This window comes from Microtus oregoni, unplaced genomic scaffold (genome assembly GCF_018167655.1).
Source record: "Microtus oregoni isolate MIOR12 unplaced genomic scaffold, Mior012 000048F_ref0000485, whole genome shotgun sequence".
NCBI lineage: Eukaryota > Metazoa > Chordata > Mammalia > Rodentia > Cricetidae > Microtus > Microtus oregoni.
In genome coordinates, this window is record NW_024543222.1 from 696,419 (window position 1) to 978,452 (window position 282,034).

A 282,034-nucleotide genomic window follows, 5' to 3' on the forward strand; every position below is an offset into this window, starting at 1 on the left:
CAAAGGTGTCCCCTCTTCCTTTCCTCTAAAGGTTACAGAGAGGTGGTCTCCTCAGTGAGCTGTGCCCGGGCGCAAGTGCGGACCTGATGCAGAGGAACCGCGGCCAGAGTGCGGCCAACGCTGGCCTGGAGGCCGGAGGCGCGGAGAGCGCAGCGAGCATGCGAGCGGCGACCACGGTAGGTACAGCGGCCTGAGGCGCCTCGACGGCCGGCGCTGCGGGGACAGCGGCCTGAGGGGCCCCGACGGCCAGAGCTGCGGGGACAGCGGCCTGAGGCGCCCCGACGGCCAGAGCTGCGGGGACAGCGGCCTGAGGCGCCCCGACGGCCGGCGCTGCGGGAACAGCGGCCTGAGGCGCCTCGACGGCCGGCGCTGCGGGGACAGCGGCCCCTAGCGGCGGCCACCACAGCTGACGCGACAAACGCGGCGACTAACCGGTCCGTGCGGGGCGCTCCGGAAGTGACGTCACGAAAGGCGATAGGGCCCAACCATGGCGCTAGAGGCCGCAGCACGGCCACCGGAGGAAACCCTGTTGCTCTGGGAACGGTAATGGGGTCGGGGTCCGCACGGGGGTGGCTTCTCCAATGACTTTCCGGCCTCACAGCCCCTGTGCAGCTGTAAAACCGAACACCCGGCTGCAACGCAGCGCCACGCTGCCGGAAGTTGCCGCCTGCCTTTGTGGGCGCGGCCTGCGTTTCCGGTCCGCACGTCGGGTCGTGGAGCGCTTTCCTCCTTCATCCTGGCTTGATGGGCAGAAAGGAGATTGGGGTGGACTGGAGGGCGGCCGCCCCGAGGGTCGGGCTGTCCCGAGGGCCCTGAGCCCGTTTCGATGTTTGTGCCCCGCTAGGGAACAAGCCCGGCTGAAGACGCGCGTGGTGGCCCGGGACACGGAGGCCTGGCAGCGGGACCCCACTTTCTCGGGACTGCAGAGGGTCGGGGGCCTGGACGTGTCCTTCGTAAACGGGGAGAGCTCCCGGGCCTGCGCTTCCCTGGTGGTGCTGAGCTACCCAGAGCTCGAGGTAACCGCTCTGGTAGGCTGCGCACCCAAGGGGACTGGATCCCGAGACAGCGATCAGAGCCTGGGTGCAGTTGTGAAAAAGTTTTCTTCTCTTCTCCACCCCCGCGCTCTGTGGTTTCTAGATTTTTTTTTTCTTTTTTGATGCTAAAAAGCCTACCCAGGACCTTGAACATGTCACGAGATTTGATACACTTTCACTTCATTTGTAGAATTTAATGTGTAGGTTGGAATGGATTTCTAAAAAGCAGAAGCTCAGGAAATAGGGTAACTGAAGAGTCAATGTACAAACGGTTGGTGAGATGGTCAGTGGCTAAGAGCGAATATTGTTCCATTTTAAATTTGTGTTTATTATATATTCAGTGTTTAGTCTGCATATGCCTTCAGGCCTGAAGAGGGCATCAGATCTTATAGGTGGTTGTGAGCCACCATATAGTTGCTGGGACTTGAACTCAGGACCCCTGAAAGGTCAGTCAGTGCTGTTAACCTCTGAGCCATCTCTCCAGTCCCCTTGAACACTGTTCTTGGGGAGGATCCAGGTTCAGTTTCCACTCTCACATTCTGCTGCCCCCAAACTCCAGCTCCAGAAGACCTGAACAGACTTCTGGCTCCTGTGGCTCCAGCGGGTTTGTGCTGCACACAAATTCCCACCAGTCCATGCACAGTTACACAAAAAACAAAAATTAAAGGTTCACACCTTTAAACCCAGGGTCTCTTGAGTTCAAGGCCAGGCTGTCCTGGAGCTAGTTCCAGTACAGCCAGAACCACACCGAGAAACTGTGTCTTGAAAAACAAACAAAAACCCCCAAGAAACTATTTCTTAAATTATCAACAGTCCTGTGTACAACAGTCAATTCTAAGTCAGGGTGTCCTGGGTTGCTCATCTCGGGCCCACAGCACGCACTACAGGTTGCCCAATCAGGGTGCCCAGCCTTCCTAGGCCTCCTTTTGATCTTGTCTCACACTAGCTCCATTTTTTTAAAATTATTTTTGAGTTTTTGAGCTGAAACAAATGTTTTCCATTGTTTTTTATCATACAGGCTTTTCATTTTGCTTGGTTCATATTCTCCCCTACACAGTACTCCCCATCTTCCCTCCCATTTCCGTGTTAAGTGTTGCTGGAATCCGTCCCCTTGTTTGCCTCCCCTCTGTCTTTTGCATGCACATACAACATCGTCCTTCCTGTAGGATACTGATATGTGTGTCCATTGGCTCCCTCCCTCAAGTGTTGTTCCTTGGTCTCCGTGGATAAGAGAGCATTATTCGTAAGAAGCAGGTGCCATCCAATCACAGACCTTTGTAAAACTTCCTGGTGGGCATGATGGTGTACACACCTGTAATCCTGGCACTCAGGAGGCTGAGGCAGGAGGAGCAAAAGCTCAGGGCCAACCTGGGCTGCTGAAGAAGCCGTCAAAACAACTGCAGAGAGCTTCAGTTCCACACCCATGATCTGACTAATAAAGTTCACATTGCTAATGGGGCCTCGAGGCCTGTTTTGCGCTGTTCCCTGCTTGATGTGACCCTGTTGGTTCACCATCCACCACTGTCTTCGGCAGCCAGAGCCACCACGAGGTCACCATGTCCTACCCCATGCGCTCGGTACACCACCAGAACTTCCGCCTCATTCACAACCTCAGCTTCAAGATGCCATTTCCCATCGACCAAGATTTCTATGTCTCGCCGACCTTCCAGGACCTCTTGAACCGAACCACAGCTGGCCAGCCCACAGGCTGGTACAAGGATCTACACCATTACTACTACCGGGAACGCTGGGAACTCTACGATGTCAGCCAGGACCCTCGAGAGACACAGAACCTGGCCGCTGACCCACACTTCTCTCAAGTGCTGGAGATGCTGAAAGCCCAGCTGACTAAGTGGCAGTGGGAGACGCATGACCCCTGGGTGTGTGCCCCTGACGGGATCCTGGAGGAAAAGCTCACACCGCAGTGCCGACCTCTTCACAATGAGCTCTGACGGTCCCTGGGGCAGCTGCCAGCCTGCCTCTACTCAGATGGGAAGGGAGGGACAATGGAGTCAGTGCTAACAGCCCCCCCCCACACACCCATCTGAGGACGGGCCCCTGTAATGTGGGATGCCACTCCTGCCTCTACTCAGACGGGAAGGGAGGGACAATGGAGTCAGTGCTAACAGCCCCCCCCTACACACCCATCTGAGGAGGGGCCCCTGTAATGTGGGATGCCACTCCTGCCTCCTGGAGAGGAGCTCAGGCATGCACTCCCCATGTTGTCACCACATCAGGACACTGCTGTCCTCACGTCTGCGTGGACTGACCCAGGAGTTCTAGGGCTAACTTGGGTGGGCAGAATCCCAAGTTTGACCTGCAGATAAAGGGGTAAGGTCTCGGGTTTCAAAGCCCTCTGGTTTCTGGAACCCATAGATGTTTTCAAGTCCTTCATTCTAATAGGAGCACAGGGCTTCTGTGTGCCCTGTGGTCAGTGGGTGAACCACACTGACTGCTGCAACCAGCGTTGGTGTAGAGGAAGCCTTAGGAGGCCCTGGGCTTGCTTTTGCCTCATTCTGCCCTCTTCAAGTACAAGCTTGGTCAGAAATCTCACTGGTTCTCAGAAGTGATGAGTTTGATCCTGTGGTCTTTCTGGGCTCAGCTTGTCCTTTCTGAGGGTGACTGAGGACAAGGTGTGACAGTGGTCCCTCTCTTGCCCTTCATTCATACAAAGCCCCAGACTTTCCCTTCCTGCACTTGCCAAGGGTCAGAAGCACAGCCTGCAAACCTAGAAGGACAGGGTCTGTCCCCACCATCCCTCTATTGGGTCTGCCCTCACTGCCCCATCAACTCCATTCTGGGAGATGGGGAGAGCCATGGGCCCTTGCATTGAGAAAGCTTTGTACAATAGTACAATAGTTCACAGAACTTTATAATAGCACATTAGATCTTAGACACTGAGACTCAAATATCCTGTCAAAATGACGCATTTATAGCTGGGTGGCAGCTTCACCCAAGCTGGTCATAATGCACTCCAAGAAGGATCAGAGGGTAATGTCAGTTTGAGATTCAGTTCTTCACTCAGGAAGAGTCCACTGGCTCTGTCCCGGACATCTACCAAAGCAACCTGGTGTTTTGGGTGGGCAGGAGGTCATGAGTCAAAGAGCCACTCAGGTCATCTGCCATGGCAACTTGGTTTGCACGTGTCTGTGGCAGTGTTTGTCTGTTAGCAGTTCTGATGGGCCAGCCATGTCCTCAGTGCTCCGGAGTCTGTGCCCTGCCCTGGGCAGGGATGACTGCTCCAGAGAGCTTGCAGGATCCTTTGACATCGGAAATGTAAAAGGAGGGGACAGTCCCCACAAAGCTATCCTCATCGTCACAGGAGGTTGGGGCACTGTCCCTGAGCAGGTCTCGGGAAGGACCCCACACAGCAGAATGATCTTAAGTCCTCCATCAGCCCAGGCCGTGCTGTGTGACTGTGGCTGCAGAATGATCTGAAGCCCTCCATCAGCCCAGGCCGTGCTGTGTGACGGCGGCTGCAGAATGATCTGAAGCCCTCCATCAGCCCAGGCCGTGCTGTGTAACGGTGGCTGCAGAATGATCTTAAGTCCTCCATCAGCTCAGGCCGTGCTGTGTGACGGTGGCTGCAGAATGATCTTAAGTCCTCCATCAGCCCAGGCCGTGCTGTGTGATGGCGGCTGCATCATTGTTAAGTCCTCCATCAGCCCAGGCCATGCTGTGTGACAGCGGCTGCATCATTTATCCTCTGACAGCTGTGAGCTCGTGAGGTCAGACCCCGACCAGAGAAGGAAGTGGGGTTGTTTGCTGACAGCGCCGACAGACACATGGAGGCCACCACAGTCCCAAGCCAGGTCCAGGCTTCAGCAGGGGCTCTGCTCTGTCCACACCACTCTCTTCTGCTCATCTGCAATGGCCAGGCGCACACAGCCGAGCAGACTGTCCGGGTCACTCCAGCTGTCAGGGGCCAGGCTGCTGTACAGACAGGGCACTCTGTCCAGTTCCCCCTCCTCCTGCCGGGCCGCCTCGAGGAACTGCTCCTCCGAGGTGCCAAGCCGCTGCAGGCCCTTCCTGAAAAGCACAGGTGGTCAGCATGAGGACAGCAAGGTAGCCAGCAAAGTGCACAATGAGACTTTTCAGTACAGAGCACTGCCAGGGTCCAGGACAGAGTCTGTTGAGAACTCAGTGTGCATCAAAATGCCATTGGGCATAAGCATGGAGTCCTACCCAGGGAAGCTCATAAAGATGTCGGGACTTGGCTGCAAGTGACATCCACCAATGGGTGTGTAGAGCACATCACACTTCCTGAGCAAATGGGCAGCAGGATTTGTTTGTCCCCATCAGATACCAAGTGATGAGGGGGCAGGGGGATCCAGGCACTGAGCAGCTTCAGTCTAGCTGGGCAGGGGATACACAGGTTCTGAAGCTGGACCTCTGGCCAGAGGCTGTGGGAACACAACTATGGGCTGGGATTGATAGAGCTCTACTATGTTCCAGAGGCACATGCCAAGTTTTTCCAGAGCTTGGGTGTCTGCTGAGACCCTGCTGCCCAGCACCACTGACCAGCCCTCAGCAAGCACCCACCTGAGTTTCTTTGCCATCTTCTCATTGACAGAAACATGGATGATGATGGGGAAAATGTCCATCTTGTGCAGGACATGGACACTGTCCAGCCGGACATCCAGCAGGGCATGGGTGCTCTTTGGGAGGGCATAGAAAAGCAAGTTCAGCTCATGGGCCTTGGGTCTGGGAGAAAGCGGGAGTAACCTCATGCCGTAGGACACAGAGCTGTGTAGAAGAGACCTGAATAGAGGAGATGAGCTTGGCACCCATCAGGGCACCTGCTGTAGATCTTAAAGGTGATGTCTTTTTTACTTGACCCTGGGAAGATCTGGAATTGCAAGCTTTTGGCACTTAAATAGATTTTGGATGGTGTGCAAACCTTAAGAATTAGACAGTGTGCGGGCTGGGGAGATGGTTCAGCAGTTAAGAGCACTGGCTAATTTTCCAAAGGTCCTGAGTTCAATTCCCAGCACCCACACGGTGGCTCACACCTGCCTATGACTCTAATTCCGGGGATCTGACATCCTCACATAGATACATATACAAAACACCAATGCACATAAAAAATATCAGACAATGCCAGCTGTCACCCTCCATGGTGTGTGTGTGTCTCTGTGTGTGTGGGTGTGTGTGTGTTGTGCTTCCTGTTCCTTGTGTAAGTATGAACTTGACAGTTCATTGTGAGCTGTGAAATGTGACAGTCTTATTCCATTATTAACAAACATCTATTAAACATTCCAAATAAGGGAAGTGAGGCAAAGGCCCACCCAGTGGTGGTCCAGCATCATCAATGGATGATGAAAACAGGGTTGGGTCTTTCCGTGTCCCTCCTATAGAGCATGAAGCTGGGTATCTAGGGCCCCACAAGTGAATCCCCAAATTCCTCCCAAGTCTTGGAAGCCTGCCACCCCCAGAGTAGCTTCTTAACCCTTCCCCTACCGTATTCATGAGGGACTCCACAGCATGACGGGTGACCCAATGGTGGTCCCCTATTGACTCTCCCTCCTGGATGATATCCCCTCTCTGGGTCCAGGTGACATACTCCTCCTGGCTCAAGTACTCTGGTGGTGACATTAGATGGGGTGATCATACACTGGGGTCCTGAGGGAGCCCTGCTGAGCCCCACACTGGAGGTCCCCCACCACATTCAGAAAAAGCTTCCCATAGCGGCCATGTAGAAACCTACCCTGCCTCCTACCAGAAGTCCTGAGCCAGAAGCATGGAATGTATGAACTCTGGGGCAGGTGAGGTTTGGGGGAAGGATAGATGGAGGTAGGCAGACAGACAGATGGACAATGCTCAGCATCACTTCGTAAGCTCCAAATTTATAGATGGATCTAACTCCTAACACTGAGGATTCCCACCAGCCCCTTAAATCACTTTTTCCACCCAGCGTGGGGTCCTGGTCCCAGGGATACTGGGCAGTATTTGGGGCAATTTTTCATTGTGTGTGTGTGTGTGTTGTGTCAGTGGTATTGTCAAGCACCCTAGAGTGCCGAGGACAGCTACACAGTAGAGAATTCCAGGCAGCCTCAGATGGCCTCTTCTGAGGTGAAGAACCCAATCTGGACCTCCTGGGCAGCTCTCACGGCCCTGCCCTCTTCCTAGCCTATGTCTATCTGTTCAGGCACCCCAGCTATACACATCTCGAGAGACCCCACCACCACCACTGCAACAGCTGGGAATCCTGGGTCCCCACGGTCCAGGAGCTGAGGCCATCCCCAAACCCTGGCCAAGACTTCAGGACTTTCAAGAAAGGTGTCCAAAGATAAAGCCTCAGTGAGGCTCCCTCTTTAAAAATGGTCAGGGTTTTTATAGAACTGGACATCTGGCCTCCATGCCCCTTGGCCACTGGAGCAGTGACTCCAGCCCAGTGTCCTCTGTGCTCCGGGCCTTTGCACATGCTGGCTGGCCAGCTGGACCACCTCGCTGCCTCTAGCTCCTGCCTCCCTTTCTTCATCCCCTGCTGGCTGGTTCTTCATCAACCCTGCTATGTACATCCTGTTTTCAGTGTGACTGTGTTGAAGGGAGAACTAATGACCCACCCCACGAATATCCACCAGAACCCAGAACGCACCGACTTTCTTTGGAAATAGGGTTCTACGTGAGACAATGCTGGGTGACAATGAACCCTAAGAAGGCCATGTGTAGACACAGACACATAGAAGGAAAAAGACCAGCAATGACCAAAACCAACATGGGAGTGAGGACCTCCTGCACCCCTAAGGTCCTGGAAGAGCCAGGAAAGACCCACACCTGCAGCCCCCCAGAGACAGCAAGGCTCTGCTGAGACCCTGAGGGCATACATCCAGGGATCTGTGAGACAATCATCACCTCTCAGTGTTCCAGCTTCTGGCCCTCTGTTCTGATAGCATGGAACCCGCTCACTGCTACCCCAGGACCGACAGCTTCTGGCCACTTGACCAAGGAGCACGTACCTGCCAGACACTGCTTAAAGCCTTGGAGGAGGCAGAGCTTTTTGCTCAGGATCTTTCCAACTACTCTGGGCACGAAGATCACAGGCCGGGGCCGGGCAGGTCTGCGGGGGTGCACCAGGGTGTATGGGGCCAGGGTGAAGCAGCTCTCTGCCCAGAAGCACACGCTGGAGTCACCTATGGAGGAGAGGATATGAGCACCGCCCACCTGTGTCTTTGCCCCTCTCCCCGGGGAGGAATTGATACAGGACATTCCCTGCTTCAGTGTCGCTAATGCTAACTGTGCACACTGGCACAGCCGGCCACATGCCAGCACAGCCGCCAGGCTACAGAGCTCGCAGCTCTTCAGGATGAGCCTCTGGGGTAGCAGGAGCCTGGTTCCTCCTGAAGGAAGGCTGTAGCGGGGCCCTGTCTCTCACCCTCCCTCTGCTCACATCCTTTTCTCCCTTTCCCCACCGAATCGTCCTGCCTTCCACTCAGCCCTGCTCCTTGGCCACAGGGTTCTCAGCCTCCTCCCCTCTGGACCCTCAGCTTCTCTCCTGGATTAGTTATGTTGCTCCTGTCTTCAACATCTGTCTTATGTTTTGCTTTTATTTTATGTGTATGTGTGTTTTACCTGTATGTATGCTGGTAGCTTTTGTATAGTTTCACTGGGTCAGGTCTCAGAGGGGGGCATGGGTATTTAAAGGACATCAAATATGGTTCTTAGTTGCTGTCTAAAAAGGCATGTAGACATCATGATTCATAAAAAACAGCCCGGGGTGGGGCAGATGTTGGAGAGATGGTTCAGTTGTTAGGAGCATTGGTTGACTCAAGGCCACTCAAGTCCCAAGGGAATCTGATGCCCTCTTCTGGCCTCCAGAGGTACTACATGACATAGTGCATATAAATACTTGCAGGCCAAACATCCATGGGGCTGGGGGGGGGGGGGGGACTTAATTGGGGGAGGTAGATGGAAATGGGAGGCGGTGGCGGGAAGAGACAGAAATCTTTAATGAATAAATAAATTTAAAAAAATAAAAAAATTCTCAAAAAAAAAAAAGAATAAATAAATAAACAGTGGTGGTGCACGCCTTTAATCCCAGCACTCAGGAGGCAAAAGCAGGCCTGTGAGTTCACAAGATCTCTGTGAGTTCGAGACCAGCCTGCTCTACAAAAGCTACAGAGAAACCCCTGGCATGAGAGACACCACCTTGATTGTACTGCCCAGGATTGACCCCCATGCCCACATGGTCCCTATGCCAATCGGCCAGGTCTCACCTTCCTCCCTGCCTGAAGCAGGCTGGCCTTGGTCACAGGTCGGAGACAGAAGACTGACTCTGGCTTTGTCCACACTGACAATTCTTACTAACTTCTGCGGTCCTCTGGAAGGCTGTCACAGGAAGAACGGGGAGATAGGAGAGGCACAAGGCTCAGCCATCAACACTGGGCTTGGGGCCTGGCATCCCCTCCCTATCTTGGCAGCCTGCCCCATAAGCAAATCCAGAACAGCTTCTGAACAACCAGGCTGTGCCATGGAGAAACCAGGCTTCCCAAGCCCCACACCAGGGGGTGGGAAGCAGGGGAGGGGCCTCACGCAACAGGGCTCTGCAGGAAGGGGTGCAAGGGGCAGAGAGAAGAGCAGGCCCCCTCCCGACTTAGCATGGCCGTACTCCAGGCAGGAATGTCCAAGCACCTTGCTCAGGGACAGGTGGGTGCTCAGAGAGAAAGGTGCTCTGTGTCCCAAGAGGACAAGGTGCCCGACCTCAGAGGAAACAAGAACGGGGAGGTGAGTCGGTGACAAGGGACCAGGAGAGTGAGGAAGAGCAGGAGCTGCTTTGAGAGTGGAGACGGGTGTGTTCACATGGCCTCTGAGGGCTTGGTGGTTACCCAGGGTCCAGATACTGCCCTGCACACCCACATAGGATTCCACGGCATCCACGTCCATCCAGCCCATCCGGGGGCGGGGGCATACTCTTCCACCGGAGCCTCACCTTGCGGGGAGCTGTGCACCGTTGAGTCATGTCCTGGATAAGGGCCAGGAGCTGCTGCTGAGCCCTGGGCAGATGGAGGAAAAGAAGCTCTGGCAGCCTGACTGAGCAGGCCAAGAGTGATCGGTACACAGGCTGGGGACAGGAGTGCTGCACCCCAGGGCTCAGAGACCGGGCCTTTGAAAATGACATGCTAATTTAATTGTCCCACACTGGTCCCTCTTCATGGGAGCTAATGAGCAAACAGGGCACATAACAGAGAGGGTACCCGCCACCTGGAGACCCCCACGTTTACATGTTAACCTTTCCTCCACTCTATTCTCGGGTAGATGCTCTGCTATAGAGCAGGGAAAATTCTGGGAGGTCTATGCTTCCTCCTGGGCAGGAGGGACCTCAGCGTGGAGCTGGGACAAGCAGGTGCTGTCCTTGGAACGTCTGTGGGGACATGGAGAGCCAGTGGCAGCTACTCACTGTGAATAGTTGGGGATGGTGCCAGGCTCCATGTCTTTCATGGTGTAGGGGTTCACGTGATGGGCATGCCAGCAGCTTTGGCCTTGAAACATGGTGTCAGTGACATGCAGGATATCATTGCAGTGTGCGTGTAGCGTTCCCCCTCCCTTCCTCTGCATGGCCAGGTTGACCCGGATGTAGAAAGAATCCCCAGAGGTCACCACTTTGGCATCTAGGTCCTGAATTAGGTTCTTATAACCTGATAAAAGACATCCATGACTGATGATCCTACACCAGGGAACTTACACGAGGAAGGTTCTAGAACGTGAAAGTGGGAGGAAAAGTCATGAAAGCCACTTTGGTGCTGGGCCCAGCGGGATGGAGAGAAGTTTCCCATTCACTGGAGCCTGGGGGAGTTAGGGGGAGCCTGGCTGAACTGTCTTGGCTCTTGGTAGCTATGGGCTCTGGAGGTGCAAACAGTCACAGGGCTTGGGGTCACAGGAGGGGCCCAGAGAGCTGAGCGAGTGTGGGGCGGTGCCTGTACCTTCAGTGTTGATCTTCACAGTCAGGTAGCAGGAACCGTTCACCCTCCTGAGAAGCCCCACAGCCTGCTCCAGAGTCGTGTTTTCCAGAGTGGCTCTCAGTGATGGCTCCGTCGGCTTATAATCCACCTGAGGGCAAAGCACGACGGTGGACTTCTCACCAAGACAGTGTGGCAGCTGAGATGGGGTGGGAGTGGAGCCACCCCTCCTCCTTGGCCTGTCATGGCCTATCAGAATCCCTTGTCACGAGCTGTGTGGGGGGATAGTGTTATTACAGCATCGGGCTGCACACGAGTGCATCATTGTCCATCGACAACTTTTTCACCGTTGAGGATAGTCTCTTTGTCATAACCCCTTTCTGTTGTCAAAAATAGATCTCAGGACGTTCCAGAACATTCTGGATCATTCTAGATCAGGCTTCTGTATGTTTGGGGCCCAACTCTTCTGTGTCATGGGGCTGTTAGGTGGCATCACGATCCTCACCCATTCAGTGCCAGAGTGCCCCACCCGTACCTCCCCGTCTGTGAAGCCCTGCCTGGTGGGGCTTCCGTGATGCCTCCCTCGTTCATATGGTTAAGTCTAGGGGGATATGTGTTTCTGTGTTACTGTGTGTGTATATTATGACACGTCTTAGGACTGTCATCCAGAGTTGCCCCAGGATGATATGACTGTCTCTCAAATGCCACAGAGGACGTCCGCAGCGTGAATGCCTCCTCAACAGCTGTCCATCTCAGCACTATGCTATCATTGACAGGGGGCAGGAGACGACCTTGTGTGAGGGGCTCTTCAGGAACGGGGGGCTTTTGCTTCACTGTGGACACCCTGTTCTAAAGGGAAACGCACACTCCCACCTTCTCTCATTGGGGCCAACAGGTGAGCCCAGCGATGGGGTCAAACCCACCTGGCACGTTTGTTGATATTTTTAAAATGCTTAAAGATGGGGGTTGGAAATTTGGCTCAGTGGTTAAGAGCACCTGTTGGTTCTACAGAGGACCCAGGCTCAGTTCCCAGGACCCACATGGCAATTCACAACTGTCTGTGACTCCAGCTCCAGAGGATCTAATGTCCAGTTGTAGCCCCTGCGGGCACCTGTAGTCATGTGCACATTCCTCTCTCACAAGTAATTCATAATTCATACAAGTAATTAAAAGCAGGGGCTGGAGAGACGGCTCAGTGGTTAAGAGCACTGGCTGCTCTTCCAAAGGACGAGGTTCAGTGCCAGCACCCACATGGTAGCTCACAACTGTCTGCAACTCCAGTTTCAGGGCATCCAGTGCCCTCTTCTGCTCCCATGGGTATCAGACATACACGTGATACATTGTCATACATGCCAGCAAAACGCCCACACACATAATAAAAAATAATGTAAAAAATTATTTAAAAGGCTTAAAGTTGAACACTTCGGCTTCAGGGCTGAGGAGACAACTCGATGGGTAAAGACATTTGCTGTGCACGCCTGACAGCTGAGTTCAACCCTGGGAATCTGTGCAAGCCTGGTGGTAATTTGCAATGTCAACACTCTTACAATGCGATGTGAGGTGGGGGAAAAGGAAGGACCCAGGAGCTTAGAGACTCTTGCACCGGAGAGCCTGGAGCAGGTGCTGCAAGAGGCAGACATAGGATAGAAGATCCAGGTAAGGTGGTGGCGCACGCCTTTAATTCCAGCACGTGCAGGCAGATCTCTGTGAGTTTGAGGCCAATCTGGTCTACATAGTGAGTTCCAGGACAGCCAGGGCTACACAGTGAGACCCCGTCTCAAAAACTAACCAACACACACACACATACCATAGACCCTAGAAAGAGGAGGAGAAGAAAGACCCTAGGCATGGCCCTCATGAAGCTACCCATCACCAAAGACTGAAAACCCAAATTCAGTCCCTGGTACCCACATGGTGGAAGGAAAGAACCAATTCTAACAAGCTGCCCTTTGACCTCCACATGTTCTATGACACAGAGACAAATAAATAAATAAATAAATAAATAAATATGTCTTGTTTGTTTGAGACAGAGTCTCAGTTTGTAGACCAGGCTAGCCTCCCATTCACAGAGATCCACCTGCCTTTGTCCTCCAAGTACTGTGATTAAAGGTGAGAGCCACCACACCTAGCTAAATAAATGTCCCTGGGAAAAGAGAGGGGCTGTGTCAAAGCAAGGTGGAAGAAGAGACCGTGACCCCCAAAGTTGTCCTCTGACCTCCACATGTGGTCCGTGCATCTGTGCACTCACACTCATACACACATCACTTACACATATCATACACGCACACATGCGTGCACAAAGCACACACATAATTGAAGAAAATCGTGCTGTTAGACCACATCAAAATCACCCTCCCCGACCCATGTGTTCGTTTAATAAGAATAATTTATGTTTTACATTTAGATGTATATTTGTGCTCTGTCCAGATTTGGACATTTTGCAATGAAGCTCAGTAGTTAAAATGGTGAATTTTATATCATGTACTTATACAAAGTGACAATGAGATCATCACAGTTAAAGAGAGACCACAGTCCAAACCCTACCCCACTGGAGAGGCTTCCTCAAGCCTGGCCAATGTTGGGGTGCAGCTCAGGGCTAGATCACTTGTGTGACAGCCACAAAGCCCCCGAATTTTACCTCCAGGACAACACCAAGGTTCCTGGTCAGAGTCGACGCAGTCCGGTGGCCTTCTCTAAGTTTCCAGGCTCTGCAGGACCTGAACTGCCAGGCTTGGGAAGGGGGCTGGGTTTCCCTTCCATGACCCTCATCAATAGATGTGGGCAACACTTTCTGTCAGCCCAGAACAGAACCGAGACCCTGTTAGAGCCAGAACATGTCTCCCGCCAATCACCCTTACCCAGGCCTGGAAGCCTGGCAGTGGCACAGCCTCCCACTCTGGCTCACCATCATGATCTGGGTGCCGGGACGCAAGGCCATCTCATCAGCTGCAGAGCCTGGGGTGACTCGGTGAATGAAGATACCGGTGAGGTTCCCGCCAATGACACCTATTTGTTCCAGCAAGGCATCCCCTTTGAATGCCAGCACTGTGACCTGGCTCAGGATCTTGCGAGCTGGTCTCCGCCTCACGGGGACACTGCTGTGGGCAGACAGACACAACCTGAGCACAGGGGTCAGAAAATCCCTGGGTTCTGGGAGTCTCTGCTCTGGCCCAACCTCTTGGAAGTGCTATGACCTTCCCATGGTGAGAGGGTGCGGTCACAGTCAGCTCTGTCACAGCCAGGCTCTGTTTCTCCAGTCAGTGGGGTTCCCCAACTAGTAGCTCACCTCTCTGAAACATTTAGACTCCGTAAAGACTCCTGCAGGCTGTCCTCTGTCTGGGAGAGATCTGGAAGGAGATAGGAGGCTTGGCTGCCAGCACCTAAGGTCAACAGCTCCTCACCTCTCCCCATGCTGCAGCCTTAGCCCTCCTGGGGCCTCAGTTACCACCCCCAGCCTAGTTCAGTCCCCTGCTGTGGCCCCTCCTTTGTGCTTTTTGATTTCATCTTCCTAACAGCAGAGTAACTGGTGAGAGCTGCAAGCATCTTCTGCAATCCCTGAACAAGTTGCCAACATTTTAGGATGAGAAGGTTTCTAACATCTAGATTTCTGAATTCAATGAAGGATCAAATCTAAGGGTTGGAGAGACGGCTCAGCAGTTAAGAGCACTGACTGCTCTTCCAGACGACTCCAATTCAATTCCTACCACCACCATGGCAGCTCACAAATCCAGTTCTAGGGGATATGACCCCCTTAAACAGAAATACATACAGGCAAAATACCAATGCACATAAAACAAAAATAAATAAAAAATTTTAAAATGTAATTAATTTGAAACAGGGTCTCATTATATAGCCCTTGAATTCTCAACCCTCCAAATTTCTGGGACTACATTGTGTGTATCTATATCCAGAATGTTCTCTCTGTCTCTCTGTCTCTGTCTTTGTCTCTGTCTCTCTCTCTCTCTCTCTCTCTCTCTCTCTCTCTCTCTCTCTCTGGGTGTGTGTGTGTGTGTGTGTGTGTGTGTATGTGTGTAAGCCAGCGGTCAGCTTCAGTTGTATTCCTCCATCACTTTCCATCTTATTTTGTGAGGCAGGGTCTCTCACTGAACCTGGAGCTCTTCATTTCATTTCAGCCCCACTGGTCAGAGAACTCCCAGATCCCCAGCCTGGGCAGATGGAAGCATGCTGCCATGCCTGGCTTTTACATGGATTCTGGTGATCAGGCCCTCATGCACACACAGTGAACACACTTCACCCTCTGAGCCATTTTCCCAGCTCAGACACAGCATGCCGATTTGAAGTCTGTGACCTTGGACTAGGGGATCCTTATTCTGATCTCAGTAGCGACTGGAGACTAACAGGTGTCACCTATTGAGGACCTTAGCCCAGATCACAAGCAAAAAACTATCTGATTATCTTAAAAACCAAATTAAACTAAGGAAACAACCCAGGTGTGCTGGAGTTTGATCCGGCAACAATGAGACAGCAGCCAGCAAGGGGTCAGATTTCAAGTCACTTGGCCCACTGTGCTGAATGCGGGGTACTCGCGCCCTCTGGTGGCTGTGGCGTGAGTTCTGGGTAGGAGTCAAACACCTTTGTGAGAGCCAGGTGTGCCCCCAGGTGTGAGGTGGAAAAGTGAGAACGCCATCAGTGAAAGGCTCATGGACTTCAGGACAAAGGACCAGCTCAGTCACAAACATGGGGAAATAAGGAGAGCTGAGAGCCTTGGGGACAGCACCCAGGAGAAGGGATGCTCCCATCAGATACAGACAGCCTGTGCTGGACATCTCTGCACTGTGCCTGCTGTTCACAGGGAGGGCAGGGGACAGTGGAGGCAAACACCTATGTCTGTGGCTATCTGAACACATGTAAGAGGTCACCCTCCTGACCTCTACATGAAAAATAAGAAGATAACCGCAAAAAAGGCACAGCTGGGCTGTGGAAGCTGACTAACATAGAGGCCAAGGCCAGAGATAAAGTTCTGGTTTCTCTACCATCCCTGGAGAGAGATCCTGGCTCTCCCTTGCCCCTATACAGTTCCGTAGCCCAGGAAAAGAGCAGTGGTAGAGATCCTAGTGTGTGGTGGTGCTCACCTGCTCCATCCAGTATCTCATACTCCAGGTCTGTGTCTGTGTCATCCCCTGTAGTCCCCGGAAGGCGCACCTCCAGGACTTCTGAGAAGCTGCCAGAAAGCACAGGGAGCTGGCGCACACCCAGGCAGTACGGCCTGCTCCAGCTGAGCCACTCTTCCAAAGCCCAGATAGTGCTTGTCTGTCTAGCACCCCCTCCAAGCTACACCCTAAACCTGTACAGTGTTCTACCTTAGAGACTCAGGGTCGTCCAGGAAGTCCTCTGCCACCCGCTTGTACAGGGACTGCTGGCTGGGAGGCATGGGGCTGCTGGAGCGGAAGCTGTCCATCTGCTCACGACTGGATGTGGAAGTCAGGTCCCACCACAGCCGGGACTGGTGGACAGTGGGCAGAGAGGGACAGCACAGAGAAGAAAAGAGAGGGGGACAGTAAGTCATGCTTGTCGCGTGTCTGCTGTAGATATGCTAGATTGTGGTGGCCATTGTGCATATAAAGCAATGAGACCCAGGGTGGGGGAGTGACGGACTGGCGAGGGGAGAAGCTGAGGCACTGGGTCAGGGTCAGTTCTGAGCAGGCACTGAAAACGGATCCTGACCTTTGCTGAGGAAAGGCACCATGCCCAGGGTGTGTGTGTGTGTATTTATGTATGTAGGACAGATGGAAACACAGGTCAGTGAGCAAGTACTCCATACCAGCGTGTGGCAGACTTCCTGGAGGGAGTGAAAAAGAAGACCAGTAGAGGAGGGCATGGCATGGTCAACATCAGAGCCTGATCTAGGAGCCTGGAGCAGTGGGAGCGGAGTGAAAATGGCCACATTCTAGAGAGGGGGGAAAGCTCGACAGGAGAGCTGATCCCACTCAGGTATTTAAGAGAGGCCATACGAGCGTGAGGGGGGCAAATTAGGAGTTATTACTGAGCCCCGGGGTTCTCATCTTGACCACAACCCCAAGGGAAGCACTGCTCTTGGTCTCTGGCAGCGAAGATGAGGAGGAGCTGAGAGTGTGATTTTGACTGGTCCCTGGGGTTCTAGTTGGAATGTGGAAGCTCCCTCCCTGTCCCCAGTTTTCCAAGAAGCCAGAGAGCATGTGCATACAGTCTGCAGATGCAGGGACCATGGAGGACTCTGCTGGGGTCATACAGGAAGGAAGCCTGAAACCTGCCCCAGGCAAGTGGCAAGAGGACTCCAGGCTGATCTGCCTCTCATTCCCCCTGGCAACCCACACCAGTGGCACTTCCATGGTACCCTGGGCATCCTGAACTTGAGTGGCCACCGTGAAGAGACCACGTCATCACTTTGCCAAAGGTCAAAAGCAGAACCACAGGTCTCACACTGCAGGGACCAACTGAGCTGGGTGGAATAATGTCTCGTGAAATTCAGGTCCCCTACAACTTATAAATGTGAACTGATTTGAAAGTAGGATCCGCGGCTGGAGAGATGGCTCAGAGGTTAAGAACATTGACTGCTCTTCCAGAGGTCTTGAGGTCAATTCCATGGTGGCTCACATGGTGGCTCACAACCATCTATGAGATCTGGTGCCCTCTTCTGGCATAAAGGTGTACATGAAGGCAGAACACTGTACATAATAAATAAATAAATCCAGAAGGAGGAGGAGAAGAGAAAGAGGAAGAAGAAGAAGAAGAAGAAGAGGAAGAGGAAAAAGGAGAAGGAGGAGGAGGAGGAGGAGGAGGAGAAGAAGAAGAAGAAGAAGAAGAAGAAGAAGAAGAAATAATGTAGGATCTTCACAGGTGGAATCAAGCTAAGAAGAAGCCAGAGTGGGCTGCAAATCCACCAGTGTCTTTGTTGTGGTTTTAATTTTTTTAAATATTTATTTATTTATTGTGTATACAATATTCTGTCTGTGTGCATGTCTGCAGGCCAGAAGAGGGCACCAGACCTCTTTAAAGATGGTTGTGAGCCACCATGTGGTTGCTGGGAATTGAACTCAGGACCTTTGGAAGAGCAGGCAATGCTCTTAACCACTGAGCCATCTCTAATTTTTGAGTGCTCCCCAAAGACTATGTGTTGAAGGCTTGACTGCCAACTTGTGGTGCTATTGGGGAGTTGTTACTTTAGGAGGAGGAGGCCCTACAGAAGGAAGTCAGTTAGTCTTTGGGGGTGTGCCCTTTCAGGAGACATTTCGGGTTCTCTGTCTCTGTGTCTACATCTGTGTCTCTGTCTCTGTCTCTGTATCTGTCTCTCTCTCTCTCTCTCTCTCTATCTATCTATCTCTATCTCTATCTGTTTTCCTAGCTGCTGTGAGGTCTCCCCCACCCCATGCTGTGCGGGGAGGTTCTGCCTCATCACAGGCCTGAAGTGATGGGGCTGAGCCACCATGGTTGAAACTTCTGAACAAACTTTTTCTCTTAAGTTGACACTCTCCTCTCAGGAAAACTGTCTGACACACCCTCTAAGGCAGTGGCTCTCAGACGCTGAGTCGCAACCCCTTTGATAAACCTCCATCTCCAAAAATTACAGTTATGAATTAGAAACAAAAATAATTTAATGGCTGGGGGTCACCACAGCATGAGGAACCACAGCAAGGAAATCTGGAGACATCCACACGATGGTGGTGGAGGTTGGGTGGTTTCCAGCCAGGGATTGTTGAGAAAGCAAAGGTGGAGAGATAGAAAAGGCCATCTGCCAAAACCACACGAGCGTGCTGAGCCTTCTCTGTGGGAATGGGGTTCTTAGTCCCTATGATGTGTCCGGCTGAATGCAGCAGAGGGCGGGGTGGGGGCAGGGGCAGAGGCAGGGGCCAGGGGCGGGGCCAGGGGCGGGGCCAGGGGCGGGGCCAGGGGCGGGGCAGGTACCTCAGTGGAGCTGAGGAGGCTGCAGTCGCTGTCATCGGGTGGGCACATGGCATGCATCCTCACAAGCCGCTGCTTCCCCCGGAGGCAGAGTTCCCTGCTTCCAGCTTCCTGCTTAGGCTTCCAAAGAGGCCAGATGGTTCCTTAGACCAGGGAACTTTCCCCTTAATTCCACCCCCAGGCAGGTTCCCATCTCAGCTTGTGGGGGACACGCTGGTGCCCCTGTACTTCCAGTAGTTACCCGCCAAGGAGATGAGATCCGCCTGGCTTGGGAAAAGAGCAATGCAGCCTTTCTAGAGAATCTAGAGCATGTACCTTGTGTGCTGTTGTTTGCTAGTTTTAAAAACAATATACTGTATGTATATTGTATGTATATGTATGTATATATCCATATAAATGTGTATGTCTACATGCCACAGAGACATGCTGTGTAATGTGCATATATATCCATACAAAGGTATATATTACATGCTACAGAGACATACTGTGTGATGTCTGCCTATATCCATATAAATGTATATATTACATGTATGTATTACGTGCTACAAAGAAAATGAGGGTGGATGAAGAAGCAACTAGAGAAGAGAAGAGAATAAAGTTGAATGCCATCCCTAACTCAAAATGCGCAGTTACAGTTTGGAGAGTCGCTCAGTGGTTGGTTAAGAGCACTTGCTGCCCTTGCAGAGGACCCGGGTTCTAGTCTTAGCACCCATACAGCAGCTCACAGCCATCTGTAACTTCAGTTCCAGGGCATTTGGTGCCCTCTTGTGGCCTCCACAGGCTGCTGACTGCACATGGAGCGTATCCACATGCTTAGGCATACACACGTGTCCATAAAAATGAATGACTTACATACACACACATGCCTATAAAAATAAAATAAATTTTATATATAGATAGATATAGATATACAGTTAGCATTTTGGCATCTATCCTTCCAGTCTTTTTACATTGTGTGGACTCACACACACATGCATAAAACAAGTATATGTTCACAAATATATGCATATATAGACATACATATGTGTAGATTATATTTACTGTATGTGTGTGCGTGTGTATATGCAGCTGAGTGAACACCTCCTGTGCATCACTGTGACCCTTGTAGCCCACCACCCAGCCTCCCGCCACCACCCAGCCTCCCACTCTGGGGGTAGGGCACTCACTCCTCCTGGGGGCTCTGCCTGCAGCCTGCGCAGCTGAGTGCGCAGCTCGCAGACCTGTTCCGTCAGCTCGAACACTCTCCTTCGCAGGGCATCCTTCTCCACCAGGCGCTGAGAAATCTCCATCTGGGCCCCATCCCTTGCTGTGTATGCCTGTAGCCCAGACAGACATGTGGGAACAGTTAGGTTGGGGGATGAGTGATCACAAGCCATCTGATCTGCAAGAGGTGCCCCATACTGAGGGTGCTTACTGTTAACTCATCCAGTGTGCACTCACCAGGGCTCACACTGATTATACAAACCTACTATGTTTTAATAAAACCCATATCTGCGATGGATAGGAACAGGTGTGGGGGGGGGGGGATGACAGAGAGCTGGTGTCAGTGCCTTACAGGGGAGTGAAGGACCTCCCACGGACCTAGGGAAGAAACCTGGAAGTGTGAGTCGTCTCCCCTGTGCCAGCAGCTCTTGGCCTCACAAACACCCCGGTAGGGGTAAGTGAAGGTGGTGGAGTTTGGGCCTCACCTATACCCCGGGAGGGAGGAGACAGTGAAGATGGTGTTTTGCTGAACCTGATGCCAGCAAGGGAGGATACCTGCATCCCCCCACTGAGGGGGAATTCCCCCCAGTGCTTAGGATACCTGGTCACGTTCCTTCTGCAGCTCGGCCACCTGGCCCTGCAGTGTGGTCATCTTTTCTCGGTACAGCTCACAGTCCACCTGGGTCTTCCGGAACTGGAGTAGGGTTTGTTCCTTCTCCTCCCAGTACTGTATGGGGACATATTCATGGCGTTCATTGGCCCTGAGGCCTTAGGTGGAAAGGGGTGGATGGGGATGTGGGAGAAAGGGAGACGGGCTTGGAGGGGAAGTGAGATGTATTCACTTTTTCTGCAGGAACAGGTTTAGAGTTCTGTCCACAGAGCGGCAGAGCCAATCATGCTGGATTTAGTCAGCAGTTGTGCGTGCAGGGTGTGTGCAGAGTTGCATGCGGTTTAATGGCCCCAAATACAGAAGGGATTTCCCCTTGCTCACTCTCTCCTACTGCTGCCTTCTTTTCTCTCCATTGTCTAAGTCCTGGGCTCTTGTGGTCCTTAAACCTTTGACAGGGTCTTGGGGTTCCTCCATTGCTTGCCTGACCATGAGGATTGGGCTATGGTTAGCATTCAGTAAGGACCTGATGGAGGAACAGGTGGGTGTACCAACAAATTATCTAAGCCAAGTGAGTTCAACTGTATGGGTGACTGAATAAACCAGTTTCCCCACAATGCGCCTGCCCAAGATGGAGGGCATTGTGATGTTACCTGCTTCTGCTGCCTCTCTGCAGCCACTGCTCGCTCCCGCAGTGAGTGGATGCGGTCCACCAGCTCTTGCTTGCTCTCCCGGGCCTCATCTAGGCTCTGTTCCAGAATGTCCTTCTCCACCTGGTGCAGAATGAGATCAGCCAACTTCCCAAGAGCCCTACTGATGGGTAATTGGAGCCCTCAGGGCTCTGTGTATGTTAGATAGTGTGGCCTTATTTATATAGGTTGTTGTTGGAGGCTAGCTTAGGCTATAGAATGAGTTTAAGGCCCATTAGGTAATATAGTCGCTGGTCCAAAATAAAAAATGAAATGAGGGTTGTGGATACATTTTGGAGTGTGTGTAGGACTCTTGGGCTAATCCCCAGAAACACACACACACACACACCAGTCATAAGGGAGAACATAGGCATTTGGCTGTAACTGGTCAAGGAGACAGAACCCCTCAAGGGATAATTCTAAACAATCTTTCAACCTTCTCCTTCAGCAGTTCTACCAGCCCAACTTCCAGACAAAGGACAGACCTTTTCACACTGCACCCTCCAGAGGGGCCTGTGAGTGACACACAGTCCAGCTCAAGCTGCAGTGAGCCATGCCCCATCCCCAAGGGGTATATGTTTAAGGAGTTTGTCTATGACTGTTTGCCTACAAGCATGTATGTGTACCATGTGAGTACAACACCTGCAGAGGCCAGAAGGGGGCATTAGAATACTTGGAACTGGAATTCCAGATGGCTATAAGTGCCATGTGGGTATTGGGAAGTGAACCTAAGTCATCTGCAAGAACAGCAAGTACTCTTAATTGCTAGCCGTCTTTCCAGTAACCCCCTCCCAGTAATTTTGTTTGTTGGTTTGTGTTTCGAGACAGGGTTTCTCTGTGTAGCCCTAGCTGTCCTGGAACTCGCTCTGTAGACCAGGTTGCCCTTGAACTCACAGAGCTGCCTGCTGAATGCTGGGATTAAAGGCGTGTGCCACCACCACCCGGCTCATTCCAGGCTTTCATTACTTTATTTTATTTTAATAAGGTATCACCTGCCTCCTAAGTGCTGGGATTGCAGGCATGCACCCCCACGCCTAGCAGAATCTATCTTTTATAAGTGGCCTTTTCTATTGCAAAACAATGTGACCACAGTAAATTAACCCATAGGGTAAGCTAATATAGGGACAATGTTTCTAATGCTGTCACCATCTGGGTGGTTGGCAAGAGGGAGGCAAGAAGAAATGAGCAGGGGGTGGCATAACCTGACCCAGGGGGGCAGACTTATGGTGGGTACTGAGGCAGGAGGCTCATGAGTTCAAGGCCTGCCTATGATATAGAGAAGGGTTTGGCAGGAGCCACTGAGCCTCACTTTGGTGAAACCACCTGCAGGAAGTCGCATAGTCCACAGCCCCCACTGACACTAAGGACCTAGCCTTCCCAGATGGGCAGGATGCACTGGCCTCCTGAGTGAGGGACTGAGCCTTACCAGGCTGAAGGTCATCGAGCGAAGTTTCTCGTTCTCCTCCTTAAGACGGTTCAGTTCCTCTCCCTCGCACTCCAGGTCGCTGGCCATCCGCAGGGACCTCTCTCGAGATTCCCGTTCACATGAGGACACAAGGCTTGCCCGCTGTAGCTCCTGTTTCACCAGGTAGAGCTGTGTGGGAGGAAGCAGGGGGAGGGGCATGGGGAAGGCTTCTCTATTAAGCATTGACCAGCTGCAGCTTGCCCCCTCCCTGCTGCTGGTCGCAAGTGAAAAGCCTCAGCCCCAAGCTTCGAAAGCACCATTCGTGGGTTTACCTCCTGAGCAACCCCAGACCCTCGAAGGAAGAAGGGACATTTAAAAATATAAATATTTGAAGTACACACATGAGTGCGTGCCTGTGTGCAGGCGTGTGCACAGGAGTGGAGCTGCCAAAGGCGTCAGAGTTACACACTGCCCAGTGTGGACCAAAGTGGTTGGGTTCTCTGGGAAAACAGTGTGCACTCTTAAGCTCTGTGATGGTTTTAGTGACAATGTCCTCTGTTGACTCAGGCATTTGAACCCTTGGTCCCCAGGTGGAGGTCAGGAGGAAGGATGTCACTATGGGCAGACTTTGAGAGTATAGCGCCTTCTCCTACTCAGTTTCCTCTTGGCTTCAATCTGTAGTAGAAGCGATGCTATCTTAGCTTCTTGCTCTGGTCATCTTGCCTCCTGCTGACATCCCTCCCTGCCATGGCAGACTCTTAACCCTCTGGAGCCAGGAGCCCAGGCAAACCCGCCCTTCTATAAGCTGCTTTGGCCGCAGTGTTTTATCACAGCAACAACTGTAACGGATACAGCCACCCAGCCAGTTTAGCTTTATTTTACTACAGATGAGATACAATGTTTAAACTAGTGGCTTGAGCAGACCAAGGGGGCCTGGTGCCAGCTCCCCTCCCTACAGTTAGACTGATGGGCACCAGTGCCTCTGGTGTCACTGCCCTCTTGTATTCTGCGAATCCCTCTGATGGAGAGAACATGGACCCATAGAGATGAGTGGCCACACCACCATAAGAAGAAGGTCAAACCAGCAAGGGCTTGGGACATTGAGGGCCTCAGGAACTGGACCCTTCAGCCAGACAAAGTTTCCTAAGATAACTTACAGGGTCCAGGGGTCTGTGTGTGCCAAGGGCCTGAACTCCCAAACTACTCAGCAAGATCAAGCTGGCTTCCTTCTTTTGGTCAGAAGACCAAGAGAAATGTGGATCTCCAAGATCTCCCCCTGTGTTGGTCTGGCATCCCTGGAGGGAAGCACCCTATAAGGCAAACCCAGGAGGTCTGCAAGTCGGGGTGGAAGCTGGTTCCCAGGTGGGATCAAGAGAAAGAGGGGTCCTGCTTGGAATCCCCCCACACCTGGCTGGGTACCTCCTCCTGCAGGCTGTGACAGCGTGTGGCAGCCAGCTCCTTCTCCCGAAGTGCATTGCTGTAGTGCAGGGACAGGCTCAGCATCTCATCCTTCAGTTTCAGGACCTCATGGAAGTGGGCGCTGACTTCACGCTTCATGCGGCTGTGGTCAAGCTCCAGCTGGCGCAGGCCCTCTGCACGGGCCTCAGCCGAGGCCAGGCGCTCCTTCAGCTGCTGGCATCTCCGAAGCAGCACCTCCTTTTGCGCCTTCTCCTGGGCCAGCTCATCCTGCAGACTGCCGATGGCCCCAGCCAGGCACTCGGTCAGCTTGGATGTCTCCATGAGACCTGCAGATGGGCGGTCACTCTCTCTGTCATGCTGCCCTTCCTACTCAGCCCATAGAGTCTTGTCCCCTTAGCCAGACCCTCGCAACCCTACAGGCCTACTTTATTGGTGTCTCTGAAAGCCTCCTGCTTTTTTGGATTCCTTATTTTTCTTTTTGTCTTCATTTCAACTGCGCATCTAGGCTTTCCCACAAGACCTTGCCATTCTCATGGAGCTCCCCTTACGAGCTGTTTGCACTCAAGGCTAGCTATGTCCGTGGGACTCCAAGAAAAACACCGCAGAGACATAGATCTGCCTGATGAACTCACGAATACGTCTGTCACACCAAACTAGAACACATGATTTGTTAGTTGAGTTTCCTGAGAGGCCTGTTCTTTTAACACCCAAATCTTTCAACAGGAAAGGCTAGAATCCATCAGCTCCTAAACGGGACCACATGTCCCACCATGTAGGCTAAGCCTTTACTGCATGACTGTGCCCACCGACAGAAGCCAAGGGAGACACTAGGCTTCCCCGTAAGCAGCAGAAAGGTCAGCCTTTTACTCCTGACGTGTACAGCTGCCCTCCAGAGTCTCCTCATAGGACAAGGTCACTAAAGATAGGCCTCAAAGCCCCCAAAGCCTAGGGGCTTCTTCTTCCCCACCCTATCCCAGTGCTGTGGGCTGCGAGAGTGCCAGGACCCCAGACTGGAGGGACGTGCTGTGTGGCAGCCTCATCTGCTCCCTCTCTCACCACTAAAGGTGCTGAAGTCGATGTCAGGCTGCAGCCCGGTGACCAGGGTGTACACATCAGGGTTGTGGAACTTCAGGCTTTCCAGAAAGGCGATGGCCCCATTCTTCCCTCGGGCCTTCAGCAGATCTAGCAAGTGCCCTTGAGAGAGAGAGAGAGAGAGCCAGCCTGAGCCACCAAAAGGTGTGGACAGCTTTGTCTGTCTGGGGATTGGGGTTCTGTGGGATCCCTGGTGGAGAGGTGTGCGGGCCTTCAATGTTCTCAAGGGCTCTGTGCACTAACTCCCTTTACTCATGATCATCAACTCGAAGAAGCAAGATCCATTTTAGTTGGACTCCTACTAGGGACAAGAAAATTCTCTGCTATGAGCTGGGCATAAAGGGACATGTGCAGACACACAGTCTTACCATGCTGAGGGATCCCCCCACCCCAGCTCTGGTGTGTGTGTGTGTGTGTGTGTGTGTGTGTGTGTGTGTGTGTTTAGAAAACTTTTGGAGTTCCCAGGAGTGGCTGCAGGGAGCTCTAGAGCGTCTCAAACACAGGACTTAGACCCTGTTTTTCCTAGCTGGAGTTAGTAACTCGGATCAATCTCTCCTATACTTGGGATCCTTGGACATACATTATGACATGGGTAACCGCCACCTGCCACCTGGCTTCTAGGGTCTGCTTTTGTAGTGAACATTTTGTCAACAGTAGCGCTTCATCCAACAACTTTCAGCGGGGCAGACACAGGTGAGCAGATGCTTAGCAGAACAAATTCCAAGGCAACTGCAGTGGAATGTCTGGTGCCCCCAAAAGGTATGCCATCCCCCAAAACGACCCATGCAACAAACTAGAGTCAGAGTGGAAGAGGGAACCCCCTTTGAGGGACTGTCCCCATCAGATTGGCCTGTATGCAAGGCTGTGGGACATTTTCTTGATTAATGATGGGTGTAGAAGGACCCAGGGCATTGCCGAGGGTGCCTCCTCTGGGCGGGTGGTCCTGGGGTATAAGAAAGAGCTCTGAGCAAACCATGAGGAGGAAGCCAGTGAGTACCACTCCTCCATGGCCTCTGCTGAGTTCCTGCCCCAACTTCCTCAATTGTGGGAGCCCACGTGTGACTCAGTTTCCATCTGGAGTCATTTCTACTTAAAGAAGTCATTCGAGATTAAGCTTACCTGCTCTGCTTCTTCCAGTAACTTTGAGGGCTGTGACTGACATCTGTGTTAGCCCATAGAAAGAGCATTTTTGCCCAGTTGAAAGAGCACATTTTTCTATTAAGATTTGGGCTGGTGTGTGCCAGCCAGAGGCACTCCTCGTTAGAGATGAGAAGCTGCTTAGCTGAACCAGGTAATGCACCTGCTTGAGCTTCCTCCCAAGGTCAGTGCAGGGAGGTGGTCAGCTGACCGTGCTGCTCTTTGTGCTGCCTTTTGCCTGTGGTATATATCCTGCGTGAGAAGGAAACTCGGGGCTGTTTGGTATTGACCTTCAGTCATCCGGTCTATCCTATGTTTCTGACTTTATTTCTTTTAAAGTAACATTTCCTAAGCCTCAGCGCCCCCCACCAATGAACCCCAGCTGATTTCTGCCAGAGCGGTGCCAAGTGTGGGGCCGGCCACAGGGGACAAAGTGATGGTTACCTCAGGATGAAAGAGTGCCTCAGTAAAAGGGAGATCCGTGGCGACCTTTACCGGGAGTGGAGCGATGTAAATACAAAGGTAAGTAAATGAACGGGTGTGCATACAAGAAAAAAAGATGTTTTGCTGTGCAGCATAAAAAAAAATTTAGAAGTAACTCAAGGGCTGGAGAGATAGCTCAGAGGTTTAGAACACTGGCTGTTCTTCCAGAGGTCCTGAGTTCAATTCCCAGCAACCACATGATGGCTTACAACCATCTGTAATGAGATCTGGTTCCCTCTTCTGGCCTACAGACATATATACAGACAGAACACTGTATACATAATAAACAAATATTTTTTAAAAAGAAGTATATAAGTGTAAACTAAAAAAGTAACTTGAGAAAGAAGTAACTTGATCAGAAGTGTAAAAAGTAACTATGTACCAAAGAAGCAGCGAACATCTGTACATTTACTACGAGATATTTTTAAAGCCGGAGGTGCTAAGGCAGGGCGTCAACAACTGTGTAAATTTCTAGAGTTTGTACATTTACTTACAGATATTTTAAAGGTTAGGGGTACTAAGGAAAGACAACAGCAATTGCTTCAATTTTTAAAATGAATAAAACATGTGTGTCCCTGGTTCCCTGAGGAAGGGACTGTGAGTCTAGAAATTTAACAAGGTGTGAGTGAATGGATGAGCATTCTTTGTCTTGGTCTGTGTTTTGACTGTTACTATGTTACTGTTCTGTTTTATGTTTTCGAGTCTTTGAAAAGTTTAAGTGGTACTGGTACCTGTTTGTGTGTCTTTATTGTCTGTTTTTGTCTATTGACCTTCTCTGTTGTTCTGGAGGAGATGAGGCAGGCAGCCTCTGCCTCTAGCCTCCTGTGGATCAGTTCCAGGACTTTGGGTCCTGAAAGAAAAACTTCTCAAAAGGAGAGGTAACCATGGTAAATGCCACCTCCCTCCCTTGTTCTCTGGTCCACAGTCAGCCAGGGGCAGGGGTGAGCATGCTCAGGTGGGCAGAGAGGACTACAGGGAAACCTGCTCACCACGAAGAGTGTGGCAGGGAATTGACAGCTTGCAGTTAAAAAACTGCATGAATGTGAAACAGAGAATCTTTGATTGTAGCCGGAGAAGTTAACAAAAAAAAATTTTTTTTTAGGAACACTGGCAGACAAGGATGTTCTCCGCCACCAGTGCTGCGCCTCCTCTTTCTTTCCTAAGCCAAGTTCTTCTCCACTGTCAAGGTCTCCTCTGCTGACCAACAGTTTCCCATCTTAACCCTTGGCTGTCCTGATACTGCTTGAAAAAATGTTGAGTTATACCAACCTGTATACTTAGGGAAGCAATGATTTTAAATAAAAGTCAAAGATGCATTATGTTTGAGGAAAATTAAGCTTTCATTTCCACAGGAAAAGAAAAAAAATATGGGATTTAGTCTTTTAGATCCGATGAGTTACAATGCTTATCATCTTTTAAGGAAATTGGGTATAAATTATTATTGATTAAGATAAATAAAACTGCTGCTAGTTTCAAAAGTTTCACATTGATACAGGTTTTTTATATGTGAATGTAAATTTAGTTATTCTTATTGTGATACATGTATATTGGCTCTTGTCTGAAATGCATGCAATGTTTCGGTCTGCTGGAAGAAGTCACGAGAGGAGACGCTGATAGAGAGTTGCGTGTTGTCTGAAGGACTAGGGGACAAACAAGGGACTGTAATGATATAGGAAAAGGAATTTGTCTATGGGATCATGTTCTCTAAAGGAGAAAGGAGGGCTGAGGTCCTACATACGAGTTAATAACTAATCATCATGTTGCAGCTCTCTGAGCTATATGATCGGCCTCCTGTGAAGTGACAAGGCTGAAGCTCTTAGCTATTCCAACTTTTATAGAGAAGTTCAACCATGTTTATTAAAAGCTTCTACGTCACATCGATGGTCGGTGAATGAAAACTGCAGTCCAGCTGCTCCCACGATGGCCAATAACAGGACAAAATGCTCATATCATGAGTCTATATAAATTCTGAGGGTCTAAGATTATAAAGGCCTGAGGACATCGATATGGGTTTTAAGGATCTGAAGGCATAAAAGCCTGGTTATATGGGTCTGAGAGGATATTCTGAAATATATAGATACAATTTATAAGAAATAATGGTTTAAGATGTATATAGAAAACATTACAGGATTTCTTTCCCTTTTCATAATATTATTATGCTAGGATTTCAAAAGTTCAGAGTTTAGCATTAATAGAGTTCTGACAACCTAATAAAGCAATGGTTGCTTACTGTTTGGGTCACAAGTTCAAGATTTTAAATTTCTTTTGGTTGTCTTCTGAATATAGGCTTATATGCTGTTTAACCCAAATCTATAGTTTTTGCTAGGACTCAAGGATGTGAATCTACTCCTGCTCTTTTATGGATTCCTGTTACCTGCTATTTCCACAATACGGATTTCAGTACAGACTGATAATGCTAATATATCTAAAACTTTTATTTTTGTTAAATAGATATTCATACAAATTTCAAGAAATTGAGAGAATTATACAACTTGGATCCACTGCTCACAATTAAAAAGATTATGGTATTTTTCTGTCTCCTGGCCTCGGGACTCTGTCCCTTAATTATTGAGACTATGAGTTTACGAGTTTCAAATGAGTTCACATATTTAACTTCTGTTCCTAGTTTGTACCTGTCTTGACAGGTTTCCACTTGGCTGACAAACATGTCCAAGCATCAGCTGCTGATAACAACCTGCTCCAATGACTACGAGTCCTGAACTTGCTTAAAACTGATGTGGACCAGTCCAGCCATGTAAATGCTGTCTTCTTTTTTTTTTTTTTTTTTTTTTTTTTTTTTTTTTTGGTTTTTCGAGACAGGGTTTCTCTGTGGCTTTGGAGCCTGTCCTGGAACTCGCTCTGTAGATCAGGTTGGTCTCGAACTCACAGAGATCCGCCTGCCTCTGCCTCCCGAGTGCTGGGATTAAAGGCATGCGCCACCACCGCCCGGCGTAAATGCTGTTTTTTCAGATTGTCAATGAACCAACTGCTTCTGAATTCCCTCATTGCCTTTGACTAACATTCTAGCCTTCCAGAGCCCTGAGAACAACATCATAAGGTCAGCAGAAAATAATTACAAAAATGAATATGTCATCCGTTTTCCCTCCCTGGAATGCTAGATAAAAAGGGAATTTCTCTGTCAGCCATCCCAGGGATTCTGGTCCTTAATGCCTTGAATAAATGAGAATTACTCTCTGGGTGCCATTAAGCTAACGATGCTGAAACCCCATTATAGACTCTGGAATAAACTCATCTCAAGGATTTGAGATGATGTACTATGCAGGGGCAAGGAATTTTGAAAGGGCACGTGGGAGTCTTAAGACTCAATTAAAAATACAATAAAAAGGGTGAGTTAGGGTTATACTCACAGTCACCATATATATGTTTTATTTCAAAATTTAAAATTTTTAAAATGTGGATTTCTGAGAGCAATCTGCCATGAATGGATTTTGGCATGAGAGCACCACCACATAATTCGCTCAGGTCTACAGAAAGACCCAGCTACTGGTTTATGAAAGGGTCCCGGCACTGTTTTGGTATGGAGAGAGGGCATGTTTGTGTTTTTTCACAGGATGAAGATCAATTGGTTCGGTGTTTGGGAAAGAAAGATGCTGATCTTGATGTCGCTGCTGATAGTCCAGAAAAGCCAGAGTGAGAGCCATTGGGCCTAAGTTCTTGATCCTCCTGTTTTACATCCTGCCGTTTGGGAAGGAAAGGAGATTGTGGCTACAGTCAACCAGACACGTCTTTCAGATTGACCTGCTGCACAACAGCTTTTGATTGCTTGAAAATCTTCTCATGTTGGGTATGGCAAAGGAATTCCTGTATGTTTAGCAGAGAATATTTGCCTTAGAGGGATGTCTTGGAGTGTTCCGAGAATTAATTATGAAACATGATAAACAATGACTTATTGTACAAAGTTATTGCTTCCTCGGGTAACTGGGTAATTGATACTCCGCCCGCCCCCCCCCCCCCAGAACACTGCTGTGGAGACGATGCACTGGCGTTATCCCACTGAAGTACAACATCACAGGGAAGCCACAGCACAATCTGGACTGGTCTGGGAATCAAGACGATTATAGTGACTCTTATCCTTTGTCTATAGCAGAATCTCGGGGCCAAGGACTGTCAGCTGGAATTCGGTATTCCAGTAGGAAATTTCCACAGACTTATGTTTGGAAAGTTGCTGCTGCCTTGGGAACAGTGGCAGGACAATCCAGTTCTTCCAAACCTGTTTGCCCCTGAAAGGAACCATGTGGGCTTGTATGGATGTTTTATGCTCTTTTGGTGGGAGAGATAAAAGTCTCCACAAATGGTGTTTAATGTGTCATGCCCTGATTGTACTTTAACTAATTGTATTTCTCAAGTGAAGGATCACACTTGTGTATTAGTGTTGGAACAACAAGTGTTGTCTGTGCAGGGAAATGATCCATGGTTTATCGACAATGGGTTGCAAGAAAATGCAGAAATTAAAAAAGCTTTAAGTAGACAGAATGCGTTGCTGGATTAGCTGTGGCGGGAATGTCTGCTCTTGTTGTTATCCTGACTACTACTGTGGTTGCTTCAGTGGCCTTGTCTCAGTCTGTTTACAACGCTGGGTTTGTTAACCAATTATCTAAGAACGTTTCTATGAGATTGGAGACTCAAGAAGAGACAGATGTGAGAATGGAAGATAAATTGAACCCCTCGTATGATGTGGTACAATCTCTGGGAGATGAGCTCTAGAGCCTAAAAACAGAGTCCAGTTGAGATGTCATGCTGATTATGAATGGGTCTGTGTTACATCTGTATGTAATGAAAGTGGTATTGGTTGAGAGAGAGATACATCACATCTTGAGGGAATCTGGCATAATTCTAATGAATCTTTAGATTTGGCTAAATTACATCAAGAGATTTTGGAAATGAAAAAGGCTAAATTAGATTTTGATGCAGCAAAAGCAGCTGAAGGTATTCTGGAACAATTTTAAAAAGTTGTTCCAGCATGGTCAGCTTTTACTTCACTTCTTAGTAGTACTGCAGCTGTTGCAGCTCATGTTTTCGGGGCGTAATTTGTTTACCTATCGTTTGCAAGCCGATCATGAACTCACTATGGACAGTGGGCTTGGAACTTCACGGAGTAAAGCTCCACGCGCTTCCCTAAACTTATGTTACCAGAGACGGGTGAGTTGTCTTTGCCTCCTTTCGACCTAAGACAGGAGATGGACCTCTAGGATCCATTTTCCCATGACAGGTAAGGCTAGAGTGCATAAGGAACCCCCAAGGCAGACGCGGTCTTCTGAGGAGCTCTGAGGGGTCCTTAAAATATGATAAAAAGGGTGGATGTGTGGGAGCCCACATGTGACTCGGTTTCCATCTGGAGTCATTTCTGACTTAAAGAAGTCATTTGAGTTTAAGCTTGCTCCTCTGCTTCTTCCAGTAACTTTGAGGGCTCTGAGTGACATCTGTGTTAGCCCATAGAAAGAGCATTTTTGCCCAGTTGAAAGAGCACATTTTTCTATTAAGATTTGGGCTGGTGTGTGCCAGCCAGAGGCACTCCTCGTTAGAGATGAGAAGCTGCTTAGCTGAACCAGGTAATGCACCTGCTTGAGCTTCCTCCCAAGGTCAGTGCAGGGAGGTGGTCAGCTGACTGTGCTGCTCTTTGTGCTGCCTTGTGCCTGTGGTATATATCCTGCGTGAGAAGGAAACTCGGGGCTGTTTGGTATTGACCTTCAGTCCTCCGGTCTATCCTATGCTTCTGTCTTCATTTATTTTAATGTAACATTTCCTCAGCCTCAGCGCCCCCTCCCAGGGAACCCCAGCTGTTGCTGATCAGACACTCAATGATAGATTGCGGTTGGGAAGTGTAAGCCAAACAAACCCTTTCCTTCCCAAGCTGCTTTTGTTGTGTTTATCACAGCAACAGAAAACCACTAAGATGGTACCTGTGTGTGTTTTTTCCTTTGGACCAAGGATCTTTGTGGATATAATGAAGTGGAAGGTCTCAAGGCAAGGCTGTCCCCGGGGTTGGGGTGCAGCTCAGTTGGTAGTGTGTTTGCACAGCATGAGGGCTGGGACACCCCCCTCCTGCTAGTAGAGATAGATGAATTGAAAATTCAAAGTCATCCCGGCTACATAGCAAACTTAAGGATACATGAGACAGTAGCTCAATCAAAAAATGAAATTTAGCCAGGCGGTGGTGCACGCCTTTAATCCCAGCACTTGGGAGGCAGAGGAAGGAGGATCTCTGTGAGTTCGAGACCAGCCTGGTCTACAAGAGCTAGTTCCAGGACAGGCTCCAAAACCACAGAGAACCCCTGTCTCGAAAAACCAAAAAAAAAAAAATGAAATTTAGCCGGGCAATGGTGACACACACCTTTAATCCCAGCACACGGGAGGCAGAGACAGGCAGATCTCTGTGAGTCCGAGGCCAGCCTAGTCTACATGAACTAGTCCCAGAGAAGTTCTGTCTTGAAAAGCCAAATAAATAAATAAATTTAAAAATTAAGAGAAAATGAAGATAAAGTGTGCCATATTCCAAATATAAGCATGCTTACAGGAGGGAGAAGAGGAAAGCACAGGAGAGGCCGTGTGAAAGGAGGCAGAGCTGGAGAAATGGCACCGCACGCCTAGAGTTCCTGGAGCCCCTAGAGCGGATGGTACCTCATGCCCAGAGATTCCTGGAGCCCCTAGAGCGGATGGTACCTCACACCCAGAGATTCCTGGAGCCCCTAGAGCGGATGGTACCTCATGCCCAGAGATTCCTGGAGCCCCTAGAGCGGATGGTACCTCACGCCCAGAGATTCCTGGAGCCCTAGAGCGGATGGTACCTCACGCCCAGAGATTCCTGGAGCCCCTAGAGCGGATGGTACCACACGCCCAGAGATTCCTGGAGCCCTAGAGCAGAAAGGCAAAGAAGAGTCTCCACACAGCCTACAGCGGGATCATGGCCCTGTCCATACAACATTCGAGTTTCTGGGCTGCAGAACTGAGAGAATGTGTCCCTGTGGGGCTTCTTCCCCTGGGCAGTAGGGGTGGAGGTCAGGGCTTTGTCCGTGTGAAATATCCCAACACTGTCCTTTGAAACAACTCTGTCTTAGCTTTCAGCTGGGACTTTGCTAGGGGACTAACACAGTGTCCCAAAAGTTCGGAACCTTGGTCCCCCTGATGCTTTTATTGTGGAGGTTGTTTTGAGAGCGGACCTCACTTAGCCTACACTGCCTAGGACTTGTTGATCTAGAATTGAAGGCGGCCTTAAATTTCTGACCCTCCTGCTTCCAGCGGGTGCACACCACAATGCTTGGTTTATGTAGTACTGGGATCTAGCCAGTCCTTGGTGTACGCTGGCAAAGTTTCTACCAACAGATCTACATCCCCCTCCTTTTTGATAGGGTTTCACATGATAGTCCGGACTGGCCTTGAACTTGTAGCAATCCCCCTGCCTCAGTCACTTGAAATGTTGAGGTGACAGGCATGAGCCAGCCCTGGTATTGAGGTCCTCCCCTTCCCACCATTGCTATAGCATCAACCTTGTTGAACTGCTGGGCAGGAAGCCCTCGAGTGTAATCCAGGCAATTCAGGGTGAGGCTAAGGGCTACGGACTCACCGACTCTCATGGCACTGTTGGTGAAGCGGGCGCTGTGGAGGACCTCCTCCTCGTCCAGCTGGCCCAGCACCTTGGCCTGGCGCAGGTAGGGGGTCAGGCGGCTGGGGCAGATGCTCTGCACGATCTTGCAGCGGTGACTCTCCAGCATGTCCCAGAGCATCTCCTCGTCCAGAGCGGTCAGCGTGGAATCCGTACGGCACAGTTCTGCCATACCTGGACTCTGAGAGAGCAGGATGAGGTGCAATCATGGACTCTGAGAGAGCGGGATAGGGGTGCAATCGTGGACGCTGAGAGGGCGGGATGGGGTGCAAACATGGACTCTTAGAGAGCGCAATAGGGGTGCAATCGTGGACTCTGAGAGGGCGGGATAGGGGTGCAATCGTGGACTCTGAGAGGGCGGGATAGGGGTGCAATCGTGGACGCTGAGAGGGCGGGATAGGGGTGCATTCACAGACAGGTGTCAGTAAACTAACATTTGCCATTTGCTGTTCATGGCCCAGGGACTTCATTAACCCAAGAAGATGGTAATGAAAATCAGGTTTGGGCTGCGTGCATAGTTCAGTGCTATAGTTACTCAGCATTGCTGAGGTTCTGGGTGCTAGGTTCCATCCTCAGTACCACACACACACACACACACACGTACACACCACACACACATACACACACACCTACACACACCACACACACACACACACACACACACACACACACACTGGGGGGGAAGAAAGTAAGGCTGAGGAACTGTCCTGGAGTAAAATTTAGATCTTGGATGCTGTCTAGCAGCTGGCATTGTTGCTGCTCTTCTAAGGGCAGAAAGGGTAAGGTGGGGAACAGGGCTGGGGAGAGCACCCAGCCAGGACAGAATTGCAGGTCAGGAGTCAGGGTGTCAAGAGTTCAAGGTGGCTGCATAAAAGACAGCCTGATCTGATTAAACAAAGCCCACTGACTTTCAGACTGACCAGGGGAGCTGGAAAGGGCTCCCCACTACATAGCTCCCCAATCTTGAGTCGGTTTACAAAGGCTGCTACTGTGTCTGCTTCTGTGGAAGATCAAGTCACATAGCCCCGTCCACTTGAAGCAGCCGCTCGGGTGATGTGCCTGTGGGTGGACACCGGGCCACTCTAGGCTTTCACATCACACACAGCACTGCAACATCCTTGTGCATCTCTGAGCACCGATGGGAGCCATCGCGGGACCACAAATCCCCGCGGCTTGATTATTTTCATTTGTCTAAATGATCTGGACCAGCTGGTGTTGAGTAGGAAGAGGTTTGAGTTCTGAAGATGCCCAGAAACCACGGCAAGCCAGCCCTTGTGTTTATAAAAAACATAAAGCAATGGCTGGGCCACTCTGTCCCCACGAGCAGCACCCAGTCCACTTGGGATAGCTAATCTTGATCATTGACTTGTCTGTATTTTGATCCATCTAAACACAGTCCTCTTGCATGGCTGTACAAGTGTCTCCAGACAAGTCTGACTAAGGAGTGAAGACTGACCCTGAACATGGGTGTCACCATGCCTGAGGACTGAGATCCCAGACCGAAGGGAGAGGAGAAAGACAGCCCAACAGCAGCAGGCAGCTCTCTGCTTCCTCTCTGTGGACAGTGTGAGCAGCTCTTGCTCCTGTTGACACGCCTTCCACACCCTGACAGACTGTTCCCCAGATCACGAACCCAAATAACCTATTTCTTCACAGCAACAAGAGGAACAGATAAACAAAGCCATGTCAGGACCTCAGGCTCCAGGAAGTTACTCACCAGAGGTGCCCAGAGTCACTTCTGCAGGGCCTCCTTGCAACTGGCTGAAATCTCCCTCCCTGGTTGGTGAGCTGCCAACGGCTCTTTCTCCACAGGTTATAGTGGGGCTGGGCCAGGCAGGAAGGGCTGTGAAGTTACTTCAGACCATGTGACCTGCTCCAAGACTCAAAGTCTGAGCACCAAAGCCTAAAAGGCAAGTGGGAAGAGAAACAATAAAAGATTGAGTTCATTCCAGAAATTGCTGCAGATGCCTCTGACCCGTGACTTTCTCAGTTCCTTAGAGGAGGCAGGATTTGGATGGAATCTGACTCGGAACTCCAGGATGGCACTAGAGGGAGTTAGCAGGTGTCTTTGCCACCCAGTGTTCACAGACCAGTCAGAGAAGAGCCTCCATGAATACCCTTCTTCAGAACTTCCTCATGCAGAGAGAACTCTGGAGAGCAGGTGGGCAGGCCAGCGCCATCACAAGGAAGAGGGTCACACGGGAATGAGCAGAGAGCACTCAGGAGAGCCACCAGCTCACTCCCGGTTTCCTGCTGACAGCTGACCCTAAGGTGTTCCAAAGGACCTGGGAATATGAGCTTGGTGGAAGCTGGTTTTCACAGATGGAGTTGGTGAGCTTACTAGAGTCATTGGTGTCCTTTCAAGATGGGGGGAGGTGGGGACTTGGGATGCTAAGCCAAACTGCCAGGGATAGTTCTAGCAATACAGAGATTTGGGGTGGTACAGGGAAGACATTCTTGGAGCAGCCCTAGACGTGACATCTGTCGTTTGGAGCCACTGCCTGCACCGTACTAGACACACAGGGCTAGGAGGTTTGGAAATGCCCAGGCCTGGGGTTCCTGGCCCTGTGTCAGCATGCCACTCATGGACACATCTCAAGGGGCTCTTACGGACCCAACATTTGCCTAGTGTTTACCTCCACGTCAGAACAGGACCATCTGTAAACTGCAGAGTCTGGTGGAGAGTGAAAATAAAGCCAGGTTTGGTGGCACCTTTAATACCTGCACTTAGGAGGCAGAGACAGATAGATAGATCTCTGTGAGTTCAAGACCCTGCTGGCCTACATAGCATGTTCCAGGTCAGTCATGAGTGACATAGTGAGACCATGTCAAAAAAAAAAGTGAAAATACATTACATTAAAAAGAGGGAGGGAGGGAGGGAGGAATCCGAGCGGGGGATGCACCTCAGCTGCAGAGCACTGGCTTACTGTGCACTCATGTACTAAGCCCTGGGTTCAGTTTCCAACATAACCCAGGTGCGGTGGTACTTCCCTTGATCCCAGCACCCGGGTGGTATAAGAGATGAATAACGTGTTTAAAGTCATTAGCTACGTTGCAAGTTCAAGGCCAACTTGGGCTACATGAGACCCTGTCCCAGCTTTAGTTAAAATTTTAATTAAAAAAGAAAATGAGAATTTGTAGACGGTGGGAGCTGAGCAACAAGCCAGGACAGGGCTGGGAAACACACAGCCCAGTAGCCAGCCCCGACCTGGTCAGCTGGAGGAGTCTCCGGGACGCCGTATCACACCCATGTGCCGTGGGTGTGGAAATTGACTGTGGGGTGTATGCATGTGTTTGTGAAGACACAAAGGCCTCTAAATTTCACATCAGGATGGGCAAATTATGAGGCATGTGAACGATGGTCAGCAAAGCTGCTAATTAAAAAGAAAGGAGCCATGGCGCACGCCTTTAATCCCAGCACTCGGAAGCAGAGGCAGGAGGATCTCTGTGAGTTCGAGGTCAGCCTGGTCTACAGAGCAAGTTCGGGACAGTCAGGGATGTTACACAGAGAAATCCTGTGTAAGAAGAGAAAGAAGAAGAAAAGAAGAAAAAGAAGAGGAGGAGGAGGGAAGGAAGAAAAGATAGAGATAGATAGGTGGATGGATGGATGGATGGATGGAAGGATGATAGAAAGATCTCAGATCCATATTGATCCTGCTCTGGTCTCAAGCCCCTGACATGTTCAAGGAAGAGGGTGTGGCTTGAGGAGCCCCCCTGCCATGATCTGGCCTGTCCCACCAATCTGAAGCTAGAGGATACTGTCTTCAGTGTAGGGACACTGCCCCATTTCTGTTTCCCGTATTCTCCTCCTGCCCTCTTGTCCTCCCCTTCCCTCTCCCCCTTCCCTGCCTCTCTCTTCCTCCACACCCTTCCCCTTCTTTCCCTTCATCAGTCTGTCACTTGACTGTTCGGAGCCCCACCCAAGCCTGGTTCCTCTTGTGCCAGTCCCTGATCTCTGTGTGTCAGCCACTCAGATCCCTTCACTGGATGCCACCTCCCAGGACTACCAGCACCGTGTCTGGGGGTTCCCCTACCCGTTCTTAGATGCCAGGAGCATGGGTGGGCACAGCTACCTCACGTGTCGCTGACACATACAACATGTGAAACAAGGACAAATGGTGACAGAGACCTGGAAGCCCTCTACCAGGGTCTTGCCGGAACAAACCCCTGATAATTCCGAAACTTTTATGGGGTGGGAGCCAATTCAGACGGCTCAGCAGGTAAAGTCATTTGCCACTGAGGCCGACGACCTGAGTTCAATCCCTGGGACCCACAAGGTGGAAGGAGAGAACCAGCTCCAGGCTGTGCTCCTGTCTCCACACCAGTGTGCTGCCCCCGATAATAAGTAAATAGATAAACAAGAAAGAAATTAAGTGTAAAAAGAAGAAAAATCAGGAAAAGGGAACCAACATGGGGAGTAGCCGGCAGCCCTGAAACCAGTCCAGAATGCCCCAGTGCCAGCCCAGAGCGCCCAAGTGCCAGCTCAGAGCGCCCCAGTGCCAGCCTAGAGTGCCCCTGTACCAGCCCAGAGCGCCCCTGTACCAGCCCAGAGCATCCCAGTGACAGCCCAGAGGCCCCAGTGCCAGCCCAGAACACCCCAGAGCGGCCCAGTGCCAGCCTAGAGCGCCCCTGTGCCAGCCCAGAATGCCCCAGTGCCAGCCCAGAGCACCCCAGTGCCAACCCAGAACGTCCCTGGAGAGGGTTGGGTTGCCACGCTCCTGCTCTATATCCACCCAAAGAGGAGCACGGTGGGTCGCATCTACAGAGCACACCCCACGCCTCCCCGCACCTTCTGCAGAGTCACTGCCCAGAGAGACATTGCCTTCTTAGATTTCTGTCTCAGCTCTAAGAGAAGGGGCTCTCCTAACGTGTGCTGGTGTTGCAGAGGAGGGAAGCGTGCCAGGGAACAACAGATGTTGGTTCCAGTGGAGGAGGTTCCAGAAAAGTCACGAGAAAGGAGATGGCCGTCTAGAACTGCCTCGGTCAGGAAGATGTCATTGTCAGGACAGGATTCTTCCCCTCCCACACAATACAGAGGTGTAGAGTGTGCTTCCCCAGGTCCAGAGATATCCACCTAAGCAAACACGGAGCTTGACCCTGCACCTCAGCTGCAGAGGCAGACATTGTAGGCGCTCCTGAATTGTGACCCTTTCCCTGACAGGATCAACAGCCCTGCAGTTAAATTGGTACCAAATGACCCCCAAATAAGGGCTCATGGAATATTAACTTATTTGTAGCAAACCACGCTGCGCCATTCGCCCATGCATCATTACATCAGGACTCAGGATGCGAGCAGATCCAACAGCCACACTCCAGCCTGCAGCCGAAACTCGGGTCTGCAGGAGGCTCTGGGGTCCATGGCTGGGGAAAACGGGGTGCTGATGTGTTAGGATTTCTGGAGCCTTCCAGGACTGAGTCCTAGTGGTCACAGGGGCTCTGGGAGCATTAGCTAATCTGATTGTACATGCCTCTTTTTTTCCTGATAGGTGATCTACCCTTGAACTGCCCCTGCCACTGTCAGGGCAACTTAGAAAGAAAGTCAGGGCCCTCGAAAGTCTAGTTCTGTCCCAGGCCTCTCAAGCCCCAAAACTGGTCCAGGATAAAGGTATAAGTGGATTTAACCAAGCAGTCCCTCAAGGCCACTCTGGGTGGCCTGCTATTGATCAGCATATAGTAATTCAAAGAGCCAGAGAATGAGACAGTTTGCCAGGCAGGGGGCATGGCTGCAACCCAGAACTTGAGAGGTAGAAGCTAAAGGAATAGGAATTCTAGGCCAGCCTGGGCTACACAGCAAGTTTATGCCAACCTGGTTACATGAAACCCTGTCACAAAACAAAAATGAAAATGAAACACACACTCAAAAAAAAAAAAAACCCAAATCGGGAAATCATTGCTTGGGTCTGGGGTGCAGTTCAGTGGGAGAGCACTTACTGAGCGTGGGTGAGGCCGATGGTCAGACACACACACACACACACACACACACACACACACACACAGTGGATGAGCTGGGTGTGGTCCCAGATCCTTGGGAAGCCCCATGAGCTTGAGCGTTGGAGACCAGCCTGGGCAGCAGAGCAAGTCTTGATCTCAGAAAACAAACAGAAAGTGGGGCTGTGTTTATAATTCGGTTCCAGGTTAGAGAGTGGTGAGTCCTACTGAGAAAGAAAACCCACCCCAGATCTGGTACCCTCTCAGGAGCCTGAGCCCAACACTAGAGCAGCCTCCTGCGTCCTCCTCCGAGACCCTTCCTTGTCTGCCTTCTCAGACCCCAGGCCTCAGCCTCCTGTTCCATCTGGTAGGAGAAAACTTCCCCTTCTCTGACACACACTCTCTCTCACACACACACAACACAGCAAACACACAAACACACACATTATCATTCACACCCCCACATGATCTCTCTCACACGTACACAAGCACAAGTCAAGTGTGCACACACACACAAACTCAAGCATACACACACACTCATGTGCACATACACACCACACACACATGAACACACACACTCACGCACACCCCCACATGATCGCTCACACGTACACAAGCACAAGTGTACACACACACACTCAAGTATACATACACATATACTACTCTCTCTCTCTCATGTACACATACACACACTCTTTTTCTCATGATCACATACATGCACACTCATATACTCTCTTACACATGAGCACACCACAAACACATAGATACACATACACACCACACTCATATACTCTCTTACACATGAGCACAACACAAACACATAGATACACATACACACCACACACATACACACTCTTACACATGAGCACAACACAAACACAGACAGACATACACACACACACTCTTCACACACACAAACTACACACACACACACACACACACACACACACACACACACACCAGCCTGGATAGGAGGTTAGAACAGGTTGCTGACGGATGTGGTAACCCCCTCCAAGCACAAAAGGGAGGATGGCCCTTTGTGTCCTTCTGCTCCAATCCAATCTCTCGGTCCCAGGAACATCCGAGGTATCCCCCATTCCCACTGATGACAGGCCTAACTCACTGTACCCCTGCCTCCAGACACCTGCTTTCCGCTTCATCCAACCCCAGTAACCCAGGAGGCATGACTATAAATCCCAGACTCCTTTCACCTGTCCGGACCCTGTGGCTCTGTGATAGAACTCAGCAACTAGAGAATATTCCAGCTCCTTAACCAAGCACAGTGAGACAGGCTAACCAAGCACGGTGAGACAGGCTATTCCCTTCATTTCCCCACAAACCAGGTGCCACCTCCACTCCTACTGAGGAAGATGATGTCCCTTCTTGCCTCAGAACAGCCAGGGTCCTGACCTGACCTGTCCATTGTCCTGACCCGTCCACGGTCCCTCTGGGATGCTGACTGGATCTGGTTGGACGGACTTCGTATTAGCCGTTCTTTCCTGTGGCAGCGATGGTCGGAGGCTCAGTCTTAGGCTGGGTTAGGCTGAACAGCAACTGGGAGCAGGTTTGACAGGCACAGTCATCTGGGCTCAGCCCTCAGAAGCAGGGCCTTATATACCCGGCTTACATACACACACACACAAGTGAAGTACCGGCTCATTCCCTCTTCATGCGTCTGATTGGCTGATGTGAGAGTCACCGTCGCCTGTTGAGAAATGCCAGGCATCTGGTCCCCCCACCTAAAGCAGTGACCGAGGGTGTGGTGGGGGCCAGGAGAATCCTCCCTCCTCTGTGTGCAGTCAGCCCAGTCCATCAGTCTCTACTCTTGGAAAGAACCTGGGAAGGTTAAGATGACTGGGGGCCTTCCTGGTCCCATGACCAAATACAGGGATCACACAGTGACCCCAACAGGCCCATCAAGGGCCAACACTTCCGAAGTAGACTTAGGCCGTGGCAAAAGCCTTGGGCATCTCTTCCTAGAGTCTGATAACTTTAGCCATGTGGTATTCCTAGATCTACATCCACATCCTTCTCTACTGCACAGCGGCTCCCAGGCCCCACTGCCAGCATTCACACAGCAGGCAGGGACACCCAGTGGGAGCCTTAACTGGGATCCGAGCATGCCCTTTGGTGTGCAGGCTCTCGGGTCCACAGTGCCCAGTCTCCAGCTGCTGACGGCACATACCTCCCGCCTTCTCTGGGTGTGCAGGCTCCTTCCGAGTCTCTGACTCCAGGCTCACTCCCACGCCAACCAGCTTTGGCACCTGCTGCTCCTGCTGCCAAGAACTTCCTCCCCTCAGCTCCTTCGGATGCCACCTAAGGCCCAGCTTCCCACAAAAAGGCCCTTCCAGGCCTTTCGATTTTAACCTGCGGACTTCTCATCTGGGCCCTCCCTTCCCCTAGGCCTGTTTCATTTCTCTCTGTTGGACTCATCCGCCCCATCTATTTTGCAGTCTGGTTTTCTGCCTCCCCCATGGCATGTGACAATTCTTGTCTTTCTTGTTCTCTGTGCAGCCCCACCCCTAGGACGGTTGCATAAATATTGCCCGAGCAAATGAGTAAACCGTGTCAGGCTCCCGGGTTCTGACCAGGGTGGAAGGCTGTTCTCGGTCCCTTGTCTGGGTGGGAGAACCCTAGGAATTTTCATCTGGACAGATGAAAACTGGCCTCCCTGGTCACAGGCTAGTAGCCCTGCTGAGGAGAAGGCCACAGCCACTCTGCCAGGGTCACAGGCTCAAACAGAGTTAAGAGCATCACCACCTCTTGGGCAGGTTGCTGAGCACCCTGGCCCCGGGCTTCTCACATCTCCCCCTAAAATGTCCCTGCCCTGTGGCAGGAAGGCTCATCCCACCAAGGCCCATGCATAGAAACCTCTAGATAGTTCTAGGTCGTGCAAAGAAACTCTACAATGCCAAGTGAAGGAAGGAGCCCCTGAGATTCTGCCCTCAAACACAGAGGCCGGGAGTGATGGCGTATATCTGTAGTTCCAACACTCAGGAGGCTGTGTCAGGAGGAACGTGAGTTCCAGACCAACCTGGGCTGCGGATTGGGGCGGCGTGGGGGGGGGGGCTCTCCTGCGTGCACAGAAAGCATGCCTAGCATGATGGTGCAGCCTGTAATCCTGGTCCTCAGGAGACAGAGGCAGGAGGCCTTTCTAAGTCAAAGGCCATTCTCAGCTTCCTTCTGAGTTCTAGGCCAGCCAGACATACACAAAGTCCTATCTCAAAATAACAGCAGTGATAGTCTGAAAGAAAGAAAAGAAAACATTAAAAGAAACACAACCTCTTTAGACCCACAGGGCGCTCCGCAGATAAAGCAGTATGAGCGCAGGATTCTGTTGTCTTCTCCACAGCGCCCTCTGCTGCTTAGCCAGCATCCTCGGGATTGCAACAGGGTGTCTGTCACTCCAGGGACAGCCACCCTCGAGGTGGGTGGGGCTGGCTGAGGGCAGCTGGCGCCTTGACTACATGGCCTATAGTGAGTGCTGCGATCAGTAAGGACACGGGACAGAAACTGGCCCCAGGACAGCCAGAGGGCAACTCGGAGCAACACTGCATTTATCAGCAGTTACCAGTGATGTTCTGGAGGTCAGGGAGGTTCTGGTAGGCTTTGGAGTAACATTAGCAAGAGTGGAGATGGAGGAACTGGACAAGTGGAAGGTCCTGGGAGAGGAAAGATTAGACACGTCAGGACGTGCAGACCAGCGGGGCAGGCAGAAGAGCATCCAGGCAGAGTGACACCGAGGACTGGCGTGTCATGCGCACTGAGAGTCACGCCTCTTCTTGCTCACCACTCATGGGCAAGAGGATTCCAGGATTCCTTCCAACACATTATAAACAGTTTCCCAACACTCAGCTGGAGGCCTGAGCAGACAGGGTGCAGTGGCACCGGACTCCTTGCCCCTCACTAGCTGCCAACACAGGGAGTGTGCTACGGCAGGGCAGGGCAGGAAGCCATTGTTTCCACAGAGCAGGCAGAACAGGTCACTCTCTGCTGTGCCTCTGCACTGCCACCCGAGCTCCACGTGGTGCTTGAGAACCGTCCACCCAATCAGCCAGCTCACATCTACTGATGGGAATTTTCTTCCTTAAAACTGGTGAAATTCACTGGGCAGTGGTGACGCACGCCTTTAATCTCAGCACTCAGGAGGCAGAGGCAGAGTGACTTTCAGGACAGCCTTGGCTTTTACACAGAGAAACCCTGTTTTGAAAAAAAACAAAACAAACAAACAAAAACGGGTGAAATTCACAGCACACGAAAGGAGTGGATTAGGGTGGAGGGCTCAGTGGGATCTACAGTGTCCAGATCAGAATTAGATCAGAAAAGTCGGTACTCTGGGTCACGCCACCATGCTAGGCATGCTTTCTGTGCACGCAGGAGAGCTCCCCCCCCCCCCCCCCCGCCATGCCGCCCCAATCCGCAGCCCAGGTTGGTCTGGAACTCACGTTCCTCCTGACACAGCCTCCTGAATGCTGGGACTACAGACACACGCCATCACTCCCGGCCTCTGTGTTTGAGGGCAGAATCTCAGGGGCTCCTTCCTTCACTTGGCATTGTAGAGTTTCTTTGCACAACCTAGAACTATCTAGAGGTTTCTATGCATGGGCCTTGGTGGGATGAGCCTTCCTGCCACAGGGCAGGGACATTTTAGGGGGAGATGTGAGAAGCCCGGGGCCAGGGTGCTCAGCAACCTGCCCAAGAGGTGGTGACGCTCTTACCTGTGCTTGAGCCTGCGACCCTGGCAGAGTGGCTGTGGCCTTCTCCTCAGCAGGGGGACTAGCCTGTGACCCGGACACCAGATTTCATCTATACAGATGAAAATTCCTGAGGTCGGAGGCTAGAGTGATGTCTTAGAGGTTAAGAGCACTGGTTGCTCTTCCAGGGGTCCTGAGTTCAATTCTCAGGAATCACATGGTGGCTCACAACCATCTGGGATGAGATCTGGTGCCCTCTTCTGGCCTGTAGGCATACATGCAGACAAAACACTGTATACATAATAAATAAATCTTAAAAAAAGAAAGAAAGAAAGAATGCCTGGCGTGGTGGTGCATGCCTTTAATCCCAGCACTCGGGAGGCAGAGGCAGGCGGATCTCTGTGAGTTCGAGGCCAGCCTGGTCTACAGAGCAAGTTCCAGGATAGGCTCCAAAGCTACTGGGAAACCCTGTCTCGAAAATAAATAAATAAAATGAAGAAAGAAAAGAAAGACAATTCCTAAGGTCCTCCCACCCAGAGAGGGGACTGAGAAAAGCCTTCCACTGTGATTAGCATCTCCATCAGTGGGAACCAGGAGCCCAAGGAAGCCTTCTTGTCCTTCCGGACGACATTCACACGGTTCACATGGCTGTTCTGAGCTGGTTCCACAGCATTTTCCTCACCCTCCACCACAAAGGGAAACCCCACGCCACAGCTCTTGCTGCAACCCTTACTTATTCCTAGCACAAGGCCCCGGGAGTCTCCTATCTCATGACCCAGAAATCTTTGTAACCCTGACAGCCCCACCTAGCCCTGCCAACTATCGGCTCTGTAAACTTCCACCTACAATTTCCACGGTGTCAGACAGCTGCCGCCCCCTCTCTTCAGATCTTCAGCATCTCCTTCGCCTCTCCCTATGCAGCCAAGCCACCTTTCCAGCTCATGTGTCAGAACTCATCCCTGCCCAGACCCGCCCCATCCGGAAGGGGCTCTGTGGCAGTCACAGTCTGCGAGACCCTGCTAGCTGTGGCCCTTCTCCCTTCCCTCCAGCTCACTCTGCCTATGCTCCTTCTTTCTGTCCCTTCCCTGGCTGTAACTATGAACACCTCAAGTCAGGTGACATTTTCCTCCAGTTACCAAGTGAAACCAGAAACTCAGTAGCTTTTTCTACTTTGTTCTATTTTATTTATAACATACCATTATCTTATTTGTTTGTGGGTTTCGTGGGCCTTGCCCTTCTCTGGAATAAACACTCAATGAAGGCAAGTGAGCCCCAGTCCAGGACTGGGAATGGCTCCTGTCCTGCTTGGGTGGAGCAGCTTGCTGTACACCTGCGCCTCTACTGGGTGGTGGTGGGGGAACACTAGCAGGAAGCAATCCTTTGTGACAACTCTATGGGTTTCCTTTGGTCTAGTATGTCAACCTCTGCAGTGACAACAGCTGAGGATGGGGCTGCCTGAGCTTCCCCCACCCCTGGGCAGGAGGAGACTCCCACCTTATCCTTGACTCCAGGAGCTCGAGGGGGTGCCGATGGGCTCCTGTCTCGTTTCCCCCATTGCTCCCAGAGGTGTTTGCTGTGCTCCCGCTCAGCTGGACCGTGTCTGTGTTCTGCCTTCTTTCCCTGGGTGTGAGGAGTGAGCAAGCTGGCAACTGTTTACCTACGTTAAGGAAACCGGGAAGCTAAGTAGATATACCCCTGCCCTCCTTAAATTAAACACAACCCCCAACATGGTGGGTAGGCAATGTGGGGCTAATGAGAAAGTGCGCTAAGGGCAAGAGTGACCAGCCTGACCATCTTTGTCACCTGGAAGCTTCTTCCCTTGAGAGGCCAAGGTGTCCAGGGCTCCAGAGTGCAGGATAAAGCCACTGTAATGGAAACTGAGCTTGGCCGGTCTCTCCCTTGCTGTAAACGTAGACGGAGCGTAGTTCTCCCAGCAGTAGCATAGGTGAGACATTTGCCGGCACCCTCTGCTTGTCATGGTGGCAGAGATGGATGAGAACCACATTAATCCCTCAGCTTAAACACTGAAACCATAGATTGTCAATCGGGCTGTCAGTTATTATTTTAATTAACTAAGCAATTTATTATTTGCGCGCGCATGCCAGTGTGTGTGTGTGTGTGTGTGTGTGTGTGTGTGTGTGTACATGCATGCAGGTCTTTTCAGAGGCCAGAAGAGGGCCCTGGGTCCCCTAGAACTGACTGTGAGCTGCCTGACACGGGTGCTGAGAACTGAACCTGGTCCTCTGGATGAGCAGCCAGTGCTCTTAACCACTGAGCCATCTCTCCAGCCCTTACTTAGTAGTTTATTTTTATAAAGACAGTCTCTTCACCTAGTCCAGTCTGGCTTCAAACTCTGGATGCTCCTGCCTGCACCAAATATTGGGGTCATAAGTATAAGCTACTACCCTAAACTAAACCATTGCTTTTAAGTAGGTAGGTACATATAAAATACAATGTAACCACAGTGATTAGATACAATAACAAGGCAAGTGACAAAGGCATGCTTGACCAGATTGTAGCTGCCTACAACTGTTAAAAGCAAAATGAGGGTCTTCAAATTGTTTGGGTACTATAAGAAACGATAAAGCAGGCTGGGAAGCTGGCTCATGGGCTAAGAGAGCTTGCTGTGCAAGCTTGATGACCTGGGTTTGATCCTAGAACTCACATAAAAGGAAAGAAAAACTACAAAGTTGTCCCCTGACCTCCATGCCTACAACGTGGTATGGGCATCCCACTTACATCCAAGAACACACACAAACACACACAGATACAGTAAATTTTTTAAAAAGATATATGAGCAGAGTGGCCCAATAAGGATACAATAATTTTTTTCTAGTCATTACATTTGATGAAGTAAAAGAAACGGGTGAGATTAAACAGCTTCTTAAACAGTATCCCTAAGCTATTATTAGACTCATTTCACCAGGCAGTATGAATGCAACTTTACATTCTTCTCTTACAATGTCATTAAAATGCATGTGTATTTTACATCAGAGATTGCACAACAACCCCTAGAATCAGGCTTGCAAAAGGGCATGAGAGCATGGAATAAAACCATGAGCTCACATTTTACTTAGTCTCAGATGGGTGGCCAGCTCTGTCCTTAATGTTCTGATATGATATTATTACATATATTATATCGGTTATCTGGTGTACACAAATCCTGACACCAGAGCAGGAGCCAAGCTCTCAAGGCGGCAATAACTTGTTTTAACGTGGATATATTGCGACTCACAACTTCTTCAGACTAAACTTACCTAAATGAGTTCCCTTTTAATAGTAGCTTTTAAAGACGTGTGTGTGTGTGTGTGTGTGTGTGTGTACATGAGAGTGGCCTTCACCTAAGCCAGGATTGGATCCCCCAGGAGCTGGAGATGCCAGCGGGTATGAGTCACATGGCCTGAGTGCTGGAAAGAACTCTGGCTCTCTGGAAAAGGAGTAACTGCTCTTAACAGTTTTGCCATCTTTCTTCAAAAGCAGAAAAAAAGAAGCCAAGCGCAAATGTTTCCTAGGACTAGGGCTATGGCTCAAATATGGACAGATCCTGGGATCCACCCTCAAAAACAAACAAAACAGAGAAGCCCGGTTGCAAACCAGGACCCTGCAGAATGCTGGGCGTCACGATGCCGGGTCAGAGGCACTGAAGAATTCTCCGATGTCCTGTTTCGAAAAATCAAAAAAAAAAAAAAAAAGAATTCTCCAATGGGATGGCGGCTTAAGCGATTCCTGCTCTCCCAGGCAAAAACAACTGTCCGGTCTGAACCCACCTATCTTTTCCCACATCACTGGCAAGGCAGCGAAAGCCAGATTCAGGGCGTCTCGTTGCTGGTGCCATGGCAACATAGACGGCGCTGGGGAATAAGGGCAGAGCGGACGGGGTTGTGCCATCTTTTTTTATTCCGTGCCCTCAGGGACACCGTAGTGTCCCTCTGCACCTCCCCAGGTCCCCATGTCCCTATCCCGCCAAAGCAGGAGAAACTCAAAAAGCCCTGTTTACATACACCCCGAGCAGCGCCATGCATAGTAGCGAATCAAGCCCCGCCTCTCGCCAAATATCGCGAGAATAGGAGCGGCTCCTGCGGCGGCCCCCACGCTCTCCACTTCCGCCCGACGAGGCTCCTCCACCGCGCTGTGGTGGCGTCACTTCCTCCCGACCGGGCCGGCAGCGCGAGCCTTGCTTCCGGTTCCCGCCGCTGCCGCTCGCGCTCCTCACCTCTCGGTGGACTCGGGATTATGGCGGCCACGGCCACGATGGCGACGTCGGGCTCCGCGCGGAAGCGGCTGCTCAAAGAGGAGGACATGACCAAAGTGGAGTTCGAGACCAGCGAGGAGGTGGACGTGACCCCCACGTTCGACACCATGGGCCTGCGGGAGGACCTACTGCGCGGCATCTACGCCTACGGTGGGTCGCGGGCCTGGCGGCGCGGGGAAGCCAGGGGACGGGGAGGCTGCGCCGGGCGGAGAGTGCGAGCCCGCGGCTCCGGGGCCCAGGGCCGGCTTTTCCCCGTCGCTGCAGTAGCGGGTGACCGTGTGTGTCCCTGTGAGCGCCCCGAGGCTCTGATGGGAGGATGGGGACTACGGATCCGCTAGGTCCGTGCCTCGCGGAGTTTGTAAACTCTGTTAGGGAAGCGGAAAGTGCGAAGCCAAGGTGCTTCAAGCGGTGGGAGTTGGTGGGGAAAAGCGACGCGGTAGAGGGATAGATTGGTAGGGGCAGTTAAAAGGGAGCTACCGGAGACGCACAGGGTCCCCAGGGCTGCGAGGGCAGCTGTTCCCGGCTCCTGGATGCCGTTGGCCCCTGTGGGCCAGGAACAGAAGGAAACCCCTTGTCATGAGATGATTCGTTCCTAAATACAGCGGGAAGCCACTGCAGTCAAGAGCAAAAGCTCCAGGGTCGGGCTTACAGTTTGAAAGTTTCTTTTGGTGTCTGGATTTGGAATGGAGCGAGTAGTGGAGGCGGGGTGAGGTCCGGACCTGGGAAGAGCGGTGCGCTAAGATCTGCTGGTGGCTTTCCAGTGATGTCGCTGGTATCTGCTTAGGTAGGAGCATTTGAGAGAGGCTGAGCGCTGTCATTTTCCTAGTTTTTCAAAGTTTTTTTGTTTGTTTGTTTTTGTTTTGTTTTTCGAGACAGGGTTTCTCTGTAGCTTTTGGAGCCTTTCCTGGAACTAGCTCTTGTAGACCAGGCTGGCCTCAAACTCAGAGATCTGCCTGCCTCTGCCTCCGGAGTGCTGGAAGCTGGGATTAAAAGTATGTGACACCAAGCTTGGCTTGCTTTTTTTTTTTTTTTTGCTTAGCCCTAGCTGAACTGGGGCTCACTTTGTAGACTAGGGAAGGTGGGTCTTTCCGCTTTGAGTGGTGCCCACTTTGGTTTTTAGTTGATTCCAGATACAGTCAAATTGACAACCAAGAATAACAATCACAAATCCTTTGCTGAGCTGTGAATCTGTACTAGCTATATCTTTTAAAAGTATAAAAATGAAGTACAGCTTTTCTGCGTAAGTTCTGTGTTTACTTGGAAAACATTTATTTTTTTTCTTTTTTGGTGTTTGTTGTTTTGTTTTGGCGGTGGGGGGGATTTCCTGACAGGGTTTCTCTGTGTAGCCCTGGCTGTCCTTTAACTTGCTTTGTACACCAGGCTGGTCTCTAACTCAGAGATCTGCCTGCCTCTGCCTTCTGAGTGCTGGGAAAGGCATGCTCTACCACAGCCCGACTGTCTCCTTTTTTTGTTTTGTTTTGAGCTATGTCTCTACATAGCTCTGGCTGTCCTGGGACTGACAATGTAGAAAGTTGGCCTGGAATTAACAGATCCTCCTGCCTCTGCCTCCGGAGTACTGGGATTAAGGAAGTGCATGACCATCCCCAGTCTATCTAGGGTGGTGCCTAGATAATGGGCTATATCCAGGTGAGAGAGCAGTGTGGGTATTCCCACATCATGCCTGTGCAGGTCCAGTGCCCTGAGATGACAAGCAGCAAGTGGGTTTGAGTGCTTGCTGGTAGGAAGGGCAGCAACTACAATGCTTCTGTTTAGTTCTCTTTTTTCTGAGACAGGGTTTCTCTGTGTAGCCCTAGCTGTTCTGGAACTTGCTCTGTAGACCAGGTTTGTCTTGAACTCAAAGAAATCTGCCTGCCTCTGCCTCCCGAGTGCTGGGATTAGGGTGTGTGCTACCATGGATTTATGGTTTTATTGCAAAGAGGGTTTCATGTGTTTTAGGCTGGCCTTGAACTCCTGATGTTATTCCAAGTGTTGGTATTGTAGATACTGTCTTCATAGGTAATCTCCCAGGCTAGTCTGTAAAGATGTGGGTTCTCCTGGGAGCCTGGAGTTGGCAGTAAGAATCACATGTGTATCCCGGGAGCTTGTGCTATGTGGCATTGGCGCTGTCCCAGTGTGGGAACTAAGTCTTTCCCCTTTGTGTTCACAGGTTTTGAGAAGCCTTCAGCAATCCAGCAGCGCGCTATCAAGCAGATAATTAAGGGGAGAGATGTCATAGCACAGTAAGTGGGTGCCGAGAGCCAGCTGGTGTTGATGGAGAGAGGTCCCTTTGTTCCTGCCGCCCGGCTAGCTTATACCTGAAATAATCACACAGAACTGTATTAATTAAAACACTGCTTGGCCTTTAGCTCTAGCCTCCTATTGGCTAACTCTCACATCTTGATTTAATCCATTTCTATTAATCTGTGTTCACCACGAGGTCATGGCTTACCAGGAAAGATTTAGCATGTCTGACCTGGCGTCTTCATGGCTGTTCTCTCTCTGTTTTCTTCCTCCCAGAATTCAGTTCAGTCTCCCCACCTACCTAAGTTCTGCCCTATCACCAGGCCCAAAGCAGTTTCTTTATTAACCAATGAAAGCAACACAAATAACAGAAGGACCTCCTACACCAAGCTGGGGTCAGTGACACTGGTGAGGGCTGAGGGAAGCTGAGTCTGCTTCGGCACCTCTGCACTCTGCACAAACCCACCTCCGACTCGGCATTTACTCTTTTTCCTCATCTAGAAAAGGGTTCCTCCGGGCAGTGGTGGCGCACTCCTTTAATCCCAGCACTCGGGAGACAGAGGCAGATCTCTGAGTTCAAGGCCAGCCTGGTCTGCAGAGCAAGGTCCAGTGTAGCCAGAGCTGTTACACAGAGAAACACTGTCTTGAAAAACCAAACAAGAAAAAGATTCCTTTAAGTCAAATTGCTGTCATGTGTATTTTGGGGAGGTGCTTGGTACTGTGGGTCATATCCAGGTCATTGTACACAGCACACAACAGCGCCACTACCGATGCATATATAAAGCCCTGAATGTAGATTTATGTAAGATACTCTTTTAATAGCTTTATTTTTTATTTCCCTCCCCTCCACATGCTGGGTACTGAATCCAGGGCCTTCTTTATTACTGAACTATGCTCTAAACTGTTATTTGCCTTAATTTTCAAAAGACAAAAAATGTTTTAAGTTATACTCCAAAATGTTAGGTGCCGTTTGCACTAAGGGAAGAGACCTTTTCTGCCCTCTGAAGTTCTTCCGTCCCCGGTGCACAAGCCATGTCACTATTTTCATCTGTAGCAGTTTAACATCGTATCTCGGTGATGGCTTGCTCAGTTCCCACGTTTGCTTCTTAGTACCCACACTGACACAGACGTGACATGCCTGTGACTCCAGCGTCAGGGGACCCAGCACCCTCTTCTGGGCTCTGAAAGCACCCTCACCCATGTGGCATTCAGTCACACGGAAATATAAATAAAAATTAAAAGTTGTGTCCTTGTACTTGGGTCTTATCTTTGTAGTTATAATGCTGCGGTTAAAGGTGGGGACATCTAGAAAGAAGCTGCCCCAGTGTACAGCCAGGGCTTTGGAACACTGCTGAGGAGAGGTCGCCAGAGCAAGGACAGGGTCGTTGGTGCCCTTTTCGTCTGATAACTGCTCTGTGCTTTCTCACACAGGTCTCAGTCTGGCACCGGTAAGACGGCCACCTTCAGCATTTCCGTCCTCCAGTGTTTGGATATCCAGGTGAGCTGCCGCTCACAGCAGACTCTCCTTAATCCCAGGAGATGTCTCTGCTCTGCCAATGCTGTGTGTGTACAGAATACTGTTTTTAGGTAGGGTGTGGTTGTATTTCTTTAATCCCAGCAGATAGGAGGCGCTCTGAGTTTAAGGCCAGCTCTTAATAGCAAATTTCAGGCCAGCCAAGGATACAAAGTAAGATCCTGACTCAAAAAGAGGACATTCTGATCTGCATAGGAGAGCCCTGGTGTGTGGCGCTCTTGCTGGACATTGCAATTTAGTGTCTCCTCAAACCTATCAGGAAAGAGCAGCAAGGCTAATGGGAGCTGGTGTCCTTAGCCCAAGTGCTTGTTAGCAAGGAGTATGAACAATACTGAGACCGGAAATCCCGGCTTAGTGTGATAAACTGGACTTGGACAAAAACCAGATTCTCATATGCGAAATCTAGAGTTTCTGTTTAAAAGGTGAGCATGAAAGCAGAGCGGGGACTATTTGTAAGAGACCGGAGGGGAGGGGCAGGAGAACCCACTCTTCTGTCCAGTCTCATGGTTTTCTTCTTCTTTTATTCATCAGGTTCGAGAAACCCAGGCTTTGATCTTGGCTCCAACAAGAGAGTTAGCGGTACAGATTCAGAAGGTGAGGCATTAAAGATGGTGGTGTCGGGCTGGGAGGGGGCTCTCCTGGCGTATGCAAGGCCACATAGCAGAAAGATCAGTCTTGTGTTTGCAGGTGTCTGAGAACGGACTGTTGCCCTGATGCTTGTTTTCTCTTCCCATGTTTGCCCGGGCCCCCAAGACGGCAGAGTGGGTGTAGGAGCGCGCTGCTCATGCCTGAGTTTGACCCCCAGAATCATGTTGCCCTCCAACCTGCAGACTGTTTGATAATAGTGCTTTCCTTCTTCCCTGTTGGTTTTCTCGGCACCAAAAGATGGAACCCAGAGTTCTGTGCTTGCTAGGCAGCCTACAGTTCTTTGTATGAATCTGGTGGTTTTTATCATTGCTTCTGTTCGTTTGGTGTGTTCGTGATCTTAGAAGTGGTCTGGAAATGTACCGTGGTGGTGGTGAACTCACCTATAACCATAAGGCCCTGGAGTCAGTCCCCAGCACTAGGGTGGGGAGACAGTTTTCCCACAGGAAAATGAATTCCATTTCAATCAAATGATGATTTTTTTTTTTATCTTGAGGGGTATATAGTGCAATGTTAGTATGATGGGATTATGAACTGTAACGTTTCCTGTATTTGGTGTACACCACTTCAGTAATAAGAAACCATCAAAATGAATCTCCTTTTGGCAGAGAAAAGAAATCTTGTAGTTTTATCATTATGAATAAATTATAGTTGGTTATTTCAAATTAGAGTGGAAATGACAGTTTAGATGTATCTGACCTTGTGCCTTGCGTGCAAACCTGTTTTGCTTCAGGGTTTGCTGGCTCTGGGGGACTACATGAATGTACAGTGCCACGCCTGCATTGGGGGCACCAATGTTGGGGAGGACATCCGGAAGCTGGACTATGGACAGCATGTTGTGGCAGGCACCCCGGGACGTGTCTTTGGTGAGCACCTCTGTTGAGAACGGGCTGTGGGTGGGATCTGTGCAGTGTGCTCAAGGTCATGGCGGTTCATTCGTGTGCGCCCGGTGGTGTGTACAGGGACCAGTGCAAATAGCTCCTTTCTTAGAGCCAAGTGTGATTCTTTCAAAATCTAATTACACAGATATGATTCGCCGTAGAAGTTTAAGGACACGGGCCATCAAGATGTTGGTTTTGGATGAGGCTGATGAAATGTTGAACAAAGGTAATTTTCTACTGACATATTGTCGAGTCTTACGTCTTCACAGTGAGGTCTCTGTTTCCTAGAGATGTGACAGTCCTTGCTTTCTGGAGAAGCGGTGTGTCTTGGGAGGTTTGGGACCTGAAGTTCCTGTTGTAATGTTTTTGTGGTTAAGGTCTATGGTTAAAGTCTTCTTATCTCCTCTTGACTGCACACTGCCTGCTTCAGCACACATTGCCATGTGGCTTTGAGGTGCAGCTTATTGGTCAAGTTAGGGTATTCGCCTTTGAACTTGCTCTGACCAGTGACAGCTGTAAAGCCATAGCTGAGCTCATCTTTGTCCCAGGTTTCAAGGAGCAGATCTACGATGTGTACAGGTACCTGCCGCCAGCCACACAGGTGGTTCTCATCAGTGCCACATTGCCTCATGAGATCCTGGAGATGACCAACAAGTTTATGACCGACCCTATCCGCATCTTGGTGAAGCGGTAAGGGCGCATGCCCTCATTCCCTTTTCCATTTCTAAGTCTGAGCTCAGTGGGTGTTCTCTATTCTGAGGAATGGGAAAGGTTCAGGCAAGTTCAGGATCCAGCCCTTTGTGGTAGGGGAGATAAGGGCTGGGTGCTCTTAGGTGGCCTTGTCCCTCAGGTCCTGGTTTGAAGAGTGACATGAGTATTTGTCTGTCCGCCAGTGATGAATTGACTCTGGAAGGCATCAAGCAGTTCTTCGTGGCGGTGGAAAGAGAGGAGTGGAAGTTTGACACTCTGTGTGACCTCTACGACACGCTGACCATCACCCAGGCTGTCATCTTCTGCAACACCAAGAGGAAGGTGTGCCACCTCACTCTGTAGGGACCGCAGGCTGGATCTGCCAACAGCAGCAGGGTGTGCTCAACTCTGGATTCTTATGCTAATGCAGCTATAGACAGTATGATAAGACAGAAACCGTGAGACTAGGCCAAGTGCGAGGGCTGCTGGGGAAGCTGAGGCAGGAAAATTTCCGGAGTCCAGGAACCATAACAAGACCCATCTTTTAAGGTGTAAAAAATAGGTACAGAAAAATTGTGTTTTTCTGTAATAATTTTGATGTCTTTGGTTTAAGCTCAGGTTTAGGCTCAGTAGGTTGAAGCGATGGCCTGTGGGTAGTCCATGGTAGTGTTCCCCTAAAGAATTCTCAGGCGTGCCCATCCCTGCGGAGGGTGGGCGAGCTCCCTGTGCAGCTGTCTGTGCGTGTCTGCTGCTGAGGGCTGCCATTTTGTAGGTGGATCTCAGCTGGGTGAATGAGCACATTCTTGTCTGATTGTAGGTTGACTGGCTGACAGAGAAGATGAGAGAAGCGAACTTCACTGTGTCGTCCATGCACGGGGACATGCCCCAGAAGGAGCGTGAGTCCATCATGAAGGAGTTCCGGTCGGGTGCCAGGTAGGCCTTTGGCAGCTTTGGCTCCTGTGGAAGGACAGATGGGAATGTCCTCGGGGCTTTCATGTTGTTTCCCGCTCCAGGTGTGGGAAATGATGGTGTTCTCTGAGTGGATGCTGCCCTGTGGGGGCTGTTGGCTTAGTGGGGGACCTGCAGGAACCCTTGTGTTGTTCTCTGTTCTCTGGTGACCAGGTGTTGGGTCTGTCAGTGCTCAGAGAGCAGACCTGTGAGTGAGCTTGTGCCTTTGATTCAGGGCTGCTTTGTGATCCTTTGGGTCATGTCTGCAGCTGTGTGTGTGTCTTGGAGCAGGATATTCCAGCTAGACTTGAGCTGCTGATAGTCCCCAGCTGGTCAGCAGCCTTCCCTCTGGCATTCAGTTCTCTCTGTCATCCTTTGTGTTCTTTTTTATTACTGTTCATTGTCCCTGTGTGTGTAGGGTAGCGTGTGTTGTTAAAGTGTGTACAGAGGTCAGGAACTAATTTGTGGAAGTCAGTTTTCTCTTTCCACCATGTCAGTTCCAAGGATTGAACTCAGGTTGTTGGGCTTCGCAGCAAGCTCCTTTACTAACTAAATAAATTACTGAGCACTGGAGGCATTGGCATCTGTCCTCGGCTCATATAGGGATGTACGAGTCCCGCTTTGGGATCCTGAAGCCTGTGCCGGCCTTTCCCTCAGCATTTCTGGAGTGGACCTTTTATCTTGTTTTTGTATTTCTTGTTTCTTTGAAACAAGTTGGGGTTGGGTTTGGTTTTGGTTTGTCACTAGTGTGACAATTGTTGCCTCCCCTCTCTGGTGTTTGTTTGGTTTTCAGATTTTGTGACAGGCTCTGTGTTGACAGAGGTTTTCTGTCCTGCCCGGTCCCGCAGCTCTTCAGTCCCAACGAAACACACAGAGGTCTTACATAATCATAAACTGGTTGGCCTATTAGCTCAGGCTTCTTATTAACTCTTTCTTACATCTTAAATTAGCCCATAATTCTTGCCCTTGTTAGCCATGTGGCTTGGTACGTTTATCAGTGAGGTGTTCTCATCTTGCTTCCTCTGCATCTGGGTGACAACTGCAGACTGAGCTTTCCTGTTCCCAAAATTCTCCTGTTCTTGTCGCCCCTCCTATACTTCCTGCCTGGCTACTGGTCAATCATCGTTTTATTAAAACAATACACTCTGAATGACAAGGTATAGACCATTGTCCCACAGCAGCTCTGTCTGCAGTTCAGGCTGGCATTGAACTTGGGACCCCTGCTTCATTTCTTGAGTATAGGACTTCAGCCAGTCACTGTTTGAAGTTGGCCATTTAGAGTATACTCGTCTAAATTAATCAGTCAGCTTGTAAGTGAATTTTCCCTCTTGTTCCTTTTTTCTTTTTTAATTTTTTTGAACTTTTCTTTCTCTTTGAAGGTTGTATTTTTTCTTTTCTCTCTCTTTTTTTTTTTAAAGTTATGTCATTTAGTAGCTACCTTGGAGATGATACCATACTTTTGTTTGTTTGCTTGTGGGTTTTTTTGTTGTTTTTCGAGACAGGGTTTCTCTGTGTAACAGTCCCGGCTGTCCTGAAACTAGTTCTGTATACCAGGCTGGTTTCGAACATGCAGACATCTACCTGCCTCTGCTTCCCAAGTGCTGGGATTAAAGGTGTGCCCCGCCACTGCCCGATGACCATCTCTATTTATTTATTTATTTGTTTATTTATTTATTTTGTATACAATATTCTGTCTGTGTGTACATCTGCAGGCCAGAAGAGGGCACCAGATCTCATTATAGATGGTTGTGAGCCACCATGTGGTTGCTGGGAATTGAACTCAGGACCTTTGGAAGAGCAGGCAATGCTCTTAACCACTGAGCCATCTCTCCAGCCCCCATCTCTATTCTAATATCTGTTATTGATAGCTACTTTCCCTGTCTTTCCAGACAGTACACTAGCATTCATGCATGTTAAAACATGTTAAAACATGTGCTTGTGTGTACATATGTGCACACACACAACACATGGAATTCTGTGGTTTTAGCTGAGAGATTAATGTACCTTTTAATCCACAGTGGCATTTTGCTTTATATGATAGATTTGTTTGTTTGTTTGTTTTTTTCGAGACGGGGTTTCTCTGTAGCTTTTTGGAGCCTGTACTAGAACTCACTCTGTAGACTAAGCTAGAGCCTCTGCCTCCCGAGTGCCTGGCAGGATACAATTTATTTAGATTTAGACGTATTGTCATCTCTTTCCTCACCTCTGTCCTGTTGTCATCTGTAGACTATCTAGTCTCTGGTCTGCTTGCCTCACATGCTTCTCTGGCCTTTCCCTTCCTCCTGGCTCAGTTGTGGTGCAGCTCAAGGCAGTGAAGCCACACCCACCTGCTCTGGAGCTTTCCCTTACTGTGCAGTGGAAACAGGAGTCCATCTTCTTTCTAGTAACCCTGTCAGTAGGTGAGGGATCAGTGGGTTCTTTTTTTTTTTTTTTTTTTTTTTTCGAGACAGGGTTTCTCTGTGGTTTTGGAGCCTGTCCTGGAACTAGCTCTGTAGACCAGGCTGGTCTCGAACGCCTCCCGAGTACTGGGATTAAAGGCGTGCGCCACCATCACCTGACGATCAGTGGGTTCTTATTAACAGTCCGTTAGTATGGCGCTGCCTCAGTAATGTGGTCTTTATGTAAGTGTTTGTGTCCTTGCACACCTATCATGTCGGTTAGGATCAAACATGTTTCAGGTGCGCTAGCATGTATCCCTGGCCTCTGGGGGGCAGGCGGCACCACTTGGGCAGAGTAGCCGCTGTGGTATGGGTTGAGCTTAAGATTTAAAAATGTCATCAGTAGGTTCCTGTTCATAATAGAATTTTTGCTAAGCAAAAGTCATATTTTCCTGGAGGGGCTGGACCCACGTTTTAAGTAATTGTAGCAAGTTTTCCGGTGACCTGTGGGTGACGTGATTGCTCAGGGCCCTTGGCCAGAGCTTAAAACTGCCAGAGGCCACCCCGCTCTCACCTTTCTGACTTTTCTCTGTGCAGCCGAGTGCTCATTTCTACAGATGTCTGGGCTCGGGGCCTGGATGTCCCTCAGGTGTCCCTCATCATTAACTACGACCTGCCCAACAACAGAGAACTGTACATTCACAGGTGTGTGCTCCTTCCTTTGCTCAAGACTGTTGGCCTTCATCCATGTGGCTGTTTACTAATACCTATTTTATTCTAAAGAATCGGGAGATCGGGGCGATACGGCCGCAAAGGTGTGGCCATCAATTTTGTGAAGAATGATGACATCCGCATCCTCAGGGACATAGAACAGTACTACTCCACCCAGATAGACGAGATGCCCATGAATGGCAAGTTGCTGGTTCTTCTGGGGGCTGTGGGAGGGGCTTTCTTACTAGGAATCGGGAGGTGCCGTGTGGCATTGCTAACGCACCTTTCTTCTCCTTCAGTGGCTGACCTGATCTGAAGCTGGTGCTCGTGCGTCAAGGGCCTGGATATGGCTCCTGTTGTGAGCTCCTCCTTGGAAATGGGAAGCCTCTATTTAATGGGGTTTAAATGAACTGTCTTCTCACAGCCCCGCAGGAAGACCCTTGGGCGCTGCCATCTTTTCTAACCCACATGTAAATAATCCAATGCTTTGAGCCTTTTACATTAAACATGGAAATTTTCCCATGAACCTGAGTGTGGATTTCTTGTGGTGTCACCAGCTTTCCTGGTCTGGCCATTTCTCTCCTTAACTTCACATTATGTACAGAATCCACCTTGAGACGTCTAAGAGTCAGACGAGAAAACCCATAGTAGAAGCGAAAGGGAAATAGTGACTTCAGATTTGCAAACGTTTCTTTAAGATGATAGCAAAAGATCTGGCACGGACTTGTTGGGGTGGACCTCTTCAGATGGTACCAGCATAGAAGAGTGAAGCCCAGGCTGGGAGGCAGCGGGAGGCGTGGCCTCTTGGAGCTCCTGGTGGTGTAGTAATAGGGGCGGCAGGGCTGCGTTCTCAGCACCCCCGGCTGCCTGCCCGGCTAGCTTATGCCCAAAATAATTACACAGACACTGTATTCTTTTAATCACTGCTTGGCCCTTTAGCCCTACCCCTTACTGGCTAATCCTGTTATCCCGATCAACCCATCTCTAATAATCTGTGAGAACCGGTCTTACCGGGAAGATTCTAGCCTAGTCCATCCTGGGTCGGAGCTTCATCCTGGGAGCGGGGATGGCGTCTCTCTCAGGCGTCTGCTCCCGAGAGAGCTGTGGAGTCTCTCCCTGAGCTCACTTCCTCTTCCTCCCAGCATTTTGTTCTGTTTACTCCTCCCACCTATCCTCTAACCAATAAAATGGGCCAGGGCAGTGCCTTTATTAGCCAATGACCTTCCTCCATCATTTCCCCTTTTTCGGTTTAAACAAAAAAAAAAAAGGCTTTAACATAGCAAAATTACATATAACAAAACAGTTATCAAGTAAAAGTTACAATAATCTTTATCATAACTAAGGAAAACTATAACTAACTATTCTTAACTCCATCAAAGACTCCAGAAAGATATATTACCTAAGTAAACAAGAACTAAGAAACTTCAAACTCTAGAAATGACAAAGACATCTCGCTGCCTGGACAGTCACCCAAAGTTCTTTTGTACCGTTGGGGCATCCATCTTCAGCCTTCAGGCCCACGGTATCCAGCAGACATTTCCATAAAGCAGGAAAATTCAAAGTCAGTTCAGTCACTATCTGTTGTGTCCTGCAGAATGTCTCGCAGACTCTTTCAAAATGAATCAGGAACCCCGAAAGATCATCTCACCTTAGGCAAGTTCAGTAGTCCTCTCTCTGCGGGTTCTCTGTGTCCAGTTTATGCAATAGTCCAGGCAAGAGCAGTTTCTTGTCCAAATGGCTATCAAAACTCCATAACGAGCCTCTTCGATGCCCATCTTCCTCTTGAAATAGATTGGTGCTGCCAGGAGCAGAGTGTCTCATTGTCATGAAAAGTCCTCAGTTATTAAAACATTAAATGTCCTATTCTGTAATCTTTGAAAGACATGAAGAATGTCTATCTAAAATATATCTCTATATATCTAGAAAATCTAACTAACATGACTACAAACTTGACTATTATGATTATCTATTAACTACCTATATACATTACATTTTTAAATGAACTACACAATCACAATACCTTAATATCAGAAATACATATACATTTAACAAAATTGACCTTAAATCGCTATCAATAAAGCAAAATCTATACTAATGTAAATTATTCATATCTATATCATATCCCCCTTTAAATGTAAAAGAACATTTATAAACATTTTTTGGGAATTTGGGCGCAGTTATTTCTCTCCAAACTGCTTCCTGCTGAATGGGGGCGTCGTTAATTTGGTCTTTCATGGTATAACCTGTGTGCTAGTTTCATCTCAGTTGGCAGTTGAGCGAAGCAATGTTTTGAAGGCGTGCACAGGAACCATTCAGGAGGACGTGGTCCATCATACCAAATCGGAATAGAAGAAATGAACAACGTCTCATCCTCTGTGAAAACAAAATAAGAAACTCTTTTCCAAAGTATTATATCCTTAGATCCAAATTCAAGATATTTATGTTGGATTAGTTCAGCAGTATTTATAAATAAATATCTTTTAGTAGCTTTTGCTCTTTCCTCAGCATTCAAACAATTCAAAGAGAGCATAATAGCATACAGTATCAAAATTCTCTGTGTATTTTCCATCTTTGTGCAGCTTTGTTTTAATCTCTATTTTGTTTATTTTTACTTTTAACTCTTTGCTTTTTGAGATAGGTTCTCTGTATCTTTGACCTGAAGTAACTCTGTAGACCAGGCTGTCTTTGAACTCTCAGAGATCCGCCTGTCTCTGCCTCCCAGGCATTCGGGATTAAAGGTGTATGCTACTACACCTTGAACTCACAGAGATCTGTTTGTCTCTGCCTTCTAGGCACTGGGATTAAAGGCGTGTGTTACCACACACAACAACTCTCTTCCTCTTTTTTTTTTTTGTTTTTTACTTTAAGAACTTCAACTTTTAGTCTGCAGATATTTTTAACACACTTTAAACCATTCAGAAATTTTCTCTGCCTTTGAATCTCTCTTTACTGTATATCTCTCTTTTTCTGACCACATGAATCTTTAATTTACCAAGCAATATCAGTAGGATTAAAGGCGTGGCTTTGCCAGCTAGATCCAGTCCATTCCTTAGCTTTCCAGCCTCGTGACGGATATACAGGCTGTAGCCATGTTTAATGCAACAACTGTATGGCATTTCAAGGTCCCTGCCAGCAAGTGAGCTACAACAGACAACACTCAAGTCCTCTCTCAGTAGCCGGCCCTCCTGCCTCAAACAGTCAGAGTTTGCCCTGGCAGGACAGCCCAGAAAGCCGGCATTTTTAAAGGCGCAGCTTTTTTCCTGCTACGGCTGAAAACCGAAAAGCATGTGTTCAGCTTTTCGTCAACACCGTTTAAGTGTTTCGTGGCAGGACCTCTTAATGAGCTGCAGGCTTTGCAGCTAAAGCTGAGTCAGGAAGCCTCTCTTAGATGAGGTGCTTGCTTGCCTCTAGCAAGCAGAGTAGAACCGAGAAATTGCTGCTACCAAGAAACCAGGCACAATGCTTTCATTTTGTTCTAGAATTACTTCCCAAGCTGTCTCAGGCTTTATGTGGAAGCAGTTGTCCACGTGGGCGCCATATGAAGTAATAAGAGCGGCGGGGCTGCGTCCCCAGCATCCCGGCTGCCTGCTCAGCTAGCTTATGCCCCGAAATAACAACACACAAACTGTATTCATTTAAACACTGCCTGGCCCATTCTCTTCTAGGTTAATTCTCACATATTAATTTAGCCCATTTATAATCATCTGTGTGTAGCACCCCAAGGTGCGCTTACCAGGGAGATTCTAGCCTAGTCCATCCTGGGTCGGAGCTTCATCCTGGGAGCGGGGATGGCATCTCTCTCAGGCGTCTGCTCCCGAGAGAGCTGTGGAGTCTCTCCCTGAGCTCACTTCCTCTTCCTCCCAGCATTTTGTTCTGTTTACTCCTCCCACCTATCCTCTAACCAATAAAATGGGCCAGGGCAGTGCCTTTATTAGCCAATGACCTTCCTCCATCATGGTGGTTAAGTTGTGGATGCTAGAGTAGTCACATGACCCGGTGAACTGGACCCTGCTGATGTGTCTTCGCTCAGCCAGGTCACCCTGTGGTTACCTACCCTCTCACATGACTGCATGTACTCAAGACAGCCCCGGCTAACAGCAGGGTCTGAGGAGACCGAGACCACAGCGGCCTTGGAGCCTTGAAGATGAGGGGTGACTGCAGATGATGGGACAACTCCCTTAAATTGTAGCCGAGTCTGCCAGCAGCCCATATCTGTACGTGGCAATCTTGATTTGTGCTATTTGAAACCACCTGCACCATGTTGTGCTGGTTGCAGAAATGCACGTTGTATAAGGTTAGACTGGCCAGCTCGAAAGCAGGGGAAGATTGCTGGAGAAGACATGGGTGAGAATCACGGTGGGTCCCGCCACACGCTCTCCACACTTGCTAAAGTCAGGCTGTTGTGAGTGCGTCGGGTTGGTGCTGGGTTGTTGGGGCTGATGCTGGCTAGGCGTGTGTCGTTCCCTTCCTCCCTCCCTAGTCCATGTGCTTCCTGTCCTGAAACTGCAGGTGCGATTGATGAGGGCTAAAGGGAACTGCTCTGTGTGGGATCTGCCGACAAGCCCCTCTCTGCTGCTAGGACAGGGAGCACCACAGCAAAAACCATTCCTCCCACATCGCCCTCTGGGTTTGTCCACCACGTGGACTGGAATAGTTGTGTCAGACTTCACAGTACTATGTCCCGGTGCTGTGTGAGCAAACCCCGCCCCCACAAAGCAGCAGTGATAGACAGCTCCACCAAGTCTAGCTCTGCGCAGCAGCAAGTTTATTGGGGTTACTGACAGAAGACTTGAAGGCAGCTGCATTACATAGAAGCCACCCAGCATGCAGAGAGCGATATCCCTGGACTACAGACTGGAAGCCAACTCAGCAGCTTGGACGGTTTCCTATCTGCTACACAGCTTTTGGGGAGGCCCTGTGAACCTTGTGTTTCAGGAATTTCTGGAACCTTAATGAACTTCCCTCTAGGAAGTAATGTTGGAATGAGACGATAGGAAACCACACAACAGTCAAGGACAGACCACACCACATGGATGGGTCAGATGCTGAATGACAGACGAACTCATACAACGTTCTAGAAGATATATAAACTCCACCTTTTGACCGCTTTGCTGACAGGTTAAGATTTATCGCTCGTCTCAAGCTGCCCCTCTGTAGCCAAGGAAAAGGGGCCACTGACATTAACTCATACAGCAGCTGGGAGGGGAAAGGAGGCCGTGCAGAGGCCCCTGGCTGCCTTCTCCATCAGAAAGGGCCAGGTGGCAGAGGCCCAGGCTTTGTACATCTCTGTCTTAGAAGGATTGCTGAAGCTACCTTAGCCAAGCACTGCCCATGTCTCGCTGTGAATATACAGTGTGGGTCACTGAGCAGACCTCAGGTCTCAGCCAATGGGACTAGCCCCACTTGTCACCTCTACCCTGTCCCTCCAAGAAAAGCTCATCCAGGACGCAGGACAGGCTAAGTAGCCACGGTGTGCTAAAAAGGGCCGACAGCCACTTGGGTGAGGGCTGGCAGGAATCCAGGGGCAACATGGCTGTGCATTTGGGTTGCAAGAGCTGCCTGGTGGGAGGCACTGGTTCCCTTTGCTGCGCTCCCCTGCTTTCTACACTTGGGGACCCTGCCTTCGCCTGTCAGCCCCTCCATGTGGTAGAAAAAACACATTCCAATCATAGGCAGAGAGGCTCACCGCCACCAGAGTCCATCAGGTGCCTCTGCTTTCTAGAACCCCAAGGCAGAGAGGAGGGATGGGGCAGAATCTGTGGCAATTACTGCCCTTCTCTCCCATCCCCTGCTGGGAGCCAAGTGCCTAGAGGCTCCCAGCTGGCAGTGACCCAGCTAGAAGAGACTCCAGAGTCCCCACACTTTTGGTTCTTGTATTTCTGGAGACAAATTTGGCACAAGTGTCACATATGAGTTCATGACAGACAAACCTTTCCTTTGTTCCAGGCTTGTTAGGGAGCCTGGGCCTGAATTTCTGGGGACAGGTCTGTGCCTGGGCTAAGATCTTAGGCCCCTGTCTCCACCGCCACCTCGCTGACCAGCCAGCCTTGCTCACTCAGGCAGGAGTGCTAGGATGGCAGACAGGCAAACCTGAGGTAATGGGATGGAGGGTGGTTGGGATGTGGAGACATGAGGGTCACATGATGACATGAGGTGATGTGAGGGCTGGTTCCAAATGTCCCTTTTTATTTAAATAAGTGCACTTCACAGTAAGTTTCTCAAGCTCTTTGAGCCCAATGACATCACCAACTCTGTCTCTCGGTAGGGTGCCAGTTACAGTGGCCGCATGGCCTGATGTTGGTGTAGGTAAAACATCCCCATGCTGTACTTCACATTATCTAGTGCCAGGAACGGACAGCTGGGACAGACAGGTTAGCAAGCCTCACTCCTTTCCTAACACGGTACCTCACAGGCAGCAGCAGCAACACGGCGGGAAAAACACACAGGACTCAGATCCTCAGTAAACACAGGTGTGGTCTCCTAGGACCAATTAATCTGAAACTGTTCTCCCATGAGCAGCGAGACGGGGATAGCCAGGGTCTGGAAGACAGAAAAGAGGTTGAGCTCCAAGTGGTTCCCACCCACAGCCATGCCCCCCTCTCCACCACGGAGAGGGACCAGCGCCTCAGAATTAGCACATGATTCCACTGGGAACAAGCTTTTGTCTAGCAGCCCAGCCTCCATCACCTCCTCACTCCAAGGCAGAAATGGCGAGGGGTCTCCCAAAAGCGTGTCTCAGGATAGCTGAACCACAAGAGTCCCTGGGGTCCTTAGCACCCCTTCTCCCATGCCCACCAGGGCATAGAAACCCCAGCCTCCAGCCTGCGCTCTTACCTTGCTGTCAGGGCTGTAGGTGAAATTAGAGACAGGGACACCATTGGAAAGGACTTGTGTAGGGGCTGTGGTCACTCCCAAGATGGCCACCTCCTTCAGCTGTAGGTCAGTCCCCGCCTTGGTCATGTGCACTAACTCATTCACAATGGTATTCTGGTAATGGGGAGAGAAAACAATGTGTCAGACTGTGAGAGTGAGCCCACCACCAGAACAGGAACTCACAGGCCAGCCTCCTGTGTGCCGACATGAGGGACATGCTGACCCAGGGATGGTGGCCACTGGGTTCTCTGGCCCAGACCCTCCCTCCACCAGATCAGGACAACCCACCCCCATGTTTCTACCTGTCAGCCATTACTCACATTCTTGGCCAAGAAGGTGATCAGTGCATAGGCCCCCTGCTCCAGAACCCCAAGGCTCTCCCCATCGTCCCAGTACAGCTCTCCACGGGCCTCGCCGCTTGCTGTTAAAGCCACAACCAGGGCCATGGGCTGCTTTCGGGATTCCGTAGTTGTGAGGCTGGGACCCTGGGAAGAGGGTGTGCAAATGTCACACCTTGAACCCTGGGGACTCCCAGGACATCTATGATGACTACCTTGGCCAGGTGTTGAACCCAGGATGTCAGGCGACTACCCTGGCCAAGTCCTCCATAAAGCTTTATATACTGCCAGGGCTTTATACTGTGCCCTGTGCCTGCTCCCTGCCTCGCTCCTGAAGTAAGAGTCCATCCCAGTCCTGCCCAAGGCCCTGGGGCTGCTGGATCTGGGTACCTGCAGCGGTAGGATGTATCCTGCCCTCAGGTGCACATTGATGGTATCCAGTGGGGCTTCGAGCTTCAACCACTGCCCCTTGCTGTGGACAGCAGATCTGGGGGGTGACGGAGGAGATGGTGGAGGAGATGGGAGGCTGCCGAGAACCTCCACTGGCACCTGGAAGAAGGGGTCACATCAGAAGGGTGCGGGGCAGCACCCAAGCTACCACGCTGGTTCTTGGATCCATGTTCTCCTGTCCCCTAAGGCTATGTGTGGTGGTCCAAAGGTCCCCGTTGAGACAAACTGGTTGTGACCTCAGGGGTGGACTCTGTAGGACTGAGCAGGGAATGCCTGGCTTAGCTCGGCTTCGATGCTGTGGGGCCCTGGAAGCTACCCCTTCAGCCTGCACTTCCTCATCTAGAAGTGGGGGTTACGGCAAAGAGCTGATACATGGCACCCAGGGATGGACCAGCACGCAGCTCCCTTTACTGTAACTGACAGGCCAGCAAGGCATGGCCACCCTGTGATGACCCATCACTTCTGTGGATGAGGGACCTCAGGACTCACCATCTGCAGGTTGTACCACACGCCCTCAGGGAAGTAGCCAGTCACTTCAGTTTTCCCAGGCTCAAGCACAGGTGTGATGAGCAGAGCTGACCCCCACAAGAGCTGGCGGTCCACAGACCAAGTGCTGGGATCCTCAGGGAACCTTCACAGAAGAGACAGGCATGAGGGCCTGGAGACTGGGCTCTGGCACCAGCTGTCTGGCTGCAGGAACAATCAGAAACCCAGTCCCCGAGAAACTTCGAAACTTCAGGAGCCAGAGTTGTGTCTGTGCCGGAGTCCAGAACAATTCTTTTTCTTTCTTTTTTTCTTCCTTCCTTTCATTTATTTATTTTTGGTTTTTCAAGATTTTCAAGACAGGGTTTCTCTGTGCAGCCCTGGCTATCCTCTCCTGAACGCTGGGATTAAGGGGGTGTACCACCAGACTGCACACCACATGCCCAGCTTTTTAAACATGAACACTGGGGATGAAACCTGAATCCTCGTGTTTGTAAAACAAGCACTTTCCCAGTTGAACCAATCCCCAGCCTAACCAGTTGTGTGTAGTCACCTAGTCCCTCCGGAACGTATCTGTGTGCGGTAAGGAAGAGGCTGACTCCTCTAGAGCAAGCCACTTGCCTTTCTACCCAAGAACCTTCTGCTATCTGCCCACTGGAGAGGTCACAGTCATGCCTATTGAGCAGAGTCCAGTCTGGGGACATAGATGGGGCATCTCTGGCTTGTCCTCCTCCCTGAAGCCACCCCCAAAATGGATCACCATGACAATTTCATCATGGCTTTGTCAGCCAGCAAGCCTGGTCCATACTCCAGATATCCTGGCCCCGAGTTGGAGTCTAGGAGGCCTGAGGGTACAGGGACACTCTGGGCACACTCAGCTGTAGCCTGCTTGGGTTGTGAACACAGCCCATAGCAGGAGGAGGTTCCCTGGCATCAGCCCCCCAGGGACACATGTGAACTGTCATTCCCTGACCCAGGTGACTCACTCCAGGAAGAGAGGCCGGGCCACTGTGTCCCCTCTGACGTGGGCTCCATGGAACAGAGTGTACAGGAAGGGCAGAAGCACGTAGCGCAAGGTAAAGGCCTTCCTCATAGCCTGCTGTGCGGTCTCGCTGAATCTGTATGGCTCCTGAGGCTGTGTGGGCAGAGAGGGAAAAGGAGGTGTGCTGGTTAGCTGTCCATCAACTCAACACAAGCTGGCATCATCTGGGAAGAGGGAACCTCAACTGAGAAAATGCCTCCAACTTACTGGCCTGGAAGCAAGTGGCGGGGGCCATTTTCTTACTTAACAATTGATATGGGAGGGCCCAGTCCGCCTGGGTAGGCGCCCCTGCGTTGTATTAAAAGCCTTCAGTTCCCACCCTGACTGCCCTTCATGACGGAATGTAAGACTGAAAGATAAACCCTTTCTTCCCCAAGCTGCTTTTGTCTGTGGTGTCTGTCACAGCAACAGAAAGCACAGTAGACCAGGAGAATGTCCACCCCAAGAATCTCCAGCTCCTTGGCCATCCTGCGTGGACAGGACAGCATGGACTGGGCTCCTCCAGCAGCGGTGGGATTGGGCAGGACAGGGTCTTGGCAGGTAGGAACCCCCGTCACCCCCTCCTACCATGCTATTGAGGTCGTTGTGGTTCCGCATGAAGGGGTAAAAGGCCCCCAACTGGGTCCAGCGCACACACAGCTCCTCTGATGTGTTCCCCAGGAAGCCGCAGATGTCCGCCCCCACCAGGGGCACGCCTAGCAGGTTAAACTGCAGGATTTCTGAGAGGGCAGAGGCAGAGTGGCACCAGGTCACCAAGACAGCAGTTGGACAGTCAGGCCTCACCATCCATCAAGAACCCATTGCCTCTGTGCTTTCTTTCTTTTTTTTTTTTTTTTGGTTTTTCGAGACAGGGTTTCTCTGTGGCTTTGGAGCCTGTCCTGGAACTAGCTCTGTAGACCAGGCTGGTCTCGAACTCACAGAGATCCGCCTACCTCTGCCTCCCGAGTGCTGGATTTTTTTTTTTTTTTTTTTTTTGGCCTCTGTGCTTTCTGCCTGGGGTCAGCAACTGCTTCCTAATACCTGGGCCCAGCAGAGTAGACAGAGCCCAGTGTGCTGAGAGGCACGTTGTGACCTTACTTGGAAACATGAGCTAAGGTGAAGCATCTGGTGTGGTCCTAGCCTAACAGCTAACGTCCTCACAAGAGGAAAATGCCACGTGAAGAGAAGGTCACATGGGGAGATAGTCCTGCAAGGAATAGCCATGCAATGAGATGCCCAGACACCATGAGCAGAAGGAAAGGTCCCCAAGGCTGTGCAGGGGCACTGAGTTACACCTCTGTGCAAGGGGGCACTGTCAGGGGATGGATTCCTGTTACATTAAGTCCCCCAATGCTGTCCTCAGTGATGGCAGCCTCAGGACACTAACAGACAACTCAGGGTAGACATTCCCCTGACTGCTAAGGGCTGGATGGACTCATGTTGTTCAGCCCAGTGCCAATCCCAATCTCCCTCTGCTGCTGCACTGGCTTCCTTAGAACCAGGGAGCTGATGGGCAGCCTGGTGCCCCGGAGACTTAGCTGAGTCAAACCTGACCCTGGAAGCAGCTAGGACTAGGCTCAGTATTTGTCAGCTCAAAGAAGAAATGAGTCCAAGAGAAAGGAGCAAATCCAGACCCCAGCTCCACAAGGTATTTCTCAGTCTGGCTCCTGGCCTGACAGACCTGCCCAGACTGAGTTTCAACCACAGGGCAGAGGTGGCCAGCTCACATCTGGGAGCTCAGCCAGCTGGGATCCTTCATAGGTCTGTGAACATCTTACACAGAAGTCAGAAGGTTCTAGACTCTAAGTCAAGGCTCTAGCTGCCCATGTGGTGCCATGGCTCCTCTCCTTCCCTAGTCTATTCTCCAGGGTTCCTGCCTTCTCTGACCTAACATGGGCCAATGGTATCAAAGTTCTTGGAACAAAAATCAAATTCCTTTTAGCGAGCAAAGCAGGTAGGTGCCTCTGTATCTCAGGATGGGGTCACCAGGGAACAACTGTTGAAGAGGACAAGCACTGGTCAGGGAGAACTGGACACGGGGACACTGAGAAGGTGCCACGGGTGAGCCGCTGGCAAAGGGAAGCATGTCTGCTCAACTGAGTAGGGACCCGCAGGCTACACGTCCCGCATGAGATAGCAACGGGGCCCCAAGCCATCTCGGTACACTCTGTGGGGCTGAGCCCAGAACCCAGTGCCCTCCAGGCAGCTTGGACTCACCTGGCACAGAGTTGGAAAGATGCTCCCAGGTGCTCCACACATCCCCCGTCCAGTGGCCAGCATATCGGCCATGGCCAGCGAAGGTTGAGCGGGAGATCACAAAGGGTCGTGTCCCCCGGGTCTTCACTAGGGCCCTGAGTGGGGTGGGAACAGAGAGCTGGGCTCACCTGACACAGCCAGGGCTCCAGGGGTCAGGGGCAAGGGGACCGGGGCTAGAAGGAACTACCATTAAGGAGAAGGACAGAATGGATGGGGAAGAGAGGCCACCACCAAAGTATGCTTGGCAGTCAGCCCCATCCCAGTGACTCTGGTGTCCTCTAGAGGTGAGCCTCATTCTGAGCCTTGTTGGACTCATGCGGTCCCTTAGATGCCATTCCCTACCCACGTAACACCTCGGATGCCCTGTGGAGAGAGGCTGGCTCTAAGCTGGAGTGGAGCGCAGTGACCAGTTGGGCAGGAGCGTGCTTGCATTGTAGGCCTGTGGGTGGTCTGGGTGCCTCTTTCCCTTCCTTACGACCCTGATAGGAGCCAGCTCCCCTCTCAGCCCCCGCTGTGCGTGCTGGGAAGGCTGCACAGGGCTGAGCCTTACCTGTTGGAGGCGATGGCTTCCGTCAAGCCGTACAGGTTGTGGAGGTTGTAGTGTGTGGAGAGGAACTGGCGGCTCGAGGCACAGATCGTAGCTGCCTGCAAGGTCCCGCCAACCACCCCTGGGCAAGAGGACGACTAGTTTAGACTGGTTTACCAGTTTCCAGGGCTCCAAGTGCTCTCCTTTGCCCACGTCCTCTGCTCAGATGGACAGAGCCCACTTGCCCCATGATGCTCGGGGCAAGTCACCTCTGCTATCCTAAAGATGACCCTCTGCAAACCCATCGCCTCCATATCGACCATCCCCAGCATCTGCCCATCTGAGCCCAAACCCCTTCCCCTAGGGCTCTGGCTACATGATGTGTGGCCTTGGCTATGTCACTCTCCACAGGACCTCATGCTTCGGGTTTCTCTCCTCTTTGTCCTGCTGGGTGCTCTGTCTGCCTTCTGTTTGCCCAAACCGAGAGCTCTGCATGCTCTAAACCTCAAAGGGGCACTCCCTGGTCAAAGCCACTATCTCTAGCACTGTCCCCACTCCAGACAGACAAGTGGAGCTCACCGGGCACATAGGGTGGGTTCTCCAGTTCATTGTCAGGGCAGCCCTGCTGAGAGCCTCTAATGAAGTTGGATGGTTCGTTCATGTCCTGTAAGAGGCCTAAGATGTAGTACTGGGTTGGTCCCCAGAGACTAGGGGTGTACCCAGGGGCAGGGGTATACTTACAATCCACATTCCATCAAAGGGCACCTGGGCATGGAACTCAGAGACCATGTCCTGCCACCAGTCAAGGGTCTCAGGGTTGGTGAAATCGGGGAAGGCGGTGGATCCAGGCCATACCTGAACAAGAGACCAGAGGGGAGAACAGGTCCCATGCAGACCCTGCACCACGGTGCTGTCAGGCCTCAGACTTGGGCAGAGCAGCAGCTTCATGCTTGGCCAATGCTGACACATATCACAAACCTCAAGCCCACAACAAAGAAGCCTCTCCCACAATGTCTAGAGTCTTGGAGGGCTTCTGCCTCGGGACAGCAAGGACCATCCCTACACACAAAGTCATGGGGCACAAGAAGCATGGACCCAGAGCATTGGGAAAAAGTTGAGACAACTCCATTGGAGGCCCCTCACTGGACACACCCAAGCCTGCCCTTCCCATAGCTAGGGACACCTTAGGATGGGGAGGCTGGGACTCAGAACTCCCAGAAGGCCCCCCAGGGACAAGAAGGACAAGGGAGACCCCCAAGGCCTCATACTTTGGAAATCCCAGGTATTTGTCAGAAGTTATGGTCACCCCCAGTGAGGACCCCCACGTTCCTCTCTCCCATTTGACATGGTGGCTTCTGAATCTGACTCTTCCCCTGGACAGCTGCTCTGTCCCCTGCCCACAGTCCCCTTCTCCCACACTACCTTCCCAATCAGTGGCTGCCCAGTCTCATTGGTGATGAACACGCCCCTCCGAAGACCCTCGTCATAGGGCCGGTAACTCCCAGGAGGGCCTGAACTGCTGATGGCAGGGTCCTGGGGAAAGAAGCCGGCAGTGAGAAGGGTTCAGCACGAGCCACTGGAAGAAGGGAAAGCAGTGAGTCAGAGACCTGCCGTGGGAGGACAGAACAGGTGACAATTCGTGTTCGGTGGGTCGACCCAACCGGGGAGCCCCACCTGGTAAGATCGTGGGGTCACGGACTGTAAATGACCAGCTGCTTCTGTCTGTAAATTCTCTCGCATATACCATTTCATTTCTTCTTCCCTAAGAACCGCTTTGGTTGTTTTTTTTCCCCTCTGCTGTATGTTTATCTTGTGAAAATATTCCATCTACTGGGCACACATATAGCTGTGGATGGCCAGGAAGATGCTTTCTCCTTAATCAGTATAATTCTGATGAATAGAAATAATACTAAGATATTTTTCACTACTCAGACTGACATAAGAAAGTAATAGTATTCTCAGTCACCAAGTCAGCTAATTTTAGACTTCAGGACAAATTCAAGTCAAACTGGTTGCCCTTGGAGACGAAATATCTGGTTGCCCCTAGAGACAAATACATGAGGTCATTTCCCCCCAGGTGTTTATTGCCGATTCAAGGTCAGAGGGGGAAGCAACTTTAGTAGACGTAACATTCTTAGTAACTGACATTTTGCACATAGTCCCAGCCTCTATGTCACAGGCTCAAGGTTATTTTCTGTCTGGGAACCCTGTAAACCCTAACCATTTAGGCTATGTGCATGGCCAGGCATTACTCACCGGCGGTCAATGTGACCTCCCTAGTCTGAGAAATATTGTGTTATGAGAATGGGTTGGGCCCTGATAATGTAACATATAACTGTCCATAGTTTGGCTGTGAGGAAAAGCTACATAAGGCTCTTCAGGAGAGGCTATGGAGAGTTGTGGAGAAGGTGGTGGGATGAAGGGAGCACTGTTAAGAGATGGGCTGTGCAGAGCTATTCAGGCAGCTGGGTAGGGATAGCTATGTCGAGGAGCAAGAGAGATTTTCAGAGAGCATTTGTAAGATGAAGAAAAAGGGAAAGTCACCATCAGAAAGTGTGTGTGTTTGCTTATTTTTCCCCTCAGACAGAAAGTCTAGCCCTCAGACAGGTAAGAATTTTTCCTAATCACTTGCTACATTCATGGGTTTTTTTGCATATCCTGGTGCTGACTGAAGGCTGCCCACCCCCCAAGTTAGCGATGGTACGTGAAAACGGCACACAGTTGGCCAGGCTGAAGAGCTGACTGGGAACTGGAGGTGTGAGTCTAGATTCCTGATCATCCTGTTCAAGACAAATGTTTACTGCTTGCGTCTTTTATTTTTATTTTATTTTTGCTTCCTGGGGCTGTTTTGTTTTGTTCTTTAAGACAGGGTTTCTTTGTGTAGCCTTGACTGTCCTGGAACTCACTCTGTAGACCAGGTTGGCCTCAAACTCAGGTATGTGCCTTCCTCTGCCTCCCGAGTGCTGGGATTAAAGGTGTGCACCACATGTCCAATTTATTCTTATTATTTTTAATTGTGCGTGTGGTAGTTTGACTGTAACTGGCCCCCATGATCCTGTAATCTCATAGGGAGCAGCACTATCATGAAGTGTAGCTTTGTTGGAGGACGTGTGTCACTGTGGGGATGGGCTTTGAGGTTTCATATACTCAGGATACCGCCCAGGGAGTCAGTCAAATTCCTGTTGCCTGCAACATGTAGGACACTTGGCTATTTCTCCAGCAGCATGCCCACCTGCATGCCGCCATGCTCCCTGTCATGGCAGACTGAACCTCTGAAACTGTAAGCAACCAATCCTCAGTTAAATGTTTTCTTTATTTTCTTTTAAAGATTTATTATTTATTATACATACATTGTTCTGCCTGCATGTATCCCTGCAGGTCAGAAGAGGGCACCAGATATCATTACTGATGGTTGTGAGCCATCACATGGTTGCTGGGAATTGAACTCAGGACCTTTGGATGAGCGGGCAGTGCTCTTAACCACTGAGCTATCTTTCCAGCCCCAAATGTTTTTTTTTTTTTTATAAGAGTTGCCATGGTCATGGTGACTCTTCACAGCAATAGTAAACCCTAACTAAGACTCTGTGTGTGTGTGTGTCTAGAAGAAACTGTCAGTTCCCTGGAGCTGAAACTATAGGCAGTTATGAGCTGACTGACATGGTACCAGGCACTGAACTGTCCTCTTCAAGAACAGTGTGCTCTTAACTGCGGAGCCATCTTTCCCGGGGCATACAGGTGCTTCCAGGAACCTCGCCAGAAGACACTAAGCCTGCAGCCCTCTAGACATTTCTTCAACATCAAAGACTCAGAGAATGTCCAAGGAAAGCACTGGCTAGGAGGAAGAAGCCACATTGGCTGCGTTCGGCTTACCACGATCATCATGTACCGCCGGCCACCCTGGTGGAGCTCCCGCACCATGTCTGGGAAGTCTGCAAAGCCATCCTGGTTGAAGGTGAAGTCCCTGCGGGCGTCCATGTAGTCCAGGTCGTTCCACTGCACATCCTGCGGCACGGGATGGGAGCTGAAGCTGAGATGGGGCCCAACAGTACAGAAGCTGGGGCTGCCCCGCCCTGACTCCCACTCACCAGGGGGAAGTGTGCTCTCGTCATGTTCTCCACCACCTCACGGATGATGGCAGTGGAGGAGTAGCCCCAGCGGCAGAGGTGGAAACCCAGGCCCCAGTACGGCGGCATGAAGGGGTAACCTGCAGGCCAGGACCGCAAGTGAGCAGGGACTGGGGGCAAGGGTCAGGGCCTAGGGGTCTGAGATCAGTGGACAGAGAGCAGGCCCTACCCACAACATCCTGGTACTGCTGCACAACGCTCTTGGGCTCTGGGCCTAGGAACACGTACACATCCAAGATCCCACCTGTTGACCTCCAGGTTAGGGCCGGGCTGGGCTGCAGGACCACATCTGGAAGAAAGTGACTTAGATTCAGGAACGAGTCCTCCACAGACAGGCCAACCTGCATCTACAGAGTGTGGTTCTTCCGATATGAAGGCTGGGAGATGCCTGCAGGGCGGGAGTGGGGCAACTGTTCTGAGCCCAACTTAGCAAGGCCTGAAGGACGTGGAGTAGATGAGCCTGGGGAATCCCCCAGACCTTCTCCTTGGGTGGGGGTGGGGAGTGAGCAGGATGAGGACTCTGCCCACTGGACTCTCTCCACATAAGGTCCCTTGAGACAAGCAGACTCCGAGGCAGGCAGAGCCTCAAGCTCTCCCACTGAAGGATTACCTAGGAGCTTCAGTCTGGAGACTCACCCATGGCATTGCTGTTCAGCAGGAAGACACCATGAGCCAAGCCACCGTCCTCCAGTGCCAGGTAGAATGGGTGTGACCCGTAGAGGTTGGCACCTGGCTGGAATGACAAGAGACAGTACCTCGCACCCAGGACCCTAGCCTCCACCTTCCCACCTCTGCTCATCTCTTACCAAGGGTGCCAGGTCCCGGTTCCAGAGGGTGACCCGCGTCCATTCGGTGCTGAGCATGAGTGGGCTGAGGTGCTCAGCGAGGCCTGTGATGTGCTGGGAGGGCAATGACGTGGACAGCTGCAGAAACTGGTCAGCGAAGAACAGGGGGGCCACAGTAGTGTTCAGCCTGTGGGGAAGACATTAGGCTCCCCTGGATCGACCCCAGACCACACAAATCCAGGATGGTGGATCCATCAGGGAAGGGTTGGAGAGGGACAGAGCGACCTCACTAGCTCTGCATCAGGCCAACCCTGGGACAATGGCTATATAAAGACCAGAACACCTGCAAACAGTGGGAAAAGCCAGCACAGGCACGCTCAGAGGGGCCCAGGAGTACAAACATGAGGTCCTGTCAGGGAGACATGAACCCTCGATAGTGAGTTAATAATAAAGCTCACAGTAAGAGATGTGTATCTGATAAATAAAAGCAAGGCCACTAGTGCGCCACCTGCAGGGGGTACCACTGTGGACTGGATTGGGTCTTTCCCTAGTACCACTGGGTGGATCATCTTGGATAGCACAGGTGCCAAACACTGGTGTTGTAGCAATGATGTCATCTCCACACATCCCTTGTATCTCCTAGGGGCATGAGGCCTCACTGTGAAGCCACGGAGGGAACCTCTCAGACCCAATGTAGAAGCACCAAGCCGAGACCTTGGTGAGCACTCAACAGTCGGCCACTGATGCGTGCCTGGTGGTCCACACACAGGGCGGGGTGAGGGTTGGGTTTTGTCAACTTGATACAAGTTAGGGTCTTCTGGGAAGAGGGACTCTCAATTGAGGAAATCCTTCCATCAGATTGGCCTGCAAACAACCCTGTGGTGGCATTTTCTTGATTGATGGATGGGAGAGGGTCCAGCACACTGTGGGTGGTACACCCCCTGGGGCTGGTGGTCCAGGGTTGGAAGTTCTGACCTCCGAGGGGCCACCACGTCCCTGTCAACCCCAGGGTAGGGTCAAAGTTCCAGGCACCCCACTTACAGCACCCGGCCATTCAGCTTCCTGCGGACAATCACTCCGAAGGGCTCCTCTGAGAACTCCACAGTATAGAGGGGGGACAGTGCCTGGCTCAGGACACGCGGGGTCTCCATGGGCACTTCGTAGCGCTTATTAGCGGGGTCTTTGATCTAGGAAAGAAGAGAGAGGTGCCCAGAGCCCTTCAAGAGCCAGGGGCCCCTTCCCTCACTGCAGCCCCTTCACACCTCCAGGAGACATGGTTCCGAACAGTCGGTCAGTTCAGCCCTCTCCCCAGGGTAACTGCACAGTATGCAGCATGGGCCATAGTTCCCTCAGCTGTGTAACTGGCAGGAAGGAGGCCTCCCTGAGGTTGCCAAAGGCAGAGCATTGACTAAACCTGAACACCACATAGACAGTGAATAGTTTTGTGTTTGATCTTTTTCCCCCTTGCTTTTAATTAATTTATTACATTTTGAGGCATGGCTACACTATGAAGACGAGGCTGACATTTAACTCACTGAGATCCTCTTGCTACAGCCTCCTAAATGCTGCAATTACAAGCATAGCAAGTTTTTCAGAAAAAAAAAAAGGACATACCAAGGCCATGCGCTACCAATGAGCTGTGCACCAGGCCCCACAAATAGTTTTTAATTTTTTATATTTATTTGTGTGTGTGTGTGTGTGAAGTAGAGGTAAGGTGTTTGTCTTCTCACTCTCCATCCTGGTTAGGCTGGCGGCCAGAGCTCTCCAGGATCTGCTTGTCTGCCCCACCCCCAGTGCTGGGGCTATAGGTGTATGTTCCACGCCTGACCTTCTATCCAGGTGCCAGGATCCGAGCTCCTCACGCTTGTCCAGCAAGCACTTTACCCATATCCCCAGCTCCCACAGTTTGTGGCCTAAGGATGGCCCCAGCATCATGCAGAACTGCGCTATACTAAAAACACAGAATCATCCTCCCGAGACACAGGGTGATGTGGGCACTGCCAGGGGATGACAGGGAATGGGGCAAATGAAAATTCCTGCTGTCTACAGTGGCCAGTCCTGAAGTCACCGCCTGGAACATTCCACCTGTGCCCAGGCCTCCTATCACCACTCTGTCCTACCACACATATCCCTGGGAAAATGCATCACCCACCCGCACACCTATCCTCTGCTCTGCCTGGCCCATCCTTCTGCAGGGGCTGTCCTGTCACGGGCCTTCCTGGTGACCCAGCTCTAGCCAGGGTCTACCGTGCCCACACCCACCATGAAGTGGAGGCGGCTCTCGGTCTCCATCAGCACATCCAGCTGTAAGCTCAGCACATCCTTTGGGAAGAAGGTCGGGCTGGTACGGGTCAGGGTGGCTGTGTACCCCGTCTCTGTAGAGTTCAAATTCTCTAGCCTGTAGCTTGGGTAACTGGGAGGGAAGAAACACCAGGGCTGCCCCATCAGCGGCGCCTTTAGCACTTGCCCGGCTGGGACATAGCAGCAGCCACGGGCCTCACACTCCTCCCGGGAGATGCCCTTGTCTGGAGCACAGTCAAAGCGGCTGTTGGGAGGCACATCACACTTCGTGGGCACTGCTGCAGGCTGCACAGGGTGCTCCTGGGTGTGCTGGGGCCGTGGCCCGTAACCCTTCCAATGTTGAGGCCTAAAAGTATCTTCCAGTCCTGAAGAGGACGCAGGAAAGTCTTGGGGAAGCATCATTAAGTCATGGAGCATGACATGACCCAGAATGATAGCGGTTATAAAGCAGATGAGGATGCAGACCCCAACCAGAGAGTGGGCACAGAGAGGCTTCCTCGTCTTCATGGTGAAAGCCTGTTGGCCCATACACAGTCCTGGAGGCCTGAGGAGAGGAAGATCCAGCATCAATGTGGGCGGGGGTCAGGGAGTCCTGGGTGCATTCACACAGCAGCACCCACACACAGCGCAAGGGGAAGCAGACAGCCAGAGTATCTCCTTCCACAGCAACAGTGAGGAAGGCAGAAGCCAGGTAGAGGAGATCAAACTCCTCAGAGGCAGAGGGGTTTCTGTGGACATGGCCCCCACACGGCCCCATGGCCCTGTACAGACCGATGTGAAAGGGAACCAAGACTTTACCTATCCGGAGGTCTTCTGTGTGAGCAGAAAGGCTGGGGAGCCATCAAGTCAAACCACATGGAGAGGACGAGAAGGAGTGGGGTGAAAAGCCAGGTCACAGGGTTCTCTGGCTATAACTGGCCACGGAGGTGTGTGGGCCTTCCGGAAATGGGGTTCATTTCAGGATGTGGTGGGGACAGGGAGGGACTCAGCGCGGGGGTGGGGGGAGTACTAGAGGTTCTCTGGGTCACCAGACATACTCAAGAGACAATGGCCTGGTTGCAGATGGGCCAGCTGTGAATATTCTGACCAGCAATTGGGGCTCTTCAGGTTGACAGTTAAATTTTTACCCATAATACCTGTGACTTTCTCCTGCTAGTGACTCTCCAGCTCCCTAGTAACCTGCAGGGGTGTGGGTGGGTGGGATGAGGGGTGAACTATAACCCAATTCAGTTCTGATCGATCTATCTATCTATCTATCTATCTATCTATCTATCTATCTATCGTTAGGGCAGACTTCTCCAGGCTGGGGCTCTACCACACTTAAATGCCAGGTACAAACCCCAGGTTGCTACCAGTACTTCTGAGGGGCTGGCTATCAGCCTAGTAGGTCCAAGGACTCTGGCACTGGAACTCACACCTCAAGGAACCCAGAAAAGCTATATATATATATATATATATATATATATATATATATATATATATGCTATAACTCAAGAACAGCCAGATAAAAGAAACGGGCTGGGAACAGGTGGGCGTGCCCCTGCAATGTGTGTGGAGCATCTGGGATTCTGGGATGCTCCCTGAACCCACCCACTTGGCTGTCACTTCGAGTTAGGGTTTCCAGTAGCCCAGGCTTGCTATGAAGCCAGGGATTCCTGCCATCACCTCCCACGTGCTGTGCTTTCTGGCACTGGATTTCACACCCAGCTCTGCTGAGTTCTGCCTTCCGTTATGCAGGCATGACTGATGACATCAATAGCCGTGGTGAGTGATCGTTAGCCTCTGTGGGGAGTCAGGATGCTTGGGTGGGCTGCAGTTTCCAACCCTCCAATGACACCTTGTCTTTCGGTTGCCTAGCGGCCATAAAGCTACTAGGGACCCCAGCCTCCGGGCTAGCAATAGAAAGCCAGAGACCCATTTTGTCTTTACTGCTGCGCAACAGCTCCACCTGGCCCTTCGGACACGTGTGACACTGATCATGATTCAGCATCCAAGGACAATGACGTGCTCAGACTCCCGCTGGGCAGCGTGGGAATCTGCAGATTCCAGGACCTTCCAAGGAGGCCCCGGTGCGCAACAGATAAACACGTACATCAGAACAAAGTCCCAGAAACAGAAACCAGACAGCTCAGGCCCGTTCTCTCAACTCCACAATTTAGAGGAAAAAAAAATAGGGAAGGAACTAAAGATCAGACGCCACTGCTGATCTGGAGACCTAAGCTTGCTTTCTAGAAAGCTGCTGGATGCGCAGCACCACCAGGCACAGGCGAGCCCAAACACAAGCTTTCGAGACACCGTGCGCATTCTCTCTGTGCCACTGTGCGCGTTCTCTCTGTGCCTCAGTTTCCCCCTGCGAGACATACACACAGAGCTTGGCCCACCCAGCACTGAGGGTACCCACTAGAATCCGGGATATTTTGCCGAAGCCTGTGGTGTCACTCAGGTCCCTGCCTGCGCCTGCCTGAGCCGGGGGTCGGGGGTCGGGGGAGTCCCACCTCTCTCGGTTTCTCAGCTCGATTCTCCCAAGCAGGAACTCACTTGATAGTCGGCCCCGGCCGCCCTGAAGGAGCCCGCTCCTCTGGAGGCCCTCGGGCCTGAGACAGCCTTCACCAGCGCGTCCAGCTCACCTGCGCAAACACCCTCCGGGCAGCAGACCCCCAAACCCAGCGAGACAGCTCGGGTCACGTGGTCCGAGGGCGGGGCTAGACAGAACGGACCACGTGACTCGGCCTCCGATGTGGGCGTTCTCACTGCGCCCCCTAGTGGCTGCGGGCGGCAGAGCGCGCAGGTGTCGCCGGGCGGTGACCGGGAAGACGCTGGCACAGAACAGATCCAACCCAAGGCCACCCATCCAGAACCTCGAAAGCTTCAGTGGGAGATGAAAACCAGTCCAGACCTGGGAGTTCCGTCAGCTTGCTCGGTAGGGAAAGAGTCAAAAACACGTGATCACACACACACACACACAAAAACCCCTATGCTGGCGAAAGCATAAAATGACGCCAGGCTTTTGACATTGATGGTCATAAATTGAGACATAAGCACAGGGTGGTGGTGTGAGCATGTGATCCCAGCACTCAGGAGACAGAGGCAGGAGGATTGCTAATTTGAGTCCAACATAGGACACCTGGTGAGACCCTGTTTCAAAAACCAAAGTAGGCCAAGCAATGGTGGCACACGCCTTTAATCCCAGCACTTGGGAGGCAGAGACAGGCAGATCTCTGTGAGTTTGAGGCCAGCCTGGTCTACAGAGTGGGTTTCAGGACAGGTTCCAAAGCTACAGAGAAACCCTGTCTCGAAACACCAAACAAAAACAGAAACAAAACAAAACAAAATGAAAAACCCCAGTCCCATACTTTGGCTGGGGGATGTCCTGGAAGACACTGCACACAGTTCTGGAAGCTTGTCAGAGCGCAGTGCAGGGATGATTAGTGCCAAGAGATGACCAGTGATGGACAGGACCTCACTTTGGCCAAGGCTGCTTAGCCATACAGACTTCTGCCCTATTAAACCTCACATTGGGACCCTCAAGGTGGGCCTGGCATGGATGGTGGTCCATTATTTGTGCCACTTCCCATTGTGGCCACATTTAATAACTCCCCCTTTGAAGCATGAGTAATAAAAACTCAGAGAGAGAAATTGGGGTTCAACCTGAAGGTCAGAAAGGCAAAGCAGCCAGCCACTGGCTCTTACCTCGACCTCAGTCCAAAATGGTGATCCTGCCTCCTGGAAATCCTCGGAATGAGACTGAGCCTGAGAGCTGTCTCTTCCAGTTTTTTTTTTTTTTTTTGATTTTCGAGACAGGGTTTCTCCGTAGCTTTTGGTTCCTGTCCTGGAACTAGCTCTTGTAGTCCAGGCTGGCCTCAAACTCACAGAGATCCGCCTGCCTCTGCCTCCCGAGTGCTGGGATTAAAGGCGTGCACCACCACCTCCCGGTTGTCTCCTCCCATTTTATATTCCTCTCTAGTTCTGGGATTAAAGGCGTGCACCACTACCGCCTGGTTTTTATGGCAAACTAGTGTGGCTTCTGGGATTAAAGGTGTGTGTTATTGCAGCCTGGTCTGTGAGACTGGCCAGTGTGGCTGTTTTACTCCTTGAACTTCAGGCAAGCTTTATTTATTAAACTATAAATGAAGCTGGGTGGTGGCGGCATGAGCCTTCAATCCCAGCACTTGGGAGGCAGAGGCAGGCGGATCTCTGTGGGTTCGAGGCCAGCCTTGTCTACAAGAGCTAGTTCCAGGACAGGCTCCAAAGCTACAGAGAAACCCCATCTTGAAAAACCAATATATATATATATATATATATATATATATATATATATATTGAAATATCACTACACCTTTCTCTGCTTTTCACTGTTGTCTCTAGTTGGCACTGATGACAGGTAGCTGAGCCTAGTTTATTGGGGCTGCCAGGCTCCGTATCAGAGAGCAAACTCTGTATCATGCAAGTGATGGACACACAGCAGACTTCACTTGCTAAGCAGAACGAATACACAGTAAGTACTGAAGGGGAGGGCCAGACAGGCAGTGGGTGTGTCCCAGGTGGGTGGGCGTGGCTGGGGTCTCCAGCCCTCTTGGCTGTTTTTGTTTTTTTTTAATATTTATTTATTATGTATACAATGTTCTGTCTGTGTGTATGCCTGAAGGCCAGAAGAGGGCACCAGACCTCACTACAGATGGTTATGAGCCACCATGTGGTTGCTGGGAATTGAACTCAGGACCTTTGGAAGAGCAGGCAATGCTCTTAACCACTGAGGCATCTCTCCAGCCCCCTCTTGGCTGTTTTTGTATTTTATTGTTAGGATGAACGTGTCTTACTCCTTTGACCCAGAAATAGCTTTTGTAAATTTTATTTTTTCTGTTGTAAAGTTTAAAACTGAAATTATTTCACAGGATATTTTCTATTTCATATCTACAGAAGCACAAAGGCAGCCGGTGCTCAGAAACCCAGAGGAGGGGAGGCAGAGGTGAAGAGAACAGTCAGAGGTGGGTGAATGAGCGCCAGGTAGGTGACCCTTTACTGACGTAGTTACCACCTCTGTAGGTAGATGTTTGCCCTCCTTGGAATCCTGGGGTCCTTAGCTTTGATCTTTGGGTTTTGATCTCTTTTAATGCTTAATAGGGGATGGGAGCAGGATAAGGTGGAGCTTTCTGTGGGGTGGAGCTGGGGAACCAGAATGAGGTTAGCTTGTGGGCTTCAGATGGGCTGGGGCAGACGCTTGAGGGCCAAGGCAGTCTTGTCCACAGTTTCCGTGGGGTCCTCTCTCCCTTACTTGTTCCACAAAGCCGAGGGCCTGCCCCAGGACAGTGTGATAGGTATCAGATGTAGGTCGCAGAACTGACAACAGAATAGACCTACCTGGATGGGTAAGCCCCACAGGAGAGAGTGGATTTTTATGCCCAGGTGATGCCTCTGCCGGCAGGCGCGTTCACCCAAGCAGACCAGCGATGCTGCATCACACCTGGTGTGAACAGCACAGTGGCTGTGATTGAATACAGGTCTAGCTTGTCAGTGTCTCCTAAGTAGGGTGTCATTCTAGAGCACACGTAGCTTTTTGGAACAGGGACGGGGGATTCCCTGGGTCTCCATCAGGGCAGCCTCAGCAAGTGCAGGCCAAGTGCTGTCTAGGAGGGCTCTCGGGGCTCCAGCTTGCTGACAATCTTCTGCTGAATCTTTCTCAGCACCTCCTGGTACTGGGGGTAGTCTTCCTGCACTTGGGAGAGGACGGCGTTGAACTGGGCCAGCCGGACATCTAAACGCTTGCGCTCCATCAGCAGGCTCTTGCTGCTGCGATGCAGGAGCACGTACTTCCCTTCCACTACAGCCTGCAGGTACTTTGCCCGTGTCTGCAGGGTCACGATCTCCAAAAGGTTCTGGGTGGGAAAGAGACCCCGCGTCAGTCCCCACAAGTCAAGAGGACTCCTGTCCTCCACCCAGTCTCCGGGGACTCAAGGGGAGGGGTCTTGCGTCCCAGATGGGAGCCTTGCTCGCCCATGGGGGAGGTGTTTCCACTGCTCTATGCCAGGCCTGGTACTAGACATACTCCTGACACCCTGCATTCCTGTTAGACTCACAGCACAGCCGGTCCAGCTGGAAATCCCACTGGGATTCAGGTTTGCTGTGCCCCTGAGTCTACCATGTGGCCCCAGAACCTGGCGGGGGATCCCTTTGGTTCCAGGTGCCCCTCAGCCCTAGTGCTTTACACTGTCCCCCGGGGTCAAGACTTGGTACAGTTTGGGCAGGCCCCTCTTGGCCAGGCTACCCTGTCTACCTGAACGGCTTCTTCTTCTCCCACCTCCATGAAGTCTTTATTTTTTTAAATCTTTTTTTTTTTTTACATTTTATTTATTTATTATGTATACAATATTCTGTTTGCGTGTATGTCTGCTGGCCAGAAGAGGGCACCAGATCTCATTACAGATGGTTGTGAGCCACCATGTGGTTGCTGGGAATTGAACTCAGAACCTTTGGAAGAGCAGGCAAAGCTCTTAACCACTGAGCCATCTCTCCAGCCCCTCCATGAAGTCTTGACTCAAACATGTTTCTCTTTTCTCCCTCCCTCTCTTCCTGCCTTCCATTCTTTTTTGAGACGGGGTTTCCCCGTGTAACAGCCCTAGCTGTCATGGAACTAGCTCTGTAGACTCAAACACATTTCTTACATAGCCTTCTTGGATTTCTCCTCTCAAAAACTCAACCCCTTGATTTTACTCGGAGGCCCTGACATCTTCCATCTTCGTGGAGCAAGAATTTAACCTTCAATACAGCCAGAGATTTTGTTTCTAGTCATTTGCCCAGGCATCTGAAATGGTGCCCAGCCAATAACGGGTAGAGATCAAAATGTATGGTGTGACCAAATCGCAAGGGATGTAAACGAGAGCAGTTGGTGTCACTGCCAGCAGAAGATGTAGCTGGTCCCCGGGGAGATTGTCATCGGGGACACAAGGCTTCTCTTGGGGTTCAGGCCCAGAGAGCTCCCAAGATTTACCTGCCGTTTCAGAGCTGTGAGCTTGTTGATCTCATCTTCCAGAACGTCTATGTCACCCTGCATATCTGACAGGGACTGCTGCTTCTCCTGAAGGGAGCTGCTTAGGAGTTTTTGAGATTCTTCCAGTTCTGAGATGGTCTTGATGCATTCCTCTGTGGCCTGGGAGAGAAAAAGGACACAATGGATTCCTGCATCCCTGTCATTTAGCAGACGGAGACATCCAACTAAAGACCAGCCACGTGCCTCGGAATTTATTCTAGGGGGATTCCTGCATCAGTTACGTTTCTATTGCTGTGATAAAAACGTCATGGTCAAGGCGACTTAGAGAAGGAAGGATTTGTCTGGGCTAACAGTTCCCGAGGGATCAGAGCCCACGGTGGCAGAGCAGAGGCGTGGTGGCTGGCGCAGAAAGCTGAGGGCTCACATCTTCAGACCACAAAAGCAAAGCAGAGAGAGTGAGCTAGAAATGGTACAAGTCTTTTAACCTCTCAAAGCCCGCCACCATGGACACTTCCTTTAGCAAGGCCATGCCTCCTAAACATGCCCAAACGGTGCCACCAACTGGGGACCGAGTATTCTCTGGGGACATGTTAGTGACCAGCTTGGACAAAAATACCACTTACCAGGGTAGGGGTCTGGGATTAGAAAAGTTAGTAAAGAGGACTAAGACGTGAGTGAAAATAATAAAACAGAAACATAGGATAGTACCGGGAGGGAGTTCCAGTGAATACTGAAATCACCCACGTTTAATTTCCATTCGCTTAAAATACTCCGACCCCAAAAGGGTAGGAGTAAGATAAAAAAAACAAACAAACAAACAAAAAAAAACTGCATTGATGTGCTACAAGGAAATGAACAGACCAGTAGAAAGTCGAGGGCTACAGTCTTAGTTAAAACCTTCAGTTGCTAGAACAAGACAGTAATGCTTACAGTCTGTAGGCAAACCACTCCCTGGGTGGAATCCATTGTTATCTCCCTAAGGGGGTAGGAACCTACTTGGGTCCTTAGACTTTTGTTTGATGTAGAAACAGATCTACTTCTCTGTTCCGGAAATACAAGGTCTGGCTATTAGCCATACTCTTTGACAATAACCTTCGAACTCTCTGACCTAAATCTAGGTGGGACCTTTGTTTGCAGTAGAAACACAATAACCTTGAAGAAAAAGAAGTTGTAACTCTCTGACCTTTAGACCAGGTGGGAATAGGCTCATAGTTTTGGGCCTCCACAGGGACACCGCATTCAAACTACAATTCCCAAAGAGGAATCCGATAGTCACAGACCATATAGAATGTATGGGGTGAGGGGTAGTAACCTATGAGACACCCACACCGGGGCCCTGAGCCCACAAAGCTGACTAGGGAGGCTGTGGCTTCCTAGAAGACTGGGGAAGTCAGCCGTCCGTGCCCTGAAGGAGCAGAGGGACATGGGGACCAGGATCCAGGATCAGCACTACAGCCTTGAGCAGGACCGGACAAGGCTATGTGGGAAGTATAAGGAAGGAGGGTAGGAGTGGGGCGCTTGACAGTGTGGTGGGGGCTCCTCTGCAGAGCCCCACTGGAACACAGTGTTTCAGGAAGTGTTCGCAGGGGGTTTCAGGGCTGGAAGGGCCAGCAGGGATGGAACGTTACCATGACAACGAAGGTACTGGCAGTGTTTGGCGGCTGACTCATGGCCTGCGTAATGGTGAGAAAGAAACAGTCATCCTTGTTTGCTTCCTGGGAACACAGGACTTTGGGAGGAGGAAAGGGCCCCCCCCGTTTGTGGCCAGATGGTGGAGGCCATGGCGCACGTGGCGGGGTTGACGCATACCCGGTCGTGGGACGGTGGGGCAGAGAAGGCAGAGGTGGGGGCAGGAAGGCATCCAGGGCAGGTGGAGAGGTCCGGTGTGCTGCAGGAAGCCAAGGAAGGAACTAGAGAGGCAGGCAGGTGTGGCAAATGACAACTGAGCAAGGCCACTCCGCCACCTCACTCCGGAAGCTTCCAGTCACAGCCACAGGAATGATTCTAACTGATCATTCCCTATATAGAATGTACCCTATAGAGACTTTAAATGTCCATGGTTTTGAGACAGGGTCTTATATATAGCTTCAGCTGCTTTGAACTTGAGGCAATTCTCCTGTCTCAGTCTGAGTGGTGGGCTCACAGGTGTGTGTCGTATGTCCTGCGCCTATGGGGACTATGCTGGCACTTTGTTATTTCTCTGGATAATTCTACAAGGTGGACTCCACAAGTCAGTAAGCTGATAATTCTCTGGATAATTCTACAAGGTGGACTCCACAGGTCAGTAAGCTGAAGCAGATAGATGCCCTTAAGGTCACCACACCATATATGGTTATGGTTGCTGTTAGACTTAACCATCTGACTCCCCAGGAGGTGGGTACTGCTCCTATTTCTCCCAGAAGCATTGAAAAGGTCCCATATATGCCCAAGACCACAAAGCCTGTTAGTGTGGGCTGTGAGACAGATGGGAACTTTCACCCCAGGGCTCTGGGCTGGTGGTTGCCAGGGGGTGCACTTGAGTGGTGTGTCCAGTCCTCTCTTAGGGAGGACGGCGGGGTGGACTGAGTGGTGTTCTAGTTCTCTCTTAGGGAGGATGGCGGGGTGCACTTGGGTGGTGTGTCCAGTCCTCTCTTAGGGAGGATGGCGGGGTGGACTGAGTGGTGTTCTAGTTCTCTCTTAGGGAGGATGGCGGGGTGCACTTGAGTGGTGTGTCTAGTCCTCTCTTAGGGAGGATGGCGGGGTGCACTTGAGTGGTGTGTCTAGTCCTCTCTTAGGGAGGAGGGAGCTGCCACCTTTGCATCAGCCTGTCTTCCCACCTACTCTTGAGTAATTAAGTTTTTGCCATGGCTCCTCCAAGATCTCAGAGACTGCTTCTGTTAGCAGGAAGTGACCTCCCGCACTGCTGGGTGGTGCCCGGTGTGGACCGACTTCCACCGACAGGGCCGAGGGCAGCTTCGGCCAGCGTGCTTGGAAACACCTGTCGGGCACAGCACTCTGACGGCTGCCACTCTTCACCAAGCAGGAGCTGGCACGTAGGACACATGTCCCCTTTCAGCCCAGAAGATGTGGCAGGGTGTGTCACCAGTGTGGGAGGGATCGTTTCGTTCCAGAGTTCTGTCTTTCCTGTCGTCACAGAGGTGATACCACAGCGGTGACCTCGACCCACAGGGATGGGGAGAAGGGAAGATGGGAACGGGAGGGCACTGTGGACTGTGATCTATGTCTGCTGGCTCTCCTACGTCCCTCAGAGTTGAGGGTTGAGCCAGAGCAGGCAAGGTGGGAGCAGACGCCTCAGGCCAGCCTGTGGGGACGGATGAAGATGCGTGCTGAATGTGTGCGGTGAGGAAAGGTGAACCCCAGCATATGCCTGTGTCCCAACTCCAATACAGATGTGCAGCCTGGGCAGGGACGCGGCTCTGGAATATCACTGGGTCACAGAAGCAAAGCAAGCGCGGGTCGTACCTTGTGCGTGTCCCTAATTTTCTTTCTCAGCTCATTCTGCTGGTAATGGAAGTCTGTTCTGGTGATGGTCTTCTTGTCTGTCTTGCTCTGCCCTTCAGCCTGGACTACAATGGTCTCCCTGCGGCTTACAGCCAGCTCCATGTCCTGGATCATCCTCTCCTGCTGCTTCATCAGCTGCCCGTGCTTGACCTGGGGACACAAGACAGAGGGGCCGGGCAGGGCACGGCTTACGTGAGAGTGGCCAGCCCGCCCTCCCTGGCTTGTCTGCCTTTGACACTGGCCAGTGAAGTGTCAGGGATACAGAGAGGGCCACAAGGAGACGGAGAGACAGCACACACCGATGGGAGAGGTACAGCTATTCTTGTAATTGGTACAAAGGGAAGGCAGGAGGAGAGGAAGAAGAGGACCACACCAGGTTCTCTGCCAGCTGTGGTGAGAGGGCGGGTAAGTCTGTCTAGAGACGGGGGTTTGGTTAACTGTTTGGCTGTGACAGAGGCTGAGGGCTGCGGCTTGCGAGCATGGACTGCGCGAGTGCATGAGGACTTCTTAGGCCCTGGGAACATTTGTAGCTCGTTTGGATAAGTGTATTATATTTCATGAATGTTAGCGTGGATGACTATGATTTAAAAGGAAGGGGGCAGGGCTCAGGAAATGGCTCAGTCAGTGAAGCGTTCGCCTCAGAATGTGAAGAGCCAGGTTTGGTCCTCAGAACTCACAGAAAAGGTCAGGGGTGGCTCTGCACACTTTCAAGCCCAGTGCTGGGGAGGCAGTGACAGGAACAGCCCTGGGGCCTGTTGGTCACTCAGTGCCATCTAATGGGTGAGCTCCTGGCCCCGGAGAGACCCTGCCTCAAAGGAAGTGACCAACGTTCCTGAGGGTGCCCTCTGACTTCTGCACACACACAAGCACACACGAGCGCTCACACACAGCCATTCACACGCCTACAAGAAACAAGAGGGCAATGGATAAATGTCAGTGACTGTCAGCACCCAAACATCACAGTTGATAGGACGTGACGTTGAGACGCGCAAAGCAACCTGACAGGTCCCCTTAAAGCTGAGAATCTACATATAGCCTTCGGTAATCTAGATTTCAGGAGGGGGGTGGATTGCAACATATTTACTGTTATGTGTCCATCTGACTGGCCTGAGGGCTGCCTGGATAGCTGGGTGTATCCATGAGGAGGTCTGTGGGGATCAGCATGTTCGTGTGCACTAGTGGACGGAGTAAAGTGGACCCACGGTCTCCAGTGGGGGTGCCTGGGAAGATGGTGGCATGCTTTGGATTTGGCTGGCATACGGTGCTGGCTCTCCGAGGCTCTCACGGGCCATCATTGTGTACGCACACATTACAGAGCATGACTGTACACACGTCATGTTGGCTCTGCTTCAGAGCGTGACTGTACACACGTCATGTTGGCTCTGCTTCTCTGGGGACCCCTCCCTCGTTCTGAGGAACTCCACCGGGAATGGGGAAAGTGACAGACAGATCTAATTACAGGAGGCACATTTTAACGGGGACTTGAGGAAAGAGCCTGCTTGGGTGACCACATCCCAAGGTAGGAAGAAGAGGTTTCTGTGCTAAGCCAGGCAGAGGTGCACAGCCAGATGAACGAACCTTACCAACGACTAACTTATCCAACATCAATTACCAAACAGCCTGGGGGTGGGGAGGCTGAAGAGACTGCTCAGTTGTTAAAGAGAGCTAGCTGCTCTTGAGGAGGCCCTGAGCTTGATTCCCATCACCATGTCAGGAGGCCCACAACTGCCTGGACCTCCGGCTTCAGGGGAATCTGATGCTTCTGCTGGGCCCTTCGGGCTGTGCTCATGTGCACATACCCCCATGTAGATGCACACATGCATATATACATAATTAAAAATAAATAATAAAAAGTTTGAGACACGGTCTCACTGTGTAGGCCTGGCTGTCCTGGAACTCACTTTGTAGACCAGGCTGGCCTTGAGGTCACAGAGATCCATCTGCCTCTGCCTCACAAGTGCTGGGATTAAAGGCAATCAGCATTATACCTGGTTCAAAACAGTAAAATCCTTCAAAAGAAAGAAAGCCCATGTGCCAATGGCTCACCATGACACACCATGCCCAGCTGATGGGCTCAGTGACTTTGTTTGTGCTATAGGGTTTAGAGCATTGCCAGGGTCACCTGGTAGGCAAGAAGGCAGTTATGACTGAGATGGCCTTGGTTATGTCAGGCTGGATCCCAGCAAACACCAACCAGCAAGCACGTAGGTCATAGCTGAGGTGTCCCACACTGCCATCCGTCACAGCTGAGGCTGGGGTCATATCTGTGCACACAGGTTCTGCAGAGGTGGAGGAAGCCAAACCATTTGCATGTGTGGAGGGAGGCCACTGACCCCTACGGGGTTACATAGCAATGGGGCACACAGGGATGCTGGAGGCAGGGTGAGAGGACACCTTTGGCTTCCCCCTCACCTCAGGGATGAGGAGCTAGTTCGCTGCAGCAACCACACAATTTCTGTGCTTTTCTTTTGGGACAGGGTCTCATGTAGTCCAGACTGACTTTGCTTTCTCTGTTTAGCCGAGGATGACTTTGAACTCCTGATCTTCCTGCTTCCAACCTCCATGTGCTGGGATTACAGTGTGCACCACCACATCTGGCCTGCTTATGCTTTGAAAATCCAATTAAATTGATGTGTGTGTGTGTGTGTGTGTGTGTGTGTGTGAGAGAGAGAAAGAGAGAGAGAGAGAGAGAGAGAGAGAGAGAGAGAGAGATGCTGAGGCTGGTCTTGAACTTAACATCCTCTTGCCTCGGACCCCTGAATGCTGGGATGCATTGCAGGCATATATTGTGGTTCTTAGCTTTATATTTCATTTTATGCATGCTAGGCATGTAGTACAATCAATAAAAACCCAGAGACAGAAATTGGGGTTCAACCTAAAGGTCAGAAAGGCAAAACAGTCAGGCACTGGCTCTTACCTCTACCTCAGTCTGAAATGACGATCCTGCCTCCAGGAATCTCAGAATGAGACTTTATGTGAGAGCTGTCTCCTCCTGTTTTATATTCCTCTCTGGGGCTGGGATTAAAGGTGTGTACCACTACCGCCTGGTTTCTGTGGCAAACTAGTATGGCTACTGGGATTAAAGGTGTGTGTCACCACTGCCTGGTTTGTAAGGCTGACCAGCGGGGCTGTTTTATTCTCTGATCTTCAGGCAAGCTTTATTTATTAAAGTACAAATGAAATATCACTACACTGGACTTTTAGTTACTGATTTTCTTGCTGTGATAAACTATCCTGACAAAAAAGAATTTAAGGGAGGAAGGGGCTTATTCTTGCTTTCAGTTTTTTGTTTTGTTTTGTTTTTGGTTTTTAGAGACAGGGTTTCTCTGTGTAGCCCTACCTGTTCTGGAACTCACTCCGTAGACCAGGCTGACCTCGAACTCACAGAGATCTGCCTGCCTCTGCCTTCCAAGTGCTGGGATTAAAGGTGTGCACCACCACTGCCACCACCAGGCCCAAAACTTGCTATTCTAAGCGGTACCACCGATCATGGTGGGGAAGGGAGCAGGGGCTTGGCCGGTTGGTCACCCTGCATCCTTAGTTAGCAATGAGTGCTCCGCTCCCGTTCTACTTTACTGAGTCCATAGAGAGTGGGGGCTCAGAGTCAGGTGGCTCTAACAACCTCAATCAGCCTAATCTAGATAATTCCCCACAGGTGTGCTAAACTAATCTAGATGACACCTCACAGGTGCGCTCAGACATCGTCCTCTAGGTGACTGTGGATCTTGTCAAGTTAACATCAGTCACACTGGGGAACACATCCTAGGCCTTGAGCACAGATGCTTTACTGCTGAGCGACAAGCCAGCTCAGCTCATGCGGGAGGGCTAAGAGCAGCCAACAGCCTGAGGCCGTTCCATAATGAATGACATCAGAAAAGTGATGTCACTATGGCTAACTGATCTGTTTTTATTTAACACTTTATTTTCTGAGAATGTGTGTCTCGCCTGCATGCCTGGTACCTATGAAGGCCAGGAGAGAACATCTGTCTGATCTCTGGAACTGGAGTTACATGAAACTGTGAACCACCACATGAGTGCTGGGAATCAAACCCGAGACCGCTGGAAGACTAACCAGTGCGCTTAACCGCAGAGCCATCTCTCCAGCCCCTAACTGCTCTTATTTTCATCCCTAAGGTCTTGAAGCTTAAACAGATGGTCATTTGTGATTTAGCTGTTCTTACAGTCAGTGAAGTCCACTACTCCTGAGAGGTGGGATGAGGTGCCCCTGAGCTTTTTTTTTTTTTTTTTTTTTTAGTTCGGTTCGGGAGGTCCTTCTGTCTATGTGTTGCTTTTATTGGTTAATAAATAAAGAAACTGGCTTGGCCTGATAGGGTAAAACAGAGCTAGGTGGGGGTGGAGGGGACTAAATTGAATGCTGGGATGATGGAGGAAGGTCATTGGCTAATAAAGGAACTGCCTTGGCCCATTTTATTGGTTAGAAGATAGGTGGGAGGAGTAAACAGAACAGAACGCTGGGAGGAAGAGGAAGTGAGCTCAGACTCCACAGCTCTCCTCTCGGGAGCAGACGCCTCAGAGAGGCCATGCTCCGCTCTCCCGGGCAGACGCACGCGATGAAGCAAGCCGCCAGGTTAGACATGCTGAACCTTTCCCGGTAAGACCAGTGATCACAGATTATTAGAGATGGGTTGATCGGGATGTGAGAATTAGCCTGTAAGGGCTAGAGCTAAAGGGCCAAGCAGTGATTAAAAGAATACAGTTTCCGTGTAATTATTTTGGGTAAAGCTAGCCGTGGGGGCAGCCGGGTGTTGGGGATGCAGCCCCGCCGCCCTTATTACTACACTGGGAGAAAGAAGGGCAGAGGCAGGGAGAAGCCATGTTACCCTGCTGAAGACAGACGCTGAAACTTTACCCAGTAAGTCACAGCCACGTGGTGATACACAGATTGCTAGAAATGGGCTAAACTATCCCATTTCTAGTTAAACTAATATGTAAGAACTAGCCAATAAGAAGCTAGAGCTAATGGGCCAAGCAGTGATTTAATTAATACAGTTTGTGTGTGGTTATTTCGGGTCTGAGCTGCTGAGCAGCCAGAAGCGAACAAGCGACCTCCCCACTACATGAATTGTTTTTTGTTGCTCGTGTTTGAGACAGGGTCTCACTGTGTCACCCTGGCTAGCTGGAACTTGCTGTGTACAGCAGGCTAGCCTCAGATTGCTGGGATTAAAGATGGGCACCACCACACCAGCCCATATGAGGTTCTTTTTGTTCCACAGTGAGTTGAGACCATTGGGCTGGGAAACTGGGCATTACAGCCAGTGTTTGAGAACATCAGAGGGGCCTTGAGTGCTTGGAGTCACGATAAGACAGCGTTTTATAGGGTGATGTGCACATGAGCACATGTCCTGGCTGCTGTGGGGTTATTCTGCACAGTATAGACGGAAGTCAGGCAGACCCGGGGTGTGAGAGGTGGGTGACGGCACAGAGCCTGCAGCCGCATTTGCTGCAATGCAGCCACTGTGCAGCAGCAGGTCCTCCCCAGGGATCTCGCCTGTTGCCAGAGGCAGGGTGGCTGAGTGGCTCCCCATCTGCAGCATCTCTGCCGCCTACGCCCACAGCCCTGACACACTCACCTTCATCCTGTGGATCTCGGCCTTCATGGCCCGGATCTCTGTCTGCCCGGTATCGGAATCCACTGAGGCGCGCATCTCCTTTGCCAGCTGGATTTTTTTCTCCCAGAGCATGATCTGGTGTCTTCAGAGGCAGGAGAGGCAGTGTCAGGGCCGGAGCAGTTTGAGCTGGAGTGACAGAGACCCCACCACCACCTCTGCCCAGGGGTGTGGCAAACAAAGCCAAAAAGTCTTTAACTCAGGCTCCTTACAAAATGGTTTGTCAAGTCTTGAGACAGAGAGACTTCTGCATATGGGCTGGCAGGGAGGAGAGGAGAGAGAGCAGAGGAGGGAAAGGGGAAGATTAAAAGAGGGAGAGATGAGAGATGGGCTGGAGAGACGGCCCAGTGGCTGAGAACCCTGCCTGCTCTGGCAGAGGGCCTGGATTCAGTCCCCAGCACCCATGTGGTTTCCTACACCGACTGTAACTCTGGTGTCAGAGGCATTCTTGAGAGAGAGAGAGATGGGGAGGCAGCAGGGGAACACAACTGAGGACCTGAGAATGTACGCGTGATTGGTAAAAGTCAAATAAGGAAGTGAAAAACTCTGTCAGAAAGCTGCCCAAATGTAACCCAGACCACAAGCCCCAAAGCCACTGTGTGTCTCTGTGTGTGTCTGAGTTAATGCACAGATCTTGTCAAGTGGCAAGAAACACATGATCCCTTCTAGAATACTCCTGTCAATCAAGGGGCACTTGATGGTGCCTACAAACGGTTTCCAAGGGAGAGGTACATGTGTGTGCAAAATGCAAAGACACCATGACAATGTAAAATTGCCTCAAAGGGAATGGTCTTGCTACAAACCAAACAAGAAATCTATCTATACAGTGGTCTATTAGGATGAATATTGGGAGCTGGGAAGGGCTCAGAGGTAGAACACTTGCCTGGCACGTGCAAGGTCCTGAATTCCATCCCCAGTACACACATACACACGTACACACACGTACATGCACAGGCACACACAGAACAGAGCTGATACTACGCATTCTCCCTTTTCCCGTTAGTTCAGTGGGGGGGGGGGTGGTATGCACCTGCACGCACACAGAAGCCAGAGGACATCTGGCTTCCTGCACTGTTATTCTTCATGTAGTCTCAGGAGACAGGTCTCTCAGTGAACCTAGAGCTAGACCGAGCTCCATCGTGCTGGGGTTTTGGGCACACTTGGCCATGCATAGCTTTTTACGTAGGTGCTGGAGATGTGAACTCAGGTCCTCCTGTATCCACTGAGCCATCTCCCCGTTTCTCCTTTTCTACTCTGTCACAGTGTAAAATGCTTGGGGTTGTGTTTATATATTACTACCTTTTTCCATAAAAATAAGATATATTTTATAAACTTTATCCCAAAGGAAACCACTCAATACCCAGGGATACTGGCCTGGCTGGTGGTTGCCGCCGAGGGTTATTCTACAGATCTGTACAGTGGCTTTCTGGGGTTCTTCTGGGGTTCACAAAGCTGGCCTTCAGAGCTACTCCCCAGCGATGCCAATGTTTGGTGGCCATTCCCACAGAACCTTGGCGGGTCTGGGGACCTTTAGCAGCGCCACACAGCTGAGCCCCTTACTCACTCGGCCTCCACCAGGCTGTTGAGGAGGGTGGTCTTTTCTTCACGGAGCTGCGTCAGCTTTTCCTCCATCTGGATGGTCTCTCTCTCTGCGTCCTGCGTGGACCGGGGAGAGCTGTGAGGATGGCTCAGGCCTGTGGCCCCTGGAGACCCTGGGGGTGACTGAGCGGGCGGTGGGTAGTGCCAACCTTCAGCGTGCGCACAAACTCTGTCTCGGCCACCAGGTTGCTCTGCTGCAGCTGCTCGGAGTCACACCGGTTCTTGTCCATCAGCATGTTGAGTTTGGTCAGGTCGTTGTTCAGGTCCTTCATGTGCCGGTGGATCTCCTTCTGTTCCTTCTTCTCTTGTTCAATCTTGTCTGTGGAGGGACAGGTGGTGGGGGGGGGGGGGCGATGCTGGAGGTCCAGGGGTCCTCAGCTGGCAGCAGCTATGCCCCCTTCCATCCCTTCCTGTCCTGTCTGACGCAGGTGGAGATCAGGGGAGGGGTGCTCAGATGCCGTGGGTATCTAGGGAAGGCAGGCCAGCCCTTTGCCTCCAACACCTGGCCTTAGGGCAGGGTGGGAAGGAGAAGGACCAAAGACATTTTGACGGGGGAAGAAAAAAGGCACCAGGGTAGGTGACCCATAAAATCCTGCTGTCAGGTTCTCTGCCTTTCCCACACCAGTGTCCTTGGCTGGCTCATAGCTAGGCCTCTGGATGTGCCTATCTTCGTCCCAGCTGATGTCACTCGTGTCAGGGTGGGGCTCTACCTTCCAGCCTGGCTTCCCACACTGCTGTTCACTGCTGGTGCCAGGAGGCCTGGCGTACTACTCGATACTCTGCCCTTGTGAGTAGCCAAAGGCTGTGAGAGGATGCAGTGGGATCCCTGGCGAGTGGGCAAATGCAGCAGCCCCGTTTCTCCACGCAGTGCTTAACTGACTCTCTTCTCTGGACCACGTGGGACCCAGGATATCTCAGTAAGGTGCCCTTCGGTGGTGACCCAGGAATGACATCCTGACAGGCCCCTGGGTGTCAGAAAGGTTGCTTCTCGGCACAAGGGACAACCCGGTGGTACCCAGCGTGCTTCTGGCGTCTGTGCGGGCGGGAACAAAGTGTTCAGGACCAGGAGTCGAGGAGACTGGCTGCATTTGTCTGATTTCACAGATCTTTTTGCTCCCATCCCCCACGGACCTCAGGAACACGGTGAATAGCACCGACAAACTAGATGACTATAGAGTTGTACTGGTTTGCTTTGTTTTCCTTTTGAAACATGGTCTTACTATGTAGCCCAGGATAGCCTCAGACTTACGGCCTCAGGGCCCTGGGTGGCACCTGGTCTGGGAGTGATGTGGCTAGGAGGGAGCTCACTTAGAGTGCTGGAATTGCTGGTGTGTGGGGGTCTGGGATTGAGGGGGCGGGGAGGGAGTGCGGGGCTGCGCAGCTCCGCCCCCAGGGCGTTCGTAGCCCCGCCCCCAGCGGCTCACTCTCTAAGCGAAGCTTCTTTTGCTCCATAATGTGCATCTCCTTCTTGAGCTGGTCCAGGGACACCATTTGCTCCTCGCGTTCGTGTGTGACCTGGACCAGTTCCTGCTGCAGGCGCAGCCAGTTCATCTGCGCCTCTGCCACTCCCGTGTTGTGCTCTTCCGTCAGCTTCGACAGCCTTTTGATCTCCAGTTCCAGGGGTCCAGCTTCTTCCCCCTGGAGGGATTTAATCGGAGGGCAGCGTGAGCCTCGGGATCCTCAGGTTTGCTTTTATTATTATTCATGTGTGCTGTATATACATGTGCACATGTGCGTGTTTGCGTGCGTGCACGTGTGTGTGTCTGTGTGTGTGCGTGCGCGCGCCCCACGCGCAGCCACAGAGATAAGCGTGCCATAATAAGTATTATCTTGTTCAGACAGGGTCTCTCGGGAATCTGGAATTTATTGATTGGTTGGACTGACTGGCCAGCAGGCTGCAGGGATCCTCCAGTCCCTGCCTCCCCAGTATTGGGATTACAGGTACAAACTGCTATGCCTGGTTTTTACTGTGGGTGCCGGGGTGGAACCCAGGTCTGTATGATCACGAAGTGTGCACTTTACAGACTGAGCCAGCTCCCCACAGCTCTTCTTTTGGGGTGGGCTATGGAGAATCATGAATTCATCGCATTTACTTCATGGGCTCAGACAGCGCTCTTATCTTTCACTGGTTTTGAGGTCCCAGGTCCTTGTGGGCACGGCCTTCCACCCGCTAGGACACTCTGAATATGTTCTCTGACCTCAGACCATCCACAGGCAGAAGAGGGCTTCCCTGACAGCTTGCTCTACTTGAAGACTTCACACCCATGGTGGGTCCTTAGGTTCCCGGTAAGTGACTTACAGGTAAGTCACCTGAGTTACAGGAAAGACATGGAGCCCTCAAACTGATTAAACCACAGTGTGGTATTGCCTCGGTCCAGCCTGCTACCTGTGTGTCTGTGTGACTCAAAAGCCTTGAAGAAAATCAAAAGAAGCCAGGCATGTAGCACACAGCTCTCAGAAGCTGAGGCCCCAGGATAGTAAGGTCTGGGCCCACCCGGGCCACGCAGCAACTCTCTGTCTCACAAAACAAACCAGAGAAATCAAAAATAAGGTTCACGTCAGAGAGGACGATGTGGAATTCAGGTCCCGGTTATAGAGGTGAGGAGGAGCCTCGTCACCCAGCCCGGCCTGGGGATTGCAGCCTGGAGCATGCGCACACGGCCACTTCACTAGTGGGACGGGGGGGGGGGGGGGGTGGTGGTGGTGGAGAGGTGCCAGCTATCTGCGAGCCCCGCGCACACGGCTCGGAGCCCAGGGCGGTTCCTCACCCCCAGCACGGCCACAATCTGCTCCAGCTGCTTGTTGAAGAAGTTGATGAGGCTCTGCTTCCTCTCGATGAGGATGGTGCGCCGCGCGATCTCGCTCTCGCTGTTGGTGATGAGGTCGTTGAGCCGCTTCACCTCCTTGTCCAGCTCCGCCAGCGTCTTCTTATGCATGTCCACCTTGCAGCTAGTGTTGGTGATGTCCAGGGTGGCCTGAGCAATGTCGCCGTCAAGTTTTGAGAGATGTGTCACCTGAGGGCACGAAGGGCAACAAGGTGTGAGCGTTTTCTGCCACTTGAACGGGCCAGGCTGCTGTTTCCTTGACACTCTACATGTATTCTGGAGAGATCCCTGTGTACAGTTGTAAAGAAGCGAACTGGCTGGGCCCTGAGTCTTGAGAGCCTACAAGGGGCTTGTTTACACAATGGAAATGCAAAAACAGAAAGCTGGGTGTAGTTGTACATGCCTGAGGTGGGAGGGTCTTGAGTTTAAGGCCAGCTTGGGCTACACAGTGAGTCTGAGGTCAGTGTAGGCTACAAGAGACTCTCTCTCTCAAAAGGTCGGGCTGGTTCATGTCTTTCTTTTCTTTTTTCTCAGAGATCTGCCTGCCTCTGCCTCATGGCTGGTTTATGTCTTTAATCCTGGCCCTTGGGAGGTAGAGGCAGGAGAATCACAGTTTAAGACTACTCTGGTCTACACACAGAGCTCTAGGCCAGCCAGGGTTATATGGTAAGACCTTGGAGGGAGGGAGGGACGGAGGGAGTGTGAGATGAGAGGACAGGAGAAAGCGAGCTATCAGGGATGGATTTTCTTTATAGACGAGCATAGCATAAGTGCACAGGGGAACATACTGAATCATGGGCGAGTCTGTCACAAAGGTAGCACCAGATCACCTGGAAGACTTCTTCTAGTGTTCAGTCCACATGGCCTCCCGTGCCCCTCCCCCTCCCTCCCATGCCCCCAAGGAGAGAGGGGGTGGGGCCACATGCCACTATCTCTTTAGTCTGAACGATTCTGTCTCATACCTTTTTTTTCTTCTTTAAGACATTTATTATGTATACAGTGTTCTGCCTGCAGGTATCTCTGCAGGCCAGAAAGGGGCACCAGATCTCAGTACAGATGGCTGTGAGCCACCATGTGGTTGCTGGGAATTGAACTCAGGACCTCTGGAAGAGGAGCAGCCAGTGCTCTTAACCACTGAGCCATCTCTCCTGCTCTCCCACCCTGTCTCAGCCATCTCTCCAGGCCTCTGTCTCATATTCTTCTGTAATTAAAAAAAAATTTTTTTTTTGAGATAAGGGCTCACTGTATAAGTGCTGGCTGGCCTCTACCTCCCAGGTGCTGAGATTAAAAGTGTGTGCCGTCACCTTTAGCCTCCACCTCCCAGGTGCTGAGATTAAAAGTGTGTGCCCTCACCTTTAGCCTCTCCTATCTAATTTTTAACGGCTGTGTGATGCACAGTGGGACATTTCCTGATCCCGTTCAGATTATGGCATATTCTTCCTCTCACACTGTGATTGGGCAGAACAGGTTGCCTCTGCCACTACCCTCTGCGACCTACGGAAGGCATCCTGGCCTCCCAGGAACCCCAGGACCTCAGCTCTGCCCCCGAGTTTATAATGAGATCCTGCATCGACACCCTTCCCCGCTTCTCTCTGTCCCAGCTCCAGACAGAATCCTGACAATCACCCTTTGATCCCCGTTTCTGCACCACCCGGCACCGGTGCAGAGGGCTTTTGAGTACCCACTGTCTCCTTTCAAGGACTCCACTTCAGCTGGAAAACCACAGTAATAAAGTTGTTAACCTAAGACTCTTTACTGCCCTCTGGTGGGAAGAGGTGGTGACAGGACATGCCCAGTCTAGGAAGGAGCAGGATGGGGACCTGGCAACAGGAGCCTTAGCAGACAGGTCTAGCCTGTGCAACAATAGCCAAGCAGGCTGCTTCACACCCACCATGTCCCTTAGTGTTTCGAAAGCACCTGGGACATCTCTTTCTGCCTGCCCTGCTCCCAGAGGAAACACTTGAGCAACGTCGGCCTGGATATCCCAAAGAGATCCGGCAGGGCTATGCATTAGCCGCTGCCAGCCGTGGACAGTCAGGTCAAAAGCGTGTGTGGAATGGGAACGTTCAGGCTGTGGTCATTTCAGGAGGCCAGGTGACAGCAGCCACCATGACAGCAGTGGTGGCAGGTGCAAGCCTCCGTCACCTTCAAGATGACAGGAAAGGCAGCTGAGCCCCCAGGGCCCAAGGCTGGGCCCAAGGCCCTGGTCTCAAGGGAGCTGGATTCAGGTGTTAACTGCAGAGACACCATATCTAACCCTGGCTTCCGCCCAGGACTGGTGGCTTTAGTAGCTTGTCCTCAGAGTGTAGACATTAGCAGACCCGGGTTTCTTTGCAGAGCTGCTCAAAACACTGAAAGACCCGAGCCAGCCTGAAACCCTTAACAAGAGACTTGTCAATCATAATACGGGATGCTCTCGTGATGAAGGTCGTGAAAAGTGAAGGTTTGCGGTATCGAAGGATGGGTAGTGGCAAGAGCAAACGTGTTGGATGTTGTTGGGTAAAACGGAAAATGGAAAAATTCAGTGAGCCCCCAGCTTAATGCCTGTGCACATTTCTCCCTGTGTCACTGGTCAATGAGACTAATAAAAATGTAATCAAATGGACCCCAAACCAGATGTTTAACATGAGTGCAATGTTAGCGTGAGTGAGTGTGTGTGGTGTGTAAATGTGTGCAGAAGGGAGGAAATCTAGAAGTGGTTTCCTGGACAGTGGGACTACAGCGTCCATTGTTTTCCTTATGTCTCCCTGGGTTCTGCCTCCTTCCTCTTCGACCCTTGGTGCTGGAGACAGAGCCCAGGGCCTCATGTACGCTGGGCAAACTCTCCAGGTGTTCAACAATAAGACAATATTAGCTGGATCTGTCATCCCAGCTGCTTAGGAGACTAAGTAAGGCATGCCGGTCATGAGTGTAAGCCTAGCCTGAGCTATAGAACACGTTCACCCTAGGCAACTAGTGAGACCCTATCTCAAAGATAAAAAGAGGGCTGGGCAGTAGCGGTGCAGCTGGGCCTTTAATCCCAGCACTTGGGAGGCAGAGGCAGGTGGCTGTCTGAGACTTCAAGGCCAGCCTGGGTTACAGAGATAGTTCCAGGACAGGCTCCAGAGCTACACAGAGAAAACTTAACTCAAAAAAACAAAATAAATAAATAAAAAGTGGGCTTGGGGAGCTGGGGTGGGATATAGCTCACTGCTCAGAGTCCTGCATTCCATCCCCAGAGCCTGATAGGTAACCCAGGCCTATAGTCCTAGCACTTAAGAGGGATCAGAGATCCGAGGTCATGGGGCTGGAGAGTTAGCTCAGTGGTTAAGAGCACTGCTTGCTTTTCCAGAGGTCCTGAGCTCAATTCCCAGCAACCACATGGTCACTCACAACCATCTGTAATAATATTTGGCACCTTCTCCTGACCTGCAGGCATACATGTAGACAGGACACTATATACATAATAAATATTTAAAAAAAGAAATTCAAGGTCATATATACTTATATATGTGTACACACATATATAATAGATAGATAACACACACACACACACATATATATAATATGAAGCTCTCTGAGTTTCAAGGCCAGCCTGCTCTCTCTCTCTCTCTCTCTCTCTCTCTCTCTCTCTCTCACACACACACACACACACACACACACACTAGTAAGTTTGGGATCAGCTGGAGCTCCGTGAGACTCAGCCTCACAGAAGAAGGACAAAAAGGACCTTTGTGTAGGGTGTAGCGCTTGCCTGGCATGGACAGGCCCCTAGGCTCAATCTCTAGCACTACAGAAACTAAATTAATTAAAATAAATTATAGGGTTGGGTGTGGTGGCCCACATCTTTGATCCTGGCACTTGGGAGGCAGAGACAGGCAGATATCTCTGAGTTTCAAAGCCAGCCTGATCTACACACCAAGTTCCAGGATGACCAGGACTACCTAGAGAGACCCTCCCTCCAGAAGAAAAGCAGAAATAAGTAAGCAAATTATAGAAAGTGTTGCTTTGACAGCTAGAAACAAGGTCTTGAGGGGCCGCCCCAAGAGCCCTTTGCTCATAGGCCTCTAGCTCCAGCCCAGCCCCTGCCCCGTCAGCTGGAGGCCGCCTACCAGGTTGGTATTCTCCTTCTGCAGCTTCCGAAGGAGCTGTTGGAAGTACTTGGTCATCTTGCTGGAGGTCCCGTGCTCCTGCAGCTTGTCCATGATGGAGACATCCATCTTTTGCCGTAGCTCCTGCTCCTGACGGACAGCCTGGCGGGCCGCCTGGAGTTCGCTCAAGACTGCCGAGTGTTCCTGCAAAAGAAGAAAGAACCATGGGGAGGACATGTGTGTGGCTGTCCTCCTACAGGCTGGCTGAGAGCATAGGCCCAGGCTTGGGGGCCGTGCCTCACCAGAGAGCCCTTGTTCAGCATTTCCTCCGTGTCCTGCAGGGCCAGCTGGTAGGTGTTGAACTCGCTCTGCAGGGCCTCTTGCTTGCTCAAGCACTGGGTGGTCATTTTCTGCACTAGCATGGCTTCTGTCTCTGAGCGGTTCAGGAGGCGGGCCAGATTCTCATTCTTCTCTTCCTCCTTCATGATGGACCTCTTATAGGCTTCGATCTCACCGTCTATGGACTTAACCTGATGTTCACATTCCCTGCAAAACCAAAAGAGCAAAGCTGGTCACTGGCCAGACACCAGGAACCCGCTCAGGAGAATCTCACTGGGTGGATTCCAATGTGGAGAAGGAATTTTGGATGCCAACTCTTAACTGCTGTTCGTTTCTGTGTGGGAGTCGTCTAGCTTACTTTTCTGTTGCAGTGGACAAAACACTGACCAAAAGCAATGTGTGTGGGGGGGCTGGAGAGATGGTTCAATGGTTAAGAGCACTGGCTGCTCTACCAGAGGTCCTGAATTCAATTCCCAGCAACCACATGGTGGCTCACAACCGTCTGTAATAAGATCTGGTGCCCTCTTCTGGCGTGCGGGCACACATGGAGGCAGAATGTTGTATACATAATAGATAAATAAATAAAATTAAAAAAAAATTATCGTTGGGCGTTTAAAAAAAAAAAGCAATGTGGGGAGGAAAGGGTTTGTTTGTCTTACATGTTATAGCCAGTTATCAAGGGAACTCAAGATGGGAACCTGAAGGCAGGAAGTGAAGCAGAGGCCGTGAAGGAAAGCTGCTTACTGGCTTGCTCAGCCAGCTTTCTTTTCTTTTCTTTTCTTTCTTTCTTCCTTCCTTCCTTTCCTTCCTTTCCTTCTTCCCTCCCTCCCTTCCTCCCTCCCTCCTTCCTTCCCTTTTTTTTTTTTGAGACAGGGTTTCTCTGTGTAGCCCTAGCTATCCTGGTACTCACTCTGTAGCCCAGGCTGGCCTCGAACTCACAGGATCCGCCTGCCTCTGCCCCTCAACTGCTGGGATTAAAGGAGTGCACCACTACCGCCTGGCTTCAGGCTGCTTTCTTACTTGACCCAGGACCACCTGTGCAGGTGTGGTCTGGTCTACAGTGGATTAGGCCCACCCACATCAGTCATCAGTCAAGAAACAGACACGTCCAGGAGCCAATCTGACAGCAGCAATATCTCAGCTAAGATTCTCAGATAACTAATTTGTGTCAAATTGACAAAACCCAACTCGTAAAGTGTGTCTGTGTATGCAGTGTGGATGTCTTCCTCGGTCCCTCTCCACCCTATTTTTTTTTAGTGTTTTGTTTATTTATTGTATATGTGCTCATGCGTGTATGTCCTGGCACTGGTGTGGAGGTCAGAGGACAACTGTGTCTTTTCCCACTGAGCTAGATGTGTGTCCCAGGCTGATCTTAAAACCTTGTGATCCTTCCGCCTCTGGCTCTTGCATATCCAACCAACATTTGCCACTACACTGCCTTATATTTTTAGTTAAAAATTAGTAATTTTTTGTGTAGGGCCAGGTACGCATGCCACGGAGCATGTGTGCAGATCAGAAGACAGCCTTTGGACGTCGGTTTTCCCCATCAACCATGTGGGTCTTGGGGATTGAACTTGGGTCATTAGTCTTGGTAGCAGGTGTCTTTTACCGTCTGAGCCTTCTTGCTGGACCCACCTTAATTTTTCAGACAGGGTCTCTCACTGAACCTGGATATCGGTGTTATGGCTAGACTGGTTGACGAGGGAGCCCTAGGGATCTTCCTGCCTCCACCTCCCTAGTCCTGGGGTTTCAAGTGTGTACCACCCTTAGCTGGGGAGATGGCTCAGTGGCTAAGAATACCGGATGCTCTTCCAGAGGACCAAGGTTTGATTCCCAGCACTCACATGGTGGCTCATAACCATCCATAACTCCAGTTCCAAGGGATCAGATGTCTCCTGGCCTTTGTGTGCATGCATATGTATTGCAGGCAATATACCCATAGACAGTGTGAGTGTGTGTGTATGACAGATAGATAGACAGACAGATAGATAGACAAATAAATAAAAATTAAAAGGCAGTTGAGGATGTAACTCAGTGGTAGAACACTGGCCTAGCATGCATGCCCAAAGCCATATCCTGGATTAACAGAAATTGAATTTTTTTATTTGTATGTGTGATGATTTTTCCTCTTTCATCCCAAGACCTTGCCTTTTTTTTTTGTTTTTTCGAGACAGGGTTTCTCCGTAGCTTTTGGTTCCTGTCCTGGAACTAGCTCTTCTAGACCAGGCTGGCCTCGAACTCACAGAGATCCGCCTGCCTCTGCCTCCCAAGTGCTGGGATTAAAGGCGTGCACCACCACCGCCCGGCTATTGCCCTTCTTATTTAAAACAAGATTTTAAGAGCCCCACTACATAGGCCTGGCTGGTCTGGAGCTATGTGTAGACCAGGCTGATCTTGAACTCACCACCGTGCTTGGCCAGACTTCCTCTACATCTTCAGGATGCAGACCCAGCTCCTCTGTGGGCACAGCAGCAGCTGGTGCCCTGCTGGGCAGGCTCAGGCTACTTCATTTGTTGGTATCGTTTTTGGAGACAGACTCTCAGTGTGATGCCCAGGTTGGCCTTAAATTCCCAGGCCTGAGCAACCCTCTCAAAAGATGACCACCTGCTCCCAGGGCCCGGGCATATCAGCTACAGCTAGAGACAGAGGCCCATTTGCTGGTTACATGTGCAAGTGTGAGCATATGTTGCTAAAATCTCCACTTGACATTCTGCGAGTGCATATTTTAAAATGCAGGATAGTGGCAGAGAATGGTGGCATACACCTTTAACCCTCGGGAGGCAGAGGCAGGCGGATCTCTGTGAGTTTGAGGCCAGCCTGGTCTACAGAGTGAGTTCCAGGACAGGCTCTAGAGCTACAGAGAAACCCTGTCTCAAAAAACAAAAACAACAAAAAATTTTTGTCTGTGTATGTGTGTCCATGTCCAAAAAAGACCAGAAGAGAGTGCTGAGCCTTCGGGAGGCAGAGTTCCAGGAGATTATGAGCTGCCGGATGTGTGCGCGGGGAACTGAACTCGGGTGTTGCTGAAAGCCCAGCGTGCTCTTAGCTCCTGAGCCATCTTCCAGCACTCAGCACCTAGTAGGCCAGCAGCAGCTACTCCTTCCCTTAGGGCTCAAGCCTCTGTGGGTGCTAAGGTAGAGGGAGGACCAGCCCATAAGCCGCGAGCCACCTTTGGAATCAAATTCCCATCACTTGGGTGGTTCTGGTCATCAAGGCAGCGAGCGTCTCCGGCCCAAGCGCCACCTCGTTTCTCTTCCCTTTGGAGGGAATTAACACAGTTTTGACTGAACACAGCCCCAGGGCAGGACCATCCAGAGAGGCTGGGAATGGGCTGGAGTTTCCTGCTCAGATGGTGAAACTGTTGATCAAAGGGACACCTTTGTCTCCCAGAGATAAACCTCTGACATCCTGCCTGGAAGCCTGACCTGAAGGCTTGGCACTGAAGGGTGGTGGCTGGCGGCAGGGCCCTGGTGCAACTGTGTGGCGTCATTCTGCTGGTTCCCCTCAAGCCCAGCACACCCGCCCGCGGTCCCCCTGGGCAGCCCATCGCGGGAGTGGCACCTGAGCGCATCCAGCACGGTCCTGTACGCCTCGTTGCGGTGCTTCATGCCCACTAGGCTGGTGGTCCACTGCTGGAGGATACGCTTCTTCTCCACCACAATGGTGTCAATCTCAGTGGTGGCCTGCGGAGAGGGTGGGATGCAGACCCGGTGGACAATGGCAGCGGCCACCTTCTGCCGCCTGCCTCCCATCCACCTTAACTTTTTCATGTGCTTGTTTTGAGGCAGGGTTGTTTCCCTATGTAGACCAGGCTGGCCTAGAACTCAGAGGTCCACCTCTCTCTGCTGAGATTAAAGGTATTCATGGCCCATGCCTGGAACCTTAATTTTTCTCGATCACAAATCAGCAGAAGAGCAGCAGGAAATAGAGCATGGCTTTGACAAGGCCTGGCTCCTTTGTGGAGTCTCCAGGCAGTTTTTAGGGGCTTGGTACTGGGGGCTGAGGAAGAAGACTCTGTCAGATATGACAGAATGTCCACTCTACACCAATGCCAAGGCAGAACCTAGTGGATGTCATGGACGGGACTGAGGTCACCTAGGCAGGGAGATCACAGGGCCCACACCCCTGCCCCTGATCAGTTCTTGTCCAGGGAGGAGGTATTTGAGTTGAGAATGACCAGGGTCTGCAGGAGGGCATCTGGCTCGGAGAAGTGGGTCTCCCTGTGCTGGGGGCCAGGATGCAGAACTAGACTGGGGGGCAGGTGGAGAAAAAGTCCAGAGAGGACATGGAGGGTTCATTTCCGAGGAGGCCGGAGGTCAGCCTGAGGGGCCCTTCCTCAGGAGCCACCCACTGCCTTACTGAGGCAGTATGTCTCACAGCCTGGAGTGCTCTCATTGAGCTAGCTGATCAGAAACCCCAGGGATCTTCATATTTCTGTCTCCCCGGCGCTGAGATTGCAAGCGTGCCCCTCCACAGCCAGACTTTTATGAGTGCTGGGGATCAAATTCAAGTCCTCATGCCTAAGTGGCTTGGCATTTATTGCCTCAGCTGTCTCTCCTGGCCTCAGTCTGGCACTTTTACACACACACACACACACACACACGCACACACGCACACACACATGCAAGCACGCACATGTGCACACACACACTATGCACATGCCTGAGCACCACCTTAGGATGAAAGTCAAATAGTGGACGGATTAAGGGGGTCTGCACTGAGACGCTGACAGTCACAAGACGGGCCAGGCATCCTCCTGGGTCCTCCTTGGCAGTAACACGCCCACGACCACCTCCCAGTTTTTCACTGGTCCATCTGAGCCATGGCTATGTGTGTGTGCCTGTGGGCCCGCCAATGTCTGAATGCTGGGAAGGAGAATGGGGTGAGGACAGAGGCCAGGGGGGAAGGAAGGAACCCCGTTGGGCGTTCATCAGGAGTGCACGGTCATCTTCAGCTACAGAGCAAGTCTGATGCCAAATGAGACACACATGAGACCCTGTCTTAAAGGGAAGGGTCAGGAGGAGGGCCAGCACCGGTCATGGAGTAACCATGGCCACGGACATGGAAAGGGAGAGACAGCAGAAGGGACCCCTTGCCATTTTAGGGCAAAGCCGTAGGGACTCTCTGGCCTATCACCTTTGTCACACGCCTGCAGCACTCTGGATGAGCTGGTCTCTCCCAAACTCTCCTTGTCCCCGCTGGGGGCTCTAAGAGGTGACTGGGACTCTGCCCTCTGGTGTGAGCTGTGAGCCAGTGGAGGGCTTTAGTCTACAGAGTCCCTCTTGTCTAGGTCACACTTACTCCCCGTTCTCACTCGGGCTTGTCCTTGTGCTGGACCGTGAGCCAAGGCAGCTCTGCTCTCCATAAGGCAGTGCTGGCCCAGTTCCTCAGCGGCTGTAAGTGCCCCTCACCCTCCTTCCTGCTCTTGGAGGCTGTGCTTGGGTGCGTTTTTAATTTTGAGATAGGGTCTCAGGTACTCGGGTTTCTACATGGCTAAGGGGGGTCTCCAACCTCTGATCGCCCCGCCTCTGTCTCCCTGTGTTGGAAATACGTGTGCCACCAGGCAGGGCTCATGCAGTGCCCGGGATCAACCCCACGCCTGCCAACAAAGCTACGTGCCAGCCTGAGGACTCTGCTTGGTGCCAAGTGTAAAAAGACCTCTTCAGCCCTACACTAGGTACATGGTTTCCCTGTTTCTCCTGGTAACTCCTCCTCAGCACCCACCCATTTGGAGTCTTTGCTTGTTTGTTTGTCGAGACAGGGTTTCTCTGTAGCTCCAGCTGTCCAGGGACTCGCTCTATAGACCAGGATGGTCTCGAATCCATAGATCCACCTGCCTCTGCCTCTCAAGTGCCAGAATTAAAAGTGTGCACCACCACCACCTGGCTTTATTCTTTTTATTAATTTTATGTGTATGGGTGTTTTACCTTCGTGTATGTCTCTGCATGACCCATATGCCTGGTGCCAAAAGAAGGCAGAAGAGGTCACTGGTTTCCCTGGGACTAGAGTTAACAGATGGTGTGGGCCACCGTGTGGGTCCTGGGAATTGAACCCGGTTCTTCTGGAAGATCGGCCAGCATTCCTAACCACTGAGCCATCTCTCCAGGGTGTCCCTTCTTTAAATATCAGATTCCATCTGGAATTTATTTTATGGGGGCAAGATTTCTCCGAGTGGTTAACCGAGGTCCGTACACCACTGAACGCACGGTTCAGACCAAGTGGTTAACCAAGGGTCCATACACCACTGAACGCACGGTTCAGACCTCAGCTAATGAACGATCTGCTCGTTTTCTGTGTCGACCGGGCTGACTCAGTGCTCCCTGGCAGCGCCCTCGGCTTGCCCACCTGTTCCTGGGTCCGACAGCACCTTGCAGCAGGGCACCCATAGCTTTGTGGCATATAGTGACCTCTCTCCTGGTTTGCCAGGAACTCTCTACATCCTGAGAAGCCTTTGGTTCTGGTCAAACAGGACATCTGTACTCTTCCCTCCCAGAACAAGTCTTGGAGGCTCCCCGATTTATTACTCAGATAAACACAAGAATCACTTTGAGGATTTAAAAATGGCAGGTTCTGCTCAGACCTTTGGATCGGAACTCATGAACTCATGTGCCTGACAATTGGGCTCACAGGCTGGAGAGGGTAGGAGGAATCCCGAAGTGAATCCTCTCTCTCCTGTCCTCATTATAGCCTGCCTTCCCGCCTGGGCCATCCCTGTGCTGTGGACTCTCAGGTGGGGGGGTCGTCTCTACCCTTGGTCACAAGCCCCAGGGTGTGGCTCTGTCACTGTGACTCTCCCATTTTCCCTTCTGTGCAGAGCAGGGAGAAGGCACAGCCGGGGGACAATGCTGCCCATGCCAATGACCAGCCGGCTTTGACGTGCACGCCCCTGAGTAACTGCGGTACTGTTGGTGGCGGCAGCTTACAAACACGCTGGTACTGTCGGGTTGACTCTCCCAGGCCAGGGGTGGGCGACAAGGGGGCTTCTGCTCCCACTGGCTTCGGGGGTGCTCTTACCTCACTCACTGCTTTTCTGAGAATTCGGGTGTCCTCAGCCTGGGACAAGTACTGAGCCTCAAACAGGGAGATGTTTTCTTCCAGCTGGTGTGCCCTCTCGGTGAGCTGGTCCACGAACAGATCCTGGCAAAGAGAGAGGGGCTGTATGGAGCCATCCACAGCTGAGGGCAGCCCTTAGTGGAGGTTTCGCACGGCTTCCAGGGTTACCTGCTTTTTCTTCTCTATCTCGGCACGCATCTTCTCCGTCTCGGTCTTCTTCACCACCTGCTTCATCACACGGATGTCGTCGCGGACATCCTGGTCTATGTTCTGCATGTAGAAGAGGTGCAGAGCCAGGCTCTCCATCTCGGTCTGCAGGGCTGCCACTGTGGGGAAGGAGGCTGTCCAGCACTGCCCATGCGCTGGCTTAGGGTTTGGGGCCCTTGGGACAGCGCTCAGCCCTGCACCTTCCTCTGTGGAGGGATTGGAGATTCTTGTGACCCTGGCTGCCCCAAACTCACAGGGATCCACCTGCCTCCACTTCACAAGTGCTGGGATTACAGAACTGTGACACCAAGCCTGGACGGAGACAGATTCTTTTTGACTTTTGAGACAGAGTGTCTATATTCCAGGCTGGCCTCAAACTACTGGTCCTCTTGCCTCTGCCACCTCCCCAGGGCTAGGATTATAAGCACATACTACCACATCTACACTGGGGACTGCCTCTGTGTGTGTGTGTGTGTGTGTGTGTGTGTGTGTGTGTGTGTGTGAACCCACATGTTCACCTGTGTAGAAGCTAGAGATGGGGCCATTTGTCTTCCTCTACCACTCTCTACCTTACTGGTTTTTCTTCTTATTTTATGTGTATGGGTGCTATGCTTGCATGTATCTCTCCGTCTCTCTGTCTTTCTCTGTATGTGTATACCACTACATGCCTGCTGACCTCCTAGGCCAGAAGAGGGCACTACACTTCCTAGAACTGGATTCACAGATGGCTGTGAGCTGCCACGTGGGCACTGGGAATTGAACCTGGGTCCTCTGCAAGAGCAGCCAGTGCTCTTAACTGCCAAGCCGTCTCTCAGTCCCTACTTCATTGTTTAACAAGATTCCTCACAGAATCTGGAGCTGACTGATTTGGCAGCATGAGGATCTTCCTGTAGTGGATCCCACTGTGCCCAGGCTCTTAGGTGGGTACCTGGCACCCTGTCTCGGACCCTCAGGCTTGAACAGAGGGCACCTCACCCAGGAGCTGTCTTCCCAGCCTCTGTATGACCTATACACCACAAAGACTTACACTCTGCTGCAAAGGAACTCCTAATACAATCAGAGGGCACAAAGGAGCAAGAATACACGAAGCAGCCAGGCATTGTGGTGCGGTCTACGATCCCAACACTCAGGAAGCAGAGGCAGGAGGGTCACAAGTTCTAGGCCAGCCAGAGTAACACAGTGAGACCCTGTCTCAGGAAAGTCTATGTATTGATACACATTCTGTACCCACAAATCACCACACGCCCACCTCCTAGCACGTTCAGAGAATCGTGTCGGCCAAGGCCTTGTGCTCATCTCGCAGGATTCCTGCCAGTGTGAAGTGAGGCCCCCAAGCACAGCAGGACACAGTGCCTGTGGGTCCCCTCGGCGAAACTCACAGGGGAATGTGTGATGGTTGTTTGCTCTGGTTGGGGGTTAGTGTGCTGGAAAGCACTTTCTTAGTGTGCTTATGGCCCTGAGTCCCACTCCCCCACCCTACGCCACCCCCGCCTGCACTGCAAAAACAAACAAGTAAATGCCAGTGGTTAAAAAAAATATATATAAATATGGGGCTGGAGAGATGGCTCAGAGGTTGAGAGCACTGGCTATTCTTCCAGAGGTACCGAGTTCAATTCCCAGCCACCACATGGTGGCTCACAACCATCTGTAATGATATCTGGTGCCCTCTTCTGGCTTTCAGGCATACACTGTATTATACATAACAAATAAAGCTATATATATATATATATGTATATATATATATATATATCCACTTTCAAATACATAAAATTGTCAGCAGTTAAGAGCACTTACTGCTCTTGCAGAGGACCTGGGTTCAGTTTCCACCACCCACATGGCAGCTCACAACTACCTGTAACCCCAGTTCCAGGGGACCCAATACCCTTTTCTCACTTCTATGGGCACCAGGTATGCACACGGCTCACATACATACATGCAGGCAAAGCACTCATACCCAAGGCAGGGCGCAGTGCACTTAGGAGGCAGAGGCAGGCAGAGTTCCAGGTCTACCTAGTGAGTTCCAGGTCAGCCAGGGCTGCACAGTAGGACTCCGTCTCAAAACCAAACCAAACCACCCATACTCATAAAATAGAAACCAATCTTTTGAAAATAAGATGATTTTTAAAAATGGATGGAGAGACAGACAGATTTGTGTGCTAGCACAGAACACTGCCGGTTCAAATGAAGACGGGTCTACTAGAGAGAAAAGAAAGCCTTGAACTAGAACACAGAGCATTCCGTCACCCTGGCTCTAGGCCGGGTCTCCCGGGGAGGAGGACGGAAGCAGGGAGCCAGGCGGGAATGGAACGTTCCAGGACGATTCAGTTCCATGCTTTCTCTAGCAGCTGGTGGTTTTGTTGTTGTTGTTGTTGTTATTGTTGTAAGTTTTAGTCAGTTGCCTGCCGAGAGCCTGGTGTGGTTTTCCTCCTTCACCACACTTTTCAGAGCTTCATGGTAGTTGAGCTCTGACCCGTGGAGTCACCGCTGTCAGCATGGTGTGGGAGTGTTTCACCTGCGACATCTTTTTCTTCTGTTCTCCCTACCTTCTGTCCACTTGAAGGAGCTCATGTTCACGGGCTTCCCACTCCCCTGCCCATCTTTTTTTTCCCCCCTCTGATTGCTTTGGGGGCAGTTGCTGTGCAGTGAGCTTGCCTGGCTCACTTCATTCTTTGAAGTGATAGTGGTAGGTGGAGGCAGGTCACACTTGACCTGGGGGCAGGTGCTGCCTGACCGCACCCTGAAACATGGCTTCCTCTGAGCACAAGGTCTTTACAGAGGCTGTCAAGATTAAATGTGGCCACTATGGTGGCCTACGCTTTTCTGAAGAGGAGATCAGGACATAGGAATGACCACATGGGAACATGGAGAGAAAACTCCGTCTACCACTGAAGACAGGGGGGCCTGGGAGCCCCGACTGCCCTGCAAGGAGGTGAAGACCTAACCTCATCCGGGGATTCAGCGAGGCGGCTGAAGCAGGCTACCCCCCCGCCCCCCCCCCCCCACACACACACTGAGCAAGCAAGGGTGTATGTTACACGCTTCCCTAAGCACGCCAAGGTCCACTTGTCTTTGCCAGGTGAGTGACCAGAGTCAGTATCTCAGCTATTCTTCGAACTTTTCGTTCCTTTGAGAATTAGCGGACATAAATTGGTTTCATAGCTTAATTTCCAGGGACCCGTTTTCTTTCTCCGCAGAGCTTGCTTGTCTCCTGGGGTGTTTGTCTTTTGTTGGCTGGCTCATGGAAGTGACGAGAACACCTTGGGTCATAAAGACACAGAGGGCAGAATTCTTGCATAGCTCCCTCCACTTTGCCCCTTGGTGTAATCGTTTATTATATCAAAGGGGAGATGAGATGGTGGCCCAGCCCTTCAGGGAGCTTTTCAAGGCAGAGAAGCCATCTACACTGTGAGCCATGGCAGATGGGCGCCTGGCAGCATGATGCTCCTGGCTCTGTGGCTATGGGGCCTCACAGCAGGCATGTGGCAGGGCTGGGCCGGCAATGTGTGCCTTCAGCATGCACCAGGGTCTACAGTGATGGCAAGCGAGGCCTTGGTTTCAATGCCACACTCTGCCTTGGTTGTTTTCTCTTGATTTGGAGGTAGTAGGTCAGTAGGCAGGGGTTCTCGATAAACACTGTGGGTTGAAGGTGTCCCCTAAAATACCATTGCAGGAAGCCTGATCCCAAGTGCGGCAGTGCAGGGAGCTGGGGACAGATGGGACACCCAGGCTGTGAGGGAATTAGCGACTTGAGCCTGCGTGCCTCCCTCCTGTCCTCTCCCGTCTCTGATCTTCAGCCATTAGATGGCGCTCCACGAGACATATGTTAGCCCTTCCACACCGGACGTCTTGTTTCCCAGGATCTTGTGACAGATCCCGGTATGCATGAAGGCCCGGGTGTGATCTCCAGCACTGCACACGCACTGCACACGCACTGTATGTAGTGGCACACGCAGGTGAGACCAGCACAGGGGAGGTGGAAGCAGGAGGGTCAGAAGTTCAAGGTCACCCTATAGAACAAATCCAAGGCCAGTCTGGGCTACCTGACACACCGCCTCCAAAAATTAAAAAGCAAAACAAACAAAATACTGTTCACGACCAGAGTCCCAGTGGGATTATGTAATAGAAGCATCCAGACAGAAGCCTGGAGTCCCCACCCGCATTCCCAGCGTTGAAAATAAACATGGCGGGGACAGACACCAAGCGCAACACCTGCTTTTCCTCGTTTGCTTTCGGAACATTTCTGCTATCATTTCAGTAACAGAATGGATAAAGAAAGTGGGAAACGCCAAAACACATAGAGAACAAATCTGGGCACCGGGAAGAGGGTCACTGCTCACTGTCCTGTGTCCTCTGTTGTCTGCTCGGTGAGGGTGGTGTGTGCCTTCAGTGGGGACACTGCTTATGATATGCACAGCCGTCCCTCCACCCCGCACATCTCACGTGATCCCAAGCGACCTGGCTTTCTGCTCAGCTGTCGCCCAGACCCTTTGGCTACTGCTGTCTGCGGGTTTTGCCCTGATCCCTCTTGTGCCCCCATCTCTGAGCTCCACACACCTGTTCTGCATCCTCTGGACTCATCTTTTGGGACTCTGCGGCCCCTCCACACTTCTGGCTTGGAATCTCTACACATGACCCCTGTTAGTCTCAGCCTTTTGTGCCACAGCTGGGCCCTCTCCTAAAAAAGGTGGGGACCCCTCCTAGACATGGAATTGCCTTGCTGGTATCCTCAACAATGTGTGAACACAAGCTTAGGGGACAGCCATGGGAAGGATGGCCCTGAGTCTCGGGTTCACGGGATGCCTTACGCCTCCTTCGTTCCTCGTTGGCAGTCATGCAGGTCTTGTTATAGAGGGCCCTGGTGGTCTGCAGCTCCTCCTCTCTCTGCCGCCTCTCACATGCGGCCAGAGAGTGGCGGTCATGACTTTTCTCCAGCTGCATCTGCAGGCGGGCCAAGTGCTGCTGGACCCCATAGAGGTTCACGCCCAGCTCCTGCCTCTGGACTCGGGCTTGCTTGGTGGCCACATCCTGTACCGGAGAAAGAAATAGGATTGAGGCAGGCCCATGGGTGCCCACGGGGCTGGGAGGAAGACAGGGACCCATACACACCAGCTCTTGGATGTCCAGCTTCATTTTGTCTATCTGCCGGTTGAGGTAGCTCTTCAGAGCCTCCTGGAATCTGATCATCAGGGGCTAAGACAACAGAAAACCACAGCAGACAGTCACTCTCAATGTCCCAAGCAGTGCTCAGCCTGGTGGGGTGGGGGGGGGGGAGCAGTGGCTGGCTGGCACTGGCTCTGTCTCTCTCCGTGGGGATGGGAGTGGATGGGTGGAGGTTGTATAGGCAGACAGAGATGATTTCCCAACCCCGACTCTTACTGTGGAAGCCACAAATTCTGGGAATCTCATGGCCCGTGCCAGACACTGCAGTGATTTGGTGGAAATACTGGTGAAGTGAGGGGGTTCGTCCAGACTGACCAGGGGACAGTACGCATGAGAAGCGGCAACCATCACACCGGTGTCAAGTGGGACTCAGAGGATTTGCTCAGTGCACCCTGGGCTCCTTCTGAGCACCCTGGAGCACTGCAGCTCTCCCAGGGTAGCAAATCAAATCTGCCTTTCTCCCGTGCTGCGGCTCTGGCTCTGACAAGGACCCTCGGTGTGATGGCCACAGTTAAGGCTACAGTTAGGGGTGTGGGGGAAGAGATGTGACCCCTGCCTCCCTCCAGCATCTTGCATAGTCTGGGTACATTTTTGGTCATCAGGACAAAGAAATGGCTAGAGGCCAGAGATTTGGCTCAGTGTCCTACAGTGTCCAGATTCCTCACAGGGGACAACAAGTCCTTAAACACAAACACACACACGAAACAAACCAAACAAAACACCCAGCAGAGTCGAGGGCGGTGTCCTGGCTCGTTTTCTGTCAGCTTGACAAAAGCTATCTGCTGAGAAGAGGGAGCCTTCATTGAGAAAGTACCACCGCTAGACTGGCTTGTGGCAAGCCTGGGGGACTTTTCCTTGATCAGTGATGGATGTGGGAGGGCCCAGCCCACAGTGGATGGTGCCACCCCCTGGGCACGTGGTTCTGGGGTATTTAAGAGAGAAAACTGAGCAAGTCATGGTGAGCAAACCCGTAAGGAGCGCCCTTCCAAGGCCTCTGCTGAGTCCTTGCCTCCTGATTCCTGCCTGGAGTTCCTGCCCTGACTTCCCTTCATTCTGAACTATAACTCGCAGCAGAAATAAACCCCGTTCCTCCCCAGGTGCTTTTGGTCATGGTGTTTATCACAGGAAGACAAAGTAGGAGGCCTAACTGATGCGCAAAGAGCCTGAGAGGGCAGATAGCACTGGACGCCTGGGTGTGTGCAGAGAAGGCCCAGGTGATTTTCCCCCACACAGGGCCAAAGCAAAACCCAAGGACATGTCCTTACATGGTCTGGGTCCAGAACCACCAGTTGGGTACTCTCGTCGTCTGCCTCCTCACTCCCTTCGGACGCTGCTCTTTCCACCAGGGCCTCTTCCTCGGGGCTGAGGGGCTGGACATGGTCTAGAAACTGTATTCGGGTTTCTTCCCGGGGGCGAGGCTGTGCTGTAGGAACAAAAGTCACGAAGACTTGATCTTTGCATTCTGAGGGGAGTGGGCATCAAGGTCCCACCCTCGCAGGACCTACTGAAAATCAGAAACTCGAGCCTTCCAGTGGCAAAGTCCTCAGGCTTAGCCATGGTGCCAACCCTCACTGACTCAAGATGGTCCACAGATAGAGCCACATTCTAGCAGTGGGCAAGACGGCAACTTACAAGTGACGCACGCACGGAAAGGAAGGTGGCTCCTTACTGTGGGGCACTTGAGCTTAAAAATAATAAGAATGGGGGAGATGGCGCAGAGGTTAACATGGCTGCTGCTCACAGTATTTCTAATAGCCAGAACCTGGAAGCAAGCTAGATGCTCTGGAACCTAAGGACAGATAAAGAAAATGTGGTACATTTACACAATGAAGTACTACACAGTGGTTAAAAAAAAAAAAAGACATCTTGAAATTTGCAGGCAAATGGATGGATCTAGAAAAAAACATATTGAGTGAGGTAACCCAGACCCAGAAAGGCAAATATAATATGTACTCACTCATAAGTGGCTTCTAGACATAAAACAAAGAAAAACCAGCCTACAATCCACAACCCCAGAGAACCCAGACAAAAAAGAGGACCCTAAGAGAGACATACAGGGATCTACTTAGGAAGGAGAAAAAGATCTCCTGAGTAAATTGAGAGTGTGGTGGTCGTGGGAGAGGGTAGAAGGGGAGGGGGATGAAGGGAGGGTAATGGAGAGAAATGTATAGCTCAATAAAAACAATAAAAAAAATGCTTGTAGCTCTTCCAGGGGGCAGTTTACACCTGTCTCTAATTCCAGCTAAAGGGATCTAATGCCTTCTGGCCTCTATGAGTACTGCACTCATGAGACCTATGCCCACACACACACAGAAGCTTAATAAAAAGTCAAAAAAAAAATGAAAAAGAAATGAAATTATAAACTAGGTCACAGAGACCCATGTTCTATCTTCTGTTGTGTGTGATTATTTATTCTGATACAGGGTCTCACTATGTAGCCCTAGCTGGCCTAGAACTCATCATGTAGACCAGGCTAGCTTTGAACTCACAGATCTGCCTGCCTCTAGCTCCCAAGCACTGTGGAGCTTAAACTATATTACTTAAATCACTGCTTGGCTCACTAGCTCTAGCTGCTTATTGGCTAACTCTTACATCTTAATTTAACCCATCTCCATTAATCTGTGCATCACCACAAGATAGTGGCCTCCCAGCAAAGTTTCAGCACACCTGTCTCCGGCAGCGGCTCCATGGTTTCTCTTTGACTCTGTCTCCCAGTATTCAGTTAAGTTCTCCCTGACTAACTCTGCTCTGCCCTATCAGGCCAAGCTAGTGTTTTTTATTAATCAAAGGTATTCACAGCATACGGAGGGGAATCCAACATCACTTGTCTCCTGCTTGTCTAGTCTGGAAACAGTGTATTTTGTCAGTGGTCAAGGCAGGGGCAGTTCGTTGCCCAAAGGCCAGTTTTGCCAAGAATAAAACAAGCTTCAAGTGGAGTGTCTTTGGTGCTCAGCATTCTCCCGGGAATAGATTGGTGCTGCCAGAAGCAATTGTGTCTCATGTCAAAAGAATCCTAAATTATTTAAATGCTATATTTTAGAGCTCTTTGAAGTGTTTGAAGATTACCTGTCTATGCGGAATACAATCTCTATGCAGCTAAAGAACCTGATTAGTCTAACTATAAGTATGACAAGCATGGATGACTATTGACCTGTAATTTTAAATACCTATATAGTTTAAAGACTAAGGCTTATTTTTAAAAAAAATTAAACAATCTTTAAACAAATGTGCAGCAAATGAGGACAATGACCTCAAAATGTAAACAATGTATAAGTATCTTGATCCAAGGTAGAAATGTATAATGCACTCTGATAAATACATCCTAAAATTGCATCAATATACAAAGTATCTTAAGCAGAGGTAGAAACATGCATGTATACCATATGACAAAATAACTTTGCATAGGTGTGCAGATATAGTAGACAGAAATAGGAGCATATTCAATATAACAAATAAAATCTGAATTTGTGTCAATAAGAATCTATAACAATTGAAGTTTTCTATAATTAAGCTCACAAGTACTCTCACTATTACTATTATTTTTAGTGTAAGCTCACACTAATCTACCTATTATCCTGTCCCATCCATTCTTCCTCCCCTTTCTTAAAAAAGAGATCCCTGAGCTTACTTCATTTCCACCTCAATCCTATACCAATTATAACTAGCCCCTAATAATGTCCCTAGCCCTGAGGACAAATTTTGTTGGGAGAGGGGACGTCATCTTCTAGAATTACTTTCAGCTGTCATGGGGTTCAATGTTCTTTCTATGGGATCCTGTAAAAACTAAAATGATGGTTAAGTTTGAAGATTATTGTCTGGTGTAATTGTAGATATTCTCTGAGTAGTTGGTAGGGTTTTTCTGAGGTTCTTAGTTGAAGTTCTGGCTAGAACGTTGTAAGAAGGTGCAGCATCTCAGCTAACCAAGTTGGAATCACCTTGAGCAGTTTGCAACCTAAAACCTGATCTTAGGGTGGTGCTGTCAGCATGACAACATCATATCAACCAGGTGGAGTCGCTGTTGTGGGGCCCCATCTTCTTCCTGGAGACTTCAAAGATTACTGCAAGAAAATTTATTGTTCATTGTGCAAAGCTTACACACTATTGATCCAGATACTATTCAATGAAAGGTACCGTAGAGACAATAATAGGTATGGGGAGAAGTCAAATTTTTTGAAAGCAGAATAGTCCCTATTCTTCTTTCTGTCCCCTACCAGGTGGCTCCTGATATGGGACAGAAACTCTGAATTTTTCTTTTAATAACATGCTTGGATTTATAGAAGGACAGAGCCACAGTCCAACTCCAAAGCCAGTTTTGATTTTTAATAAATGACGACTGTTATTATATGTGTGTCAATAAGACCTTACCCTGCAGAGGATATTGGTATTATAAGTCAGAGTTAGACAAACGTACGCTCAGTCAGGTGCTGGGACCTCATTGGTTCTGAAATAAGCACTGAATGGATTTCCAGGTCCTTATCTGCACACTGGATTGGTGTGAGGACTGGCTGCCATAGCACAGTAAGCGCCCCATAAAGCTATCCATGGCCGCTGAGCATACGTTTGTCATCGGCCTCTTGGCTGCAGGGAAACGAGGTGGCAGGCGTGTGCCCAGCGGCCTCACCCACACAGAAGGGAAGGTGGACTGGCTGAGCTGTTGCCAGGACAACCAGAGCAGATGCATCGTACCTGACTCTTGCCCAGGAACTTCCTCTGTGTCCGGCTGGAAATCGATATCCGAGGAAGTCAGGCTTCCCATGATGCTCAGTCTGAAGCGATGGCGTGCTCCCATAGGAAAGGCTCTTTGAGGGGCCGCTGAGGGGCTAGGCTACAGATGGAAGAACGGGAACGAATTAACGAGAGCTGCCGTGGTATGGAGAGGGTTTAATTGTGTCCCCTCCTGAGCACAGTTCTTTGACCTGGAAAGATGCTCTGCTCTGCTGGCCAGATGCCAGAGGTTGGGAAGCATGCCTTGAACACACTTTTCACAGGAGCGTGGCTCCGTCCCTGAACACCTCCTCACAGGAGCGTGGCTCCGCCCTCTGAGCTTCCAGCAGGGGCCTCACAGGGGATTGCTTTTCTCTTCTCTCTTCCACTAGACACCTTCCCTTGATACAGATGTTTGGCTTCTCCCCCACTTGAGACAACCTCCCGAGTGCTGAATTCCAGGCCTGCCCTTTCATCCCCGGCTTTATTTTTAGCCTTTGAAGGTACTGCTGCAGTCACCGAGATGGGCTCTCCTTACTGCTGCTGCTGCTGGGGTAAATGCTGGCTCAGAAACTAGTGAGACAGGGTGTCGCTACTCTGCTTACGGAGAACAAGGGTACCACTATCATCTCTGGCCACCAGCCCCATGTCCCCACGAAGTAGGGGAGGCGAAACAGATACACAGAAGCTAAGGGTTCATGTACGTGTGCACGTCACCCACAGGCAGGCTCAAGGCTCTCGGCCTCGATTCCAGCCCGCTGCCCTTCCCACTGTACCCTCTTCAGTGGATTCTGCAAATTGGTTCTGAGGCACCCGGATCCCAAGGGACACTGTGGAGGGCAGGAGGCCAAAGCTTCCAGGAAGGGTTCCTCATCAAATGGGGTGTCTATACATACACTGACCTCCCACAATTCCTCCCACCCCCTGCATTTCTGCAGGCCGAGCGTTGGCAGAAGGGAAGCAGGGCTCTCTTAGGATGTGTCCCTGCCTTCTTGTTGATCTTTGACACCTTCATTCAGTGAATTTTCCAGAAGCTGGACCCCAGGGTAGAGACAGGATAAACAGAAGAAGTGACTCCTAAGTCCCCCAGTCCCCCACGCAAAGGGGAAGGCATTGCTCAGCTGTTGCTCTCCTAGTCAAATTCACAAAATGCGGGTTGGGTTTTTTGTTTTGTTGATTTGCCAGGCTGGCATTTGAAGCCAGGCCCTCCCAGTGGCCTGGCAGGCACTGTACCATGGAACCACAACACAACCTCTAAGAGTGGGTCTAATCATAAAGCATAACGAGGGTTCGTCAAACATGGAACCCTGCTGTCCTCCAAACTAAGGAGCTCTCGTGGGGCTGGGGAGGAGCCAAGCCCATTGCTTCACGGTTTGACGGTGGTTTCAGAGCTAACGCTGCTATTAACCTCAATAGCGGTGAGGTCCTGGGCAAGGAAGCTCCTTTTCCTCTCAGCTTCTTTTTTATTTTTTAAATATTTATTTATTTATTGTGTATACAGTGTTCTGTCTGCAGGCGAGAAGGGGGCGCCAGATCTCATTACAGATGGTTGTGAGCCACCATGCGGTTGCTGGGAATTGAACTCAGGACCTCTGGAAGAGCAGTCAGTGCTCTCAACCTCTGAGCCATCTCTCCAGCCCCCCAGCTTCTTTTTTAGTAATTTAAAATGTGGGTGTTTCCCCTGCATGTATGCATGTCTATGCATACGTGTGTGTAGTGCCCATGGTGGCCAGAGGAGGGCACCAGATCCCCCTGGAACCTGAGTTACAGGTGGCTATGAGCTACCATGTGGGTGCTGGGAAACTGAACCAGGGTCTTCTGTGAGAGCAGCTCTAACCACTGACCCATCTCTCCACTCCACCTTCCAGTTTCTTCATCTGCACAGCCAAAGACAACAAGGGCTCCCACCCCCCAGGGCCGTGGTCTGGATCCAACAGTACAGACACGGGCATCCGTGGATAGCACCCAGCGCAGCCTGGGCGGATGGGATGCAGAGAAGGTGTCTCATCCTCTTCCCTGCCCTCTCTGCTTCCAGAGCAATTCACACCAGGTGGGAGTGGGCCAGGAGAGAGGCTGAAGTGGGCGGGAATGGCAGAGTTCAGAGGGGTGGAGTCTGTGGGAGGTTGGATCACATTAATAACCACAGACGACAGGGCCAGGTCTCTCGGCATCCAGGTCAGGGGAGGCTCTCCTATTCAGCACTGAGGTCAGGGGTTGTTGACACTGATGAACGCTTGTACATGTGTGTGCACGCCTGTAAACACTGCCTCACATGTACATCTCCACACGTGTCCGCGTCCAGGGCGTAGATGGGGGAGACCTGGGGACAGGGACACTCCAGGGCTCCCATACACAGATCTTGGGTTCTGATTTTTCTGGGGCTCCCGCAGAAGCCTCCGATTCTAGGTCCTGAAACTTGGTGTCGAAGAACAGTGCAGGGCACGGGGTGTGGTGGGTGGGGTGGGCGCCCAGAGGTCGTGAGACCCAGAGTAAAAGTGCGCCCATGGGCCGAGAGGACCGTTGGAGCATGAAAACACGAACACAATAGTGGAATATTACCCGGTGCACGAAGTCTGTGCCGGCAGCAACGCGTCAGCGATGCACCAGAGGTTTGATTACAAGTGAGATACTGAACCTGTGTTCCCCCCCCCCCACCACCACCACCCGTTTCCTGTCACAATGCAGAGCCGCTTTCACACGGACGGACTAGGAGGCTGGGTAACTGCTGCGGAGCCAAGGGCTCGCTGCTAGCATGAGGACCTGAGGTCAGTTCCCTGCACCCAAGTCAGAGCCAGGGGCGCTGGAAGACACTCTTAATTCCAGCTCTGGCTGGGCAGAAACAGGACAAGCTTGCTGGCCAGTTCCGGGTTCAGCGAGAGACCCTCTCTCAAAAAATAAGGTGGGTGAGGGCTGGAGAGATGACTCAGGGGTTGGAGGTGCTTTTCCAGACAACCCCAGGTTCAATTCCCAGCGGCTCACAACTATCTCCGTTCCCGGGGGAATCAGGCGCCCTCTTCTGGCCTTCAGAGGAAGCAGACATGCATGTGGTGCACAGATGTACACACAGGCCAAACACCCATATGGCTAAAAATGAATAAATAGAATTTTTATAGATTTTATAATCTTAATCGAATTTCATTTATGCAATTTAAATTTTAAAAAATTTAAAAAGAAATTTAAAAAAATAATAAGGTGGATGAGTTTGAGGCCAGCCAGGACTACACAGTGAGACCCTGTCTTGCTGAATAAAAAAGTACATAGATGGAGAATTATAATGGAAGAACCTTTGGCTGCCGCATGCCTGTGTGCACATGGCACACACACACATAAACAGAAAATCCATCAATATTATCCACCAAACCAAGAGACTAGAAAAACAAACAAACCTCATACAATCATCTCAGTAGACACAGGGAAAAACTTGAGAAAATTCAAAGTGATTGTTTCATGGTAAATAAAACAAAAAGCTATAGCACCTAACAAGTCTGGGATGAAGGAGCCTTGCTATGCTGTTAGAAAGAATCTGCCAAGACCCCCACGGGGAACATCTCCCAGGGTGGCAGGGACAGCAGAGGGTACAACTCTCAGACTCCTGCAGCCTCATGCTAGAAGGGCTGGCCAACATGACCAGAAAGGAAGGAGAAAGAAAAGGTATGGTACAGGAGGGAGGTGGGGGAGTCAAACCATTCCTGTTCTCAGAGGATGGATCGATCACCTTTGTGACAAAGACTGGATTCTCCTAACAGGCTGTTCCAGAGAATAAGAGAGCTTAACACCATTTAGGTGTATAGGGTAAGATATTTAAAATCAACACACACACACAAAAAGTAAAATATAAACTTTTCAAGAAACACCAGCCCTTTGAGTTCCAGGACAGCCAGGGCAACCCAGAGAGGCCCTGCCTCAGGAAAACAAAACTGAGCGATTACTCAGGAATAAGTCACATCCGTGGTGTACACTGCTGGGCAGCAAAGGGGATGCTGTAGATAAATAATCATAATCGTGCTACGATTTTTCCTGCATTCTAAATATTCAATTTCATATTCTCAACAATGGAAATATCTTCCCATGAAATGTTAATGAATGCAAAAGAGTAAAGAGTCCCTCTGCAGTGAGGGAGGCCTGCCCTTCTTCATCCCTCACCAATGCCAATCAAGCCATGCCCCTGCCTCTTCTGTGGTTCTCACTCAACGCTAGGCAGGAGCAGCGAGGACACAGCATCACCTGGGTGGCTCTGCCCAGGGACTCAAGCACAAGGACCCCTGGAGAGAGTACGGAAAAGCCTACTCTGCAAGTGGCCTGTGGTCTTCTCAAGGTGGGGGAGAGACTAAAGGGAAGCCATGACAGCCGGGGCTCAGCGAGTCAGCATTGGGCATTTGGTAAGTTGTAAAATGAGATCTGAGAACTTCCAGGAAATGACTGTGGTAGAATTGCCAGATTTTCCCACTGTGGTTCTGGGGACCCCATCCAGGTCTTCCAGCCTGCTAGGGGAGCCGTGAACATCTGAGCCCCAGTTTGGGCTTGAAGGGTTCAATCATTCCGTAGCGCTCTGCTGCAGACCCGTTTCCTCAGAACTGAAACATTCCCTGCTGTAGGAGGCTCTCTGAGACTCACTAATGAAACTCAGTAGTTTGGGAGTGTGCACACAAAGCCCTGGCCCAAAGGTTGCGTAAGCAGAATAACAATAACAATGATGATGATGATGATGATGATGATGATGATAAATAGTAATAGCTGTGCAGGGGAGACTCTGGGAAGGGTGACCTGCTTACAAGTCCTACAGGGAGCCCCAGGGATGCTGAACTGGGCTTCTGAGGATGTAGTTACTTTTAAGTTATCCAGTGCATCAGTAAGTGACCCCAGTAAACTCATTGGTTTTCTAAATCAGACTTTGGTAGAATCCTTTCGTCAGCCTGTTGCTGGTCACTATCTGGGGCCAGGAGACATTTGTTGGTGTCTCCCCAGGAAAAAGTGGCTTGTGAGGAACACCCTTGAAAGTGTTTGGAGGTGACAAATCAGGTTTGGAACTTACCTCTGGAGCCTAAGGAAATGAAACAGGTTTTTTATTGTACTTCATTTCCCCCCCTCTGTAAGTTTGCAATTGCTTTAAATTTTGGTGCTGGCCTAGCAGGTTCAATGTCCTAGATTTAGTCCCACAAACACCAACAAACCTCAATACATTAGTCACTAGCAATAGATGACTCTTTAAATGAAAGCGGTTTGATTTGTTTCTCTGTTTGAGACTAGGTCTCTTTAAGAAGCTCCGGTGGGCTTGGAATTCTAGATCCTCCTGCCTCAGCATTCCCTCTGAGCTGTCATTCCCAACTAATTTCAATTTTGATAAATAAAAATTTAATTCCTCCCCTAGTGTTCAGGAAGTGAGCCTGTGGACCACTGTGGTCTGTGGCTGTTTTTTTTTGTTGGGCCACACTGCTTTGGAAGACTAGAGACCTGGATGCCCTCACGTGCAAGGATGGTGGCTACGAAATGTCCCCCGCCTTGCGTCTGGCAACTTGGATGTGAGTTTTAGGCCCTCTCAGCATTGACCTACATTTGCTAAGAAATTCCTAATAGGGTGTGTAAAAGGTCTTCTGTCCACTTGAGAAAACATTCCCATCAGGGTGACCTCTAGCCAAGTTTGTGGGACGTTTTCTTAATTAACTATTGACGTGGGCCGCACTATATCTCGGCAGGTGGTCCCAGAGTTTGTAAGAAAGCAACCTCCACGAGCCAAGAGGAGTGAGCTACAAGCAGGGCTCCTCCTTGGCCTCTGCTTTGGTTTCTGCCTGCAGGTTCCAGCCTTGAGTTCCTGCCCTGATCTGCCTTTAGGATGAGCTATGATCAGGATGTAAGCAAATAAACCCTTTCCTCTCCATGCGGCTTCAGATGATGGTGCTGATCGCAGCAACAGAAGCCCTGACTGATAGAGTGCCTGATTTAAGCTCCGCCCACAGGGTCATGACCCATGCATGTAAGGAGCTTGTACAAACACCCGAGGGGCACTCACCCGTCTCTCCTCTCTCGGTTGCCTGGTCTCATATACAACGAAGCCTGGCTGGGATGTGTCTTCGAGTCTGGTTCTTTGGTACAGATAGGCAGCGTTGGCTTCCTCTTCAGTTATTTCCCAGGGGCTGATGTCCGAGAAGGTGAACTCCGCAGAGCTGATCCTTCCTGAGAACTCATCTAACTCAGAGAAGGTGTACCCCTCTTTCCCAGAAATGTCCAAGCCCCCTGCTGGGGCAGAGTCTTCCGTGGATTCCGCTGCCCCTTGAGGGCTGGCCTCTCCAGCGGATTCCAGTTCTATCTCTGGGAGGGCATCTCCGATGGATTCCAGGTTCACTTTTAAGATGGCTTTTCCAATGGCCTCCAAGTCCGCTTCTGCTATGTTCTCGAAACTGGATTCGAGGCCTGGCTCTGGTGTGGCATCTCCAGGGGATTCCACTTCCATCTCTGGGATGGCATCTCCGACGGATTCCAGGTTCACTTTTAAGATGGCTTCTCTAATGGCGTCCGTGTCCACTTCTGCTATGTTCTCGAAACTGGATTCGAGGCCTGGCTCTGGTGTGGTGTCTTCAGTGGATTCCACTTCTATCTTTGGGATGGCATCTCCAGGGGATTTCAGCTGTGTGTCTAGAATGGCTTCTCCAATGGCCTCCAGGTCCACTTCTGCTATTTTTTCGCCACTGGATTCGAGGCCTGGCTCTGGTGTGGTTTCTCCAGCGTCCGTGTCTGGGGCACCCTCTCCGATGGGTTCCCCTTCCCCTTCAGGGATGGCTTCTCTTTCAGCACTGACTGTCTCATCATCCCCCGTTTGGTCTTTGAGTCCGCCTTCACCTTCAGTTCCAGTGTCCTCTTCAGGGCCCTTGGGGGCATCTCTGTGTTCATCAGTTTCTTGGCCATTGTTTTCCATTGGTGGTAATGCCTGTCCCAGGGTGGCAAGAAACCCCAGGGAAGAAAATACAATCGTGAGATATATTAGGGTGACAGAGGGACAGACAGACACATCTACGTACATCCCCCTCCCCCCAGGCCCAAGAGATGATGCATCGGGCTTTAATGGAACCTAGTCTAGTTTCTACAGCCATGTGTTATGAGCATGAACTCTAGAATATGCAGGGAAGTCTAAAGATTGGCTGTGTCACTCTGGAATGAGGTGTGTCCTAATTATCTTTGTCAACTTGACCCAGTCTAGGGTCATCTGAGAAGGGAGTCTCTCTGACTGGCTTGTCTGGGAGAGTGTCTTGATTATGAACTGATGTGGGAGGCCCTAGCACGCTGCAGGCAGCACCGTTCCCGGGGTAAATGGTCCTGGCTTGTATAAGAAAGCTACCTGAGCATAAACTTGTGAATGACCCCACAGGCAGTGTTCCTCCACGCTTCCTGCTATTCTTCCTTGGCTGTGAGTCCCTGGCTAGTCCCCTGGCTAAAGGGGACACTATGCGGCACAGTAAGCAGGCCTGGCTCTTCTCTCAGTAAAGAGTCATGGCCTGGAAGTGTGAGCTGAATAAAGTCTTTCCTCCTCTGAGTTGCTTTTGGTCAGAGTGTTTTATCAACGCACCCAGGGCCCCGTGGGAAGGAACTGCATTTCTCTGCTCCTGAACTGAGTTTGTCAGAGTAAACCATCGTGGCAACATGGACCCTGGCAATCCTGTCAATTTGTCTCCTAGCAAACAGGAGCCCAGATTAACCCTCCAGATGAAGGTACCTCACGGCCTTCAGCATGCTGCTGTTCCTTGTCCTCTTCTGCAGAAGCTTGCTCACCTTCCAGGTGTGACCTGCTTTCAGAGACAGGAAATACTAGCTCACAGACTAGCATGTATCTCGGCTACTCGCCGGTATGACCTCCACTTCTCCTCTACCCTGCTGCCAGGGGCCACAATTTGGTATGAAAATGAATGTCAAACACAGTTATTCTTTTTTTATATTTATTTATTTGTTATGTATACAATATTCTGTCTGTGTGTGTGCCTGCAGGCCAGAAGAGGACACCAGACCACATTACAGATGGTTGTGAGCCACCATGTGGTTGCTGGGAATTGAACTCAGGACCTTTGGAAGAGCAGGTAATGCTCTTAACCTCCGAGCCATTTCTCCAGCCTCCCAAACACAGTTATTCTAACGTTAAAGAAACACCATGTGAGGGCTCCCCAGAAAAATCACCTGAGCTATTCAGTTTCTGGGGCAAGGCAGAGAAAGTCTCAGGAGAGAGGAGAACACACGGGTCTCCGCCTCAGCTTCTCAACACTGCCATGGTTTGCACCAAAATAATTTGGCTCTTCAAAAACTTACTTAGGGACAGGAGTCTGGATCTTCCAGAGCTCACATAAAAAGCCAGGCACAGTTGCTTGTGTCTGTAACACCAGAGCTAGGAGGGTTTGAGACAGGAGGATTACTGGGGCTTGCTGGTCACCAGGCTAGCTCCGGGTTCAGCAAGAGACCTTGCCCCAAGGGGATAAAGGTGGAAAGCAATAGATCACAGCACCCAGCATCCCCCTCCGACTTCTGCACACACACACACACACACACAGACACACACATATGCCAGTGAAATATCTAAGATGCAAACAAATCTAAGCAATAGATCACAGCACCCAGCATCCCCCTCCGACTTCTGCACACACACACACACACACACACAGACACACACATATGCCAGTGAAATATCTAAGATGCAAACAAATCTAAGCAATAGATCACAGCACCCAGCATCCCCCTCCGACTTCTGCACACACACACACACACACACACACACACACACATATGCCAGTGAAATATCTAAGATGCAAACAAATCTAAGCAATAGATCACAGCACCCAGCATCCCCCTCCGACTTCTGCACACACACACACACACACACAGACACACACATATGCCAGTGAAATATCTAAGATGCAAACAAATCTAAGCAATAGATCACAGCACCCAGCATCCCCCTCCGACTTCTGCACACACACACACACACACACACACACACACGCGCACCAGTGAAATATCTAAGATGCAAACTAACCTAACTTTTTAAAAAATCAAACTAATATAGATGTACGCTTTATAAACAATAAAAACGCCTGTTACTTCCTCCTCTGCTGCCCATGGCAGCCACTGTAACAGGCATTTGTGGTGCACCTGCCTTTGTTCAGAATCTTTGCACTTAAATTCTTCCTCAAATTGGAGCTCATTCTGTACCTATTGTTTCGTATTTAGCTTGATTGTGGGTTATAGTCTGGATGTATTGCCATGGAGTACCTAGAGACTTATCCTTAAAAATAGGAAAAAGACCCAGAGGCGTCTAAGCAAACAGAATTACTTAAACTCGCTTCCATTTTACACAAAGCCTAAATGAGAGCTCGCAGCATCATTTTTGGGTGCACTCAGTGCTGGCGATCTGCTTATCTCTCAAGTCCATGATGTGGTGTGTGTGTGTGTGGGGGGGGCGATCCATTCTTGCAGGAAGGAGGCATGAGTCTGGCCCAATCCCTGTCTGAGTCAGTGCTCCTCCCCTCTCCTCCCAACTCCTGCAATACGGGACAGCATCTTATCCCTGCCCTGCTTTGTAGCCTGGTTTACCAAGCACGGTGGTTGCCATGGTTACCTCAGTGTGTGCAGATCTGTATTCCAGGAGAAGCAGAGGCTAGGAGTAGGGAATGGGTTGGGGGTGGGGGCTAGGAAAGGACAAAGAACAGGAGGTGAAAGAAAGAAGGGACCTGGAAGGAGGGTGGGGCCGGAGAGGGTCGGAAAAGTCCAGAAAGTAGGGAGGAAAGTGGGAAAGGGGTGCAGAGGTGAAGGGGAAGGCGCGTGGGGTGGGGGCACCTGCTTGCAGATAGCCAGGGAAAACGTCTAGTGGCTCCATTATTCCTCTGGCCAGGCTTACCCGTCAGCCTTGTCCTCCTGCTCCGCCATCTCTCGTTGCTAGGCTACGCCATCAACATCCGGCGAAGTCTGGACCACGCGCTCAGAGACTGCAGGAGGCGGGGCCTGGCTGTGTCCTGCAGTTCTCACAGAAACACCACGCAAAGCAGTAAAGCACAAATGTGTGATTTGATAATCGCCATGTGCCCGAGCCTTTCCCGCCCGGACTTAGTTTCTGTAGAGTGATCACAGTGCTAAAGTACATCCAACTGAACACCTTCGAACCTGATGATGGTCTCCGAGGGTGGAAGACAGGGTGGGGGTTCTAGGTCCGAGAAACTCTCCTGGCTCTAGCTCTTCCACCTCCAGCCTTGGGGTACTCAGCTACCCTGACCACGGGGTCCTTTCGAGGGGTCGTTGGCAAAGGAGGGAGGCCCAGAGTCCTTTGGTGGGCATCGTTCCTCCTTACCCCCAAATTTGAGAAACAGGAAAGCAGGGGGTGAGCGCGTACGTGGGCACTGGAAAGCTCTGCCTCCCGGATCGAGGGCGCAGGGCTTCCATCCAGGGCAGCGTCCCGGGTACCCGGCGAGCGATGTGACCTGCAGATGCAGCCAGCAGGGAACCCCGAGCAGGGGCTGTCCGGTGCGCGGGGGTCGCCCCGGGGTTGGAGACTGGGCGCGGCGATCTCGGCGGCGCGGGCCTGGGCGGGTCCCGGGGCGGAGCGGGGGCGGAGTGAGGGCCGGGCCTCTCCACGTCCCCTCCCCGCCGCGCCTCGCTAGCGGCGGCGGTGGCGGTGGCGGCGGCGGTGGCGTCTCCTGGAACCGGCGCGAGTCCAGCCCCCGCGGCGGGACCCGGGTGGGTATCAGGATTCGTCTGGGAACGTGGTCCGGGGGTTTCGGGGTCCACTTGGGACGGCGTGGTGGTCCCTGGGTGCGCTGGAATCTGCACGCGCGGGACGCGGGCCTGCAGCGCGGGGGCCCGGGAGGGGCTCGGGGGATCGGTGCTGGGCGCAGGGCGGGGGCGATGCGGAGGGACCCGGATCTCGCCGGGACGCCCTGGGGACTCCATCCTTGGCGAGTGAGACTCCCTTCTCTGGGAGTGGGCCCAGAGACTCCGTCCCTGCCAGTCTGGAGCTGTTGGCCGGGGCACTTGCGGTCTTTGTCTGGCTGGCTGGTCTGAGCATGCGAAGAACTTGTGGGGTTCCGGCACTAGCTGACAGTGCCCCCAAAGTGTACCATGTCCTCCTGGGGGCCTGCGCGCTTTTACGGTTCGGAGCAGTAGGGGGGATGGCTTGAGCTATTTAAGAGCCCCAAGTAAGAGTCCTCACTTCTCTTTAGCCTGGGCTCTCTCTCTCTCCCTCTCTCCTCTCTCCCCCTCCCCCTCCCCCTCCCCCCCCCTCTCTCTGTTCTTTCCTTCAAAAGAAAGAAAAAAAATAGGATAGTAGAAAAAGAAAAAGGGCAATTTAAGATTGCTAAAAATAACCCACGGAACCCTGCCAGAACGAACGCGCGGTGAGAAGTAAAAGCCTGTTCCTCGGAAGTCGGTGTCATATGTTGGCCACAATCTAGTCCAGATTCCGTTCAGAAATAGAAGAATAGAAAAATGTCTCTTTCCTCCGTTAAAGTTTGTTTCATGAGCTCTGTCAAGTTCCTTTCTCAGGAAAGAGAGGGGAAACTCCTGTCCCGGTCCCCAAGCATATTGGTGAAAGCGTGGGTGCAAAGACCCGGAGATTAGGGGCTCCATTCTAAATCTCACTGACTGCAAGTCCTAGAAAGCCCTCCTTAGAAAAACTGACCTTAACACCGGTCGCGAATGTTGAACTTAATCGTGAGGGAACTTAGCAGACAAGGAACCGCTGAGATGCGGCCATGCCGAATTGACCTGAGTTGGTTCCCAGCTGGCTGTTGGGGATGGCTCCCTTGGGCTCAGAGTACTTACTGTTTTGTTTCTTTCTGTCCCTTACTGGTATGTAGAGCCTCAGAGTGTAACTGGGAAGTTCTTCCCTGGGAATTGTTTGCTCATGTGGCAGTTATTGGTTAGATAGCAACGCCTGGTTAGTGAATGTGTGGGTTTTTATAGTGCACAAAACAGGCTCGTGAAAGAGCTGTGGTTTCTATTTTCTTTCAAACATGTTTTTTTATTATAAATACTTACTGTGTGAGTGTATGTGGGCCTGTTTGGAGCTCAGAGGAAGCTTGTGAGAGTCAGTTTCGTCCTTACACCATGTGAGTCTGCAGGGGACACAAACTCAGGTTGTCAAGTATGGTGGCAATCGCCCTTCTCCACCAAACCGTCTTACCGAAGTTTATACCGTCCCACCGGGACTTCAAGCCTGTGCAGCTAGGAGTGACCCAGTACAGACATGGGTGCTGGACGTTCCACTTCCGAAAAGTAGAGGCACCCTGTGCCTCTCCCTGTAGTGGCCGGTCCTGCTCTTCATGGGGACAAGCTCTGCCGGTGATTCACTAATAGAAGGAAGTGGGGTGCACCCGTGTCAGCCTTGGCAGTTGGGGTGAGTTCCCTGTGGTCTGTGAAGAGAACTCTTCACTTTGGTGCGGTCAGTCTTGAGGGAACAGGCTTTGGGTTGACAGGACGTGCCTGCTACTGTCCCGGCTTTCCGCCCTCCGATTTTGGGTGACAAGGTGCAGTGATAAAGCATGATCTCTGCGCTCTGTATAGTGGCTTGGGACTGCCATCCTCGGGCTTGAGAAGGCGAGGCAGGAGAATTTCTGTGAGTTTAAGGCCAGCCTAAACTATGTAGCGAGTTCCAGGCCATCCTGGGGTACATAATAAAGTTCTGTCTCAATCATATCGAGCTAAAACAAAACAAACAAACAAAAACAAAACTCACAGCGAGCTCCAAAAGTAGACCTGGGTGCAAATATACACCAGTTCCTTGTCTTTGAGTGTCCAAAACCTCAGTGCACCACATGCCTGGCATATGTAAGTAACTTTTTGTTGCGACGGGGTCTCCTTCTGCAACTTAGGCTGATCCGGAACTCATGGTAATCCTCCTGCCTCAGCATCTTAAGTGCTGGGATTACAGATGTGTGCTGCCATCCTTGTTTGTTGACCTAAATGATTGTCCTTATCATTATTATGTCGGTCATTTAGATTTTTTGCATTTAGCAAGAATGAATTAAAAACACTGCTTTTCTTTTTTAGTGGTTTATTATTTGAGAATTCCGTATAAGCCTACTCTTCGTTTTCCTCCTCGGAGTCACCTTTTATCCCTCTCTCCAACACCTCCCCCTCCAGTTTTTCTTTTCTTCTGATAATCCGCTGAATCTAATTAGTGCAGCCCACGTGGGCAGGAGTGTGGGACCACCCAGTGCACCATGGGAAACCTACCAGTGCACACATATTCAATGATGAGTTCTCTTCCCACAGCTATCAACTGCTCCTCGGTGAGGGGTGGGGCTTGGAGAGCTCCCTCCCCCATGCTGGACAGGCCATTGGCTGGACCCCGAGCAGGTTACCTCTCTGCTGAGGGTTCGTGGGTCCGTTGGCCACGTCAGGTCCAGAGTCAGCATTTCACAGCGTTCCCGTCCTGAGCCTTGATGCGGGGGTGAGGAGTAGGGGTTGGGTGGGGTAGGGGGTGGTGGTGGGGTGGTAAACATGTCCCATTTGGGGCTAATCTCTCCGTCTCCTTATACAGCACTTTCCTTATGGGACTCTGCACTGACTGCTGCTCTCTGGAGCAGGTCCTGGGTCACATTGCGTGTGCACGTGCATACACACACACATGCACGCACCTGACATACGTGTTTTCTGTTTTGATTCCTTGTGTGGATGGTTTATTGGGTGGAAAAATTGATCTGAATCTGCATTTGGTCCCATTTACTCTTTTTCTTTTGTGGCACTAGGGTTGAACGGAGGGCCTCAAACGTGCTGGGCAAGCCGTCTGCCTCTGAGTCCTTCTGAATGTGAAGGCGACTCTTACATTCCCTGAGTAGCCATGGCAGGCCTTCGACTTGGGATCCTCCTGTCTCAGTCCTCCAGGTAGCTGAGATTACAAGCCAATAAATGCCAGGAGGCTTAGCTACACTCCAGTCTTTGTAACTTGGTGAGGACCGGGTTCCCTCACGATGCTCTGGAGAACAGGTTACCTGGCAACACAAATCCTCTCTAAGACTCTAGTTTATCACTCCCTGTGATTGCCATGTTTTTTGTCTTTCACTGGCTGGATTCTCCTCTTGTAGTAAGCTGAAGGTACAGGGGAGGGTGCTGTTGAGCCCCAGAGGCTCGTGGCTGGAGAAGCTGGTTTTATTGATGTCTGTCATCGTCTACAGCATTTGATTGCAGTTAGGCTGTCGATGCTGCTGAGATAGTGTGTGCAGAGGAAAGGAGCCGGCTCTGCGGAGTACACCTTAGCAGACACACCACAGTTATTCAGAGAGGCTGCTGGGAGTTTTCCCCCCACTCACTTCAGATGGAGGTACCTTCAGACCACCACCCACTGACCTTCCGGTTATCTTTTTTAAATTGTTGTTTGAATATGTAAGAACAGAGAGTTTCATCAGAGTTTTAGAGAAAACCCCCAGGGCTGGCGAGCTACCTAGAGAATGAAGGAGAGGGGAAAAGGCCACACCATTTAAGCCAGCACAGCAGCAGGGAACGTGTTTGACAAGCAGTTGCGTGTCGGGGAGGAAGGCTTTCGAGAAAATATAAGGAAGCCCAGATTGTTGAGAGAGGTGCCCAGAGCGCTAAGGAAAACATACTTAAGAGAAGGGCTGAAAGAGAGGCATAAAGCCAGGCTTTTCTGACAGGCTAGAAAGTGGACAGACTTAGGACACTCACGTGGCAGTGGCCCACAAGCTACTTACCACACTGAAAACATTTTTTGCCAGGCAGTGGTGGCGCACGCCTCTAATCCCAGCACTCAGGAGGCAGAGGCAGGCGGATCTCTGTGAGTTTGAAGGCCAGCCTGGTCTACAGAGCTAGTGCCAGGACAGGCTGCAAGGCTTTTGAGAAACCGTCTCAAAACACCAAAACAAACAAGCAAAAAACATTTTCTTAGCTTACATGTATTTACTCTGTGTGTATGGAATGTATGTCATGTGTGTGTGTGTGTGAGAGAGAGAGAGACAGACAGACAGACAGACAGACAGAGAGAGTGGGGGGGGAGGTACGTGGGGGGAGAGGTATTTGTGTGGGGTATTGCATGGATGGATATGTGTGTATGGAGTGTATGTGTGGGATCTGTGTGTCTGTGTGTAGGCGTATGTATATGTTCACATGTGTGTGTGGGTGTGTGTATATGTTCACATGTGTGTAGGTGTATGTATATGTTCACATGTGTGTCCGTGTGTGTGGGTGTGTGTATATGTTCACATGTGTGTAGGCGTATGTATATGTTCACATGTATGTGTAGGCGTATGTATATGTTCACATTTGTGTAGGTGTATGTATATGTTCACATGTGTGTGTCTGTGTGTGTAGGTGTGTGTATATGTTCACATGTGTGTGCCCGTGTGTGTAGGTGTATGTATATGTTCACATGTGTGTGTCTGTGTTTGTAGGTGTGTGTATATGTTGATATGTGTGTGTCTGTGTGTGTAGGTGTAGGTATATGTATGTGTGCCCGTGTTTGTAGGTGTGTGTATATGTTGATATGTGTGCAGGAGTGTGTGTAGGTGTATGTATATGTTTACATGTGTGTAGGTGTATGTGAACATGTGTATGCATGCATGGGGGGGCCAGAGGCCAGCCTCAGGAGCCATCCACCTTGTGTTTTTCAGAAGCTTTGGGGCAGGTGTGTCCCGGCTTTTACATGGGTGTTGGGGATCACACTCAGGTCCTGAGGCTCATGGGCAGACACCCTGCCTACTGAGCATCTTCCCAACCCCTCACAATTTACTCTTTGTAAGTATTTGGGGTCCCATCAATATGTTTTTTTCCCTGATTGGAATATTGTTATGTGGTTCCTTAGCTTCTGTTTTGCAGACAGTGAGAGCATCATATACAGGTGAAAACCAGCCGTCAGACAGAGCTAGCCTGGTCTGCGCCACTCGTGGACTCCTTGGCCAGCCTGGTCTGTGCTGCTTGTGGACTCCCGGGCTAGCCTGGTCTGCGCTGCTCATAAACTCCCGGGCTATCCTGGTCTGCGCTGCTCATAGACTCCTGGGCTAGCCTGGTCTGCGCTGCTTGTGTACTCCCTGGCTAGCCTTGTCTGTGCTGCTTGTGGACTCCCGGGCTAGCCTGGTCTGCACTGCTCATGGACTCCCTGGCTAGCCTGGTCTGCACTGCTCGTAAACTCCCGGGCTAGCCTGGTCTGTGCTGCTTGTGGACTCCTGGGCTATCCTGGTCTGCGCTGCTCATGGAATCCCGGGCTAGCCTGGTCTGCGCTGCTCGTGGAATCCCTGGCTCACTTTGCATCTTGCCAGCCTGAACTTGGTTGTCCTCTCCTTTAGAACTTGGCACGTCGCCAAGCTTCCTTCCTCTTCCTGGCCCGATTTCCCTTGTTCTGTGGGAGAAATAGGATGTTTATGTTTGTGGTGCAGGGACGTGAGAGCAGCTAGCTTCTCCATGGAGGTCCAGGCTTTGGAGTTTTCCCGGGAGAGGCTGTGCCAGCTCAAAGAGGAAGATGGCAGCTCCAGGGCCTCTGTGTCCCTCCAGTCCTGCTGTGCTAACTGGCATGCCAGTGTCGAAAGACTTTTCCCTTGTGGCCAACAGTCTGGGCTCCAGCAGTAAAGTTAACTCCTAAACCCCAGCTCTCCCTTTGGGACACAAGTCAGCCATCTTGTTCTCACAGGGAAACCCTGTGGCATCCTGCAGGGGCTCCGTGGGCTGCAAGTGTATTCTCTTCTGCCTTGATGCCAGGCCCAGAGTTGAATGTAGCCTAGAGGCCAATCATGCCAGCTGCTCGGGAGCTCACCTGAGTGACGTGACCAAAGGCTCTCCCACAAGGATTCAGGTTGGGTGTCCGCTGTGTTAATCTCACACTCTGATCTGAAAAGCTCTCTCCCAGAGATGGTGAGGACATGTCAGGCTTGGGAAAACCAGCAGGAAGATAAGAGGAGTCAAGGCCTGTGCTCAGGTGAGCTGTGGCAGACGCCAAGGGAGGAAATGATCCCTGTTTGCGTGTGCCCGGCTTGTGTTTGATAAAGGAATCATTCATCCCAGGCTTTACTGTCGGGGCCTTGAGGGAAAAGCAGATGAACTGGTTCCTTAGCAGGTGACCTGAGCCCAAGGCTTTCTGTCCCTGAGTGTCTGTCAGTGACAGGGCCAGGGGAGTGACCAGCTGTGGGCTACATCCGTTGACACGGTGCCCTCAGCATCTTGTAGCCCCTTAACTGACCTTCCTCAAGGCAGTGGGCAGAGGTCACACGTGGGCAGTTGTGCAATGCTTGCTGGCTTGTACCAGTCAGCCTCAGATCCAGGATTACCCCAGCTGACTCAGCGCAGGGTGGGAGACCGTGGTCACCCCCCTCTCCTGATGGGTGCAGACCCCCCCATTACTTTGGTTTTCCTAGGATGTTTCCAGGAGAGGCTTTTGTTTATCTTCCCAGGGAACTGATGGAGCCCTTTCTACCCAGACAGGAAACCAAGGTTTTAGACAGAGTCAGCCAGTCCTCAGGCTCATGAACATGTAGCTCGTGGTGGCAGTGGTGTGTGTGGGTGTGTGGGTGTGTATGTATAGGGGGGTATGTGGGGGGGGTCCCCGCTGCTCTCAAGAGACATCAGGTCTGGGTCTACGCTTCAGTCCTTTGTGCTGTGTCCAGGACGGTTTCTCAGCGTGGATGCCGGGGAGCTAATGAGTGTTGAAGAGTCCCACCACCCTGATCTGTCAGTCAGCCGTGCATGGGGTTCTTGTCCCAGTGAGGCTGGCAGATGAACGGACTCTAATTATATCCCGTCCTGACATGTGGCCCATGTGATGTTAAGTCATTTCCGGGAGGACTAAGGTTGCATGTCAAGGATTGTGTGTGTGCGCTCCACGCGCGTGCATGCTGGCATATAGCATGTTGCGGCCAGACGGCGGCCTAGGTCTCTTCCTTGACTGCTGTCCAGCTCTCCATCAAGTCGGGGTCTCTCATTTGAACCCAGAGCTCACAGATGAGGCTCGTCTAGCCAGCATACTGTGGGGATTGGGATCTCAACCTCCAGTGTGATGGGATGGATGGCCGGCAGGCCACCAAGTCCGCCTGCTTTCCTATGAGGCTTCACGCTTCTCAGCCAGCCACCACCCCCACCCTAGGCACCTTTTAACTAACTCTGAAGCTAACTGCACTTGTTTTTATCCCCACAGACCCCCCCCCCCCCCGAGCTGTCACAGCAGGGAGCCCATGTTTCTCTGCAGGGAGGAGGGACTCTGGAGGGTTTTGTGAAGCTGGTGTGTCTGTCTCTGAGGCAGGGAAGTCATGCTGTTCTTTTCTTCCCAGCTGCACAGTTGTTCCATTTGCAAACGACTCCGCCTAGCTGGCACTGGTGACCTAGAACGGCACAGGTGTGGCCGGGGGTACACTCAGTCACAAGTGGAAAACAGCCTTGTGTTTTTGTACCGTGCCTTTTAAGAACCACCAGCCGCAGTTGTTTGCCTGGAAGCCCAAACTGGCATGAGTCTGGACCTGGCTTCCCTCCATCTCTGGTTCTTCGTGCCAGCCATGAGGCTGGCGTTGCTGTCCCCTTCATCAGCAGAAGCAGGTGTCAGGACACCGCAGAGGGTGGTAGGTGCAGCTCAGAGGGAACCTGGAGATGTCTGGCACATGGGCGTGTGACCTAAAACCAGCAGTACTGACATGGGGACAAGCACTTTAAAGTATAGATATCAGCGGAATGTATTCGGGAGGCAGAATGCTCTTGGCTGTGAAGGATCTGCCTTGAATCTCTGTGAGTTCGAGGCCAGCCTGATCTGTATAACAAGTTCCAGGCTACCCTGGGCTTGCATAATATGACCCTATCTCAATTCACCAAGCAGCCAACCAATCCATCAATATTGGGGACTGGGGAGGTGGCTCAATGGTCAAGTGCTTGCTGGGCAAGCATTTGGACTCCAGAATCCTCCTGAAAGCTGAGTGTGGTAGCCACCTCTGTGATCCCAGCGTTCCTGAAGAGAAAGGGGAGACAGAGACGGGAATCCCCGAAGCTATGGGCTGCCTAGCCTGAGTCTGCAGCAGTGAGCGAGAGCCTATATCTCCAGCAAGGAAGGAGGTGAAGACCTAACGCCAGAGGCTGTCCTCTGAGCTCCCCAGTCGTACAGTGGCATGTGCCCACCCACCCCACACATCCATACATGCATGTGCACATGTGTGTGTGCGCATATGCTGTTTCTCTCACACATACATTTTAAAAAAGAAAACAATGTTTTAAAAGCTTTTGCCTTGAGTTTCTCCGGCCACTTCTGTGATTGTGGCTTGTGACTAGTTCTCTGAACGTCCACTCTGGATCCCACTGATCCCGACTCTGTGATAGAAAGTCAGGTGTCTGTTCAACCCCACAGTCTTCCAGGGGCCCTCATGGCGATGATGCCTGTCCGGCGTGCCCCGTTTGCGTCTTCCTGTCTGTCCGCTTTTTTGTATAACTGGCTGAAGCTGTCTGCCTGTGGAAAGAGTCTGTGGAAGGAGATCTGTGCCTGACACCCTTTCTGGAGTCTGCTGGTCTTTGGTCTTTGTTCCTTTCTGACCTCAGAGGACATCAGGTCCCTAAGGTCTATGCTCTGAGCTACTATGCTTCGAGGTCAGGTGCATTATATCCAGAGACATCTGGAGGGTCTCCCCACGCACTGCTCAGGCCATTGGTGACTGCTCAGGAACTCAGTGTTGCTGTCTTGGTGGCAGTAATATGCTTTGCCCTGCCTCTAGCGATTACTTGGGGGCTTTATCCACACATGGGATCCACACACAGAGCTCCACACATGGGATTCACTCACAGAGCTCCACACACGGGATCCACGCACGGAGCTCCACACATGGGATCCACACACGGGATCCACACACGGAGCTCCACACACGGGATCCACACATGGAGCTCCGCCTCTACATCTCTGCAGCCTGGCCGTCTCTACTTTCCTCGCTAACAAAACAAACAAGAACAGTACGTTCCCTTTGTTTGATTTCTGTTGTTGCGATAAAGACCATGACTAAAAGCAAGTTTGCAAGGAAAGGGTTTGTTTGACTTACACGTCCACATCACGGTTCGTCATGGAAGGAAGGGTTTGGCTTACATGCCGCATCATGGTTCGTCATGGAAGGGAAAATGGATCAGGGACTGAAGCAGAAGCCATGGAGGAATGCTTCTTACTGGCTTGCTCCTCAGGGCTTACTCAGCCATTCAAAACCACCTGCCCACAGTGAGCTGGGCCTCATCGTTCAGCAATGGAGAAAATGCCCTACAGACTAACCTACAGGTCAGTCCAATGGAGGCATTTTCTCGTCGGGGCTCCTCTTCCCAGATAACTCCAGCTTGTTTGTGTCAAGCTGACAAAAAAACCAAACCAAACAAAAATGGTGCATAGACTTTGGTTTGTGCTTGTGAGTACACATGTGTTTGTGTGTGCGCGTATGCGTGTGGAAATCTTCTGTGTTCTTTGTTTGCCTATGCGTTTGCATTGGGAGCCTAGAAATCAGTGTTGGGTGTCTACCGACCGCTATTGTCTTTAAAAGTCACGGATGAGTATAGTGTGTGTGGCGTTTCGTGTGCACGCTTTATACACAAGATGCCTTTTGCCTGTCACTCGCATGTGGTTAGCTGTGGGAAGTTCCACTTGTCACCTCACATGCGTAGGGAGAGGATCTTGGATTTGGGGGTTTTGAATTGGGGGTGTTGGTTCTGTTGCTGGAACTGTGTGGCCTTTTTGGACTGGCGGCTTTCACAGCGATAGGCCCGGAAGGCTCTGTCTTGCATTTCAGTCCTTTTGCTGAGCGGCACTCCCTTGGCGGGATCTGAGTTTGTCCACTTAAGTCTTTTTGTTCCGGTTGAATAGAGTGAGCTGCTGTGAGGCCCACGCTCAGGCTTCCGGGGTGGCAGACTGTGTAAATGTCATCTTTGTACGTGTGTGCACAATGCATGTGCGTTCACGTGTGAGGGCGCATGTCCCGTGACACACATGTGGCCATCAGAGGGCAACCTCCAGTGTTGGTCTTGCCTTCCACTCGGTGAGGCGTGCTATCTCCTGTGTGTGTAGCAATGGAGGCAGGATATCTCCTTTGTCTGTAGCATTGCATATCCCAGGTTGTGCCTGGACCAAGAGTTCTGGGAGGTTTTGTCTCTCATCCTCTTAAAATGAGTTTCAGGGTCTGGATGCAGGACGTCAGGATTGGGCAGCAAACACCTTTACCCGCTGAGCCATTGCCCAGGTCTAAACTATGTATATATGTTTAGAACAATTTTAGGTTTATAGAAAAGGCAGGACATCCAGAAAGAACCGTTTGCACTTTTATAAAACCTCCAACCATGCTCACAAGTTTCTGTTGTTGTTTTTAATAGTACGTTAGGTAACTGAATTTACCACTTTAACCATTTCTGAGCTTAAGTCTCAGGTGTTAAGCGTGTTCTCAGGGTTGTAGTGGTCACTATAGCATTGGTCGTGTGCTGGAGCCCGAGTCCCACCTGCTCCCTCACCAGCTCCTCCCTCCCTGCCTCTGTTCCTTGCTGGGATCCCTTCCAGCCAGCTCCCAGGCCCTCCCATAGGCTCAGCGCAGGTGCCAGGCCCCTGATAGGACTTTCTGTCCCTGCTCATCCTCCTCTCTGCTTTTCTGCCTTTGGGCCTTGTGGACTGTGTGGCGCCCCTGGCATTGCTCTCTTGCAATGAACTCACTTCTAACTTCCTTGGGGACTCTGTGCTTCTGTTGGGGACTACCTGTGGCTCTTCCAGCACACATGGAAGTGGGGACACATGCTAGGTGAAAGAGCACAGTGCCCAGCCTGGATTCTGGAGGTTTGAGAGGCTGTGCAGCAACCCACCCTGACTCCTGCTGCTGGTCGGCCGCCACGTCCTTGCCCTGCTGCCACCCGGCAGGCGTCCCCGTGACAATGGGATAAGAGGCTGGTGCTCAGGATGCTGGTGGAGCCTGCAGGCTGACTGGTTCAGGCTAGTGGACTTGGGAGAAGGGGGATCGGGGCTGTATCCAAACAACCCTCTGCCCTTAGGTTCTACAGTGACGGTAAAGGCAAGTGGTCAGAAGGGCCACTTGACCCCCTGCCCCGTTCCTGAGGTCCCCCAGAGCAGCTGCTGCTCAGTAGGGAACAGCCACATCCTAAAGGACTTGGTGGGGAGCCAGGGTGACTTGACCTTGGCTTCCAAGGGGATGATTCAGTTACTGACAGGGTCCTGGCTTTCCCTGAGGGCCTCCAGACCACAGGTGTCTCGAATCCTCAGGAGACCCAAGCTGCTTTCTGCACCTGCTTCCTTGGTTGCGTCGAGGAGCCCGTGACACTACAGACTAGCCTCTGTCTGGTCCTTGGCTTGGGAGTGGACACACCAAGGGACAATAGAGGATAGATATCCAGCCAAGTCCTGGTTATGGAACAGGCAGGGTTTGCCATGATCTGGACAGTAGGGACTGTGGTCAGAAGCCAGAGCTGGCCAAGGCATTGTGGGATGCAGCTGTCCAGCTGCTCCAGCGCCCTACAGAGCCAGGGAACAACCCAGGAATGCCTGCTCTGAAAACCCAGTGCTGCCTGGGCACAAATGAGCACTGGGCTGCTGGGGGCTCATGGAGACTTCTGCAGCTTGGAGCCACCCAGCCCCCGCTCTTCACGCTGACAGTGAGACCAAGTTGGAAACCTGAGCAGCTGACTTGTCATTATTTGTGCAGCTGGAGAATGGGGCAGAGCTGCTCATAGCTCTGGAGGGCGTGTGTGTGTGTGTGTGTGTGTGTGCACGCCTCTGGTACATGCGGCCTGTGTTCTCCATATCTGTGCTTGAAGCTTCCTGCAGGCAGCTGGAGGTTGGAGAGCCCTGCCTGCAGCATTGATGGTGGACCCCATACTCCTTTCTGGCCTGGCCCCAGAGTGGTGCTGACCACCCTGGCTGCTGAGTTTTGCCTCTTTTTGCTCAGCCCTCATTCCCTGAGGGTTCTGGGACTCAGGATGGGTTATGGGCCCTGAACAGCCATTGTCAGTAGAGCCAGCACCCGCATCAGGACCCAGGCTTCTGCTGGCTGGCGTGCATCCCACTAGCTCTCCTCACCACAAGGTGGCGGGTGTGGCAGCTACTACGGATCAGGGAGCTGTAGTGTGAGCTGGGAGTTGGGGAGGGACGCTCCTGAGAGCAAGGGAGCAAACCCCACCTCAGCCCTCCCATCCCTGGGCCTGCGGGCAGCTCTGGCCCTTGGCTGGACAGGGAAGAGACCTGAGATGGACCTCAGTCATCTCTCACAGTCGCAAAAGCAGGGTACATGCCTGACCAGGTTCCCAGTGAGGTCACAGGCACCGTGTGGCTACTTGCTGGAGGTTTACACCTCAGAAACAAGCTATGGTTTTGTGGGCTCAGAACTGAAGGCCCCGATGCCATGTCAGCCAGTGCCTGGTGAGAACATCTGGGGTCTTGGCAACGGTCCCTAACCGAGTCCTGCTGCTTGTCATTGGAGGTTGGGCTGTCTGTTGTCATGCACTTTGTTCCTGGTGCTGTCCATAGGGTGATGGTGACAGCATGGAGGAATTAGGGGTCCCTGCCACCCTGCTTCTCACTGGACTGCGCCCATGGTGACCTGCACCCTCGAAGCATGCTGGTAGTGAGATGCATGGATCCTTGTGTGTGAGTGCACACACATGTTCCTCAGGTGTGCGGCATGGATGTGTCTGCGTGGAGGGTGTTAACAGGAGCGGTGAACACATAGGCCTCCAGCCACAGCTAAGGGTCCCGAGCATCCCAGCAAAATGAATTTATTATTGTTGCTTTTCCTGCTTTTATCAGTTACCGATAAAAGCACGTGCAGTAATAAAACCGGTCTAGGTGCTCACTGTGGAATGGCTGCCAGTCATCTCCCAGGCTCTCCCAGGTAGACGCCCAACCACAGCGCGGCAGGCTTTCTGAGATAGCAATGGTGGTTTCCTGAAAAATCAAAGCCGTAAGAAAAGCAGGATAAAAGACAAACCATGTAGTGGATTTGTGGCTTGAGAAGAGTTCTGGGAGGGAGAAAGGAAGTCAGAGGAATCCTGGGAAATGGGAGCCTCAGGTCCTCCAAAGTAGGTAAATGCAACTGCAGGGCGTGGTGATGCACGCCTGCCATCCTGGCACGGATTGGGGGGTGGAGGGGTAGGGGGATGGAAGGGGGAGGTGTGGCAAGCGTCCTAGTTAGCCTTCTATTGCTGTGACAGACCAGGATCAAAAGTGTCTATGGGGGCTGGAGAGATGGCTCGGTGGTTAAGAGCACTGACTGCTCTTCCAAAGGACCTGGGTTCAATTCCCAGCACCCACATGGCAGCTCACAACTGCCTGAAGATCCAATTGCAGGGGATCTGACACCTTCACACCAATGTACATTAAATAAACCATAAAAAATATTTTTTAAAAAAGCGTCTAGTGGAGAGAAGGTTTATTTCCACTTCTACATCGCAGTCAAAGTCAGGGCAGCAACTCAAGACAGGAACCGGAAGCCGCAGAGCAAGCTGCTTACTGGCTCCTGACTGGCTCAGTTTGTTTTCTTAACACAGCCCAAGGCCGTCTGCCTGGGATGGCACCGCCCAAAGTGGGCTGGGCCCTCATACATTAATCATTAATCAAAAAAAAAAAAACTCCCACAGACATGCCTACAGGTCAGTCTGATGGAGGCATTTTCTCAGTTGAAGTTCTTTCTTCTCAGGTGACTCAAGGTTGTGTGAAGGCAACAAAAGCTAACCACACACTGAGGCCAGAGGATCTTGAGTTCAATGACAGCCTGGCCTGGACACAAAGGCTGGAGATAGCAGCTAAATGACAGACTAGTGCCCTGTGTGCATGAGGCCCGAAGCATGATCCCAGCAGCACACATGGGGCCCTGGGTGTGATCCCCAGTAGCACACGTGGGGATCTGGGTGTGATCCCAGCAGCACACGTGGGGCTCTGGGTGTGATTCCAGCAGTATACAATTGGGGCCCTGGGTGTAAGCCCAGGCAGCACACACATGTGGCCCTGGGTGTGATCCCAGCAGCACACACATGGGGCCCTGGGTGTGATCCCCAGCAGCACACGTGGGGATCTGGGTGTGATCCCAGCAGCACACGTGGGGCTCTGGGTGTGATTCCAGCAGTATATAATTGGGGACCTGGGTGTGAGCCCCAGCAGCACACACATGGGGCCCTGGGTGTGATCCCAGCAGCACACACATGGGGCCCTGGGTGTGATCTCAGCAGCACACACATGGGGCCCTGGGTATGATCCCCAGCAGCACACATGGGCCCTGGGTGTGATCCCAGCAGCACACGTGGGGGCTCTGGGTGTGATCCTCAGTAGCACACATGGGCCCTGGGTGTGATCCCAGCAGCACACACAAGGCAGAGCTTGGCATTTTCCATTTCTAACTGTGTTAACAGTCCCAGGCTGCCGTAAGATGTAAACTCAGAACGTATCTGTCTTAGGGTTTCTATTGCTGTGAAGAGACACCGTGACCATGGCAACCCTTATAAAGGAAATCATTTAATGGGTTGGCTTACAGTTTCAGAGGTTTGGTCTTCTGTCGCCATGGTGCCGCAGGGTGTGCAGGCAGACATGGTGCTGGAGAGGGAACTACAGTGCTATGTCTCCATCAGCAAGCAACAGGAAGTGAACTGAGTGTCACACTAAGTGGAGCTTGAGCAGAGGAGACCTCAGAGCTCACCCCCACAGTGACACACTTCCTCCACCAAGTCCACATCTACTCCAACAAAGCCATATCTCCTTACGGGGGCCAGTTACATTCAAACTACGACAGGGCCCTTGGACAGGAAGCATTTATTCTTTCATACCTTTGGAAGCTAGAAGCACAAGGCCAAGGAAGTTCGTTCCTTCCTAGGCTGAGAGGGAAATGACCCCTTGGCCTATCTCCCAGGCCTGTAGGTGGCCTTCTTCAAGCCACATAGCTATGAAGGTGGGTCAGCTTGAGTTCCTGTTGGATAACATCAATCTGAGCTGGGAGTTAGGACAACACATGAGCCCCGGGGAATGTGTTCAATCTCCGACACCAGGGAAGTGTGTTTGTAATGTAACCTAAAGAAAGATAACGTCCCAGTGGGTGGGTTTTTACATTTTTAAACTGCTGTATTTTTAGACTGGACATAGAAGATGCAAACATATCTTGGATCGTGTTATTTAGGGCAGTGTGTTCTTCATATATCTTCCATAACTTCCTTCCTCCATCCCTCCTTCCTCTTCCTCATTCCCCTTTTTGGAGACAGGGTTTCATATAACCTTAAACTCACCATGTAGCTGTGGATGGTCTTGAACTTCAGATTTTTCTGCCTCCACTTCCCAAGTGATTGCTGGGATTGCAGGCATGCATCACCACACAAGGGTTTATGCAACACTCGGAATGGAGCCCAGGGCTTTCTGCATGTTAGGCAGGCACTCATCTACCAACTGAGCCACACATCCCCACTCCCCCCACCCCACCATCTACCAGCTGAGCCACGCCCCCGTCTACCAAATGAGCCACGCCCTCATCTACCAACTGAGCCACACATCCCCACTCCCCCCACCCCACCATCTACCAGCTGAGCCACGCCCCCGTCTACCAATCGAGCCACGCCCCCGTCTACCAACTGAGCCGCACCCCTGGCCCATCATAACTTTTCTTAGATTTTTTTTTCTTCCCCAGTGCTGGAGATCCATCTAGGATCTGTATTTGCCAGACAAGTGTTCTACCACTGAGACACCCTATCCCGGACATTTTATGAAAAGCTTTATTACGCTATGTGTGTGTACGTACACGATGGTTGGGTATGCTTTTGGGAGTCACTCTTCTATTGTGTGGGTCATAGCGATCAAACTTAGGTCATCAGGCTGGCAGCAAGTGCCTTTACCTGCTGAGCCTTTGAGTTGCCCCACTGTCACCTTGACGAGGTGGTAGTCCATAGCTCAGGCTGGTCTCGAACTTATAATCATCCTACCTCTTCCAGAGTCGGAAACTACAGGCAGATGTTACCACGCCCAGTGAGACAAAGAGTTTTAAAGTCGAAGACAGACTGAGGGTCCCTCCGTTCAGTGTGATGGAAAACAGACACCAGACAGCGGGTTTAATTTAGGGGAAAGAGGCAAAAAGCAAATACGTTTTGAAAATAAGAATTGTCTTACCAGAGTAAATGGCCCTGGCTAATGGGGAGCAGATTTGCCCCGGCTTGTTCAGAAGCAGCCAGGCCTCTAGGAACACAGGGAGGGAGGTTGCCTGCACACCCCGCCGGCCCAGCCCTCCCAGCAGGAGTGGGCACAGGGGAAGGAAGGCCTCTCTGCAGTCTGGGCTTCCTCCTCCCGTGCTGCTCTGATTGCCGGAATCCTGAGCTCTTGTTTGGCGAGCAGCAGGAGGATGCACCGCACGCCCACAGCCTGGCTTTTGGAATCTCCTCCCAAGCTTCCAGCACATTCTTTTGATTATCCTCAGTGTAGCTAAACAGTGTCACATGAGGATGTTTTTGGTTTTCTGAAGCAGCTGAGTGCTCTTGGCAGCCAAGTCTGGGGCTGATGCAGCTCCCTGAGTAGTGTCGGGTTGAAAGGGCCAGGAGGAGTCTGTACTTGCCTCTGCAGCCCCTGGAGGTCATGGCCACAACCGGCAGCTCTGGGCACCCCAGGAGGCAGGCAAGGACTGTTGCAGCAGGACACCAGACCCACAAGGTCTGAATGTAAAATGTCTCGTTACTCATTTTTTCATCTTAATGATGTTAAAAAATATCTGTGATTTAGTGGCTTATTAAAATTAATTTCAATAGTTTTCCCTCTTGTCAAACATGGCTATTAGAAAGCATTACATTGTTTATGTGGCTTGCGTAGTTTCTGGGCCAGAGAAACGGTACCCTTCTTTTCTTCCTCCTCCTCTTCTCCCTCTTCTTCCTCCTTCTCTGTCTCCTCTTCCTTTCTCTTCTTCCTCCTCCTCCTTTCTCCCCTCCTCCCTTTGGTTCTCAGAAGCAATTGAGGGTCATTGGCAGCCAAGCCTGGCACTGGTGCAGCCGCTCTCTAAGTCATGTGGAAATGTAAGGCTCAAAACTGCGTGCACAGATGCCCGTGGTCTGTTGTAGGTTGAGCCTAGGGAGTCTGCGCAGCATGGCCTCACATGCGCTATGCCAGCTGGGCTCTGAGGGCACCGGGCAGCACAGGTCCCTGACCGTGATCTCCGATACATCTCCTCTCTTCTCCCCTGCAGGTCTTGACACGCCCTGCCTGGGCCAAAGCGCACGGAGGATGGAAACGTGCGCTCGGCCATGTCTCTGGGCCGCCTCCTTCGCAGGGCCTCCTCCAAGGCCTCGGACCTCCTGACCCTCACCACAGGGGGCAGTGGCGGGTCCCCCTCCATCCTGGATGGAGAGATCATCTACTCCAAGAACAATGTCTGCGTGCATGCACCCGAGGGGCTGCAGGGTCCTGGGGAGCACCACCCAGGTGAGAAGGCAGGGAGGGGAGGACCGAGGCCTGAGGGACTGGCTGGATCTCCCCAAGGATTCACACTTTTTTGTTTGCCCTCCCCTGGGCTCTGCAGTTTGAGGCATCAGGGACCAACACTCTGGAGAGCAGGAAGGGAAACTCCCTAGACTGTGCTGGACGTGTGTGTCATCTGTGGCCATTCTTGGGATATTTTTGGTCTCCAGGAATGGATCCTTCTCTGCGCAGTGTTCTGGGAGGCACAGGTCCCCACTGCCACCTTCAGCTATTCTAGGAGTTCCCTTAGACTTGAGGGGACTCATCCTAGGACACTTTGGGATCTGTGGCTTAGAGAAAGCAACTTCAGAGTAGTTTGCAAAGCAGAGTGGAAGCTGAGCAAAGGCATTTCCAACGGGCTTAAGCGTGAGGAGAATGAGTCGTGACGGGTGGTTGAGGGTCCTCCTGGGAGAGTGCATGCGGGCGTCTCTCTGGTGAAGTCCTAGCTGGCCCATGGGGACTAGACCCCATCCTACAGGCTGGGGACAGGAGCCTCACATGTGAAGCATGGGTGGGGTTCTAGGCCGAGATCAGGGGCTGCAGGGCCCACTCAGTCGAGAGTCTAAAACAATCGCTATAAGGAACACAGCTACCTTGGGAGATCCTGTGCTCTAATTGTGATGTTTTGATGGAAGGTCAAGGATGTTTTAGGTTCTCTAAAATCTTTATCCTTAAGGCTTGTCACAAGGGTGTGGGAACAGCCTCCCCATCGCTGGATTGTTATGAACAGCTGGTTGATTTTCCCAGCCTCTGCCAAACATAGAAGCATGCCAAGGAGACTTGGCTGGAGTTCGAGCCCCCGGGGATATATGTGGTTACTGTTGGCTGTTGCCTAAAGGGTTTTGAATCACAGAATCGGGGAAGCCTGGGATGATGTGTCATAGCCCAGGAACTGGGGTACCTCTGAACAGTCAGGGCTGTGTTGGGAGGTGCCATTCCCCCTCCCTGGGGCTTGGTACTGATGAACAGACAGATTCTTTCCCCAAAAACAACAGTAAAGTTCGAGACCAGCCTGGTCTACAAGAGCTAGTTCCAGGACAGGCTCCAAAACCACAGAGAAACCCTGTCTCGAAAAACCAAAAAAAAAAAAAAAAAAAAAAAAAAAGACAAACAAAGAATGCCATGACTAAGGGGGCCCATGTGCTACCCATCTGCCCACCTTGGATCTGTTCTTGTGGTGATGGAAGACTGGGTCGCCCATCTGCCTCCCTCCTCTTAGAGCTGAACACATAGCTAGGATGCCACCTGCCCAACCCCTGACTGACGGCTCTGCAACTAACCCCCCACAGGGTACCTGTGCCTGTACATGGAGAAGGATGAGCTGCTGGGGGCTACCCTCATCTTGGCATGGGTCCCCAACTCTCGCATCCAGAAGCAAGACGAGGAGGCCCTACGCTACATCACTCCCGAGAGCTCCCCTGTGCGCAAGGCACCGCGCCCTCGGCGGCGGCGCACCACGAGCCTGGGAGCCCCCTACCAGCCCTCTCCCACAGAGCCAAGGCCTCTGCTGACCCCCAAGGATGAGGACATCCTGGTGGTCCAGAACACCCAGGGAACTGTGCATGTCAGCCCTACATCTGAGGATGGGGAGAAGCTGGTGCAGGGCCCGGAGCTGGATGGGCCCCTGCCCACTTTACAACCTGTCCACAGCGACTCTGGGATCCTGTCTACTGTCAGCTCACAGGATGGGACAGAGGATGGCCGGGAGGCACGGCCCGAGGCCGTGGAGGAAGAGGGCTCCTTGGAGTTGTCAGCTGATGGCGTGAGCAGGGATAGCTCCTTCGACTCTGACTCTGATGCCTTCTCCTCACCTTTCTGCCTCTCCCCCATCAGTGCAGCCCTTGCGGAGGGGAACAGCTCCGCATTCCTGGAGAGCGAGGGCAGGTGAGTTCCTGATACAGAGGCGGAGACCTGACCTGGGTTGCAGGAAGTAGTTGCTTTCTCACTCCACCTGCCTGGCCCACGAGGTCCTGGCTCAGGCTTAGGGCCAGCCCTGGTGACTGAGAAAGATACAGTGTGTCTGTGTTCATCTTACCCAGTCCTCATGCTCCCGACCCCCTCCTCTTCCACAGTCTCCCGCTCCCAGGGCTACTGTCTGGTATGATGGCCACTGACCAAGGTCCCACTCTCGGGATCTTTGCACTTTCCTGTTCACATGCCAGGAGTGTGTTTGGTGTCTCAACCCCCTGGCACACTCCTGCTGGTGAGCCTGGGTGGTGCTGTGAGTTCATGCCATTGCCTGGCCCCTTCTGTCTGTACTGTCCGGCGCCTACCTGATAGGTCGCCTGCCCCACAGAGGTTCCTCCCTATTGCCAGGTGCAGAGGTAGAAACAGCCCTGGGTGTTTGACAAAGGACGGTCGCATTTACTCCTACTGACAGCCCATGGGGAGCTGGGGAGCCCACACTAGATGGCATATGCTATACTTCCAGGAGACCGGAATAGGACTGGCTCGCCTTGCAGGGGTTCCTCTGGCCTTGGAGCCCACGCTAATATCCCTGACCAAGGAGGGCTGTCACTATGCCACCCAGTGTCTTCAGGGTTCTTGGGTCCTGTTATGTGACAGTCCTTTTCTTGGGGAGACACAGCACACGTGCTCACCCCAGATAGGAAACCCAAAGTGTCCAAACAGACCAAAGTACAGATACCACCAGAGTCCACACTGGTGAACCAGTGCATTCTGTTGAGGTTATTTACAGGAGCAGAAACAACCCAAAGACAGCTGCATCACCAAAGCCACGTCGGCATGGTGACAGCTCACAAAGCTGGGGACCTGCAGGCAGCTCATGAGGTTGGAGAATGTTCTATCCAGGTGCCTCAGTTGGTCTGAACCTCTTCCCGGCAGCTTGGCTGTTTTTGCTTCTTCCAGGTGTCTGGTCTGGCCTGGGAGTCTTCTTTGCAGCTTTGCCCAGTCTCTGAGGGATTCTCAGCTTTTGTTGTTTACTCTGGCAGGGCGGGGCCTAGTGAGTCTGCTCAGTTTCAGGGACTTCCTGGAGCTATTTTGAATTGTTCATCTTCGTTTCTTCAGGAGCTTCCTGCAGGGTGGAATGTTTCAATCTCAGAGCGAATTGTTACAGAACAGGACCCCAGAGCTCCGTGAGTGTACATTGTAACTGCACAAACCCAAGGATGAACAAGTCTGACAGCAGGGTCTTCTGAATCCCAGACATGGTCCTCAGCTCGGTAGATTTGGATAAAATGAGGATAATTAATGATGGTGGTGAGGGCCGGGCTAGCCAGAGAGTATGTGGTTAATTACTAACTCACGAGCCGCGGGGATTGTGGTGGCCATGAGTGCTGTAGTGATAGCGCACTGGGGTCTGTTGGCTCTGGATTATGCATGCCTGTGCTCTGTGATAGGTCCTGGTGCTGTCCCCTGTGTTTGGGGATTGGAGGGAGGCTCAGGGGTCAGTGGCTTGCTGGCGGTCTCCAGCCAAGTGGACTAGAACCCATGCAGGCAGAACCAGGGCTGGAGCGCCATTGCGGCCAGATGCTGTGATGATCCAGCCAGCAGAGGGCAGAGGAGAGCAGTTAGGAGTCAGGGGGATTTTGCTTTGACTTTACCTCAGTAAGACACGGGTCCACTAAAGCCTAAGAGGGATGAATAACGCTTATATTGGTATTTGAGAATTCAGATAGAAAGAATCAGTCAGTCAGCCGTAATGGGCAGTCCAGGCCTGCTGAGGTTCACTGAATCAGGACTTGACCAAGAAACTCTCAGAATCCCTGGATTGGGCAGGCTTGGGAGCGCCCCCTTGTGGTGCCACAGCAGCAGTGCAGGGGGGCTTTCCAGTGTTGCTACACCCAGTGCCAAGCTGAGATAGAGGCGGCCGTGCCTTATCCGTAGCCTACAGTTTGTGGCTGAAGATGGACAGACCCTCTGTCCAGCCGTCCCATCCTGGAGGATCTGGGATCCAGGCATGCATAGTATGCCCCTGAGCCATGGCTTTCTGCTTGGCATGAATCTGAGGCAAGCTTATCTTCTGGGAGCCCCTGCTTCCCCATTGTAAGGTGCAGACCATAATATGCACCTTCATGACTTTACTGGAGTCCTCAGGTGCACTGGCCCTCAGAATTCTGGGTTCTTGTGTCCCCAAGCTTACCCCCTTCCCTACTCCTGACCGCTGTGATCCTCAGTTCCAGGGTGCCCTTGCATCTGGCTTTTGAGGGACCACCTCCATTCCCCACAGGTGGGCACCTTTAACTTTCTCTTCTCTATCTTCCCCTGGAGCCTGGATCGCACCCTCAGGCTGGATGCCTGGTCCTTGGCTGGCAGTGGGCAGTAACTTCAGAACCCACAGTCAGTGTCTGACGCTTGTTTTACTCCTGGCCGTGGGGTCTTGTGCATCCGAAGTGTAGCTGCCTTGTGGGGGTGAGATGCAGCTCGGAGCCCCCCACCCCACCCCAGGGCTGGTGGGTGTGAGGGTCAAGGCTGGGGTACATGATCTGGGAGCCTGGCCTGGGTACTGTCCTGCAGAGGCTGGCTCTGGGTGCTCCTCTTCCCTGCCTCTCCTCATGATGCAAGCTGTGCTGTAGCTTGAGGCCGCTGTCTCCGTACTGCTTGTCCCCTGGGTGTCTGCTGTGGTGCCCAGCACGTTCACGATGCTTGCCCATTGTGCTATGTCAGTGCATGTCAGTCCAGTGCGTGTTGCTGTGACAGAATGACCGAGGCTGAGTGCTCATGGAGAAAGGAAGACTGGGCGTGCAGGTGCAGGCTTTTGCTGACAAGCCTGAGGATCTGAGCTCAGTCTCCAGAACCTAAGTGCTAGAAGGAGAGAACTCTCCCAGTTCTTCTCTGGAACATACATGTGTAGCATGTACACTCTGTCCCTCTTGCGCTCTCTCTCTCTCTCTCTCTCTCTCTCTCATTTTTTTCATTTTATTTATTTATTATGTATACAGTGTTCTGTCTGCATGTATTCCTGCAGGCCAGAAGAGGGCACCAGATCTCATTACGGATGGTTTTGAGTCACCCTATGGTTGCCGGGAATTGAACTCAGGACCTCTGGAGAAGTAACCAGTGCTCTTAACCTCTGAGCCATCTCTCCAGCCCCTCTTTCGTTTATTTTAAATGTGAATAGATACGTACATTAAAAATGGGCTGGAGAGATGGCTGCAAGATTTCAGATGCACAAGTAAGAGGTATGTGTAAGTCACCATGGAGAGGTTGAAAGCCCAGGCCTGCTGGAGGCGCTGTAGTCCATCTCTGGTCTCTAGTGAGGCCCTTGGTGGCTGTGTCTTGTGATACTAAAGTCCCCCCTTAAAGATGGGAGGCCAGGGGGGCTGGAGAGATGGCTCAGCATTTAAGAGCACTGACTGCTCTTCCAGAGGACCCGGGTTCAATTCCCAGCACCCACATGGCAGCTCACAACTGTCTGAAAATGCAGTTCCATGAGATCTGACACCTTCACACTAACAAACATAATAAAGTTAAGTAAATAAATAAATAAAAAAAAAAAAGAAAAGATGGGAGGCCAGATTACAGGGAGGGGCTGGCTGACCTTTGCATTACACACCCTTCACTGGTCCCAAGAGAACTATGACAATTCTTTCTGAAGCCATACCCCCGTGCCCTAATGGCTGTATGCTAGGTCCCACCTTTTCAAGGCTTCTCTGCAGCACAGCACAGCTGAAGATGTGGCTTCCAAACCCCAACCTATGAGCCCTTGCTGAGCATGATGGGAGGTTTCGTTTCAGCAGAAGTAGATTCTGGAAGGGGTTGGGCCCTGGGATCTGTGTTTCCCAGCCTGGTTTGTTTTATTCCTTGTGTCCTATGCCATGTTGCTTCCTATGATGGGTTCTGTGAACACTGAGGGCAAGCCTGCCTAGCCCGGGGGTCCCCTGAAGACAAGCCTGCCCAGCCCAGGAGTCCCCTGAAGACAAGCCTGCCCAGCCCAGGGGTCTCCTGAAGACAAGCCTGCCCACCTCAGGGGTCCCCTGAAGACAAGCCTGCCCACCTCAGGGGTCCCCTGAAGACAAGCCTGCCCACCTCAGGGGTCCACGGATGCTCTGGTCTCGCACAGACTATTTGTTTAAATAGTATCCCTGGGTCTATGGGGGAGCGTCTGAACATCAAGTTTTGTTTATTGAGACAGAGTCTCATATAGCCCAGGCTGGCCTTGAACTCGCTATGTAGCTAAGGATAACCTTGGCTTCTGATCCTCTCGCCTTCCGGATGCTGGGATTACGGTGGTGTGCTGACCACACGGGGTTTATTCTGTGCCAGGATCCAGTCCAGGGCTTCGTGCATGCTAGGGAAGCCCTCTGTCATCTGAGCTACATCCCCAGCCCCTGGGTCACTTTTCTGCAGCGCTGAGGATTGAACTCAGATCCCCTTTACTCTTTCAGACAGGCTCTTGTTAAGTGGTCCAGCCTTACTTTGGACTCACACTGTAGTTCAGGCAAGCCTTTAATTTCTGTCCCCGTGCCTCAGCTCCCGAGTGGCTGGGGTGACAGGCCTGGGCATCCAGGTCATCGTTCTATTTTGAACTCCCCAAGGAGTTTGTATTGGCAGCAGCTCGGAGAACCTTCACAGTGGAGGGGCCCAAGGGGAGAGTGGGTCCTGTGTGCTGGGCAGAGAGAGTGTTGGGGATGAGATCCAGAGCACAGGGTACCAGACAGGGACTCAGCTCTGAGGATCTGAGTGCACCCACTTGTCCTACTCCTGGAATCCTGGGAATTGAGTCCCAGGGAGGCCAGACCAGGGCAGGGCAGGGCAGGGCAGAGCATCTGGCTCATGGGTGCCCTCTAGTGGCAGAACTGAAGAACACCATGTGCAGGCAGAGTGGCTGGCAGGGGATGGGCCAGGAGAAAGACAGACATGGCAGAATTGCGTCCCTCTCCACTACTTGGTGGGAAGTTCACAGGAGGCCCGAGTGGCTAAAAGCAGGCCAGGGTCCTTTGGGCTGTCTACATTTATCTTCTGCCTCTGACATACAGCCAGGTAGGGTCCATTTCTCAGAAAACCCAACCGTGTACAAAGCTTGGTGTTCTCTCTCCGACTCCCCTCCCAGGTCACAGTGACAGCCTGGTACCCATGGCCTGTTGATTCAAGACCTTGAGAGTGGATGCCTGGGACTTGGCTCACAGGGCATGGGTTCTGGCGGCCTTGGCCTCCCTTTACCCTCCTGACCCTTCCAAGGTGTCAAGAAACACAGCCTCAGCCTTGGGGTGTGGAAGCTGACGCCATAGTCGGTGGGCATCATGTCACCTCTTTTACTCCCTAGAGGAATGTGTCCAGCCTGAAGAGCCAGCTGGTGCAAGCATGTGACTGACTTGTGTGAGCGTGTGGTTAGCTCGTGTGAGCATGTGGTTAGCTCGTGTGAATGTGTGGTTAGCTCGTGTGAGCGTGTGGTTAGCTCGTGTGAATGTGTGGCTAGCTCATGTGAGCGTGTGGCTAGCTTGTGTGAGCGTTTGGCTAGCTCTTGTGAGCATGTGGCTAGCTCGTGTGAGCATGTGGCTAGCTCGTGTGAGCGTGTGGCTAGCTCTTGCGAGAATGTGGCTAACTTGTGTGAGCTGGCCTTACACTGGGAATAAAGATTACCCACAGACACTCAGCTTGTTTTGTCCTGGTCCAAATGCCCTGTATGGAAAGTGTCCTAAAGAATAACCCAAGTTTCAGAAAGAAGAAAGTACCACACAGATGTCTAAGGGAACAAGGAAAGGACCCACATACCCACCAGAGAGAAGGAACAAATAGCTGGGCCTTAGATTCTGGCTAGGGCAGGACTTGGCTGACTGTACCAGAGAGTGCCCCTGACTGTCTGCCTTCCCACGGGGTCTCTGACACCCCCTCCCTTCTCCAAGGCCTGCATCATTAGGCAAAAGAAACAACTACCTTGGGAAGACCTGTGATGCTGTGTAGAAATTCCTAACAGCTCAAAAATGGGGTGGGACGGGGGTGATGATCAGTCAGTCACAAACATGGGGGCCCAAGCTCAGCCGTGGCACCATATACAGAGCCATGTGAGGGCATGTGCCTATGATCCCAGCACTCACAAGGCAGAGACAGGAGGATTCCTAGGGTCAGTGGCCAACCAGAGACCCTGTCTAAAACCAAATCAAAGCCGGGCCGTGGTGGTGCACACCTTTATCCCAGCACTCAGGAGGCAGAGGCAAGAGAATCTCTGTGAATTCAAGACCAACTTGATCTACAAGAGCTAGTTCCAGAACAGCTAGAGCTATTACACAGAGAAACCCTGTCTCAGAAAACCAAAGTAAGTAAGTAAGTAAAAATAAAACCAAATCAAAACCAACCAACCCACCAAAAGGAACAGCAAAAGCAAGGTGCTGCCGCAGCGGCTCAGCAATTAAGAACGCGGGTTGGTTGCTTTTTCGGAGACCTGGGGTCCAGTTCTCAGCATCCACAGCGGTTCACGACCCTCTGTAACTCCAGTTTCAGGGGACGCGGTGAACTCTTCTGACCCCCATGGGTACCAGATACTCAAGTGGTACACAGACATTCAGGTAGAACAGTCATACACATGACACCCAAGGATGACCCCTGGCTCCCACATACGTGTGCAAGCAAACATGCCGTGTGCACTCGGACACACAAGGCTGAACTGTGGGAAGGGCTGAAACGTAAGTGGGGCTGTCAGTATGTCTCCAGGACTCCAGCCGCGGAGGAGAACAGTCCAGATCAGTGCGGTCCAACATCATAGGCTTTCAGACCACAAACGTGTGAACCCCTGAAACAGGGCACATTCAACCAAGAACTCCTATCTGTTCATTTATTTAGAGTCAGGTCTCGTGTAGCCCAGACTAGCTTAGAACTCACTAGTCAAGGATGACCTTGAAGTCATGAACCTCCTGCTTCAGCCTCCCAGGAGTACAGGTGCATAAGTTCTGCCGTATCTAGTGTGTTCAGTGTTGGGGGTGGAACTTGGCTTCCTGCGTATTAGACACGCCCTCTACCAGCTGAGCGCTTTAGCCAGATGCACTGAGTACTATTGATAGAAACGGCACCTCTGGCCGGTGGTTACCATGTTGGATAGCCAAAGATAAGCCATTGTGTGGGTGCGGGGCAGTTATGAGGCAGTTTTTATTTTTACTCACCTATTTTGTGATTATATTAATCTTAGAAAAAGACCTTAATTTTTAAAAAGTAGGTGGCCCTAAGCTGACAGTCCTTGGAGATGCAGTAGGCAGGTCTCCATGAGCTCAGAGGCCAGCCTGATCCACATAGAGTTCCGGGAAAACCAGAGCTACATAGTGAGACCTTGTTTCAAAACAACAGAAAGCCCATGGGCTGGACGCGGTTCAGCAGTTAAGAGCACTCTCGCAGAGGAACAGGGTTCAGTTCCCACCGCGCACAGTGGTGGCTCACAACCATCCAACACCCCAGTTCCAGGGCATTTAATCTGTTCTGAGCTTCAAGAGCACCAGGCATGCATGTGGTGCAAATACATACATACAGGCAAAACACATATGTAAAAATAAAATCTGAAACCAGCCCAGCCTTGCAACAGTGTGACTGGACACTAATGAGTTCCAAGGATCCCATCTGAATCTTATCTCTAAGGATAATGACGGCCTCGTTCCCTCTCAACAGGTCCTCCTGCTATTCTTGGTACATATTCCCAGGGTTCTGGCTCCAGTGAAGATTGGTGATTAGGTGAGAGGCGGATGTGGTGGCCTCAGTCCTTGAGTCCCCTGCAGGGCTGCAGCCTTTTCCCGTGGTTCTGCTGGCTGACCAAGGCCCCAGGAAGCCTGTCTCAGGCTCAGAGGGGTAGAGTGTTAGTAAACAGCCTGGGCAGGGGGCGGTGGTGTGGTCCCCCTGTCCCCCACCCTTCTCTCTGATGCTTCTGGGCATTTCCAGCCCAAGCAGCCTCCCCGTCTTGTGGTCTGGCTCCTTCCGACTGGGATACTTGCTCTCCGCTCACTCCTGCTGAAGCCCCAGCTACCCACAGGTGGAAGACACTTCGCCCCTGGATGGGGCTTATAGGAGGGGTTTTAATTTTTTTTAGGAGACTTCATAAATCGCTTCCTATGTAGGCAATTCATTGGTAGGATAGTTGTGTGCGGGAGCACCTATGTGGGGTACACATGCGTGTTCAGGTGGAGGGGAGGGGCCACCTCAGTTTTTTTTAATAGTTTTGCATCTTTTTAGATTTTTTTTTTTAACGTAGACTTGCAGGCCAGAAGAGGGCACCAGATCCCATTATAGATGATGTGAGCCACTGTGTGGGTGCTGTGAATTGAACCCAGGTCCTCTGGAAGAGCAGCCAGTGCTCTTAGCCGCTGAGCCATCTCTCCAGCCCACCACCTCTCGCTGAACTGGCAACGATCTTATTTAGCCAGACTGAGCAGCAAGCCCCAGGATCCTCCCGCCCTGCCCTTCTCAGGGCTGAGACTTGGGTTCCCAGCTTCTTAAATGGGCGCCGGGCATCAAATTCAGGTTCCCAACTCCTCATTTCTTTCTGTTTTGTTTTTCTGAATTCGTTTGTCCTGGCTGGCCAGGATGCATAGAGGATCTGTGACCTTGGACCTCTGTTCCTCTCGTCTCTCCTTAATGTACTGGGATTACAGGGGTTTGTCATCACACTTGGCTTGTCTGTAGGACCTTGATGCTGTGTGTGTGTGTGTGTGTGTGTGTGTGTGTGTGTGTGTGTGTTTGCTTACTGTGGGCATGTAGGTGCCCTTCGAGACCAGAAGAGGGTGTGAGAGTTACAGGTGGTTATGAACTGCCTGGTGTGGGTGCTGGAAACCAAACTTGGGTCCTTTGGAAGAGCAGTAAGTGCCCTTCACGGCTGAGACCCTCTCTAGCTCCTGTCTGTAGGGTCTTGAACACCCCATGTATCCCCTTGTTGCTGCCTCAGGGATAAGAATGAGCTTGGCCTTTGAGGCGCCTGCCCTAACATTATGCAACCCAGGGGTCTCCAACCGGAACTTTTCATTTTACTAATGTTTATCAGATTTAAATCCTAAGGGTCACATGTGTGACTAGACACAGGTCTAGACAGGACAGTCCTGTGGGGGCAGGAGTAGGCTCTGGAGTTGGATTTACCCTCCCACCACAGAACAGGCCCACGAGATTCCCTGTTGGGAAAAAAAGCAAAAAAGACAAAGCATCCCGAACAAGCAATAAGGGATCCCTCCATGAGGTGGCTGCTTTCATGGAGAGCGAGGGGCAGGTTTTCAGGACGCCACGTGCAGAGCCTGGCGCATCTGTTGCAATGGACATCTGCGCAAGTGTCACGCTGACTTGGGGCACTCGGGGTCAGCCCACCTGGAAGCAGGGTGGAATAAACTGTGTAAGTGGCTGAATAGTTAATGGCATTACCATGCGTGGTTGGCATGGTGGCCTCGGCTTCTCCCACATGTGTAGAATACAGAGGTTAAGAGCCCTGAGAGAGAGCCAGGTATCTAGGAAGGTTCTAGAATTAGTAAGCTTGGTGGAAACATGGGTCTAGAAGTGTAAGTACCTGGGTGCTGCCACAAAGGTTCCTGACATCCACCCACCACTCCACCCTGCTCCAGGTGGCAGGGGTGTGATATGCCCCCTGGTTGCTCACTGGCTGGCCAGTTGATCCCTTTCTGGGTGACCATCTTGCACAGGGAGGCATGCCCAAGGACAAGCGAGCATCCTCTCAAGGTGATTAAGGGAGGAGAGAGGAACACTGCAGGAACTGCTTTGGCAAGCCCTCTCTGCCTCTTCCTATACCTCTGCTCCCCCTCAGAAGCTGTTCAGCCGATGACAGTGTTCTGAGAACACCAAGAGGGGAATGAAGGGTTAGCCAGGGAATAAAGGGCAAGGAGAGAGGTTCGGAGGCAGGCGACTGGTGAGCAATGTCACAAGGAGGACCAGGGAGGGATGGGATGGGGTCAGGTGCTGGAGGCTGGTCCATGGGTGCTGCCCCCTGCTGGTGTCAGGGAGGCGGGGTCCTACAGAGACAAGGAAGGTAGCGTCCAAGGCTCTTGAGAGACACCTGGGATGGACGGATCTTTCTGATCTGCTGTGGGCCGTTCCAGGTGTTTAAGGTGCCTGCACCCTGCCTTTCAGGAAACCCCGGGAAGACCCACACACCCCTTCAGCAGCCTGGCGCAGGAGGCTGCTGCTTCTGGGAGCTGTTGTTTGGGCTTGTTTGCGCTTCTGCAGCCCGGAGCTGAGATTTATTTCTTTAAAACATCCTCTCGCTCGACACTCCGCAATCTGTTCTGTGTGCCGAAAGACTCATCTCGCCGTATGTTTCCGTGGCACTTGGCAGGCTCCTTGCGGAGGCTGTCCCTCTCCAACCCGCCTCCAGTCCTGGTGGCTTTCCCCACCTTCACCTCCTGCCTGGAGGGTGGCACTTCAGGGGGTCCCCCAGGAGTTGCATGGAGAATAAATAGCGGCAGATCCGAGTGTCATGGACCCTTGGGGATGGCTAGAAACAGCCGGGGGCGGGGCCTCACTGCCGGGCCAGGAAACGGGGATGCCCAGGCTACAAGCAGGGCCCTGGTTGCTAGCTGCCCCTCAGCTTCCTGCTCATTAGCAGATTTTGGCTGCCACCCACTCCAGGAACTTGGAGGCCTTGCCAAGGAATCTGGACTGGGTCTCAACAGTGCCCAGCCCTTCCATGTGCCACTGTGCACATGTGTTTGGCTTACACACGACAATGGGAGGAGCTGTGGATTGGGGCCCAGGGGATCCAGCAGGGCTGCAGCCTGGTGCATTTTGTAGCCAGATACCCAGGTGTGAACTGTGCTTCATCTGTCCACAATACCCAGTGTGACTTCAGCAAGGTTCTCACCTCCTAGCCTCAGTCTCCCGGTGTGGACTGAGGCCTTGGTGAGGGTATGTGGTACCTGCAGAGCCCTGGACGGTACTCACCGTTGCCATGGTGACCAGGCTTACAGGTAGCAGCTTGATAATGCCCAACAGAGTCATCTGCTCTGCCTTTGGCATGACAAAAAGCCACACGCCAGCCCCTTTAGGACTAGAGAGAGACAATCCTTTAATGGTCTGACGGACAGAGGTCCAAGGTCAAGGCACCCACACAGGCGGAGCCTGGCTGTCTCCTTCCTGGGGCCCTAGCCTCTGCCTTCATCTTCACCCGACCTTGCCCTGTGTGTGTGCACTCTGTTCTGATAAGGGCGCTAGATTAGAGCCTCCCCAGCCAGCGCACCCCGATCCGAGCCTGACTGCATCTGCCAGACACTGCCACCTCGTAGGACTCCCCAGGGAGGTGGACAGAGATTTGAACACAGTTCAGCCTCTCCCAGGCTCTGTGGGCATCGATGCCAACGGCTGGGAGAGAGCTGGAGATCCTGTTCTTGTCCAGTTTTGGAGAAGGTCGCCCTACAGGGTGTGGAGTCACTGGCCATGACACGAACTCTGACCTTAAAAAGGAGAAGGCTTAAAAAGGTTGCTAGCCTGGCAACCCTGACAACAGACAGAAAAAGCCAGATATAGGGGTGTACGTCTGTAGTGCCAGGAAGGCCGAGACAGGAAGGGCTTCCTGGAAACTCACAGGCTGGCCAGCCTGGATTACATGGGTCGGGGCAAGAGAAGACCCTGAGTATACCCCCCCCCCAGTTGAGGAGTGACTCCTGGCAGCTGTCCTCTGACCTCCATATGTTTGCCATGGTGAGTGTTTATTCATGGGTGCACGCATATGCGCGCACACACACACACACACACACACACACACATGTGCACAGCTAAAAAAAGTTAAACGGCCCTCATGGAGCCCTTGCTCATCTGCCTTTTGCACTCCAGCCCCAGTTGACCTCCGAGGCTAGCCAAGTGGATCTTATTCTGAGTTCCCAGAGGTGACTGGAGCCCGAGAAAGGCTTACTAATTCGCTTTTAAAATGACAGCCAGGGGGCTGGACGTGGGGCCTAGTGGTTAATCCCAGAACCCACGTTTTAATTCACAGCCGTCTGAAGCTCCAGTTCCAGGGGATCCAGTGTCATCTTCTGGCCTCCGTGGGCACCAGGCATACTCATGGTGCACAGGCATGCATACAGGCAGAATTAAACTCACAAGCTTAAAGGAAAAATAATTTTTTAAGTGACGAATGGCCAGGCATAGTGGCTCACACCTGGAATCCCAGCGCCAGGGAGACGGAGGCAAAAGACCTGCTGTAAGTTCGAGGCCAGCCTGGGCTGCTTGGTGGACTCCTGTTTCAGAGAATGGCAGATAAGAGGACGTGTGCCTAGTTCAGAAGCTGGGGGATCGGTGCTACGGAGGGCTCACTGTTGTCGTGTGCGGGAAGTGGCTGGAAGTGGCGCTCGCTATCCCAGGGACTGGAGGATGGGCCAGAGAGTTGGCCTTTGTGCATCGAGCACCAGATGGGCACTGCTGCTGTTTCTGAATGCCACCTTGTGTGGGGAAAGCTCCACCTGAGACATGCAGACGTGCCCCCTCGAGCTGCCTCACAGACACCAAGATGTGAGTGCTGTGTGATCTTTGTAAGTCATGAACTATTCTTTTGACTTTTCTTTTTCAACATTTGAAATGTTTGGACTTAAGCCAAGTGTGGTGCATGAGTTTAATCCCAGTACTCAAAAGGCAGAAACAGGTGGCTCTCTGTGGGTTTAAGGCTAGCCTGGTCTACATAGTGAGTTCCAGGACAGGAGCAATAGTGAGACCCTGTCTCAAAACAAGTAAACAAAGCTAAACCCAAGAATATTTGGATTGGAGATGTTTTTTATAAAACTCTGGGTTTAATCTCTAGCACCTTATAAACCAGATGTAGAGGGACACTTCTGTAATCCCAGCAGGGGCAGAAGGATCAGATGTTCAAGGTCATCCTTGGATACATAGCAAGTTAGAGACCAACCTGGGCTACGTAAAACCTTGTCACACACAAAAAGCAAGCAGAAAGTAGGTGTAGGAGTGGGGGAGAAAGTCCATTAATTAAAAAAAAAAAAAAACCTGTGTTTTAGAATCAGGCATGGTGGCACCTGCAATCCCAGCACCCGAGGGCTAAAGGAGGAGAGTCTTGAAGGAGAGGCCAGATGGGCCACAGGCTGAGTCTCGCCTCAAACAAAAGAAAAGTCAGAACCAGTGGGATGGCTCAGCACGCAAAGGTTCCCGCTGCCAAAACCGATGACCCATGTTTGATCCCCAGGACCTACACAGTGAAGGCCTGGCTCCTGCAAGTTGTCCTCTGACCTCCAAATGCGTGCGCACACACAATAAATGAAAGGAAGGAAGGAAGATGGATTGCCTAGCTTCTGAGCTGCACAGGCAGGCAGCAGACTGGACTTTGCCCAGGCTGGAGCTTGCTGATCCCTGGTCTAGACCAAAAACTGCCAAGCAGAAACATAACTGTGAGCTTTGTCACATCCCAGATGGTGGCATCCTGCATATGCCCTCTCTTGGACTAGATTCAGTAAAGGGGACTGGGCTGGCCTGTGGGTGTCCGCCGGCTACAGGCACAATCTCCGTAAATCCTCTGTGTGTGTGTGTGTGTGTGTGTGTGTGTGTGTGTCTGTGGGAGACTGTATACGTTGTATGAGTGTGTAGGGGTGACACTCTGTGACTGTGTGTGAGTGTATGCCCGTGTGGCCTCATGTCAAAATGCAGAACACAGGGCACTGTCAAGACATCTCTGGCATTTTCCCAACTCCTTGCCTCTGTTCTTGATGACCGCTTCCTCTCCCATCTCTGCAAGGATCCTTAAGCACCATCTGAGTTGAGATGTGTGCAAGACATCCCATTTTGTTGCCATGGTGTTCCACAGTGTGGGCGTGACAACCATTGTGTGACCACGCCCGCTGAAGGACATTGGTGGATTGTTTCCAGCTTGGGACTCTTACAAAGAAAACTTGAATGAATGTTCATATGCGGGTTTTGTCTGAATGTTCTCATTCTCCACGATCAATCCCCAGGAGTGGCTCTGTAGAGCAGCGAGGTGATTGCGTCTATTTCAGTCTTATAAGAACCTGCCAAACTGTTTTCCAGCATGACTGTGTCATATTTATTTCCTCCAGCCACCCACGAAAGATCCAGTTCTATTATTTGTTATTTTTGACAGTTTTGTACATGTATAGGGTGTATTTTTAATTCTTTCTTTTCAAAAGGTTTATTCTTTTCTTTTAATTCTGTGTGTGCACATGCATGCACGCGTGTTCTCGCTCTTGTGAGTGCAGTGCCTGTGGAGGCCAGAGGCTTCAGATACCGCAGAGCTGGAGTAACAGATGGGTGTGAACTGCCTGACAAGCAGAACAGAACCCGGGTCCTAACCTGCCAGGCCGTGTCTCCAGCTCTTAGTGATGCATTTGGATCGTATTCACCCAGTTAGCTTCTCTTATCCTCTCCCCGACGCCCTTTCCCTCTCAACCCTCCACCCTCATTCTACTTAAATGGCTTTTTGTGACCCACTGAGTTTAATTAGAGCTGCTTGCATGAGGTTATTTATTGGAGCAAGCGTTCCACCGGTGGCTACAACATTAAAGATAATCTCTCCCCATCCATCCCTGAGCAACCATTTACTACCCTGGACTCCTCGGGGAGGGGTGGGTCCTCATGAGACCCTCCTCTATTTGCGATGGAATGTTGACAGGGCCCACCTTGTGCAGGGCTCCCTGCCCTCTGGCTCTTATATCCCTCTGGCGACCCCTCTTCTGTGATGTTCCTGGCGGCTCGGGGGAGGGGATGCAGATGTCCTGTTGAGGTCTGAACATTCAGGATGCAGTTTTCGGAATCCCCACTATCTCTTTGTGTTGGCCAGGCTGGTCTTAAACTCCTGGATTCGAGCAACCCTGCTTCGGCCTCTTGAGTAGCCATTGGTACTATAGGGATGGACTAGGATGCCTGGTTTTGCTTGTTTATTGGAGGTCATCTGGACAGATGCGCGGCAGTGCACTAACGTGCCTACGGTATCTATCCTCCCACGGGTGATGGGGTGCTTTGAATCTTTGTGGTGCTCGCCTGCCGTCTGTATATCATTTTCTCAGAATCCTGCTCTGTATCAGAGTGCCTGCTTTGTTTTACCCTTTGTTGAATTTCAATCATTTTTTTAAAATAATTATTTATTTATTAAGTATACAATATTCTGTCTGTATATATGCCTGCAGGCCAAAAGAGGGCACCAAATCTCATTACAAATGGTTGTGAGCCACCATGTGGTTGCTGGGAAGTGAACTCAGGACCTTTGGAAGAGCAGGCAATGCTCTTAACCACTGAGCCATCTCGCCAGCCCAATTTCAATCATTTTTAAAGTGTGTCTTAGAGACTGGGCTCTGTTGGATAGACGTGGCGGCTTTATCAGTGTTTCCTTCCATGACTCACACTGTTGGCGTCTTGTCTAGAACCCCTAGATCCCTGATTTGGCTGGGGACTGGGAGGCTGTTCAAACTTTTCCCTGCTTTGTGGTTTTGTGCCTGTGCCCATGTAAGTTAACTGGATGTGAGGTGTAAGGCTGGTGTTCGAGCTCTCCAGGGACCCCCAGGGTCACATGTTGGACAGACCCCTCTGCCCATAGAGTCCTCTCTACGCCTTTCTCTAATGTCAGTGGGGATGCTTGCAAGGGTCGTTGCTTAATTACAAGCCTGGCAGTAGTGGCATACGCCTTTAATCCCAGCACTTGGGAGGCAGAGGCAGGAGGATTTCTGTGAGTTCAAGACCAGTCTGCTCTACAAGAGCTAGTTCCAGGACAGGCTCCAAAGCTACAGAGAAACCCTGTCTCGAAAAAAAATTACATCATTTCTCTCTTCCCTTCCCTCCCTCCAAAACTCCCCAAGTTGCCCCTTCAAATTCACAACCTTTTTTTCTTTAATTGTTGTGTGTTTGTGTGTTCCTGAATATATAATACAGCATGCTAAGTCTGTATAATGTTACTTACTTGTATGTTTTCGGGGCTAACCATCTGGTATTGGATGGCCAGTTGGTGTGTCCTTCTCCGGAAAAGGCTGTCTCTCCTGCTCTCAGCAGTCTTTGTGTAGGGCTGAAGCCCCATGGCCTTTCCCCTCCCATGGTAGCCTGTCGATTGGGATCATCCTTGTTGAAGTCACATTTAGGGAGTCTTGTCGGTGAGACTTCATGGCCGCCGCTTCTGACATTTCTAAGAGACACGGTCTCACGGCACATTGCTATGTCGTTGAAAGCAAAAAGAACCAGGTAAAATGAATCACTGAAACAACCCAGGTATTCAAATTAGTATCAGTTCAGTATGGGTCAATACCGTCACCCAGAGACACTTAATATTCTGACTTCTCTCCATGTCCTGTGTGTCCTGTGTTCTCAGAATACAGTTCACCGTAGGCTTGCTGTACCCCTGGCCTTAGGGGTAGCTCAAGACCCTCTCAGTGTCTGTGGTTCAGTGTGCTGTATTGTCCATGGCGCGGCTTGGGGCTCTTTGTGATCCATGGTTTAGGGACCTGCTTTGTCTATATCTGGGGGTCCTGGCCATCTGTGGCTCAGAGCCCTGAATCATCCATGGCTCTGCTCAGGGGACCTGCTCCTCCTGTGCCTTCGGGCCCTCTGGTTCAGGGTGATTCTGTACCGCAGAGGTCCTGCCTCACCTCCCCTTACCTATTTTCTGCTAGACTTTTTCTTCCTTTGTGCTTAATAGCCATATGGCTTCCAGAAGGCTACACCAGCTGTATTGCTCCTTCTAGAAGTTCTGCAGCCCGGACCCCTCCCAGCTCTGAGCTGAGATTTCAGAAGTCACCTGTAAATGTGTTACCCAGAGGAACTGGGTTTCAGAGGTGTGGGGTGGAGTCATTGCATGGCCCGCTCAGCCTTGAACTCACATCCTTGTCAGCAAGGGCAGCAGATCTTAAACAGCTGGACTCTCTCAATCAAAACTGTCAGGTCAGGGAGGAAGAAAATGCTGAAGAGGCAGCGTCCCAAGAGATGGGTGCTCCCCCTCTCCTGGGCACCCGAGCCAGGGCTGGGAACTTGCCCTTCTCACCAACCGTGACAGCCTCCTGGGGTCCCTGACGTAACCCAACTGACTGGTTGCGCAGGCTCCTCTCTGGGGCCTGCTGCTCTGCGTGCAGGAGCTGCCCCTGGGAGCCCGCAGCTGCTGGTCTGTCTCTTGCATCAGCAGCTCTGATCATCAAGGCCAGCCCGAGGTCACAGGCACCCTTAGGCGATGACGTGGCAGCTCCTTGGGCATCAGGGAATTCACACGGTGCCTCTGGGGACTCAGCCTGGCTGTCGTAAGGTAACCGATAGATGATGAAACCCTCAACAGGCTGGGGGTTTTGCCCCGAGGTGCAGGCACCCTCATCCGCCTCTGGCTCTGTGTGCCTTCACTTTCCAGCTCAGCAAATGACATGGACTTTCTCTTTCACCTACTCCTGTCCCCCAGGAACCTGTGTCATAGGCACACAGAACACGGGGCTCCTGCTGACCACCCAGTTTCCATAGAGAGTGACCCCTTGTTTCATGGGGCCATGTAGGTAGTCACCCAGCCACACGTCATACCTCACTCTTTGAACACTGTGTTCCCCAGGCTTTGATCTTCCTCAGCCCAGAGTAAAACAGAAGGCTCCAATGGTGGGCCCTGGGGCCAAACCCTGGGCCGTGTCTCTGCTCTGCCTGGCCATTGCACAATGGGGTTAGTACAAGTCAGCTCTTGGGAGGGGCTTTGGACCATCGTGAGAGGAGCATGCAGTCCTTGATGGAACTCGATGGAACTCTTGTTAGGCTTGTGTTTGTTCCAGCACTTCCCCACCCTTGAGTCCTAGGGGAAGAGAAACTGGGATTGCCCTCTGCGGCTGAACACCCCGCTTCTGTTGCATCCTCTTCAGTGGTTTTAGACACATGTTTCCAACCCTTAAGAAAGCTGGTTTCTCCTGGCCAGCTCTAGGACGAGAAACTCATGCTGAGAGAAGGCTGGGGTATGGGTACAGGAGCCTGGGAACCTCATTGAAGAGGCGTGAGCTTGGGTGCCGTAGACAGCTGAAGGAAGCAGCCGTATGGGTTCAGGATGGATCGTGGCTGGGACGTACAGAAGTGGGGACCAAAATCCAACTCTGAAGCTGGCAGCTTGGGTAGATGGTGAAGGCGTCAGGATCTGCCACACTTCTTTAAAATTTAAACACAGCAAGGATTATTTTTGGTAGCTCAGTCTCTCTCTGAGCCGTGCTGGGGCAGGTGTCAAGTGACTGTCCCCTTCCCACGGGGCTTCAGGGCTTGAAGTTCCAAAGGCCACTGTTTCATTTGGGTCACAGACTCCCCTCTTGGGAGATGTGTAGAGACGGCCCTCAGCATCCCTTGCAGGTGAGGTGCCGTGACCAGCATGGCTCCCCATCCATTAGTCTCCCCAAGGGTGGTCGGTTCTGAGGACTGCTGGGCCACCAGGGGAGGTCACAGCCTCCGCCAGGGCCATCTGGGGCGAGATGCGGTGGGAGGAGCCAAGGAAACATCTGTCAAGCTGGGCAGTGGCCATGGCTGAGGATGGACGGGACGCAGGACCCACGTGGCCCAGCACCTTGCGGAATGGTGGCCATCTCCTGCCACAGAGTGGGGCTTGGATACTACAGCCCTAGCCTTCGCCCTTTGCCGTGCCTGTATGCGTGGGGAGCCATGGCAGCCACTGTCCCCAGAAATTCTATTGTGTGGAGTTGGCAGGTCAGGCTGGAGGGATCTCTGGGTGCCCAGCAGATGGCAGGCTTCTCCCAGAACAGCGGAGGCTGTGTCCATCTGACGGCCCTTCCACCCCCTCCCTCCTCCTGGATCACACATCCTTTTCCCTCCTGTGCTGTCCCTTCTTCTTGTTGGTTTTAAGGACTCCTAAAACGACACAGGCAGCAAATGAGATCCTGCCGAAAACAGTTGCCAGGGTAACTGGCTTAGTTTTGTTCAGTGAGGACCCACTCTGGCCCAGGCCAGCCCCTTGCTGTGGCTGCCTTTGCCTTCCCTGTCACCTCTGCCTCTTCTTTGGGTGGTGGAAAACGATCCCAGCACACTCCTTTCTGAGCCAGCCACAGCCCCTTTAGAGACCAGACAGGTTCCAAACTGGCTTGGCCACTGGCGCCGACGCAAAGGTATCTGGCTGATGTCTCACCTGGGATGGGTGGCCAGCTGGATACAGCCTGGTTCCTATCCTGTCTACTCATCCTCTGTGGACACGTGACCCCCCAAGGACAGGCCCACTGACCACAAGGGTGCCTTGTCTAGAGTTGGTGTTGTAGCCTCCCACTTCCTGCCCACCTGTTTTTTTGTGGTGATAGGGTCTCATATCCCAGAAATTATAACTGAGGTTGACTTTGGGCTCTTCTTGGTCCTCCTGCCTCTGCGTTCCAAATGCTGAGACTTCAGGGATGTGTCGTTAAGCCTGGCTTTGTGTGTGTGTGTGCACATATGTGCACGTGTATGTAGGCCTGAAGTTGACCCTGGGTGTCTGTCTCATAGACTGAGGCAGTTTTCTCACTTGAACCCAGGGCCAGGCTAGCAAGCCGGCTTGCTCTGGGGATCCTAACCACCCCGCTGTGGGCTGGTGCTTTTAAAGTGAGCTTGACGTGGGGGGCTAAGGATTTGTACTCTGGTCTTCAGGCTTATATAGCAACCCGTGTTTCCTGCTGAGCTATCACCTAGGCCTCCAGATAGCTTCTGACTGCTGTTATCATGTAGATGATTCATGGTCCATATAGTAGTGTTGGAAACACAGAGAAGGGACTGCCGAGATGGACGAGCCATTAAGAGCACTTGTTGCTCTTTCAGAGGCTTTGAGTTAGGATCCCAGTACCGATGAGGTGACTCACAACCACCTGTAACTCCAGTTCTAGGTCACCCGATGCCTCCTCCTGACCCTGTGGGCGCCAGGACACACTTGGTTCACCCACACATGCACATACATGCAGGCAAAACACATGCAAGTAAATCAGGTATATCTTTAAAAAGTAAAGCAAAGAGAAGTGGGCTGGGCAGCAGAGGTACGGTGACAGTGTCTGGCATGTTCAAGGCTCTGGGGTCAGTCCCCAGCACCACAAAAAACAAAAACAAAACAGAAAAAAAGGACAAGAGCCAGTGTGGTGGTGTGTGCCCGTAATCCCAGCATGCAGGAGGAGTCGCTCGTTAAAGGCCAGCCTGGGTTCATAATGAATCCCAGACCCCTGCTTCAAGCAAATAAAAAGAAAAAAGGAATGAAGGATGGAAAGAGGGAGGAAAAGGAAAAAGGAATGGGGAGGGATCAAGGAGAGGTAAAGAGTAAAGGAGACGAAGAAAAATGATACTTCAAAGGACGAGGCTGTGGCTCAATTGGCCTTGTACATCCGTGTTCACAGCAGCATGGGTCACAAGAGGCAGAGGTAGGAGATCAGGTGACCACATAGAGGTGTAGGTGGATCCATGACCTGAAATATTAGGGCTGGGGGTGGGATTTGGCGGTAGAGCTTGTCTGCTATGCCTGACAAGGCCCCGAGTTCCATGCACATGCTCACATGTGCACACGTGCACACACACACGCACACACTCATTGTCCAGTCTTGTAGAGGGAGACGATTCTGACATCAGCCCAGCATGGGAGGACCTTGAAGGGGCTGCACTAGGTAGCTCGCTCCTGCAAGGTCCCATCAGAGTCAGGGCAGACATGATGTCGGTGGCGTGGTCCAGAGAGCAGGGAATCATTTAACCGGGATGCAGTGGAGTGTGGGAAGGGAGACTCCTCTAAACAGGGATGGCAGTGACAGTCGGGCGGCAGTGTGGGTGTGCTTAACGGTTAAGGTCCCTGCTGGTGTGGTCCCAGCAGGAGGGTGGCCAAGCTTGCTGGGAAGTGGGAGTAATCGACCTGCATCATCCGGTCCTTTTTCCCAGTCCCCTGAGACCGCCCTTCCCGTTAGTCCCTTCAGCCCACCAAGGTCATTCTGGACCAGCAGTTGCTCTTGACCTTTAAGCGTTGGGAAATCACACTGAAGGGATCCTGGCTTCCAGCCAAGGTCAAATCTAGCTAGTGCTTGGCAGTATACTCAGAAGGAGAAGCTGACAGGGGTGGCATCCAGCGTGATCCACTGCTGTCACACTGTGCCCACTTCGGGGGGGGGGGGAGAGGCATAGAGCCACGGGTGCAGTGTATTCCCTGGGGCCCCACCGAGAAGCTTCTAGAATCCTGAGAGGTTAGGGATGGTGCTTTCTCTGCTTCTGTAAACGTAGATAAACAGACTCTCCCATCACCTTCTGAGAATTTGGAAACAGGATCCAGGTTTCTGGGTGTGGATGCTGGGCAGAAGGCCCGCACTGGGGGAGATGCTTGTGGGCCTGAGGCCCCAGGTCCCCAAAGCCTGACCTCTGGTCCTCGGACACCCGGCTGAGCTGGATTTCTAAGCCATTGCTTTGGGGATCCTGAATGAAATTGCGGGGAGGGCCTGTGTAGGTATGTGATTTTTAAGACGATGTGAATTCCCCTCTCCACCCTTTGCCCCCAGTAGTCTCTGACGAGGCTGAGGAGGGCAGGTCTCAGCCCCTTTTGAGGCTCCAGGGTTCGTTTATGTGTTGAAAGCTCTTGTGTCTTGGTTCCTCAGGCAGCAACTGCACCAGTGGGCTCTGTGGGGATGTGAGCCGGGGCTGCCAGAGAGGCCAGATGAGTCTGCAATGCCCATGGTGGTAACCAGCAAGGTTAGAGGCAGGGACTGATACCACCGTCCGGGGCTCGTATCCAGCCATCTCCACCTTCTCAAAGTGATCCAGACACATTTGACCCGTCTTACATGTGTCCAAAGACCAGGTGACAGAGTGTGCACAGTGTGGTCCTTGTGTTTGGCGGGTACACCTCCCTGTAAGGCTCTTGAGGCTGCTGGGACAGCTCACAGCCTCCATCTCAGTCCAGTTGGGTCCTCAGGGTCATTATCTCCCGGAGCCTGAGACCTTGGCTGACTCAGCCTGTTGTCACAGCTGTGACAAGAGCCATCCTGTAGATGGTGCTCACAGAGACTTGCCAGTCGGCCGATGACGAAAGCAGCCCACCCACAGGGCAAGCACAGTGGGCCCTCTGTGTCCTCCCCGTTTCTGTGCCCTCCTATACAACCAACCACAGATCAGAAATACCCAGGGGAAGAGCATGCCCGCACCGAACACATGTGGACATTTTCCTCGTCACTCACCCCTAAGTGTGATGACTGTTTACACAGCATTTGCATGGCATGGGGCGGTGTTGGTAATCTAGGGTGATTTAAAGCACACAGGAGGGTGTGTGTGGCTTCTATAGGCCACTGTGACATTTTGTGTGAGCGCCTTGAGCATCTGGGGGTTTGGGATCCACGGGGGGTCGTGGAAGCAATCCCCACAGACACGGAGGAGTGGCTGTTTATAAAGCCCGTGTTCTTAGCAGCACAGATCCCACAGTTAAAGGCGAAGGGGCCCTAGGCCGCTTGGGGCATTGGGAAAGGGCAAAGACTACTGTTTAGTTGCCCCTCCCCCACCACGGGTCAGAATGGCAGAGCCCAGTGTGGTGTTCACTGGGGGCTTATGGTTTATTTCCCTGGTGGTGATGGCTGACAGACTTGACTCCAGAACCCCTCCCAGCTTCTCCACTGACTCTCTGAATGACTAGAGTGGGCTGTGGCTGTCACCTATCAGGTAGTGCCTTGGGTCCTACTTGGCTCAAAGTGTTCAGTAATCCTGTGATTTCTGGAATGGAAGATGTAGTGTCTGACCCACTGGGGTCATGAAAGATGCCGCGTCTGACACACTGGGGTTCTTTGGAGTTTGCCTGGTCACTCAAACTCTTTTTTCTTCCTTTGGTTTAATGGCTTCTCCTTGGCCACAGTCTGAAGGTGTTGGGTCTTGAGGGAGTGTTCTTTCTCTTCCTCTGTTTCATGTACACATACATGCATGCACACATACACAGACATACACACAGTTTCAGAGAGAGAGAGAGCCTGAGGGGAAGGGAGACTTTGATCCACTGTATTGTGACCAACAGCCTGATGACATCTGTAGTTTCCTGCTGCCGTGCCCCTTGGAGACATGCGCCAAAGGACAGTCCCTGGGGTTAGGGCCCTGACTCACAGCTCTCTTTAGCAGACAGAGGAGAATATGTTCAGTGGGGCCAGATCAGCTATACGTGTGGCTGGAGACCAGGAGCCAGGCCGTCCACACGGGTGTGACTCACAGGGCTGAACTGTTTCTGCAATGTGTTGTTTGTGTTTTGTGACTTTGGGGAGTACATGAAAGACTTCACAGATGCCTGCTTGCTGAGGGTCACGGGCTGGGGCTGGGGCTGGATAGCCACCTCCCAAGGAGGTTCTGGGACAGGGCTCAAAATACATAGTTATTCCTGGAGGATGCACGGCCTCTCCCCTGCCATTTCTGAACACATGCACACACTGCACACACCACACACACGTGCACACACCACATATGCATACACACACAGACAGAATTTCAGGGAACACAGTATTTTGTTGGGGGAGCTAGCAAGGTGACTCAGTAAAGTGCTTGCTGCTCAGGTGTGAGGACCTGAGTGTGGATGCCCAGCACCCACATAAAAGCAGGGAGTGGTGATGCTTCTCTGTAATCATAGCACTGGGGATATGGAGGTAGGTGGGTCCCTGGGGCTTGCTGGGCAGCCAGTCTAGCTGAATTGGCAGTTCCAGGTTCAGCGAGAGACCTTGTCTTTAAAAAATAAAAGTGAATTGTGCTGAGAGACAGCTCAGTGGTTAAGTGCACTCACTGTTCTTCCAGAGGACCTGAATCCCCAGCACCCATGTTTGGACAGCTGCCCCAGGGAATCTGGCACCCCCTGCTGGCCTCCAAGGGCATCTGCAGTCCTGTGCATATACACCCTACACAGATAACATCCATAATACTTAAAAATACGATACAATAATCTTTAAATAAAAACATGTTAAGAGTAAGCTGGCGAGCAAGCGAGGAACACGCCTCAGGTTGACCTCTGACTTCCACATGCACAGGAACACGTAACCACACACGCACCACTCACACGGTGTTACGTTTGGGAAGAAAGAACTTAGTTCTTGGTCATCCTTCTGTACTGTGATCCTTGTTTGTTTCTCTAAACCTAGCCTGGGCAGTCTAGTTCTTCCAGATTTGAGATTCTCCCTTCCTGGTCTCTCACAGGCAGTAAGTCCTACAGCCTCAAGGCTACTAAACCACCGCACCACCCCATGCTCCCACCCCATGCTCCTGCATCCCATGACTCCCCCACCCCATGCTCCCCCCACCCCATGCTCCCCCCACCACATGCTCCCCCCACTCCATGCTGCCCCCCACCCCATGCTCCTCTCCATCCCATGCTCCCCCCACCCCATGCTGCCCCCACAGGGTACACAGACTTGTCTGTTTAGAGCTGTGTGAAGGTGAAGGTTTTACACTCACCTTCAGGTCTGTAACTGTGTGCTCAGGAGTCTGAGCCCTGTGGAACCTTATCATGGCCCTGGCCTGGGTTTCTCTCTGGATTCTGGCTCTGGGAAGTTCTCAGAGGCAGACTGTGTCATAGAGCTGAAAGGACAGGCCCCACCCCACAGCCTTCACCCTCAAGAAGAATCAGGTCCTGTTCTGGGGACATTCCTGCTCACATCTACTTTGTTTTGAGAAAGAGCAGTGCCGGGACTGGGATTGTGGCTGAGCTGGTGCCTTACCTAGCGCTCATGAAGTCCTGGGTTCCGTCCCCAGCACTGCAAAACACCTGGTGTGGTGTGGCACACCTGTAACCCTGGTACTCAGCAGGTAGAGGCAGGGACATCGGGAGTTCAAGGTCATCCTTGGCTACATAGTGGCTTTGAAGCTAGCCCAGGCTACATGAGACCCTGTCTCAAACAACCATAATGAAAAAAAATATATATATATATATTTATTTATATTTATTTATATATTTATATATATATATATATTTATATATATATAAGGATATATATATCCTTAAAGTCCTACGTGTTCCCTGCTTCTCATCTCCATGGCCTGGAATGAATCTTCCATTAGTTGGGACCATGTCCAGGAAGCTGGCTCTGGCCTGGTCAACTACTGCTTCTTCGAGAGACAGCGCCTCTGGGCAAGTCTCGTTTTCCATTAACTCTTGATATCTTCCGGAGTGGGGGGCACCCAAGTTTGAAACCTCTTTGTTAGAGTACCATACATTCTGGGTCACCTTGGGAGTCACCTCGGGGAGGGAGCCCAGTCAGTAAATGCAAGAGCCGAGACCTCCAAGTCCAGACCCTCCCACAGGTGTGCCCTTCCCCTTGCTCCCCACCCCCAGCACCAGGGAGCCCTGCACTGGGTTCAGGCAGCTGTCCCTTCCAAGGAGTTCAGACTTGCTGACCCTCTCCGGGAACTGAGGACCCACCGGCATACTGCTTTCTGAGGTGGAAGCCATGTTCCAACCATGGTGGCTCTGCCTTTTTCTAAGAGGCCGCCAGGAACACGGACCTGGTTACCACCAGCGTGGACACACCCTTGCCTTTCATCTTTCAAAGGCAAGGCTAGCTAGCTGCAGCTTTGACGAGAGTAGGTTTGTCTTCTGTCTTTTGTTCTCACTAAAGCAGGGTCCTGGGGCAGGAAGGTGGGGTCATGTTGTTCCCTAGCAGGGACGTCCAGGGGTGTTGCAGCCCGTGTGGTGGCGATGATAAAGGCTAAGCACTGAGCTCTGACGTGCTCTCCTCGGGTTGGGCTTCTGCCCCAGCAGTGATCATAGACTGTCTGGCCTTTATAGTGCAAGTATTGACTTGCTATGAAGACCATTACGTCTGGCTGTCCTAGAAATAAAATCTGGGAACCGTGAACCAAGCCCAGGGTGGTTCTTGGCCCTGAGCGGGCGGGGGTGGGGTGGGGTGGGTGGGATGGTGGAGCAGACAACACCTACCTTTGCCACATCCTGCCTTCCTCCCGTGCATGGGGCCTGCGCCCTAATTGGCACAGCGGCGATGTATGCAAGGGCTAATCAAATCCTTTTATTTTCTGATTATCTCTCCCTGTGACGCATGGCAGGCTCCAGCACAGTCAAATAGAAATGGATTCGGCTGAGGGTTTCAGAGAAGGACCCAGCAGATCCAGGGAGCAAAGGATGCTGTCCTTCTGCAGCCTGGCAGAGAGTTTCACTGGGGAAAATTCCTTTTCATAACCTTTTTGCTTTCTTATTTAAATTAATCTTTGACAAGCAAGTTTGGCAGTAGTGGAGGGTACCTAATTTGGTCCCCCTTGACCTCTGCAGCCTTGATTGGCAGTTTGTTGTCAGGCTGCAAGTTGCACCGGGAAGGTGGGAGCAGGCAGAACAAATGCCCCTGGACAGCTTGGGGTCCCCCAGGACCCAGGCAGAGCTGGGGAGAGCATGCAATTAGAGAGGTCTTCACAGGAACGTTAATTAGCTACTAAATAGCATTTAGCACAGTTTACAACGGGAAACACACGTTTGAGAGGGAAGCGGAGGTCAGCGAAAGATGGCTTCTGCAAGGACAGGCAACACGGGTCTGCTGGCATCTTAGCCAGAGCATAGTTCCCTGGCAGGGAGAAGGGGAGGCACCCACCTGGCACATGAGACAGACTGACCTACGCCACTAGGAGCTGTCCCCATCACTTCCTGGAACCAAGGTGGAGACATCAAATATGTCTTCACTTCCCGTGTCTAGTGGGTGGGATAGCATCCCTTCCAAACACACAGCCGCTCAGAACCTCAGAGCGGGACCGTCTTTTGAAATCGGATCCTTGCTGATATGATCAAAGAAAGAGGAAGGTGAGGTCATTCCTGGACAGAAGTGGACCTGAGCCTAGAGCTTGTCCTCACAGAATACAAACATGCAGACCTAGGGAGACTGTTGAAATGGGAACCCTGCCCCTGTAAGTTAAGGCTCCCTCAGGGTATTGCCTGTGAGCATCATGGAGCCAAGATGGTAGGAAGGGCTTTCCTAGATCAACAGAGGCGCCCTTCTGTGATCTCCCTGACTGTGGGCCTTTGATAAGGTGGCCTGGGGTGAAACACCACATCACAGCCACAAAGCTTTGCTCAGCATCTGAAGACAGAAAATTCTGAAGGTCTAGAGGCAGCCAGGATGGATGATATTGGGCTATTTCACCTCATTTTATTTTCTGTGAAGAGTAAGGTTATTGGGCTGGTGGTGTCTCTCAGCGAATAGAGTGCTTGCCTGCTATGCATGAAGCCCTGGGTTCCACCCCTGACACCACAAAAAGCAGACCAGGTATAGTGGTGTGTATCGGCAACCTCAGTACACAGGAGGACCAGAACTTCAGGGCCAGTCTGTATTGATAGGACATTGGCACATCTTTGACTTACTGGTTTAACTTCCTGTTGACGTTACGGGTTGATGGCTTTGGCGTTTGTGTGAGGTGTAAGTGTGTAGTGTGTGTGTATGTATGTATCTGTAAATGCATGTGATGTGTATAGGTGTGCATATGTGTGGTGTGTGTAGTGTATGAGTACATGTGCACATGCATTTGTGTGTGCACAGATATGCATACACACGTGAAAGTGAAGCCAGAGGTCTACGTCTGGCACCTTCCTCCGTTGCCCCTCACACAGCGAGGCAGGGTCTCTCACTAAACCTGAAGCTCAGCAGTTCGGCTAGGCTGGCCGGCTCGTGTGCTTCAGGGACCCATCTGTCCCCATGACCACCAAGGCTGGGGGTGCAGTGCCCCATTTACCTGGAGTCTAAGGCTCCAAACTCCAGCTCTGCTGATTTCCCAGCAGGCGTTTTACTGAGTCAGCCGTCTTCCTGTGCCTCCATCTTAATTTTTAAGTAAGCCAGGGAGCTCACTAATTCAGCGAGGCTGACTAATAAGCTCCAGGGACCCTCCTATGTCTTCATGCTACGTGTCGTTTTACATGGGGACCAGAATGCAGGTCATGCTCGTGTGGGGACTTTGCTAACTGAGCCATCTCGCTTGCCCCAGTCTCTGTCTCTGTCTCTGTCTCTGTCTCTCTCTCTCTCTCTCTCTCTCTCTCTCTCTCTCTCTCCTCTCTGTGTGTGTGTGTTTCCTCTGTGATAATTCCTACACAGGGATGTGGTGCAGGAGGACCTGAGCAGTCCTTCTAAGGGGCTGTGCCTGGAAACATGACACCCGCATCCCACGCCACCAGAACGCCATGAGCATACCCACTGTCTTTCATGGTGATCCTACCACTCCCCTGGGACCGCAGGGCTCTATCCTGCAGGGTTCCGGTCATGCTCTGTCGGGAATTCTCCCCATGCCATTTGTCTTCTCCCTGGCTATCATTTTTCATGTCTACATAGCGTCTCCCTGTGTGGTGTTCTGCCTTGACCACACCCTTTCTGTGGGCATCCAGTTGCTTCCTCTTCTTTGCTTGCCTTTGACAGCCACGTTTGTGTTGAAGCTTGCCCATGGGTAAGATTCTTCCTCTAGTGGTTTCCAGAGACACAGGCCAGGGCAGGGCACTTCCAGCCTAGTCTGAGACGGTTGCCAGGTAACTGTGAGCAGTGTGAACCCTCGATGTGGAGAAGTGCAGATGTGTGCAAAGATAGGGATAGCTACCCCCCCCCACACACACACGGCCTGTGAGTGCATCCGAAACTTTAACAGATAACTCCTCGCATAGACACAGACAAACTCTTGCGCACACACAGGATCTGTGTATATATATGGCCATGATCACACGCCCAAGGTGTGTAGGGAAACAATGCCTGGTGTGTGTGTGTGTGGGGGGGGGTGGTTGTAGTTATGAAGGTTTTAAACCAGCATCCCAAGATGCTGATGGGACCCTGTCCTGGTTATGCCGACTGAAACAATCCCACAGTGACACCGGGAGATGCTGTCCTGCTGTTTTTTTTTTCTCTAATGCGTGTTTGCGCATTCACATGTGTATACCGAGCTTGCGTGTCCTGCAGTCCTGCAGAGCCATGTGCCCTGCTGCTGCTGCTGGAGATGGAAGGGTGGGGCTGAGTCGGGGGATAAAAGGGTAGGAGTCAGTGAGCCACATACTCTCAATTGTCTGTCTCAGTGATTGTGAACACATTGACCCCATGACAGCCAAGCAGCAGTGACCCTTGGAGGAATGACTTCTTCATGTCTTCCAGGGCTAGGAACCACCCCCCCCCCCCATCTTGTAGTAGGTCCCCAGTGCTGGCTTCTGCTCATCTTGGCTCAGATAGTGGTTGGAAAGTTATCTGTGCTTCTTTTCTGTTTTGTCTGTTTTTGAAGCAGAGTTTCATGGTATATGTCAGGCTATCCTCGAACTCACAGTCCGTCCGTCTGATGCTCCTTTGCGTTTCTTTACAACCGACAGTTCTGAATGTATCCCTACTTGTTTCTCCATTGCTGTCTTCTTTGGGGACATGTGCTTGGGGACAGGAGGTAACCTTGTCCCCAGTTCCTGGGGCCTCTCTGGCACAGAATTGCTTCTCTGGGCATATTGCAGAGACACTCAGAGCTGAAACAGCCATCCTGCCCCGGAGCCAGCCTGCTGGGAACTACCCTGATTGTCTTCCGCTAAGAATGTTCTACTTGCTGTGGTCCCTGTCTTGGTTGCTCCTGAATGCTCTGAGCCAAGCCAAGCAGTGTCTCCGTGCCTGGCGATGGTGTCGGTCCTGAACCATCCCAGGGAACACTGGAGGGGGAAGCAAGGCTTCTGAGTGGGGTCATTCTATGCCCTTCGCGTGTAGGTGGTCTGTGAAAGATTCAGCTTGCCCAGTCAAGTGTGTGAGTGGAATTGAAAGGCGTGTGATCCAGGCACAGTGGCTCGTGTATGATCTCAGCTGCTCAGGAGGTAGAGCAGGAGGATTGCAAGTTTGAATCCTGGGCTACAAGGGGAGTTTGAGGCTAGCCCAGAACACTTACCGAGACACTGCCATCTCAAACTAAAAATAAAAAGAGCCTTTAGAGGATGGTGGAGGGAGTGGGACTGGGAGGGTGGCTCAGTGGCGGAGCCCTTGGCTAGTGTGCTAGCAGGTTTGGATGAGAATGGCCCATGCAGGCTCCTAGGTTTGAATGCTTGGTCCCAGTTGGTGGAACTGTTTGGGAAAGATTAGGAGATGCGGCCTTGTTGGCGGAAGAGTCGCTGGGGTGGGTTCTGAGGTTTCAAAACTGGCGCGGGTCCCAGCATGCTCTCTGCCTCCTGTTTGCAGATCAGATTTTGAGCTCTTGGTTGTTTTTGCTGCCATGATTTTGCTCGGCCACCACAGACTCTGACCCTCTGAAATAGTGAGCCCATGTGAATGCTTCCTTTTATAAGAGGCTTTGATCATGGTGTTTTAGCACAGGTGCCCCAAGACGGCTGGCTCGGTCCCCAGCACTGGAAAAGAAAGGCATGGGTGGAGGGAGGGAAGAAGGGACATAAACGAAGAGCTGGTGACCCATCGGGAAAACAGGGGACTCTAGGGGCTGCTGGCACTTCAGGGCTGGATGTGGCAGACCACGGCCCCCTTGGCCACCCTGGGTCCTGTCATACCTGTCTAGCACCTGAAGGTTCAGGTCATCCCTAGATATACTCAAGGTCAACTCTCAGGGTCCCAGTTGGGGAGGGGCAGGTGTGTCACTGGAGAGTCAAGATGTGTTGAGATGAGCTAGTGAGGCCTCCATGCCCCGGCCTTGGAAGCCCCTGGTGGTGGATCCTGTGGATGTGGACAGGCGAAGGAGTGTCCCAAAGTCCTGGTGCCCAGAATCCAGGAGGTTCTGGCTTCTGTCCCTCTTCCTCCCTCCAAGAGAGTTCCAGCTGCTTCCTTCCCTCCCATGGACACCAACCGATCACCCTGGTAATCTTCAAGTCCTTCATTTGGACAAACCTTGGTTGCCCGGCCCTCAACCGTGCATCCTACACTCTGACCGCACGTTTTCCCTGAGCCCCTCTCACTGCCTGGAAAGGAGGCCTCTGCCCACTAGATGGAACTCACTCACTCACCCTACAGGATGGTCAGTAAGCCCCCAGTCTGCCTGTGAAACAGAGGAAGAGAGGAAGGAATTTGGGCTGAACACCTGAAAAAGAGTTCATGAAATTTAATCAGTGCCTAAGGGGAGCACCTAAATTTAGTCAAATTATTATTAGTGCTCATTCCATTTTTAAATTGCCTAGGGGAACGTCACAAAAATGTTGGGAAACCACCAGCCTGGGTGGTGATTAGCCATTTCCATGAAGCAGGGGGGACCCACTCGGAGGCTGTAGAGGTTCCCAGGAGCCTCGAGTCAACGACATGGGGAGCTCAGCTCTGTGGTCGTGTCTGGGGAGACACAGGATCCCCCTGCAGGGCCGATATGCCAAATACAGTGACCTGCGTGGCCCTGTCTGCCTGGTAGCTCTGTGGGCTTCGCTCTGGTGGGTGTAGCAGCCATGGTGGACCCTTTCCTGGGTGTGAACAGACACTAGGGTCCTCTCCTGCTCTGAGTGGGACTGTGTGGTTTGGGGCTAACAGATCCTCCAGGGTCTGCTCTCCCTGCTGCTGTCACATGATACGCCTGTGGGCCCAGAGCCTCTGGGTAGGGACTGGGTTTTTGGTTCTGCAGAAACCTCAGGACACCACACATTGACCTGTTTGTGATATCAGGGTCCTCTCTCCTGCCCTTTCTTCCTATCCTGTCCTCTTGGCATGTGACAGTATGACACCCAGGCCTTGGCAGGTGTGTGGCTTCATTTCAGAAGGTCTTGTGACAGTGACCCTGGGGATGCCACGGGCTTGAAGCCCCAGCATCCTCTTGTGTGGCCTTTGCCAGCACCAAGTGTCACCAGGTGGCTTCATCAGTCTGCCTTAGCCAAGGACTGACTCATGATAAAGTGTAGCACAATTTCTAATTGGTCTTTAATAATAATTTAAAAAAAGACCCCAGAGTCAGATACTAGGGGTTGAACGCTGAAAGGTCAGAGAAGCAGAGTTGCCAGTCACTAGTTCTCACCTCTACTGAATCCTCAGACCAAATGGGGTCTCCTGTCTCTGTAGGTCCTCAGACTGAATCCTGAGCTCCCGTCTCCTCCCACCTTATAGTCCTCTTTCTTCTCTATGCCCAGCCATATCACTTCCTGTCTCCTCCTCCCTAGTGCTGAGATTAAAGGTGTGAGCCACCACCACTTGGCTCTGTTTTTCTTTTAGACTGGATTCAATCTTGTGTAGACCAGGGTAGCCTTGAACTCACAGAGATCCACCTGCCTCTATCTCCCAATGCTGGGATTAAAGGAGTGCGCCACCACTGCCTGGGCCTGGCCTCTACGTCTGACTAATGTGGCCAACTCCGCCCTCTGCTCTTCAGGCAAACTTTGTTACAGCAAAAACAAAATATCGCCACAATGGAATGTATTCCATTCCTCATTTTTTTTTCTACGTCATACAAAGTGTCCTCCATGTTGCCGTGCACACAGAGCCCCTAAGGACATACCGGTTCAGGGATAAATGCTTGTCCACGATAGCGTCTTGCAGCTCACAACGCCTGTCTGCGCTCTCTGCGCTACCATACAGTTCACGAGCTTCAGGCAAGGGGCTGGAAATTGAAACACACACGAAGACACACAGACAGAGAGACAGACAGAGACACGGACTTCTAGTCACTGGCAAGAAGCCCTTTATTCAATAGTACCACCGGAGGCTTATCTACTCAACAGTCAGGTGGGCCAACAGGTGAAAACCTTATCCTCTGATCCTCAAGGCCAAGGAAACGGTTGTTGAAGCAGAGCTGGTAAACAGCTTTGACACAGCTTTCAGTAACTCAAATCAGAAGGAAAGTAAAAGTCTCTAGCAGGGAGATCAGCTGGAGGCCAGGACTCCAAATGGTCCCAACAGCGTCTGTAAAATTGGAGCTATTCAATTTGACTTTTCGCTCTTTTGAAAACTTTATTTTGTGTGGGGGTAGGGGCAGGGAGTGTGCAGGCCACAGGCACACAGAGCTCAGAGGACGGATTTAGGGAGTCGGTTCCCACCTTCGACGTGCAGGTTCTGGGGATGGAACCCAAGCCTTCAGGCTTGGTGGTAAGCATCTCTCCTTGCCATGTCAATAGCCTGATTTTTTTTTAAAGCTCAGCATGATGCTGCCGTGTAGTAACATAGCATATTCCAACGATGAGCTGGGAACTCAACCACCCAGCAAAGGAGCTGTGGGGACAGTCTCCAGACCAAGAGGGCTATTAATTATTTTGCTTTATTTATTAGACGCCCTGGCGTCTCTTAGCCTCCGAGCATATTTGCAAATGCCTTAAGGGAAAAGGAGAAGCAAATGATTCCTGCCGTGCTGGTCTCCAGCCGATAATGAAGGATGCCAGTTAATAGCAGCGACAGCATCCCGTGTGGGTGACGGGGGCCCGCAGTGACACACGCGTGACACACGCAAACCAGAAGCACACTGGGTGTGTTGAGCGACATGTTTCTTCATTTTCCTGGGAAATGGGAGTGGTCACTCAATTGGACTAAGGAAAGGTTTAAATAAAAGTGGTACCCCAGAGGCTGGCAGTTTTTTCCTCTCCTCCAGTGCAGATGAAGGCACAGCCCTCCCCACCATCCGCTCACCCCCCTACAGCTGGGCTGGCAAGGGGAAGGCAGGCCAGCCTGGTTATCTTTTCCTAAACGGTGTGGGTAATAAACCTGAGTGATGTGCCTGTCTCCCTCTCTCTCTGATTTACACCTCTCATAATTAGCCCTGCGCGTGCCCACGTGATGTCACGTTAATCGCTGGAGCTGGGATGTGGTTCTGCCGGCTGCAGCAGCTTCATTCCCAGAGCGCGACGTCCTGTAAAGAGCCATGATTTATTCCGACTCGTCCCTCCCTTCCTGCAGCTCTCCTGCCTGAGATAGCCGGGTGGCTCTCCAGGCTGGACCATGGCAGCATCAGGCCGGCTTCTCGCAGATTGCTCCCGTCCCCGCTCGTCAGAAATGACATCGCAAGCCAAGCGGCACAAGGCTCCCTCGGGACTTTCTAGCATGGAGGCCTTGGAAAGCATGCAAACCCCACCATGGCAGCGGAGGTTTATTGCTCTGACCTGCTGTCCTGGGAACTGCATTGATTGTCCTCCTGGGTATGGCAGGCTGAGCGCTCAGAAGCCGCCAGAGCGAGGCACTGGTCAGCAGAAAGCTGCTGGGCTCAGCCTGGTGGGTGGATTGATCCACTGTGCTCTGCGCTCTCTCTCTCTCTCTCTCTCTCTCTCTCTCTCTCTCTGATGTTAATTACAGCTGACAGTCTTCAGTTTTGCCTGGAATGCTTAGCTTAGCTTTGTGTGCGTTTTTGTAACAGTTGAGAGCCCAGAGCCACACCAGAGCCATCGAGCTGTCAAAACTCACCTCCCCATCCCTGTGTCACCAAGAAATAATCTTTCTCACCATGGGCCCTTAAGGCAGGCGTTTGGAGTCAAGTGTATACGATATTGAAGATGTCATCCTGGCCTGGGGGAGCAGGACCCCTCGGGAGATGGCAGAGATACCAGGAATGGTGTCAAAGTTAGACTGTGAGAGTCTCCTTTCCATGGGGGCTGGGGACCCCAGGGTGGACCCCAGGGTGGACTCCAGGGTGGACCCCAGGGTGGACCCCAGGGTGGACTCCAGGGTGGACCCCAGGGTGGACCCCAGGGTGGACCCCAGGGTGGACCCCAGGGTGGACTCCAGCGACTTCATTCATCTCACTCTCTTCTGGTTGAGGCCTGCACAAGGACCACACTGGGGACTGTCTCCCAGGGCCATGGGGCTTGGTGCCTTTACCTGGTAAAAGGGGAGGTTCCAGGGGGGGTCAAAGTGCAGGTGGGACTTCAGAGAAACTTGCAGTGTGGGACTCAGTGTGGCCAGCCTCTACATGTTGGGGAAGCAGTGAGCAGATCTAGGTCGAGGCAGAATGTTCCAGCAGGTGGAACATCAAGAGTGCACCTATCAGCCAGGCGGTGGTGGCACACGCCTTTAGTCCCAGTACGAGGGAGGCAGATCTCTGTGAGTTCGAGGCCAGCCTGATCTACAAAGTGAGGTTCAGGGTGGCCAGGGCTACACAGAAAAACCCTGCCCCCTTTTGTCTTCCCAACCCTTCCTTCCACATTTTCATTGGTTTCATGCCCAGAGCCCAAAACACCAAAGGATACATCAGAGTTAGCGTAATGTGGCAGTCGGGGCCTCAGTTTCCCCATCTGACGACGAGGGTCCTAATGCAGATGTAGGAGGGGCAGAATAAGCCTGGGAAAGCTCTCTTCTGGGAGTCCTCCAGCATTGCTCTCACCCCAGTGTTCAGATAGTGAGGTCAACACTGATAGCTGGCCATGGTGGCCCAGCCGGTCATGTGAGGTCAGTGCACACTAGTACTCCATGCTTTGGGCTGGTCATCACCATGGGAAGAGTTGTAGGGAGGCCTCTCTGGGAGCCAGGTAGCTGCTGCCATTCTGAATCCCAGAAGTGCACCAGGTCTCCCCTCAGCCCCTAGAAGTTCCATGGTGAACCTGTGGTCACCAGAGAGGGTAGATTTAGGTGTAGCTGGGAACTGTGTAGCTGGGAACGTGCTCAGCGTGGCAGTGACAGCTGCTGAGTTCCTGGGGACAGGGTTAGGGACATTGGGGACCTTATGCCAAGAACAGCTGGTTACAGATCAGGCTAAAAAGAACCCTTTGTCTTCTGTACTTCCGGGTGAATTCACCCCCCTCTCACTCCCTTCTGTCCCCTTCCCTCCCCATCATTGTCATTCATGGATCCTTTGAAATCAGAGGCTGAACTCAGAGAACATTCCAGTTGTCTCACTCTCTCTCTTTTAAGCAATCTTTTCGTCTCGCCCAAGAACACCTGGGTGGGTCAGGCGCCCCTTTCATTGGCCACTTGGAAGACACGGTTTCCTAAGAGGACCTGGCTTGGCAGAAATACCTGTGGCCCCAGAGTCCGGTCACCAGGAGCTCAGCCATCCAGCCCCAGAAGATTCTACCAGGAGCTCAGGTTCCTGGTGGCGTTGTTTTATCTGGGTGTTCGGAGACTTCTGAGTAATCCGACCTGTAGCTCTTTTTCTCTCCTGCTGCCTGTCGGGAGTGCACAGTGTCAGAGAAGCCTAGCAGACCAGCTTCTCCCTTAAGTGTCCCTTTTCCAAAGTGTGGCTCCCGTGGGAGGTGCTCCAAGTGTGTGCAGGTCCCCCCTGCCCCGCCAGACTGGACTGAGGAGTAGATAGGAAGACAGCTTTGAAGGCCCATTGAGAAGGTGGTCAGCCTTCCTCCCACCACCCGCACGAACCCATCGTTCTCTTGCAGCCATCCCAAGCAGCAGTGTGTGCCCCTCTGCGTTGATCATGCCTGCTGCTCGTGTGTGTCATGCCTGATCATAACCAGGCCAGTGAGGAGGGAAGATGAAGGGCCGAGAAAATGGAATCTCTAAAGCACCCCCCCCTTTTTTTTCCTTGATGTTTTGAGACAGGGTTTCTCTGTGTAGCTTTGGAGCCTGTCCTGGAATTAGTTCTGTAGACCACACTGGCCTCAAACTCACAGAGATCTCCCTGCCTCTGCCTTCCAAGTGCTGGGATTAAAGGCGTGCGCCACCACCACCCAACAAGCACTCCCCTTTTTAACCACGATGAAATATGCATTAGCTACTTCCATGTGCACAGTCAAAACTTCTTCTTTTGGGGGCTAAATAATATTATATAGGTATACTATAGTATTAATATTTATATGGGTATACTATAGTAATAATATTTACATAGGTATGCTATAGTAATAATATTTACATAGGTATGCTATAGTAATACTATTTACATAGGTATGCTATACTAATAATATTTACATAGGTATGCTATAGTAATAATATTTACATAGGTATGCTATAGTAATAATATTTACATAGGTATGCTATACTAATAATATTTACATAGGTATGCTATAGTAATAATATTTACATAGGTATGCTATACTAATAATATTTACATAGGTATGCTATAGTAATAATATTTACATAGGTATGCTATACTAATAATATTTACATAGGTATGCTATAGTAATACTATTTACATAGGTATGCTATACTAATAATATTTACATAGGTATGCTATAGTAATAATATTTACATAGGTATGCTATAGTAATAATATTTACATAGGTATGCTATAGTAATAATATTTACATAGGTATACTATAGTAATAATATTTATATAGGTATGCTATAGTAATTACTTCCGCATGGCTGTGACAGACTATCTGACCAAAGAAACTTACGGGAGAAAAGGTTTGTTTGGATTCCCGGTTTGAAGGCACAGTCCATCCCAGCAGGGAAGGCGTGGCAGTGGGGACTGCTGGTCATGTGATGTCCACAGTCAAGAAGCAGACGGTCGAATGCTTGCGTGTGGGGAGCAGGGGAAATTTTGTATGAATGTGTATTATTGACATAATCATGGCCATGCAAAGGACCCTAACACCTCAGAACCATGGGGATGGCAAGGCTTCCCCCTTTCATGCTCAGGGAACAGCAGTGCTTTCTTTGCCCAAGTAGGGAGGTTGGCAATGTGGACAGAATGTATCAACCACAGATTTCTCCGCCCAAATTGGGATGTTGACATTATGGACACAACGTATCAACCACAGATTTCTCCGGGATGACTACAGCCTGAGGCTGCTCCCCTAACCTGTCCTGCTGAGGTTTCCCAGCTGCCATTGCTGGGTCTCCATCAGAGGGCACAGCCCACTTGATCCCAGCATGACTCTATGTGTGGTTGTCATTCTCATTCCCGTGCCCTAGTCAGGTCAGTCCCAAAGCCACGCAGGTCATGGCTCTGGTGCTGGGCTCATTTTCTCCTCATCATCATTCTTTGACTCTAGCGCGTGGGGTGGGGCTGCCCGCATTCAGGGTGAGTCTCCCTTCCTTGCTCAGACCTCTCTGAAAATACCCATGTAGGTACACCTAATGGTGTGTCTCCATGGTGATCGTAAATCCCGGAGTTGATGTCAGATGAACCATAACACACTGTTCTCCAGTTGGTTGTTTATATTCAGTGTGTGCTTTGCTCATGGAGGTCAGGGGACCACTAGCAGAGGTGGGGTCGCTCTCTTTTTGTCTTGCAGTCCCCAGGCATCAAATTCAGTAGGCTTGGAGGCCGGTACCCGCTTCCCAGCCCCACACTGTATTCTATCCATTTGCTCTCCGTCACTGGACACTTGTCTGTGCCCAGTTTCTGACAATTGGTGGCCACATGCTTGGGCACATCTGCTGGCCTTGGGTAACGCTTTTCAGAGCTTGCCAGTTAAGAGCTTGCTTTGCAGACAAGGGGACCTAAGTTTGAACCAGGTATAGCCATGCTTATCTGTCCCTCCAGCCCCGAGGGGGCAGAGATGGGAGTTCTCTGGTCAGCCGGCTAGTCTAGCCAGTTGGTAAGCTGGAGGTTTAGTGAGCGACTGTCTCACTGAGAGTGGTCCTGGAGGGCTACCTGCTGATGTCTGCCTCCGGTCTCCACATACTTGCTCATCCATGTACACTTAACAGACACACACTACACACACAGAGATATTCTCCCCCATACCACACACACATATGCACTTCATACATCATACATACTCTACACACACATTCCACATGCATATACATTCCATACACACTAAACACCATACACAGACACTACACACATGCACACTATATACACATATACATACATTCCACACACACGCTCCTCCACACACACACTGCACATACTTACACACTACCCAAACACACGCTACACAATACACTACACAGAAACTACAGACACCCACTACACTATACACAGACATTACATACACTGTGTTCACACACACACACTACATACCCACAGACACTACATATACATTCATGCCCACACACCCCATCCCACAGAGCCTCACCTGGGCCCTTCTTTGAGGCACTCACTGAGCCTAGCGTCTCCCCCAGTATGTCATACCCTCCACACTCCTCAGGGCTGCCCCCGTATCCCTAACTCCAGGATAAAACCTGCCACTCCTGTCCATCAGATGCTCCACCGGACTTTACCCAGCACTCCGATTCTCTAGACAGCTTCTAATCTTGTTTCCCTGTCCTCACGCCTTCCTTGGTGGCGCTGACCCACACCAAGAGATGATTGGCTCACCGGATGGTTCCAGGAGTGTAACATAAGGTAGCTTTCATGTCCCTAGTCACCCTTCAGTATCACAGAGGATGGAGGCCAGGACCCCCAGGCAGGGATCCCCAAATCTGCAGATGCCTGAGGCTTTATATGCAGTAGCACATTGTTTTCACAGAACCCACATAGACTCTCATGTGTGTGGATGCTATGAGGATAGCTGCTGTGTTTGCTGTTTACCGGTAGTGACCAAAAAAGAATCAGTATATGTTCAGAGGACTTGTGATTTTTTTTTTTTTTGAGTGTGTTGGGAGAGGGGCTGGGGACCAGGGCCTCGTAGCTGCCAGGCAAATTTTCTGCCTCTGAGCTACGCCCTAGCCCTTTTCCAAATATTTTCAACCCATAGTTGGTAGATTTCCTGGTGCAGAACGGACAAATACAGAGGCCAGTCAGATCATGAAACGGTGTCTGCAGACCATGTGGGAAGAGCCATCAGTTGTGTAGTCAGAGACATGGCCTTTAGGGGACTAGTCACCCGAAAGCTGACAAGGGACCTTTGGGTGGCCTGAGCCAGGCTGTGAATCTGCTTCTCAGTGTTTTGTGAAATTGTTGTCTGTGTTTATGTGTGTTTGTGTGTGTAAGTGCAGGTGCTCACATGACATGGAGCATGCATGGAGGTCAGAGGAGGATGTTAGAGGTCATGTGCCTTTCACCTTGTTTGAGCCAGGGTCTTTGTGATTCCTCACTGCATACACCCAGGCTAGCTGACCCATGAGCTTCTAGATGATACACCAGGCTAGCCAACACATGAGCTTCCAGATACACCAGACTAGCTGACCCATGAGCTTCCAGATGATATACCAGGCTAGCCAACCCATGAGCTTCCAGATACACCAGGCTAGCCGACCCATGACTTCCAGATGATACACCAGGCTAGCCAAACCGTGACTTTCAAATGATACACCAAGCTAGCCAAACCATGACTTTCAAATGATACACCAGGCTAGCCGACCCATGACTTCCAGATGATACACCAGGCTAGTCGACCCACAAACTTACGGGGGTCTCTTGCCTGCCTCTGGTCTTGTCCTGGGAGCCATAAGATTGAAGCTCAGGTCTTACACTTGCATGGACCGTCTTTACCACTGCGCCCTCTGCCTGGCCCTGTTTTGCAAATTTTCAGCGCACGCGCGCGCGCACAGACACACACACACACACACACACACACACACACACAAGAATTTATTTATTCCTTCCAACCAACAGGTACAGAGGGGTAATTAATGTAAAATTACTTGCAGTTTTCACAGGACACCAGGAGGGGAGCTGAACTCAGTGACTCACCAGCAAGCCTAGTTTCTGGTCCCCCTGGGGCCATGTCTCCCAGGGCAGATTCAAGGGACTGTTGCCTTGCCTCATGCCTTGCTGATCTCATGCATTAATCCCAGGGATTCTTGACTCTCCACCCCCAGGACCTCTTCCCCCCAATGGCTGATCCTCTCTGCCTCCTGCCCCTGAACAACCCACACGGTGCTGGTTCAGTGTGGCTACCTCATCCCTATCAACAGAAAGCGCGTATGGGCACCATGCCCGTCGTTCTGAGGTCAGGGGGATAGTCAGAAGGCTCTGTAGAATAGAAAAAGCATTTTCTGAGGTTAGCTTAGTTCAGGTAACTCGGGAGATGGGGCCAGTGGACCTCCGTGGGAGATAATCCATGCAGCGTGAGAATACTTCCATGGTACGCGGTTTATGCCTGCAACTGTGTGGCTGTGTCTGATTCCAGAACTTCACACCACCCCAAAGAGAAACCCCATGCCAACTAGCCATATCCCTTGGCCTCCTGGGCCACAGCAACCCCCGTCTGCTTTTTCTCTCTCGATTTGCTAATCTGGATGTTTCATGTAATGGAATCATACCATGTCTATTTCTTTTCTTTTTTTTTTTATTGTTTAATGTGGCTGCTGGGGTTTCAAATCCAAGTCTTCTTTCTTGCTTACCTACCACACTGTGCCCCGGCCTTTGAGCTAATCTTGGTAGGTGCTGTGAGAAACGATCTAACTTCTTTGTCTTGTGTGTGGGAATCTGGCTGTCCCAGCGATGTGTGTTGAAGCTTGATCTTCCCCATGTTGGATTATTGGGGTGTTCTCAGAGCCCACGGGCTCAGCACCAGGGCTCACGTCTGACTCCTGGATCTGCTTCTTCATTTGTGTTTTTCTGTACACTGGGACAGCACCATCACATTCTCGGGTTCAGAAAGCTCTGGCTTCCCTGCTTTCTTCGGTCCCGACTTCTCCACATCCGTTGTGTTTCCGTGTACACTTTACTATCAACTTGTCGATGCCTGCGCAAAGGCAGTTGAGGTTTGTTTCGGGATTGCTTTGTCTCTGGGTGGATTCTGAGCATCTCCGTCACCCAGAAGGGAACCTTCCCCAGATTTTTATAAACTGTGTGTGGCCCTGCTGACACCTTGATCTCCCCTCCCTGGTCTCCAGAATCGTGAAGATTCTCTCGTATGGTTTCCAGCTGGTTCTGGCCATTTCTAACTACAGCCCTAGGAAACAAGAGGAAGAAGAGCCCAGCTGGCTGAGGAGCCTGTGGGTGCCAGGCAGGAAGGCAGGGGGCGGGCGGGTGCCTGGTGCCCAAGGAGGCTGACTGGAGGCCGTTTCTGAGTGTGCGGGGCGAAAGGAGGCATGAGATGCTCTCTGGTGCCTGCTGTAGTTGTGCTATTTGGACAGGGTTGGCTCCTCTCCTCTGTGGGTTCTCGACTTGGGAAGACCAGTCTCTCCTGAGCCACGTGGCCACCTCTCCTGTGCTGCTCTTTGCCATGTGTGTGACGTGTGAGGGCATTCTTGATGTCTTCGGTTCATGAACAGAGTTAGCAAAGTCACTTGGGTTTGGGGTCAGAGGCCTTATCCTCAGGGGACTGGAGAATGGCAGCCTTGGCTTAGTGTCGTTATAGTCCTCCCCCTTCTTTGCCTCTTGTGTCGGAGACAAGGTCTCCTGTAGCCCAGGCTTGAACTTGCTATGCAGCTAAGAACGACCTTGAATTCCTGATCCTCTGCCTCCATCTCCCCTGGAGGTGGGATTGCAGGCCTGGTTCCCTTTCCTTCTTTTCTAAATTATCACTTTGTTTTCTAATATAAATGGAAATTTAGGCCTCATGTAAAACAAACAACAAGGATAAGAATATAGCAGATTAGCTTAGTGTTTCTGGCAATCAAAATGATACACTATTCCCATTAGGAAACCTGAACAAATAGAGGGGATGAGGCAAACTCTAATTGTGCCATCTAGAGACATCCATAATTGTAACAGTCATAGCATGTGTATGGAGATAAATCTGCAAGGTTATATTACAGATGAAGCCGTGCTGGCAGCGATAAATCTCCTGTTCCTCATTTGATGTATACTAGGAAATTCCCCCCCGGTTATTCAAGACTTTTGTGAAACTTTTTATAGCAGCCTAGTGGTGTGGTACCATATGACCTTGCCCTGATATATGAAAATGATTTCTCTTGCTTAGAAATTTGGTAGCGACACAAGGCCGATATTGGTGGGTATTTGGAAACCTCCTTTGGGGACTGGAGAGGCAGCTCAGAGGGTTAAGAGCAGTTGCTTCGCTTACAAAGTACACAGGTTTGTTTACTGGCACCCATGTCAGGCAGCTGACAGCTGCCTATAACTTCAGGGTTACCGATGCTCTCTCTGGCCTCTGTGAGCGCCTGCATCCATGTGGGCACCACACGCACGCATGCGCACACTCACACACGCACATGCACACATGCACACACTCATGTGTCTACTTGAAAATAAAGTAAATCAGGCTGGGGAGATGACTTAGTGGTTAAGACTCAACCACTGAGTGATTGGGCAACTCAACAGCTGTCTATAACTCTAGTTCCAGGGGTTCTAATACCTTCTTCCAGCTTCTGAGGACATGGTGCACAAACACACATGCAGGCAAAACACTCCTGCACATAAAGTAAAAATTAAAAAATAAATCAAATTATAAAATATAAATAAAATAAATCTTTTCAGAAAGCTCCATTGCGCTGTAATTGCCATTCAGTAACCCTTGCATTTTGAAGTGTGCAGTTTGGCAGTTTTTTTATCTATGGTTCATGACCCTACAGCCTCACCGCATCCCAGACAAGAGCACATCCTTTTTATTTGATTTCCCGGTACTCCTCCCAGTCCCTGTGCCATGGGACCCACCTGCAACCTGGCAACAGGGATGCAGAGTGGCCCAGAGACACAGCAACCAAAGGAAAAGCAGGCAAAACAGAATTCGAAGGTTTTTGTTTATCTTAAAGTCTGTGCTTCAAGCACGAAGCAAAAATGCAACCACCGAGTGAGTATAAAACAAAAACAAAACAACAACAAAACCCTCAGAAATCACATTATCTAATAAGAGACTAATATCAAGGAAACGAGGACTCTGTAAAGACCAAAGATCTTCCCCTGAAGATCCTCACAGTCACCGAGCAGGGGTGCCGGAGCCACCGAGCAGGGGTGCAGGAGCCACCGAGCAGGGGTGCAGGAATCATCAGTAGGGGTGCAGGAACCACCGAGCAGGGGTGCCGGAATCATCAGCAGGGGTGCCGGAATCATCAGCAGGGGTGCAGGAGCCACTGAGCAGGGGTGCAGGAATCACAGAGCAGGGGTTCAGGAACCACCGAGCAGGGGTGCAGGAATCACAGAGCAGGGGTTCAGGAACCACCGAGCAGGGGTGCAGGAACCGCCGTGCAGGGGTGCAGGAATCACGAGCAGGGGTGCAGGAATCATCAGCAGGGGTGCCGGAATCATCAGCAGGGGTTCAGGAACCACAGAGCAGGGGTGCAGGAATCACCGAGCAGGGGTGCCGGAATCATCAGCAGGGGTGCAGGAATCATCAGCAGGGGTTCAGGAACCACAGAGCAGGGGTGCAGGAACCGCCGTGCAGGGGTGCAGGAATCACGAGCAGGGGTGCAGGAATCATCAGCAGGGGTGCCGGAATCATCAGCAGGGGTTCAGGAACCACAGAGCAGGGGTGCCGGAATCATCAGCAGGGGTGCAGGAATCATCAGCAGGGGTGCAGGAACCACAGAGCAGGGGTGCAGGAACCACCGAGCAGGGGTGCAGGAATCACCGAGCAGGGGTGCCGGAATCATCAGCAGGGGTGCAGGAATCATCAGCAGGGGTGCAGGAACCACCGAGCAGGGGTGCAGGAATCACCGAGCAGGGGTGCAGGAATCACCGAGCAGGGGTGCAGGAATCACCGAGCAGGGGTGCAGGAATCACCGAGCAGGGTGCAGGAGCCACTGAGGAGAGCAAGCCAAAGCTGCAGGGAGAGCGCTCCACGCTGCAAGGCTGCTGTACATGTGAAAACAGGCCATCAGGAGTGCTGGTGAGTGCAGAGAAAGCAGCACCCGTGTGTCCTGTGGGTGGCATGGGGTGTGTGCTGTGGGAAACGGGGATGGGTGGCACCTCAGAAAAATCTAGACAGAAAGATGCAGCAGTTCCTCTTCAGGGCGTGTATCTGAAAGGCTAGATGGCAGCGACCTGAGGAGGTTCTTGTGTTCAGAGAACCATCGAGAACAAAGCAGACAGGTATACACACAAACGTGGTCTGTCCACACCTTGCGAAGTCACTCCGCCTTGGAGGGGCGTGGGGTCAGAGTCTGGCTGCATAGCGGACCAGCCTTGACAGCTCTGTGCTCAGTAAAACACTCCTGTGGCAGAGGATGAGTTGCAGGGGACCCAGAAGGCAGGGAAGTGGTACGTCCTTTCACAGATGTCCTAGCACCTTTGTCTCACACAACCGAGTGTTCTCGGGGAGGCAGGTGGTGACGCAGTCCTGTGGTTAATTTAGCACCACTGAACCCTGCTCTAAAAATGCTTATGGAGGGGGCTGGAGAGATGGCTCAGTGGTTAAGAGCACTGGCTGCACTTCTAGAGGTCCTGGGTTCAATTCCCAGCACCCACATGGCAGCTCACAGCTGGCAGTAATTCCAGTTCTTGGAGATCCAATGTCCTCTTTTGGCCTCTTCAGGTACCAGACATGCATGTGGTATGCAGATACACATACAGGCAAATGATCCTACACATAAAGTAAAACAAACAAATCTAAATAATGTTATGACAGGAAACTTTGATATTTTCATACAACAGCAATAACAAAGTTGGAAGTCAGGTCTGTACTAAGAGACCTGTGGTCCCAACTACTCAGGAGGCTGACTCGGGAAGACGGAAGCATCAAAAGGGCCAGGGAAACTCAGTAAGAGCCTGTCTCAGAGGAAAGAATGAAAAGAGGACTGGGGTATAGCTCTGTAACAGAGTGCTTGTCTAAGGATGTGGGTCCAATTCTTGGTAAGGCATGCGCGCGCGCACACACACACATACACTGCCATTTCTCTCACTTTGGGGTTAGTTGTTTGGGTACATTTGTATGCAGATGGCATCACACACGTGTGTACTCTGTTTGAGTCTGGCTTATTTTGCTCAGCGAAATAGTTTCTTGGTGTGTTGTGCTGGCTGTGTATCAGTGGCCCAGCCTTCATCACCGACCCCAAATGGTCTCTGGACTGTTTTGTGGATGCACACAGAGGTTGACATCTGGTGTCTTCCTTGATTGCCATCCTCCTTATTTACTGCGACAGGGTCTCTCACCCAACCATTGATCCCTGAGTCTGCTTGGCTAGCCAGCCAGGAATCCCTTCTCCACTTCCCCAGCGCGGGGATGATGCAGGGTTTTCTGTGGGTTCTGGGGGCCCAAACTCTGATCACAAAACCTCCATAGCAAAGCTTTGTCCACTGAGCCATCTCCCCCCGCCAGGGCTTTATTTGTGGTATAAGTTAAACGTGTTGTTTCATTTTCCAGTCATGCCTCGATGGCCCAAGGAGGCAGTCCGGTTTTCTCTATTAACCATCCAGCCTATAAACGCGCTCAGTGCACTCGCTGGCTCTAAGAGTTGTTTTACAATTCCCTGGAGACGCGTCATATAAACAGTCACATCCTCTACCAGCGGGGACCATTGCGCTCTTCCCCCCCAACGCCAGTCTTTGTGGCTCCCCCTCCCTCTTCCTGTCTTATGCGGAGGTGAGGTGGACACGGGGATACAGGATACCCGTGGAAGCCAGAATCGTTACCTAGCTCCTGGCTTGTTTTAATTTTTATTGTTTTACTTTTATACTTGTTTAGTTTATGCATATGAGTGTTTTGCCAACATGTATGTCTGTGTATCGTGTGCATGTCTGGTGCCCTAGGGGGTCAGAAGAAGATGTTGGGTCCCACAGAACTGGAGTTACAGATGGTTGTGAACTGTCATGTAGGGACTGGGGACCGTCCTTTGCAGGAGCAACAAGTGTTCTTAACCACTGAGCCGTCTCGTCAGCCTTAACCCCCACTTTCTAAGGGGAACAGTTCCGTCCTTCTCCACTAAGTCTGATGTTACTATAGTACACAGCGTCCTTCCTCTCCTGAGGAAGTTCCTTTCCGTTCCTAGTTGGTAGGGTTTCGTCAGTTTTGCCAATAGGCTGTTCCATGTCTATTCATGCATGTGGTTTTGTGGCTTATTCTCGAACTAATTGCTAGAGAGGAAATAAAAAGTTGAAAACATACAGGTATGTTAAGCCAATCAGAAGCGTTAGGCCAGTCTCCTGCATTCCTCTGAGCTGTGCCAAAGTGTTCCTGAGAACCCTGGGGCTTGGTATATATGTGTATACACACACACACACACACACACACACACACACATTTGTTTGCCTGTTTGATTTGTTTATGAGACAGGTTCTCGGGTAGCCCACTGAGACCTCAATTTACTTTGTAGCCAAGAACGACTTGAACTTCTGATCCTGTTGCCTTTGCCTCTCAAGTTCTGGAAGTCCAGGTATATGCCACCCCTCCTGGCTTAGATTTCCAATATTTGTTTTTTATTCCCACAAAGATATACATATTAATATTATGAATAGCTAAGACTACACATAGATAGATAGATAGATAGATAGATAGATAGATAGATAGATAGATCGGGAGAGAGAGAACAGGTGCCCACAGGGGCCAGAGGAGAAGGCTGGACAAGTTGTGAGCTGCCTGATGTGGACGCTGGGAACTGAACCTGGTTCTGCTGCAGGAACATGATTTGTACTTACCTGCTGAGTCACCTCTCTGCTTCTAGCTAAGAGTTTATAATCTTTGAACTATTACCAATTTAAGACCCACCCCAGAACAGTCTCTTTTGCACTTGAATTAATTTTATTACTCTAGATGTGAACATAATGTTTCTTGTGTATTCCTTCCTCTCGACAATCTCCCATGTAGTATTCATTTCTATAACTTGTATGTGGACAGCTCATTTTGGTTATTATTGTCATCAGGAAGCCTAGGTTAGCCTCAGTCTCACTGCACAGCTCACTCATGCTGGCTTAGACTTCTGATCCTTATTCCTCCATTTCTGGAGTGCGGGGATGATGGACTTGCACCGTGACACCTGGCTTGATAGTTTTAGGCTCACTGCAGAAATCACCTGTGTGTGTGTGTGTGTGTGTGTGTGTGTGTGTGTGTGTGTCCTTGCTCCCATGAGGACCCAACCACCCCAGTGTCAGCATCAGCCACAAGACAGTGGATGGACCTACACTAATGGACCCTTATCACCCAGAAGCCCACAGTTTGCACAAGGCATTGTCTTGCTCTTGCATGTTCTCTGGGTTTGGGCAAACAGGTAATAACCTTGTGGTGTCGTAGAGAGGATTGTATTGTCTTGTGCTCCCCCGTCCGTATCTCCTCTCCTCCAGTCCCTGGCAACCATTGATCTTTTAATGTCTGCGTAGCTCTCCTTTTCCTGAATGTCACCATGTTGACATCACAGCAGGAAGCCTGCTCATATAACCATTGTTTTTCAGAAACACGTTACTCCAGCCCCGCTCCCAACTCCCAGGGACCAGCAGGGGCCTTCTGCCGCACCCTGACTCGGTGTCTTGCTGCCTGCTTTGTGGGGTTCTGGGAGATTAGGAAGGTGTTGGAGGATGGTACTACGACAGGATGTATAGAGACCCCAGCCTCTTCGCACACAGCCTAGCAGTACCATGCGAGGGATGGTAGGAAGCAGCTTTTGGCAGAACACTTTACAGAGTGCAGCGGCAGGGTCCATTCAGGGTCCACTCAGGAAGACTGGGGTGCATCCTGGGCCGTGGGAGGACCCTGCTGGCCTGACTTCCTGACGTAGGTCGGGAAGGAGAGCCATATTATAACTGGCCTGACGTTCTGGGGACTGTGAAGGGTTTGAATGGCCCTGTTTTCTCCTTGATGCTGAGAAAGGAGGGGCTGGACCCAGGCTTCCCAGGAATCTGTTCACTGGGTGGTTTACACCGGATCTTCTGCTCTAGCGGAGAGCAGCTACTGACTGCGCTGAGTCAGTATAAGACCACAAACCCATTCCTGCCTGCCTTTGCTCAGGGTATACCTGCGTTATTGTTTGAAGAACTTACTGCTAGATCTACACACCAGGATTTAACCAGCGATGCCTAAAACTATAATAAAATATTTTGCAAAAGAAAATGTAAATAATTCATGAATTAAAAAAAGAGAGAGAGAATGGCAGGTGGCATAGCCATACTACACGCTCAGGGAGGATAGAGCTCAGGTTCCATCCAGTCTTAGCTTTGCTACTCACTGGCTGTGTGGCCCCCTCTGGTCCTCAGTTTCCTTTTCTGAAGAGTGGGTAATCCCACTACTCATGCAATAAGATTACGTGCTATAAAAACACGTGAGGACCGGGCGATGATGGCACACGCCTTTAATCCTAGCACTCAGGAGGCAGAGGCAGGCAGATCTCTGAGTTCAAGGCCGACCTGGTCTACAGAGCGAGTTACAGGACAGTCAGGGCTATACAAAGAAACACTGTCTCAAAAAAAAAAAAAAAAAAAAAAAAAAAAACAAGAAAAACAAAAACGAAAACCTGAGGGCCAGGGAGGGGGCTCGGCGGGCGAAGAGCCTGCTGTGCGAGCACAGGGACCCGAGTTTGATCCCTTGCACTTACACTTTCTTTATAAAGCCAGGCCTGGCGACAAACCCTTGTAATCTCAGCACCTGAGAAAACGGAGACAAGAGGAACCCTGGGACCTGTGCTGGGCAGCTAGTCTGGCCAATCAGCGAGCTCCAGGGTCTCAGAGACCCTGAGAGGCGGAGGAAGATCCCTGATGTCGACTCTGGCCCTGACACAGGCTCTGATGCCCATGCACGCTCCCCCCCCACACCTCCCCTCCCGGCATGTGGGAAGCGGTCAAGCCTTGTCCTCATGTCATTACCCAAGGCCTATAGTTAATGTTAGTGGCCCATGTGTTTCCTCATATAAGCATGACTTTTCAGAAACAAGAACTCTAAACCTGGGTAGAAGCCCCGTACTGTCTAAGACTGTGACGGAGCAGCGGCCCTTCACAGGCCCCAGGGGACCAAGCACTTTACAGTTGCTTATTCCACACATATCCTTGCTATCGTCACATTATAAATAAGATGTAGAGGCTCGGGGAGGCTTGGTAACACGCCTCTGTTCACTCCGGAGGTGTGAGCTCTATCTAGTGCTATCTGCCGTTCTGGCAACTTCCTGCCCGTATCAAGGTACCTCGGCATCTGCTCATGAAAAAGATGTTTTTCTAGTCAAACCAAACTATCACTGGCCAAAGAGTAACGGACCCAACTCCCTCACTTGTTCGTTCCCTAGCATCTGGGGTGCAGCTTCCGGCAAAGCATGTTCCGTCGTATGCCATGTGTTTAAGCTCAGGGTGAATGTTGCGTGTCCCCCTCCCCATCCTTCCCCTGGGCTGGCATCGCAGAGAGATGCAAGGTCCTCACACCACCTGCTCTGCCAGCTCCCCCTCTAGCTCGGATGCCAACCTGCGGTTCCCCGACAGCAACGGCCTCCTGCAGACACCTCGCTGGGATGAGCCACAGCGGGGATGCGCCCTGGAGCAGATCTACGGTGTGTTCCGTGTGGACCTGGGCCACATGCGTTCCCTGAGACTCTTCTTCAGGTGAGTCTGCTTCCTGGCGGTGTGTATACGAGTGTGCGCAAGCATGTGAGCCTGTGTGTATATGCGTGTACAGATGTGTGGGGAGGCACATCCAGCCATGTGCATTTCCAGTCTCGCAGACATCGAGGGGCTGCAGCTGGTCTAGTCGATGCCGCTGCCTCCCTGATCCACTGTCACAAGTGGTAATCCCACTTGAGGTCATCCCGTTCTGTCCCCAACATCCTGCTCAGGAAAGAAAACCCACACCAGGTGGGTACTTGCTGATGAGCGGTGCAGGGTTTTGTGCCTTGGGGGCACCATGGGTCATTTGCATAGTTGGCCTCTAGAGAAAGGGGGCCTTTCCTTCATAGACCCCAGTCGCTGCCTTCTGCTGTCAGGTTTTTCCACATCAGTCCAAGTCAGCACCCTATCAAAAGTCCCTGTAGGATTCCCTGTGGTGCTGAGGTGATCGGGTCTGGTGACAGCCTGGAGGGAGATTTTGGGAAGCCCCCTTCCCTGGACCCCTTATGATTCAGATATGAGGGTAGAGGAGGTTGAGCAAATCCCTGCGTGGTCCAGATCTGCCTCCAGCCAGCCCTCCGCACTCCTCCAGGTCTCCTGGGTGGCTCAGGAATGGTGTGCAGGGTTCTCTGGATCCAGCTGCCTTTGCTTCCTGGGTAGAGGGAGTACTGAGCTTGGTTGACACCGCTCCTCACACAAGCAGCCAGACTCCCATGGGGCTCACTATTTCCTGCCTGAGGTGGCTGACAGCGTGCTCTGGTTAAACTCAGACCTCAGAACCTGCGTGAACGCCTCCACCCCTCCCCCACTCTGTGACCCTTTAGTGATGAGGCTTGCACAAGTGGCCAGCTGGTGGTGGCCAGCCGGGAGAGCCAGTACAAGATTTTTCACTTCCACCACGGCGGCCTGGACAAGCTCTCCGAGGTGTTCCAGCAATGGAAGTTCTGCACAGAGACGCACCTCAGGGACCAGGTAACCTAGCGGAGAGTGGGGTGGACATGGATGGTTAGGGCCAGGGGTGGAAATGCCTCTCCCAGAATACCAGCTCCCAAACCCATGGGTCTGGGACCATCCCGGGACACCTTCCTCACCGGTCTGGCTCTTGGGATCCCCTCTGGACGATGGCATTTGGCTGTCTGGTTTGCGGCGTCAGCCAGCAATGTGCTTGGGGTTGAAACGTGTGCCCAGGCCTTTCTGAAAGTCATTCTGAGCCCTTGAAGACTCATGTTTTGACAAGGCTTCTTGCCGTATTTTGCTCAATCTGCATACAGAGGCAATAAGAGCCCTTTAATCACCTGCTTAAGGTACTGCATGTGCTTATTAGAGCCGGGGGCTGACTTTACAGCCCTACCCGCAGAGCCTCCCGCCAGCTCCCATTATTACAATAGAGGTATGGGCCCCTCTCTGCATCGAGCAACCTTTGATTTTTGAATTAAATGTCAGCTGTGGTTTCGCCCTGGACTCGTGACTGCGCATGGAGACAGTCTGACAGGCTGGCTCCCCCGCTCACCGAACAGCGGGCCTTTGTATGTGGCCGATCGAATGGAATCTATTGCAGGCTCTCCCTGGCAGAGGGAAGTTGGGCCGTAAGGGGTATTAATTCTGGTTTTCTTTGCGGCCGGGGCAGGAGAGGGAGTGGGGGCGGTGGAGGCTGTGAGCTGCAGAGGGAGAGTGGTGTTAGGATGAAGGTATTTTAATTTTAATTGTGTCTAATTACACTTGCCATTTAGGAGTTTGTGAGCAGGGACAGCGCCTCCCCTCCTCCCAGAGGAGAGAGTGGCTTTGACATCCTGGGAAAAGCATCTCAGGCTCCCAAAGCCCAAGATCTGAGATCCTGCTCTCCACCCGGGGCTCCTCCCACCCATCCAGCAGGTCACAGATGAGAGGACTTGCATGCAGTTTTCTATCCGAAGGCCCAAGCTGCCATCCTCTGAGACCCACCCGGAAGAGAGTCTGTACCGGAGGCTGGACGTGTCTGCCTGGCTCAACCACCTGAACGATCTGGGCCAGGTAGAGGAGGAATACAAGCTACGCCAGGTACGGCGGCGGCCACCTGGTCAGCCTCCGGGGAACCCTTGTAGTCAAGCCGCGGGGACAGAGGGTGGGTGGTGGGCCACAGCCTCTGGAGGGTCCTGTTCGCTGCATTGATGGAGTGGTCAGGCGGCTTCACTGAGGAGACAATTGCGCAAGATTGGGGATCCCATGTGGGCCCTGCAGACTCTGAAGTATTAAAGCCCCCAGGATTAGTCCACGACGTGAGAATGACACATCGATCTCAGAGTGCCACCCCGGGGGGGCTTTGACATTGAAATGAGCCGGTTTGTATCCTGTATGGGAATGCCTCTCCAACACTTTCCCCTTGTAAACATGTGCAAATTGCCTGGGTCTGAATCGAGGCGCGCCAAAGGCCCCACGACACCCTTCTCTGGGGATTTGGGGTTCTTTGAGCTGCCCTGTTTTATACTCTATCCCCCCACCCACCCCCTCAACTTGTGCTGCTTCCTCCAGGCCATTTTCTTTGGCGGCATTGATGTGTCGATCCGGGGGGAGGTCTGGCCTTTCCTACTGCACTACTATAGCCACGAGTCCACGTCGGAGGAGCGCGAGGCGCTGCGGGAGCAGAAGCGAAAGGAATACGCAGCGATCCAGCAAAAAAGGTGCAGTGTGCCCCAGGAGTCCCATCTAACCACAGCGGGGAATTCAGAGGTGTAATTCATCACCGACCGATAGCCCATGAACCATGGTTTCTTTGGAGCGTGAGTCTCCCGAGAGCCAGCACCATTGGCAGTCTAGGGGCAGTTGCTACACCATATCCCCAGCGCCTTGGTCCAAGGGCCAGGATTCACCAGCAGCAGACTGGGCTGGGAACCTGACTTCAGGACTGAAGGCTGCCTCCCACAAAGGTTTCACTACCTACACGCTCCAGTCAGCTCTCCTCTGCAGGGCTGGACTTGAATTAACATGAGGAAAGCTTTGAATACACCACACACAGGCGCGTGCGCGCGCGCACGCACACACACACACACACACACACACACACACACGTCCTCTTGGGAGCTGGAGGATTGGTGGTGACAGCACACACACACACACACACACACACACACAGCGTTGGGAGCTGGAGGGTTGGTGCTGACAGCGCACACACATGCGCACGCGTGTGCACACACACCCTTCTGTTGGTGCCCATAGCCCTAGCAGCAGAGGTGGAGCTAGCAGAGCCCAGGCCTCTATATCCTGGAGGGCAGCTACTCCAGGTCCCCGGGGTCTGCTGGACTATTTCCTCCCTGGGTACTCCCGGGCATCCCCCTGCCACAGCTGACCTCAGGATGGTGTCTGTCTTCCCCACAGGCTCTCCATGACTCCTGAGGAGCAGAGAGCCTTTTGGCGCAGTGTGCAGTTCACCGTGGACAAGGATGTGGTTCGGACAGATAGGAACAACCAGTTCTTCCGAGGGGAGGACAACCCGAATGTGGAGAGCATGAGGTACCTGGTGTCTCTGGCCTCCCCGTGTGCAAGTCTATGACCGACCTTGTGGGACTCCCTGGCTGCTGTGCAGCACAGCTCTCCACCTGAGCAGGGGACCCACGGGTTACTTTAGCTCCTGACCCCTGTAGCAGCCACTGAGTCCCCGCAACCCTCTCCTGGCTTGGCCCCTGCCCCCGAAGGACATTCCCCACGCTGCCATGTGTACTTGCATCCCCTCACGATGCCTACTCTAGAACGCCATACTGAGTCCGAGGCTGCCATCTTGATATTCTGCTGCAGCCTGGCAAGTAACTGCACAAAATTAATCGCCCATAAAAACGACCTAGCCAGCCCACCCTTTGTGTCACAGTGAACCAACGTTAAGAAAGTAGGACCCACATTCCTGCCCAGCCCCTGCTCTGGGCTCTAGCAAATGCTGTTACCACTTGAAAAATGAGTCCCACTGACTTCCATCAGAGCCCAGACTTTATTTTTTGTTTTTTTGAGGCAGGGTTTCTCTATGCAGCTCTGGCTGTCCTGAAACTCAGGGCCCCAGCAGCTGCGCGACAGGCCCTGATGGGGACTACAGAGATGGGATGGGTCAGCTCACTCCCCACTGCCCCACCAGGAGGATCCTGCTGAACTATGCTGTGTACAATCCAGCCATCGGCTACTCACAGGGCATGTCAGACCTGGTGGCCCCCATCCTGGCTGAGGTCTTGGATGAATCGGACACTTTCTGGTGCTTCGTGGGTTTGATGCAGAATACCATCTTCGTTAGTTCTCCCCGTGATGAGGACATGGAGAGACAGCTGGTGAGGCGTGCTTGTGTGTGTGTGTGTGTGTGTGTGTGTGTGTGTGCATGTACCACTGTGTGCTGTGTGGGCGTGTATATATTTGTGCCTTGTATATGTGTGCTTACATCTGTATGTGTATATGCATGTCTGTCTGTGTATCAGAGGGTTCAAAGAGACAGCACACTGCCTTGTTTCATTTGGTTTTATTTTTTTGAGACAGGGTTTTTCTGTGTGTAGCCACGGCTGTCCTGGAACTCACTCTGTAGACCAGGCTGGCCTTGAACTCAGAGATCCGCCTGCCTCTGCTTCCTGGGTGCTGGATTAAAGGTGTGCACCACCACTGCTCAGCTGCTGCCAGGGGTCTTGAGGAAATGCAGCCACGACACCAGGAGTCAGTAGGTGGCAGAAACCAGAGTCTCCTGGGAAGAGCCCTTGGCCACCTCCAGGAGATATGTGTTTGGGTCTGGGCCAGCCTCTTAACCCTCTCTTCCTCAAACCCCAAAGACTGACTGTTTAAGACCCTACCCTGCTGGCCTTCTGCCTCCCTGCAGGGCTATCACAATCCAGCCTCCTGGGTAGGGCAAAGAGAGGGAAGTCCATGCTACTTGGCTCAGGTGTGTGTCACTAGCAGGGCCCATTACAGACCGCCAGGGCAGCTGTATGCAGTGGGAACAGACCCAGATGTCCAGCAGGCAAGTCTCACATCTTCCCCACCCCCACAAAAAAAAAGCTGACCTTTTGTGGGGCTCAGCTGACTCTGATCCCATGTCCCACCCCCGTGTCCTGAGAGATCAGCTGTACATAAACTGAGAAGCACCGAGTGCCTGGGGCCTGGATATTGTCACTGAGAGGCACCTGTGTTTGTAACAAGCTCCTGCCAGGATTTGGGTGGCCTGCCCTCCATCCCGCACATGGCCTGGTTTGGAAGTAGACAAGCTGACAGAGTGAGCGCAGGAGCCCAGGGCATTGATCTCTGAGGACAGGAGTCGCAGGTGCCCCTCCCATGGCTGTCTCTATTCCCTACGGTCTCAAGTGTTGGAGACTCAGCTGCACAGAGGGTTTGGGGTAACCGTGCTCAGTGGCCTCTGGCTGGATGACATATGCCTCAGCAAGTGATAGCAGAACTGAGGAGGGCAGGAAGCATGGCCCATAGATCAACCTGGGGACTAGAGGGTTGTGTGAGCAAAGGTGTGAGTGAGGAACAGCCAGCGGCAGAAGGTACAGGGCACTCGGCAGTTGTGCACAGTTGTGCACGCTGGATGTTCATTAGAGAACTGTCAGCCACATGGCGGCCTCGGCCTTCTGTGAGCCACCGAGTGGAGACCCTGGCCCGTAGGGATAGCAGTGTGCTTGCTTAGGAGTGGTAAGGAGTCCTGAGGCCCCACTATCCTCCGGAGCCTCTGATCCCACTCAGCAGCAGACAACTGACCCCTAACCAGACCCTCGGCCCCGGCCTCATCACGCGTCCCTGTGATGTCAGGTTTCCACGGTACCCAGGGAGGCAATTACAGGGTCTGACGCCATCACCCTAGCAGCCTGGCGGCACACGCCAGTGACTCATTAGCTGCTGGAGATTGGTTTCCTGGTGGCGTCAGCAGTCGGCAGCCCCCACCTGGTGCTGCCAGAAATAGCCTCTGTCAAGTCCCAGGCGACCCGGTGACCTGACACACAGGAATCCAGAATTTTGAAATTCAGACAGCGTCTTGAAACTGCTGTCAGCTCTGGGAGTCGCTGGATCGTGGTGGGACAGAAGGGGCTGTTGCTGGGGTTTCATGAATAACCCTGCTTGCCCTGCTTGGTTAGGCATCCAGTAGGAACAGCCCCTGGGGGTCGACCGAGGCTGAAGGATGACTTCACGCTGAGTCAGTCAGTCTCCTTGGCCACCCAGGAGGTCATACTATGCCGAGGGCTATACCCTGGTCTCTTGGGATATCTTTCGATCTAAGAGGCACGAGTAGACAGGTGTGAGCGAGATTCCAGCGGCTGGGGCTGGGAGATGACTCAGCAGAGTGCCTGTTGTACAAGCCTGAGGACATGAGTCCCCCCCACCCCAGAACCCGGGGAAAATGCTGGGTGTGTCCCAGGGAAGTTCACAGACAGGTGGATCCCTGCCCAACCTGTCCAGCTCATTGGCGAGCTTTAGGTTCAGCAAGAGACTCTGTCCGAAAAAGGTGGACTCGAGCTGGAAAGACAGCTGAGAGGGTTAGAGGATGCACCGCGCTGCTCTTGCAGAGGACCTGAGTTTAATCCCCAGCACCTGAGTCCGTCAGCTCACGCTTGCCTGTAACTCCAGTTCCAGAGATCACTAACTCTGGCCTCCTTGGCTACCTGAAGTCATGTACACAGGCCCATCTCTCCACGCATGATTAACAATAATAAAATAAGGGCTGGAGAGATAGCTCAGTGGTTAAGAGCACTGCCCGCTCTTGCAGGGGACCTGGATTTGATCCCAGCACCCATACGATTGCTAGGAACCATCTGTAACTCCAGTTCCTGGGGATCCAATTCTCTCTTCTGGCCTCCGTGAACACCAGACATCAGTGTGCTGCACAGACATACGTGCAGGCAGATCGCTCATACACATAAAATAAATATGTGCGATTTGTTTAATAATAAATCTTTTTAAAAAAATAAAATAAGGTAGACTGTTAGAAGATACCCAATGTCAACCTCTGGGTACACACACACACACTTATACACACACACACACACACATACACACACACAAGAGAGGGGGGAGAGAGAGAGAAGGGGGGCTTGTGGGGGGGCTCCAGTGTAGTCTGACATAGTAGCTGGCTGATGTGTTTGGCAGACAGAAAGACTTTCTTCCTGTGTGTGCTTTTGGGCTTGAAGATGCCCTGAGTAAGGTCTTTCTGGCCCTGGTGGGCAGGTTTTCCCGGGGTCTGGCTAACACCCTCCTCCCCCCTGCCACCCCCAGCTGTACCTGCGGGAGCTGCTGCGGCTGACACACCAGCGCTTCTACCAGCACCTGGTGTCGCTGGGCGAGGACGGCCTCCAGATGCTGTTCTGCCATCGCTGGCTCCTGCTCTGCTTCAAACGGGAGTTTCCTGAGGCCGAGGCCCTGCGCATCTGGGAGGCCTGCTGGGCCCACTACCAGGTGAGCGGAGTCGTCATCCTGTGCTTAGGCGGTGGGCACCCCAAACCTCCTCACCCCATCCAGCCGCCTGTGCCGCCGGCTTCAGACCTCCCCTCCCATGTAGTTGAAATCAGTGTAAATTGCTGGCTGACATGCTCCTCACTGCCTCTGTCACAGCCCGTCAGTGGGAGGGATATCCACTCCACAGGACAGTCACAGCAGCCCAGGATGTATGTCCCCACATGCTGTGGACAGGGCTATGCTGCCCGGCCCCCCAGGACTGCCGGGCCACCCTGAGCTGCCTTTCCACGGCTCCAGAGAGAACCTGGATCAGGGCCTCCACTCGTATTCCACACGAGCAGTTTCTCCTCCCCCACAGGGCTGACTCTACACCCTCAACTACACCCAAGCCATCAATGTAAGGAAGTCAGCAAGCCATTTTGACTCCATCAGCCTTAAAAATAATAATACTCCAGTTTGGAGAGATTACTCAGTGGGTAGAGTGCTTACCTTGCAAGATCGTGAATCCACACTGGAGTCCCTGAACTCTTTTTTTTTTTTTTTTAAAGCCAGGCATGCCAGACATGGTGGTATATACACTTTTAATCCCAGCATTCTGGAGGCAGAAGCAGACAGATTTTTGTGAGTTCCAGGAATATCAAGACTACACAGTGTGAACTGTCTCAAAACAAACAAAACACAACAACCAACAGAAAACCAAAACAAACAAAAACCAGCTGTGTGGTGCATACCTATAACCCTCCCGCCCCGTGCTGGGGGAGCAGAGACAGGCAGATTCCTGGGCTGGCTAGCCAGTCAGTTCAGCCTAATTGCTGAGCTCCAGGTCCCAGCGAGAGAGCCCTAGATACCATCTTCTGGCCTCACGTGGGCGCACATATGTACATGCACACGAGTGCTTGCACAAACCAAAAGCAGCTCCATCCGTGTGCTCCGGGCACAGCTCTGTCCTCCAGCCCTGACCCCGGCTGTGGAGAGCACGCTCCAAAGTCGCTCTCCCTCTGCCACCTGCAGCATCCACTGCCAATGCATCCTAAAGACTATTCCAGACAGACATCCAGAGTGGCCGGGGAGGCTGAGTCAGGGGGAAGTAACCCAGCTGCTCTCTGAGGTTGTTGGCAGCCCGCTGGCCACTGCCATGTTCAAGACCCACAAAGCAAGTTCATGTTGCCATAAGATTTTGGAATTAGTGGTCCCTTCTGGAACATCCTCCTTTCCCCATCAGCTGAGTATGAAACCCTTCCAGATGATGAACGAACCAGGAGTGAGCACTAGACGGGGAGTCACTGCCAGGTGAGGGCTAAGCTTCCAAAGGAAAGGCGTCATGCAGGCCCCTGTGCCGTGGCTTGATGCCCCAGGAGCTGGGACTTGCGCTCTAGGCCAATCCCCGTAGAATGTATCTCATTCTCCCCTCCTCCCATTCCTTCGGAATAAGAACGCAGGCAGGCCAAGGATGGGGACTTCAGTGTGCCTCTGCACACTGCTGGTCTGGTTGGGAGATGGCAGCCCACATGGTGTTATCAAAATATTCAACAGGGACTATCTAGAACCCCCGTCCTTCTACCTTCGTGTGTCCACAAAGTGGCCTTACAGGAGGCAGGGAGGGGCTGTGGGCATCTCGTTAGGGGCAGCAAGATGGTAGCGGCAGCCTTCCATGGGGCCTCGAGGGAGTGACTTAGGAGGGATCTTCCTAGATGCTCAGCCACCAGCCATAGACAGGGGCGTATGCTAAGGACACTTGGCTGATGCAGGAGGACTCACCACCAGGGAGTCAGCCGCCAGAACTTCTAGAGTCTTGAGGAAGCAGTCTGATCAGCCCTTCGCACACACGTGACACCCTCAAGACCTCTGCATGAGGTCCTGCCGTGAGTTCTGACAGGCTAGGGAGGAAAGTGTGTGTTCTCTTCCCTCATCACAGACACCTCCCAAGAGAGCACCAACGGCCAGGGTGGGGCACAGTTATCATCCATCGGTTTGTCACAGCGGCCCAGCGTGTAGCCGTCACCGCTGGCCCTGTCTTCAGGTGGGGAACTGGAGGGTGAACCAGAGGTGCAGGCTTCCCAGATAGCCTCGGCCACAGTCAGGGCTGAGCTCGGGTTCAGATTTGGTAGGGCCCCTCTGAGCTCTCTGTCTCCCCACAGACGGACTACTTCCACCTGTTCATCTGTGTGGCCATCGTGGCCATCTATGGGGATGACGTCATCGAGCAACAGCTGGCCACAGACCAGATGCTCCTGCACTTTGGGAACCTGGCCATGCACATGAACGGAGAGCTGGTGCTCAGGAAGGTGGGCACCGCACTGGCCTGACCCGTCAGGTCTGCCCCGGACAGAAGCAGGCCACATGCTGTACAGACCCACCCCTGCCCACGGAGCCCCACCCACACCTCACAGACCCACCCTGACATGGGAAGCCCTGCCCATACCTAAAGGGCCCAGCCCTGCATACAGAACCCTGCCCACACCTCACAGCCCCACCCATACCTCACAGACCCACCCTGACATGGGAAGCCCTGCCCCATACCTAAAGGACCCAGCTACACACACAGAGCCCCACCCACACCTCACAGCACCACCCCTGCCCACAGAGCCCTACCCAGCACATGGGCTCAGCTTGCTCATAGAGCCCCTCACATCACAGAGCCCCACCCCTGCTCATGGGTACCACCCCACCTCCAGAGCTCCAGCCTGCCCCTCACTTGCCTGTTGGGCTTTCTCTACCAAATCCACGGGGACTACTAGCACCTGATGCAGCCTCCTCAGCCCAGCAATGCTGTCATGTCCTCAGGGGGCCATCCCTGGACACAGTCCCTTTCATCTGCAACAATGTATACATGCCCAGCCAGTCTCCACCCAGGAGTCCAGAGCTAGGAAGTGAGGAAGGAGAGGGAAAGCCTCACTTCTTACCCACCTTGAGTGGCTTGAGTCTCACCCACCTCCTGCTCCCCACACTCTAGCTGACAATGCTTTGCGTTCTAGTCCTTTGGTGGTCCCTGGGGAAGAGAAGGGGTCCTTGGGCCTATCATTGCACTGACCTTGCAGTGGTGCATAGTACCTCGGTGAGGCAGGGGCCTTTTACTGTCCAGAAGGGAATGGGACAGGGTTGCAGGGGTCCTGCAAAGGACAGGGACGGCTGGGGGCATGCCCTTCTGACTCTCACACCTCACCTGGGGATTTTGTGTCTTAAACTACCCAAGTATCTCATGGTCCCTTTGGGCAGCCAGTGAAGACCCAGGCCACTGTGCTGTCCCCTCCATGAGTGTGTCCCTTGGTTCCATGTACTTCCACTATTCCCTTGCATCCCGATGGCCTGGCTGTCCCCTTAGCCTTTCTTCTCTCTGCAGGCCAGGAGTCTCCTGTACCAGTTCCGCCTTCTGCCACGGATCCCCTGCAGCCTACATGACCTGTGTAAGCTGTGTGGGACGGGCATGTGGGACAGCGGGTACATGCCAGCTGTGGAGTGTGCCGGCCACCACCCGGGCTCAGAGAACTGTCCCTATGGGGGCACAATGGAGATGCCATCACCTAAGCCCCCAAGAGAAGGCAAGAAAGGCCCGAAGGCACCGCGGGAGGCCTTTGGTTTCCGCAGATAGGAAAGCCTCTGCTCTTGACAAGGAGCAAGAGGAACTCCCTGGGGTCCTGGGCAAGTGGGAGGGGGTGGGGATGGATGTGAAGGGAACAGAATCTAGAAATACAAGGAAAGGCCTCTGGCCAATGCGAAGAGAGCCTTGTCACCATGACGACAAAATCAGACTCTAGAAGTGACAGCAAATATCAGATGCCCTGAGAATTCAGCTCCTGAAAGGCTGGCCCCGGATGTCTGCCTGCTGCAGGCTGCTGGCTGGTCGGGGGGGGGGGGGGGGGGGGGGGGGGAGGAAGGACTCCAGCAGAGCCCAGAGTCTCCACGAGCTGTGGACAAAGCAGGATCCAGAAAAGGCTTCATCCTCACATTGGCACTGGGGCACAGGTGAGCAGGACTGTCCTGAGTGAGTCAAGCGTATTTCTGAAGCCTCTTGGTCACAGCTGCAAGACCCCTCTGAAGACACCTGCCCAAAAACAGAGAGAGGGAGGGAAAGAGGGAAGAGAGAGAGAGCGTGTGAGCAGATGTTCAGACCTGAGCTTCCCACAGTGCCCATGTGAGTGTTGGGAAGGACATGCCTACCCCAGAGGCACAGGCTGGTTGACAAGTGTCAGAAGAGAAAATGCTTGGTCCTGGGGAGGTGAGAGTATCTAAATCCCCCACCAAGACAGGGGCACCTGAAATGGCTAGGGAGGGGGCTTCTGTCCCTTGGCATCTCCGCTGGCTTAGCAGCACTGGGATGCTCTGCCTCTTACCAAGGAAAAGGTCACCCCCACACTCCGTCCTCCAAAGCTGAGGACTGAGGTTGGTTAATGGCGTGTTCTGTAGTATCCCTAGCTGGTGTCCCAAAAGCTGGTCAAGGAAGGAGCCTTGATCCCTCCGTCACGGGCTGAGTTCGTGTGGGGATGCAGGCGGCAGGGGTGGGCAGAGGTGCCCTGCTGTTGACTTTTCTCACTGAGAGCGGCGCTGCAGGACGGTGCCATGTTAAAAGGTGCTTATCAGAACGTAAGAACCTCTTACAGCCGGCCGCTTCCCTTCCCAGCCCCCCTTCTCTGGGAGCACTTCTGAGGACGTGGATCCTTCTAGGAAGAGCCTTTGGGAGAGAGTGTCCTGATTGTTGGGGTACAGGCGTATCTACTGTCCAGCACCACAGTATTCATATATAGCACACAGCCTCCACGGCTAGAACCTGACTGACACACAGGGCGAGCATTGGGTCAGCAGTCTGGACTCGGTGGTTCTGGTAGAATTGGGTAGAATTGCTCACTCTCTTCTGGGCTCACCATTTCTGAAGTCCCAGTGGGTACATAAGGTGTATGGGTGTGTGGCGGCACTGGCCTCTGGGTCTCGGGTCACCCATGACGGTAGAAGCAGAAAGGAGCAGTGTTTTTTCTAAGTGCGGGTGGATACCACACTGCTGACCGCCCGAGGGGCAGCAGAGCAGGTGGTCCGGCTTGGCTCTGGGGCTGCTCTGAGCAATCAACGTAGCAGAGGCCTGGTGATTCAGAGGGGTCCCATCTGCCTACCGCTCCAGGAAATCTAGATACAGATCACTCCCAGGGAGGAGGAGCCAGATCTTCCCCTCCCCCTCCCAGGATCACACAGCACCCTGTCTCCTGCACTCTGCTGTGTAGGTGGGGATGGAGTGGGGGGGAGCAGGCCCAGGGAGTCTCTGAGAGCAAGGATCCTAGTGCTCCCCAAGACCTGACCCAGAACGGTCAGTGACGGCCTTGTACCAGGTATCCCCCCCCCAGTCCCGTGGACTATCGGTCCCCCGTGTTACCTGCAGTGTGAGACCATCTGGGGCCTCTGCAGCCAGACATGGTGTGTGGGCTCACAGAGCCCTGCTCTGCTCTGAGGAGTGGAGAGGCCCTGCACACACGGAACAGCAACCTTAATCTGGATGCAATTAGAGGAGACCAGCCAAATACCCTGTGGCAGCTGTTACCCCAGGATTATTCCCAGCCAGCAAAAGGCATTAGGGTGATAATTCAGTCATTAGACTTCTAGCCTTCCCACCGCCAGGACATACAAATCACGGGTAATCAGCCCGCACACCGTCTCTCGGCCACAAGGCTTATTTAACCCATTTTTTAAAATGACACTTAATGCTATTGACCAAGCACGCCTGTGTGCGCATGCCCTGCCGCTAATGTCTGTGCTGACGACATCCCCTAATGTCATTGGGGCTCTGGTAAAGAAGGACATCTTTGGGGTGCGTGCGCGCACGTGTGCGTGTACTAACACTGGTGAAACATGCCTACCTTGGAAAGGGTCACTTACTCTCCATGTGGAGGGGACAGTGTTGGGGGAGGGGGCAGCAGCAAGAGGTTGGAGTAGGATGTGTGCTCTCCTGCCTGGGCCAGTGTCCTCACTGGGCACAGAGAAGACGCTGCTTCCCCAGACAGCTCTGCCTCCAGGTGCCAGCCAGGAGGCCTGGCTCACCTCTGCAGACAGAGCTATGTGGTTCGGGAACAGCTGGGGACATGGAGGGAAACAGGCTAAATTAAGGAGGGGAAGATTTTGGTCTTGACTGAGTTTTTGCAACAAGTGGTGTGAAGCCCTTGACAGGAGGGCAGCAGCCCAGTGGAGGGTCACCCCGAGCTGGTGCCTTTGATGGCTCTGGGCATGGAGAGGGTACCGCAAAAGGAAATGGGGAGAACTGTAGGCTGCATCGGGAGTCAGCTCCTGAGCGGTTCCTCTGACCTCTTCCCTGCATTCGTGTTTTCTTGTGCTGAGAAAGCAGTGTGCGGAACTTGGAGCCCACACTCATTGTAGGCGAGTGTGCAGCCACACTGGGTGACACACCTGACCCGTCTATTTCGTGTTTGACAGAATTAATTCAGGCAGAGATCAGCCCCTCACAGTTCCAAGAGTCTACCTGTGGCCTCCCCTCTGTGTGGGCTCCTTTCCAGTGTAGTCAGGCTGGGGTTGTGAGGGACACCCTGGGCTGGCCAGCCAGTGGGAAGGAGCCTGGCAGAGGTCTCTGGAGGTCACCCTGCCCAGGAGGGTGGGAAACTTATGCAGGGATATAGCCTGGGTTCATGACAGGCCAAGGCCCACCCAGCTGGGCCACTGAGGAGGGAGGAGGACACAGGGAAGCTGGATAGCCTGAGGCTAGACTTGCCAGATCCCTGGAGTCCCTGAAGAGCAGAGCAGCCTCTGGACTTAGTCTTGTGTTTCTAAAAGGCCGCGATGCATTTTGTCCTGCACTAACCTGGTCTAAAAGGAACCACCCCAAACCTAAAGAAGCCAGTGTCCTCCAGAGCTTTCCTGGCAGGTAGTGAAGGGTTCCCCTAGCCACTTCCTCACCCATAAAAGGAGAGCAAGGTTCTCCATCAGGGTAACTGCTCTGGGAACTTGGATGTAAAGGCTGCCACAAGAGCGGCAAACCATGGCCCAGGGACCTCACCTGCCACTCAGGGAAGAGCCCACTGGCCTTAGCCTTCCGCAGCGGTGACCAGGAGGGGCTGTCCACTCCCATCGAGTGCTCCCCCGGGTCTGGAATCAGCAGACCCACGCCTCTCCCACGTCACTGCCTCCTGTGTGTCCTCTGCAGAGGGCAAGCCTCTGTGCCACCCACACCTTCTGTGAAGAAAAGCGAGCCACAAAGCCACCTCGTCGGGCTTGGCCTGCGCCTGTCTGTGCGCATGCGCACGTGCTCTTGCGTGGCCGGCCTCGCCCACAGTGGGGAAGATCCTTCCGTGAGGACTCCGTGCTTCTTCAGCAGCTGCATGCAGATACCTGCCACCACCAGGCCTTTAAACACATTGCATTCAGTTCCAGGTGGGAGGATAGCACTTCCTGCTCTCAGAGGTCAAGTCACGTGACTGTCTTTCTTCCACACTTGGAGGATAAGGAAGACAGTCTTTTGTGTGTCTTGTTTTTAAAGTAATGAAATATCCCCATTGCTGATGTCTACAGCGAGTGATTCGGTTTCTCTGTTGTTTTTTGTTTGTTTTTTTTTTTTTTTAACAGTCCCCTTCCGGTCAAGGTCAGGACTGGTTACCATGACCCTTGTTAATCCTGACTCTCGTGGATTCCACACAAAATAAATAAAATAGTATTGCCACTCACATGGTCGGACGCCTTCAGAGAAGCCTAGTGAGAGTGGCCGGGTCAGACAGACCAGGTCGGGCCTTTAGATGTGGCCAGCCTGCCTAGTTCCGTGGCTGCCCTGAGATCACTGGGGTGCAGTACCAGAAGGGTTGGTCAGCAGGCCCTGCTCTGGGAAGGCCAGGGGCGTGGCCCAAAGGTCATGGTGGACCTGGCAGTAGAAAGAAGTAGCTGGAAGAATTCGGGAATGCTTTATGGGCCTCGGGACCATTAGCTGGGAGTCCATGGATCCCCGGCTATCCAATGCCTGGGAACTCTAACGGCTTTTGACAGGGCCTTAGATGCCCGGCTCCTATTTCGAGAAAAGCCCAAGTCATCCTGTGTGAACTTCCTTTGGGAGACAATCGGTGTATTGAAACTTGGTGGGTGCAGGCTGGGTATTTAAAGGGAAATTCAGGCATCACCACTGGGATCTTGCTGTCTTATCAGCCCTGGGAGCCAGTCACAGATCATGAAGCTGAGGTGATGAGAAGGTACTCAAGGGTCTGTCTGGGTTCTGTGGAAGTTTCTGGAACAAATGGGGTGGGAACTCTGGCCTTCACCTGAAGCACCCGATGGAACTTTGAGCTCCTTCCACGTGGCTTGTGTGGATACTGGTGTGCCCTACAGAGACTAGAAGGGCCAGGGGCTGGGTAGCCTGATGGTCCCATGTCGAGAGATGCCCACCTTTTCTACCCGTCTGTCCTTGGTGTCCTTCATGCCCAGTGTGCCCTGCTGAAGATCGGATGGTGCCAGCCAAGCCCAGAGAGCCAGCTCACGAGGGTGCTAGGGGCTAGTTAGTTCCCAGTGGAGAAGCCTCCGTCCACTTGGAAGCCAAACTCTGCTGTCACTGGAGTCTGAGGTGCTGGTGGTGACCAGTGGCCAGAGGGACAGGAGGTAACCAGACAGGCTCTCACAGCCTCAGCATCTCTGAGGGTGGCATGGAGTCAAGGAATAGGAGTCACCGAGGCCAGTGGTTACCCCCATTTTGAGCCACAGATTGGACAGTCATAGCCCACTGAAAGGAGAGATATATGTGGCACACGTCCTACATGCTGAGACTCAAATGGACAAGGTCACCCACACCTCTGTGCCTTCCGCGAGGCAAACCTTGAACTCCCCATCTGTACAGCACCTTGGGACCCCCTCTCCTGCAACCCCAAGCAGTAATGTTCATTACCTACCTCCCCGAATCCCAGCTAAGTCTCATCTCGGCCCTGTCTCTCCAGAGCCATCCTGGTTATAAGGGCTCTCTCCCCCATTGCCTCGCAAGCCAGGAGTCCAGAAAAGGTGACCGTTCACAAAGCATACCCTGAGCCCCACACTGACCCCTTGTTGTCACCGAGCCACCCTTTCTTAAGCCCAGGTTCTTTCCGTGCTTTATCTGGGCTCTGGTGCCCAGGCACCGCCACACCTATGTCCCACCCTGGCAGAGAAAGGGTGTCTCAGCAGACCCTTCATGATGAGGAGACCCCATCTTTTTCTATCACTGAGCAACTGCCTCTAAAAGGACCAGACCAGAGGACACCTGTCACTGGCCTGACCTGTGACATCCAGAGTCTATAGCGTTCTTTCATTTCAGAAGGGATGGCTGGTTCCCCACCTCTCCTCCTGTGTCCTCCTCTCTTTGCATCTCAGGAGAGTTACAGTTTTCTGGGTCCTGTGTGTGTGAGCTGGGTAAGGAGGGGATGCAGTGATTTAAGCCCCGTGTAAAAGTTGCTTATATTGAAACGGGAGCGGAGGTGTCAGGCCAGACTCTTCTGGTTCTCCGGCCCCAGGCAGAAGGCGATGCGTCATGTTATCAAGGATGACAGAGACTTCTGAGTCCGTGATGCTGAGAAGAGTCCCCAGTTGGGACTCTGGCCAACCACCCTCTGTCACAAAATTGGCGTGCCCACTGAGCTGAGATGCATTTGGGACAAAGTTCCCTTTTTCCTGGCCATAAGCAGCCATTCACAGATGCAATAGAAAAAGACATCAAGGCCAGGGGTCTCCTGGCTGCAAGGCAATGGCACTGCACAGCACAGCAGGGGGAGTGGCAAAGGGCCAGGAAGGGGTGGGCCCTCCTGGTAGGGTGAGAGACCAGGGCTTTGGTGGGGGGGGGGGGGCTCAATTAAGAGCTGTGGCTAGCACGCAACACCATCTGCAGGGGGAAGCAGAGGAGGAGAGCAGAGCATAGTTAACAGAAGACACCAGAAGGTAAAGGGCAGCTTAGTGAAAAGGAAGGCTGCGAGGGAGACAATGTAGCTAAGTGTTGGTTGCAGAGGGAGTGCCCAGAGGGAGTGCCCACGAGTGTGCACTCCACACAGCTTCTCTTTTAGAGAGCCCTGGACAGAGACTGGTGCCCGCAGGAGACACTGCCAGCGGGGGCAAAGGGAACCTACAGGTTGTCCTGTCCTGGAGACATCCTGTCCATCTTCTCAGTACAAGCTCTGGGTGTGGCTCATCCCGGCCCAGGAGAGGTTGATGCCAATGGAGGCTCCACCCACTAACCCACAAGGTCCACCCACATATAGAGACGCTAGGTGAGGACCCTGGCTTCTAAACTCAAACTGCTTCCCCATGTTTCCCTCCGAGAGGGAATCCAGTTTACTTACAAAACTGAACTGTAAGCCGGGCGGTAGTGGCGCACGCCTTTAATCCCAGCACTCGGGAGGCAGAGGCAGGTGGATCTCTGTGAGTTCGAGGCCAGCCTGGTCTACAAGAGCTAGTTCCAGGACAGGAACCAAAAGCTACGGAGAAACCCTGTCTCGAAAAATAAAAAAAAAAAAAAAAAACTGAACTGTGCTGAGGTCTGCCATTAGCACGTCTCAGGGAGGTGGTGGAAGGACGGATCAATCTGCATGACAAGCCCAGGCTGAGACCCTCTCTTCTGCCCGCCTCCTGCCACCATTGCAGGCTGTAACAACAAGGCACGAAGCCCACAGACCACCCGGGTGTCTCTCAAAAGCAGGCTCAGGTCTCTTCCACCAGAAGCTTAGGCTCTCATTTCCCCAAAGCCAACACGCTGGTGGAGTCCTGGGAAACGTCCAGCTGTGCCAAATGTTTCATTTAGATGGCGCATTCCCCCACTCTCGCGTCTTTCTGTTTGATCGACTGCACACAGGACTGCCTGCCTCAGGCACACAGGCGTAACGAAGTTTCAGGGGTGTGATCGGTGTCCCTAAAATGGGGAGTGAGGCTGGTTGCACAGTGTCCAGGGGGCCTGAATGCTTCTAGATGAGATCTGCAGTTCCACCAGGGATGGGATCCAGGTAATGGGATCCTCTGCAGGGAGGCTAGAAGTGAAGGTCCTGCTTCCTGCCTGGGCTCCCCCTTCTCCTTTCGCAATGGCCATTGGTGCCCCCCCCCCAGGATGCTGAGCAAAAGACCACAGCCCTTTCCTCAAGACTCAGGCATAGCACAGTTGCTAGGGCATCCCTATAATCCCACTACGGCTCACTAAACAAGCCTGGTGCTGGGATTCTGCTCAGAACCTCTATACAGAGAGAGATGAGTTTGTGTGTGTGTTGGGGCAGAGTGGGTTACAAGGAGTACTGGGTCTCTCCAACCCCATAGTTCCCAGAGTTCCATAGAGCTCACTTCATTGAGGGAGCTAGGCAGGAGGAGTGCTTTACCAGGAAGAGGTCTCGATGGGTTACACCAGCCTCCTTTGCCCCTCCTCAGTTCCTGTCCACTGGATGGATGCCAGTCACACTTCTGCACAAGACAGAGAGCATGCTGGGATTCAACAGCTGTTCAAACCTGCAAGGCCTGGACCTCTTACTAGCCCTGGCTTCTGGGAAGGGTCAGGCAGGGTCTGCACCCAGAGCCCTATCTGAGCTGAGGGCATAGGATGGTACTTGGACACAGAGACACAGCATATTCCTAAGAAATCTTTGGGGGCTTTTCTAGGCTTCCACAGAAGAGACTGCCCGCCCCCACCATCCACACTCAGCTCTGCAGAGACCCTGGTGGTGGCTTCTGATTTCATACCCAATGCGTTCATCCTACCTTGCCCATCATCACACACCCCACCCCATGGTCACTGTGTGCAGGGTGTCTACAAAGTACGGAGCAGGGATCCTGAAAGCGGGAGTGTGTAGGGCAGCAGAGGGACTGGGCCTTCTTGAATTGGGAGCCTGGGGAGAGGACTCAGCCAAGGTAGCACAGGAGGAGAGGAGGAAAGGAGAACCATCAATCTAATCATAACAGGTGCATTTTGGGTAGGTATTAATAACTCATGATGCAGGGAATTAGGGAGAGTCTAATTACAAGGACCCTGCATAAGCCTTCAGCACTGAGAGAAAAACCACACTGCTCTGGAGCCCGAAGGTATCCATAGACCTCCTCTTCCAGGAGGAAGCCAGGCCTTTGACTCCAACCCTCTCTGAAGCTGCCTAACCCTGTTTCTAAGCTCCACCCCAGGAACCAGCTGCAGCCAGGACATCCTGCCTCCAGAGGACCTTCCCTGTCTGTCTGTCCTTATGGAACCCAACATACACATGGTGCTTCTATTCCTGCAGCCACAGAAAAGAAACACCTTGGGCCTCAAAGAGCGCCAGGTGTCAGGAGCTGCCATCGCCTGTCCCTGGGAGGGATGAGCATCTGGGCAGAGCTGCTGAGTGACCCGTCAAACTGGACCTCTTTCTGCCCCCCCCCCCCCCGCCTCCATCAGGTCTTCTCATACACCAAGGGGTTCTAGGCAGCTATCTTGAGAACCATCCTCATGGACTCTGGGGTTGGGCCTGTGCCTGTCCTCATGGCGTGGACAGTGTCAGCCCATGGGGTCTCTTCTTAGGCAGAAGCACAAACATCCTTAAAATTGGAACTATGGTCGCTCATAAGAGGCAGATTATTCTTTGGCTCAGATAGCAGGATAAGATGGGGACAAGAAGCCTGGACAAACAAGCCAGCCCCAGAGCCTCCTCGGTCAACTGATGCTTAGCCTGGCCTGGCTCTGGCTCAAGCTCTGCCTCAGCCCCTGGGGATGAAGCCTGTACGGGGGAATACCGGCCTTCTGCATCTGAAGAGTGGCATGGTGGGCGCATCCTTCTTTGAGACCGCCTCCAACACCTCACAGCAGGTACTCTTCAGGGCAACAGTCACAGGAGGGCACATGGGAGTATTCAAAAGACCTTGGAAATATCCAACCGCCATTGACTGTGCCCCTGGGAATGACGAGCAGGGAGCTCACCAAACTCACAGAGTGGCCTTGGAGATCACACCTGCCCTCTCTGGGTCTCAGATGCCACCTTTGTATAAGAGGCATATTTGTGCTTGTGGCAGCCTCTTGGTTGTTTGCAGAATAATAAATTAATAAACTAGGGCCCTCCTGAGGGGTCAGCAAATACTGTCTGATTGGAGGAATAGCACCATCAATATGGACACATGCCAGGGTACACAGATCATAAAAGAGACAGAGATATGTTGATAAGATTGGCCTTCAGGCATGGAATCTGCTTAAAGACCCCTGGGGCCTGGGGGTGTAGCTCAGATGGTAGAGAACCTACCTGGCATGCCCAAAGCCCTGGGTTTGATACCCAGTGCACACGAACTAGGGGGGAAGGAGGTGGGGAGTGCACCTCTAATTCCAGCAATTGGGAAGCAGAGGCAGGAAGATCAGAAGCTGAAGATTATCTTCAGCTTCATATCAAATTTGAGACCACTCTTGTCTGAAAAAAAAAAAAGATTAAGAACTCCCCCGCAACTCCCCAGCCGAGTCTGTTTGCAGACCATCCAGGGAGACTGGGGAAGATGGGAGATGCTTTCTACTCTCAGCCAGGCCTAGGAAGCATCTACATATGGACAGTAAAGGCACCTGGCTCTCCAACTTGCTTCTAGAACAGAGAACAAACTCATAGCTTGTCCCCTGTGCCCACTCTCAGGATATCTTGTGGCAGCCAGGGGACTAGAGTCTGAGTCCTTGAAAAGCTCCCTGGAGGGGGGGGGGGCTGAATGAATTTCTCCCTAAGTGTCTCCATCTGTTGCTAAAATTCTTTCCCGGGGGACCCATAAACAACATCTACCCCTCTTCCTAAGCAGGCAGGATCCCACTGAAGTTCTCTCTGGGGAACCAATGAGTTTGTTGGGTTTTCTAGAGAGCACAGATGAGGGGTTACCTCAGGGGTGTGGGTGTTCCTCCCCCAAAAGTCAGCACTGGGAAGTCTTTTCTTAGAAGGGACGATGGCTTTCCCACAGCTACATAGATAGAGCCCGCCTCCCTTAGTCTTCCTTGGCCTATATACCCCAGCCCTTCCCACGCACAGTTGGGGTGGTGCTGCATGCGGCATTAGGGAGCGGCTGAATACTCAGGTGACCCTGCCCAGCCCTTAGGAGGGTGGTATAAACCATCAACAAACCCAGCTGAGATGATCTTTTGCAAGTGAGCACAGCCAAACTCTCCAACATGGCCATTGTTTGGCTAGGCGGCTTGTCAAACACAATACTATCCCATGCCTCCACCACCACAGGCTGAGGCAATCTGATCACAGGCATGAGAAGGGGTGTGACCGGGTGCAGGGTCGGGAAGTCTGTGTGTGCACCAGTCATTCTTCTCTGAGATACCTCTAGGGTGTCTCTCAGATGAGCAGAGGGGGCAGAGTGGGGCATGGTGTGGTCGCTCAGCTCCAGTTCATAGTCAAGCCACTGCAGGGACAAGGATCCTGCCCAGCAAGGGGTGAGGACACAGAGGGGTAGAATGGGAGGTCTCTCAGACCTTGAAGGCCACCAGAGCCTGACCCAGCCAGAAACACTGCCACCCTCTATGACTCTGAGACATTCAGGTCTCCATTGGTGCCATCCTGTGCCCAGAGAACCCTGCTCTGGCTGGGGGCGGGGGGGGGGGGTGCATGAGAGCAAGAAGGCCCTGGATATAGACTGATCCTTCTGCTGAGTGATGCCGGTCCCAACAGGGGCAGAGTCTCACATGTGATGTCATTATGTCTCCCTAAACTGATTTAGTTCTCAGCCAAGGCGCAGAGGTGTCAGAGTTAGCAAGTGGCCCTGATGGGCTTCGGGAGTGTCCACCAGGAGAAGGACCTCCCTGGAGCCCTGTAGGGACTGAAAGGTTCTTAGGAGGAAGGGGATCTTATGCCCTGATTGGGGTGGGGGGCTGCTGGTTTCTGGCTTCTATTCTGAGGAGAGCCTTAGAGACATGAAGAGTGACAGGGACTCCTGACCAGGTGACCCCACGCTGGGGGAGGGACAGACTGGAGCCCCAAGCCAGCAGACTGGAATGCATCGGGGCCTTGGCTGCAGAGCTCACTGGCTGCCAGCCAGCAGCCCCCACCCCCACCTTAGCCACACACGGGTGAAGGACGAGACTGCGGCACCCGACAGCAGCCGTCTCGAAGTCCAGCTGCCACCTGCCCTCAGGAAGAGCCAGAGAGCCAGAATAGGAGCTTATGGATTGCCAGCACTGGTGAACACAGGAGACAGGATCCCAGGGTGGCATTAGCCTACAAAATGAAGGGCTAGGGACACACCTAGACGTATAGAACCTAGACGAGAATTCTCAGTCTGTCCTCGTCACGGCCGTGAGAGGGAGGGCTGTTCTCACCCCATCTCCCAGATTGGGAAACTAAGGTACAGAGAGACTAAGTGATTTGCTGTGGCCATGCACTTGACTAGCTGAATTCAAATCGGGGCGGACTTTCAGCACAAGAATAGGTGTCCCTAGAAAAACTGACCATTCCTGGGACCTAGACCCTAAGCAAAGGCAGCTTTCGTGAGGTCACCTGAAACTGGAAGAAGAAGCGAGACCATCCCCACTGAAGTTCAGGCTGGGATCCCCAGGGAGTAACAGAGAGAGAGAGGTGGTCAGGGGGGCATGGAAGACCGAGCGAGAAGCCTGGAGGCCTGCTGTCACTGTCCCCACATATCAGACAGCCCAAGAGACAGCCTCAGGGACCAGAATAGCGCAGTCAGATGGAGCCCGGAGTCGTGGCTCCAAGCTCAGATCTTAGGAATGACAGCCATCCCTGTGCCTCAGTTTCCTGTCTATACTGGATGCAGATAGGATACAGGATATTCAGGGAGTGAGTAGCTGCCAACTTAGAGTTGGAGACAGACTCTGGACTAGTGCCAGCTCAGGGTCCTGATCCCCCTCATCGGGCATAAGATGTAAGGGAAGATAGGCAGGGCAATCCACGGAGCTGCCGTGGGGGTGGAGAAGCTGTTCCTACCCTGGTCTCTGCTATCTCAGGTCCTTGAACCTTCTATTCTGTTTTGTAATTGGTTCAAGAGGCCCAGCTGCTTTTCCTTCCTCCCTCCTTATCACTAGGACGTCCAGCTCTGCTACAATGGCTGATTGTGCTCCTCCCGGGTGCGGCAGAACTGCTGGACACCCCCAGCCCTCTCTCTTTCTTTGATGGCTTTAGGACTATAATGGATCCCATTGTGATTCATTTTTTCAGGTGACAGAGTGGCCCCTTGAGTCGAAGGGCAGAGGGGGCTTGGGAGAAAGTGGCAGAGGAGCCCTCACCCGACCCTGAAGGTAACCAGGGAGGTGAGAGGCGCCTCAGAGTGTGACTGCTGAAACAGATAATACCTCTGGGGCGTCGCCTGCTGCTGTGGGAGTTAACATCCGTGTCCTGAAGTTAGCGACTTGGACTAGTGCTGGTCCAGCCCCGGTGGACCTGGTGCCTCGTTCTGAGGAGGCCAGCTCTGTAAATAGGTCAGGTGGAACCCAGCCAGCCAGGGGGTGTGACCACAAGCAGAAGCACTGGCTGGGCCTCTTGAGCTATCTCTGGTCACCGGCCTGACCCCTGGAGAGAGTTATTCTTCCCCCCCAGAGTTCTAGGTGCCACCTGCTACTTCAGCTCAGCCCGGGGCACTTCCTGCCTCCCAAGGCTTCTAGAGAAAACCCCACAGGGGGATTTCTCAGAATGTGTGCTGCAGTTGCTGCTGCTGGGAGGGAGTTGGCAATGACCCAGAGGACTTGGCAGGGGCCCTGGTGGCTTGGCCAGAATAGGGCAACCATTCAGATCCCCGTGCCTGGTGCAGGAGGGAAGAGACTGCCACCGACTTCTGCCTCCCTGCTCCCTGGTGCCTGTCGATGAGGGAGCCTCTGCCACTGGCCAACCCCGGCTAACTAAGAGCCTGGTGAAAGAATTTAACATCATGCCCGGGACAGAAATAGCAGAAGAAAGCAATATCTTCGGGGATTTGGTGTTGATCAGCCTCTGCTTCTTTGTCTGCTGGGTTCACTGGGCCTTCTGGTGTGGTTACACTGAAGAAAGTAAACTTGCTCATGGGTACCCTCAATTTCCCACCAGCAGGCATGAGCTAGGAGACCTTCCTACAGCCCTAACCGCTAAACCTCCGCACCCAAAGAGGACGCTGAGGCCAATGGGATAGAGTGTCCTCCTGCTAGACATGCTTTGAGTGAGGAGCTCCTATCAGACTACAGGACAGGCAGGGAACAGGCTTTTCAGGAGGGTCTGTCTGGCTTGGATACAGGGACAGGCTCAGCCTTTCATAGACAGGGCATATAATCTGGGAACTGATGGAAGGTCTCTGTAGTTGCTCAAGGAAAGGACCCAAGAGTCGATGAGCTTCCATCCGTGAGCAGCACAGGAAAGCTCAGGAGGCTCAGGAGCCCAGCAGGCTCAGGGTCTACCAGATGACATTGGAAAACCCTGAAAGCTCAGCTTAGACCTGTGGGAGCTGCTGCCAAGAGGGGTCCAGGGCCCAAGGGAGCCAGGAGACCAGTTTGTATCATGCTAGAGTGCTAGATGGAGCCAAGCATGATGAGGCAGGGGACTGGCCCAAAAGGAGGCTTTTCAGAGTAAATACCCAGGAACCTCTTACTTCAGTTCATGGCCAACTGCAGACAGATGGTACAAACAAAGTGTGGAGCATACAGTGGTGTCTGGGGGCCACCACGGCAGGTGGTGTCTGCTGGGAAGGCCTCCGAGGGGAGGCTGCTCTCTCGCTGGTGAGAGATATCTCAGCACTTCGTTGCAGTTACGTTGTTTTTAGGAGCGTGACCACAGACCACCTCTGCGAAGACCAGAGCTGGTAGGCCACCTGCTCTCTTGCCTCCTTCATATTTTTTAAAGATCGATGTATTTTGTCTTATGTATACCGGCATTTCTCCGACATGTATATGCAGCGCGTGTGCGCCTGGTGCCTGTGGAGGCCAAACGAGGGCATCCTATCTCCTGGGGCTGAAGTTACAGATGTTGGTGAGTCACCTTCTTGCTGCTGGGTATGGACCCCAGGTCTTCTGTAAGAGCAGCAAGTGCTCTTTACTCCCGAGCCGTCTCTCCAGTCCCTGGGGAGTTCACTTCATAGTCTCACCATTTTCAAGTGTCTATTCAAGACACCCATGAACATCCAGGTTGCACAGCCGTCGCCTGTCTACCTGCAGACCATTCCCGTCACCTAAAAGGAAACTTGTCCCACTGCTCTTCAGCGCCTGTCAACCCACGTTCTGGACAGTTCACACTCCGCGTCTTTTTGTTCAGCTTCTTTTGGAGGTGGGTGTGTGGCCTATGCATGGACACATGTTTGTGTGTTTGTGCACAAGTGTGTGGAGGCCAAGGGTCAATGTCCCATGTCTCCCTTTTTGTTCTCCTCTCATGTCTTGAGCCTAGAGTTCACGGATTGGGCAAGACTGTTGACCAGCATGGCCAGTGATTGCCCTGCTTCGCCCCCCCAGCACGAGGATGACAGATTTATGTAGGTTCTGGGAATCCGAACTCAGGTCCTTGTGCTTGCGTGGCAAGCCCAAGGCCGAGCCAGGTCCTCTGTGGGTTGATAGTGTTGATGTCTTCAGTGCACCACATGCGTGCCTGCTAAGCACAGAGGCTAGAAGTCAGCTTTGGACCCCCTGGAACTAGAGTCACAGATGATTGTGAGCCCCCTATGCGGTACTGGGAATTGAACCTGGGTCCTCTGCATTAACAGTTAATGTTCATAACCATAGGGCCATCTCTCCAGGATTATTGCTTTTGCTCCTTTTTGCTGGTCTTGTTTTTTGCTTGCTTGTTTCTGAGACAGGGCTTTTCTGTGTAGCCCTCACTGTCCTGGAACTCGCTCTGTAGACCAGGATGTCCTCAAACTCAGAGGTCCTCCTGTTTCTACCTCTAGAGTGCTGGGGCTAAAGGCGTGTGCCACCACTGCCTGGCTGCTCTTGTTCTTAGTTTGCGGTTCTGGGGGTGGAATGGGCCTTGTACAAACTAGGCAAGTGCTCCACCACAGAGCCACTTCCCAGCCCCTCCTGTGGCATTTCTTAGAGACGTGAAAGAACCAAGAGAAGACACTCGGACTTTGGGGCAGGCAGGAAGGGCCTGGAACCTCTAGTGAGTTTGACTCTGTGAACTGTGTGTTTCCAGCTGTACCTCCTGCCTCAGCTTCCTTAACTGTAAGATTGACATAGGAGTGCCTACAAGAGGATTACTATGGGGACAGCTGAACGTAGTGTCTGTCACTGGGAGTCCCCAGGCATTTCAGGTTCTAGTGTTCCAGGGTCAGGGGTCAGGCTGATGCAGGGTGACAAAGAACTTGAGCCTGATTCTCTGGTGGGTACGGTGCACAAGGGTGACTTTACACAGAACACACATCTGTTCCAAGGCTACGTCTGCCCCATCTAGCTTTCAGAACATTGAGCCTCAGTTTCCCCACCTATGGAATGACTTCTAAGAGCCCACGACATGGTTAGCGGCAGAGACGGGGGGGGGCACTTAAGAAGATGTTTTCTATTGCACTATTGCACAACTGTGGGGACCAGGGCAAAGAATCTGGAAGACGTTCACGTTCAGGGTAGCAGGGCATGAAGGGAAAGTTTGTACCCGGGGCTGGCAGGAAGGGCCTGGAACCTCCACTGTGTCCTCTGGCTACCCGCAAGCTTTAAACAGGTGGCTGGATGCCTCCCGTCCCGCCTCCCCTTCCCAGCCATCCATCAGCTCAGCTATTACTGTCCAGAGCCAGCTTGTGGCTGTAAACGCTCCGAGCCCCCTCCCCCCCACAAGTCACCCAGGTTTTATGTTGTAAGAACACTGTGGGGCATCTCAAACACACCGCTAATGACAGGCATCATGAAGCAATAAAAGTGATAGCGCTGGTGGGCGGGGGCTGGTCGGTGTGGTGGGGGACCGGCGAGAAGGGCTGGGACTGCCATCCCGGTCCTGGCTCCCCTGGCGGCTGGCTGCAGGAGCTCTCTGAGAATTGATTAGTGTTGGACGTGCTGACCTTTTTGCTCTTGAAAAATTGCTTTTGAGCAGCTGAGGCAATAAAAGTAGATTGATTCGGAGAGGACGAGGATGAAATTTGCGTTAGGTGAGGAGCAGGAGATAAACGCACGCCTGTGATGTCAGCACAGCCACCCCCAGACTGGGATCCCCGGAGGGCAACCCTGGGGAAGGGGGAGTTGGCAGGGCACGGCCTCTGCATCGTTTGCTTGTGTGCGGTGGAGAAGGAAACCGATAGTGCGGAGAGCAGCGGGGAAGAAATGAGAAACAGGAAGAAACTGAGAGAGAAGAACCTGGGCCAAGGGATGGAGCCAGAAGGGGTTGGAAGAGGCACTGGAGGCCCAGTGGTGAAGAGCAGGACAGAGGAGACTCAGAGAAACCGCTGGCCACTGTCCTGTCAGTGAGTGCCCAGGAAGTTTTGTGCTGTCCCCATTTCACAGAGCAAGGAAGTGAGTCCCAGGGAGATTGAAAAGCCACTCAAGGCCATGTGGAGCCTCTCTGAAGTCAGGCTGGGGCTTCAGGAGGGAGCCTTTCCCACGAGCTGCGGCAGTAGGGTGGGGTGTTCTTCAGTTTTGGGGTATGCAGGCACAGAAGATTTGCATCATGGCAGGGGGACGGGGTGCAGAGTGACTGGGACCCCATCCTGCCAGTCCCGGCTTGTCCTCACCCCTCTCTGAAGCTCTGCCCTGTCCTCACACAGGGACAGGGGCCTGGCAGGACCGCAGCTCCTGCCTTGCACCGCGCTCAGGCCTGCTGCTGACTTGGAACCCCGCACAGCTGGGCCCAGCACTGCAGAAAGCTGTGTCTCCGTTCTAAGGCTGTTCAGAGCCTGCTTCCATGACTTCGGTGCGAACCATTCTCCAAGTTCATGGGCCGCACACCTGCACTTGGTACTCTTGAGGTTTGAAGCTGCGGATGCTGTGGTTTTTGCATGTTTGAGTAGACGCTAAATAGGTCTGTGTCCCAATTGGTTTATACCCTGCTGAAATGCAGGGTCCCACAGGGAAGAGGGACCCAAACAAGACGAGCGACAGCAACAGCCTTGGACTCCATGGGTGGTGGCTGCAGGGTCTGGAAGGAACAGGCCCCACCCAGTTTAGGCTAATCCATCTCCCTCTGTGTGGCTGCTGGCCTGTGGCCACCTAGGGACTCCCCCAGCAGCTCCAGCAAGGGGCCTCCCAGACAGCTCTGGGGCTAGCACTGGGGTTTCCGTTCACCATCTGTGCCTTGACATCACCGTGTCCTTACCATCACCTGACACAGGAGTGTCTGAAACACACACACACACACACACACACACACACACACACACACACACACTCCTGGGGGACCTCTCTCTCCTAGGGGCAATGCAGGCCATGGGGGTGGCAGGTTGCTGGGAGACACTCCTGTTGCCAAGGAGACATTGGAGCACAAGCCCCCCTGGGGAGCTGAGACCCATGCTGTGTGAGGGCAAGCAGTGAGGAGGGGAGGCCCTGGCCAGGTAAGGAAGATTGCCACTCTGAGTCTCACCCCATGGAAGCCTCCCCACTGGAAAAGGAAAAAGGCTGGAAGCCCATCTGCTTCTCCAGGCCTCCGGGATGAGTACGGGTGCACTTCGGAGAGACGGCAGAGGTGGGTGCCTGCATGTTCCCACTCAACATGCGCCACACAGGCTCTCCTTTCCTGCAGAAACCCCAGGAAGATGGGGAGAGGCCTCCTCTCTGGGAAGCAGGTGCTTTCTTTCGGGGAGACAGGGACAGGGTGGCTCCATGGCTTGCCTGGGTTTTATCGCTAGTAGCCTGCAAGCTTGGGCTGGAACCAAGGAACCCAGGCCGCTGAGATTTAGTCTCTCTTGCTCCTCCTCTTGGTAACTCAGCTCCCTGGTGACCAGAATGGGCTTCTCTTCTGCACATGTGGAAAGAGGAGGCTGAGTATCAGAGAGCAGGACCTGCCCTGGGCACAATGCCTAGAAGCCAAAGCCCTGCCTGCCTCCCGAGAGGCCTGGACACTGGTCGTGCGTGAGTAAAGCCTGGCGCAGTGCCACAGGCGGGGGCGCAGAGGTCGATGGAGTGGGGGAGTTATAGGCAGTGATCTTGGGGCAGGCTGCTAGGTGCAGTTGGACCTGCTCTGCCTGGGCCTTAGCAGTTTCACACCCACCCCCTAACAGCACGGACAGCTTTGGGCAGGGCAGGTGGGGGTAGGCCAGGCTGGGGTATAGTGGACTCTGGTAACAGGGTACCCAGCCAGGAGTGGCCAGGGCAAGAGAGCTATGCACAGTTGGAACTGAGTGCAGACACCACCTACTTCTTCACTGAGCTGGTCTGGGGGCTGGCAGAGGCCACTATGGGAGGGGTCCTGACAAGTCGCCCCAGCCTATGGCTCCTACCAAGAGATCACAGAAAGTTCCGGCGTGGATGTCCTAGATGCCAGGAGTCCTGTCTCTCAAATGTGGGCAGAGGGGAGCCAGGAGAGCCCTCCGTTCTCAGAGTCGCTCAGCGGTTTCCAGGTGGCTGAGATGAAATGCAAATCTCTCTGAGCAGGCTGGAAAAGAGAGGCTGAGGAGAGCCGCTCTCAGATGCCAACGGGGCCCCATGGGTTCCGGCAGCCAGTTTTGTTTTCCTAGGGGCCTTCCCTTTTTAGATAGCTGGGGTCAAAACCTACTGCGTGCTAGACAAATGATCACTCGGTGGGCCACACCAATGTCAACTCCAGGGACAGAATGACAGCCTCATACCAGGAAGGAAGGATGTCCTGGTGGCATTTGCTGAGGCATGGCAGAGGCATTCCAGGCATGCCACAGGCGGAGCTGAGCGTGCCAGTGTGGAAACAGGTCTGACCTGTATGCTACCATCCAGTGTTCCCCGAATGCCCGCTGCCCTCACTGGGGACTCCCTGCAAGCTCAGTAGAGGAGGAAGGGCCCTGCTGTCTTGCAAGAACAAGTGACATGCTCTCTCCCTGGGGAGAAGCATGTTGTGTCACAGGACCAGGTGGGTCTTGTCTCATCCATTTATGCTCCGACCTCTGGTTAGAGCACAGGCTCCAAACTGCCAAAACTCCACTACCCCAAACCACCAGTTAGCCACCAATCGCCAATACCAGTTAATATGGGGGCTCACAAAATATCTGCAGTCTCAAAGGGCCTTTGTGTGACAGGAAACACTCAGCAAAGCAGATCTATAGAGACAGAGAAGTAGACGGACAGGGTTTGCCCTGAGGGGTTGGGGAAGCAGGGGAACAAGGAATGGCTGCTAACAGGCACAGGGCTGCTTTGGGGAGCTAATAGAATGTTCTGGAATTGGATTACAGTGCACAGTGCAGCTGAAAATTTACCAAAAACAATTGACTTTTTTTTTTCCATTCTAGAGAAGAATTCACGGTCTGCTGTCTTACCTCGATAAAGCTGTTGCATGTTTAAGAGTCCTGGGGAAATGTTGCTAAGGCTAGCATCACTGGGTGCATCTGCATCTCTGCCTCATTAAAAATGCGCACACAGAAGTGCATCGTAAAAAGACCAGCAGGACACACACTGGACGCTAGCACCAGCTTTGTGTGGGTAAAAGAATCATACAACAGTTTATGTGCAAACAGCCAGGGGGCAGGATCAACCCAAAGTCCACTGGCTGTGATGACGTCTAAGGCCAAGCCCCTGGGACCAGCCCCTCTTTGCCCGAGGCCAGCCCTCTGACTCACAGCAGAGGCACCAGGCAGCCAGGGTCAGCTCCTCCCTGGGGAGGGAATGCTGCAGGGCCGGCAGGGCCGGCAGGGCAGCAGGCAGGGTAGGTGTGGTGGGCAGGTTGCCTGTGGGTTCCAGGATAGCCAGCTGCCTCAAGGCAGGTGGAGCTTGGCACCCTCCTTCTTTTAGAGACCTGCCCTAGTAGATGGACCAGTGGCAGCCTCAGCAGGGTTTCCACGTGACTGGCCAGGCAGCAGCACCAACCTAAGAGGAAGATCATCAGGGTTTGCGGGAGGGCTGAGCCCAACTCCTGCTCTGGGCCCTGTCAAGCCCTCAACCCCTGCTCCTAGCTTCCTATCCGTCCTGACCTGCTCCCTGCACCTTCAACTCCACCCAGAGGACATCCCAGAACCCTCAAGGGTCAGCAGGCCCTTTCCCCTCTATTCCCTGCCTCCCTCCTGGCCCTTGACCTTGCCTTAGCCCTCTCAGCTTCTACCACTTTTCACTGTTGCCTCCCTGACCAGCCGCCTGAAAACACACACACACACACACACACACACACACACACACACACACACACGCAGGCTTTACAGATACACAGCAGGCAGATGGATGGACGGACATGGAGTGTGTGATGGAGTCCTGCAGGTCCCCTCTGCTGGCAGGAGGCACTGGTGACCTTGTAAGGCAAAGTGCAAATGGTGGGGTCATCACCGCTGCGGTGCAGCCTGAGTCACTTGGTTATTCCTGGCCAGGAAGCCATCTGAGGTTGGAGTGGAGCTGGGACTAGGAGGCAGAGAGCCTGGGGGAGGAGGGTTGAGGGGTGTGTGTGGTGAGGACCATTAGCAAAGGCCTTCAGACTTGGAGGGAGCGGGAAAGTGTCAGAGGCTGGGGCATGGGCTCCCAAAGGCAGTGGGTTAACCCCTGAAGCCCCTAGAAGGCAGGGGGCTGTCCCTGGAGTCACTGGATAGAACTCTGGACACAGGGCTTGGAGCCAACAGGCTAAGGCTGACCTGAGGACTCAGGGCCTCTCTATCACAGGGTCAGTCTCCAGGCCTGGGATAACTAGGGACAGAGATGCAGAGAGTCTCAGTGCCTGAAGCCACTCAACACCCACACAGCCATCAGTGAGCCCCTGCTCGGTCCCCGGCTGTACAGGCAGCAGGATGTGACCACGAATAAGGGCCAGCGATTAGACTGATAGCACAGTCATCCCAGCCAGCAGAGAGGAACCCGAGGGAACCCAGCCTGTCCCAGATGTGGCCAGTGGTGTGCACTGGACCGGAAGAGCTGGGCTGGCAGAAGCACAGGGACACTTCAGCACCGAGATATAACTGGAGGTGGTGACGGACCCCGGAAACCAATTATTTCCCGAGGCTGTGTGTCCTCAGCACAGTTGCCTCCCTCTCTGATTCTGTAATAAGTTAAAAACATTGATGTCTCAGGGTTTGTAGGACCTATCAGGGTGACAAGGTGTGAGCTTGGGGTCTGTGCCTAACACACACCAGCTGTTATCCTTCTGGGTGGTTGGCTAAGTCATGAGTTTCACTGACCAATCTTCTGTCTTCAGGGTCCACCCTTAGGGGTGAGTCTCCTCCAGTCTGCACACTTGGCCCAGTTGCAACTTCTTATTGATCTGGAAGGTTCTGCCCCAGGCCTTTGTTGACTTCATAGGGCTTCCCCTTCATACTTTGCTTACTGTGTCCCCTCTTCGAGATTTGGTAGCCCCAGAAGAGCCCTTGCCGGTATTATAACCAAGCTGGTGTCTTCCATGTCCTGGAGGTCAGAACAGGGCGGGTATGTAAGGGTCCACTCCAGCTCCATTCCTGGGCTTCTTACTTCCTGGAGAGGCCTGGCCAGCAGGAAGAGACAGTGAGGAGGCAACCAGGTCTGCTCTGTGGAGTCAGCCCTTCTATTTTCCTCCTTCCTAAAGGGCAGGGGTAGCTGTTGGGAAAATCACTTTAAGCTGTGTTGCTTTTGTTTGTTTAACACTGTGAAGCTGCGATACTTTGCTGGTCTAAAATGCCTGATGGTCTAATCAAGATCTGAACGTCCAATAGTGAGTCCGGAGAAAAAATAGGCGGGGCTGGCAGGCAGAGAGAGTATACAAAAGGAGAAAACTGGGAGGGGGTTTGGAGTAGTAGCCCAAGAAGTAGGAGGACATCAGGGGTGGCCATCCAGGTACACAGACATCCACAGAGAAAGAGTAAAACTTGAAGAAGCGAGAGAACGGGAAAAACACAGAGGCCAAAAGGGAGACGGGGATAATATAAGGAAAGTGGGCAAGACACAGCCAAGCTAAGGCTTGCTTATACTCTGTGTGTGATTCATCTGGGAGCTGGGTGGTGGACCCCCAAAAGAGTCCAGAGAGCATAACATCATATCACTACAGATGGCCACCCTGTGCCCATCACTCAACAGGGCTGAGATCCCTGGAGAATGGAGTCCTTGGGAGATGCTCTGAACCCCCGACCTACATGGACCCCAAGCTGCTTCTCTCAGGCCTTTGGCCTCTGGCATCAGAAGCATGGTGGGCCCCTTGGGGGAGCACGCCTGCAGCTCCACCTCTGTAGCTTTCCTCTCCCCTTGCAATGGGTGAACTGGCTGGCCTTGGCCGTCCACACCCTTAGACCCGGCTGCTCAGGAGGCTGAGGCAGGAAAACACCTTTGAGGCCGGCATCTTGAAGCCAGCCTGGGCAGCATAGCAAGACTCTGTCTGCCTCGATACATAAATAAATTAATAAAATGCAAAATGGTCTGCTGTGGAGAGGGCCAAGGGAATGGAGCCTCTTCAGGGCTTCTGGTGCAGGACCTGGAACATGGGCTACAGTGAGGTTGGCGTGACAGACAGGCCTTACAGATCCAGACTGGATCCGGTCTCTGGAAAGAACTGGCTGTCAGGCAGAGGCCTGCTGTGGGAAGCCCGACCCGGAAGCCTTGGGCTCTTTCCAGGAAGGTCGAGAGCTGCCTGAAATCCTTGGAAGCTTGGGACTCTGACGAAGCTGTCTACCCTCAGTGCCTCTGCCAGCACAGCTGAGGGAAGAGCCAGTTCACAGAAACACCTTCCTTGCCAACCCCGCTAGGAACCAGCTGCTAGAAGCTTCCTGCCCATTCTTCCGGTGTCCATGTGAGAAACATACAGGGTGCCGGTGGGCAGAAGGCAAGAAGCAGGAGGGAGCCGGAGGCGTTTCTGCTAGCCACAGAACTTGCAATGGGGCTGGGGCAGAGGGTCCCACTGAAGGTTAGGCTTAGCGTCCAGGGGTTTCAGGGTGGGATCTATGTGGCCACCTGCTGAGGCGAGTATGGCCTATGTAAAACAGTCATAGTCATAAACAGGGCAGGTTGACCTGAGAGGGGGTGGGTATATCTAGTGGTAGAGTGGACAGGACTGTGCCCACTGTGTAGGAGGGGGTGGCTGTGGAAAAAGGGCGTGGCTGGAGGTAGGGTGGTATGGCTGTGCATGGGATGAGTGTGTCTGTAAGTTGAATTAGAATGGCCTTGTATCAAGCATATGCCCTGAGCAGGGCAAGCATGGCTGTGTCCAGGGAGGTGAGCAGTCAGACCAAGCTGAGGACCCCCGGGAAAGGCCTGCCTATATGGAAAGGCTCACCGGTAGGTCTTTAATGCCAACAAGGACACCTCTCAAGTCAAGGCCTGATTTTCTAGACCAGGCTTTTTTCCACTACCAGTCCTCAGGGAAGAGGCTGGAGGTGGGGGTGGATGGGGAGATAGGAGGCGTGTCCTTTGACAAAGGAGAGCCATAGCCAAGGAGGGCACACCTTCTAGGGCGGGAAGGGCAGCCAGAGACCAGGATAGAAAGCCAGCCCTCTACCCTCAACTCAGGACACCTGACCTTCAGGGTTCCACTAAGATGGAGGGGTCTGCCTCAGGACTTCCTAAGTAAGATGCATCTTCTCCTCGCTTAGGGCTCTGCCGGTTGTTCCCTGTAGGGCCTCCCCAGAATCTGCCGTGGAAACCTGTAGCGTGATTTCTAGTTGTTCTTAATTATGAAAATCCAGAGTCAGATTTTAGGGGGTGAAAGATGAAAGATCAGAGGAGCAGAGCAGTCAAACGCTAGTTCTTAACTCTACAAAACACTCAGACTGAATGGGACAAGATCCTGTCTCTAGGAATCCTCAGACTGAATGCCCTGAGCTCCTGTCTCCTCCCGCCTGATATTCCTCTCCCGCGCAGCCACATCACTTCCCATCTCCTCCTCCCTGGTCCTGGGATTACAGGTATGAGCCACCACCATTTGGCTGTTTCTCTTTTAGGCTGATTCAATCTCATGTATCCCAGGGTAGCCTTGAACTCACAGAGACCCATCAGAACACCTCTGTTGCAGTTCCTCAGAGTTCTGCATGGAGAACAGCTTCAAGGCTGCTGACTGAGATGGTCCAGCCTCACAGACTATTCTAGCCAGGACTACAGCTAAGCCTTACCCTTTCCCATTGCACAGAGACTAGACAACAAATGTTATGGCCAAGTTTCCCCAGGACTTGACCACTGTCTCAGTTTTCTCAGGGTGCACTAAAGATGCTGTTACACACAGACAACAAGAAGCAGTCTAGAGAACACAATGCTCACATTCCCAAGATGTGGGGTGGGTGTTTTTTGGTCATTCGGTGGATTATGGATGTTTGTCATCATTTAGGGGGATTGGTTACAAATTATTACTGGTCATGATCAGAGAGAAAGCTAAACAAAAAAAGATTAGATTCAAGGATCTCTTTCTGAAGGGAAAAAAGGGGGATATAGTATAGAACTGACAGGATAAAAGGGTGGATTATTGAGTCTACTTTTGAACAACCACTAGTCTAAAATATTTTTACATTGTTATGGATTTTTGTGTATTGATACAAATTTAAAGTTGTTTTTGTTATACCATATATTTTGTTTCTACTCTTGTTTAAGACACTGTACCTGTGCAGCTCATTTTAAAATGTAATGTAAAGCTTTAGTCCTTAAAAGCTATTGAGGTTATTAAAGTAATACAGGTTAATAGTCATCTATAACAATCAAACATATAATCAGGTTAGGTATGTTTTCAAGGTCATGCAGAGATATATTTTAAATATACAAATTGTCTTAAAACACTTCAAAGACATACAGAATATGGCATTTAAACTGTTTTAATAACATAAGGCTTTTTGTGACAATGAGACACGTTTTTTCCTGGAAGCACCAATCTACTTCAAAAAAGAATGATGGTCATTGAAAAACCTCCTTATGGAGTTTGCTTTCTTTGTGGCAAAGTTAGACACTGAGCAAGAAACTGTCCTTGCCTCAACTGTTGACAATATGATATCCAAATTAGATAAACAGAACACAAAAGAAAGCAACTACTAAACTTTGTAAAGACAAGGTAGGACAGTCCTTCAAAATTCCTTCTTCACAGAAAAGTCTTTCAGATAGTCTAGGCCTGTATGCCAAAGATGGATGTCCCATGTTCCAGAGAAATCTTGGGTGAATGTCCAGGCAGCCAGCTGTTTCTGCCATTTCTATAGTTTTGGAAGTTGTTTGCTCTATACTTCCTGTTTTTTCAGGTAATATATTCTTCTTGGATCTCTGGTGGAATCGAAGACTAGATAGTTATAGTTACAGTTTTCTTTGTTATCAAATTCTGAAAAGAAATTCAAAAAAGAGGTGTGAAGTTTATAAAGTTGAGATACATAAAAGCTTAAATTGTTAATCTAAGAAAATGTTTTGAGGTTTAAAAATTAGTTTTGGTTTGGTAATACAAGTTAGGATTGAAAGTGAATTAGGTACAAAATTTTGGGTGCACCAAGATAAGATAGATAATAGAGTGTTTCCTCTGAACTTACCAAATACTAATGGACTGGATATTGTAAATGTAGTTACTTGATAATTGATCATTATTCATAGTTTTACTCCATTAGAGTTAAAAACCTTTCTTTTTTTACTCAGACAAAAAGGGGGAAATGTTGTGGAATAACCTTTCCACACAGTGAAGATGCATCTTTACCAAGGTGCCTTCTGATTGGTTTAACAAAAAGTTGAATGGTCAATAGCTAGGCAGGAAGATGTTAGGTGGGACTTCCAGGCAGAGAGGAAAGAGAGAGATGACTTTAGGTGAGAGGGATGCCAGAGAACAGGGAGAGGAAACAGGACATGAAGGAGGAGAGGTAAAAACCACAAGTCACATGGCAGCGTAGATGAACAGAAATGGGTTAATTGAAGTTATAAGAGCTAGTTAGGAACAAGCCTGAGCTAAGGCTGACCTCTCATAATTCATAAGACGTCTCTGTGTCACTAGTTGGGAGCTGGCAGGCAGGAAAGAGAAAGGCTCATTCATTACCTTGGGATACATCTGAAATCCCAGCACGTGGGAGGCAGGGGCAGAAGGATGAGTCAGTAGTCCAAGGCTAGCCTTGTCTACATACCAAGTTCAAAGCCAGTCTGGGCTCTGTGAGACCTGGCTCAGGCCAACAGAAGTGGCAGAGCAATACATAAAGATGGGTAAAGAGTAAGCATACAGGCAGCTTGGAAGATGACTCAGTAAAGTGCTTGCCTTGCACGAACCTGAGTGAGCTCACATGAAAACGCCAGGTTTAGTGGCCGCTCTTATAATCCCAGCCTGGATGAACTCCAGGCCAATGAGAGACCCCATCTCAGAAGCAAGGTGATGGCTCCCGAGGAACAACAGCTGGAGATGTCCTCTGCCCCTGCACACACTTGCACTCCATTGTGAACAGAGCTGCTCTGAGCCTGGGTGTGCATCTCTTTGAGACCCTGCTTCCAAACCTGATGGCCTCCGTCACTGTGTCTCTCTGCTCATATGTCATGTTTTGAGGACTTTCACGTGAGCTTTGTCTGAATCCCTTGCTCTCTGAATTCTTCTTTATAGTCTTTGCCTGTCTTTCTGTTGCATTGTCTACTCGTAAAATGTGTTAGGCTTTGTGTGTGTAGCTTATGAATGTGTGTGTGTGCATACGTGAGCATGTGCACAGGTGCATGTGTGTGACTGTGGAGGCCAGAGATTAAAGTCAAACTTCTTTCTCAGTTCCTCTTATCTTTTTATCCCTGCCGGTGTCTTCACTGAGCCTGGAGCTCATTGATTGGCCAGGCTGGCTGGCCAAGCTTTGGGAAACTGACTATTGCTATCCTCCCACCTCCAACCCCCACCCAGCACTGGATTGCAGCCTATACAACTGTGTCCAACTTTCTTTTCTCTTTTTGAGACAGAATCTGACTATGTAGCCCTGGCTAGCCCAGAACTTGCAGTGTAGACAAGGCCAGCCTCAAACTCACAGAGCTCTATCTTCCCCTGCTTCCCAAGTGTTGGGATTAAGGGTGTGTGCCACCAGCGCTGGCTTTGTACATGTCTTCTCAGATTCTCTTGCTTGTGTAGCAAACACTTTCCCTACTAAGTTAGTTCTCCAGTTCATTTTTCTTTTCTCATAAAAATAAATGTTATTATTATCCATGTCAGAGGACATCTTTTGAGAGTCGGTTCTTTCTTTCCACTGTTGGACCTACCGGGGACTGAATTTAGGTCATGGGACTTGCATGGCAGGCACTTTTACCTGCTGAGCATCTCACTGTCCCCTTGTCCCCTTTATTCTTCTGTGGTGGTGCTAGAGATGGTACCCAAGGCCTCAGACATGCTACATGCTCTGCACTGGGCTGCAGCACCAGCATGCATGCGCTTTTGGAACACTGAGGAAGTTAAACATGAACATACAGACCATGTAGACATGCACACCTGTACATGAGTCACATACTTGCCTTACCTGTTTGCATGCATCCACATCCACCTGCCCACATTTGCATCGTCACTACTTACACACACACAGTATATAAACACACATATCATGCCTTCACACACATGCACACCTATGAATGCATCACGCACACAGATGTGTTAAGGGCACATTCCATCAGGAGTCATGGGGACAAAGAAGAGGCAGATGGGCCAGTGATGACAGCAGCCCACGTGGACCTTGGAAAGGGTTAGGGCACCTGCTATGGTGTGCTCTCGGCCTCTTGACACCTATCTTGTGGACCCTATGGCACCTGCATCTCTGCCTACCACACCTCGTTTCCCCAGCCCCAATGTAGAGAGGGGCTGTCACATCAGGCAGGGGAGTGGGTGTGGCCCTGCTGCCCTGTGAGCATGCCTGGGGAGTCCCACGCACATCTCTTCCTGCCTGATGTCTCCTTGGGGCGCTGGGGATGAGCAGCTTTTGACACGTTGAGCGGGAAATTGCTTTTCCCCTCCTGCTTCTGAGACTCGCTCCTAAGACTTTAATTGCAGAAGGCTCTGGGGTTGGAGAGTGCGCAGGTGTGAGTGATGGCAGCTCTCCGAGCCTGGCAGGGCTGAGCCAGGGAGAGGGTTATGCAGGGAGCTTTGGTAGAATGGGGGTGGGACTGTCGCTGAGCTCTTCTGTGTTCTCAGCAATCCCTGCCCCCAGACCTCAGCATCACACAGTGCCCATTAGGGGTCTTCCTCAGCCTCTCCTCTGTCACTGTCATGAACACCCCCTCTGCTGTGAGCTGTGCTAGGTTTGGCTATGCAGTGTTGTCCGCAGGTCCAGCCTGTGCTGGGCACTGTAGGCATTGGTATGGGCAGCCAGAGGCCACCTAGCCCTGGGGACTGCCTTGTTCTGGGTTTCCTTTCAGGCCTGCACCCTCCCTAGCCACCAGCCATCAAGTCTTTTCCACTGGCTTCAAAACTTGCTACCTGAGGCTCCCTCCCTACTCTTCCCTGTAAACCCCAACCATAGACCCTGCAAGCAGTACTAAGAGCAACCATAGAAGGGCTTTGAGAGTATAGGAGTCGGGGCTGGAACCCAGGCCTAGAGCCACGACAGTACCTAGAGTCTCATAGGCCTTGTCCTAGTAGAGGGGGGACTTGTGTCCCTCCTTAGAGTAGATGAGCGTCATGCTCACACCTGTGAGTGATCACAACAAGGGGAACCCAGCTAAAGCCCCATTGGCATTCACAGTAACTGGGGGACCTCTCAGAACTCCAGCCGGAGACTCCCTTCCCTGACCAAGAGACACCAGGTATCTCTTTTGACTCTGCAGGCCGGAGCCCCCTTTCACCCACCAGGTGCCTCATTTGCTCATTGAGCCAGGCTCAGGGACATTCCAGGCCCTTGTGCAGCAAGGATCCACAGCCGTCCTCATGGGCCCAGAGAAGCTCATTTTGACTGACACCCAGACAGCTTTGTGCTGTGAGCTGTAGCCCTCGGTAACCAGGACCTACATGCTGAACCCCCGAAGGGAACTGCAGCTCAGAGGGGAGGGGTCAGAGAGGACCAGAGCCTCCTAATAGAACCACAACCCAATGACAACAAAAATCATACTGAGACCCGAAAGTGCTTCCGTGAGTGAGAAAGAGCTCAGTGCTCCTAGTGCAGTCCCAGGTGGGAGGGAGGGAGTGCGCACAACTTGAGCAACCACAGTCTTCCTGAAATGAATGAAAACAGGAAATCTCAGCAAACACATAATTAATTACACAAAGAACCAAATGGAAATGATAAACCAGGTTTGATAATCCCAGTCTCGCTACAGCAGAGCAGAGGTGACCGGGCCCAGGACCAGTGACCCTCAGATCAGAGGGAAATGACCCACGAAGCCTTGGGAACTAGCAGGCACAGCATATGTGCATTCATGGTTCTAAATGCAGAGAAGAGCAAGGCGGAAAGAATACTGGAGGGACAGGAGGTGCTGTGTGGGTAAAGAGGCTTGCTGCGAAGGCTGGTGACCTGAGTTCAATCCTAGGAACTGAAACAAAGGCATAAGTAGAGAACTGACTCCCCGAAGTTGTTCTCTGACCTACACACACACACACACACACACACAGAGAGAGGGGGAGGCCAGAAACCTGAATGGCACAAAGACTTGCCCACTCCACTCCAGGCAGCAAAACATCAACGCAGTCTGTCGCCAATGTTTTTGTTTTTATAATACCCAAGGCTGGGCATGTAGCTCAGGGATGGCGACCTTGCCCATCAGGGGAAAAAAATCTGGGTTCCACCCCCTGGAACCACGGGAGAAAAACCAGGAGACCTAGAAACGCTATGAAGAGGACACAAATGGAAATACTCGGGGTCATTATAACAACATGAAGATGGGGCTAGGCTGGGATTCAGTTGGTGGAGGGCTAGCCAGCTGTGCTCAGCCAGCAGGAGGCCCTGGAATCCAGCTCCAGCACCGCTTTAACTATACACAGGGCTCCACACCTGTAGTCCCAACACCCAGGAGGCAGAGGCCAGAGGATCAGATAGTCAAGGTCATCCAAGTTTGAGGTCATCCTGGGAGACCTGAGAGCCTGTCAAGGGGTGGGGGAGGGATAGAAGAAAAGAAGGAAGGAGGCAGAGAAAGAAAGACAGAAGAAACCAAGATAGAAGCCAGGTTTGGTGGCTCACTTCTGTAAGCCCTTGAGATGCTGAGGCAGAAGATCACCAACAGTCTGCGGCCAGCAGGGGCTACATAGCTAGCTCTAAACCAGTCTGGCTTCAGAAGGAGGCCCTGCCTCTCAAAACTGAAACCAAAAGAAGCTGTGGCGACGACGTCGTCCTAGCAATGAGAGATGAGAGACAGGCAGATCTCGGGAGTCTGCAGTCAGCGAACCTCAAGGGCGTGGTGAAGCTCCAGGTTAATGAGGAACCCATCCCCACCCACCCACCCCCAAAACAAAGGAAGGTGCCTGAAAATCCACAAATGTTCTGTCTGCAGACCTCCCACTGTGTACATGCTTGCACCCACACATACAAAATAAAAATAAATAAAATGATTTGCTTTCTTCAAAAAAGAAAAGAAGAAAGAAAAATTAGGGTAGAAACTTTGGAAAGCTACAAAAAGGCTAGAAATGATGAGCAGGGGGAATCTTTTGTCCATTTTTACTTTATTGTAATTTTTATATATGAGTATGAAGTTTTACTTGTGTGTGTCTGTGCACCATGTGTGTGCAGTGTTTGTGGAGGCCAGGAGAGGGTGTCAGATCCCCTGAAGGTGAAGATGGTTGTGATCTGCCATGTGGGTGCTGGGAATTGAACCTGGGTCCTCTGGAGGGCAGACAGTTCTTAACCAGGGCCATCTTTCTGGCCCTTTTGAGTGGGGGGGAGGAAAAGGGATGGGAGGAAAGGAAGAGAAAGACAGGGAGAGAAAAACGCCTCAGAGGGTGCTGTAAAACAGGTGCAAGGGATTATATTATCTTTTTTTTATTTATTTATTTTATTTTCGAGACAGGGTTTCTCCGTTGCTTTTTGGTCCTAGAACTAGCTCTTGTAGACCAGGCTGGCCTCGAACTCAAAGAGATCCGCCTGCCTCTGCCTCCCGAGTGCTGGGATTAAAGGCGTGCGCCACCACCGCCCGGCTATTATCTTTTTTTTTTTAAGTAGACTCCAAATTCTTTTTTTTAAATCACATTTTAAAGATTTACTTTCATTATTTATTTACTTATTTCGGTTTCCCAAGACAGAATTTCTTGGTGTAGTGCTGGCTGTCCTGGAACTCACTTTGTAGACCAGATTGGCCTCAGATTCAACCCACCTGCCTCTGCCTCCCCAGTGCTGGGATTAAAGGCGTGTACCGTCTCCACCCAGTTTACTTTCTTATTTTTATTTAGATGTATATGTACTTGCGTACGTACCTCACTTCTGAGCAGTGCCAAAAGATGCCAGGAGAGAGGGCTGGATCCCCAGGAGCTGGAGTTTACGGGTGGGTGTGAGCTGTGCAGTGCGGGTGCTGGGAACTGGACTGGGTCCTGTGGAAGAGCAGTCAGTGCTCCTAACCACTAAGCCGCCTGTCCGGCCCCTCTGGGTCTTGTCTTACTACAAGCGAGTGAGTGCACAATTATTCGCTTGTAAATTCACAAGTAAACAAAAAGGACTAAATTTCAAAATCACGTTTATTTGAGTATGCTCACGTATGTGAAGGCCAGTAGACAGCTTCAGGAGTGGGCTTCTTCCTTCGCCACGCGGCTCCCAGGGACTGAATTCAGGTTGCCAAGGTTGGCATCAAAAGCCACCTTGCCAGCCCATCACTGAATGTTTCTGGAGACAGGATCTCATGATGCCCAGGCTGGCCTTGAATACATTTGGTCAAGGATGACTCTGAACTCCTCACGCTCCTTTCTCCACCCCCTACAGGTGTGAACCACCACACCTGCCTTTGGTTGTTTGTTTAATTTTGAGTCCCGGTGTCACTGAGTGTAGGGTTAAACCAGCCCCTTTAGGGGGCGGGTTTGCCTCGGGCGAATGCATACCGATAAATGGGTGCGCAGGACTCCCTTTTCTTTCCTACCTCCTGTGCTACGCGGGAACCTCAGTTCTGTAAGTTTTATTTAATCATTAAATTTGTATATATTCTTTAATATTTGCCTGCGTTTATTCACGCCGATACAACTGAGTCATCCTGGCTGAACTGGAACTTGCTGTGTAGACCAGGCTGGCCTCATACTTGAGGTTATCTTTCTGTTTCTGCCTCCTGAATCCTGGGGAAAAGCATAATCATTTTTTCATTTTTTAAAAATATGAGTGCTGGAGAGATGGCTCAGCGGTTCAGAGCACTGGTTGCTCTTCCAGAGGACCTGGGTTTGATTCCACATGAAGGCTCACAGTTGTCTGTAATTCCAGTTCAGGGGATCCAACACCCTATTCTGGTCTCCGTGGGCCAGGGCACACACATGGTGCACAAACATACATGCAGGCAAAACCCCCATGCACATAAATTTTTAAAAATAATAATAATAACCAAAACATGAACCTACTGTCACCTTATTGAAGACTGTACACAGAGATTTAATTTGTCTGTCTGTCTGTCTGCCTGTCTGCCTGCCCTTAACTGCCACCACCAATGTCAGGGACAAAGGTCCCTCCTGATTCCTTTGTTCCCTGCCCTTCCCAGCCTTCACTGAGAGTATGTCACCAAAGTCAAAGTCACACTTTATTCTGGATTCTCCCCCAGAGGAAGCCTCCACTGGCAGATGCCTCTCTAGAAAGTGGCTCCGGGGAGCCAGAGCTGGTGAGCAAGGAGAGAGCAGAGATGATTCACTCACGAGGTTGCCATCGCTATGGCAACAGGTACCCAGCCCTCAGGGTCTCATGGAATGTGCGGCGGCAGATCTGGGGGAGGCATTTTCTCATCATGTGCTCCCACTGCCCCTGAACTGTGACTGCAGTGTTCCCCTTGTGCCCTTCTGAGCTGAGTGAGTGTGGCACCTGCCTTTGGGGGGGGCAGCATGGAAGCCAGACTTCGAATGCTAATGAGCGAATTGTGTTCGTCCCTGACTGAAGCCCATCTGCTCCACCCTTGGAACATGTATTTCCTGTGGCCATGTCTGAGGTGTGAGCGGTTGTTAGGTGGGGTTCCAGTAGGCCCAAACTTCAAGCACATGAGCCCTGTCCCCAGAGGTCACCCACTCTGGGCTAGCCTTGGCTGGGACGTCGACGCCCTGAAGTCTGGAATCTCTCTGTCTCCAGATCCCAGCTCACCCGAAGTCACTCAGCAGGCACTTTAGAACCCCAGGGAGCTGGCAGGGCCTGGAGCAAGGAGAACAGCTGAATAAAGAGCAGAATACACACCCCAAAGCTTGAGAAGGTAAAGTCCTCTGTGTCCCGAAAGTCTGTAACTCTGAGCCCGAGGACACACTCAGGCCACGGCATGGGGCGAGCTCCATCAGATCGTAGGGCACAATGTGTGGCCTGGCTCTACCTGGGGGGGCATAGCCCATTATAAGGGGCTCCCTCTTGCTATGGGTACAGACCCTGTGGCCTCAGAGCAAAGTGTTCAGAATGCCGCACTGCCCGGCAAAGGTTGTTACCCTGAGCCAGAACTCATCCAGGTACCAGTGTCTAAAGACAGAGAGAGGGGCAGAGCCGTGGAAACCCGCTGCCTGTAGTCGATCAGAGCAGAAGTCGCCGGGATTTTACTGCTGCAGTTACCGTCGTGGGTGACCTGGAGAGACCTGGCCGAGGTGCCTGAGCCTGCTTGGTGGAAGTAGGAACAGGGCAGTCCTTCTTGGCTCTCTAAATCATATCTCCCCCCTGATCTTGCCCTGGGGTGATTTGTTAAGGTAGGGCTGTGAATATAGCTAGGTTTGCAGATCGCTGCTTATCTGGTGTGTATGAGACCCCGAGAGCTCCACCACCGCCTGAACTGGGCATGGTGGTGCCTGCCATCCCAGCATTCGAGATGTGGAGGCAGGAGAATCACAAGCTCAGGGTCATTGTGGTGGTTTGAATGAGAACGGCCCATACTTGGATGCTTATTCCATAGCTGGTGAAAGTTTTGAGAAGAATCAGGAGGAGTGGCCTCGTTGTAGGCCACGTGTCACTGGGAAATGGGCTTTGAGGTTTAAAAAAATACCTATCATTCCCGGTTCGTCCCCCTTGCCCCCCACCTCACTCTCTGCCTCCTACTTTTGCACCAGGATGTGAGCTCTCAGCTGCTGCTCCAGCTCCATGCCTGCCTGCTGCCATGGTCCCCATCATGACGGTCATGGGCTCACCCTCTGAAACTGTAAGTCAGCCCCCAGTTAAGTGCTTTCTTTTATAAGTTTTTTGGTCATGGCGTCTCTGTGCAGAAATAGAAAAGTAACTGATGGCTCAACTATACAATGATCAGCCTGGGTATGGGAAACTCTTCTTTAGATTTTTTTTTTTAACTAAAAAGAAAAAAGAGGGGCTGGAGAGATGGCTCAGTGGTTAAGAGCACTGGCTGCTCTTCCAGAGGACCTGGGTTCGATTCCCAGCACCCACATGGCAGTCATCACTGTCTGTAACTCCTGTTCCCTGTGATCTGACATGCTCACACAGACATACATGCAGGCAAAACAGCAGTGTAAATAAAATACAAATAAATAAATTAAAAGGAAAAAAATTACATTACTGTGACCCTGGATAACTCCCTCTCCAACTCCTCATGCTGGGCATGGGACTCAGGCCTTAAAGCATGTGAGGCACGGTCTTAGTTAGGGTTTCTATTGCTGTGATTTAACACCATGATCAAAGTATTTGGCTTACACTTCTATATTGCTGTTCCTCATCAAAGGAAATCAGGAGAGGAACTCAAACAGGGCAGGAACCTGGAGGCGGGAGCTAATGCAGAAGCCATGGAGGGTGCTGCTTACTGGCTTGCTCAGCCTGCTTTCTTATAGAACCTAGGACCAGCAGCCTAGGGATGGCACCACCCACAATGGGCTGGGCCCTCCCCCATTGATCACTAATTTAAAAGATGCCCTAGAGCCGATGTCATGGAGCTGTTTTCTCAGTTGAGGCTCCCTCCTCTCTGATGACTGTGGTTTGAGTCACACTGAGATGAGACTAGCAGGCCCAGGCGCTACCTCTGTTTGCATCCCCAGCCCCAGCAAGACGCTGCTTTAAGGTTCCCCCTATTCTACCATCTCCTGTGGAGGCCTGGAGAGGGGATGGGGTGAGTGGGGTGAGCAAGCCCTGAACCTCCTTCTGTGCTGCTCTGATGCTGACCTGTGAGTGTCCTTCCCATGCCGTTTGTCCCTAAGTGGGGATTCCCAGAGGACATGGCTGTGCTTGAGAGGTCAGGAGGGGTGGACAGAGCTGACCCTTCCACCTGCCTCTGCCACAGTGGCCAGGAGGAGGCCTGGCCACAGATTCTGCCAGGCCCAGACTCCCCTGTGCTCCCAAGTAGCTGTGGCCCTTGAGACTTCTGTTCTCAGGACTGGGGGAGGGGGAATATCCCTAAAGAAGGAATCTTGTCACTTCTTCCCCTCTTTCTACCCCCTTTTCAGGGATGGTCTACACAGGGTTCTTAAGACCAGGCCCTAGGCCTCCCTGAGACACTCAGTGCTCAGGATCTATAAGCATGGCCACACCTAAGTCGCTTGGAGAGGACAGCCAGAAGCTAGCAGGGCCTGGGAGTAGAGGGGGGCAGGGAAACAGTAGCTGATTTCAAAACCTTCTCTAGCTCACACCACACACACACACACACACACACACACACCACACACACACACACACACACACCACACACATCCACACACACACACACCATACACACACACACACATCCACACACACACACCATACACACACACACATACACTCACACACACACACACACACCATACACACACACACATACACTCACACACACACCATACACACACACACACATCCACACACACACACACACTCACACACACACACTCACACACACACACCACACACACACACACCACACACACACACACCACACACACATCCACACACACACACACACCATACACACACACACACATCCACACACACACACACCATACACACACACACACATACACTCACACACACACACATCCACACACACACACACACCATACACACACACACACATACACTCACACACACACACTCACACACACCCAAGACAGCTCTGCCCACAATCAAACCAGTGCTTAATCCTCATCTCTGCTGCTTAACCTCTCCCACCAGGGACCAGGCCCTTGAACCCTTTTGAAGAGCCCTTTGAGGGCTCAGGAGACACGGTTGCCAGCAATCCTGAGGTCCCCAGCCCCGAGGGCAAGAGGGGTTTCTTATCCAAAAGCTGTGGGTGCCAGCGTCCCTGGGGGCCTCAACACATCTCAGAGACCCTGATGTGCTATAGAACACACCCCAGGCTAGTGGCGCTGGCACCCCTGGTTTCACAGGCTTTTCACACTGATGCCTGTCTGAGTTTTCTTCTAACGTGCTCAGCTAAGGGAGGTCCAGTTGAGCAGAATGTATCCAGAACCTGGTGTGTGTGTGTGTGTGCGCGTGCGCACACCTACATGTTCTGTATGTTTGTATATGTGTTTGTGTGTATATGTTCATGTGTGTTTATGTATGTGTACACGCATGTAGAGCCTAGAGGTCACATTAGTTGTTGCTCCTCGGGAGCCACCGACTTTTATTTGTCGTTTTATTTGATGTGTGTGGGTGTGTTGTCTGTGCACCACACCCATACCTGGTATCCTTAGAGGCCAGAAAAGGGTGTTGGATCCCCTGGAAGTAAAGTTACAGATAATTGTGAATGCTGAGAATCGAGCCTGGGTCCTCCAGAGGAGCAGCCGGTGCTCTTAACTACTGAGCCAGCTCCAGTCCCCACCCCACCCCCTTTTTTTATTTTGAGACAGGGTCTCTCACTGGACTGGAACTTACCACACAGGCTAGGCTGGCCAGCAGCCCCCCCCCCCCCCCGCCATCTGTCTCAGCCTCCTCAGTGATGGGATTACAAATGTGATCCGTAACTAGCTAATTTTTGTTTGTTTGTTTGTTTTCTTTCTCTCCTCTCACCCCCCACACCGGTTCCTGGAACTAAACTCCCTGAGAACAGTTTACTCACGGAGTTGGAGTTGTCTCTGCAGCCCCAGAACCTCTTCCAGGTTGAGCAATTCAGGGCAGGATGGGCCTGAGGCAGAGTCTGCACTGCTCTCCAGAGCGTTAAAGGAACAACCTGGCCTGGTGCCCAGCAGGTAGCAGGAACCATTCTGTCCCCACTGAGAAATAAACATTGTCCTAGAGTCCACCCTAGAGGCAGGACACTGGCCAGAGGCCCAGCGGCTACCTCTCAGCTCCCAGGGGGGTGGGTAGACCTTGGGACGGTTCGCAGGCGGTAACCACAGTGGAATGCCAAGCACCGGTGGGCCACTTTGGCACCAGGATGGTCCAATTCTGAAGCTCAGAGTGCATGCTGGGCTTTTTTTTTTTAATTTGATAAGCTGTGCAAACTTTAACACCACGGTGCCAAGTAACTGGGTGTTTCGGTTTTCATTTTAGTCATAATTTAAGCCTTCGAATGGTATAGAGGAGAGAGCAGCTACGTGAAAAGCCGAATACGGGCTGCCTGCGTATCATCACCATGGTTTGTTACAAAGCTGAATGTGTGTTCATTCAGACAGAGAAAATTCAGGCACAGACCAGCCAAGCAAGTCTGGGATGAGACAGGCGAGATGGAAAAGATAGGAAGGTTGTCCTCCCCGCTCTCTTCCTGTTCACTGTCCCTCTGTCTGTCTGTCTCTCTCACACACACATTTTCAACATGTTTAGTAAGTGTGTACTTATTATAATAAACCTGTTTTTTCAGCCACACACATGGAAGGGGGCTTCTGGGAGAGTGGGAGGAGAGAACGGACTCCACAAAATTGCCCTATGACCCCCTACACGCTCACTGTGGCATGGCACACACATTGTGCAATAATAATTATTATAATTTTAAAAAATCCATCTCTACAAAGAACCTCTTATAAATGTTCTCCTGTTATGAGGTGAGCAAGTAGCAGGAAAAATAAAAATAAAACTATTTCTCATGACACCCTCCCTCCCAGTGCCTCTCACATAGCCTGTGGGTGACTAACAGGCTGTGGGCTTCCTCCTTCCCCACCCCCTGCACCTGTACCTTGGGCGCACACAGCTCCCCAAGCCTGGGCCCAGATGGTGCAGCCACTGCTCTTCATGGCTGGGTCACTTCTCCATCCCAGGCCCTGAACTTTCAATTCCCCAGCATCAGTGTCCTGAGGAGTTGGTACTGTGGCTACCCTCCTCCCCTTCCTTTCTTTTAAAAATATTTTTATGAGTATGTTATTTTGCTAACGTGTGTGTGTGTATGTGTGTGCTGTGTGTGTGTGTGTGTGTGTGTGCTGTGTGTGTGTATGTGTGCTGTGTGTGTGCACTACCCTTGGAGGCCAGAAGAGAGTACCAGAACCTCTGGAACCAGGGTGACAGGCAGTTGTGTGCAGCCATGGGGAGGGCGAGTTTCGGGGAGGCTGTGAGCTTGTTACATCTCTACACTGGCTGCCACAGAAGCTCTCCCCAGAACTCCAGTGGGGGAGGGGAAGGGCCAACCACGTACCGAACACCCAGACCTTGGGAGCTGGATTTATGCTCTCATCTCGAGCTCCTGTCTCCTCACTCGGTGGCAGACAGAAGGTCTTGTAGAGGGACGGGAGGATTCCAGAGCCTACATCACCCAGAATCTCAGGCAGCCTCTCTGCCCAGCGCCCAACCCGTGAGCTAGCCAAGGAGGCCACCTTGTCACACCTTACCCTCTCCATCAAACTGGCCCCCTTCCCCTTTCCACAGTGAACCCACCACCCCTCCCCTCCACTCCAGCACCCACCCACACGGTCACACACACGCCTCTGCTGGCCCTCCTGCCAGCTCCTCCTCCCCTCCACGGTCTCTGTCCACAAGGACATAGCCAGTTGTCCCTTTCTGTTCAGAGCCTATTGTGTCCCCCGCCCATCCTTCCCTCCAGGATTCCCTGCTGCCCCAAACTGCTCTATTCAAGATCTTCTGGGCCGTACCCAGAGTCCCTCTTTATGCTCCTAATTGATGCCCCCAAAGTCCTCCATTTCCTCCCATCTGCCTTTGTTGGTCCTTGAGGACTTTCTGGCCTGTAGCCATTCCCTCTATGACTACCTTCCTGGGACACTCCCCCAAGGACTGCCACTGGCCTTCTGCAGGGTTTTCTCTGTGTTTCCACGGCGACTTAATCCACAGCTTGTCATCCTCCCAAGCCCTGCGTGGGGCACTGTGTGGGGCTTTACAAATGACTGTCACAACCCGAGGACTTGAGATCCGGGACCTTCCTGCATCTGGAAAGAGCCAGTTCTGACTACACAGTGCCCACCCCATGGCTGCCCGCTGCCCAGGCCACTCTACCCGTGCCTGTGACCTTTCCCCCTGGCCAGCATTCCTTCTCTCGGGAGCCCTCTGCTCTTGTGTGAGGCCTGGATCTTACTCCTAGCCCTGCCATCACCTTGACTCCCGTGTTGGATGCTGAGGTTGCAATAACATGCTCTCTGCTGCCTGTTCTTGTCCGCCGTACCTCATCTGCCAGGTTAATCTCCTGAGAATACCGTCAGGAGTGGCGCCTTGATCGCCTCACTTGTCAAATGCAGAGTTCCAGCTCGGTATGATCAGCGTATTTGGAGCTCAGATAAATCCTTTGGAATCCTGAGGACCATTATCCCCCCCACACACCCCACAAATGTGTGTGGCTCAGGGAGACTGCCGGTGGAGCTGGTGTCAGCCTAGTGGGCCGGGGCTTGGAGGTGCCCAGTCAAGGAGCCGGGCCAGTGGGGGAGTCTTCCCTTGCTCACAGGGTAGAGCCCAGGGGGAAGGGCTGCATGGGGATCCTCTGCTGTACCAAACGGCGCATCAGCGACCTACTCCCTTGTTCTTTGGCGTCCCTGTGTGAGCTGATGTGAGCCAAGAGGCCGAACCCTGCTAGGGGCCAGGGGAATTCTTCACTGCCTGTTTCAGCAATCTCAGCTGTGGCCCTGGGTAGCTCTCAGCTTGCAGAAGCACTGTTCCCATCCCTACCTCCATCACTGCACCAAGGGGTGTTCCATATCTGTGTTCAGATTCCCTCGTCCTCTGAGGACACCAATGACACAGGATCAAGCTTCCGCCCTCAGGGCAACTTCAGCTTAACTGGATGATACGGGCAAAGATCCAGTCCCTATCAAGGTTCCAGGACGGACATGTGTTTGGGGACTATTCATCCCAGTACTGGGCCAAGACAAGATAAGAAATCTCAATGTGGTGTGCAGGGGCAGCCTAGAAATGTCTCTAGGAAGCAGAGGGCAGGGCAGCAAGGGGTGTTGATGCCAGTGGCGAGGGCAGGAATATAGAGAGCCGTGTTGGACGTCTTATGAGTTTGGAGACAGAGCCAGATGAGGTCAGCCTCATCAGGACAGCCCCACAGATGCTACAGTGCCCTGCATCCCCAGCCTCGCCCGGAACGGAGCAGCTGCCGGATGCCAGGCCACCGGCTCTGTGAGAGACGCATGCGCAGACTGGTCCTTGAGGACAAGCCCCGTAATTACCCTCCGCTGCCAACAGACAGCATCCACGTCAGTGATAAGCCAAGCCAGGCGGGAGGTGCGCCAGCCCACAGACACCTCCGAGGTGGGCCTGCTCCTGCTGACATCAGCGGCTCTGCTGCCGGAGACAGAAGCATCCATGCACCGCCAGGAAGGAGAGGCCCTTCCCTGGAGGAAAACCGAGCTAGCAGATTGCAGACCGCCAGGCAGTACCAGAGCCCACCAGAAACTGCTATCTTCTGAGTGAGGTTTTGCCGAGAGCCTTTCTGGGCAAATGACACATTCCGGAGGTGGCTTTCCAGGTCCAGGGACCAACTTGATAGCCGTGGAGGCACGTGAAGATCACTTCCCATCCTGCCTCATTCTCTGAGTCCACCTTTGGAGCCACCTGCAGAGGCAAGCTGGAGCCACCCTGCTCTGTCCAGTTTTGTAAGGGACCGGAAGTCACACACTAAGCCTGTGGCCGCTGACACTCAGACCCCCCACACCTGTGGCTCATGCTGAGTGACCACAGGACCTGGAAGGAGGTGGTGTGGAATGGGCCAGGTTCTGACATAATCCTCAGGACTGTAGCTACTGAAGCCCCAGATCCACAGTGGACAGGAAGGAGGCCACAAGCCACACGTAGACTCTGAGCTATTAAAAGTGCAGACTGGTAAAAACCGTAAGGGATTTCCAAGGCTTAGAAGGGCCACGATAATAAGGAGGCAGGCTCCTCAATGTTTACATTGAACACATGTTGAAGCAGCATATTTGGAGACATGAGAATAAACACATACAGTATTAACACTTGCAGTGCTGACTTCGCTATTAATTTATTTCATTTGTGTATGAATGTTTGCCTGCTTGTGTGTATGTGAACCACATGTGTGCTAGTTGCCCAGGGAGGTGCAGATGGTTGTGAGTTCCCATGTGTGTTCTAGGAATCAAACTTGGGCCCCCTACAAGAACATAAAATGCTCTTAGCCACTGAGCCATCTCTCTAGCTACCACCCATCCCCTTTTTTTTCTTTCTTTCTTTCTTTCTTTCTGTCTTTCTTTCTTTTTTTTAAAATGTGACTAGCAGAACTGTGAATGTCACAGCCATATGTGAAAGGTGACTCACACCTATAATCCTAGCACTCCAGAGACTGAAGCAGGAGGATTGCTGAAAGTGTGAATCTAACCTGGGAGACATAGTGAGCTCCAGATCGTCCTGAACTGTAAAGAAAGATCTTGTTGCAAACAAAACAATCACATCATTGAGGGGGGAATGTTGGTCCCGGAGCTCAGAAGGAAAAGTCAGGAGGCGGGGACTGTTGGAACCTAGGAGTTCAAGACCCTATTCCAAAATAAACTAAACCCCAGAGATAGCACACATTTGTTCGTTCTTTTTTTCTTTCTTTTTTTTTTGGTTTTTTTTTTTTTGTTTTTGTTTTTGTTTTTTGAGACAGGGTTTCTCTGTAGCTTTGGAACCTGTCCTGGAACTAGCTCTTGTAAACCAGCCTGGCCTCGAACTCACAGAGATCCTCCTGCCTCTGCCTCCTGAGTGCTGGGTTTACAGGTGCACACCACATGGTTGACTTCAAAGCTGTTGCGTTTTGTTGTTGTTGTTGTTGTTGATGATGATGTTGTTGTTATAACCTGCTAGTATGGTGTTTTAGTTCATAGTGATGTACTTGCCTGGCATGTGTGATCGCTAGGTTCAAATCCGAGAGCTGCATTAAGGAACTAAACACAGTTGCCAAGTACTGGGAAGCACAAGGGTGCGATGCCAATGCTGAAAACAGAAAGAAAAAGGTCTGTTTAAACAGAGGTCATCACGGGCAGGTGTGTGTCACCTCTGCCTACTCCCAGATAGAAAAAGGCGCCCTGGTCTCAAACTTCTTGGCTGGAAGAATCCTCCTTCCTCAGCACCTCCAGGTGTTGGGTGGCATTTCCATCAGAAGATCTGTGCCCTTAAGAGAAGTGCACACGAGCTAGAGAGATGACTCTGCTGTTAAGGGGCTCTTAACCTGGGTTCAGTTCCCAGCACCCATCTCTGGCAGCTCATCTCTGTCTGCAGTTCCAGTTCCAGGGGATCCAGCACACTCACGTAGATATATTTGCAGACAGAACACCAATGCACGTAAGATAAAATAAACTTATTAATTAAAAAGAGAGAAGTGCACACATCTCTAATGCTCACGCTTGGGGTCTGAACAGGCCATGCATGCGGCCTCTCTGAGCCTCACGTGTGGATGGAGCATGCCCTGCCTGCCTTAGCATTAATGAAGCGTTCTGTAAAACATTCTGCATCGCCAGGGCCTGGTCCATGGCATACCAGCCTGAAGGGGTTGTAGCTTTGTCTCCAGGGTTTTCTGCACGTTTTATCTATTCCTACAAAAGCAATTGCCACACACATACCTGAAAGCCAAGGAGGGAGGGCAGACACGACCGTCACGTCCCCCACCTCCACCCAGGATTTATGGCCGAGTGGAGGAGATAAGGCACGAGTGTACACAGAGGTTTCGGTCACCACCATCCAAACACCATGTCCACTCCAGAGCAGCAGGTGAGCTGACGAGGAGAGACAGGTGTCCCCCCTGCCCCCGCCAGCGGCACCTCCAGAGCAGCCAGAGAGCTAGGGGAGCAGGTGACAGAGGCACGATGTGTCTGGAGCATGATAAAGCTGACACCACATGCCTGGCACACGGCACAGCCTCCACGGTCTGTCACAGGGTCACCACCGCTGTGATGACACACTACGATCAGAGCAAGCTGGGAAGAAAAAGGTTCATTGGCTTCCACTCCTATTTCTACAGCACTGTTCATCCTTAAAGGGAACTGGGACAAGAACTCAACAGGGCAGGAACCTGGAGGCAGGAGCTGATGCAGAGGCCACGGAGGGGCACTGCTTACTGGCTTGGCCCCCATGGCTTGCTCAACCTGCTTTCTTATAGAACCCAGGACCGGCAGCCCAGGGGTGGCCCCACCCACCAATCACCTGCAGCCTCTCACAGAGACATCCTCTTAATGGCGGCTCCTTTCTCTCAGATGTGGCTCCAGCTTGTGTCAAACTGACCAAACAAACAAACAAACGAAAAACAGCCAGCCCAAGCGATCTTTGTCAGCCTGACCACAAACGCATCACTGTGTCACTGTTGAGCCAGACCTTATCAACATCACATAATAAACATTAAAAATACTAAAAGCCCCACAGTCCTCAAAAAACTCAAACACTTAAAATTTTAGTCTCTTTAAAAATATCTAGTCTCTTTTAAAATCCAACCTCGCTCAACTGTGGGCTCCTATACAATCAAGAATAAATTAAACACTTTCTTACTCCAAGAGAGAAGAACTAGGGTGCAGTCACAATCAAGTCAAAGCAAAACCAACACCTTAAACTGTGTAAATCACCCAGCGTCCAGTATCTGGGATTCACTAGTGATCTTTTCATCCTCTAAAGAGCTTGGGTCCCTGCTCTGGCTCCGCCCTCTAGGCTCTGGCTCCGCCCTCTAGGCTCTGGCTCCGCCCTCTAGGCTCTGGCTCCGCCCTCTAGGCTCTGGCTCCGCCCTCTAGGCTCTGGCTCCGCCCTCTAGGCTCTGGCTGACTCCACTCTGCCACTGCTGCTGTCTGGGGGATCATTCCCTGGTACTGGCATCTCCAAAACGCCGGCTCTCTCCGGGGACTCCAGCCCCGTCACACACAGTGCCAAGCCTCCATTGCTCCCCGTGACTCCTTCGTCCTTCACAGTCAGCACCACCCCGGTGACCCTAACACCCCCAAGCTCGGCTGCTAGTGTTCCAGCCGAGCCAAGACTTAACGCTGTTTCTGGTTCCTTGTTAATCACAGCTGATTCTTCAGCTCCTGCAGACCAGACACCACAGATGCTTCACACAAATGGCCCAGGAGAGCCTTTGCTTCCCTCAGAAACTTCACAGGCCAGGCCTCCATCTTCTACACTGCTCTCAATATTCTCATCTTCCAACCTCCTACAGAACAGCCCACTGAGCTCTCAACACTCAATGATTCTCTAGCCCAAAGTTCCAAAGTCTTTCCACAATCCCCTCCAAAATAACGTTGTCAGGTCTGCCACAGCCATAGTCCGTGATCCTGGTTCCTATCTTTCTCCTAGGTAGCATTACTATCAAAGTGATGCAACTAGCCAGCCCACATAGCCTCAAAGGGCTTGTGATGGGGGGATAGGGTGGAGTAGTCCCTGTGCAAAGCCACAGTCAGCATCCAGGCCTCAGTTTCCCCACCGGTCAAACAGAGACGAGCTGAAGACTGACATTCCGAGGAGAGGCCAATGGACAGCAAAGGGCCACAAGTTTGTCCCTCTTTCCTTTTCCTGAAATGAAAGAGGCACATGGGAGCAGACCAGGAACTGTGGGGGTGCTGCCCACTTGCCATAGGGCTCCCCACGGGAGGTGGTGTGGAGAACTTTGGGCTTGGACAAGCAGCCAGCAAGAGAGGGAATGCCTTGGGTAGAGTAGCAGGAAAAACTGCCAAGCGGAGAGAAGCTAGTTAGTACCATGACCCAATCCTGCTATTCAGAGATGGAGGTCATTCCTGGGAGGGCCCAGAAGCAGTCCAGACCCACGCTGTCAGTCTCCCCAGGCCTTTTCTCCCTCACAGGAGACAGGAGTCTTGCTGTGTAGCCCTAGCTAATCTGGAACTAACAGCAATCCTCCTGCTCCAGCCTCCTGAGATGTGAGCTATCACTTCTGGCTCTAGGACGGTTAATCACAGTGTGCCAGCCATCACTCAGTGACCTGCCCTCCTGCTCACTAGAGCTGGCACCTTTAGGGGTGTTTCAGTGATGTCTAATTTTAGGAGTCAGCTTGACTGGCTCACTGCTGCCCAGCTGGTCAGTTTCCCCTTTGAGCACGGGTGATTCTGAAAGAAGGATATTAGCATTTGCATGAGGAGTAAGGTAGACCCATCTTTTTTAAGGTTGGGGCACTGATGACTCACCAGAGGAGTTATTGGCTATGAACCACCATGTAGGTTCTGGGAACCAAACCTAGGTCATTTATTTGCAAGGGCAACAAGTGTTCTCAACTGTTCAGCCATCTCTTCAGACCTTTGTCCTTTTTAAGGTTTTATTTTATTTTAGATGATGTAAGGGTTGAGGAATATGTGCACAGGTGCGTGCAAGGGCTAAATCCCCTGGAGCTGGGCTGCCATGCGTGGGTGCTGGGAACAGAACCCAGCTCCTCTGTCAGAGCAGTACACACTTTGACCACTGAGCTATCGCTCCAGTCCTTGCTGCACTGTCCTAATAGAATTAAAAAAAAAAAAATCAAACCTGAACTCCCAAGGACGGCTCGTGTAGGTGGTACCTCACTCCTGTCAGGGTCTGTGAGCCCGTGAGTTCAGTGACCTCTGTGACTATCCAATGTCTTATCAGCACAGGGAGCTGAGGCACAGAGAGCTAGGCCAGCTGTTTGAGGGCACAGGGTGAGTATAAGACTCACCTGGGTGCGAGCCTACACAGTCTAACTTCAGCTCCTCCTTTTGCCCTTTGACCCGTGCTCTCAGAGACGGGAAGATGACAGAAGGAGAAGGGGCCGCTGATGATGGCAGCAGACTGGGTGCTCTCTGCCCTCAGCAAGTGCTCAGTTCTTTAAGGCCCAGAAGCGGCGATGGCCTTCTACCGCACTCCTCTTCCAGCCCCTCAGGCTGTTGCCCCCCCCCCACTTCTATCGCCCAGGCTTTTCCCCATCCGTGTCATCTGCTCCCTTCCTCTGCCTCCCTCTGGTTCTCAGGCATCGCACGCTGGCCTCAGGGCCTGTGCACCTGCTGTCCCTGCCCTGGTACACTGCCTCCCCATAAAGATGCAACTGACAGTTAGCTTCGTCCAGGAGGCTGCCCCTGCCCATCCAACCTAAGCAGGCTTTACACAACCACATCTAATGGGGCTGGAGAGATGACTCAGCCGTTAAGAGAGCTTGCTGCTCTTACAGAGGACCTGAGATCTGACCTCGCACCCATGTCAGGGAGCTCACAGCCACTTGAACCCTCCTGCTCAAGGGATCAGCCTTCCTCTTTTACCTCCACGGGCACCTAAACACATGTGCCCATGATCACGTGCGCGCGCACACACTTATATACTATATACAGAATTAATAATAAAATCTTTTTTTAAAGGCATTTAGAACATCAGGCAGGACCTGCTGATGTAGCTCAGGTCGTAAACTGTCCCCCCACGTGCATGAAACCTTCGTCTCAGTCCTCAGCACCACAGGAACGAGCGTGGTGCTGCATGGCTGTGACTCCGGAGCTCCAAAAAGGAAACCGCCAAAAGATCAGGAGCTCAAGATGATCCTTGGCTACACAGGGAATTCAGGACCAGCCTGGGCTACACAGGGGATTCAAAACCAGCCTGGGCTATACAGGGAATTCAGGTCCAGCCTGGGCTACACAGGGAATTCAGGACCAGCCTGGGCTACACAGGGAATTCAGGACCAGCCTGGGTTACACAGGGAATTCAGGACCAGCCTGGGCTACACAGGGAATTCAGGGCCAGCCTGGGCTACACAAGGGATTCAAGGTCAGCCTGGGCTACACAAGGAATTCAAGGTTAGCCTGAGCTACGCGGGATGGTTAGAATATAAACATCCCCAACACACTTGTATGTTGAATGCTTGATTATCAGCTGGTGGCACAATTTTGGTGGAAGATGGGATCTTGACGGAGGATGTAGGTCGCAAAGGTCATACCTGGTCCCTAATCACCTTACTTTCACAGCTTCCTGTCTACCCTAACAGGACTTCCTCCACCACAAGTTCATACCATTATGATACCCTCTCTGCTTTAGAATTTGGGGCCAAATGACCCCAGGCTAGACCCTCTGAAAACACAAGCACATGTCTTTTCCCCCTTTGACTGTTCACACTGGTATCTCAGCCACAAAGCTGCAAAAATGACCAACACAACCTAGACGTGGTATGACCTACGTGGATGCTGAGCCATTCAGGCACAGTCTCTGGTCATGTTGTGCACTTTCCACACAGACCTTCTCAGTCTTTCCGTACAGACAGGTCTCGGCAGGAGGCACTGTGCCTAGCTGCTGGCTCTTGTGGTGTTCGGACCACTCCTGGGTGCCCCGCAGGTTAGGTGTCTGGGACGCTTCTCATTTGCTGTGGATTTATGGGGACAGAGCTACACTTCAAAGCGGAGATGCATCTGTGTTATCCTACCAATTAGAGACAGCACGATGAGAGGAAAATGCCCAAAGGAGCTCAATTGTTGAGCATTTATTTAGAGGTATGCCTTGTCGCTTTGCGTACACTGCACATCGTTTTTTTAATTTTAAAAAAGTATTTATCTTATTTGCATGAATATTTGCCTGCATGTATACTGTGTACCACACGCATGTCTGGTGTCTGAGAAGGTCGGAAGAGGGCATCAGATCCCCTGGAAATGGAGTTACAGACATCTGAGAGGTGCCATGTGGGTGCTAGGAATCAAACCTGGGCACAAGAGCAGACAGAGCTCCTAACTGCTGAGCCATCTCTCCAGACCCACACATCCAGCTTTTTATATGGGTCTGTTTATAACAGCTTCCTCTGAGATGAACACTTTCCACCCTGCAGTTAGCTTCTTAAGCAGGAAGTTCCTGAAGCTGACCAGATTTACTAGGCCCCTCCCTGCCTCAGTAAGCAATAAAAGCTGAGCATCTCCCACAGATGGAAGGAAGTTGAATTGCAAAAAAGACTCAGAGACCTGACCAGAGCTGCCTACAAGAAGCTCAGGCCAACACAGCCATCTGGGAAGGACACTCTCCAACCTGCTGAGCTGCCTGCAGGCTGGCAGTGAGCTCCAGGTTCCCAGCTCTGTGAGTTGTCACCCATGCTGGGGTGGGCTTTGGTGATGAAACTGTCTTTGAGTCATTTCTGCTCCTGAAAGCAACCCTTTACCCATATTCCTGTGAGTAACCCCAATAAAACCCATTGGTTCACCAAGTCGGACTTCAGTGGTATTTGTACTGTTGTAGGCTCCCTGTCTAAGGTAAGTGCCCATGTGTATTGCATCTCCCCATGAAAAGTTTGGTTGCACAACAGGGTCCTGGGGATTTGAACTTAGGTCTCGTACTTACACAGGAAGTTCTCCTAACCAGTCTCAGTTTTTGAACACTGTTTATTTTGGGGGGGGGTGAGTTTTTTTGTTTTTTGTTTTTGTTTTTTTTTTTTTTTTGAGACAGGGTTTCTCTGTAGCTTTCGAGTCTGTCCTGAAACTAGTTCTTGTAGACTAGGCTGGCCCTGAACTCACAGAGATCCACCTGCCCCTGTCTCCTAGTGCTGAGATTAAAGGTGTGCGCCATCACTGTCTGTCTTATTTTGTTCTTCATATAACTTACTTAATAGAAAATCTAAAGATTTTACTTTCTAGAATTGATTGCCTTTAAGGACATGAGCTCCTACAAGCCCAGCCTGTGCCAGGCTAGCACGCTTACATATGTACCTAGCCTGGACAAAATCCTGCTTATCCAGCACCCGCTGACCCATATCTAGTGCATACCCAGCACAGCTCTAGAGGCTGGGGACACACCAGAGACTGACCTCGCTCTGCCCCTCCGTTGCAGATGCTCAGCAGGAGAGATACAGGGGATTTGTCAGCCTGCAGATGATTCTGCCCCCATCAGTGGGAACACACTCTGGTGACAGGGCAGGGTCTGGGAAAACTAGTGGAAGCAGGGCAGAGGCTCCAGAAAAGATGACTGACTCAGGAGACTGGGGGAAGGGAATCGCAATTTGGAGGCCAGCCTGGGCTACACGACAAGACTCTCTTTTAAAAAAACAAAAAAAAAAATAAACAAAAAGGCAGACAGACATCAGAGCAAAGCTTGCTGTAGGCACCAGTAGCGCTGAGGCCCAAAGTGAAGCTGCTGCAGCCCTAGTGGCCGCCATGGGGCGTGCGGTGAAGGAAACCAGGAAGGGGCTGGGATGACGCTCTGGAGGGTATGAGGCCAAGGTCTTTATCTCCTTGTTTTGCAGTGGGATAAACTGAGGTCTCAGTTCACAGAGGTGACTGTGAAAAGCACAGATTTGGACCTGGCGAGATGGCTCAGGGTGATGAGCACCCGCTGCTTTTCCAGAGGACCTGGGTTCAAGTCCCGGCACTCACCTGGCAGCTCACAACTGTCTGTGACTCCAGTTCCAGGGATCTGACACCTTCATACATGCAGGCAAAACACTCGTGGATGCACATAACAAATCATTTTAAAATGCAAAACAAAATAAGAAAAACACATATTTGGGGGGAGGAAAGGTGGTGCTTGCCTTGACTCTAACCATTTGACATTCTTGTCTCCATGCCCAGGATTGCCAGTAGGGGTCGACAGGCCCCCATTCCTCCCATTCACCCTACCAAGAAGGGCCAGAGCCCCTAGACTCTCCACTCCTCTATATGAGAACTCACAGGGCAGCTCCACGGGCTTCAGGACCAGAATTAGGCACCCGATGTCGGGATCACCACTAGAGTTTCCGGGAATCCATGGGGGAGCCTCCCCGCTTTGAACATCTGCTGGACTGAAATGCCTTACGTATGTGTTGTGGGGGGCGGAGACAGGGGAAAGCGGAGAGCAGACAGGGATGAAGTCACACATGGGGAGAGGCAACTGGACATAAGGAGAACACTGCCGCCTAGCAGAAGGCCAGGATGACGTCATGGGTGGTGAGACCCACCCACTGGACTGGTCACACTCTGCTTTCACCTACAGACATCTTGAAGTCATTCGTGAAGCTTGACATACGCGGAATTGCACACTCTTATCGTGCCTTGCAAAATGAACACACAGCCCTTGCCTGTGCTTGTCTGACAGAAGATGGAGAAAAATCTAACAAGTGGGTTCCTCATGGGCAAGGGTTGTATGGACAAAGAATGGATAAGGAGACAGAGGACATAACTCAGTAACAGGAAGCTTGCCCAGCATGCACAGTTCCCAATACTGAAATAAAGGGGGGAGGGAGAGCATGGTCAGATTCCAAGTATTTGCATGGGTGGATTCTGGGGAGCTGTGATGTGTCTTTTGTGGCACCAAACAGGGGTGGGAGTGATGGAGGAGAAGAGCCCCAAGTTTGGGGGCTTTCAAGAGGTAGGTCTCCAATGGGCTCATGGAGTCTGGGGCACAGTTTTTGATGCTGTGGTCCTCTGCACAGTGAGAGGAACAGAGGCTGGCTGGCTGCTGGAGGCAGACAATTGTGGCAGCTCAGTCCAGGCCTGTTCGATATTCTATTGACAAATTCACCTTGGCAACCTGAAGCCCGTTCCTCAAGAGCACGGCGACCTCACGGTGGTATTGTGTCTTAAAGGTACATCTTCAGAGGCTCCATAAGATGGGGAGAGAGGGGACAGGGCCAAGCCGGAGCAGAATGTGGGGGCCCCTCCCTTCCTCACCCATAGCTATCCTTCCAGTCTGCGGAAAGAGGCCCCCTTTGTGTCCAGGCCCAGGAACCTCACGGTAAAACCCCTACCCATGCTTCCTGAAGAAGATGCTCAGCGTTAGGACCAGGCTGCTCTAGAGGTGGTATCTGAAGGCCAGAGGGGCCGCTCTGAGGGGGAAGTCACTGACGTATGTCACTACTAATCAGTCCTCTAATGAGAAACATGAAAATGACAGTGGCTAATCAATGCTGCTCAGAGCAGCGGACAGGGTTGCGTGGGCCTGCTTGCACAAATGTTGCCTTTTCTCACAGAGGAGCAGGGCTGCCTGCAGCATGGGATGCATGGTATAGGACACACACACATACACACACACACACACACACACACACGGGTGTTTTCTTGTTGACCCTTCAATGCCTGCAAGTCGCAATGCAGGTATGACTCTGACCTCTGGATCAGCCTAAAGAGCAAGGGGCAAACCATCTGGGCCCAGCTACCCATGGCTCAGTAGCTTAGCCCCATACAGCATTGAATCCGGGTCTGACTGTCAAGATCCTATTTGGGGAGAAAAAGGCAGAAGGCAGGTGGGGCACAAACAGGAAGGCACCTTCGCTGGGAAACCAAGAGGGGGATGAAAAAGCCACTGCAGTGTGGGAGAGAATCCTCAGCCGGCGTCTCTGTGTACTTCACAGCTGTGGCTGCCTTTTAGAATTCCAAGAGAGCCTGCTCTCCCACACCCGCTCCAGCGGAAGGTTTTTGTGGCTCTATGCAATATGCCTTGGCTTTTAGACTACTAATTCTTGGTCCCTGGGGTGAAAAAGTAAAATCTAGTCACCACCAGCAGGCTGGAAACTCGAAGGATCTTTTCTGTCTATGGTGCTCCTTCTGCGCCTCACTTCCATTCTCTCTGACAGAAGATAACACCAGCTTCAGGCAAGGGGGTGGGGGCGGGAGACCCGTTTCTGAATCTTCCAATTCAAACGAGTCAAAGAATACAGAATCGCCCCATTATAATCATTACTGTCAAATCCCAGGGCAGTCAGCTCGCTGACACAGGCCAGACGGACATCCGGGAGAAACTGGTACTGCCAGAGCTGCTTCTGTGAGGGGTCGGGAGAGCAGTAGGCCTGGCGCTTCTGCCTGGCCTGTTCTGCTGCTCCGCAGGGAGGGGAAATGGCCAGGCAATGCCCGTGAACCAGGCTGGGAGCCTGATTCACCACATCGCTGAAGAGATATCCTTCTTTGGCCAAAGCCAGGGCTGCGTTATGACTTTCGTGGGTTCCGAGTCTGTCGGCCCTCGTGAAACAGCACTAAATACGACATCGCCAAGCTGGCATGGGAGCGCACGCCTTAAATCCCAGACTCAAGAGGCAGAGGCAGGCAGATCTCTGTGAGTTCAGTTCAGCCTGGTCTACACAGCACGTTCCAGGACAGCCAGGGTGGCACGGAGAGATCCTGTCTTTAAAAAAAATTTACACCTTCACCTGTGTTAGCATAATGGCCACCAGCAGGTCACAGTGAAAGCGATAGTATTCCCTTTGACCCCATTTGTGCTCCTGATTCAAAAGAAAATATATCTACCTATGAAGGAATATTTTCTCCGCCTTCCTTAGGAAGGGGTTTCAAACACCTGCTACAACAGGGAGAAGACCACGGGTGCTGTAACCAGAACACAGGGAGACGTCGCTGTGGGATTCCGCCTCTAGAGACCTTAAAACAGTTAGGTGCGGGGATGGGGAGATGGCTCGGTGACTAAGGCCATCTCTTCTTAGCACGCTCTCGCAGAAGACCCTGGTTCATATCCCAGTGCCCACACAGAAGCTCATGATCATCCGTAATTCCAGTTCCAGGAGATCCAATTCCTTCTTCCTACCTCCAAAGATACCAAGTCTGGTGTGTGTGCGTGTGTGCGCAGAAACACACACATACAGCACAGACACACACACATATACACACCCCACACCAAACATACCACATACAGGAAAACGCATGCAAGCTAAAAGAAATCTTTCAAAATAGTCAGGTTCACAGAGGATAGGAAGAATGGGGGCTTCAAAGAGGAGTAGGAGGAGACCCTGCGTATTTGATGAAGACAGGGTTTCTGCGTGGGGAAATGAAAGCCTCTACAAGAGCACGGAGAAGCCCGCTGAACAGTGTGCATCAGCTTGGCATAGCTAACTGTGCATTGGAAAATGAGGATGGTAAAGTTTATGTTTTATATATTTTACCACATTTTTTCCACAGCCAGGATGGAATGCAGGGACTCCTATGTGCTGGAAGTGCTTTGCCACTGAGCCACGTCCTCAGCCTAGTGGTTCACGTGTGTGTGTGTGTGTGTGTGTCTGTGTGTGTTTATTTCATTATTTTTATAACAGATGTCTAGTGACCAAGACTGGCCTTGTTAAGATTCTCGAAGGGCGGTGGTGGTGCACACTTTTAATGCCAGCACTCAGGTGGGTGATGCAGGAGAATCTCTGAGTTCTAGGCCAGCCTGGTTTATAGAGTGAGTTCCAGGAGTCACAGGGATACACAGAGAAACCCTGTCTGAGGTGGGGATTGAGAGTCTCCTGCCTCAGGGAATGGAGAGATGGCTTGGTGATTAAGAAACAGATGCTCCTTTTCCAGAGCACGAGGGTTAAGGTCCCTTATCAAGAACCCACAACTTCCTGTAACTTCAGCTGAAGGGGCTCCTCCTCTGGCCTTTGTGGGCAGAGAACGTTCATATACATATACCTAGGCACACACACATAAAAGAAAGCAAACTAAAAAGATTTTCCTGGCTCAGCCTCCTGAGTAGCTGGGATTGCAAGCATGGACCATCATGTTGAGATCGCCACAAATTTTAAATATATAATTTTTAAAAATAAATTATGACCCATTTATGACCAATTATGAAAGTGTAGTGACACACACTTTAATCCCAGCACTCAGGGGGAGATTAAAGGCAGGAAGATCTCTGTGAGTTCAAAGCCAGCTGTTCTACATGGGGAGTTCCAGGCTAGCTGAGGCTACCTAGCAAGAACTTGTCTCAACAAAACAAAACACAAACAGGCTAGATGGTGGTGGCGCATACTTTTAATCCCAGCACTAGAGAGGCAGAGGCCAGTAGATCTCTGTGAGTTCAAGGCCAGCCTGGTGTACAGAGCTAGTTCCAGGATAGCCAGGACTGTTAACACAGAGAAACCCTGTCTCAAAACAAACAGACAAAAACAAAAAAACAAATAAAAAACAAACAAGCAAGTAAAAGAAAAAATAAAAGAAATTAAGACTGAGTATGTAGCTCAGCTGGTGAGTGCTCTCCTAGCATGCATACCTGGATTTGATCCTGAACATTGCCCCAAATCTAATATGGTGGCACATGCCTGTAATCCCAGCACTCAGGAGGCAAAGGCAGGATCATCCGGAGTTCAAGATCATCCTCAGCTGCATAGTTTGAGGTCTTGTTGGGCTACAGGAGACCGTGTCTGGGAAAAAAAAAAAAGAAAAGAAAGGAAATGAAAATATTTTCAGAGCTCCCTAGGCAGAGTGGACACTGCCCCAGAAACGGAGACCTCCACGCAGGTCCGCGCCTTTCTCAACCACACTCAGCTACACTCACAGGATTTCCTCCAGCCAATGACTAGGGGAGGAGCTTTATCTAGAAGGCCACCCAGTGACTATAAATAATATGCAAGACATAATCCGTAGCTGGATATGATGATCCAGGCCTGTAACACTAGCACTCAGGAGGTGGAGGCCAGTGGATTAGGTATTTGTAGCCGTCATAAGGCCTTGCCTCAAAACAAATAAAAACCGTAAAAGAGACAAAGTCTGGCCCGCTCATATCCTTCTGGAGGTTATTATCTTCATGTAAGTCTTGGGGTCACCTCCCCCTACCTAGAGTATCTCTTGGAACATTGGTCTCAATAACAGCCAGCAGGAAGCAGCCATTGGTAGGGAAAATAGAGGCACTTTATTTTTGAGATGGAGTCTCACATGGTCCAGGCTGACTTTGAACTTCCAGATCACCTAGCCTCAATTTCCAACTGCTGAAATTAGAGATAAGTGCCACCACAGCCTTCCGGGTTTCTTTGAGAACGGCGTTTATTTACGAGCTAACCTTTTCTAGTTTACGCAAGACCCCACCTCTGGCTGCAAGGGTGGTTCCCCTCAGGAGCCTTCTGCTTCTTCCTAGTTCTTTTGCGAACAGAACAAGGGGTGCTGTGGTGCATTGGTTTTCTTTAAAATGCTTTCAGTTTAACAATGCTTGCCTCTCAGGAGACTCTGGAGACTCTGGAAGGTCACTGCCCTGGGGCCTCTCAGGCGAAACAATGGCCCTCACCTACGATATGTTTAGTCCTGGGTGTTCAGGGGCTCCTAGGGTTCAAAGTCCCTCAGAAGACGGTAGTTTCTATCCGAAGGCTTAGGAGTACAAAGGCGGCGGGGTGGAGCACAGGAGGCAGGGCGCTCACTCGAAGACCCCTCAGCTACCCCAGCATCAGAGAGGCGCACACAGGGCCCAGCAGACCCTCAAAGAGGCTTAAGGACTGCAGGGGCAGTCTCAGAGCCTGGGGCCAGCCCGGGAGGAGCCCGCCCCCTAGGGGAGGGCTCAGCAAGTGCAGGCCTCTCTGCACCCCTGCCCCAGCTCGCAGGAATGAGCCCTGGAGCTGCAGGTGAGGGGCCAAACGGATGTCCCAGGAGTCCTCAGGGACCACCGAGGAAAACATCTTTGTGAAATGAACTGGGAAAGGGGACTTCCTGACCGAGGTTCTCTTTCTGGAGGTAGAACCAATGGGACACCCACACATTTCAGGATTCCGGAGGGCCAGATGATTGGACTGGGCCACCACGTCCTACGACTTCGTCGAACGCGCGTGGGGGTGGGGCCCGGACCCAGGTTGGTGGGGGGGGGCACTCCACAAGGAAGAACGACGTTGCACCGGGGTCAGATTAGGTTGTAGAAGTGTCCAAAGCCCTTTTCGACAAACACAAAGTAGAATTTGGGGATGGGGGAGTGCCCAAGGCGTTATGCGCAGGCCAGGCAGCAGGCTGGGCCCTACCATCCGCCATTCAACGCCATAAGATCCCAACCACGGTCTCTGTTCGGTCCTTGGTCCTTCAGGGACAACCCCACCCCCCACCCCCAGGTGTTCAGCGTAGCTAGCGGCGCTCCCGCCCCAGGGGATCGATCGGCTGGCAGCGACGCGCAGCCCGGGCTCCCAGCCTTCGCCTCCGCCCCTTCCCCCGCTCGGGCTGCGCAGGACGCGGCCTCAGAACAGCGTCCTCGCGGTTCCGGGCCGCGGCCAGACCGGGCTCCAGGCCAGCCCGGGAGGCGGAGACCCGCCTGGCCCTTCCGATCCGACCCGCCCCTCTGCCCCGGGTTTTGGGGGAACCAGACGAAAGCGAGCTCAGCTACTCTGCCTGCCGCGCCCGGCACCCCCTCTTCTCCCACCCTGGCTCCAAATACCCCCTCGGGCGCGCGCAGAGCCCTGTGCACGCCGCGAGGCTGGAGCAGGGGAGGCGGGTGGGGGCAGGGAGGCGGTGGTGCCTCGGCTGACGATCACTTCGGGGTCCGCCGGAGCGATTTTCATTTCATTCCGGGGCTGGCTGCAGCAGCTAGCTCTGGTTGGGGAAAGGAAAAAAAAAAGGAAGAAAGAAATCTGGCCTGTGTGTGGGCCCCGCTGGGTTTGCACGCGCGACGGGGGGCACCCGGGAGCAAAATGTAAGGGGTGGGTGTGTCAGGGCGCACCTCCAGGCCAGAGGGAACCCTCGGACAGGCCTTGGGCTAACGAAACCCAAATAAAAAGCACACGTTTCGCCGAGGCCGTTGTGCGCGCGTGCTGGCAGCAGCGGCGGGCGGTTGTGTCGGCTCCAAAGATCATATATGAAATATGGTCCCGGGGGCGCGGATCTCCAGGCCGGCGAAGCCTCGCGACTGAGCATGGGGCGGGGGGCGGGTGGGCTTCTCCAGGCCAGCCTGAGGCTGCCGCCTGATGTTGGGAGAAAATGGGCCAGCGGACGTCGCAGTTCCCCACGCGTCTCGCTTCGGCGCCCCGCGACCCCGGCGTGCCGCAATGCAGAGGCACAGCCCTGCTGGGCCTCTGTGGCCCCGAGGATACCCAGGTCCTGCCAAAGGGCCACCGCCTCGATGCCCCGGCACTCTGGGCCCGTGGCCCCACCCATGGACACTGCTAGCCCTAGCCTATCTTGGACCCCTGACTCCAGTACCACACAATTCTTGGAGTGGAACCTGGGGACGTCGGGGGCTTCGTGGTTCAAATGAAAACAAATCTTTCGCGGGTGGTGTGACTGACAGAGGGCAAAAATGGGGGTGGGGAGACGCGCTGAGGGGATCCCTGATAAACAAAGCCGCTCTTCCTGTAGCGTGCAGGGGAAGGAATGCTGCCAGGCTCCCCCCTCCTCCCCAGCAGCCTCACCGGGTCAGCTCCCCCTAAGCTAAGCTGTCGCTTAAAAACAGTTTCACCAACGTCAGCGCTCGAGTCAAAGACGATTTCCCTACTAAGGACGTGGCAGGGAAAGGAGCCCTTGCAGTTTGGTAGCCATTCCCACTGAAATCCCCTCAGCTGTCTGAAATCCACCCGGAGCAGCTAGTCCGGGAAGCCTCAGGCTCCCTCTTCCCAACAGAGGCGAGAGTTGGGGTCAGGGAGCAACGGTGCCAAACTCCCTTGGGCGGAGAACCCATTCACCAAGACGGCTCCTTTAAGAAGTTTATTTTCCCCCCCGGTCGGCGCGGGTCACGCCTGTTCCAAGACTGGATTCTCAGTAACCTTTCTCCAAACTTCAGTCATTAAAAAGTTCCCGGCTTCTCAGGAGTCTGTTCCTTTGCCCTATGAGCCTACAACTGGACGAAGGAACATTGTTCCTCTCTTGGGGCCCCTGAAGGCCCCTAGGGGCCCCAGCAGACGGTGGTATTAGGAGGGCTTCTGTTTCCCAGCGGAGACAGACGACCGAACTACCCACCTTGTTTGGAAGGGGGCGGTGTCAAATTCACTGAATTAAGGAATCTTATAAAGGTTCCCGTGGGGCCCCCGGGCATTCCCGTTGAGGACAGGGGCCCCAAGGAGAAGGCTCTGGGAATCCCGGGTTTGGAGTCAGTCTCTCCTGTGATTTCCTCTCAGGGGCCAAGACAGGGTGTGGAAAGGTAGGGGCCGCCCCAGGGGAGGCTTTCTAAGAAGGACTTGGGCACATCAAGTGACCTCATGGCTGCCCCTGGGCTTCTCTCCGGCCAACCCCCCAGCCTTCTAGTCGTGCTGGTGGATCTGAGCTGCCCCTATGCCAGCTGTCAGATGAGGAATGGTATAGGACCCGCCTTATGGTTAGGACAGGGATCGGAGCCCCCACGGGGGTAAATAGCAGAGAGAAATACTGGCGGGTATTTCTGTGTTTCAGGCACCTTCAGAACTGGCTTGTGGAGGCCCCGGGAGTGGCGGTTGGCATTCGGCGCCTGAGGTGATTCCAGGCGGCCCCTTTCGCTGTTAAGGGAGTTTGGAGGTTCCTCTCGCAAGACCATATGCAACTCCAGAAAAGAGTCTCTGTGCCAGAGAGCGCTAGCTCTTCTTCCCCAGCCTGCAGAGTGCTTTCTGCGCAAACTCCGCGTCTGAGCAGCAAGTTTCCCTCAGTGGCCCCTAAGGACCACATCTGGGCCCCTGGGGGCCCCTGGACCCAACCAGCCAAACAGGCTGCCACACAGCCCAACGCCCCTGGTGGCGGGAAGGCTGCATCGGCTGTCTGCCCTCCCCTGAGCCCGGGTTCTGGGCTGTGCGGAAACACCCAGAGTAAACAGATTTTCCTGGGGATTTTCGAGTACAGAGACCGGCAATGTCGGGAAACTCAGTTTCCCAGACAGAGGGACTGGCCTACACAAGGTTGCTGCAAATCTCCCGAATGATGGACTGTGCAGACGATCTGGGCAACTTAAGCATGAGTGGGTGCGGTTGGTCGACAGATCTACACCAAGTGACCTCGAGGACCCCTCTTTTTCTGACCGAGCTGTCCCACAACCAGTTTCTCTTAAGCACACGTTAGGCACCTTAGAGGCAGAGGGAACATCCAAATACAGGAGGGGGTGGCCCTTTTCCAGTGCCCCTCCAGCCCCAAGAGCTGGGGCGAGGGTGATCACCCACATCCCGTCTTGCGGTTCTTCTCTTCTTAGGAACTCTTAGATTTGGGCCTCAGAATAGTTAGACCAGTCGACGCACAGTGAGCCCCTCTCTATTGCCTCCAGAAGACGACCCTCCATCCCAACATTCCTTAGAGAGTAAACACCCAGACAGCTGCCGCTAAGCAACAGCCCAAGCCCGGGTATTGCAAAGTGGAGGTGCATGGAGTCAACGTGTGTGTGCAACACCAAACGGTCTGCAGACTTCTCCTAGATTCCTGGAAGAACACGAGCCCTGGCAGGCTTTGGGGGTTCTCTTCTGCATCTGGCCCTCCCCAAATCACCTCCCCGGTGTCCTCACCAGGCATTCTGGGTCGCAATAAAAGCAGGGACAGAGACTTGGATGGCTCCTTGCCCTCCCCCTCCCTCGATCCACTCTCCTCTTTTGCGCTTTTTCTGTCTCTGTGAACGCTCAGCCAAGGGATTGCGCAAGCTTCCTGCTCCATGTCCTTCAGGAGCCCTGAGCTGGGGCCCGGACACACGGCAGGCCAGGCGCACCCTTGCCTCTCCCACTTAGAATGGCATGCTCCCTGTCAGGTCTACCCACTGCGACCCCACAGATCGCGCGGGCCCAACGGTGGCGCCCTCAGAAGGTCACGTCTGGCGCAGCAGCTCCCCCAGCCGGACGCTAGGACTGAACACCCCTGAACGTGCTGGCTGGCCAGGCTCCGAGGTGCTAAACTTCACACTCCTGAGCTCCAATGGCCGCGTCAGCAGGGCTTGGCTGTCAGACACTAGGGGACAGGAATTCATGAAGAATATGTGGTTCCCTGGCCATTCCATTTCTCCTTCTCTTCTCGCGGTCCACTCATCCACCACATTTTAGCCTCAGCTTCTTCTCGATCCTCTCCACTCTCTTTTGAGGCCCTTTCTGGAATCCCATGAACCCCCACGAAGTCCGCTTGGGCCTCCAGGTAGACTCATACATCCCATGTCCTCTCTCTCTCTCTCTCTCTCTCTCTCTCTCTCTCTCTGCTTGTCTCTGTCATCCCAGCCTCTCTCATTTTGGGGGCTTGCTAGAAACTGCCCCTTCCCCGCGAATGAGTGGGCCAAGTGTAAATTAGAAGTCGTTCAGAATGCTGGGTGGATCGGATTCAGCTCCCCTTTCTGCTGAGGTTCTCGAGTTCTAATGCGGGGAGGGGGCAGCTGCTCCTTTGTCCCTGTCCTTGACTCTCCGTGCTCCTTGTCTCACCCAAGTCCTCAGTCTTCTCGCTCTTTCTCTCCCTACCTCGCCTTCCTAAATGCCTGGAGCCTGACGGGGCGGGGCGGTGGGCACCAAGGGTGGGGGCGCGATCTGTCCCCACCCCGATTCTGCCCCCTGCCGGAGATTCCCTTGTGCCTCTAGACGCTCGGACGGGGTGTAGTTGGTGGCAACTGTAAAGTGCAGTGAATGCTTCTGTGGCCCCCAGCAGGAATCCCCGGGCCGGGCCGCGTACACCGAGAACCAGCGGCCGAGGATGGGCTGGGGAGAGGCCCAAGTGTCTAGCTGCGGATCAAGGTAGGTCCAGCCGAGGTGCCCACCCTGGGCGCCTAGGCAGACACACCTCTCCTCCGCGGCCCCAGCTCACTTTCCCAGCTCGCAGATCCCTCCCCTGCACCTCCCCGCACCCTCCTCCTCCCCTGCCTCCTCCTGCGCCCTCCTCCTCCCCCTGCCGCCCAGGCCGGGGGCCTCCGGTAGGCCGGGCTGCGCCAATCCGAGGCGCGGCCCGCCCCCTGACGCCGAGCTGGGCCCTGCGAGGCCCCGCCCGCTGACGTCCGGGATTTGCATGAGTTCTCGTGCAGCGGCGGCCCGGGCTCAGTTGTCTGTGCGAGTGCGAGCAGAGAGCCGGCTGGTGCGGGCAGCGGTGGCAGCCAGGCTGCTGAGGGGCGAGTAGAGGCGGCGGGGGCAGAGCGTGTGGCGAGGTGCCTGCGCAGGACCACATCGGGGCGCCTGCGGGAGCCAGCTGTGTCTGCAGCCGCACCGGCCGCTCGCGTCCCGGCGCGCTCGGACTCGGCCATGGAGCTGCCAGCTGTTGGCGAGCACGTCTTCGCGGTGGAGAGCATCGAGAAGAAGCGGATCCGCAAGGTAGGGGTGGCGCGCGGGTGGCGGCGCCGAGGCGCGGGAGCAGCGAGCGAGAGGCGCGGAGGGGGTGGGGAGACTGCGGGCCGGAGCCGGGGATCCCGCGGAAGCTGATGGAGTGCTGTCTCTCCCCCCCCCCCCCCCCACAGGGTAGAGTGGAGTATCTGGTGAAATGGAGAGGCTGGTCCCCCAAGTAAGTGGCGGCTGGGGCCGAGTGCCAGGGCACGGGGCCCCCAGGCCGGCGGACCCGTGTAGCTGGTGGGGTGGTAGGGGAGCGGACGGGAGGCGGGGTGGAGGTGGGGTGGAGGGAGGAGGGGGTGGGGAAGTCGGTGGCAGGCACTGGGAAGCCGAGCCGCCGAGCCTGAGCCGGGCGCCCTGTGTTGTGCTCCGCTCTCCGGGAAATGCCATCACTAATTTATGCGCTAAAAGGAGCCGGAGGAGCTGGAGAGACGCGGGGCCGAGCCCGGGAGGCCGGCGGAGGGAGGGAGGGCGCAGGCACTGACTGATGTGCAGCAGAAAATGGCTCCTTTCCCCTTTCCCTCCACCGAACGTCTCCATATTGCAAAACCAAAAAAAAAAAAAAAAAAAATTAAAAAGCGACGAAAATGCAATTGTGTGCGTCCTCCCTCCTGGTGGTGCAGGATAGGGAAGAAAAAAGGCAGAAAATGTTGGGAACTGTCACTGCAGCTCTTTCGGAGGGGAATTTTTTCTTTAATTTGAAATGCGAAGGCACCGGATGGAGACTGGCGCAGGCACACACACACATACACACACACACACACACATACACACACACACACACACTCAGAGAGAGAGGCATATTTTTGCACTGCTGAGTATTTGGGGTTTGCTTGTCAGTGACAGCGGTCTTCTGGGCCTCGAGGGGGTGTGGGGGGGCCGCTGGACTGTGGGTTATCGGACTAGGGGTTCAGTGCAGACCGGTTGAAGCCCTAGTGGAGACTCAGGCTGGGGATAGGAGGGGACTGCTTGCGACTTTGCATTGGGACTGATTTGCTCAAAGGGTCTCTGGTGAGGACAGTGGCCTTGGAACACGTCGCAGTAACATGCTTAGAATTCTTGATGACTACCAAATAAACTGCGAGTTTCATTTTCCACACCCGCTTTCTTCCTGCCGTTGTGTGTTTATTTTCATTTGGGGGGGGGGACCAAGAACCGAGTTAGGCCTTCAGAAACCTACTGTCTACCCTCCAGATCACAGCTTTTGGCCCAGGAAACCACATAGGGCCTTATGTCATTCCCCAACCGGCCCCCCTCTTTTTTTTTTACACCGTTTCCCCCCTCCTCTTTTACTTGCAAGATATAACACGTGGGAACCAGAAGAGAACATCTTGGATCCCCGGCTGCTGATCGCCTTCCAGAACAGGTGAGCATCCCTTCCTTAGCAGCCTGCTGCCCTGGCCATAGGTGGGGATAGTAAAGTGGATGACTAGTCGCAGTAATAGGGGGGGAAGGGATGGGAGGGGGCATGCAGGAGCCCCACCCCCAGCAAACCCGGGTGGGCAAGGCTGCGGCCTGGACTTCTCTAACCAGTGTCCTTGGCGGTTGCTGCAGCTTGGGAGTGGGGGCAGGGTAGGGCCGAGGAAGGTAGGCTTGTGTTTTGGAGAAACTGCTGCAAGAGTGTGGATGACCCTGGTGCTGCCCTGGAAAACTCCAAGCTGTGCCTGAATCCCCGTGGCCCCCTCCCATGGCAACCTTAGAGCCCCACCCCCGGAGCTTAGGTGTTGCTTTCCTGCAGCCACTGCCCGCTTGGCACGGGCACCTCCCGGGGCAGCTCTGAAGGAGCTGGCATTGTGAAACCGCCCCAGACGTCATGGAACTGAACTTAACCTCTTGGCAGCCGAATAAAAGTTGACGGGGCCTTACGCCCTCGACCCCCGGAGAGCTGGGGGTGTAGGGGAATTGATGCTTGCCTGGAGCCTGAGCTCTTACAACCCTCTTTGCTGTATTTGGTGGAGCAAGTTGCCCTATCAGGTCAGGGGTAGGTTGGCCCGAGGGCATGAGTGAGCGCTGCCTGGTGGTTGGGGGTGGGGTGGGGTGCCCATCCTCCTGCAGACAGATGCCACGCTGCAGCTGCTGCAGCTGGATTCACCACTGGTAGCTGTGGTTCTCTGTTTCGGAGAGGGTAGAGGGGGAAGAGCGTGGAGGAGGGGAAAGAGTCCTCAGAACCGCGCCACCCCACAGCCTTCTATCCTTTTATTTTGAAGTATTTCCTGTGGCGCATTTGCCGCTAAAACTGTAAACTCTAGATCCCGAGAGCTAAAGATGCTTTCCCGGGACACAGGGGGTGTAAGACAGGGAACCTGACCCGACTTCACCTGGGACTTCACCACCCTGTAACCATGTCAGCGGCTGATGCCATGTTGCATAATGGGTCCCCGAAGAATTATAATCCAGGCTGTTGCAATGCCGTGCAACTTCGGAATCAGACCCCAACTCAGCCCCAGGGCATGGCAGAACTCCCCCGGGTTGGCCCAGGGGCTTTGGGGGTGGGGATGGCAACTCGGGTCGCTGAAGAGTGGGCTCTGTGATCCCGAATCTGACAACTTTGGAGGGGTGGTAGAATCCTGGAGGACTGGATAGTGCCTGGGACAGTCGATCACTCCTTAGGTGGCCAGACCAAGCGAAGCCTGGTAATAGTGACCAGTGCTCCCCTACCCTTGACCTGTAGTGATAATTTGGAAATCCGCGTGGAAAGGATCTTGCTCTTCTAAAAGGAGGCGGTCCTTCTACTAGCCACCCCTGCCCCACCCACTGGCTCATGGGAGGGGGGAATTGTGCCACGTTTGGATCACCAGGTGGCTGAGAACCTGGCTTGACCCTGGCCTCCGAGTCATCCCCAGCCCCTAATTGGCTTATTTGCCGCTACGTAAACAAGGGCGCAGTTCCTCTGCTTTTGATGCCTGGCCTTTTGAGAAAAGGAGTCCTCCCTTCAACTGGCGGCCCTCTTTATCTGAGTCTTAATGAGACAGTTAGCATCCACACTTCTGACCAGGAAGGACCAGGAGGTCAGCGCACACCTCCTATTCCTTGCACTCCCAAACCTAGCAATGTGTCTGAAGAGCATGCCCCGACCCAAAGTTCTGCCCAAGCTTGGCGAGTCAGCTCCAAGCAGCAGCCTTCTGGATACAAAGCCTGGGTTGCAGCATTTGGGATGGGGGGGAGGGAGGAAGGAGAAGATTTACATGTGAGGGGGTGTGGGACCTCTTCAGCAGATGAAGTAAGGGTGGGACTTCAAGGAAGGTGCCCACCTGACAACATTGGCCACCTTCTGCCTCCAGCTGGTTCCTTCCTTTCAGTAGCACAAGGAAGGAGGTGTGGGGAACAGGGTGCTATAGACCTCAGGGAAGCCAGGATACTAACCTTGCGACCCTGTTCCCTCCCCAGGGAGCGGCAGGAGCAGCTGATGGGATATCGAAAGAGAGGGCCCAAGCCCAAACCGCTGGTGGTGCAGGTGAATACTTTGGGATCCCAGTACAAGCCCTTCCCTGGACCTTGCTCCCCAAATTACTTAAAGTTCCTGGAGGGAGCACCCCAATTACACTTAATTTCTTATAGAACTCCTGGCCCCACCCCTTATGATGCAGTTTCCACCTGTGGGAGCTGGAGCATTCCTGATGTTCCCGGCATGCTATAGGGCCAACCTTTCCCCTCTTTTCTCTTTTCTCCCCCTTAGGTACCCACCTTTGCCCGCCGCTCCAATGTCCTGACGGGGCTTCAAGACTCCTCCGCTGACAACCGTGCCAAGCTGGAATTGGGCACACAGGGCAAGGGCCAGGCCCACCAGTATGAGCTCAACAGCAAGAAGCACCACCAGTACCAGCCGCATAGCAAGGAAAGATCGGGTAAACCACCGCCACCAGGGAAGAGCGGCAAGTACTACTACCAGCTAAACAGCAAAAAGCACCACCCCTACCAGCCAGACCCCAAAATGTACGACCTGCAGTACCAGGGTGGCCACAAGGAGGCACCCAGCCCCACCTGCCCAGACCTGGGCGCCAAGAGCCACCCTCCTGACAAGTGGGCCCACGGAGCTGCAGCCAAAGGCTACCTCGGGGCAGTGAAGCCCCTGGGGGGAGGGGCAGGAGCTCCAGGCAAGGGCTCGGAAAAAGGCCCTCCCAACGGTTTGACACCAGCCCCTAAGGAGGCAGTGACCGGAAATGGCATTGGGGGCAAGATGAAAATCGTCAAGAACAAGAACAAGAACGGGCGCATCGTGATCGTGATGAGCAAGTATATGGAGAACGGAATGCAGGCGGTGAAGATAAAGTCGGGTGAGGCAGCCGAGGGCGAGTCGCGCTCCCCCAGCCACAAGAAACGTGCTGCCGAGGAGCGCCATCCCCAGGCCGACAGGACTTTTAAAAAGGCCACCGGTGTTGCTGAGGAGAAGAAAACAGAAGTGCCCTGCAAACGCAGGGAGGAGGAGGCTCTGGTGTCGGGGGACCCTCAGCCCCAGGACCTAGGGTCCCGAAAGCTCTCCCCAACCAAGGAGGCCTTTGCTGAGCAGCCGCTGCAGCTCACTACCAAGCCAGACCTGCTGGCCTGGGACCCAGCCAGGAGCTCACACCCACCCACCCACCATCACCACCACCACCACCATCACCACCACCACACGGTGGGCCTGAACCTCTCCCATGCGCGCAAGCGCTGCCTCTCTGAGACCCATGGCGAGCGTGAGCCCTGCAAGAAGCGGTTGACAGCCCGCAGCATCAGCACGCCGACCTGCCTGAGTGGCAGCCCAGCCTCCGAACACCCAGTCAACGTCAACATGTCCCCCACTGCAACGTCTCTGCCGCAGCCCGAGGTCATCCTGTTGGACTCAGACCTGGATGAGCCCATAGACTTGCGCTGTGTCAAGATGCGTAGCGATGCTGGGGAACCCCCCAGCTCTCTTCAGGTGAAGCCTGAGGCTCCGGCGGTGGCGGCAGTAGTGGCGCCGGCCACTGCAGCAGAGAAGCCTCCGGCAGAGGCCCAGGACGAGCCCGCGGAGCCCCTGAGCGAATTCAAGCCCTTCTTTGGGAATATAATTATCACTGACGTCACGGCGAACTGCCTCACGGTCACTTTCAAGGAGTACGTAACGGTGTAGTGGGAAGGTGTCGCACCCATTGGGTCTCAGCGCCTGCAATCTCGCAGAGGCTCCCAAGGAGAAGACCCCCCAGCTGCCTGGCCAGGGCTCTCTGCTCACTCCCTGGGATCCCGATTACTCGAGTTGTCCACTCGGTGCCTGCGGTCTTGCCGCCACCTCCCCTTCCCTATAGGAGACCCCGAGCCCTCCCCATGGACCTCCAGAACTGACCCTGCAGCCCCAAGATGGTCTCAGAGTTATAGTATTATATTTTAACCGTGCTAACTTGTCAAGTGCTGACTTCTACCCCGGTTTGTACGTGGTGTTATTCTTGAAATGTATTGTTTGAGCTCAGAAAGCCCGACCAACCCCTACCCCCTTTCGGGCTGATATATATATAAATATATATATATATATTTATTTGTAGGTATTTATATATTGAAATATAAAAACCTAGATTTATGGAGGTTCCTCTAGATCATGTTATATTCTATATCAGACAAACTCTTTTCAGTTGGCCTTCTCCCTTCATCCAGTATTTCGATTTCATTTCCTCCTCTCCAGGAACTGCAACACCAGTAACCTTGGTATATATTTTTTGATACTGTACACATGGGTGTGTTGTTTCTATGTGCAAAAAAAAAAGTTTGTTAAAAAGGCTAAAGAGCTCTCTAGAACCTGCTGCTATAGAAATGTCTGAACTATAAGCTTCCAATTATTACCTGCTTGAATGTAAATATTAAATGGAAATGTTGAAGGTGCGATATGATGTCCGAGATTAGCTCAGTCGGGGACTTGGGACGTTGGGGACCCCACTTCTGCCTAGATCACATGGAGAAAGCCTGTTGTCCTTGAGCTAAGCCTTTGCTCAAGCCAAATATGGGGTCTGGTGTCTCCAGAGAGGCACCCTCTTTGGTGACACGGTGTGGGAGAGTTGAGAGGGGCTGGATTGGAAGACTGGGGTGGGGGAAGAGGCACCCTAGTCCCTAGAACTTTCTGGCTGGTGATGCCCATCTACCTGGCAAACTCTTCGAAGTCCGGGTTGGGGTTGTGGAGGAGGGGTGCAGGCAGGGGTGATGAATTGGTGTACCCCCCGCTTCCTGGATCTTGTTTCTCAGACTGGGGATCACCCCAAGCCAGGTCCTAGAGAGACTGAAAGTTCCTTAACCTTCCCTGTCATGGACCAGGATACTAGTGGAGCGGACCCTACTCTGTAGGACCCTGTCCCATCTCCCACCACACACACTGTCGGCCCCGCCCCTCCAAGGAAGTAGCGGAGGCCCTTTCTCTGCCAGGCTCTCTCCCCGGAAACCACCAGGCCAAAGGCCACTGCTGGAGCAAGTGAATGGCTTTGTGGGGGACCAAGGGCCTTATCGGGAGGGGGTGACAGGCGGGCTGAGTCTGGTCTAACACCCTCACTTCCTTAGCTGCATGAGCTGGCACTGGTTGCTCATCTCCTTGGTGGTGGCAAGACTGAGGTGCTAGATGTGGTGGGAAGAGGGAAGAAAGGGGTTAATGGCCCCTAGGCTAGGGGTGCGGCTCAGCGGGCCAGGAAGCCACCACCAGCGGCCGACTTTCTGCAGACACAGCTATCTTTCTCCTGGTTCCGTGGCTAAGCAGGCCCTGGGGCCTCGGGCCTGGGGATCTAGAGAGCTCCAGAACTCTCCCAGTTTGCAAAGCCCGGGTCCGGAACCAGAGCCGAGCCTAAAGTGGCACCAGGGTGGAAGATGACAGCATGGTTCAGCGTGTGTGTGTGTGTGTGTGTGTGTGTGTGTGTGTGTGTGTGCAAGCGCGCGTGCTGAGGTAGCTTGAGGGGCAGAGTTGGGAAGGCTGGGGGAGATGGAGAGGAAGGCCGAGAGGGCGGGAGGCTGGATGTGCAGAGTGGCCAGTGTTGGCTGCAGGCCATCAGCGGCTGGGCTGGGGGAGGGGTACGGGGCGGGGGAGGGGAGGAGGGGGAGGGAGCCGCTTTTTTTTTTTTTAAGCCTTTGGGAGTTTGTAGCCCCGGCTTTTGTGAATTGTCCCTCCCACTACCCCATCCCCGGGAGCCCCCCTCAGAGTGAGTTAAACACCCCTCCCCTCTGTAATGAACGCCCTTTGCCACCCTGTGAGCGGAGGAGGCTGATCTTGCTTCTGGCAACCCGCCTGCTCAGCGCTAGAATTGGGCCTGTCCTTCACTAGCGGGTGCACAAAGGCCCGTGCCAGGCAGGAACCTCAGTCCCTGCTTTTCCAGTTCATGAGAACTGAAAACTCCCGGATGCTGCGGGCACTCCTCAGCAGGTCTGCAGTGGTGGTGCCTTGGTAGTCAGTGTGCCCCCCCTCCCCGCCCCGCCTGGGGAGAGGAGAGAAAAGGCAGAAGATGGTACTCCTAGAAGACAGGGACGGACACTGGTCCACTACTTTTCCGGAAAAGCCTGGTCTGCAGGTGCCCTGGAGCCTTGGAAGCTGGGTATGGAAGCCTTGTCTTTGGGGTGATCTGGGCAAATCTGGACCAGATGTAAACAGTGGTGTAGAGGTCCAAGGGAGTAGTTAAGGTGCCCAGCCTGGTTGCCAAGACCCCGATCTGTCCCCAAAGGGACAGAGTTTGTCATTTACTGAGTTTCTTGTATGTCCCACGTGTCATCTAAGTAGGCAACTTGGCCTAACTCGGCCTACGTTGTCCCCAAGAGGACAGCTCTCTATGACACAGGCTTGACATCCTGGTGACATTGCCTGGTTCTTGTGTTTATTCTGGAACCAAACTGACCAATCCTGCAGAGAGGCTTCCTAGGACTCTGCCCTCTGAGCCCTTGGCACTGGTCTTAGAAGACATGTCCAAGGCACAGAAACAGAGTTCAGGGCCCTGACAAGAGTTCCTCCTCCAAGGGCATTCAGGCAGGGAGGATTCAGAAGGTCCAGCCCTCTCCAGCACTTTATAAACAACAGGGTCCCAAACCCTCTCTTTGAGGGAGAGAATTCAAATTCAAGATAGAAAAGGAAAGCTTTGCATTCCACACACCCAAATATCACCCAAATACCTTTTTTTTTTTCTCCAAATGAACCTTTCTCATGGGGCTAAGTCTCAGCCACGTGAGCTGACAGTGCAAAGGGCACGGTTATTTGTGAACCCTCCTGTCTGGAGCTGCCCACTTCTAGAAGAACCAAGTTCAACCCCACAGAATTTATTCCATCCTTGGACACCCTAGTTGGGGATGTCCCACAGGTCCAGCATAGTTTGGGTTCAGAGTGGTCAGGACCAGGCCAATGAAAAATCTAGGGTTCTCAGTTCAGTTTGAATAACATATGCATATGAATGCATGTAAATAAATAAATACTTTTAAAGGTTTATTTGTCTTTCTTTTTATTGTATGTGTGTGGGTGTTTTGCCTACATGTATGTCTGTTCACCACCTTGGTGCCTGTGGAGGTCAGAAGAGGGTACCAGAACTGAAGTTACAGATGGTTGCACGCTGCCATGTGGGTGTTGGGATCCAAACCTGGTCCTCTAGAAGTGTGTGTGTGTGTGTATGGGGGGGAGGGCTCGTGTATCTTGTAACTCAGGTTGGCCTCCAACTCATTAGCAGAGGATGAGGATGACCCTGAGATGCTGTTCCTCCTCCTTCCTCATGAACACTGAGATCACATTCATACCCATCATGCTTGTGATAGTGCTGGGAACTGAACCCAGGGTTTATTGCATGCTGGGCAAGTACTCTGCCAGCTGAGGTACATCCCCAGCACTATATATCCCATGGAATATTTGAGACATCTAAAGCAAAGGAAAATGTTGTATTTTTTTAGGTGACAATGAAATTTAGCTGAGTACCCTAGGTGTGGTGTGGAAACTCTTATTTCAGTCCTGAATAATCACTGTGTCCTCCCTACCCACAGGGGCCCGAAAACGACCCGTCCTGTAAGGTGGTTATAATA

General features: G+C 52.1%; 7 protein-coding genes across 12 annotated transcripts; 4 read left to right on the forward strand and 3 right to left on the reverse strand.

Annotated features, from left to right (window-relative positions):
• Window positions 1-431: 431 nt before the first annotated feature.
• Window positions 432-2,354, forward strand: LOC121436165 (endonuclease V-like). Of its 3 annotated transcripts, XM_041635873.1 has the most exons (3): window positions 432-543; window positions 845-1,016; window positions 2,239-2,354. In XM_041635873.1, exons 1-3 carry the CDS (start codon window positions 488-490, stop codon window positions 2,332-2,334), a joined length of 324 nt encoding a protein of 107 aa, XP_041491807.1. In that variant the 5' UTR covers window positions 432-487; the 3' UTR covers window positions 2,335-2,354. The 3 variants fall into 3 exon arrangements, 2 of the variants coding, with proteins under 2 accessions (XP_041491807.1, XP_041491806.1); XM_041635872.1 differs by lacking the exon at window positions 2,239-2,354 and having other exon boundaries at window positions 845-1,388; XR_005972660.1 differs by lacking the exon at window positions 2,239-2,354 and having other exon boundaries at window positions 439-705; window positions 845-1,388.
• Window positions 2,355-4,846: 2,492 nt separating this feature from the next.
• Card14 (caspase recruitment domain family member 14) lies at window positions 4,847-34,657 on the reverse strand. Its single transcript, XM_041636130.1, has 20 exons — window positions 34,447-34,657; window positions 25,209-25,346; window positions 24,153-24,478; window positions 22,755-22,922; window positions 21,293-21,412; window positions 20,634-20,759; window positions 19,996-20,145; window positions 18,833-18,949; window positions 16,252-16,394; window positions 16,024-16,112; window positions 14,217-14,277; window positions 13,836-14,028; window positions 10,955-11,081; window positions 10,432-10,669; window positions 9,964-10,027; window positions 9,251-9,362; window positions 7,994-8,167; window positions 6,495-6,616; window positions 5,577-5,692; window positions 4,847-5,063 (listed from the first exon to the last, which is right to left on the reverse strand). Exons 1-20 carry the CDS (start codon window positions 34,655-34,657, stop codon window positions 4,856-4,858), a joined length of 3,003 nt encoding a protein of 1,000 aa, XP_041492064.1. The 3' UTR covers window positions 4,847-4,855.
• A 14,602-nt stretch (window positions 34,658-49,259) lies between these two features.
• Eif4a3 (eukaryotic translation initiation factor 4A3) lies at window positions 49,260-59,913 on the forward strand. The gene is made up of 12 exons (XM_041635861.1): window positions 49,260-49,509; window positions 51,527-51,599; window positions 53,032-53,098; window positions 53,666-53,728; window positions 54,513-54,645; window positions 54,806-54,886; window positions 55,209-55,350; window positions 55,554-55,692; window positions 56,168-56,283; window positions 59,274-59,381; window positions 59,460-59,587; window positions 59,687-59,913. Exons 1-12 carry the CDS (start codon window positions 49,341-49,343, stop codon window positions 59,701-59,703), a joined length of 1,236 nt encoding a protein of 411 aa, XP_041491795.1. The 5' UTR covers window positions 49,260-49,340; the 3' UTR covers window positions 59,704-59,913.
• Window positions 59,914-65,556: 5,643 nt separating this feature from the next.
• On the reverse strand, window positions 65,557-81,233 carry Gaa (alpha glucosidase). Of its 2 annotated transcripts, none has more exons than XM_041635869.1 (20): window positions 81,083-81,233; window positions 78,506-79,088; window positions 77,285-77,430; window positions 76,265-76,430; window positions 76,095-76,191; window positions 75,628-75,747; window positions 75,420-75,538; window positions 75,205-75,336; window positions 72,757-72,867; window positions 72,076-72,189; window positions 71,914-71,998; window positions 71,359-71,476; window positions 70,770-70,903; window positions 69,141-69,292; window positions 68,518-68,666; window positions 67,538-67,679; window positions 66,989-67,147; window positions 66,581-66,745; window positions 66,222-66,374; window positions 65,557-65,927 (listed from the first exon to the last, which is right to left on the reverse strand). In XM_041635869.1, the coding sequence occupies exons 2-20, from the start codon at window positions 79,070-79,072 to the stop codon at window positions 65,868-65,870; spliced, it is 2,889 nt and encodes a 962-aa protein (XP_041491803.1). In that variant the 5' UTR covers window positions 79,073-79,088; window positions 81,083-81,233; the 3' UTR covers window positions 65,557-65,867. The 2 variants fall into 2 exon arrangements, with proteins under 2 accessions (XP_041491803.1, XP_041491804.1); XM_041635870.1 differs by having other exon boundaries at window positions 81,172-81,218.
• A 2,179-nt stretch (window positions 81,234-83,412) lies between these two features.
• Window positions 83,413-130,611, reverse strand: Ccdc40 (coiled-coil domain containing 40). 2 transcript variants are annotated; one of them, XM_041635911.1, is made up of 20 exons: window positions 130,486-130,611; window positions 128,320-128,389; window positions 126,622-127,536; window positions 120,597-120,735; window positions 117,176-117,333; window positions 115,857-115,940; window positions 115,556-115,775; window positions 110,712-110,869; window positions 110,505-110,627; window positions 107,052-107,173; window positions 103,454-103,697; window positions 103,173-103,355; window positions 99,025-99,270; window positions 97,681-97,894; window positions 96,406-96,575; window positions 96,222-96,313; window positions 94,622-94,742; window positions 88,992-89,180; window positions 85,530-85,688; window positions 83,413-84,417 (listed from the first exon to the last, which is right to left on the reverse strand). In XM_041635911.1, the coding sequence occupies exons 1-20, from the start codon at window positions 130,512-130,514 to the stop codon at window positions 84,169-84,171; spliced, it is 3,885 nt and encodes a 1,294-aa protein (XP_041491845.1). In that variant the 5' UTR covers window positions 130,515-130,611; the 3' UTR covers window positions 83,413-84,168. The 2 variants fall into 2 exon arrangements, with proteins under 2 accessions (XP_041491845.1, XP_041491843.1); XM_041635909.1 differs by having other exon boundaries at window positions 128,320-128,392; window positions 130,486-130,573.
• Window positions 130,612-131,236: 625 nt separating this feature from the next.
• On the forward strand, window positions 131,237-211,992 carry Tbc1d16 (TBC1 domain family member 16). Of its 2 annotated transcripts, none has more exons than XM_041635939.1 (12): window positions 131,237-131,318; window positions 148,715-148,950; window positions 150,276-150,870; window positions 200,614-200,775; window positions 201,600-201,747; window positions 202,645-202,812; window positions 203,284-203,432; window positions 204,127-204,261; window positions 204,872-205,058; window positions 207,979-208,158; window positions 210,297-210,443; window positions 211,499-211,992. In XM_041635939.1, exons 2-12 carry the CDS (start codon window positions 148,773-148,775, stop codon window positions 211,745-211,747), a joined length of 2,298 nt encoding a protein of 765 aa, XP_041491873.1. In that variant the 5' UTR covers window positions 131,237-131,318; window positions 148,715-148,772; the 3' UTR covers window positions 211,748-211,992. The 2 variants fall into 2 exon arrangements, with proteins under 2 accessions (XP_041491873.1, XP_041491874.1); XM_041635940.1 differs by having other exon boundaries at window positions 202,648-202,812.
• A 60,761-nt stretch (window positions 211,993-272,753) lies between these two features.
• Cbx4 (chromobox 4) lies at window positions 272,754-278,886 on the forward strand. The gene is made up of 5 exons (XM_041635808.1): window positions 272,754-273,049; window positions 273,193-273,236; window positions 274,362-274,427; window positions 276,449-276,515; window positions 276,738-278,886. Exons 1-5 carry the CDS (start codon window positions 272,981-272,983, stop codon window positions 278,148-278,150), a joined length of 1,659 nt encoding a protein of 552 aa, XP_041491742.1. The 5' UTR covers window positions 272,754-272,980; the 3' UTR covers window positions 278,151-278,886.
• Window positions 278,887-282,034: the final 3,148 nt, after the last annotated feature.

What these genes read in the sequence shown, in the direction of transcription:
- LOC121436165 (XM_041635872.1), top strand. Translation starts at nt 488, where the DNA reads ATGGCGCTAGAGGCCGCAGCACGGCCACCGGAGGAAACCCTGTTGCTC. An exon ending in ACCCTGTTGCTCTGGGAACG is followed by an intron (nt 544 to 844) that starts GTAATGGGGTCG and finishes GTGCCCCGCTAG; the next exon opens with GGAACAAGCCCGGCTGAAGA.
- Card14 (XM_041636130.1), bottom strand. Translation starts at nt 34,657, where the DNA reads ATGGCAGAACTGTGCCGTACGGATTCCACGCTGACCGCTCTGGACGAG. An exon ending in CAACAGTGCCATGAGAGTCG is followed by an intron (nt 25,347 to 34,446) that starts GTGAGTCCGTAG and finishes CTCTCTCTCAAG; the next exon opens with GGCACTTGCTAGATCTGCTG. An exon ending in AAGATGGCAAAGAAACTCAG is followed by an intron (nt 5,064 to 5,576) that starts GTGGGTGCTTGC and finishes TGTGCTTTTCAG; the next exon opens with GAAGGGCCTGCAGCGGCTTG.
- Eif4a3 (XM_041635861.1), top strand. Translation starts at nt 49,341, where the DNA reads ATGGCGGCCACGGCCACGATGGCGACGTCGGGCTCCGCGCGGAAGCGG. An exon ending in TCCAGTGTTTGGATATCCAG is followed by an intron (nt 53,099 to 53,665) that starts GTGAGCTGCCGC and finishes TTTATTCATCAG; the next exon opens with GTTCGAGAAACCCAGGCTTT. An exon ending in GAGTTCCGGTCGGGTGCCAG is followed by an intron (nt 56,284 to 59,273) that starts GTAGGCCTTTGG and finishes TTCTCTGTGCAG; the next exon opens with CCGAGTGCTCATTTCTACAG.
- Gaa (XM_041635869.1), bottom strand. Translation starts at nt 79,072, where the DNA reads ATGGGCCAACAGGCTTTCACCATGAAGACGAGGAAGCCTCTCTGTGCC. An exon ending in CGAGAGCACACTTCCCCCTG is followed by an intron (nt 75,337 to 75,419) that starts GTGAGTGGGAGT and finishes CCCGTGCCGCAG; the next exon opens with GATGTGCAGTGGAACGACCT. An exon ending in TCTTTCCAACTCTGTGCCAG is followed by an intron (nt 69,293 to 70,769) that starts GTGAGTCCAAGC and finishes CTGCCCTCTCAG; the next exon opens with AAATCCTGCAGTTTAACCTG.
- Ccdc40 (XM_041635909.1), bottom strand. Translation starts at nt 130,514, where the DNA reads ATGGCGGAGCAGGAGGACAAGGCTGACGG. An exon ending in TGCTGAACAAGGGCTCTCTG is followed by an intron (nt 103,356 to 103,453) that starts GTGAGGCACGGC and finishes CTTCTTTTGCAG; the next exon opens with GAACACTCGGCAGTCTTGAG. An exon ending in AAAGAAGCTTCGCTTAGAGA is followed by an intron (nt 96,576 to 97,680) that starts GTGAGCCGCTGG and finishes GTCCCTCCACAG; the next exon opens with ACAAGATTGAACAAGAGAAG.
- Tbc1d16 (XM_041635939.1), top strand. Translation starts at nt 148,773, where the DNA reads ATGTCTCTGGGCCGCCTCCTTCGCAGGGCCTCCTCCAAGGCCTCGGAC. An exon ending in TCCCTGAGACTCTTCTTCAG is followed by an intron (nt 200,776 to 201,599) that starts GTGAGTCTGCTT and finishes GTGACCCTTTAG; the next exon opens with TGATGAGGCTTGCACAAGTG. An exon ending in CCGAATGTGGAGAGCATGAG is followed by an intron (nt 204,262 to 204,871) that starts GTACCTGGTGTC and finishes CTGCCCCACCAG; the next exon opens with GAGGATCCTGCTGAACTATG.
- Cbx4 (XM_041635808.1), top strand. Translation starts at nt 272,981, where the DNA reads ATGGAGCTGCCAGCTGTTGGCGAGCACGTCTTCGCGGTGGAGAGCATC. An exon ending in CTGATCGCCTTCCAGAACAG is followed by an intron (nt 274,428 to 276,448) that starts GTGAGCATCCCT and finishes TTCCCTCCCCAG; the next exon opens with GGAGCGGCAGGAGCAGCTGA. An exon ending in CCAAACCGCTGGTGGTGCAG is followed by an intron (nt 276,516 to 276,737) that starts GTGAATACTTTG and finishes TCTCCCCCTTAG; the next exon opens with GTACCCACCTTTGCCCGCCG.